General features: G+C 34.6%; 6 protein-coding genes and 1 pseudogene across 25 annotated transcripts; 3 read left to right on the plus strand and 4 right to left on the minus strand.

The window, feature by feature from the left end:
* Positions 1–20546: 20546 nt before the first annotated feature.
* Csl4 (exosome component 1 Csl4) lies at positions 20547–41771 on the minus strand. Its single transcript, XM_076516733.1, has 9 exons — positions 41479–41771; positions 38160–38274; positions 38099–38129; positions 36092–36166; positions 32352–32440; positions 29648–29681; positions 26009–26059; positions 22063–22144; positions 20547–20720 (listed from the first exon to the last, which is right to left on the minus strand). Exons 1-9 carry the CDS (start codon positions 41522–41524, stop codon positions 20602–20604), a joined length of 642 nt encoding a protein of 213 aa, XP_076372848.1. The 5' UTR covers positions 41525–41771; the 3' UTR covers positions 20547–20601.
* Positions 41772–50730: 8959 nt separating this feature from the next.
* On the minus strand, positions 50731–79906 carry LOC143255949 (N-acetyl-D-glucosamine kinase-like). 2 transcript variants are annotated; one of them, XM_076512416.1, is made up of 10 exons: positions 79806–79906; positions 75911–75995; positions 75188–75286; positions 73114–73255; positions 68257–68367; positions 66146–66258; positions 60277–60364; positions 58166–58263; positions 56136–56214; positions 50733–54944 (listed from the first exon to the last, which is right to left on the minus strand). In XM_076512416.1, the coding sequence occupies exons 1-10, from the start codon at positions 79841–79843 to the stop codon at positions 54772–54774; spliced, it is 1026 nt and encodes a 341-aa protein (XP_076368531.1). In that variant the 5' UTR covers positions 79844–79906; the 3' UTR covers positions 50733–54771. The 2 variants fall into 2 exon arrangements, with proteins under 2 accessions (XP_076368532.1, XP_076368531.1); XM_076512417.1 differs by lacking the exon at positions 68257–68367 and having other exon boundaries at positions 50731–54944.
* LOC143255948 (arylsulfatase B-like) lies at positions 59798–140942 on the plus strand. Of its 4 annotated transcripts, none has more exons than XM_076512413.1 (10): positions 59798–59836; positions 101839–101973; positions 104695–104854; positions 110318–110430; positions 124811–124921; positions 125472–125597; positions 132845–132971; positions 136382–136675; positions 137460–137905; positions 139958–140942. In XM_076512413.1, exons 1-10 carry the CDS (start codon positions 59813–59815, stop codon positions 140102–140104), a joined length of 1683 nt encoding a protein of 560 aa, XP_076368528.1. In that variant the 5' UTR covers positions 59798–59812; the 3' UTR covers positions 140105–140942. The 4 variants fall into 4 exon arrangements, with proteins under 4 accessions (XP_076368528.1, XP_076368527.1, XP_076368529.1 ...); XM_076512412.1 differs by lacking the exon at positions 110318–110430 and adding an exon at positions 119023–119135; XM_076512414.1 differs by lacking the exons at positions 59798–59836; positions 110318–110430 and adding exons at positions 98854–98986; positions 119023–119135.
* Positions 140943–146967: 6025 nt separating this feature from the next.
* Positions 146968–156467, minus strand: LOC143255950 (F-box/LRR-repeat protein 4-like; annotated as a pseudogene). The gene is made up of 7 exons (XR_013030935.1): positions 156304–156467; positions 154880–155090; positions 154509–154772; positions 153335–153601; positions 152096–152262; positions 151200–151402; positions 146968–150310 (listed from the first exon to the last, which is right to left on the minus strand). The product of XR_013030935.1 is annotated as an F-box/LRR-repeat protein 4-like (transcript).
* Positions 156468–164972: 8505 nt separating this feature from the next.
* Positions 164973–181095, minus strand: LOC143255951 (transmembrane protein 230-like). Of its 12 annotated transcripts, none has more exons than XM_076512428.1 (6): positions 180942–181083; positions 179482–179570; positions 177939–178065; positions 168688–168810; positions 166198–166344; positions 164973–165231 (listed from the first exon to the last, which is right to left on the minus strand). In XM_076512428.1, the coding sequence occupies exons 3-5, from the start codon at positions 178020–178022 to the stop codon at positions 166207–166209; spliced, it is 345 nt and encodes a 114-aa protein (XP_076368543.1). In that variant the 5' UTR covers positions 178023–178065; positions 179482–179570; positions 180942–181083; the 3' UTR covers positions 164973–165231; positions 166198–166206. The 12 variants fall into 12 exon arrangements, with proteins under 12 accessions (XP_076368543.1, XP_076368539.1, XP_076368544.1 ...); XM_076512424.1 differs by lacking the exon at positions 166198–166344 and adding an exon at positions 179023–179070; XM_076512429.1 differs by having other exon boundaries at positions 180845–180983.
* A 9012-nt stretch (positions 181096–190107) lies between these two features.
* Sem1 (Suppressor of exocyst mutations 1) lies at positions 190108–193622 on the plus strand. Its single transcript, XM_076512430.1, has 3 exons — positions 190108–190378; positions 192601–192697; positions 193346–193622. The coding sequence occupies exons 1-3, from the start codon at positions 190306–190308 to the stop codon at positions 193404–193406; spliced, it is 231 nt and encodes a 76-aa protein (XP_076368545.1). The 5' UTR covers positions 190108–190305; the 3' UTR covers positions 193407–193622.
* Positions 193623–243378: 49756 nt separating this feature from the next.
* LOC143255954 (U-scoloptoxin(11)-Sm5a-like) lies at positions 243379–274517 on the plus strand. Of its 4 annotated transcripts, none has more exons than XM_076512432.1 (5): positions 243379–243491; positions 261750–261868; positions 270102–270263; positions 273324–273536; positions 273976–274517. In XM_076512432.1, exons 2-5 carry the CDS (start codon positions 261761–261763, stop codon positions 274183–274185), a joined length of 693 nt encoding a protein of 230 aa, XP_076368547.1. In that variant the 5' UTR covers positions 243379–243491; positions 261750–261760; the 3' UTR covers positions 274186–274517. The 4 variants fall into 4 exon arrangements, with proteins under 4 accessions (XP_076368547.1, XP_076368548.1, XP_076368546.1 ...); XM_076512433.1 differs by having other exon boundaries at positions 243401–243563; positions 261740–261868; XM_076512431.1 differs by having other exon boundaries at positions 243402–243563.
* Positions 274518–288358: the final 13841 nt, after the last annotated feature.

Raw genomic sequence — 288358 nt, forward strand, 5'->3', positions numbered from 1 at the left:
TTATTGTTCCAAATGCCGCGGTAACAGCTGCCTTCAACTCTTCATGAGTATTATAACGTTGTTTATAATAACAAATGGATGGGTAGGGAGATACGGGCCACCCTGTACGATTGTAGTTGTTATGTGTACTAGATGCTTATTAACTTGTAAAGATATTCTTCGGAATTATAATAAACCGTACATAGCTTCACGGGAACGGGAGGTTAGTGTAATCCACTAAAACATTTTTAAACTGATTAAGCAACAACATGAATTTAATATTTATCTTATTTAGGCTGTGTAGGATGTACACTATCATTTTGAAAACAATTGGTCAAAGTTTAAGTTACAAATACAATGATCCTTTAATTGTAATGTTAAGCCTCACTTGATATTCGTGTGTGTACACACACACACACACACACACATGTATATAAAACCGTTCAAAGTTTCATAAGTACTCGACATGTAGGCTTAACTAATCAAATTTTCATACGTACTTGGCAGGTAGGCCTAACTAACATAGTAAACACAGCAATTAATTACTGATAAATTCTCGTGCGAGTTGTGTACAATTCTGTAACATACGTTATATGTACTAGCTGGAGTACCCGTATCCTGAACGGAAGTTTTGTAAATTCACGATTAATGAAAGGTTATTTCAGGACATAAAGTTGCTTCCTTTATAGATAATTTAAAAAAAAAAATGTGAAACCGTAAATTTGCATGCATTTCCCCATGGACCTAATAAACCTCGGCACCATTCTTGATGAAGAACCATCCATCACACCCTGCGAAGTATTTACCTGGATATATAACAGACACAACTGTTATATTTACATAGATGGCGCCAGTGCATTAGATCCGCATCTGACGTATTCATGACTTCATATCTGCATCCTGAGGATGGATAAAAATAAAGTTCTCCGTAAGGGGAAACACAGGCGCAACGAGAAAATCGTGACCCCTGTTGCAAATCTACATGTAAACAGGATAAAAATTTCGCGAAGTTGGGGATTGTACATCGCGAAATAAAGTTCTTTCAGTACCACGTCTATATTATTATTACCTTCCACTGGCTGTAGACAGAAGTGGAGGGTAACTGCTTACCCAAGAAACATGAAAATAATGTTTGTATAATAATATATTATACCACTAGTGATAAGTAAGACAACCTACTTCGTAGTATTGGCATTCCAGCTCCTGTTATAGCAGACATTGTACTAGAAAAGCCCAACCAAGGTATCTCGACTAGTGTAACTTCCATCAATTAGGGTTAATCATAGAGCCTAATGTAACAATTTTCAGGCTATCTGAGCCTTTATAACAATATGCGATGATGGTGTTCATAGACGCATAAAAATAATGCCGAGTTATTTAAGAATTTGTTTCTAGTTAACAAAAAGCTGGACAATGGCCTATCTGTGCTCTGCCCCCAACAGATATCGAAACCTGGATTCCAGCATGCAAGTCTAGCGGGATCCTAAAACGAGTGGGCTATTTTTATCATTCAAAAGGTGTTTTTTATTATTAGTATTTACAGTTTTTATTTATCAAACAAAATAATAATTACTTATTCAATTTATCGTTTTTTTCTAATAATTGGTTTTACTGAACGAGACAAAGATAAAGTTAATCGAAAGTTTACACGGTTTAGGAATAGCATAACAGAAAAGGCAAATGTAAGAAATAATTTGGTTTAGAATATTCTTTTTTATAAGCTTAATGAAATTATTAATTATTGTACCATTAAGTTGGTTATTATGCTTAAATATTAATCTAATTTATCATAATTAATGCACCCACGACACATTAGAGCTTGAGATCATTTTAGTTTGTACACCGTCTTTAGTGTTGTTTGTGCCTGTTTTGTTAATTATAATGTAATTCACCACAGGTTTGGATTTGCTGTTTATAACGCAATCCATTCTTTTGATGTTAATATTTGCTTGACTGTTCAACTAGTAAATTTTATATATGTATACATACACACATTCATTTCTATACTTACCGAATACTCAAAGCAAACGAAGAGGAATTGCCTAATTCCCGAACACTGGTTATTCAATTCCAAATGACTGCTAAGTTAATCAGACCGGCCTAGACCACTACTGTATCTGTCGTAACCTATCAGACCTGTGATGAGCCCTGGTAGTGGACGAAAGGCTTCGTCAGCACTGAATATGGCGGGGTCGACGCATTGTAACACATTCTTCTGAACTTTTTCTCGTGGATTCTCAAAATTTTTATAAAAACAATATACCTGAGCAAGTAAATTTAAATTTAAAGACTAATCATGGAGGAATAACTCTTTATGGAAGAAACGGTGAAGATCACCAACGCTAGTAATAAACAGACATTACAAGAAATGTATTTAAACTTTAATACAGTAACAGCACGAGGTAAACGAAGGGGCTGCAACCCACGACCCCACTTCTACAATACTACAAATATTCTTCGCTATTGCTAGTTATCTTGAGAGAATGCTATCAGATAAGACTAGAGGATAATAAGGAAATAAATATGACAATCGAGACACATAAAGTCTGACAGTTTTCCTACATTATAAACATTAAAAGATTTTGAAATGCTGTATTATATATTAAACGTACAGTTACACAGAGGTTCCATGTAGTTCCAGTTAGAAACTGTAAGAAAATAAGCCTCAGTCTTGTTCTTATCCTTATATCTGCACTCTCTGGTTGTACGATTCCAACCAGCAGTTTTACAACCCCTGTTAAGAAGGCACTGCCTCAGACACTCGTCCATATCTTGGGTAGTAAAGGAGTATAGAACTGGACTTACCACGGCTCTGTCAACTTCAAAAGCGTAGTGTACTGTGAAATATATAAATATATAATGCATGCTCTAAAATTTGAAAACAGTGGCGTAGCCAGGTTTCCATCCAGGGAGGAGATAAATTCAAATACTAAAATTGATCTAAATTTTAAAATAAAATGGTCATTAAAACACATCAAATGTAATAGTATTTAAAGAAGTTTTATTTGTTTATTAAATGACACAAAACTAATTTATTATATATAAAAACTGAAAAATATGTAATTAATATGCCTAGATTTTTTTCGGGAAATCGGGCTTCCTTGGCTACGCCCCTGTTTGAAAATCATCTACCATTAGAATGAAATTCTGAAACAGACAATGAAATACACTGAGTACGAAGTTAAAGTTCATAACCTGAGAAGTATTGAGTTCTTATCTCTACTGCAGTATTTATTCTAAAAATAAATAAATAAAAGCCCCCCCCCGCTAGTACAGCGGTAAGTCTAAGGATTTACAATGCCAAAATCAGGGGTTTGATTCTCCTCGTGGACTCAGTTGATAGCCCGATATGGCTTTGATAAAAGAAAAACACACAAACAAACACACACAAATCAATATTTATGTCAACCATGGAACGCTGAATTTAACGTCAATTGTTCCCTCACTAAAAGTCCTGTCAGCCGTTTCTCTGTGTTCCTCAGGGTCGACCCAACGATTCAACTCGAAGAAATTAAGCAAACCATCAAATCCGGACCAAGGTACACGCCGTACATCGCATATTCTCCAAACAAGCCAATCTACCCACTTATTTCATGAAGACAGGGACAACCTCGAAGTGCAGTGCTGACTGCATTTTACGTAGCGGATGTTACTATCACATATTTCACATCAGTGCCGAACGCCCGCATCGCTGTTCCAGACAACATAGACAATCAACGGACGACTTCCAACGGTCACCAATGAAATACCGCTAAATCCAGAACCAACCAGGAAAAACATGAAATCAGATTCATGCAACTCAACTTCAACACCGCAAACTTCCACTGCCAGCAACATCTAAAGACTTAATAATCCAGTTCTAACTTCATATAATACAACCACCAGCCAGACTCAAACCACTCAACTTACGACTACTGACGCGTCATTTCAAACAGATAACCAGTCCACAAGCACTCAGAAGTCACAAATTAAGATTGCAAGAAGAAACAAATCATCCCAGACCGCTAAAGAACAATTCACCTTCACTCTCACGTTTTTCCCTCATCACCTCTGGGCATCAGATGTGAACGCAAGTTCAACCTGAAGTTCCTCCCTGCTCCACATGACCACAGCAAGTGGTTTTCCAAGTCAACAGCCAACCAACTACTTCTACATTTTTGCCTTAAGTCACATGCGTTTCATTTCTATATGTATTAATAACCTTGATTTTCTTTCTAGCCACTTCCGAGGCAGGGTCTGGATATATTATTCGGCGCCCTGGCCGTGAAAGTGGGTTTTCTCGGGGTACTCCCGTTTCCCCCACACACACACACACCTAAATCTCGGGCATTGGATCTTTAGATCCCAGTCAAGGCAACATCCTTACCTGGCCCCGAATCGTGCCGTTTGAGTTAGTGTTTTGTTTCGTCTCGTCTGCCGTCTGGCCATTTGGACTATGGGCTCCGGCATGGCCTACTTCCCCTGTGCTGCCTTTGTCTCGCCCTCCTTTCTCACTCGTCATTTTCATACTGCCTTACCTCACTTCACCACTTTAAACAAGTCAGATCAAAATACAGAAGAACTCCCAAGTAAAGATAAATAATCTTCCATGAGCGGGAACGAAGAGGAACCACAACGTTCCTGACCACCCCTGTTGGAGAAAGAATTAACCAGACTTATCTCTCTCTAAACTAAACCTTCGCCAAGTTTAGTTTAGTTAGTTTACACACACTAACTTGAAGACAAAAGGCGGAAGACTTTCGAATCATCGTCCTCCAAATTTGTGTCTCCACAACAGGCAGTTGTCGTCCATTCTACAAAGTTTCGTCTTCTAGTTGTTATATTTGATTTTCTAAACTTCAGACGTCACTCTCTTTGTACTCTATCACTATTAAATAATCTTTAACCCTACATTTAAAAGAAATTTCTGTTATCAAAATCGTCTGCATTTAACCACGTGTTAGTTATTTCCAACGAATCAAAATGTCCCATTCCTTACCAGCACCATAAATCACCTATTTTATTTATTATACTTCTAGCATCACGATAGAACTATTTCTATACCCATTTCCAATGCTAAGCCTTTCAATACATCTTGTTTCTTGAATTTAGTTTATCCTGGCTTTTACCACTATCTAGTCCTGATTTACAACGTCCCTCAGAGCTGAGCTAATTAGTTCAGCAAACAAATCAACTCCTACCCTATTTGAATGCAAACCGTCCATTCCAAACAAGCTTCCTATTCCCATTAAACAGGCTCCAAAAGCTCAACCAGCTTATCTGTTCTCCTAACATGTTAAACTCAACCTAGCATTTAGCCCACTTATGATCCAATTGCACAGTTAAGTACCCCTGACACAATTATGACCCTTTTGAAGTGCCTTTCTTCTTTTTTCCTTTTGTTTTCTTTCCTTCCAGTACTCCCTCGTAAGTAGAAACCAAAAACTAAAATATGTTGCTCAATAAAGGATGCTCATTATACCTAAATTCACTACGTTTAGTCTTACTAGTCCTGTTTCTAACTTCCTTAAAGTAATTATTATCTGATACCAAGACTCAAGTTCCTCTAGAAATCCCGCAGCCATTACTCACAGTTTACACTTCTCTTTTATCTACTGAAGATATAAAGTAATAAGTGATGATCGGATAAAAATAGTATGTTTAGCAAACTTACACGTTTCACAGTTCTTTCCACAATATCCACATGGACAGGAACACTTATAGTTAAACGATCCTACGAAACATGTTCCGCCATTGAAGCATGGATAAGAGTCGCATGGATCAGGAGTTGTGTTGAAGTCTAATGGCGTGGTGTATGTTTTTAATCCTGACAATGAAGAATCCACACTTGACGTAGTAGTTGTATCTGATTCTATAATTATAGGACTTGATGCAGACATTGTTCTTCCTGGTCTGGATATTGTTGTATCTGGTCGTGATGTTGTCTTTGATCCTGACAATGAAGAGTCCACACTTGACGTAGTAGTTGTATCTGATTCTATAATTATAGGACTTGATACAGACATTGTTCTTCCTGATCTAGATATTGTTGTATCTGGTCGTGATGTTGTCTTTGATCCTGACAATGAAGAATCCACACTTGACGTAGTAGTTGTATCTGATTCTATAATTATAGGACTTGATACAGACATTGTTCTTCCTGGTCTGGATATTGTTGTATCTGGTCGTGATGTTGTTTTTAATCCTGACAATGAAGAGTCCACACTTGATGTAGTAGTTGTATCTGATTCTATAATTATAGGACTTGATACAGACATTGTTCTTCCTGGTCTGGATATTGTTGTATCTGGTCGTGATGTTGTTTTTAATCCTGACAATGAAGAGTCCACACTTGATGTAGTAGTTGTATCTGATTCTATAATTATAGGACTTGATACAGAAATTGTTCTTCCTGGTCTGGATATTGTTGTATCTGGTCGTGATGTTGTTTTTAATCCTGACAATGAAGAGTCCACACTTGACGTAGTAGTTGTATCTGATTCTATAATTATAGGACTTGATACAGACATTGTTCTTCCTGGTCTGGATATTGTTGTATCTGGTCGTGATGTTGTCTTTGATCCTGACAATGAAGAATCCACACTTGACGTAGTAGTTGTATCTGATTCTATAATTATAGGACTTGATACAGACATTGTTCTTCCTGGTCTGGATATTGTTGTATCTGGTTGTGATGTTGTTTTTTAATCCTGACAATGAAGAGTCCACACTTGATGTAGTAGTTGTATCTGATTCTATAATTATAGGACTTGATACAGACATTGTTCTTCCTGGTCTGGATATTGTTGTATCTGGTCGTGATGTTGTTTTTAATCCTGACAATGAAGAGTCCACACTTGATGTAGTAGTTGTATCTGATTCTATAATTATAGGACTTGATACAGACATTGTTCTTCCTGGTCTCGATATTGTTGTATCTGGTCGTGATGTTGTTTTTAATCCTGACAATGAAGAGTCCACACTTGATGTAGTAGTTGTATCTGATTCTATAATTATAGGACTTGATACAGAAATTGTTCTTCCTGGTCTGGATATTGTTGTATCTGGTCGTGATGTTGTTTTAATCCTGACAATGAAGAGTCCACACTTGACGTAGTAGTTGTATCTGATTCTATAATTATAGGACTTGATACAGACATTGTTCTTCCTGGTCTGGATATTGTTGTATCTGGTCGTGATGTTGTTTTTAATCCTGACAATGAAGAGTCCACACTTGACGTAGTAGTTGTATCTGATTCTATAATTATAGGACTTGATACAGACATTGTTCTTCCTGGTCTGGATATTGTTGTATCTGGTCGTGATGTTGTTTTAATCCTGACAATGAAGAGTCCACACTTGACGTAGTAGTTGTATCTGATTCTATAATTATAGGACTTGATACAGACATTGTTCTTCCTGGTCTGGATATTGTTGTATCTGGTCGTGATGTTGTTTTTAATCCTGACAATGAAGAGTCCACACTTGATGTAGTAGTTGTATCTGATTCTATAATTATAGGACTTGATGCAGACATTGTTCTTCCTGATCTGGATATTGTTGTATCTGGTCGTGATGTTGTCTTTGATCCTGACAATGAAGAGTCCACACTTGACGTAGTAGTTGTATCTGATTCTATAATTATAGGACTTGATGCAGACATTGTTCTTCCTGATCTGGATATTGTTGTATCTGGTCGTGATGTTGTCTTTGATCCTGACAATGAAGAGTCCACACTTGACGTAGTAGTTGTATCTGATTCTATAATATAGGACTTGATACAGACATTGTTCTTCCTGGTCTGGATATTGTTGTATCTGGTCGTGATGTTGTTTTTAATCCTGACAATGAAGAGTCCACACTTGATGTAGTAGTTGTATCTGATTCTATAATTATAGGACTTGATGCAGACATTGTTCTTCCTGGTCTGGATATTGTTGTATCTGGTCGTGATGTTGTTTTTAATCCTGACAATGAAGAGTCCACACTTGATGTAGTAGTTGTATCTGATTCTATAATTATAGGACTTGATACAGACATTGTTCTTCCTGGTCTGGATATTGTTGTATCTGGTCGTGATGTTGTTTTTAATCCTGACAATGAAGAGTCCACACTTGATGTAGTAGTTGTATCTGATTCTACAATTATAGGACTTGATACAGACATTGTTCTTCCTGGTCTCGATATTGTTGTATCTGGTCGTGATGTTGTTTTTAATCCTGACAATGAAGAGTCCACACTTGATGTAGTAGTTGTATCTGATTCTATAATTATAGGACTTGATACAGAAATTGTTCTTCCTGGTCTGGATATTGTTGTATCTGGTCGTGATGTTGTTTTTAATCCTGACAATGAAGAGTCCACACTTGACGTAGTAGTTGTATCTGATTCTATAATTATAGGACTTGATACAGACATTGTTCTTCCTGGTCTGGATATTGTTGTATCTGGTCGTGATGTTGTTTTTAATCCTGACAATGAAGAGTCCACACTTGATGTAGTAGTTGTATCTGATTCTATAATTATAGGACTTGATACAGACATTGTTCTTCCTGGTCTGGATATTGTTGTATCTGGTCGTGATGTTGTTTTAATCCTGACAATGAAGAGTCCACACTTGACGTAGTAGTTGTATCTGATTCTATAATTATAGGACTTGATACAGACATTGTTCTTCCTGGTCTGGATATTGTTGTATCTGGTCGTGATGTTGTTTTTAATCCTGACAATGAAGAGTCCACACTTGACGTAGTAGTTGTATCTGATTCTATAATTATAGGACTTGATGCAGACATTGTTCTTCCTGATCTGGATATTGTTGTATCTGGTCGTGATGTTGTCTTTGATCCTGACAATGAAGAGTCCACACTTGACGTAGTAGTTGTATCTGATTCTATAATTATAGGACTTGATGCAGACATTGTTCTTCCTGGTCTGGATATTGTTGTATCTGGTCGTGATGATGTTTTTAATCCTGACAATGAAGAGTCCACACTTGACGTAGTAGTTGTATCTGATTCTATAATTATAGGACTTGATGCAGACATTGTTCTTCCTGGTCTGGATATTGTTGTATCTGGTCGTGATGTTGTTTTTAATCCTGACAGTGAAGACTCCAAACTTGACGTAATTCTATCTGATTCTAATCTTGATGTTTTATATAGTGCTACTGTTGTTACACTTTGAGTTAACACTGTTGCATTTAATACTAATTTTGATGTACTTGGTAGTAAAGATGTTGCAACAGATTTCGACGTTTTGTCTTCTAGTTTTGACATCAATGTACCCGATCTTGACGTTGGACTACCAGATTGTAACATTACCGTACTTTGTCCCGGTGTTTTACTAATTAGTTCTGACATAAGTGTATCTGGCTTTGGTGTGTGTCTAGTAGATTTCGACATTACTGTAGTTGTTGTTGATGTTTGACTACCAGCTTCTGACATTAATGTTTCGGATCTTGGTGTTTGATTACTTGGTTCTGACCGTAGGGTATCATGTCTTGGTAGTTGGCTACTAGTTTCTGACATTAGTGTACCTTTTCTTGGTGTTTGGCTATGTGGTTCTGTTATCATTGTGTTTGGTTTTCGTGTTTGACTACTAGAATATGATATTAGTGGTATTATTGTTGTGGTGCCTAGTTTTAACAATGATGTATTTGGTTCTGATATTGTACCTAATTTTGGTGTTTGTGTTTCTGGTATTAAAGAGGTGATACTTTCTGAGGTTGCTTGATCTGATACTAATGCTACATCTAATTTAAATGTCGATGTGTGTGGCACTGATCCCGTACCTGATGTCGACAATGGCTTTTCTAGTTCTGACACTGTTTTTCTTTCTAATGTTGATGTTCGTGGTCTGAATGACGTGTCTGGTTGTGACCTTGATGTAACTGATTCTGATCTTATATCCAGTTTTGGAAGTAATATATCAGGTCCTAATAATGTACTTGATTCTGGTACTAAAGTGCTAGTTTCTGGTTTTACATTCAATTCCAACGTTAGTGAGTTTGGTCCCGAAACTGTCTTTAGATCTAAGATTGATTTTGTTTGTCCTGTTCCCACATTTGGTTCTGATGTTGATGTACCTAGCCCATGTATTTTGTCCGTTTTAGATACTGATGTGTCTTGTCCTGGTGCTATACTGGGTGTTGAGGTTACCTTTCGTGGTTCCGATACTGAAATTTGTTGTACTTTGATCGTGTATGGTTCTGATGATGTACTTGCTTCTAGCATTGTTTTGACTGTTCGTGATTCTGTATCCAATTCTAACGTTGATGTGTCTGCTTTTGATATGGTACTTGACTCTGGAATTATTATGTCTGGTTGTAATTTTCCATTCAATTCTAGCACTGATGTGTCTACTTTTGATATGATACTTGATTCTGTCATTATTTTATCTGGTCGTAATTCTGTATCTAGTTCTAGTGTTGATGCGCCTGCTTCTGATACGGTACTTGTTTCTAATATTGATACATTTGTTTTTGAAGATATAACTAGTTCTCTTGTTGATGTTTCAAGTATGGATAATGTACCTGTTTCTAAAGTTGGCGTCTTATTTTCTGAAAATGCACCCAGTTCTAGTGTCGTTGCATTAGGCCCTGATACTTTACTTGGTTGTGATATTGTACTTGGTTTTGACGTTGATACGCCTGGTCCTGGTACTGTGTTTTGTTGTGGTACTGGTGTTATTGGTTTTGATATAAGCCTTGTTTCTGATGTTGATGCGCCTGATTCCTGTATTGTACTTAGCTTCAATGTTAATGTGTCTGATCCTGATACAGTATACGATTCTATCCTTGGCTTACTTGATACTGATAATGTATATGATTCTGATAACAAATGTTTTCTTGATGTTGTTGTGTATGTTCCTGAAATTACGTCTGGTTCTTGTCCTGATATCGTATCCAGTTGCGAAGATGATCCTTCTGTCCTTGGAGTTTTCGTACTTGCTTCCGACATTGATTTTAAACTTGCTGTAACTGTTTCTTTATCTGGAGTTTCTCCTGCTGTTCTTAGCATCGTAGATTTTAACCAAAACGTTTCTCTTATCATTCCTGTACCAGATTTCTCATCAGCTCCAGTAAAAGACAACTGGTACCCAGGTCCGAAGTTGTGACCTCGCTGGTATATTAACTGAAGTGAAAAATAACACTACGTGTGAATTTAATTTCTCTAGAGTTGTGGCACAACGGAAATACTTCAATAGAACTGACCAATTTAAATTCGATAATATTATTAATTCTAACAAAAGGTTGTATTACACGGTCAATTAGTACATTACTAAAGTCTCTTCGACGAAAACGAGTTTAGCTGTAATTGTTATTTCACTACTACAGAAGTATTTGTTTTTGAATTTCGCGCAAAGCTACTAGAGAGCTATTTGTGCTAGCCGTCCCTAATTTAACAGTGTAAGACTAGAGAGAAGGCAGCTTGTCATCACCACCCACCGCTAACTCTTAGGCTACTCTTTTAACCAACGAATACTGGGATTGACCACGCACTATAACGCCCCATGGTTGAAAATGCGAGCATATTTAGTGTGAAGAGGATTCGAACAGGTGACCCTCGGATTACGAGTCGAGTGCCTTAACCACCTGGCCATGCCGGGCGTTTGAAAAATATAGCAAATTTTGGTATAAAGGTTGATTGATTGGGTTGTTTTTTGAATTTCGCGCAAAGCTACACGAGGGCTATTTAATAATGTAAGACTAGAGGGAAGGTAGCTAGTCATCACCACCCACTTGGGCTGCTCTTTTACCAACAAATAATGAAATTGACCGTCACATTATAACGCCCCCACGGATGAAAGAACGAGCATGTTTGATGTTACGGGGATTTAATCTTGTGACTCTCAGACTGCGAGTCGAGCGCCCTAACCACCTGGCCCTCTAAAACCGCAGTTACAGCTGCTTGAACGAACATGGGTTTCTGTATGTATATAGATATTTATAAATAGCGGTAAATAGTAAAAAACGTTACAGTATAGTTCTAATATAAACGAGCAGAAGGTAGAAAGAAGGTATTACAATGATAGTGGAAAACATATACTCTAACTTGGAAGTCGTAGACAGTGGAAAGGAATACAATTTATATCTTGTAATTAGTAGTGCTTGTGTATATTATAGATGGTAAATATTTACTGTTTTTCTTTAGTTTTTTGATACAAATTACATCTTTCTTGTCATATACATTTACTGAACTATATTAGACAGGTCTACCTTAGTCAGTTTGAAGATCAGTTCTATATTTTCAAAGTGTATTTACATATACGAAAAAATCCTGTGTCGTTTAAATCTAACAAATGTGTCACACTGGAGATAACTTCCCCTCCACCGAGAGCTCAGCTCTAAGTCTCAGGATTTTGACACTCGTGATGGGCACAGCACAAATAGCCCATTACATAGCTTTATACTTATTGACAGAATAACTAACTTAAGTTTTCGTCTACAAAATACAAAATGTTGTGTTCACCTTTCTTTTGTAGTAAATGTTTCCTGCTGCCTCCACTAGAGCTCCAGCAGGCTTATGGATAATCTGGCAATATCTGGAGGCCGAATGGAAGTTTGTCCCCTCGCAAGTAGTTTCTTGAGAACACTTCATGATACAACCCAGTGTGTTTTCTTCCCTGTAGTTGAATGTTACATCTGCTTCTAGACGCTTGTCTCTAGCTTGTACACCAAACTCAGCAACGAGTACGACCTTAGCAGCATCGCTGTAGTACAAATATCCACAGACTACTATGGTATACAATATCTGTATGGATATTTTAAATTGAATCATTTTCTACTTGCTCGTTTTCAGGTAATCGAAAATATGAGAAAATATCAAACGATTGCTATATATATATATACACACACACATACAAAAGTACAGATTAAGGTCTGTAAGCTTTCTTATCGTTTTTCTTCTGTTCGAAAGAAAAAATGATTTACGGATCGACTGGAGTGTGAACCCAAAGTAGGTCGGTTAGCTGAAAAAAAAATTATTGTACGTTATAAAAGATTCATGTACCCAGCAACTTCAATTAAATTTGGAAAACGGTCAACAACTGGAGACATAGTCAATGATTAAAGTTGCATTTGTTCCGTATAACACTTCGGGAAGTAACCGCTTCAAGGAATTTTCTTGTGGTCGTGTATTTGAACTCAAATGCATATTGGATACTGATTGCATGCGGTGACACAGTTAGATGAATACATTTTATCCATATGCACAGAAGATTAAGTTGGAACGGAATGGTCCAGAATGGTGTTCCACCTCACGAGGATTCAAGACAATAGCTTTCCTGGCTTTGTGAATGGACTACGGTATGGATTAGCAAAGGGAGTTCCACCTCTGCCTTTATATCAACTGTTCAATATCCACTTTAAGTTTTATGTTATTGGAACCATATTCGGCTACAACGTGTGTAAATAAACAAAATTCTGATTGAGGATTAATCTTACTGGTTTAATTATTAGTTATCAGCAGAAATATGACATTACTTTCCAAACACACAAGTATAATATATTTAGTGATTTATTTTACAGGTTTAATTATTAATTATCAACAGAAATATGGCAGTACTCTCCAAACACACAAGTATAATACATTTAGTGGTTGGTTTCTCATATGTTTTTTATAAGTTCAATGATGAGACGCAATCTCAGAAGTATCAGTAGATGAGATATTAATATTCAAACGCCAATTATGGTTAATGTTTTACTCAAGTGTACTCTTAGCTAGAATAAGCCACATAATGCCTCTTTTATGAAAAACTAGCTGAAAATATATTGAGACTTTTCGGAAGTAACACAGAAGCGGTCAGCTCTAACTGCTGACCCTCCGTATATCGTTCTTGAGGGAGAGGTATGAATGGTGAATTCCAGATTTAGTGACAATCGGTCCAGCGGTCTACCAGTTTTAAACTGAAATTGTATATTACTTCTTTATTCGTTTTCGGATAAACCTCATTTAACTACTGCATCAATTTACCTACAGAAGAACGAGACAGACAGTGCAGGACTTAGAGAGAGTGCATCCCATGGAATTTCATAGGATCCTCAATTTTTTAATTAACTTAGGAAGGGGCCTCCAGGATTGGACCTCAAAAGGTATAATTCCGGCCCTGCAATAACGTACTAGTGTTTGGAAATACTATAATTTTCCTTTTTACTTAAAGAACCAGAATTTGTAAATATTCCTCGAGCAGACACTGCCTGTATAGAGAAATAAACACTATTTAAAATATCTTCTGTAATTGACATTTGTTTCCAGATAACTCATATTACACTATTGTGAATACATCAGGTTTGGCCAGTTCCACATATTACGTCGTAACTCAGATGCATTAGTCTTAAAGTGTTTACATTTATTTTTTTAAATTCATACACTCAGTCTTGAAGATAGTTTTCAAGTGGCACACACACTACATTGACCTAATGGTTAGGCACTCGACTCGCAAGTCAGTTTTGAATTTCGCGCAAAGTCACACAAGGGCTATCTGCGCTAGTTATCCCTAATTTAGCAATGTAAGACTAGAGGGAAAGCAACTAGTTATTAACACCCTCCGCCAACTCTTTTACGAAAAAATAGTAGGATTGACCGTTACATTATAACGCCCCCACGGCTGAAAGGGAGAGCATGGTTGGTGTGACGGGGATTCGAACCCGCGAACCTCGGATTACGAGTCGAGTGCCTCAACCACCTGGCCATGTCGGGTCTCGCAAGTTAGGAATCAAGTGTTTAAATCCCTGTCGCCAAACGTGGCCGATCTTTCATCCGTGGGGGCATCATAATGTTACAACCAATCCCGCTCTTTGTTGACAAAAGAGTAGCCTAATAGTTAGTGGTAGGTGGTGTTAACTAGCTGCCTTCCTTTCAGCCTATTACTCGTAACTTAAGGACGGCTACCTAAGGAGGATATGGGCGCTACCACGTAAAACTGTCGGAGAATAACTGATGATACATCAGCATCTGAGAGTTCCAAACAGTCGTAAGTGGCCTCGATACTTTAAAAAAACAAAAATTAATTAAGATAATTTTCATATTGCTATTACAAAACAAGGACATAACCGTGGAGGAGTTGGACCACATTTTTTACATATATCACAATAATTCCAGAATGGTCATGACTTCCAGTTTGAAAAGGTACCGATATAAATGTTTAATTGTATACATTTTACGTACAACAGTGCTATGCAAAGACTGAAAAGGTAATTATTTCAGCACGCTGAACAAATACTACTTCGGTGGGACAACGGTTAAGTTTACAGTTCTATTAAGCTGAAGTCCAGGGTTCGATTCATACGGTAGGCAGAGTACAAATAGCTCATTGCGTTACTATCCAAAAAGAGAAAGTGAAAAATATTCATAGAAATAGGTGGAACATTTTTTTTTTCGAAAGGTGGCACTTCTTGAACTGATATAGATGGATTCACTGAACAAAAGAAATTTATCTTCTGGGTTTTTTTTTCTCGATTGGTAGGTTAAACTTATTAAACCCAAATTCAGGGTTCGATTCCCGCAGTGGACAGAGTGCACCCATTGCTAAGCTTTCCAAAAGAAAAAAGTAAGTAGCATTAATGGATTTTTTTTTTAATTTCGCGCAAAGCTACACGAGAGCTATCTGTGCTAGTCGTCCCTTGTAAAGACAAGATGGAAGGCAGCTAGTCATCACCACCTACTGCCAACTCTTGTTAAGCTACACGAGATCTATCTGCGCTAGCCGTCCACTGTTAAGACTAGAGGGAAGGCAACTAGTCATCACCACCTACTGCCAACTCTTGGGCTACTCTTTAACCTACGAACAGTGGGATAGACCGTCAAATTACAACGCCCCACGGCTGAAAGGGCAGCATGTTTGTTGTGAGGGAGGTTCGAACTCTCGAATTACTAGTCGAGCGCCGTAACCACCTGGCCACGCTTAGCCTTCATGGAAATATGTGGAGAAAAAGCAAATTTTTCAAAAGGTGGCACTTCTTGAACTGATATAGATGAATTCACTAAACAAAAGAAATTTATCTTCTCAGGTCTTTTTCTCAATTAGTAAGTTAAACCTATTACCATTTTAACAGAAGTCTCCAAAATATTTTGTGTTATACGTTGATCCAACGCTTGACATCAAATGTATAACTTTTAAGTACTATTTCATGGAGCTGATATTTGTCCATGTCTCAATTATTCATCTCAAAGGTTTAAACTTGGTTCAAAGTTTTGCTTTTACTCACCGCAGGTATCGATCCGTAATCTTTAGTGTTATAAGCCCTCAAACTTAACACTGAGCTCCGAAGGGCTGGTCCAAGTCTCCGGGGTATTTTGTATTAGACACGATTTGTCATCCAACACTCTTTCAAATGAATTAATTACTTTCCCATGAGAACGAACATAGTTCAATTCCCTATATGCTCATCACCCAGAACCCTAAATTATTTATATCACTCTTGTACCCCGCACGGCCAGGTGGGTTAAGACGTTCGACTCGTAATCTGAGGGTCGCGGGTTCGAATCCCCGTCGCACCAAACATACTCACCCTTTCAGCCATGGGGACGTTATAATGTTACGGTCAATCCCACTATTCATTGGTAAAAGAGTAGCTCGAAAATTGGCGGTGGGTGGTGATGACTAGCTGCCTTTTCTCTTGTCTTACACTACTAAATTAGGAATGGATTGTACAGATAGCCCTCGTGTGGCTTTGCGCGAAATTAAAAAACAACAACAAATGTGTGTTTACACACCTGTAAGTATATGTGCCATGGTATATTACAATATTTTAATTTGTCAATAAATCCTTTCAACTCGTGCCTCATTTATACCAGTATAATTAAGTTAAAAAAGCGCAATGGAAAATTATAGATTTCACTTCTTAATATTTATATATTTTAATTAAAAACTACTGCACGTGCTATTTCGAAGTTCTTCCTTTTTTACACTAAAGCATTTCAGTTGACACCATGTGTAAGTTTTCTATCAGAACTTAATATCACAAATGGGGCAGTAATTTTCTGAAGTAATAATGGGTGTTTTTTAGTATCTAATTTCTATCTAGTTCCAGAAAAAAATATTTGAAAAGGTAATGCTTATTACCGTATTAGAACAGGTATTAAATACCTACATAGCTCCACCTTGTCTGTAATAAAACTGGTGGTAAGTAGAACATATAGTTGATAAGATGAATTATTAATGTTACTCATAACCATTCAGTTCACTGAAACTGGACTGTTGTGCTATATTACACTGGCGAGTACATGGCATTTACTTCATTTCTGATCGGTAAACCTTCCGTGGCTTTATTAAAACACGGTGTAATATCATTAATTATTTAGAGCTAACTATATATATATATATAGTTTCCTGTTTTGCTTGTAGTTAAGCACACAGCTACACAACGGATTACCCGTGCTGTACCTACCATGGGTATGAAAACCAGACGTTTAGCATTACTAGCCTTCAACCTTACCACTGAGCAATTGGAAGTGAACTGGTGGTTTTTAATGTTAGTCGTTCAGCACAAAGCTACTCAACGAGCTATCTGTGTTGTGCCCACCAAAGGTATCGAAAGCTACTCTAGGGCGAGGTCATTTGTATATTATTGCTACCGTATGTCACCTCGACTCTTACATTTTTTAAAAGAAACTAAAAACCATTTGACAGCACATCTAAGACATAAGCGTAATTTATTTAGGCACTGGAAGGGTCGTAGGGGGCGTCCCCCTCATATTACAGCAGTACTTAAACCTTTTTTCTCGACAAGTGGCTGGCATAAACGCTAGTTGCTATAGCAGTCGTTACGTTTTGTTTTTTTTTTCACATTTCACATTATAAAAACCCCGATATCCAAGCTGTAGAAAAAAAATCAACATTACACAAGTTCATGTCTTCAAAGTGAGAAAACTCCTTCAAAACGACAGAAACTATATTGTAATACGCAAATAAGTTGACACAAAATTTTATTTATAAAAAAAAAATCGTTAAATATTTACAATTCTTATATATTACCCTTGTTTTATTAGCTTCGTGGTGTTAGCTGTGATCATCGAATTGAGTTTTGAGATATCTAACTGTAGGCAACGTAACAAGCAATTTAGGCACTTGCTCATTTTGGTAATGGCGACAAATCTTTTCGCAGGGATGCGTGTTTTCTTCAAAATTATCTATTTATAATGGCTATGACAGTTACAACATAGGAGTTATTCAATAATTTTTTTTATTATTATTTTTCAATGCACGGTGAAGTTTAACACGGACTTGATTTGTTTTCTGGAATATCATCTTAGCATGTAAAGTTTGGTGTGAATCAGTCACTCGTTGTCAGAGATTCGTTCACAGACACAGAAAACTTTCCTTGATATTGATTAGATACCGTACCGGTATTGCTTAGTGTGTAGAGCGTACACGTGAAGAATACTTGTACACCAGGTTTATACTCTGTCCTGCCTGGCTTCTCTCGCCAGAGTTGGATAAATGTGATTTTAGATAATACAATACGAAAAGGCTTGACAAGGAAAAATGGTTAGGAACGTTCTCAGAGTCGCGAATTCGAATCCCCGTCACACCAAACATGCTCGCCCTTTCAACTGTCGGGGTGTTATAATGCAAGTCAATTCGTTGGTAAAAAAAGAAGTAGCCCAAGAGTTGGCGGTGGGTGGTGATGACTAGCTACCTTCCCTCTAGTCTTACAATACTAAATTAGGAACAACAAGCGCAAAAAAAAACAGTATGAAAATTATTTAATTCATAAAGTTTTAATCGCGTTCATTAGTGAAATAATTTTTGTTCATTTCTGTTTTGTTTTTTGAATTTCGCATAAAGCTACTCGAGGGCTATCTGTGCTAGCCGTCCCTAATTTAGCAGTGTAAGACTAGAGGGAAGGCAGCTAGTCATCACCACCCACCGCCAACTCTTGGGCTACTCTTTTACCAACGAATAGTGGGATTGACTGTCACATTATAATGCCCCCACGACTGAAAAGGCAAGCATGTTTGGTGCAACTGGGATTTGATCCCGCGACTCTCAGATTATGAGTCGAATGCCTTAATCCACCTGGCAATGCTAGGCCTTGGTAAAAAAAAAAAAAAAGAGAGTACTCTAAGTGCTGGAAGAGTGTGGTATTTACTAGGTGCCTTGCCTCTAGTCTATCACTTTAAAATTAAGGTGCAGATATCCTTCGAGCAGCTGTGTGAGAAATTCAACAAACAAACACTGATTCATTTGAAACAGTTTTGTCAAAACTCGTACCTCATCTCTTTGTGGTACAAATTTCTCTCTCTCTCTTTTAACAGTATTTTACAGAAAGACAATAGAATACTACAGGAAACACACATCAAGATTGTTTCTCTCATATAAACCTCAAGTATTCAGAAGACCACAATACTACAGAACTTTGTGTATGCTTTTAACAGGTGTGGTATTTCATAATTCTTATAAAGCAGAAAATGAATATTAATTTGAAAATTGATAATACATCATGAACGATTTTCTTTAGATTGGCATTTAAAATGGTTAACTGAAACTTGTTTGGTTAAACATCTAATAGAAATTTAATGATGAATCTCACTATTTACTTGTTATCAGCATCCTAATATATAAACTCTGATTTTAAATAAATTCAAAATAATATAAACCAATATAAAGTAGAAGGAAATATGGAACTTGTATGAATACAGTGAAAGTAAGCAACAGGGTAGTTAAAAGTGTATGAGTAAAAAAAGTTAAACATTCTCAAGAATATAACAAGGATAAATACTGTGCCAGAAAACTGAAAGAGAAATAACAAGCAATAAACTAGTTTGTTTATGCTATTTACATGCTAAAGAACTCTGTATACAAAGAACAACCTCTGATTAACATTATATACATATTGATGTATATTGTGGCCCGGCATGGCCTAACGCGTAAGGCGTGCGACTTGTAATCCAAGGGTCGCGGGTTCGCGCCCGCGTCGCACTAAACATGCTCGCCCTCCCAGCCGTGGGGGTGTATAATGTGATGGTCAATCCCATTATTCGTTGGTAAAGAGTAACCCAAGAGTTGGCGGTAGGTGGTGATGACTAGCTGCCTTCCCTCTAGTCTTACACTGCTAAATTAGGGACGGCTAGCACAGATAGCCCTCGAGTAGCTTTGTGTGAAATTCCCAAACAAACAAACAAAAAAAATACATATTGAAAATAAACATTCCAATATAACTGAAATTTCAATAGTGGAATTCTAATTATATTGACAAACCATTCAAATAGATTTTGCTGCATAAACACCATATATAGGTTCCTTTGTTCATTTGATCAAGACAAAAAGACACACTACACGAGGTTCTATTCATTTGATACAAGTGGTTCATCTCTGTAAATATGTCACAACATATGCACCTGTTCCATTACAACTGTAAGCTCTGCAAACTTTCACATTAAACCCAAGCTATTTTAGTTTTACACAACAGGTTATTTCATTTCCTACGTTTCCTTGGGTTATTTATGGTGTAATATGCATGTTTTTGTTTCAATATAACTTACAAATAATATCAAGTATATACATTTTGTTAATGCTAAGAATTTCAAAGATTTAAATCAGTCATATCTCCCAAAGAGTTAAGTGGGTTTCTACACTAAATATAATTTCATAACACAAATATGCTTTATTTGAAGTATTATTATACAAAGATAATTCTCAAGCTTTCTTCTTTTCAAGTGCTATATGTTCAGGTATAACTTTTGCTACTTTCCTTGGTTCAGTGACATAAGTTTTAGGGCACTGCATTCCTGTAGATCCGGGTATCATAGGAACACCTATATCAAAGAGATGATCATGACGAAACAATCACTGTGTTTAATCAGTAAAACCTTACACATACAAACATGACATAATATAGTTTGCTTGTTGTTTTTACATTTTTCAAGTTTAAAGTTTTCATGTTATGTGGAAAGATACTGAATTCAACAAACAAACATATTTCCTTTGAGGGTGGAAAAAAAGCAAAACAAGTCATAGTGACAACACCTTATGTTTGTGGTGAATATCATGTTACTAACTTTCAAATGCTTAATTTTGACCAAGGATAGCTTTGGTTCACAAAACATTACAATAATGATCATTTTCTAACATGTTTGTCACATTTAAAATCACTCTACTTATAGAAACTACATGACTAAAGACAGGTTTGAATGTTCTTATAAACTATTTGGTGTGTTTTTCATAAGGGACTGGAAATAAATATAATTTTATTGTTATGAAGTGTTTCTTTGAATAACATAACAGGTCCTGATGCCTAATGTTTAATATAATTAGAAAATAAAGTATTAATGTAATACTGATAAATTTCAAACTCTTAATGAGAATAAGAAAGATGTTTTATGCTATAAGTTCAGATTTAGCAAATATTTTATGTGTTCTGAGTTGAGAAGAATATTATAAACAGTAATATCATAAAATAATTCTGAGCTTATTTCGATAAAACCATTATCTCTTCATAGTCAAAAAATAATTATTATATATGACAGTACTCATACATACTCAAAAGTTATATAATTATTATATATAACAGTAGTTATACATACTCAAAAGTTATCAAATATGGTTTCTTGCTAGTAAACTTTAACAAAACTATAAGATTAGCACAAATTTTAACATAAGCTTCCATGTTTTCCATTAAAAAAAATAAAATTTTATTTTTCATTATTTGAAAATAAAAAAATAACATGGAACAAAGAACAGGAGACTCATGGGTTAAGACAACCACGATTTACTGTTCCCTTTTAAATTTATGACACCAAGTTTATTTGTTATATTAATTTTATTAAGACTGACAATTTATTTCCAAAATCAGAATATGAAGCATAAGATATTCCAGGGGAACACTAAAATAAAAAAATAAACTTTTCTGCAACTACTAAACTATTATAAAATAAAAATAAAAGTGTCTAATGTTTTATTTCTTTAAGTAATGTCCTTTATGACTAAGGGCTTTCAATCTTATTCATTCAAAACATAACTTTCCAACCATTAACTATAATGACTTTTTTTTTTATCCCCTCAGTCGTAACATACGACCACACCTGCTGAAATATTTAACCCATAACGACAAAGACGGTGTTGACATAACAGCTGTATACATGTGGCATAATCACCTACCTGCCTCACTAATGGATATCGCAACACCTAATTCATCTTCAGCTGTAGAAAGGTAATACGAATGGGCATCACCTATTGATAACTGAAAAACTGTAAAGGACACTTACAACATACATCTGTAATGGACAGTTTAAAGTTAGAGTTTCTTACTATACCATACAACGAATACTTGATTATTCAAGTTTCTTAGTGAAAGGGATTTAAATTTTTAAACCCAATGTATTATAAAATGAGTTAGGGTGAGTAAAACTAAAATAATAATAATACTAGTAATTAATACAGTGTGAAGTATAATTAAGGCAAAAACTAAAATCAACCACCTCTTGCTTTAAAATATCAATAATTCATCACAGTTTACAATTCTTTCTTTGTAAAGAAGAGTTAAATGCAATAAAAAACTGTTTTGTTAAATTTTTCTCAATGAGTGTGTGTGTGTGATTTCTTATAGCAAAGCCATATTGGACTATCTGCTGTGTCAACCGAGGATAACTGAACCCCTGATTTTAGCACTGTGAATCTAAAGGCTTATTTTCTCAAAGAAGATGAGCTGTAATTCTAAGAACCTAAGAATAAAAGTCAAGAAGAATGTATAATAATACACTATACTTACCCTATGTAGTGTTAACACAGCCTTCTAGCCTATACAAGGGGTCATCAGGCCAGCTAGGATATGATATGCATGGCAGTAACAATTATACTTGTCATATGGCATTAGTATTAGGCCTATTATGTTTTTAAACACTACATTCTTAATCTGGGCTCTTAAGAATTTCTACAGATTAGATCAACGTACAATAATAGTATTCTAACTACAATAAGTTTGTGATATCCAATACTGATGACACGTTTTGCTCTATCCAGAGTTCTTCAGTTTAGCTGGGGTATAACAAACGGAGCAGTGGTTGTAACACTGTTTATATAAGCTATTTCATACAATAACAGTTCTTGCAGTGTATACACTTTTCACAAGCTGAGAAAGAAAAGTCACAATTACACTTGTATCAGCTTCTCCCTAAAGTAATGTCTAATTTTAGGTTCAGAAAAAGAGAAAGGATTTCAAGCACTTTTAATGTTATTTAATCAATAATGTATGTTCCATTATTATTAATCACTTCTTGTCAATGATTCACAATCTTCTAAATGCTACTTCTATAAAATTCATGGGGTTTGGAGGAAAAGAATGTAGAGGGTAGTTTTGACATCTACATGTGTTCCAAGCTCTTTTCCATCAAGATAGTTCTGAAAACTTTGGAATAGATGATAATCAGATGGGACAAAGTCTGTAGTATGAGAAGGATGGGGAAGTTTTTCCCTATCTAGCTCTACAATCTTTGCAGATGTGATCCTTGCTGTATGGGGCCATGCATTACACTATGTAACACAAATTTTGTTCCTGGATCGTATGTGTTATTTCTTAATCGCTTATATTGTAAAAGTACAAAAAATGGCTATTATTCTTTTGTGACCTGGATAATGAAATTTAGAAATTAACCTATTTTCTATGTAAAAACGGATAAATTTGCATATTTTCATTTACATAAGATCTGAATAAAACAACATATGAATCAAGATTTACAAGTATTTATACTAAAGTAATACAAAAAATAAACAAAAATGTTTACAAGTGAGTAGTTTTCGAGATTTGCGACTGTAATGTAAAGCACTTTCACGTATCAGGCCCCAAATATAGTCTCCCATCATGTTTTTGTTATACGCTCCTTGGTAGCGACGTTCAAAGTTCAGTATATCTTGGTGGTAGTGCTCACCTTGCTCCTCTGAGTATGCTCCCATGTTCTCCTTGAATTTATCAAGATGAGCATCAAGGATATGGACTTTCAGGAACATCCTGCAGCCCATTTTGCTGTAGTTCTTCACGAGAGCCTCAAGCAGTTCCACAAATTTTCAAAGTTGTGATTGCCCCAAAAGCCTCAAACCACTGTGACAAAGCTGTCCCAAGCTTTTTTTCCTTCCTACTGAGCTTCTTGGAGAATTCTTTACACCCCAGGATTTTCTTTATTTGTGGTCCAAGAAGACACCAGCTTTGACCTATGTCTCAGACAGCTTAGGATAGAAGTCTCAAAGATACTTGAAGGCTGCAGACTCCTTATCAACAACTGTAACAAATTGTTTCATAAGACCCAATTTTATGTGTAATGGTGGGAACAACACCTTCTGGAGGTCCACTAGTGGCTGACACTTGACATTGTCACAGAGAATTCAGTCCATTGTGGTCAGTGCTGCTTGTTGTAGTGCATTGCAGTGTCCCTGCTGTCCCAAAGGCAAAGATAACAGGGAAACTTGGTAAAGCCTCCTTGGAGACCCATCAGGAATGCCACCATTTTCAGTGTCCATAACCTCCCAGTCATACTCATCATATTTCAAGGCTTCTAGCAATGTCTTGACACCGTTGTATTCCTCTTTGAGGTGCACCAAAAGATATTTAAATTTTAAAAGGTCTAAAATTTGTATAATATAAAATGTTACTATTCAAGCAAACAAAAATTGTTCATCTACATTCTAGAATTTTTTCGCAGGTAAAATGAGGTGCCCATGGTTTGTCTTGATCCCCGACAGGCATGTTGAAATATGTCTTGTAGGCTTAACACATTTTAGTAGATGCTGTCACAGAGTACTTTTTTGCTCTTGTCTTGATAAATTGGCCACATACATAGCAGAATGCGTCTGGAGAATGCTTGCAGCTTCCTGATGCCATCTCTGATAAAATCAGATAGGTCTATGTGTTCACTATAGTTCTATGAGTGGTGAGCCCCTGTATATACATTACTATGGAAAGTTCTAGAAAAATTCTAAAAGATTCTTGAAATGTTTCCTGAGTTCTTGAAAATTCTTATAAGTTTGAGAAATTCTCTATCAGCTACTCAGTACCGAATCTACCAGGAATGTTCTGAAAAATGGGTAAATTTGAAAAATTCATTACCCAGCTCACAAAAACAAAGTTTGAAGAGAAAAGTAGGTCTTTTCCATTTATTTTAGGCATAAGCAATTGGGAAATAACACTTTCTGTCAAGGAACAAGAAAGAGTAAAAATTTTGTTGCATACTGTTATATGTCTAATGTACTCCTCAGACACATCTATTTCCATAAGGGTTTACTTGATTAACGATTTGAAAAGTGAAGTTGGGTTAGTTTCTTTTATTTGTCTGAACATTTTTATTCACGTCTTACTATATATTTTAGTCATTAAAGCCTCTACAAAGACAGAAATAATGATGCACTTTCTGTATTAAATTTTTGGACATTACTTATGGAATGACCTCACAATAAGACATCAGTATCAGGCAATTTACATTTGAAAATACATTATTTAAATACTAGTTATATAATCAAATTAAATTATCAACAATTATAGTGTGAGTTGAATTAGATAGAGTAATTTTTATCAACTTCACATAATATTATGCAGGTTACATTTACAATCATTTAGTTTAACTATAATATTTTACACGTAATGTTTTTTTAAACTGTAATGATGTACATGGTTGAACCTTTACTGTAAACCTGTGCAACACATATTTAACAAATACAATTATTTTAACTGATAAATCCTTTCAATAAATTAAATAGCTTAAATTCTGTACAAAAATTAAAAATATAACCACAGCACCATACAGTTCATAATTGTTATTTGAAACATCTTCTCAAATACAAGTTCTCATTTTATGGTTGATTAAAATTTGTAAATTTTAGTATTTCACGAAACACTGCTTCTCCATATTGTCACATGTCAGCTGGGAATCTTCTTTGTTTGTTTAACTCTTCAGGGCAACAGTTTGTGAAACTGGCATTATATTGTGTCATTTTATAAATATTGATTTCTTAATTAAGTTGGATAAATGAAAACACTGGAAGAATTGTGACACAAATCGCCAAATGCTTTCACAAAATAATAACTTTTTATGTTAGCACTTAAACAGAAAAAAGATACAACTCGTGCAAGGACAATATCTCCTGGCCTGAAACACTTGTATAATTCCACCTAAACAATAAAAAACACTTCATTACTTCAGTTACCTAAAATCATTTAAACATAGTGAACACTATATTCTCTATTGTCATGTACAAGTATTACATTCTAAGTTTTTCTTTAAATACTAAATTTTCTTTCTCAGATAGCCTCCACTCCATATTTGTCATCATATTATTTTTTTTCCAAGAGATCTGTTTTCTCTGAGTGTGACTTTACTCTGTTTACAACTTAGGAAAAATCTTAACTTTCAACAATAAAAAAGTACCTTTTTAATAAATTAGTTGTAACATTGTAACATGTGCTTACTTCTACAGGCAGTAAACATAACATGAACCATGTTCTACAGAAGATTCTCATGCTATGTAATTGTGCTAATGGCTTGAAAACACACTTTTAAACTAAATGTATAACTGCTGTTTATGAACTTGAAGTATTACATAAAACAAGGGTCAAAACAATACCATTAAGTGGACATTTTGATCAAATGATATACGTTACTTAATTCTTAATATATTGGGAGTATTTACTTTGCAAATTTCGTTTGCAGTTTCACAACTTATACTGGGGCAATCTAGGTGCATATTAGGGTTAAGTTAGGTGTATTGTAAACTCAAAGTTAGTGATTAGGATTTCTGTCTTGTCAAACAAGTTAAAAATAATTTTATTCAGAAGTTTTTCTCATCTTTTCAATATTTTGTGTAGATTTACCATTGTGCTATAGCTTTGAAAACCTCATTATTGTTTTTCTCATCTTTTCAATATTTTGTGTAGATTTACCATTGTGCTATAGCTTTGAAAACCTCATTATTGTTTTTCTCATCTTTTCAATATTTTGTGTAAATTTACCATTGTGCTATAGCTTTGAAAACCTCATTATTGTTTTTCTCATCTTTTCAATATTTTGTGTAATTTACCATTGTGCTATAGCTTTGAAAACCTCATTATTGTTTTTCTCATCTTTTCAATATTTTGTGTAGATTTACCATTGTGCTATAGCTTTGAAAACCTCATTATTGTTTTTCTCATCTTTTCAATATTTTGTGTAGATTTACCATTGTGCTATAGCTTTGAAAACCTCATTATTGTTTTTCTCATCTTTTCAATATTTTGTGTAAATTTACCATTGTGCTATAGCTTTGAAAACCTCATTATTGTTTTTCTCATCTTTTCAATATTTTGTGTAGATTTACCATTGTGCTATAGCTTTGAAAACCTCATTATTGTTTTTCTCATCTTTTCAATATTTTGTGTAGATTTACCATTGTGCTATAGCTTTGAAAACCTCATTATTGTTTTTCTCATCTTTTCAATATTTTGTGTAGATTTACCATTGTGCTATAGCTTTGAAAACCTCATTATTGTTTTTCTCATCTTTTCAATATTTTGTGTAGATTTACCATTGTGCTATAGCTTTGAAAACCTCTATTGTTTTTCTCATCTTTTCAATATTTTGTGTAAATTTACCATTGTGCTATAGCTTTGAAAACCTCATTATTGTTTTTCTCATCTTTTCAATATTTTGTGTAGATTTACCATTGTGCTATAGCTTTGAAAACCTCATTATTAGCCCTTCTGCACACATTAAGTATTTACACTATATCTTTTGATACAGTAGGTATATCTTCACAAAATTGGGCAAATGTTTTGTAAAGATTCAAGTTATTTGTACACAAAAAAATCAGATTTTTTAATGAAATATTATTTCTAAGGACTTGTTTGTGAAAATATTTAGTTTCTAGTCCGAGTGTGAAGATATTTCATGTTACGGTTAAAAAAAAAGCCTATTCTTCTTCCCAAAATTCTCAAATATTATTTGCATAATATCTAAAACCCTTCTAAATACATTTCAAATGTTTGTTTTCTATACTCTAATTATGTCAGGTCTGTCAACTGATCAACCTTGTAACCACCATAAAAATATTAGGAAATAAATATAAATTATGCTTTTTCCATCCTAGAATGACTTCTTATTATAACATGAAAATACAAATGTTCAATCTAAATAGCTTAAGTCTGATAATGCTATACATTGATATACACTTATAACATTAATCTTCCAGTAAAACCCAGCCAATAATGCATAACTTTCATTGACACAGTGCACATGAACTCATGTATACAATATTATAAAACTGACTTTTAGTCTTTAAAAATTACCCTGTCTTGGCTGTGTTTCTTTGTGAACTAGTACTTAGTAATATACAGTCACATTTCAATAATTATAAATTATAATTATCTATGTATATAGATTTTTAATAATTATAAACAAGTTACAAAACTTATTTTTGCAAAATGTATAACAATGTATAAAGAAGTAAATTAAACAATTCCATCTTCTGGCTACAACCTTTGTATTCAGTTGCTGCTGGACATAAGTTGCTAAGCCTTTTAAAATTTTGCACCTGGAGAATATCAAATTTTTTTTCTTTTAGGTTTTATATATATAAACATTTGAATAACCAAAAAATCAAAATAATTATTCTGATACTACAGAATGGCACTATAGTTTATTAGGCTTAGTAGCTCAACTGTATTTAGCTCTAAAAAAGTATGAAAACTTAGAGACTAAAGACACAACTCACCTCCTTGACATCTTTGTTCAAAAGCATATGGTGACCTTTTCACACATTAAAATTGCTGAAAAAAACCACTAGGGGACATTCTAAGCCTTTGATTGGTTATTCACATGTCATATATTAACACTTTTACAACAGGTCAGGGTTGGAAGGGCCATGTCATCATGTTTGTTGACTTGCATTCAAACTTTTATCGAACTACTATTTTACAAATTTATGTCAATAAGTTTAAAATAAAATTGTAAATTACAATTCAAACTTTAATATTATATATGAATTAATTTCTTAAAAGTAAATGTTAAAAGAACACATTTAAATATAAATTTTAGTGACTCACAGGGTATGTTGAATGCAGCGCTGTTTAAAATTAGGAGTTTGTGATGTCAAAATACTATGTCTATAATTTCATATAAATTAAGAATTCAAATTACTAATATTCATAAGCAAAAATATAAAATAAGAACTTCATATCTTTTTATTTTGCTGAGATATGGCTTATGTACTGAATCAAATAAGATGGTCCCATCCAACTCTTTCCAGTTTTTTAAATGTATCAGAAGAAAAATTTGCAAAAAAAAAAATTAGTTATTTATATAAGAGGTGTTCTGAAATTCTACATCATTTCAGAAAGATGGAGTAAGTAACATACTTTTGATGTTGAGAACTTATTTCAAAGATTTCTTTGTCTTTTCTCTTTGTTTTTAGTAACATTTTAAACCACATATTTTTTATTGTATGGAACCTAAAACACTGTTTACAAACCACAAACCAAAGAAGCAGAATAAACCTAAAAGGAACAATTATCGGCACTCCATTTTGTAGTTTCACCGTTTTAATCTTATAAACTGAAAGAATAATCCACACCACATCATTTGTATATAAATTTCAACACTGCCTTTCATACCCTTAATTTGTATTGTTTTCTCTTCAAACTGTTTAATCAGGTATAACATACCAAAAGAAAGGTCACTATGTATTTTGACACACACAATTACATCTATCTATCAATATACACACTTACCAAATCTTTTTCTGTGGATCTTACATCCTCTTTTCTAAAAAAAATAAAATAAAAATCACATATATATATATATATATACGCACACACACACATGTATTGTTGTAACTTAAAAGAACATAAAATCACAAATAATTTGAAAGATGAAATTGGTGTTATATTTACTAACTACTCTCCCAAAAATAGTTATATTGAAAATTTTACAGGAGTAACTTTGTGTTTTATCCTTACATATAGTTATATGGTAATAATGACAATATTGTGTTAAACACTGTTGTACATAACAAAGAAAAAGAAGACCTTCTGTTACATGATTTTTATTTCCCAATTTATGTAGTAATTTTAACATTGGACAACCAATTTAATATTAGTTTTATCTTTAACATTCAATATTTCATTCAACTTGCAGCAAGCCACAAAGAAAAGTGCGACCTTTCTGTGTTCATTTACGACATATTTGTTTAATTTTATCTAAGAAACATCTGTCATACTGTTGTTTAATACGTTTTCTAAAGTACAGATTTACTTAATATTTCTGCTATAGCTCCAATGTAACTGAAAACAAAGTCAAATTCACGTGTTCTGATATAGTTTCTTATGATTGTTAAGAATAAAAATTCTTTACTGTAAAAATGTTCCAAAAACATTTATGAATCCACAGTGCAAGGTGTTATATATAACACAAAACATAATTTATGGTAATAATAAAAACATAGTTACATCATACACTGTTACACATAATTCATCAGAATAAAAAAATTTAAGTAGCACTATGTTTGAAAGTGTGAACTTGTGATATTTCACAGCTTAAAATTCACTGTAAGAAAACTGCAAATTAACTGAAGAGGAAAAAACCCAAACATATTGGTACAACTGTCAAGCTCAGCTAACAGAAAACATGATATTCCAAAATTCCAAAAGTAAAAAAACTGAAATGAATTCTAAATATATTTAAAACTCAACTTCAGAAAGTACAATTCTTGCACTTCTGGAATTAATGTACAGTTTATCCATTTAAAAACCCCTAAGTAACAAGTTGTAACATATAAAATGGTAAATTTATGCTTTTAAGAAGTTTTGAAAAAAGCCAGCTACAAAGAACAGGAGCTGCCTGCACACAGCCATTCTTACTTTTGAAATGAAACACTAGATAGTGACAGCTACTCAACAGCACTACTGCCAACATTTGGGCTACTCATCTGGCTGAATAGTGGAATATGACCTGCAGGTACAGATGTGTAAATAATTTCTGCTGCAATGGAACGTGACTCGTGTTCTCAAATTCAAAGTCTGAACACACTAACAACAACATCAAGCACTGAATATTTTGTAACTGTCACACAAGAATGCTAAGCAAAGCCATCAATATAAATATAAAAAAAATATTTAAAAAAAAGATGCACTTATAGATTTAAGTTTAAAAACTTGACCTATTATAGTTTGAGGTAAGTATTTCTGAGTTATTTTATTATATTAATATTGTTCTTGGAGAGCTGTTTCATTGGTCTTTATACAACTAAATATAAGCATATCATTTTACTTTCATACTTCATCTATGTGGTAATATATAACATTCAAAAGTGAAGTCAACTTTTAACACTACTAGACGGCATCATTTTTTTTCATTTAGAATTGTATGCATATACACAAGTCATATTCACAGATTATTATAGTCTGTCATCAATTTTGTAATCAAATTTTAATTTTAATACACCACATGCTATAAGTGAGTTATTAATTGAAACCAGTTTCATTATCTTATAAATATGAGATGCAAGATATAGACCAAATTATTCACTGCAAGTTTTTGACCAGATTCAAGAAATGATGTTTTACAATTGATCATCTAAATTAGCATTCACAGACTGATTTTATTAACACGGCATACATTCTGCTTGATGTATTCACAACTATTTTACCATTTTCAACATACGAAATTTGAAACATAGACTGATACTACTAATTTCAAACTTGACCTCATGCAATAAATGGCAAATAACCACAAAGTACATTAGGAACTTCATCAGTGCAAATGTTTTCTCCCAATAGGACACAGAATGCAAGCTGAGAAATAGTACAGATGGTACTACAAGGTAGGCTTAAGGTCAGAGATTTTTATTTCTTTTACAAAGTACACTGTCTGTTTTCCTTTAAGTTCATCAACAGTTAATTTGGAATCATAATAAGTTTAAAGTTCTCTAAAGTATATCAATTTATCAGTTAATCTTTAAATAAATGTTAAAACTAGGAAAGTTCTGTAAGGTATATCAATTTATCAGTTAATCTTTAAATAAATGTTAAAACAGTAATTAATACATTAGTTCTAGTGTTTTATTATGCATTTAACATTTTAAGTTATGAAAAAATGTTACTGTTCAGTTTCCTCACAGTTCATACAACAAGGTTTTAAATATAATAAATATTTTAAATTAATGAATCATATGTACACTCTTACTGTGTATAAGTACTGAGCTTGAATGATATTGTGGGATTACAGCTACAAATATCACTAACTGTGAGGGTACCTAACTAAAGAAACAATGCATTCTAATCATTACAAGTAACAATGTACAAACAGCTATGTAGGCTGCCAAGTTCATTTTTAGTTCAAATCTACATAAGCATCTTGGTTTAAAAACAAGTTATTAATAAAGTACAGTAATTTAATTAAATACCATCAAATTCCAAACACAAGCACGTACGATACCTTATTTGTCCACGAAAAGGCTCTCTCAGCTCTGTATTCTCAACACAGAGAATGGAACACTTACAGACACGAGGATTTACACTTGTAATCTAGGGGAAACAAAAATTTCAAACTTATAAAACTGATTGGCCTTGGATGTAAGCATACACTGAATACAACATTTAAAACTAGCAAGAAGGATGAAGCATTTATACAAAATGTATACGATGTTTTGGCAAGATTAAAAGAAAATCACATTTCAAAAGAATGCATGTGAAACCTCTACCAGAGCCTAGTATTTGGACAGAAGGTGATAAAAGAACTGGTTCAGACTGGATAATCAACTTCCACTTTCTTGTTCACTGGAATGAAAAACAGGAAGGAACAATAGCCTTAAAAGAAAACTGATATTATTTTTAAAGCTTTTTAGTAACTAATTAGTATAAAATAAATGAAGTGGTAAGGAAACAAGCAGGAATGAATTAATAAATCTGAATAAAAAAAGAAATCAAGGACCAGATGAGGTAAGACATCAAGACATGAAAGATATAAGTATTGGATAAAAAGAGCATGGGATAAGATATACAAGTATGGAAGTGTTTACAAGTGAGAGAGATGTTACAAATTTGGATCCTTCTTACAATCTAAATGCCTCAAGGAGAACAACCCTAAGTTTGTTGAGGGATAAAATGGTAGGATTCCTACAAAATTGTCTACAACAGTTGATTCAGAATAAAAGTGGACTCAAATCTAATATCATCACCTACATTGGAAGAAACAACTTTCAAAGCAAACCAAACATACTTTGTGGCAGAAATTGAGTAAGAGGTCAATCTGAGATATACACTTCAGTATATTTATAGCACTTCTATAAATTTGATCATTCAGTTTTGCCATAGGTGAACAACAGTGCTGAACCATTGCTCAAAAAGAAACACGAAAATAAGTTTAATACTACGTCAAAGAAACAGTATACTTAATTTCTGGAGAGAGTAGAAAATTTCTATTACAATATAACACTAGTATAAACACAAGTAACCAATTTGAAAATTAAAAAAACCTGAGTTTCCAACATAAAAATTTCAAGGGACGTTACAAAAAAAAGGCTCCAAAATGCTCAATCATGAGACCATAAGAACACATAAATAAGATCAAAGCTCTGTTAAACAACTCCATTTTGAGTATTTATGTGTTAGATATACCAGTTAACATTCTGTGTTCGTCACTGATCCATTTAACTGACCCCACATCTGTGAAACTGTTCATATAATTCTGAATTTACTACGTGTCTCCACAAAAAGTTGTGAGCACTTATTAAAATCACAAATCTATTTTACACAAAAATCATGTTTTAATAAAGTAATACCATCAGCAGGTTCTTGTAAGTGAAAACAAAATTCTCATTTTACTGGCTATAAACACGTCTATAAAATACACTTAGGATAAATAAATCTGTTCAAAGCTACATGATGAGAGAAGTCTCTATAGTGGGTGTAACATATTTATATCTTGAGAAGGTGGAAGGTTAAAATTTTATAGTTTGGTCTGTCAATACTTATAACTTTTGGGTTTGTTAAATTGGCTTTCCTGAAAGGGCCCAGCATGACCAGGTGGTTAAGGAACTCGGCTTGTAATCCGAGGGTCGTGCGTTCAAATCTCCTTCGCACCAAACATGCTCGACCTTTCAGCCGTGAGGGCATTATAATTTTACCATCAATCTTACTATTCACTGGTAAAAGAGTAGCCCAAGAGTTGGTGGTGGGTGGTGATGAATAAACGCCTTCTCTCTAGTCTTACACTGCTAAATTAGGGACAACTAGAACAGATACCCCTCATGTAGCTTTGCACAAAATTCAAAACAAACCAAACCTTCATGAAGGAAATTAGAACAAAATAGAGAAAATCTAAAAAAAATGTATTAGAAGAATGATACATTACACAGCACAGAGAAAATTAAAAATTAATTTAAATATTTTGTTCAGAAATTAAGAACTTAAAACTTAGATAATACAAATTTCAATTATAAACTATGTTTTAATATCCATGTGTATTAGGAGGATACACTGATAGTGAAGCTGTTTGGTTACGTTTTTAAGTTAACTTCATAAAAGGGTGAATGATATGCACACTTGAACCTAACCATCCAAATAAGGTTAACAATATATATAAAACTCACCTCTTTAAAACTACAATTTTTACTTGAACGGTAATGTAAAACCAAAAAAACTCTGTAACATCAAAATTTAAAAGAAAACAATTTGGGTTTCACAAACTTGAAAATCTCAATGTTAAAGAAAAGGCAAGAACACAACCAACATATAAGAAGAGTTCACAAAAGAGGCTCAGATCTAGAGTTCAAGTTCAAAAGAAAGTCAACATAAAAATTTCCAAAGATAAAATGAAGAAAATGGGATACAAACTAATATCCTTCCCTTACCTTTTGTCTATGATCTAATATATCACTAATTATCTACATATTACAGTATCACAATGTTGTTATCATGAATGATGGTGTAAAACATACATTCTATACTTTTAAGACCAAGAAATCTGAATGAATCTACCTACTTTGGCTTTAAACAACTTAAAAGAGAAAGCATAAAAACTCATCTGAAAAAAAGTTGAACCACAACAATCTTCAAAAAAGCAGAACCTTAAAGACTAGGTAAAATAAAATATCTACAAACTTAAAAACAGTGTTGATTCCAATCCTTTACAAGTAACTTGTAATCAAATAATCAGGACCAAATAAACAACTAATTTATGTTAGACACTGTTTACAAGTAGAGCTGGGCAATTTAAAGATTAATCAATATTACCAATTACATTGATCAGTATCGCTTACGCTGATCAACTAAAAACAAATTATAAAATCAATTATCACAAAAATAACTAATTCAAGTTAATGTTTCTGATTACTCCCACAATTAATTACTAAAAAAATCCATTTACACTAGTTGTAACAAAATTAATAAACTAATCAAAAGTTAGAATTTTCTAACACTAAAAATGCATTAGCTATTCTTGTTCAGTGCTGACATCTATGTACAGAAGATTTTTCAGGCATGCCACAAGCCTTTTATCTCCCTCATTTGAAAATAACTGATTCCAATGAATTTCTCATGCAGATCATCATGCAAAGAAGTGAAAAATACCTCATGATACTTGTGACACTCAATTCCACTGAACTGTTATGGTTTCTGATTATTATTTTTTATTATTCCAGTAATTCAAGTAATAAAAAATATTAAGCAACATAGTAGGTTATCTGTTCTCTGCCCAATTTTAGTCTTGTAAGTTATTGTTTTGTTTTCATTATTTGAAATTAAACTCTGGATTTTCTTGAGTCTTGGAATGTTATTATCACTACAAACAAACTTGCCTTCCCTGTATTTGTTATGGCAATGCCACTAAATCTATCTACCACTAGTGACCACAGAGAAGACAAGTAATAACTACCACCACTTCTTTTTTTTTCCTTCTTTAAACTGTTGACTAGAGGGCTGGAAACACATTCCTACCATCACTGTATTTTTACTTTTATCCTGCTCATATGTACAATGGTTTGAGGAACATTCTACTAAACAATTAATCAAACATAAAGCATTATAGTGTAGTCAATTAATTAGCAAATATTGCCCAGCTTTAATAGCAAACAGCTACAAGGTTGTAACATCAAAAGTCTTAAGTAAAAAACAAAACAAAATTTTCTCATATAATGCAGATCTAAATGTAAATGCTTCTATAATTTCTTCAGTTACCTTTACTGTTACTACTGATCCAGCTTCTGGAACTACATTTTGTTCTATTCCTCGTTTCACATGAATCACAGAATTCTGGTGAAGAGGAAGTAAAAGAAGTAATAATTAATAATACTATCAAAAGGTAAAAACATTCAACCAATCATCAGAAAACTGTCCAGTCAAATAACACCATAAACTTTAATACCTTATTAATATTAATTCATTAAAGAGAATAACAAAACCCAAGCCAGACTAGGGTTACAACATGAACCAGTGCTTTCTTTTATTAACTTAGACTTACAGATGATGCAGTTCCCATCTCAATGAAGTCATAACCCTTTCACTGCATTGTACTGCATGGCCTATGGCACAATACCTGTTTTTTGTGAATGCATTATACCACAGAATCTAGGACATATAATAACCTTCTTTCCCTGTATCCCTACACAAATATAATTTCCTTGGCTATCCATATAATAAATTCCAAGCAAATCTTCAAATTTATTAGAAATTATACATTATGTAGATCAAACAGAAGTGTTGGAATAATACTAAGGGTGCTTCAACATTAAGTGATTTACTGTATACAGTATACAGCTCTATACTGCTGTTAAGCTATGTTTTTTTATTGTACAAGAGTCTTTATCATCAAAGAAAAATAGATAAGTTAAAGCTCCAAGACTTATTGCAAATAAGTTTTTAGTACTGGAAGCCTGTAAAGTATGCACTGCATGTGTGTATATCCAAATTAATAAAGAGTATAAGTCATAAAAGACAACTTATAAATGTCACGCAAACAGTTTTTTGGTTACTAGTAAGAGATGAATGAATGTTACATCAAAAAAGAAATTCTACTGTGGAATCACAAACAATCAATTTCAACAACTTTCAAATTTTGTAGCAAAGTGTGAAACATTATAACAAAGTTCAGAAAGAAGTTTCACCTATGATATAAACTTTACTTCCACAATAAAAGGATTGAACATACAGTGTACTTATTTGTATAAAAATATTCTACCATCCACATCACACAACCTTCTTTTGCTAAACTGAAAATTGGGTATATAAATATTAATGAATTATGTGTAAAGTTACTTACAACACAATTGTTTATGCTTTTAGAAATACAAAAAAATTTAAGAAATAAATACAAATATATTTGTTATTAGATGTACTTCTGCAGAGTTCCCAGAAATGTTGTTTCAAAAATAAATAAAACTATACTGTGTTTTAGCTTACAAAATGCATAATTCTTATCATGATCCATGGAATGTGCATGTTTTACAAACATCAAAATAGAACAAAATGCAACAATTTAATCTATAGTTTATAAAACTGGAAAATTCCTTGAAATAGTCATGAGATTAATCATGAATGATGTGTTAAATATATATTTATAAATAGCTTCATATTTCACAAACACCTTCTCTTATATTACGTTAAAAGCAACAAACCTTGAATAGCATATACTTTACTTAAATAACCCCTCTACATACAAAAATTGCAAATAACAACAGCAACTACAATATTTCTTAATCTACTACAAGCTGTTTTCAATAAATAATCAACTGCAAGGAAACTTTGCTATGTTTTTGAAAATGATTTTTCAAAGAAAATATTTCAGTATCTTACTTGGTCCAATTCCATTGATACATTATAGTGGAAGTACACACACATATATATTTCAAGTTTCACATTGTCTCTTGAAGTATATTTGTAACAATCTTTGAGCTCTGATCACACTAAAGTTTTAAATATGTTACTGTTTATCACATAACATGAAAATTACTCCTCCAATATTAAAGTTGTTTTTATAACAATAGCTTTGGTAAACAAGTGTTAAAAGTTGCACCAACATGAAAGACATCAAATTCAGGGTAAATCATGTTCCTTTAATTAGTATCACACAGTAAACAAACCTTTTCCTGCCTATCAACATGAATGTATCCAGCCAAACTATTACAGATGTACCATCCAAACTAGCACAGGTGTATCCTTTTAGTTAGTATCACACAACAAACTTACCTTTTCTTGTTTCTCAATATGAATGTATCCAGCACAGATGTATCCTTGCTTTAGTTAGTACAGATGTTTCTCAATATGAATGTATCCAGCCAAACTAGCACAGATGTACCCCTGACGAGTGTAGGTTCCCTTTCCTCCCGTTAGGTTACTAGAATCAGCTCTACAAAGTCTTTGACCTGGATACAAGTTACAAAATAAGTGAAACTCCCAACACAATATTTCAGCTTATGGCCACTTGATCATATACTATCTATATGTATAGACACAAACAAAAACAAGATTTCTAACAATAATAGTGAGTTCAAATTTAAATAAAACCCATCTAATACACATGTAGTACAAACACAGTACTAAATAAGATTTAAAAAACATTGACATTGAAACAGTCATTACAAAACCATATCTTTTTAATCAATTTTGTACTTTTTTTGCATTTAGAAGTATATTCGGAAATACATTAGGTTTATAAAAATAAACATTTAGAAATTCTACCTAAGATTGAATGTAAAAAAATAAATTCCATTTGTTTTTACAAATATGTTAAAAATACATGTAAATAAACTGTAAAGTAATAAAATATATTATAAAAAATAGCTACTTGTAATACTACTTCACAAATATCCAAATGTAAATAAATAAGAATATCATGAAATAAAATATTTATTTGTTTTGATGATATAGTCAATGATAAAAATAGGAATATATATATATATATATATATATATATTTATACGTATACACATATATCAGTTATATATCAGTTGTACTCAAGTACAACTTCAGACAAGATGCCTTTAATATGTATTCAATATATATTTTTAGCTTCTGCCATCTTTAAATTGCAACTAATAACTTTATGTATATATTTTTAGAATGACCAGCAACAAATAATTATTCAATATGGGTCAGTTCTAATTTCTTCCAACTTTGTGCATATATGGTTTAAGAATATTGAAATGTAACAATAAACTGGCACTACATGCCTCACAAGTGTATAGATATCCAAATATACTTCAATAATTGTATATATTCTATACAAATAAGTGTGGAAAAGAATTTATTTTTATTGTAAATCGTACACACAGACAAGATATTCTCAAAAGTATATTAACAGTTATTTACTTACTGAACAAAAATTAAAATACAGTGTACTGTTTAAAAGTTGCAACACGAATGTACATATTACGTATATTGTTTACCTCAAATCTTATTAATATTCGAAAGCAATTTTACTGACCAAAATAAATCTTATCATGTTTAACTCCTAAGTTTGCTTTTACATAAAAAGAAATAAAAGCACTGAATTTTCTACACAAATAACTACTGAAATATATGCACATATATAACAAATATTTATACATAAAACCCCTTAAAATACACACTTTAGTCTCTGTAAACGTGTATAGGTACAATGAATTTTAAACTACATAAATTAAGAAGCACATCTTACTTGATATCAAAAATATCTTCTAGTCGTTTTGGTCTAATTTCGAGCATGAGATATAAAATACCTACCATGTTTCATACTTTTTAATAATAATTGAGCCACAGTTCATTGACAAACTTATTCAAACATACCTTATGGACAAAAATGTCAATTTTTTTATCTAACAAATACAAATGATTAATTTCTTGAAGGCCTAGTTTACTGTTTGGTACAGATCTATAAAATTGTACAGAATTATTAAAAAATAGTGACATCTGTACCAATATTAAGAGTAAATTTCTGGAATTAGGCCTTTTTTTTTTAATCATACAAAACTACTTCAAATACATTTGTATTTCACATAAGTACCAAACTTATTAAATAAAAACATGTATAACACACCATAAAATTCCATTTTGAAAATAATATTCCATGAGCAACATAAAACACATCATAATTTGGATAATCTTTGCAAAGCACAGTTTAATAATGGATATATGCGTGTGTGCATATATATATTTATTAACTTGTATGTTTCAAAAATCATTAATATTAAATCATTATGTAGCTACCTCACAGTGTAACAAACCTCAATTTAACTCTGACAATTTTGGTAACCCTATGTGTGAATGTAAGTTTCAGTCTTGTACGGTACACTATTAACAAATTATACCTAGAATATTTCAATAATTATGATACATTTGATAGAGAATATTTATTGCACCATTTCTCCCTGCAGTTGTATCATACTTGATCACAGTACAATTATTTATTGATTATCAATTACAAATTTCCTTTCACGATACTTGTTAAAATTATGATCTTTATTTCTCCCGATACCAAGTTTATGGTGATGACATTGCTGCATTAAAAAAGGGTTAAGATCACTTAGCAAACAAATAAACAGTAAATATGTTAACTTATAATAAATGGTAAGTGCCTAATAAATGCAAGATAATGGATGTTGGTTGTCATAACAGTAAATATAATTTTGATGGGAATAACCTTAACCAGTATCTTAAACCATCCATACAGTGTGTGGTTGTTAGTGGTACAGTAAATACAATTTTAAATATTTACAGAAACATCAAGAATAAACCTAACATTTCATTGTATAAGTCACTTTTTAGGCCTCATTTGCAGCATTGTGTTCACTTTTGAATTCCTTAGAGTCACTATTGGTTTATTTTTTTAAAAATTCCAAAGTGAACTATCCACTGTATCCACCATAAGAAATCAATCCCCGAAATTTTGCACTTTAAGTTTATGGGCTTACTGCTGTCCTACCATGGGGCTGAGGCCAGTAAATGGTTGGTAATGGTTCAGTCATGACAGTATTATTTAAATATCGAAGATGAAAAAGTTATCAGTATTGCATAACTTATTTGGAAACGTTTTACCTTTTAAAAACTTTAAAGGGAACTGACGTAGGTGTTACTATAAGATTAAAGGAATTAAAAAAATCAATGCATCATCTATTATCAAACTTAACAGTGAGAATGGTGAGACTTGGAGAAACAAATATAAATTTTAGCAAGGAAGTAAATATCTTCAACTACGAAAATTTTATTTTTCTAACACTAACTTTAGCCCTTCGACAAGTTGGGGGAGGGGTACAACCTACATTCTTGATTCAGATGTAAGAAAGAAAGCAGTAAATCTAAAGAACTCTAACAGAAAGCTTATTTTTAACTAAACATTTAAACGATAAGAGTTGTTTTATACACTATTTTTCCCCTCTCTAAGTTTTGTTTAGTCTTGTGGATGGGATAACCTTGATGGGTCACCAACAGGTACTTTATCGTCCATAAAAATATTATATAAACAGAAATAAATGAATACCTAACCCGATATTTGACCTAAGCTAAAATATTGCAGAGAGAGAAAAGAAATATGGTAACATTATCTTAATTACAATACATATACTGCAGGCTTACTGATTCACAATGCATACCAGGTATACAGATTCGTTTTAAGTTTTCTTTTTTCTCTTCTTCCATACTTCAAGTGTACAAGATTATACTTATTTAACCCTAACTACATTTCACAGTACACTAAACCGCGCTTAAAACCTCCAGTTGTTAAGAAAACGAGAAACAAATATAATAGTTTCGAATCGGGTTTTAGTAAATATTATCAAATAGTCATGGAGTTTTGAATCATTTTTAATACGTTTATATACTTTATCAAATATTATATTTGGCATGATGGCCAGATATGGCCCATTACTTATATTAATCCAGCCCTTAAGTGTCTTAATATTACGAATAAATAAAACAATCCATCCTCAAAATATAAATGTTATGTTATTTGTTAATAAAGTATAGACTTTTAAGTTTTGTTGTTTATAAAACATTCGTTAATTTTCTTCCTGATGTTTAAAAATCATTGACTCTGTTGCAACAGACTTATTTTGTTTGCAGGCTCTTGTTCACTATTTAGTAAAAATATTCGCACGAAGCTAAAATGAACTGTTTCAGCCTGGCATGGCAAGGTGGGTTAAGGCGTTCGACTTCTAATCTGAGGGTCGCGGGTTCGAATCCCGATCGCACCAAACATGCTAGCCCTTTCAGCCGTGGGGCGTTATAATGTGACGAGCATGTTGGGTGTGACGAGGATTCGTACCCCACCTACCTTTGGATTACGAGTCAGGTGCCTTAATCACTTGGTCACGCCGGGCCGCAACATTGAAGTTAAAGGGCTTGTAATTTTTGAAATCTATAAACGTTCCTGGTCGATATATGAAGTTCTCGATTAAAAAGGGTTAATCACAGTTATAGCTTCCGAGGTTTATAGTACACCAACTGCAGCAAACCAACAATATTAAGCGTGTTGCGTTGGTTACCTTTTATATGCGTTAGGCAAATTTCTAGAAAGTTCAGCTGGCCCAATAATACTGACAATATGTTAGTGTTTTCGTAAAACATATACCGTTATTTCTTATCCTTGAGAATCAGCTACAAATTCAGTAAATAGGAGGGAATTCTGCAATACATGTTTAACAGTATGAGTTGTCATAATGCATTTCTAAATACATATTTGACTGAAACAAATATCAATATTAAAATATATATGTAATACTAAATCCGTTACAATTTGTATGAAATTCTAAAATTAGTAGCTTTTTAGTTTAATAAAAGATCAAATCAATATGATAAGGTTTAAAAATTACACTTGTGATGGAATTGCCGTTATAAGTTTATTTTAAGACCTACATTCGTTTCAGTACAGCTGTTTTCTTTTACGCATGTGACGTATATTGTTGTATATGTATTACGCATGTTCCGCCTGTTACTTAAATTTGTAGAAGATTTTCGAAAGTTAGAATTAATAAAGTTTGCTTTACGAAAACGCTAGCGTGTTTTCAAACATTGTTGAAAGTTCGAGTGTCTCGCGTGATCGATATATATCGTCGATAAAATATTCATTTCTAGACCAGATACAAGACTCAATATAGTTTGTAAATTTGTAGATAAACCCCGCTCCCAGTGGCACAGCGGTAAGTCTGAAAGTTTATAATGCTAAAATCTGGGTTTAGATACCCGTGGTGAGCATAGAACAAATAGCTAAATGTGTAGAAATACAAGGATACAAACATTATTGTATTTAACATTGTATGGAAGAACTTTTTTCACAGACACTTGCACTGTGGATAAGAAAAAAAATATGTAAAATTCACCCTCAGATTCCACAATTTATGTGTTTCAAGTTATGCATCCAAGTCTCACATTTAACAAGAAATAAAACGCACATGACGTCAGGAGTCTCAAAACTGTGAGGCCCGGCATGGCCAGGTTGGTTAAGGCGTTCGACTCGTAATCCAAGGGTCGCGGCTTCGAATACCTGTCGCACCAAACGTGCTCGCCCTTTCAGCCGTAAGGGCGTTATAATGTTACGGTCACTCCTACTACAGTTGGAAGTGGGTTATGATAACTAGCTACCTCCCCTCTAGTCTTACACTGCTAAACAAGGGACGGCTAGCGCAGATAGCCCTTGAGTAGCTTTGTGCGAAATTCAAAACAAGCAAACAAACAAAACTGTGAATCACCCCCCAATACGACACTTACCAGACACGCTCCGATGCCCACCAGAGGAGTCATAAAGCTTATCAAGACCTAATAGAAGAAACCCCATATTTTGCAATAATATAATTTTAGGATTTCATTAATATTTATTTTATTTTTTATTAAATAAGCACAAGCTTAAATTCTCATTTTTATTTACAACAAAAACTAATTTTAAAAATGTTCAGATTCACTTTGTAAGCAACATTTTGTTAGTATCGTTTTTTCAAATTTATAGTTGCTCACCAGTCTCGGTATTGGATCATATAATCATTTGTTTGATAACATGTTCTATAAGACTTTTATTCTACTGTATAGCGTCACATTCTGCACGTTTGGTTTTTTACAAACGCTGCTCAAAACCGTTAAAAGATCATTACAAATTATAGCTATTGTAATAAAAAAGTCACTCTTAAAATTTATGTCACATTCTCATTTAATTATTTATGCAACTCAGATGTGACAAAATTCTTATATAGTTTGTGATCTTTTCTTCGTTATGCAGTACGATCACTATTAACAAGTGTGATTTGGTGTTAATTATTCAATATTTAAAATATTCCGTCAAATAACTCAATATGGCGAGCCTCCAAAACGTATTTAATACATGTTCAATAGGATTTGGATGGATCTGACTACAGTATGACTATACGCCTGTTTTGTGAAGCCCAACTCGTCTGTAAAAATAATATTATTTCGCGTGACGTGTCCTGTCCTCGGCGTCATTACAAAATAGCATTTTTTTCCTCGTTATTCAGGCCATACCAACATATACATTACTGGCAATAAAGTATTGCCCAAATTATTCGTTATAGAAAGAATACTCTAAGGAAATGACCCAGAAGAGGTTAAAGTGCCTTGACCGACATACATACGAGGTCTGTTCAAAAAATACAACAAAACGTACTTTATTTAGAAGTTACAGGTCTGGGACCCCTTCAAAGTACTCTCCTCCCCAACGCATACACTTATCCCAACGGTGTTTCCACTTGTTGAAACAGTCCTGGTACGCTTCTTTTGTAATGTCCTCCAGCTCCTTCGTCGCATTTGCCTTAATCTCGGGAATCATCTCAAATCTTTTTCCTTTCAAGGGTCTTTTGAGTTTGGGGAACAAGAAAAAATCGCAAGGAGCAAGGTCAGGTGAGTAGGGGTGGTGGAGAAGAAAGTGATCGAGTGTTTGGCCAAAAAACTCACGAGTTCTGAGGGCTGAATTTCGCAGCAACGCGGTGCATCTTCAATTTTTCGGTCAAAATCTCGTAACAAGATCCAACTGATATCCCACACTCTTCAGCAAGCTCCCTGACAGTCAGACGTCGATTTGCCCGCACCAGGGTGTTGATTTTGTCGACGTGTGGGTCGTCAGTTGACGTCGAAGGACGTCCAGGACGCTCATCATCTTCAATGGACTGTCGACCATCCTTAAAACGTTCATGCCACTTGAAACATGCCGTACGATTCATAGCAACATAACCGTAAGGCGTGTTAAGCATAGCAAAAGTTTCAGTCGCAGATTTTCCAAGTTTAACACAAAATTTCACAGCAAGTCGTTGCTCCTTCAGGTCATTCATTCTGAAATTTGCCAAACGAAAAAATCGCACTTCACTTAAAACCGCATAGCTAATACACAAATGAAGATATCTGCAATCGGGAAATGGCGTCGTAATCAGCTGATCTGTGCGAACCTAGCGACACCAAGCGGATTCCCCTGGAACCAACTGGAGCCGCGCAATTCAAACAGTCCGCGTATTTTTTGAACAACCCTCGTATGCTATACATAAAAGGATAAGAAATCCTTTCAAACATGGCCACAGAAACCCACAAACCTCATTCGCTTTCATTTATATAATACACAAAATAATTGAATACCTTATTTCTAATGGAATGGTACTATGGTAACAGCGTTGTCGAGTAGAAGAAACAAAAACACCAGTAATCATGACTACTTAGTGTTTCCAATGTCAACGTTTCGGTCACGTTGTTGTAGAATGTAATGTTGGGATGTGGTGGTGATCCACATACCTCAAAATGTGAGAAAGAACATAGAAACCTAAAATGTTGCAATTGTGAGGAACAACATGGAGTAAATTACAAAGGAAGTAAAAAACTATTAAGATACAATTGTATAACATTAGAAACTAAATATAACCACAAGTGTACCACGGCCTGGCATGGCCAGATGGTTAAGGCACTCGATTCGTAACTTGAAGGTCGCGGGTCTTGAAGGTCACACAATGAGTGTGAGATGTTAACAATACACCAAATATTATCCAACAAACGCACGAAACACACAACAAAACAGCAACGTTTGGTTTGATTTTTGGTTTTTCTAAATTTCGCGCAAAGGTACTCGAGGGCTATCTGCGCTAGCCGTTTCTAATTTAGCAGTGTAAGACTAGAGGGAAGGCAGCTAGTCATCACCACCAACCGCCAACTCTTGGGCTACTCTTTTACCAACGAATAGTGGGATTGACCGTCACATTATACGCCCCCACGGCTAGGAGGACGAGCATGTTTAGCGCGACGCAGGCGCGAACCCGCGACCCTCGGATTACGACTCGCACGCCTTACGCACTTGGCCATGCCAGGCCCACACTAGCAGAGACATACAAATAGTAAATTACAAGCTCATGATTTGACAGCAAAGTTCAGGCTACTCATACCAACACCGTTAACATGTTTACATAAATATGCAAAGTTTTAGCCATTAACTGACAGAATCCTACACAGCTGTTGCTAAATACTTCCAGGAAAATTGAGATTAAATTGTGCCATTACTCAAATTAGACCTCCACTGCACACATGATAGAAGTAGTCCCATGTTCCTCTCTAATCCGCCACTGCATACATGATAGAACTTAGAAGTAATCTTAGTTTCTCTTTATACCACTAATGCATACATCATAGAAGTAGTTCTAAGTTCCTCTTTAATCCGCCACTGCATACATGATAGAACTTAGAAGTAATCTTAGTTTCTCTTTATACCACTAATGCATACATCATAGAAGTAGTTCTAAGTTCCTCTTTAATCCGCCACTGCATACATGATAGAACTTAGAAGTAATCTTAGTTTCTCTTTATACCACTAATGCATACATCATAGAAGTAGTCCTATGTTCCTCTTTAATCCGCCACTGCATACATGATAGAACTAGGAAGTAATCTTAGTTTCTCTTTATACCACTAATGCATACATCATAGAAGTAGTCCTATGTTCCTCTTTAATCCGCCACTGCATACATGATAGAACTTAGAAGTAATCTTAGTTTCTCTTTATACCACTAATGCATACATCATAGAAGTAGTCCTATGTTCCTCTTTAATCCGCCACTGCATACATGATAGAACTTAGAAGTAATCTTAGTTTCTCTTTATACCACTAATGCATACATCATAGAAGTAGTTCTAAGTTCCTCTTTAATCCGCCACTGCATACATGATAGAACTAGGAAGTAATCTTAGTTTCTCTTTATACCACTAATGCATACATCATAGAAGTAGTCCTATGTTCCTCTTTAATCCGCCACTGCATACATGATAGAACTTAGAAGTAATCTTAGTTTCTCTTTATACCACTAATGCATACATCATAGAAGTAGTTCTAAGTTCCTCTTTAATCCGCCACTGCATACATGATAGAACTAGGAAGTAATCTTAGTTTCTCTTTATACCACTAATGCATACATCATAGAAGTAGTCCTATGTTCCTCTTTTCAATTAACATTTGTTATGAGTAAAACAACTCGCCACCTACTACTAGCACAGAACTATATCATTAAGTTAATGAATTGCGAATGTACTGAAAAAGGTACTTATGTAGAATACATTGCTAGTAATTTAGGCTAACTGAAAATGTTAAATTATCATCGGAACTGTTACTGTCGAGCAGGATTTCGCACACACTAAATAAAACGATTTTTAATACTTGTATAATTAAAAATATGTGCCTGACCTTGGAAGGGGAGCAGTATACGTCCTCTATCAGATATACTGGTAATGTGAAGTATGTTTCTATTAAATATACTGGTAATGTGAAGTATGTTTCTATTAAATATACTGGTATTGAGAAGTACGTTTCTATCAAATATACTGGTATTGTAAAGTATGTTTCTATCAAATGTACTGGTATTGTGAAGTATGTTTCTATCAAATATACTGGTATTGTGAAGTATGTTTCTATTAAATATACTGGTATTGTGAAGTATGTTTCTATCAAATATACTGGTATTGTAAAGTATGTTTCTATTAAATATATTAGTATTGTGAAGTATGTTTCTATTAAATATACTGGTATTGTGAAGTATGTTTTTATCAAATATACTGGTATTGTAAAGTATGTTTCTATTAAATATATTAGTATTGTGAAGTATGTTTTTATCAGTACACAGCTGCGAACATATGAAGTATTCTCAGATATTCTACCTTACAAGTTTGGTGAGCCAAAACTGACAGATAGCATTTGCCTACTTGTATCGTAGACGACAGCGTCTTTTATAGCTGTGAGAGCATCGCCTACTGTTGGTTTGAGAGGATTTCGTGCTCTTCTAGTCACTTTGAGACACACACAGTCATATCACAAAGACCTGCTGTTATTGGTTGGTTTACATTTGTCCAAATGCTTTCCATACGATTAATTTATTCATTTCTTTTATGTTATAGTTAAAAGCTAACAAATTGGCCATCACGTGAAATCGAAACTTGAATTTTAGTATTGCAAGTGCATAAACTTACTGTTGACCCTCTAGGAAACCTCCATATAAGTAAAACATCCAAATACATTCTCTGGTTACGTTAATACGTTAAATTTAAAATCTGTCTTTAATTTCAAAACGAAATTTAGATCAAGGGCTAGGCTTTCTCAAGTGTCGCTTTTTAAACGAGAAAAATTTGAAGAAAATCTTCTTCTGTAAGTATAATTTATACATTTCTTTAATACATCGCTACTGAAAAAATCGTGTGTCAAACATCTAGCTCTCAGGCTACGTTCTGTCATATTTTTCCATGTTGTGTTTTTCAAGTGTTCAACTTTACCAGATTATATTGCACCTAGAATAAAAAGGCAAAAATCAAACAAAGTAAAGGTTATCCCTTCTGTTGCCTTTTTACTGTGATAATACTTCAGGAGCCAACTTCATTTACCATCCATTCTAGAAATACAAATTTGAAACCCATCACTGGCATACGTATCACCTATATACATTAACAAAGACAGGTGTAGAAACTAGTGTTATTTCCTTTACATTTCTGCAGTAAACCCAGCTACAGCAGGCTAATAAAAGTAGTTATTTTGTATTATACCACTTCCACAGATCATAAATGTAAGCTTAATGTGGTATTATACTAAGTAGTGATAAACATGTATATAAAGAGTTGAATTAAAATGATAATCTCCTCTACCCATTCTGTAAACTAACTTACATTTTATCATGTTCCTAATTACCTGTTTTTTATAAACATATCCCTAATTATCGCTTACAGATTTATCTTCGTAATTTATCAATAATTTGAATCTAAAACTATCAACATTTGAACGTTAATTATGGAGTTAAAGAGATACACACCGATAATGTTTTCACACTTTTTGAGGACTTTTCTTGCAGGAATATGAGTTAATATGTGACTAATACATTTCAAATTCATCCAACCCTAATTATCTACACATTGTGGAAACTAAATATGGTGGGAAAAGTATTATATATTCTGTATATTTACATCTGAAGTAAAACTGAAATACAGGAGAACATGTAAAGGAATTGTTTACACAATTTCATGTTCAGTGATGTTTATTGAATAATGTAATTTACTGTTACATTTTAAGTTGTTGATAACAACACGTCTTGAATGTTGTGTATAACAATATAACGTAATTTGTATATCTACAGCAGATATATTGGTACAGGTGATCACGTGGTTAAAAATATTTATTACAAGCTCCATATGGACATACATAAAATATAGTTTGATACACTATGTTTCAAGGTAGTCTACGGATTTACCACGCCAAAATCAGGGGTTTGATCTCCATCGGTGGACTCAGCAGATAGCCCTCTCTGGCTTTGCTGTAACAGAACACGCACACATATGTGTTTGGGGTATGACCAAACTAGACTATATACTTTTCAAATTGATTTTAGACTCTAATATTTTTTATGTACTGAAAAATTTCTAATTATTGTTTTGAAAATAAACAACTGTAAACAAGAACACGTGATTACCACGACATGTTATTTTGGATACTTTTATATGTAAAAAAAAGTAATAGGACAGTCAGCTACTAACAAGTTTTCAAAACATAAATGTTTACAATAAAGGCTAGAGTCATAATTATAATTTTTGTGTTTGTGTTACTGGTTTGAAATGAATTTTTTCTGCTGAGTGAGATGCTACTTTTGACACACTACCATTGTTTATTTCTTGTTTTACTGGAAACACTTAACATAAACTCAACACATCATGTGTTTGGAAAGCTCTATTATCATCTACCATATGGAAATTATTATATGTTTATGTAAGGTACGTAATCAGAGAAATTTGCCCCAGAACATTGGTGACATCAAATTAAACACTTAAGAAAGTCTGGCCTACAATATTGTACGAGATCATTACATATACATATATTATGGTTTAAGCTTGTTTTGAATTTTGTGCAAAGCTATATTAGTCATCACCACCCACCGCCAAATCTTTGGCTACTCTTTTACCAACGAATAGTGGGATTGACCGTCACATTATAACGCCCCCACGGCTGAAAGGGCGGGCATGTTTCGTGTGACGGGGATTCAAACTTGCGACCCTCAGATTATGAATCGAGTGCCTTAACCACCTGGCCATGCCAGGCCCCATATATTATGGACTGAGTGACCAAACATTTACACTTCAGATCACGTGACTGGTCATCAAATGCCTGATTTTCATGTAAGTGAACTGTGTTGGATGTTTCTGTTTTATGGTAATGATTCTGCCTTATCATACACGTAATATTACAAATTATTTCGAGCAGTGTATATATAAATATATATATATACATATTTACTTACAAACACGTGTATGGACAGAACATTCATTTTCTAATAAAACAACAAGGTAACGTTTCACTGATTAATTTTGCAATCACATAAAGTACACGTTTTACAAGAAACACAAATAATCATGAATAACCAGCATTTATTGAATCTATACACAATACACGAATTAAGGCTGCACATCGTATGATTGCACGACACTTTACTGATAATGTTTGTACTGAAAATACAAGATTTTAATATTTTTCGCTGTTACCCGTAAAGACCAGTTATTTAAATATACTTTATATGTTCGTTAATTTTATTAATAATGTAATAAAACTACAAACCATCATGTAAGTCACATGCTGTGACATCTGTTTTTATCATATACTATAGATTTAGTATAAGGCCTTGTTTATACTATAGATTCAATATAAGGCCTTACGTTAATTACAGTTTGGCAAAATCGACTACATTAATGTCCAGCACCGACCTTTTCCAGGTAGGGAAGAGGTGAGCTAGAAAGAATATTGAGGGTAGGTTGGAGCTTTAGCCGATAAGTTGTGCAGATCACCAGCGTGTTAGATACACTGGAAGGACAAATTTTGTGGTGGCTGCAACCCTTCTTAGTACCGCCCATGATGATAGTGTGTGCAGTAAAACCAGTGTCAGAGGATAAGAATGTACATTAATTAACATTACAAATATTAAAGCAGAATAATTGACATACAAATTTATGTTATATTAATATAACAACTATTTAAGAAATGCTACTTGATACATAGAATCATTATGGTTGGATGTGAAACATTATTTTCTGATTTTTGAATATACATCGTTACTTTTATTTTCTTAGAAAAACATGTGAGTTAGAAAAATCAATTTAACACAACACGATACCATATAACCCGAGCGCTTCGAAAGGCGAACTTTCCTTCTTGTGTGGCAAACTGTGAAAGCGCTCGGGTTAAAAAAGTATCGTACAGATGTTATTTTCATGTTGAATGTATTTGTTCTGCATATAAATGCAATATATAAATTCCATCAGTTTCTTCTACTTGCTGAATGGTCTTTCAAAAAAAAGAAACGGATTGATTACCAAGATGCAAGAAGATAAAAGCGTTATTGGTCTGTGGTGCCTCGTGCTAGCACGAGAATACGCGGTTATGAACATCCATATTAAAGTTTTACTGTTGTGTTCTAAGGAGTAGAAACATTAATCCTGGCTGCTAAATTAAAACATCAGTTAGAATTGTGTTATAGACGAAAGTTAGCTAAATGAAATAGAAAATTAAAAAGAAGGTACTGAAACGTGGAATGATAAAAAGACAACTGTTACATAGGTAAGAAAAGAGAGATCTGGTACTTTGGTCATATTTCTAGATTTGAGGGAAGGTTGGCAGAAAGACATTATAAAATGTATTTGAGTTGAGTCTAAATTATAAGAGTTGATGTATATACACTTCTGGCCAAAATCTTAAGCCCAATGAACATAAAGAAAAAATATGCATTTTGTGTTGTTAGACTCAACCACTTATTTGAGTGGAGCTTCGAGAGATGAAAATAAGAAAAGGAAAAATAAAAATAAAAAACTTTTTTAGCATTTAATAGGGAAAATGTGAACACTATGAAATTAGCCTAAATACTAACTGGTCAAAAGTTTAAGACCATACTGAAACGAAGCGTTAATCGGTAAACACATAACGAAATTTAATAATTTCCTGCTCAACGCTGGAGGATTCGTCGGGTTGTCCGGCAAGACATCAGCCGTTCGTCGAACCAGATTAAGGCCCTTACAGATGCAGAATGCAGCTCAAGAAAAATAAGACGGCATCTACGAGAGAAAGGCTTTAGAAACCGTAAACGTCTTCAAAGGCCACGCCTACTTCCACACCACGAAACAGCTCGGTTAAACTTTGCTGAGAAGCATCAAACATGAGACGCAGAAAAGTGGAAGAAGGTTTTGTTCTCTGATGAGAAAAAATTCAACTTGGTAGGTACAGATGGCTTCCAACGTTACTAGCACGATAAGGCTATCCCATCGGAGACATTTTCTACACTACACAGTGGATGAGGTTCCATCATGATCTGGGGTGCTTTCTCTTTCCATGTAACAATAGAGCTTCAGGTTATACAGGGGCGTCAAATAGCAGCTGGCTACATTGGCATGATGGAGAGAGCATCCTTATTGCCTGAAGGCCCTCGCTTGTGTGGAAATGACTGGATCTTTCAGCAGGACAACGCTGCAATCCACAATGCCCGCAGGACAAAGAACTTTTTCATGGCGAATAACGTGATTCCTTTGGACCATCCACCGTGTTCGCCCGAACTGAACCCCATTGGAAATGTTTGTGAGTGGATGGCAAGGGAAGTCTATAGAAATGGACGTCAAATGGCCTTCGTGAAATCATCTTCACTACTTGGAATAACATTCCAGCCAGCCTTCTGCAAACGCTTATATCGACCATGCCAAAGCGAATGTTTGCAGTTATTCGCAATGATGGCTGTGCAACTCACTACTGAGACCTCTTGTTGGGCATTTCCTACTCTGTTTAGGACTTCTTTTTGGTATAGTCTTACACTTTTGACCAGCTAGTATTTAGGCTAATTTCATGGTCTTCATGTTTTCCCTACTAAGTACAAAAAAAAATATTTTTTTATTTTCCTTTTCTTATTTTCATCTTTCGAAGCTCTCCTCAAATAAATGGTTAAGTCTAACAACGCAAAATGCACATTTTTTTTGTTCATTGGCCTTAAGATTTTGGCCAGCAGTGTAGTGTGGATCAGAAAATAATAGAGTATCATAGTCGTGAATCCATACAATTGGGGAAGTGAGGGTACCAAGATTCGTCGATCATCTATGTTTTCCTACCTACCTCTATATGCGTATACTTCACTTGCTTTGACGTATATTTAGATTCTAACAAACTCGATATAAATTATTTACAGTCCCACCTGGAGCATGGGGTAAGGGGAAAAGTACCGTACAATCTACAGTCGATATTTAATAAGATATGTGACGTTTGACAAAATGTTAGATAATCCCATTTATATTATTATGTATTATAATTTCTTATAATTCTTTTGTTGTTGTTTTTATAAAAGAAGTTACGAAATGTAGCTGATCAGTAGAGAACCTTTTGTGAATTTCAACAAGTGCCCAAATGATCATCTAAGAAAAACAATAACTGGTAAACACTAAGTAAAAACATCTGTTCTAATTTTAAACAGTTAGACAACAATGCTAAAAATATTTATACATTTCTCTTCAGCGTAATTTCAACAAAGCATGATCTTCAAGTTATACATTTCTGTGTTTGTTAAGATCTACTTTTAATTATTACAGTGTCTCGGGTTCTAATAAATACTTGTTATATTAGTTTAAATTTCTATTTTTTTATTCTGCACACGTTTTGTTTTGATTTAGAGACGTGAAATTTGGAAGTCACAAAAAAAAACATTTAATGGAAAAATTGACAATCAATAAGATTGAATAGCGGATCAATCTTGGAGTTTCCAAAACAAATTTACAGTATTTGTGTGCTACAGAGGAAAGTTACATTTAAACCTACGATTTAGTATTTACCGTAAGGCTAGAGTCATCAGAGACTATCACTACATTTGTTAAAGTATCAGTCCTCCACGTGTTCTCCTATATACTTAATGAGGAATCATCTGATGGTTTCGGTAAGCTTCCATTACAAAAAAAAAAAAAAAGGTATATTTTATGTCTCGTTTACATAATTGTTTATAAGTCTCAACATCAAACCATAAAAGCAAACAACATTATTAATTAAAGTACTGACAAAGAAATATATGAATATTTAAATGACATTTGCTTACTTGAGGACTATACATTTCAGTCACATTTAGAAAATGTAACGTTCCTCACATGGCACTTGTCTTCATATTTTGGGTTTGCACATATTATAACCTGTCGAGTAGCTAAGATATTTACAAGATGCTTTGAAATTATTTAGATTTAAGAAGAGTGCTTGTAGTATAACATTACGTTATGTTTTAGTTTCATGTGTAATAAGAATGTATGTAGTGGTACCTTCCATAAAATAAATTCTTAGATTCACATTTAAGAAGAGTCCTTGTAGTAATACATCAAAAAAGAATAACTCAGCTCTAGATTTAAGAAAATGTCTTGTAGTGATACAATACGTTATGATATCCTTAAGATGAGTGCTTGTAGTGGTACATCACACATGCATGTTCACCAAAAGCAACAGGTAATTCCCTTTGGAGTTTTCTCGCTGCCATCAAAGCAGCACCGAGAGCGGAAGAAGTCTTTGGTCGTAACAAAGTGAATTCTCGAAGGCGACCATTGCCAAGAGTAGTAAGAAATCCTGCGTTACACACAAACAAAAAAAAAAAAAAAGCCATTGGACAATACATCATTTAAAAAAAATGTTAAAAACGTAGTAATAAATAATTAATTTAAAAACTGAAAGTGAAAAAGTAATTAATTTGAAAGTCTAATGTTCATAAAATATGTTTCTCACTTGTCACACTTTTCTGTCAGCCTATTGTTATTTTAATAATCATACGTACGTATCTTCTTAATTCACTATAATAAGTATTTTGTATAATGCAAAGTAAATACACTGTTTAAGGGTTTCTTTTCTTTGTTAAATTTCATGTTTTATCATCAAACATTCAAATACTGAAGAAGACTCATTTAGGACAGCGTAACATTACATGAGTGCAACGTTCGGCGAAAAGTTTATATAGATTCATAGCTTTGCGCTGAAACAACCAGTCAATCATTTTAAAGGTCACCATATATAAGTGTGCATGTTTGTATATATTTGAACCAGTATATTCTATTTACATGCCTAATTATTATTTACTTTTCGAAACACCTAGCAAGCTCCTTTGATTATGTAACTTTGCTTTAGGATGTTGAATTAACCTCTACTTAACTTTCAGAACAGTGTTTTATTGTGTTAGTCTTCTGTTAAAATACTGAATTTCTGAGCCGTTTGTAACTGGTGATGCCAACTGTTCAATGCAGTCAACAAGTCTAAGAAATCAAGCTGTCTAGTCCATGCTTGAGTACATGTCTAATAATATGATATCTGTAAACAGTACAACGTTGAAAGAATTCTAAATGGGAAGGGGATATCAGGGGGGACATATTCGTAGTTTAGTGCAATGTCGGGGATGATAAGACCCGGCCGGTCTTCGGGTTTACTATGCTGAAATCAAGAGTTCGATTCCCCTCGATAAACACGGCAGATACCCAGCCCAATGTGCAGAAGAAAACACACACAGCCCTAGTACATCTAACCGTAATGATGTTGACTGTTCAGCTCAGTTTAACTCGTCTTATACGTTGATATTTTTAGCGCAAAAATACACAGTTAACTATCAGAGCTCTGTCCACCGAGAAGAATCGAACCCTGGATCTTAGAATTGTAAGACTGTAAGGTTATTGCTGACCAATCCGGGGACAAATACTGTGTAATTAATTTCTTCAATGATTCCAGGAAGTTTGATGCCTAACACGTAGTATTTAGATTAGCTTCATTCATTACCTGGTTTCAGCAGTTCCCAACTCTTGAACACAGAACCAACACAGACAATTGGCAAACCTCCTTCACCTTCCATTAGACTCTAACAATAAAACAAAAGAAAAAAACGTTATGTGGAATTATTTACAATAATCGCATTTTCTGTGGCACGTGTATTACTCAAAACGACACAAAAATTAATAACAAGGTAAAAATTCAACAACCAGTGCAAAACACCGACGTCATAAACTTCACGGTTGGTATTAAAAGGACGTGCTCGGATTGTTTGTTTGTTTTTAAATTTCGCGCAAAGCTACACCAGTGCCATCTGCGATAGCCGTCCCTAATTTAGCAGTGTAAGATTAGAGGGAAAGCAGCTAGTCATCACAACACAACGACAACTCTTGGGCAACACTTTTACCAACGAATAATGGGATTGACCGTCACATTATAACGCTCATACGGCTGAAAGAGTGAGCATGTTTGGGGCAACAGGGATTAGAACCCACAACCTTCAGATTACGAGACGAGCGCTCTGACTATCTGGCCATGCTGGGCCCGGAAATGTTTGGAGAACTATATGAAGCATTTATGGAATTATGTTTTAATATTACTACTTATACAGGTTTGTACATATTTTGTAAAATTATTTGTCATTACAGCGAGTTTGCCTCCTCTCCGGTGTCTCAGTCCTAAAAATGGAGGTTTTATAGCGATAAAAATCAAATTTCGATACCTATTGTGGTCAGCACAGATACCTCGTTGTGTAGCTTTGCGCTTAACAATAAACAAAAAAATAAAACGCATTAAAAACATAAACCGCTGGAGATACTTTTTTTTTAAGAGTTATAAGCCTTCGAAATTACCCCTGAGTTGCCTGGAGGTCTCGTGTCACGAGAACTAACTCATTTGTTACATTAAATTTAGCGCACATTAGAAAATGAAACGAAATAACTTATAGGCAGCGCGACAAAGTTTATGTCTGGAAGAGAATTTATTATTTTTCTAAGGAATAGTAAAACAAGTCTACATCAAAACTTTAGGTAATATGGGCTGATCGTTCTGTTGATTGAAAAGTGTAGCAATAAAGTGACATACCTGAAAGTCTATTGTAGGCTAACTAAAAATAAAAGGGTCCGGCATGGCCAGGTGGTTAAGACGCTCGACTTGTAATCTGATGGTCACGGATTCGAATCGCCGTTACACCAAACATGCTCGCCTTTTCAGCCGTGGGTGCGATATATTGTGACGGTCAATCACACTATTCGTTGGTAAAAGAGTAGCCCAAGAGTTAACGGTGGGTGGTGATGACCAGATGTCTTCCCTCTAGTCTTACACTGCTAAATTAGGGAAGGCTAGCGCTGACAGCCCTCGTGTAGCTTTGCGCGAAATTCAAAAACAAGCAAATTGTTTTCGTAGTTCTTCCTCATTGTATCTTAGCAAAAAGAAAATTTATGATTTTCTTTCTAGATATAAACATTATGGTGTGAATAAACGTAACCAGTAAGACAAAGAATATTTATAAAACTACACGTAAATGTAACCTAGCAACTAGCATAATTTTATATTATAAACTGTTATTCCTAGACTTTACCCCGATTACGGTGAAGAAATAATTTATATGTTTAAAGGTAAATACGAAACTACACAATGGGCTGTCTGTACTCTGTCCACCAGAGGCGCCAAAAACCGGTCTCTAGCGTTGTAAGTCCAGAGACATGCCACTATGTCACTGGAGGACAAACAATAAGAAACATCGAACAAAACATTACTCAGCAAGATAGACACGAAATAAACACCTAACAGTGAAATTATTTTTAGAATGTTAGAGTTCCAATGGCCATTTTTAATACTGAAAGCATTACGAAATTATTCAACTGTATACTGTATTTTTCCAAGGTTTAGCAGTCTCCCGCTAGTACAGCGGTATGTCTCCGGATTTACAACGCTAAAATCAGGGGTTCGATTCCGCTCGGTGGGCTCAGCAGATAGCCCCGTGTGGTTTTGCTATAAGAAAACACACACTCCAAGTTTTAGCAAAATCCCATACTGACCTTGTGTACTTTAGGAAGCAGCGCCATCACGTGGTCGGCCAGAGCTCTACCAGCTTCAAAAAACAACTCTCGACATAACGGGTCACCATCCTGGGCAGCTGGGAGACAGAAAATCATTTCAATAATAGTTTTCGAGGCTAATTTTAACTGAGTGTAGTTTAGAATAACAAAAAAAAGCACTAATACTATAAAACGAAAATTTCATCACTGCAGTCAGTCCCCAACCAAACTTTTCGATAATAAAAAAGAAGTCAACATCTTTCAAATTGTTTGTTTTTTTTTAATTTCGCGCAAAGTTACACGAAGGCTCTCTGCGCTAGCTTTCCCTAATTTAGCGGTGTAAGAATACAGGGAAAGAAGCCAGTCGTCACCACCCACCTCCAACTCTTGCACTTCTCTTTTACCAACGAATAATGGGATTAACCGTCACATTATAATGTTCCCACAGCTGAAAGGGAGTCTAGCGCTTTAACCACCTGGCCGTGCCGGGTCCTTTTGGAAATGAAGGACATCTTGAAATCCATTGAGACAAAATTACGGATATTTATTGTCAGGAAAAAGTAAATTTCCATCTTGCAACAGTATATGGAAAACGTAAGAATAATTTAAATATTGTGACACATAATTATGTGTTGTATTTTTAACAAACTTAACATAAAACCTTTCACTTTAGAAGTGTGAGTATTGGTCAAAATTGAATGAAACAAAATTTAAATTAGGTCTTAAAGAGATATTAAAATATTATATTCTAAAAACAGTAAGAATGAACTCTTTCAATTAAGTTAGTACACAGTCTTTAAATATTAAAAAATATCACAATTTATTTTAATTAATGTTAAATGTTTACCTCAGTTCATACTAAATCTTCACATGCTATCAATGTCTGAACCAACTTTTACGAGCATTCAGTTGTGTTTGTAAAAATTACCAGTAACAAATGGCATTTTTTTTGTGCTCCTCTATTTTTATAAGATGCAAATTTGACATCATGGAAATGTTACATAACATGTGTCAGAATACGTCTTTCCACCTATTTCAGTATATTGTGATACCAAAGGCACAGTATGAAGAGTTTTTTTCTTATAAAAGGTCAAAGCCCAGATGACGCTACGTAAAGGGCATGCGCCATCTTAAATATGTTAACATTTTGAACCGCATATACATGAAGTGTAAAACTAAAATACACTTAATATCCAGAAGAAGAAAAAAGTCTTAACATCGCGATTCAGTTTTCCTCTTCACACGAGGTCTGTAAACCAATTTACCTCAGATACTTTTACGGTTTTTGTCTAGTAATCCAACAGAGAACGTTCATTCGTTTCTCCTTTTGTAGAAACTGGAAGCATTTTCGAGTGCTAGTTTAACCCTTAAACAGCGAGAATGTTGTAGATAGCAGCATCGGTTGATGATGGCCGCCATTTAAGGGTTAGTTTGTTATGTTGAAACTCCAGATAGTGTTTAGTAATTATTAAAAATATATATATATATATACCCTACTTCTTGCGTTTTCTTAAAATGAGCGATGTTTTGGTGTTAAGAGACCTATTGTTTTTTCAAAATTAAAAAAAGGATTCAACGTAGAGTCTGAAACGACTAACGATGTAAAAACAAACAGCACTGAATACCTGATATGGAGTCCGAAACATAATGCCATATGAAAATATATTTCAGGTAAGATATAAACCAACAACTGTAACCATACGTCCAGACTACTACTGTATACAAAAATACTGTAGTATGTGATACAGAATGTAACAATACGAACAAACTACTACTGTATACAAACAATACTGTAGTATGTGGTACAGAATGTATTCATACGTCCACACTACTGCTGTATACGAATAATACTGTAGTATATAGTAAGGAATGTAACTATACGTTCAGACTACGACTGCATACAAACAATACTGTAGTCTGGTTTGTGTAAACGTGAAGTTATATCCAGCTCTTGAAATGTGAAAGAACAATAAATCTTCTGAATTATTCAAACAAAACAAGCACACGTTTTATAAATAAAAGCCGTTTAAAATGTTGTAGAATGTGTGTTCTCGTAATAATATATAAAATAAAACATGTTGCTATTATTATTTACATTCTTCAGGCCTTACCTTTAGCAATCTTAACACAAAGTCCAGCGAAAAATGACTTGGAAAAATTTATGTAGCAGAACTGGAGTAATTCGAACTTGTCTTTCACCTATTTGTTTGTAAAAGAAAAATGAATTTACTACAAGAAGCTACTTAGGAAATGATAGAAACAAATAGTAAACATCATTTCCCGAGTTTCAGTTAAAATGTGGGGGTAGTTTTAAAGGTTAGTAGTTTGCAATCTAAAGTTTTTTTTTAAGTTAACTTACTGTACCATATTAGTGTCACTCGCCCTCTATTGTTTTATATTGATTCTAAATTCGACACCCGCCAGGTTGCTAGAGGTAGCTTCCTTTTTCTTTTCTGCAGGGTCGGAAGTACTAATTCACACAATTATTATAGATGGCACTTTGTTGTTTGGAACTTAATCTAAATCTACAGTTTTAGTTCATAGGTTACTAATGGCAGCACTCTGGGTTGTTACAGTATTTGAAGTTCAAACTTAACGGTCTCTCTACAATATTTATTAGCTAGATCAATGTATTTAATCTTTCACTTCTGTTACTTAACCTGAAGTTACCATTTATTAGATTAATCTGGTTAACCTTTCACCTCCGTTACTTAACCTGAAGTTACCGTTTATTAGATCAATGTAGTTAATCTCTCACTTCTGTTACTTAACCGGAAGTTACCGTTTATTAGATCAATGTGGTTAATCTTTCACTTCTCTTACTTACCGTTTATTAGATCAATGTAACCTGAAGTTACCGTTTATTAGATCAATGTAGTTAATCTCTCACTTCTGTTACTTAACCGGAAGTTACCGTTTATTAGATCAATGTAGTTAATCTCTCACTTCTGTTACTTAACCGGAAGTTACCATTTATTAGATCAATGTAGTTAATCTTTCACTTCTGTTACTTAACCTGAATATACCGTTTATTAGATCAATGTAGTTAATCTCTCACTTCTGTTACTTAACCTGAAGTTACCGTTTATTAGATCAATGCAGTTAATCTCTCACTTCTGTTACTTAACCGGAAGTTACCGTTTATTAGATCAATGTAGTTGATCTCTCACTTCTGTTACTTAACCGGAAGTTACCATTTATTAGATCAATGTAGTTAATCTTTCACTTCTGTTACTTAACCTGAAGTTACCGTTTATTAGATCAATGTAGTTAATCTTTCACTTCTGTTACTTAACCTGAATATACCGTTTATTAGATCAATGTAGTTAATCTCTCACTTCTGTTACTTAACCTGAAGTTACCGTTTATTAGATCAATGTAGTTAACCTCTCACTTCTGTTACTTAACCGGAAGTTACCGTTTATTAGATCAATGTAGTTAATCTCTCACTTCTGTTACTTAACCGGAAGTTACCATTTATTAGATCAATGTAGTTAATCTTTCACTTCTGTTACTTAACCTGAAGTTACCGTTTATTAGATCAATGTAGTTAATCTCTCACTTCTGTTACTTAACCTGAAATTACCGTTTATTAGATCAATGTAGTTAATCTCTAACTTCTGTTACTTAACCGGAAGTTACCGTTTATTAGATCAATGTAGTTAATCTTTCACTTCTGTTACTTAACCTGAAGTTACCGTTTATTAGATCAATGTAGTTAATCTTTCACTTCTGTTACTTAACCTGAAGTTACCGTTTATTAGATCAATGTAGTTAATCTCTCACTTCTGTTACTTAACCTGAAGTTACCGTTTATTAGATCAATGTAGTTAATCTTTCACTTCTGTTACTTAACCTGAAGTTACCGTTTATTAGATCAATGTAGTTAATCTCTCACTTCTGTTACTTAACCGGAAGTTACCGTTTATTAGATCAATGTAGTTAATCTCTCACTTCTGTTAATTAACCGGAAGTTACCGTTTATTAGATCAATGTGGTTAATCTTTCACTTCTCTTACTTAACCTGAAGTTACCGTTTATTAGATCAATGTAGTTAATCTCTCACTTCTGTTACTTAACCGGAAGTTACCGTTTATTAGATCAATGTAGTTAATCTCTCACTTCTGTTACTTAACCGGAAGTTACCATTTATTAGATCAATGTAGTTAATCTTTCACTTCTGTTACTTAACCTGAAGTTACCGTTTATTAGATCAATGTAGTTAACCTTTCACCTCCGTTACTTAACCTGAAGTTACCGTTTATTAGATCAATGTAGTTAATCTCTCACTTCTCTTACTTAACCTGAAGTTACCGTTTATTAGATCAATGTAGTTAATCTCTCACTTTTGTTACTTAACCGGAAGTTACCATTTATTAGATCAATTTAGTTAATCTCTCACTTCTGTTACTTAACCGGAAGTTACCGTTTATTAGATCAATGTAGTTAATTTCTCACTTCTCTTACTTAACCTGAATATACCGTTTATTAGATCAATGTAGTTAATCTCTCACTTCTGTTACTTAACCTGAAGTTACCGTTTATTAGATCAATGTAGTTAATCTCTCACTTCTGTTACTTAACCGGAAGTTACCGTTTATTAGATCAATGTAGTTAATCTCTCACTTCTGTTACTTAACCGGAAGTTACCATTTATTAGATCAATGTAGTTAATCTTTCACTTCTGTTACTTAACCTGAAGTTACCGTTTATTAGATCAATGTAGTTAATCTCTCACTTCTGTTACTTAACCTGAAATTACCGTTTATTAGATCAATGTAGTTAATCTCTAACTTCTGTTACTTAACCGGAAGTTACCGTTTATTAGATCAATGTAGTTAATCTTTCACTTCTGTTACTTAACCTGAAGTTACCGTTTATTAGATCAATGTAGTTAATCTTTCACTTCTGTTACTTAACCTGAAGTTACCGTTTATTAGATCAATGTAGTTAATCTCTCACTTCTGTTACTTAACCTGAAGTTACCGTTTATTAGATCAATGTAGTTAATCTTTCACTTCTGTTACTTAACCTGAAGTTACCGTTTATTAGATCAATGTAGTTAATCTCTCACTTCTGTTACTTAACCGGAAGTTACCGTTTATTAGATCAATGTAGTTAATCTCTCACTTCTGTTACTTAACCGGAAGTTACCGTTTATTAGATCAATGTGGTTAATCTTTCACTTCTCTTACTTAACCTGAAGTTACCGTTTATTAGATCAATGTAGTTAATCTCTCACTTCTGTTACTTAACCGGAAGTTACCGTTTATTAGATCAATGTAGTTAATCTCTCACTTCTGTTACTTAACCGGAAGTTACCATTTATTAGATCAATGTAGTTAATCTTTCACTTCTCTTACTTAACCTGAAGTTACCGTTTATTAGATCAATGTAGTTAACCTTTCACCTCCGTTACTTAACCTGAAGTTACCGTTTATTAGATCAATGTAGTTAATCTCTCACTTCTCTTACTTAACCTGAAGTTACCGTTTATTAGATCAATGTAGTTAATCTCTCACTTTTGTTACTTAACCGGAAGTTACCATTTATTAGATCAATTTAGTTAATCTCTCACTTCTGTTACTTAACCGGAAGTTACCGTTTATTAGATCAATGTAGTTAATTTCTCACTTCTCTTACTTAACCTGAAGTTACCGTTTATTAGATCAATGTAGTTAACCTTTCACCTCCGTTACTTAACCTGAAGTTACCGTTTATTAGATCAATGTAGTTAATCTCTCACTTTTGTTACTTAACCGGAAGTTACCATTTATTAGATCAATTTAGTTAATCTCTCACTTTTGTTACTTAACCGGAAGTTACCATTTATTAGATCAATTTAGTTAATCTCTCACTTCTGTTACTTAACCGGAAGTTACCATTTATTAGATCAATTTAGTTAATCTCTCACTTCTGTTACTTAACCGGAAGTTACCGTTTATTAGATCAATGTAGTTAATCTCTCACTTCTGTTACTTAACCGGAAGTTACCGTTTATTAGATCAATGTGGTTAATCTTTCACTTCTCTTACTTAACCTGAAGTTACCGTTTATTAGATCAATGTAGTTAATCTCTCACTTCTGTTACTTAACCGGAAGTTACCGTTTATTAGATCAATGTAGTTAATCTCTCACTTCTGTTACTTAACCGGAAGTTACCATTTATTAGATCAATGTAGTTAATCTTTCACTTCTGTTACTTAACCTGAAGTTACCGTTTATTAGATCAATGTAGTTAACCTTTTACCTCCGTTACTTAACCTGAAGTTACCGTTTATTAGATCAATGTAGTTAATCTCTCACTTCTCTTACTTAACCTGAAGTTACCGTTTATTAGATCAATGTAGTTAATCTCTCACTTTTGTTACTTAACCGGAAGTTACCATTTATTAGATCAATTTAGTTAATCTCTCACTTCTGTTACTTAACCGGAAGTTACCGTTTATTAGATCAATGTAGTTAATCTCTCACTTCTCTTACTTAACCTGAAGTTACCGTTTATTAGATCAATGTAGTTAATCTCTCACTTTTGTTACTTAACCGGAAGTTACCATTTATTAGATCAATTTAGTTAATCTCTCACTTCTGTTACTTAACCGGAAGTTACCGTTTATTAGATCAATGTAGTTAATCTCTCACTTCTCTTACTTAACCTGAAGTTACCGTTTATTAGATCAATGTAGTTAATCTCTCACTTTTGTTACTTAACCGGAAGTTACCATTTATTAGATCAATTTAGTTAATCTCTCACTTCTGTTACTTAACCGGAAGTTACCGTTTATTAGATCAATGTAGTTAATTTCTCACTTCTGTTACTTAACCTGGCTGTAATTATCTTTAATATTGCCTGCTGTGTTTCTAATGGAAACAGTTTTATTCATGATACTTCCTTAGATGTTTTATAAATTACAGACTTACAAATTAAATTACAAGTAGTTTATTTTGGGTAGTTAATACATTCGTGCATATCAGTATGATCAAGAATTTAATTGATAGATTAATGATAGTAATGAAATATGATTAAGTGTATTTAACAGAGGAAAAGATGGCAAAGTTTGAAAGATTTAAAAAAACAATTTACTGATTTCATTAGAAAAATGGTTTTTACTACAACACCAAAAATTAAATAAATATAATTTAATCTGTTCGTTAAAATAAAGGATTTCTTTGGAATAAAAAATACTTTCGATGAATTCAAAACGTCAATAAAACTTTGTTTGTTTTTTTTAATTTCGCTCAAAGCTACTCGAGAGCTACCTGCGCTAGCCGTCCCTAATTTAGCAGTGTAAGACTAGAAGGAAGGCAGATAGTCATCACCACCCACCGCCAACTCTTGAGCTATTCTTTTACTAACGAATAGTGGGATTAACCGTCACATTACAGCGCCCCCACGGCTGAAAGGGCGAGCATATTTGGTGCGACCGGGATTCGAACCCGCGACTCTCAGATTACGAGTCGAACGCCATAACCCACCTGTCCATGTCAGGACCAAATAAAAGTTGAAGGGTGGTGTTAATGGGAGTCTCTTAAAAATAAGAGAAACGTTTTTAAGCGATTTCCGTAAGAAGAAGGAACTACACTTGTATATACTTAAGAAAGGTTTACAATAATCCAAATATTTCAATGAAAAAGTATTGTATATGTTTTTGACAAGTTCACTCGTTCCTATAACGGAAAACATTTGCATTTATGGAAAAGCTACTTTAGTCTTTACTTGATGCAGTCCTTAATTTTGAACTATTGGTCACAAGGATGGTAGCCACTCAGCAACTCCTCAGTAGCTACTGCCCACGCTAAAGAATTCACTGTCACTCTTACAACACACCCACAGCTGAATGCCTTGAGAATATTTTGCGGTATTGTACGTTGGAATACTGGTGAAAGTAAAGCTTAGTATAATTAAATTACTTTACTACAAATGAGACATATGGGTTATAAAATCAGCCATGAGCGAGACAAAGATTATAGGTAACTTACCTGAAAATAATCTAGGACAGTGTTCTTTACTGTGGTTGTGTTATGTGGCACTGATAAATAGTTGTCTTCTGCATTCAGCACCGTTTTAACCGCCTTTAGAGATATCCAGAAAGCTAGAGAAAAATAGAACAGTTTTATTTTAATTAGTCTAACAAAAACTACAATGTGGGAAAAGGTATTTTATTCTAAATCTTAGTTTGTGTCTAGGCATGTTCAATATTTTTAAATGGTCCATCTATCGTAATACAAACCGCCATTATGATAATCTCTCGATCGTATTTGCACTTAATCTTTGCTGTTGACAGTGTTATGGTTCTGTAGATGTATGTAAGTAGTATAGCCTGGTCGTTAGGGCGGGTCACGGGTTTCAGTCTTCCTCACAACATAAGGGCCCGGCATGGCAAGGTGGTTAAGGCACACGACTCGTAATCCGAGAGTCGCGGGTTCGAATCCCGGTCACGCCAAATATGCTCGCCTTTTCAGCCGTAGGGGTGTTATAATGTGACGGTCAATCCCACTATTCGTTGGTAAAAGAGTAGTCCAAGAGTTGGCGGTGGGTGATGATGATTAGCTGCCTTCCCTCTAGTCTGTCACTACTAAATTAACGACGGCTGGCGCAGATAAGCCTCTAGTTGCTTTGCGCAAAATCTCAAAAAACACTATATATAATAATAATACTTGAAGAGCTCAAACGTCATTAGAAACGTTTTCTCAGAATACATTTAAGATTCTGACTTGACAAGAACAAGAAAGCGTTGATTCCACATGTTTTACACGGGATATTAGTAAGGTGTTTCTTTCTTGTGACTTTGATTTCAACACGCCTCTCAGGAGTCAAGGGGTGTTTTTACATTGTAATCTGTTGTATATTAAAAGTTCAACCCAGTAACTCCTAAATAGGATGGTTTTGGATGTGTCTTTGAGACAACTTTCTTAACTGATAATTTTTTAAGTTAAATACAGCATCTTCAAGTCTCTATACTAGCTAGTACTAAGGTCTAACTGCTGGAAGTAAATACAGTGTAAATATATCAGTAAAGTCACATTATCAGCTTTATTAATTCAACAACTACTATCCTTTTATGCTTCTGTTATGACCATTTTTATGTTTAGCAATCAACTGAGATACGAACGATTTCATCTGTGATTCGGTAGGGAAGGTCGAAGCATCACGATAGTCAGGAGTAGGATGACCAGACAGAAAGACTTTAAAAGTAGCTAAAGGCATAATATCGTACTCGGTTTGCTGCACAGTATTTACCAAGGTGGTTCTAAATGGTTCCTATCATTTGGAGACTTCCATGGTTCTTGTGCTTGGCCGATAAGCTGATGATAAGCTGACTGATTTCAGCCATCTTACTACTTCAAATCACTTTTCGCAGTCCCAACGCTAAAACAGTGCAGAAAATGCCCTTTTTTAGCCAACAAGCATGTGTAAAAAATTTCATTTCATGTTTCAAATTAGAAAAAATGGAGTAGACTGTTTTTTTTCAACAAAAATGTCCACCACTAGCTCGTGAGGGGCCTGTTTAAAACAACTATTCCTTTATCTTTTCGATTGCTTTTACTATGGAGACTCGGGTGTATTAGCAACTGAACATCATGAACCGAATGATGTTAAGAAGGCCAGAAAAGACCACCTTCAGATGTAGCCAACAAATAATTTGAGATTTCTTTAAATTGCTCATATGACCTCAATTCAAGTGCAATACAATGAATTAATATATCAAATATTTTTTTGTAAGAATAAAATAACAATGTTAAGAAAATGAACCACACATTTTAAACCTAAACAGTACCTTATATGACACATGGACCAAACAAAAAGGTTCAACAGCATACACAGTCCAATCCGCTAACTCTGGACTATGAATGAAAAACATATTCAAGAATGTTCACAAAATAGTTGCTGTTATACTTTAATAACGATTGTTGTTGTTCTTTCTGCCCATTTTTCCCTAGAGGTAGTTAATTGTAATTTAAAAATTCCGAAGATGAATCTAATCTCAGGCTATTGGAAGTCAAAAGTTTCACCAACTGCGTCAAATGGTAGAGTAACAGCTTTCAAATAGGATTATTTTTATAAACTAATTAAATAAAAACCTCTTTACCTGATGCTTCGTCACCAAGCAAATGACCCCACCCTCCACAGCGAGCAGATGATCCATCTGGGTTCACTACTAGAGCGTTTGAGCCTGTCCCTGCTATTAGCACTAGCCCTCCTTCAAGAGAAGAGAAGAGGTTGGTTAAAAGAATCACTGATGGTCAATAAATTAATAATTTATCTGGTACCGCGAAGCATCTCTAAACTATCATAAGCTATTTAGCTGACCGGTAGTATGTAATGTTAAAGGTCCAAGTTATAAACATTTTCTAACCAAACTTTAAGCCACCGTAACTCACACATTATATACGGTTCATTATCACTGGAATACACATTAGGGATACATTTTGTGTTGTGGGCTGTCACGTCATTAGTTTAAGAAAATTGGTAAACTATTCAGATAAATGATTAAATGAGTTTATCAGTGTAAGTCCGTAAGCTTAACACTGAATCACTGGAGACATCTGTTACGTTTCATATTTATATCATATAATATATATACATGTGTGTGTTACAGTTCATATAATTTGGAGCAGAAATATTTAAAGATTTGTTTAATTACGATTTTAACGCGTTTGTTTGTTTTGTCAAAATGAATCCATTTTAAACAATGACGTATGTGCTTAGAGAAACATATATATATGTATGTATTTGAATGTCAGCGTATTTAACTAGTACTTTCTCAGAGGAAGTGAATGAATATCGACCTTTTGAAATAGAAAACTACAACGCCGTTGAAACGCGTTCACTTCTCTCTACAGGGTCACCACCTTTACCAAGTGACTGGTTGAGATATTTCAACAAGAAAAATAATCGGTTACCGCCCTTTCATTTAGAGCTTGTCATTGGATCCTGACGTCCTAGATTCCAAATGCTTTCGGAGATTTTGAAACTCGAGTAGCCAATACAACTGTTTTCAAACTGTTTAGAGGTTTTGCGGAGAAAACGGATTTAAAAATCGTATCGTGGGATAAAACATTGTAATACTTTCCCAAGAAACTCCATACTTTTATTATTCACAAAACAGTATGACATTCTTATGGAGTGATAACCTTCCTGCAACTAATTCCACCACCATCCGTGCCTCAGTACTAAGTCTGCACACTTACAACATTAAAATTCGGGTGTCAATACCTGAGTTGGGCAGAGCATGGACAGTCCATTGTGTAGTTTCTACCACTGAGAACTAAAATAATATTATATTGTAACGATCCACAGTGCTATATTTCCTCAAAATGGTCAAAAGTACATAGTTTATTCAAATCAATGGATTGAAGAATTCATGTGTATCTACCCAGCTTCTAGAGATCCATATGATGTGCATGTTTAACACCCGTTCCTCACTCTCCGACGGGTGTTATCGATACTTTATACTAAAAATTGTTTCATTAAAGTTCCGCTATGGTGACATCCTGTACTGTCCATATTTCTTGTTTGTGATAGGTCATTGCCCTCTCTTTAAATTTCTACACAAATAGTTAGCGTTTCCTTCACGTACCGAGTTACTTCTTTTTTTTTTTCAAATACCAACGTCTTTAAACTTCATTGAAACTTTATATATCGTAGAAGTAGCAAGTTAATACGTTCAAAGGAATTAAAAAATAGTTATTTACAGTACGCAAACTCAATTTTTAGTGTTAGTAGTCCTCAAGTTTAATGCTAAGCCACCAGGGGTGTGCGTTTGTGTGTGTTGTTAGTATAGCAAAGCCACAAAGGGCTATCTGCTCAGCCCACCGAGGGGAATCGAACCCCTGATTTTAGCGTTGTAAATCCGGAGACATACCGCTGTACTAGCGGGGGGCACCACCAGGGGTACAAGTGAGAAAAACTAATGTAAAGTAGAAAAAAAAAGGAAAAAATGGTTAATCTACCATGTGTTTGGAACTGTATCAACTGTGAATAAGTCTTCATAATTTGCATTAATCAATTTAACGTATTTCTCGGCGTCCCCAAAATAAGTCTCAAAAATATACCCTGCGTTTTTCAGGCCGAAGGTTACGTTGCTCATAGGCCTAAACCTAAACCTAGACGAAGTGTTTCGATACTAGACAGTAATCCAAGCCCCTCTATGTGACCAAACATGCATTGTATAAGTCACTTTAGCAACAAATAACAAATAAATAAACAATATAATCATAAATTATCACAAATTTCATTGAAACTTCCGCAGTAGGCTAAGGTAAACCAATCGATGGTCTAATTTGCCTGTTCTCCATCAAATAATGGCATTTTTACTCACCTCAAACGATCTTGATATTAAGGCAACACTATAAGAATATATGAAAAGTGAAACAGCGGAAGCAGCACCCATTTGCAAAATATCATAAGTTTGTTTTGGTTCCGTTCAGACCATTCTATTGAGTTGTGTAACGATTTCAAACACAGGCTTGTTCTCGGTAGAAGTGATCCGTAACAGTTCAGCTGAATATTATAGCTTCCAAAAAAAAAAGGCACTCCGAGAATAGGCTTAGAATAACGTTATTACGGGTAATAATGCAGATATTCCAGTGGTAATACAAGGTATACACTTTCAAAGGTAGATATGGTAAGCGTATAGCTCAGAAAAAGGAGAAGTGGGCAAAAGAATTTTTGTGCTGTATGTCACTAAACAATCCACTAAACATCTTGGTGAAAGTGCTGTGAACTTATTTTAATGTTGTTGTTTTTTTTTCAAAATTTAACTAATCGAAATGTGAATGTGTCTTCAACATCGGGAAATACGGTAGTTTACATCAGGTCACTTAAAATTAAACACATAGATAAAAACTACTATAAATTTAACATGCGAGTTAAGAGATTAATGAAATTTAATATTTGTCAAAAAGCAAACAAGTAATATTTTTGTTTTAATTCTCCACATCGTCATAAAATTTAAGAACAAAAACATCATGTTATATACGAATTATTAGGTTGTATGTGTACCATTTTTAGAACAAGAGTGTCTTCGACATGTTATATAAGCCTTTCAAAAATCAACTTTATGGAAACTGAGAAGGTTTGGTTTGTTTTTAATTTTGCACAAAGCTATACGAGGGTTGTCTGTGCTAGCTGTCCCTAATTTAGCAGTGTAAGACTAGAGGGAAGGAAGCTGGTCATCACCACCCACCGCGAACTCTTGGGTTACTATTTTATCAACGAATAGTGGGACTGACCGCACATTATAACACCCCCACGGCTGAAAGGGCTAGCATGTTTGGTGCGACGGGGATTCGAACCCTCGAGCCTCGGATTACGAGTCGAGTGTTTTAACCACCTGGTCATGCTAGGCCCAAACTGAGAAGGACTGGATAATCAAAACGTAACGTTCAAGTGAAGATTGTATACAGCTAGAGATACAAAAAGGAGACACAAATTTATCGAAGATGTTTCGGACTACTACAGGGATATATCAAATTCAAAAAGTGAGATTTAAAGCCAAATGTGTCCCAATATCTTACTAATTAAACCCTCTTCTGGCTCAGTAATACGTCTGAAGGCTTAAAGTGCTAAAAAAAGGATTTCGATACCCATGGTGAACATAGCAGAATTCACCTGTTGCGTAACTCTGCGCTTAACGACAAACGACAAATAAAAATTAATTAATTAAGTCATTATTTATATATATTTCAAAATAAAAACATAATAAATATAACTTGTAGATGTAAGCCAGAGCAGTTTATTATTGTTAGTAAAAAATGTACCCGTGAATCGTTTGAATTTAAAAATCCACATCCGTCATAAAGAGACCTAACCTAGATGTGTCAAAGTTATCTTTTAAATAAATAGAGAAACGAAAGACGTAGACAGAATAAGGCCATTTTTACGTAACTTTTAATCTTACTAGGTCATTCGTTGAGTTACAAATTTAAAGCACACCCCCTCGGTACCCTTTTTTTTTATAATTGTTTGTAGAGGTAGTTGACTCTCACGTAGGGCTGTAAAATACACAGCAGTGATGCTGGTCACACTGTGACGAACCATTATTTCGACTCTTCAGCGACAGGGATTGTCGTTTTGTTGCTAATGCTAGTTTTTGGCTTGGTACGAGACTCAGAGATATTTCATGTTTTGTTTTTTTAAAGTTTTGGTTAAATTTTCGAACGAAAAGTCTATGGAAAAACTACATTATTGCAATGTTTTAGAAATACAAAGCTCCAATATGATTCTTTAATGAAGTACAATGGATGTTGAATTGTAACGTTTTAATGTCGTAATCTACTTACAGGCCTGGCATAGCCAGGTCTTTAAGGCACTCTACTCGTAATCCGCGGGTCGCGGGTTCAAATTCCCTTTGCACCAAACATGCTCGCCTTTTCAGCCGTGGGAGCGTTATAATGCGACGGTCAATCCCATTATTCGATGGTAAAAGAGTAGCCCAAGAGTTGGCGGTGGGTGGTTATGACTAGTTGCTTTCCCTCTAGTCTAACACTGCTAAATTAGGGACAGCTAGCGCAGATAGCCCTCGTGTAGCTTCGCGCGAAATTCAAAACAAACCAATCCAATTTAATTATGACTTATATCATAGGTTGGCTAAATAACATGGTACGTAAGCAGAGAAAAAGTTTGAAACCGTGCGGCTTTATAGCAGCAATGTTTTTGAGCCAATAGTTAACCACCTTACACTTTACTTATATTCCAGAAAATCCTCAATAGTGAATTACTCATTTGAAATCAAGATATTTCCAATTCAACGACAGTACAAAACGCATCATAAACGTGTTTAGCCATATAGTTTGCCCCTTCCCCCAAGTGGACTTATAATGGTATAATTCGGGTTTCGATACTCGTGATGGGTAGGGCTCAGGTTGCCCATTGTGTTGTTTGTGCTCAACTTTTAGGAAACAGGCTATACGGTTTGATTTGAAAACAACACGAAACGGCTTACCTTTTGGACTAGCGGTTAGGCCAGACCCAACGGCGTCACTAGCGACAATAACAGTCTTTGCCAGGTTTGGATATCGACTGATTAAATCTTCCTCCAAAGCTCTGTTCATGTCTTCCTGTTCACAACCACTCAGGCTCAAGCCCTGCATGTGATAAAGAAATATATCCATGTAGAATTAGTTAGCTTGTGAAACTGAACTCACAAAACAAACGTTTTTAAATGAATGGTGTTTACCTTCACCCCACGGGTCACGATTATTTCCAACTTACGTTAATTAATGGTGACAAGACCAAAACAAGTTGATTATCGCTACGGATGTTGCCTTTTCAGGAAGCAAGCGTTCCTTAGCCCCGGCATGGCCAGGTGGTTAGGGCATCCGACTTGTAATCTGAGGGTTGCGGGTTCGAATCCTCGTCACACCAAACATGCTCGCCCTTTCAGCTGTGGGGATGTTATAACGTTCATTATCCCACTATTCGTTGGTAAAAGAGTAGCTCAAGAGATGGCAGTGAGTGGTGAAGACAAGTTGCTTTCCTCTGGTCTTATACTGCCAAATTAGGGACGCTAACGCAGATAGCCTTCATGTAGTTTGGCGCAAAATTCAAAACAAAGAAAGCAGTAGCTCCTTCTGCAGGGAATACTAAAATTGAAGTTTCTATCCACCCTCATGAGTTATTGTGCAGCTTTGAGGTGAGAGGAAAACAACAGAGAATTAACGGAAATACCCGTTTGTTTTTTGTTTGTTTTTCGGAATGGAAAACTTATTTATATGTACTTGAAATACAGATTGTCGTCGTGTAGCTTTGAGCGAAATTCCAAAACAAACAAACACGCGTTACCGTCCCCAATCTCAAAAAATTATATCTGGTTTCGTAGGCGTTATTTTTAGAATTCGAAGATATTTTTATAAAGCTCTTTCAGGAAGTTACAGAAAGTTAATTATACATTATTTTAATGACCTAACGCAGTGATGTCTCGCCACAGATTTGAGCCATGGTGCCCTAAAGAACATACTTAACACCTTGTATTTGGGTCTCCATTATGCAACATTAAAACAGTTCCAAGGGCACAAATGATCCTGCTTGTAATTACCTTGTGATGAAACAACTATCTGTCATGAAGCAATTACCTTGTGTTTTGTTTAATTATTATCGTTATGTTTTATTTGGTTAACGTCGTTATAATACCTGTATGTTTTATTTGTTAGTGTCGTTGTAACACCTACATGTTTTATTTGGTTAATGTCATTGTAATACATATATATTTTGTTTGGTTAACGTCGTTGTAATACCTATATGTTTTATTTGTTAGTGTCGTTGTAATACTTCTATGTTTTGTTTGTTAGTGTCGTTGTAACACCTACATGTTTTATTTGGTTAATGTCATTGTAATACATATATGTTTCGTTTAGTTAATGTCGTTGTAATACATATATATTTTATTTGTTAGTATATATATATGTTTTATTTCGTTAGTGTCATTGTAATACCTTTATGTTTTGTTTGATTAACGTCGTTGTAATACCTATATGTTTTATTTGTTAGTGTCGTTGTAATACCAATATGTTTTGTTTTGTTAATGTCGTTTTAATGCACATATGTTTTATTTGTCAGTGTCGTTGAAATGCCTATATGTTTTATTTCGTTACTGGCGTTGTAATACATATGTGTTTTATTTGGTTAATGTCACTGTAATACCTATATGTTTTGCTTGGTTAGTGTCGTTGTAATACATATATTTTTTTATTTGTTAGGGTCGCTGAAAAGCATATATATGTTTTGTTTGGTTAATGTTGTTGTAATACCTATAGGTTTAATTCGTCAGTGTCGTTGATAAGTGCATATTTTGTTTGGTTAACGTCGCATATATATATGCTTTACTTTGTTAATGTCGTTGAAATGTCGATATGTTTTATTTGGTTAACTAAATTTAGCAATTATTTTAACATCTTCCATGGTAATACAAATGAGGATCTTGTCAAAGGTAAATAATAATGGTTTAGTACCTTATTAAACATACATTGGGATAAGCAGAAGCACAATAATGGCTTTTTAAAAAGCAAAATGTAACTTACCAGTGCTGAGAACCGCATGTCTTCACTTAAGCCTAATTCTTCTTTAGCTCTGTCTACCATCCACTTGATCCTAGCTTGACACTCACTTATCCCAATCAACTGGACAGAAAAAGAAAACGGAATTACTTGTTACTTCAAATATGTAAATGTCAAGTTGAAATAATCTGACGTAGAGATGTTAATATAATCGAATCTATCAATGTTGTGTAAGGCACCAACACAGTTTGTTGTGTTGTAGCTTGAAATATTTATTGGTGTCACCATGCTTCAAAGTAAATGAAGCACAACAGTCTGATAAACTGCCATGAACTGGTTTTGAGCATTTCGGTCTTGGATAAATTGTTTGAATGGCTCATTGATGTTTCTACACAGTAAAGCAAAGGTTAGAGACATGCGTGTTAAAACGTTATAAAAAATACGTAAAATAATATTAGCGGTATGCTTATTCAGAAAGTAAAGATACGATTATTCGACTTGTATGATGAATTAAGTCATGTCTATTTAATATTACTTTTGAGCAAAACACAAAAATTATACAGCAGTAACCTCTGCTTACTTCATGAGATACGTCCAAATCCTTATTCAGAGCATGCTTTCCATTCAGACTGGCATAATTTTAATAATAGTTTGTTTGTTTTTAGATTTTCGCACAAAACTACACGAGAGCTTAACAACCCTCGTGTAGCTTTGCGCGAAATTTAAAACAACCCAAACCAAACTTACCAGGTGATTTGTCGATGGTCCTTCAACCAGCGCCAACAGCTGTCCATCGCCACTAACCACCACCAACTGTGATAAGGAAGCCCCGCTAAATGTTTTACAAAACTTATTTTATAAAACAACGATTTAGATATATTGGTAAATAAACAAAATTAGTCTACAAAAATACATTAAACAGCAAGAAATGAAATGTATTAAAGTTTGATATTATAATTGATACCAACTAATTTTTGGAATTGTATTAAATATAATCCAAAATGTATTGTTCTCCTTTAAGATCTCGAAGCAAAAACTTATTCTACGATAACATGGGAACCACTGAGTTATTTTCAATATTCGTAAAAAGAGGCAGTTTTGGCCTTCTGAGTTGATTTTTAAATTATATTTTCAAAATTTTTGCATTTATTACTCCTAATGGGTCCTAATTAATTTATTTGTGTCCTGTCTACATGTGTATTAATACAATTCTTAAAATATTTCTCCAAACTTGTATAATCTCGAATTTTTATAGTAATATATATAACCTTTAGTTTTAAGTATTTACAGTAATATATATATATATATTTATATACACACATTCTTTAGTTTTAAGTTTTTACTTAAAAACTGAGGGTCGAGGGTTGGAACCCCCGTCACACCAAACATGTTCGCTCTTTTAGCCGTGGGAGTGTTATAATGTTACGATCAATCCCACTATTCGTTGGTAAAAAGAGTAGCCCAAGAGTTGGCGGTGGGTGTTGATGACTAGCTGCCTTCCCTTTAGTTTTACACTGTTAAAGTAGGGACGGCTAGCAGAGGTAGCCTTCGTGAAACATTGCGCGAAATTCAAAAAGCCATCAGCAATACTTAAATCACAACACTTAATAAGGGAAACAATAAATATAATGAAAAATATGTACACTATAGTAGAACTGTCACATATTTAAATACAGTTAGTGTGCTCGTCTCGCAGTCTGAGGGTCTCAGATTCCGATCCCCGTCACCGTGGAGGCGTCATAACTTTACCGTCAGTCTCATTATTCTTTGGTAAAAGAGAAGCCCAAGAACTGGCAGTGGGTGGTGTTGACTAATCTATCACTGCTTAAGTAAGGGCACCTAGTGCACATAGACGTTATATAGATTTGTACGAAATTTAAACCAAATGAATTTAATTACGTCATGGATTAATCACTAATCAGATAAAACTAAGATTTAACAATAAATATATATATATTGCGGATGGTGACGTCTATTCGAGCGTTCGTCTGTCTCCCGTTTACGGCAACGGCTTCTCGCGATGTGTTTGAAAAGCTGTGCACGCAGGCAAAGCACAACATTCACTTTGAATAATGCTGATACCAAATGTTATTTGTAAGCAGAATATTGTTATCAATTAATCGCATTATTATTCATATTTCAAAATGTGACGTAACTTAAATAATAGTGTAGATTTACTGTATGTTATTGTTCAGCGGCTCTTAGGGTGTCTGAAGTGCTCAACAATTACTTTTCACAGTGGACTGTACAGGTATCTCAGAGCATTGGTTCTAAGTGAAATCAATAATTGCAGCCCCAATAATTTTTTAAAGTCTACGAAATAATTTAAATTGATAGGCATTTGGACCAAAAATAATGGCGCCTTTGAAAAAGTGTTTTGCTTGTTTTTTTAGAATGTTCGTGTGAACCTATACAAGGTCTACTTGTGCATAGCTAGCTATCCCTAATGTTGAATCGATAAACTACAGAGAAGACAGCCAATCGACGATACCCACTGCAAAAGCCTTGATGGGTTTACTCTTATGTAATTAAATAATGTGGCTTAAGTATCATTTTCATAGCACTCCATGCTCAAGAAATGTGAAACATTTTTTTTGCGCAAGGAGACGCGAACCATGAACCCTCCGTTTTACAGTCAAGGCACGCTACCCACTAGCCCATTCCTGGCCGATGGAGGAGGCCCATGTATGATCGAACTGCGTTACATTAATGGATTAATGTTATAAGCTTGTGATTACGAGTTCAGATATCAGAATGTATTTTTATTTCTACAGACAGATACTGCGTATTCCCTGTTTCTGAAAAGTAAGAAACACAGATGTTAACCATATTCTTAAAACGTTTGGGGGATGAATGAATGGTAAGTTTGGTTGCTTCATATCAGATGTTCAAAAAAAAATACTATAGTTTATTAAAGTTAGCGCTTGACACACTTGTACTCACAGTCGGTCTGAGCTAGTTCGCTTGTATCTTTTAGACAAAGTGATCTTTATAAAACACTATGTTCGATCTCATTATTATTTTACAGTGCATGACGCATTAGTTTATGAAAAATATTGACTGAATTAATCGAGCTAAAAATAAAATCTTTCCTGGAATAAATATGAAAGTATAACTATCAACATAACCTAGGTGATGGTTACACTAATATTTCAACTCTTCTTGGCTTAAGACAAATATTTAGCATCACCGTGAAAACGAAGGCGTTACTACCCCCTACCCGACAGATGCTTGTTTGATTTTAAACTTCGCACAAAGCTTCACGAGGGCTATCTGCGCTAGCCGTCCATAAGTTAGCAATGATAAACAGAGAGAAAGCAACTTGTCAACACCACCCACCATTAACTCTTGCACTACTTTTTTTTTTATTAACGAATAATGGGATTTAGCATAACATTATAACGCCCCAACAGCTAAAAGGGGAAAACACGTTCAGTAATGGGGATTCGAACCCGCGACCCTCAGATTGTAATTCAAGTATCCTAACTATCAAACCATCCCAATGTTCATTGAGTGATGCTGGACTCTTTGTTATGCAGCACTTTGATAACTGTATATTAATATGCATATATTTGGAATAACTGTTCGCTAGTAGATATAAAAAAAAAAACTGGGATAAAGGCAGACTGTTATTTTTATTTGCATATAAAAAGTGTCAAATTGTGCGAATATCAACTCGTATATCTACAATGAACACAGGAAATCTTGGAGTTTTAGATCCACTTAAGAATACAGGAATAATTTCAACACATTACTTATGAATGTTTTATTAATTGAACATTATTACAGAAATTCATTCGTCATCAAACTCCATCAACAAAATAAATCCACCTAGCCTACTTATTTATGCAATCCTTCCATTAATCTAAACCCTTTAATAGTTAACCCAGTCAAGCTACATGAACGTTTGAATTCAGTTTGCTTACTTATTTATACAACTTTCCCAGTTTAATAAATATAAGCGCGTAATGCGTGCGACTCGTAATCCGAGGGTCGCGGGTTCGCGCCCGTGTCGCACTAAACATGCTCGCCCTCCTAGCCGTGGGGGCGTATAATGTGACGGTCAATCCCACTCTTCGTTGGTAAAAGAGTAGCCCAAGAGTTGGCGGTGGGTGGTGATGACTAGCTGCCTTCCCTCTAGTCTAACACTGCTAAATTAGGGACGGCTAGCACAGATAGCTCTTGAGTAGCTTTGTGCGAAATTCCAAAACAAACAAACAATAAATATAATCTATCTTAAAATTATTGTTCCTTGGTGAGATAGCGGTAAGTCTATAGACTTACAACACTAACATCCAGGGTTCAATTCCTCCTAGTGGACACAGAGAGAGACCAATGTAACTTTGCTCTAAAACAAACAACTTTAAAACTCCTCCAAATTCTTCAACTTGTACAGATAAAATAAATTTGCCAGTCTATCCATATTCCAGTTAATATCTTACTCAAGGTGCGAAACTTTATGAAACAAATAAAAAAATATTTAATATTCCACCAAACTACGTTATGTCATCTTGCACAATTACTCATATTCTAAAGTATTTTTCTCGGTTTTTTTCAAAATATTGCTAGACTAAATATTTTCACACATACAAACTCTTTCATTTTCCATTGGTACCACAAATATTTATTTATATCAACATACCCTTCTAGTCCACAGAAAAGTTCTTGTTTATTTGCCATGGTGATGGTAGATTAAGCATGCAACTGTGCGTGGTTGAGTCCTACCTCAGTGTCATCTCGAACGCGCTAACTGCTGTATAAAAACGATTTCGGTTGGCCTACTTTTAATACTTAGTGCGCATGTTTAGAAAGACCATTTCTTATGTGTTAAGTATACATAAAAATAAAAAAATAATAAAAGATCGCTGCGCGTTATTAACCTTCAATAACACTTCCTTGTAAGTTATTCTCTGTGATTACAGAAAGCACAAGTAATTTATGCAACGAATCGTAGCTCTTGTATTAATTTTTATCAAAAGTTATAAACCTTGTTACAAGCAATTTTGTGCCGAAACAAAAGATGAAAACTAGGTTTCTTAGAGATATTTAATTTTATATTCAGCATATTTAGCTATCCAAAATTATTTTATTCATCCAACAAGTGGAGCAAATAGCTGATGCAGGTTATTTGTTTTTGCCAAAAATAAAACTTTAACTAAATTAAAATGTATTTTTGCTCAACTTTGAAAAAAAATTAAAAATTCATTAAACTAGTTTGTAAATAGTTTAAACAAGTAATCTATACGTGTACAATTCTCAACAGGGTAATAAAGTTGAGTAATTACAAGACACCTCTGTAAAACTTATCGTAATAGTTATAATGTTACAGTTACCTACTATTCGTTGGTAAAACAGTAGCCCAAGAGTTGGCGGTGGGTGGTGATGATTAGCTGCCTTCCCTCTAGTCTTCACTGCAAAATTAGGAATGGCTAGCGCAGATAGCTCTCGTGTAGCTTTGTGCGAAATTCAAAAACAAACAAATATTTCTATACCTGACGTTTGATTTAAACCACGTTTCTGAAGTTACATTGTCTATTTTGAACATTTATGGTCACTTTTAATAATATTTGTAAAATAGCTCAAATAGAACATTTTACATATATCTTTTCATATACTCTGCAATATACAATCACGTAAATAATTTTGGAGGCACATAGGCAACAATATACAGGGTGTTCCAGAATACTGGACCCAGAGGGAAAATATATACAATTTATTTTTAATTTATTTATTAGTCAAATTTCATTCCCTTAACATCCATACACATGTCTGTTCTTAGTATGGTGTACCATATAGGTATTTTCTTTCCCTTAAATATGTAAGACTGACATTAGAAATGTGTTTGTTTAACTTTTAAAATGTAGTCTATTTTCCCTCTGGTACAGACATCTGGACGTGCAGGAATCGCCAGCAACTAATAAAGTTAAATTATTAATGTTACAATCATTACCCTAGTAAGTATACAAAATAACAACTAAGATATTTAATAGTCTAGTAATTTGTATTATAGCCTTTTGCTTTACATAAAATATTACACCTTATTAACATGCTTCGTTGAATTTATCAATGAACGCTTTTGAAATGCTTTTCCAGATGTCGTTGTTATTCTGCACATACCCTAACTTATGCAGTTCCTCACCTTCATTGTGTGTATGAACAAGCCACTAAGAAAAAGTGTAGGAATTTAAAACTGCAATAATTGACAACAAAATTTACTGGCAATAATTTACGTACACTATTTATGAAACCGTAGCTCAATCAGATTTCTTGTAATCATTAAGTGTGAAAAATAATGTTTGGTAGGTGTCCACCACGAACTGCTACATACTGGCGAGCTCTAAGGCTTGTTCGTTGTAGTTAAGCGCAAAGCAAAACAAAGGACTATCTGTGCTCTTCTCACCATGGGTTTCGAAACCTTGTTTCCAGCATTATAAGTCCACTAACATTTTGTTTCTTTGAGAGACAAGAGCTCTAACGATGACACCTTCTATAAGAGACTGTACTAATTATGCCAGTAGAGAGCGTCAGTAGCGATCTATTGTCAGATACCCGGATGTTTATATTATATTTCTATATATTCTATTATATATATATTATATATTATATTTCTCTTGGTCATTGTAACCCCATATTATTGTGTTTTCTATTTATTTCATAAATATAATAGGTCAAAAATGCCTTATATGACTTGTTTTGTGCCTGGGAGTCATTCATGGCCTTCAAATTTGAAACTATGTAGAAAGTGTTTTCATGCGTTCAGACTGGACCAGTGAAAACGAGTAGCTGGGGTTTGGCATAACCACCCCGTGCTTGACATCTAAGTATCGGAAATTAGATATGGTAGGCCTATGTTTAACAGTTTTCAGTAATTCTGCTTTTAAGTTTGAAATTTGCCTAAAATTATTTCCATTTTATAACCTCTTTTATGTTGAGTGAAGTTTAATTAACTTTTCAAAATACAAACCCCCCAACACGTCCCAATTACCTAAGCTTAATCTATTAAATTATTTGTGTAGGCCTATGAGTGGACTTACGGGATGCATGATACTTTATAGTGACTAATATTTTAATAATACTTACCCCTTTTGTTAATATCTATAGTAGCCTTGGAAAGTGGTTGTCAGAGAATATTGTAAAAGTAGTATGTGTATATATATATATATATATATAGATTGTTGTTTGAACATTCATCCCAAATAAAACTAGAAACAATAAGTGCAGTTCCAAGTGTGTTCAGCTGGCCCAAGACGTTCGCAACACAGACAACTTGTACACGATACATACAAGAAAACTGTCTTAACCCTATAATTTTAGTGGAACTGGTATAAATAAGTATTAGGAGAACAAATGCATGTACCTCTCAAACAAGCTTAGTGACTGACCAAGCGCTGTATTGCGAAGCATGCTGGCGCTACTGTGAATTAACAATTAATTCAGACATAAGGCTATAAATTTCTATCTTTATGTTAACTTCCATATCCTGTAATCTCCGAGGCGTGTTAATATACAGTCTGACCTTTAAATAACACCACAAAAAGAAGTCTGCTACTGATATACCTAAGAATCGTAGAGGGTAGTTTATGTCTCGATTATGATAAATTACTCTATATGGAAACAGTTTATGCAACTCCGTCTCTTTTACCGATAATTTATTCTGTAGTTTTGTACTTAATAACAAAGAAACAAACTGAATTTCGTATAAATATTTTAAACCGTGATTATGATAATATTCTAGCTAAGTAAAGATAGTATAGCTATAATAAACTCAACTATTTAGAAACTCTCAAAAGAGGCCTGGCTTGGTGTAGTAGTTAGTGTATGTATTTGTTTTAGGGATAGACATAATAAAAAATATGTATTAAAGAGTGCGGGTTTAAATGACGTCATCGAACATGCTTGTTTTTTTCAGCCGTAAGGATGGTATAACGTAATGTAAATACTGTTTTTTTGTTGGTTTTTTTTTATATGGTGGGAGGTTTTAACTGGTAATCGATCACATAAAACAGGAACGACTAGCGAAGATAGCTATGAAAACTTTGAGCGAAACTCAACTAACAAACTGTTAAAAGTATATATTTATACCTCGTGATGAAAATCTCTTCACGTGGATCGCTTGAAGAGACACGTGATAACTGACAATTAAATAGCATTGACAGTGACTGGATATTTCGTAACTTTGCGGTAAAAATATCGAATAAATAAAAAGAAATATTTATATTAAGTTATGCTGCCGAAAACTTGTATTAACCCATGTATTAAAATTAAAACGACAATCGTTTAACGTTTCAAACACCAGAGTTGTTGAAAGAAATAAACATTTAAAGTATAAGAAATATTTGAAATTAGGCCATATCTATTCTCAAATATAATAAAATATTTAGCCTCCTGTGGAACAGCGGTAAGTCTATAGATTTATAACACTTAAATCAGGGGCTCGATCTCCCTCGCTGGATACAGCAATGTGGCTTTGCTGTAAGAAAAACACACACACCCACATAAAATATTTACTCATTAACCTGTTGTACAAAGGTAACCTTCAGTCACACACTGTGCTATTAAAGTTTAATTTCTTTCAACAGAATTTCGCGCAAAAGTTACACAAGGGTTATCTGACCTAGCTCTTCCTAATTTAGCAGTAAAAGACTAGAGGGAAGGCAACTAGTCATTACCGTCTGCCGTCAATTTTTGGTCTACTCTTTTACCAACAAATAGGGAGGTTAGCCGTCACGTTATAACGTTTCCATAGCTGAAAGAGCAAGCATGTTTGATGGTGACGGGGATTCGAACCCGCGACCTACAGATTGCGAACCGAGCGCCCCTTAGCCACCTGGCCATGCCGGATCACTCAGAGGAGAAGAGCATTGTAGGGTTATCTGTGTTTGCATAAATACATTCTAATTTAAAGCATAAAATAAAAAAATATAGCAATTACTGAAGTTTTACTACAAAGCACATATAGACATTAGCTTCTGTACTATACCTTATTTCACGCATGATGTTAAATTTTTAGTTGTACAGAGTTAAGTATCGTGAGTGGCGCTAAATTTTTTCCGGGTCTACGCTATACGCCTTGTGGGCAAATAAACTCTGTTTTTATATGAAGTGAAATACCTATAATAGTAAGCATTTTGTTGGGTGCACGTGGTGACAGAGGAGGGTAAAATGCGTACGTTCTGGGGTGGCTTCAGCCCCGTAACGCACAGTCCTTATTGCCACCCCTGTTGAGTACGTTATATTAAAACTATTTTGACTGTGCAAATAATTAAGTCTCTTGACAATCACGGCCAATATAAAGTCACGGTGGATCAGAATGTATCAGAACTACATACATTGTTTAGCGTTTTAGAGCTAATTTTATGCTACCAATTTCTTTCTCTTTCTTTCCTTTCTTCATTTATGAAGGGCCCGGCATGACCAGGTGGGTAGGGCGCTAAACTGGTAATCTGAGGGTCTAGGGTTCGAATCCCCTTCGCACGAAACATGCTCGCCATTTCAGCCGTGGGGGCGTTATAATGTGACGATCAACTCCGCTATTCGTTGGTAAAAGAGTAGTACAAGAGTTGGCGGAGGGTGGTGGTGAATAGCTGCCTTCCCTCTAGTCTTACACCGCTAAATTAGGGACGGCTAGCGCAGATAGCCTTCGTGTAGCTTTGCGCGAAATTCAAAACAGGCAAACAAAAATTTATGAAGGTTATAAAACAGACCTTTCAGACACAAAATACCAATACATTCAGATCTTAAAGATGTGCACATATCTATGATGTATAATTTCCAGGCGTACATATACTCCGTGGCATTGGAAAACACAGGAATATTCGGAAAGAGACACGCGACAAGTCTTGCTTTAGCAATGGCAAGCAAAGTGCGAGGTCTTGTAACAGGCGAGAATTAATGGACACAAAGATCAGTTGCAAAAGCTGCCACATGTTCCAGGCAATATAATGAAGAAGGCTCTCTTAGAAAAAATAAAACTGGCTCAAGTCACGTGTGCACAAACTGCTTCCTTGACATATACTATCAGAGAGAAGTAATATGGTTTGAATATAACGCCTCTTGGACGGAGCTCTAGTAAATGAAAGCAACGCTCCAGGACTATTGTTAAGATACATGGTCGTCGGATAGAGCACGACCGTACACTGTTTGTAACGGAACAGTGAGGTTCAGGAATTCGTTTTTATTTAACGTATTCAAGCCTCTATACAATCATAAATCAGTATTTCATATAAAATAATTAAAATGAAACTTTTCCTCAGAATAATTATTATACAACAAATATAATTGAATCCATATGTATTTTAATATTTGAATCCTCTGTTCGTGTTCATAATTTAAAGGAAATACATAAGACAATTTAACACAGCGGGCTCCAAAAATATTTTATGGGGGCTCTGGCCCCTATGGTTAATAACTCACTCCCACATATACCAAATGCCATAAATGACTGTACACTAGATTAAGTTAACTTTCTTACTCATGGATCATCAGATTCACAGACCAACGCACTAACTTCTAGGTCATACCGACCACCGAATATGTTCGAAGTATTTGAATATGCAACTTCAGTATTGCTGTTCATTCCCTTTCGAATTAATGTTGCTTTTATGTTTGTTTGTTATTAACTCAAAGTTACACAGTGGTCCATCCGTGTGCTATGCTCACCATGGGAATTGAAACCCAGATTTTAGCGTTATAAACCTTCAGAATTACTGTTCAGTCACTGGGGAGAAATGTTTCTGTGACGTGGAAACTTTTAAAAATTTGGTTTAAAATTCTAATAAATCTCTTTTTTCACTTACAGTTTATTGAACTGTAAAGTATTTCATCAGAACCGGGTTACAACAATATCCTATTTATAAACGAGCGAAAAAAAGAAAGTGATATGGCATATATTTCGCAAGTTTTGGGTGTTATATATATTCGTTTGACAGACTTATCAAGCTACTGTGGGAAATAAATGTGTCAAAATCTTAGATTCGTCTCAATAGAAAAAAAATCTTACGTACTTTAGGGAGGAAAATAAACAAATCCATTTAGGATTTTCATGTGTAAACTAAAACTTACGTCATCATATGACGCAAATTCTCTACGTAATCAAGTTACGCTTTTAGGCTTGTCGACTTTCAAAACTTCAACATTCGAAATTATCGCCTGTGTGTTTTCATTTAGCAAAGCCACCTCGAGCTATCTGCTGAGTCCAACGAGGGAAATCGAACCCCTGATTTTCGCGTTGTAAATCCGTAGACTTACCGCTGTACTCGCGGGGGACAAATTATAACTGTAAATGCACTGTTTTTGTTTATAAAATATTTTAGTTTTTATATATTTAGAGTGAAATTATAAATAAATACATCATTACATTCTGAAGGAAATTGAAACGTTTAATTTAAGATTTATTAACTTAATTATCAAATATCGAACAACTAACTGATTGATTAAATAAGACGTCTCGAATGCGAGCATCAGTGTTACATGTCTAAACATACGAGTATTTTTTTTATTTTCTTTGTTCACGTTATTATAACTATACGAATTACGACAAATAATATATTCAAAATTCAACAAGATAACTAAGACACCAGGTTATAATGAACAACCCATTTAAAGTTGATTTGGAAAATTAAATACAACGATAGTAATCCAAAAACTGAAGTCCCCCAGTGGTACAGTAGTATGTCTGCGGAGTTACAACGCTAAAAACCGGGTTTCGACACCCCCAGGTTGGCAGAGTACAGATAGCCCATCGTGTAGCTTTGTGCTTAATTCAAAAACAAAACAAACAAAAACAACTAAGAATTGGGTTGAAACTTGGGGGTTTTGATAACTGTTGAAACCACCAATCGTGGAAACTTCTGGTATAAAATAATCCGACCTTAATCATGTTAAAGGCGTGACAGGGTGAAAAGTTCTGTTGCAGAAGTGTTATAAGAACAAAATCAAAGAAGTATAAGAGAGTATTAGTGAAACAGAAAAAAATGAACCAGTGACGCAGAGAAGGATTATAACATTAGAAAACTTTCTAACTGAGAACCATAACAACTATCAGGCACTGATGACTGCTTTATCAAAGAGATTTAGCGTATTGCGTTAGAAGAAAATTTCTAAAGCAAAGTTTAGGAGTAAAATAAGAAGGAGGCCTCAGTTGAAAATCATAAAGGTGTAAAAAGACCTATTGTATCCAGAAACACAACGTGAAATGATGGATATCCGCAGATGATTTGATATGCGGACTAACTTATAGCACAGCAATGTATCTTCCGAAGAACATTTAAAATCACTGATAATAAACTGGAAACATCATTCAGGAATTACGAGATTGTTAAATTGAATAATTTGGAAACATCGACTAGCTATGATAGAGGCTTAGACGAGCTTAATCATTAAATTAAATTACTGTTTTACTCAAAATAGAATAACGAAATTACAGGACAGCAGGTGTTTCAACTGCAACTTAAAATAACATATTTCCTGGAACTGTAGGCGAAAACGTTCTTAGGGGTTGACAGAAAGGAAAATGTGAATTTATCTCTGAAACTGTAACGAATCAGCTGATGATAATAAATCAGAGAGACGATATTCTGATGGTAAGAATATATTAACTGTCCTAGTTGAGATAAAAAGAGTGCGTTATTTATCGAAACCAATTTTGAGTTAGATGGTTCATTTAAGGGGGGCGTTGCATAATGCTGAACTACACTGGCTAAAAAGTTACTTTTATTCGACCTCACCAGGTAACAGAAACTGTAAATTTGCCTCACGACGTGGAACAGTAATTGATGCGAATCGCTAATGGCCATAAAGTTCTAGTAGGACTAAGATTGACATTCACCTTCATTTCAGAAAGGTTCTCTGCAGAACCTGGTGTGCGAGTAAAGAAGAATGCGTGCAGAAACACAGATGCTTCATATTGTTTCACAGTTCGTGACTAATAAATCACTTTGCGTAACTCAGTAGTTACAGCAATAGTGGTTGAGTTTGAACCTCTAGTGGCAACAAGAATGCTACATAATAAAGACAACCAACCTAAAGTGTAACACAACAGAATCCAACAAGACAGGTTGTTAAAGCCAATGGACATTCACTGAAATCATCTTTCGAAGTGGACTAGCAAGAAAACAGTCAAACATTCAGCTTCGTTAAAGAATTCGCCACAAGTATCTCAACCTTTTAGAGTCCGAGACCATTCCAGTGTACAGCCAGGAACCAAATCATCAGCAAATTCCCTTGACCGCTTACCCGAAGACAACTCCCATAATAAAAAGATTGTAAAGGTCTAGAAGTTATCCCATGTTCGTAATATGCGTCAAGTAAAACCCAACAAAATGACTTAATGAATGTGCAGCCAAAGGACATTAAATAAGTGAAAAAAATGATATTTGTTTTAGTTATCAAAATTGTATTGTACTTTATTTTAATATTCCAGTAATTAATTGATAATTACAACGTTTAAACTTGCGTATATTATCGTTCTCAATTTCCAAAAGTTATTTTGTTGCTAATTAAGGAAGTTTAAAATTAATGTGTAATGTTATTGCTCAAAGAGCTGAATATGTTTGTTATTAAGCACAAAGCTATACAAATGACTATCTGCGCTCTGCCAACCACGGGTATCGACACCCAGTTTCTACAGGTATAAGTCCAAAGACATATCACTTGGATGCAAGGAGCTCCATAGTTCAGGTTTGTTTTTGAATTTCGCCGAAAGCTACTCGAGGGCTATCTGCTCTAGCTGTCCATAATTTAGCAATGTAAGACTAGAGGGAAGGCAGCTAGTCATCACCACCTACCGCCAACTTTTGGGCTACTCTTTTACCAACGAATAGTGGGATTGACCGTCAGATTATAACTCTCCCACTGCTGAAAAGGCGAGCATGTTTGGTGTGACAGGGATTTGAACCCGCAACCTTCAGGTCACAAGTCTAGCGCCTTAACTACCTGGCAATTCATGAAAAATCAATGTTGTAGCGTATTTGTTAACCTGGATGTTTCCAAATATTAGTATTATGTACAGTAGAGGAAACTGGCCTTAAAATTCGGAACTTTTTCTATGAAAAATCTGAATCTCATTTATAAAGCAGGTTTGGCTAAAGTGAGTTCGTTAATCAGTTAATGGGTGATAACTGCATTAGTTAGTCAAATGATTTGTTACTGTCAGTCTTTAGTTAGTTAAATTAGTTTAGTGGATATAAAATTTATGTTTCGACCAAGAAATAGGGGTATGAAATTAACAAGTAAGTACACGTTCTGTTGATTTGTGAAGTTAGACCTATTAACAAACATTGGTTATGTTAAACATTAACGCGGACTTGAAGAAATAAAGATCTGGTGTGACCTGCTGGTTAGGGCACACTAGTAATCTGCGGTCACAGGTCCAGATCCCAATGTTTTCCCTTTCAGCTGTGGGGAAGTTTTAATATTACTATCAATCCCACTCTTCGTTGGTAAAAAGTAATCAATTAGTTGGCGGTAGATAGTGTTAATTAATTATCTTACCTGTAGTCTATTACTTCTAAAATTAGGGACGGCTAGCCCAGATAATCCTGAAATAGCTTTGCGAGTAATCCTAAACAAACATATAAGAAGTAAAAGATTTTTCTCTCTTTTTATAAGTGTTTTTTTTTCTTGTAGCAAAGCCACAGCCGGCTATCTGCTCAGCCCACCGAAGGGAATCAAATCCCTGATGTCTTTTTATTATATTTAAGTACAGTGATATATGAACAGTAATTTTTACCTAATAATCCAAATAAACCTGATAAGAAACAGAAACGGTTACAAAATTATTGGTATAGTTTTTAATATGCGTAGAAGATTTTGCCACTCACTCAAAGTTACCTTAACATACAGTTTCTAAGAAAATATAATAAATAAGCTATGAAAAATAACAGTCTTTCAAATTAACTTTGTTCGCATGGATGTATATTTACACTGGATATTTGCACGTGATGTGAATATAAATAAAACTAAATCTTCCAACTTATTATTAAGCCTTGTTACCTTACTAGTTTCTAACGACATAAGTAGCGAAAACAATCAACAATTAGTTTATCATTAGTGTAGTTGCGCTTACCACATTGTTGAAAAAAGGTCATTATTGTGAGTTTTCAAAATTTAAAAAATTTGAATTTAAAGTTTGAAGTTTTGTATAACGATGATATTTTATTGTGAGAAATAAAGGTATAGTTTAAGTTCTAAGCATGATTTTTAATTACTGGTTAAACATTTGCCCTTTAGACCGCAACAAAACTTTTTGTTGCTTGCTGTCAAAAACTTATTCAGAGCGGAACTAAATATGAGGCCTAACTCGTGCAACGAAACCATTTTTTTATAGGTTAAGTAGGTCGCACATTAAGGACTTGGGTTAATATTACTGCTCTTCATGACACGTGGTTGAACCATTGGAAGGATTGTCTCAAGAACTCTTCTTTTTTTTTAGAACGTTTGCCATGTCATTGATCTGACATGGCCTCTTGGTTAGGGCACTCTACTCGCAATCTTTGAGACGCAACTCAGATTCCTGTCAGCAAATATGTCCACCTGAATTGCTCAACAAACGTCATCGAAATTGATTCAGTCAGTTTCTCGCAGTTGCTTAATACCAGACAGTTCGATAACTGCTTTATATATATATAAAGTAGCGTATAGTCCATCAAATCCTCACCCTATAGCATACCCAAACCTTACAGTTCATAGCTCAGATAAATATATTGCAAAATGAAACTTGGCTAACAAAGCGGCAGAAAGGTACAATCAAACGTCGGTAAATTTCTTTGTAAACGAATTAAAATTAACATTATTCATAAAATGAATTAGTGGCGTATTCGTAGAATAAGTATTAGTAAAAATCAGTTATATGAACAATTTCTAATATATAAAGAAAAAGACAATGCATCTTGGTAACAATACATTCCAACAATGGCTTTTATGTCTTCCGGTTTAATTACAATGAGGAAAAGCTCTCTTCAAAATTTAAATGAAAAGTTTGTGTAACAGAAGTAAACCTGGTTTTAACTACAAAGTAAAAAGTATATACAAAGAGCCAGTTTGTTCACTGCAATTCAAATGCTAGGGCTTGGCAGCCTCAGGCCATTACCTCATATATCAGCAGAAAGATATCCGTTGTAACGGATTTACTGTTATACATTTATTTTTATATCTACGTTTGTTTCAATTTAATGCGTGTAGTGTATATTATTAAATATGTATTGCGTAAGACCCGCATGTTCTCTAAATTTGCAGAAAATTCTCGAGAGTTAGAATCAACAATATATGTTTTATAAAAGCACTAGTGTATTTCCGAATATTGTTGCCAAGTGAACTTTCGAGAACTTCGTCTAATATTATAAATCGATGCGCCAGGAAACAGTTTTAGGATATTGTTTGGTCTCTACAATCAGTATACTATAAACTTCAGAAGCTATAATTTGCCCATAGGTTCAGAGTCAAATTTCGTTACGATGTTGAGCTTCTGGAAGTCTACACAGAAACAGTTTGATTCGTCTCTCTTTTTCACAATTACAACTGGTGAACAGTAGGCTGAATATGAAGGTTCGATTATTCTAGCTCATTGCCTCATCTTCTTGCATTATTTGGTCTCTCACTGCATAAGGCATCTGATAGGGCTTTACTATGGCTGGATCCCTGGTTGTGGTCTTGATCTGGTATTGCAAAGATCTGTTTTTCATGGTTTATCCATGAAGAAATTTGCATATTGGCGCAATAGGTCTTGCAGTGGTTTTCTCTTCTTGCTAGTCAGTTCTTTGCTGATGTTGACATATTTGTATGTCTCATCTTCACCTGAAGATCTTAGGTCTAGTAGGTTCTCATCCTCTAAGAAAAAGTAGCTTTCTCCTTGTTCTGTATCTATAATAGCCATACCTACAGCATCCATCTTTGCTTCATTAGCTACACCAATTAGTTTTCTTCTTTTCCAAAATACTTCTTCAACAGATTGGCAAGGTAGATCTTGGTATTCAAATTCAACGTGTAGTCAATTCTATTGAGCCTGTACTTCAAAATGTCCTTTCCATTGCAGAGTGAGTATGTTGTGGTCTGTGGGCAGTAGAACTAAGACTTTCTCAACCATGAAACATCAGTTTTTTGGCTTCCTTGTTATAGAAATGCTCCTGACTACCTTGAGCTACATACAAACTCTATTGGGCGAGTTGACAAGTTTCTTCCAGTTTGTTTCTGAACACATACTTGTATGCAGTGGTGGGATTCAGGGGGTTCGCAGGGGTTCGCGCGAACCCGTTCTTAAAATTTTTGAGCTTAGCGAACCCGTTGATGGCTTCAATTATACCGTCGAATTGTTGATGTCGTGGAAACATCTCCTTGAGAGAACCCCTTCTTAAAATTTTTGAATCCCACCACTGCTTGTATGTGTTCCTCACTTCTTTCTCCTTTTCTTCCCTCCATACATTTTTAAATATTTGCATTGCACTTTAGACTGTTTTTCAATACAGTAACTCGAAGAGTGAAAATCCTGGACTTACTTGTAGAAATTCTTGGTAAGCGAATACTACTGTCTGCAAGTACCTGTTCCAGTCATGTGGTTTCTCTTGGCAAATCGTCTTTAGCATGCTCTTTAAATCTCCATTGCCTCTCTCACAAAATCCATTACAAATAGGATTGTATAAAGTGTTAAAGATTTGTCAAGTATTGCATCACTTCTGAAGTAAACTGTGTCCCTCTGTCACTTGTCATTTCTCTCGAAAAGCCTACTCTGTAAAACACGTTCAGGAGGGCTACTGCTACTTATCTGTATCTATCTTCACCACTGTTATTGCTTCCAGATAATGTGTCACACAGTCGAATACTGTCAGCACATACCAGTTGCCTTTGTCAGACAGAGGTACCAGTAGCTTAGTTAAGTCCACAGCCACTCTGCTGAATTGCTCTTTTATGAGCGGCATCTTCCCCAGTAGCACTTTGGCTACCTTCCAACTAGGTACTGTCCTTTGATAAATGTCACATGACCTCCAGAATCTACTAACATCACCAGTAACTCCTGGCCAGTAGAAGTTACTGGGAATTCTATCTGCCTTTTTCTTTGTTCCTTGGTATCCTCCCAAAATTGATTCATGAGCCAACTTTATCACTTGAGTCCGATATTTTGTTGATACAATAATCAGTTTAACTTCTCTAATACGACTGCCTTGATACATTTGGTATAGAGCTCCTTTCCAGTCCTCTATTCTTAAGTATGTTTCCTCTTTGCTTTGTGCTCATCTTTCTTCCAGTAATTTTCTCAAAGTTTCTGTAGAGAAGCATCTTTCTTCTGTGATTCTTTCAGTTCGTACAAACCTAAATTTAAGATGTCGCCTTTAGACACTTGTAGGAGCTTGATGTCTTGTTTGCTTTTCTCTTCTTGAGCTCTGGCGGTGACAGCAGCTTGTTTATCAATCTCATTCCAATTTAGTTCCTCTAAATTTCTGCTACCTGGTTTGTTTCTTATCAACAAGTAATGTATTAGCTCCTTAATACACATGGCCTCAAGTCTCCTGCATAAAATGGAGTATCCACCTTTATTTTTGCCATGGGAAATTTTCTTACTCCCCATAAATTAGCACACATAGGCGTGCCTTTCCTGTCATCTAAACATTGAATACTAGACAAGTTCTCACTGCTGCACTATTGCACTTAGAGTCTCTTAGAACCTTTACTTTTTTATCTCCAACATAGCCTTCACATATTGACATGCTATGATTTGTTGAAACTTTTTGATATTTGTCTCATGCTACCATCACTATTGGCACTGTTGTTATTTTTTCTCTAACATGAGGCGACCATTTGTCATGCATTGATCGATCATGCTTTCTGCTATTTAATTTGACAAGTAATCTTGATTATCTTTCTTCTAGCAGTAGCATACACGGTGTCAGTCACTTTTTTCTCCTTTCGTACTATCACTCTCTTTGTAAATACCTCAGCTGCTTTATGTTGAGATTTCTGCTATTTGCTGGTAATAGACTTGCATTTCTTTGCAGTTTGTCCCATTTTATAACAAACGTAGCATCTCTTCTCCCTTCTGTCTATTAACTCCCTGTTACCTTTGGTAAACTCCTACTTCTGGTCAGCCATTACTGGTTTCAAATTTAACTGGATGGTCTTGGACTGATCTGTTATACTACCTCCACAGGCTTCCATATACTGTTCTGCCAGCTTGATTATGTCGTCTACTTCTTTTGGTACTCTCTCCTTTAGGAGCAATGACATGTCATTTGAACATGTTGTCATAAACTGTTCACGTAGATCAATGGGTCTGCCAGTGTTTTAAAAATGTTTTTTCACACATGGCTGTGTCAGTCCATCTGATGAAATATCACCACAAACTGAAACACAGTTTCTCCAGAGTCGGGGTTGACTACTCTGAGCCTCCGACAAAAACCTTCTTCGGTAAGTTCATAACGTTTCTGTAAAGCCGTTTTTATTTTATTTTTTGTAATCGTTATCATCTTCTAATGTTCTGCCTGCACATACTTGTAGGCCTTTTCTTGTCAGAAGTAAGCTAAGACAGACTGCCCAGTCACCTTTGTCCCAGTTCTGACTTTGGGCAAATGTTACATATCTCTTTAGGAATTTGCTCATTTCATTTTTATGTTCATCAACTTTGGGCAGCTTGGTTTGATTAGCCCTGAATCCATTGTCATTTTTGGGTTCTTCTTTCTTTCTTTGGGTGACTTTTACAATTTTAATTGGTGCTGTTATTCTCTTAATTTCTGGTCTTTTCTTTTCTCTCTTTTCTAATTTTTCAATTTATTCTCTTATTTTTTACTTTTCCAGTTGTTCCTTTCTCTCATTTTCTCCTCTTTTCGTTTTTTCTTTTAGTTTTCCTCTCTTGTCTGTCTGCTCTTTTCTCTCCCTCCCTAGTTCTTGCTGTTTAACAAAATCTTGTATTCACTGTATTTTATCTAATGACGTTTTCCAGTTTCTATTAATTTGTCAAAATTTGACATGGTTAATAGCTTGATTTGCATATCTATTTTCGTTACTACTGCAGTTGTGCGTATGTAGGCCTACTTATTTCCACTGTCGTCCACGTTTTCTTCTATCGGCATTTACCACCGTATAATAGTGATTGTGGCTGCCAATAGTTAGAATTTAAAATTAATTTTTTTTCGCCAGTCGTCAAAATAAAGAGCTCTTAACTTATATTTCTTAATAGTATAAATATATACTGTGTTGTTGTTGGGCTTGGAATATTCTGCAGTAGGTGTCTGTGATTCGTTGGCGATAAATTCAACAATCAATGAACAGTTCGCACTTCACTTGTTTTTAAAATAATATAAATGTTCGGACCAGGTTAGATGTATGTACAACAAAGATTACAGGCATATATATAAACACACATATATATATATATATAGTTCTCTTCTGTTATGAAAACTCCACTTAGGCTTATTCAATTATTTTACAATTTCAGTTGACAAGCCGAACTATTTTTTCTATTTCTCTAGCGCTAATATTCTATGTGTGATTCATTTACAGTTACAACGTGACGCAAGTTAGCGCAATCGTTTTGTTTTCTTTCTTCAAATATCTCTGTTCCTCTTGTCAAAGTGCTCTCAGGACAATTCAATTAATTTAGAACCACGCTTTTACAGAATAAATTATTTTTCTTATCTTATTTTCTATTGCTAGTCTTAAGCTAACGGCCCGGCATGGCCAAGTGGGTTAAGGAGTTCGACTCGAAATCTGAGGGTCGCAGGTTCGAATCCACGTCGCACGAAACATGCTCCCCTTTCAGCCATGGGGGCTTTATAATGTGACGGTCAATCCCACTATTCGTTGGTAAATTGGCGGTGATGAATAGCTGCCTTCCCTTACACTGCTAAATTAGGGACGACTAGCGTAAATAGACCTCGTGTAGCTCTGCGCGAAATTCAAAAAGCAAACACGAATTATAGGTGTCATTAAAGCTTTGTTAAAATACAGATTTGATAATTTCAGGTTTTCATTATTAAGCTTTTTAGCATTAAAATAAGTGTTTTAAACGTTAGATAGTAGTTTCTTTACAAAGTTACAAAGCATGTCACCTCTTAAAATAGAGTTTGCTGAGGCATGCATTCATTAGATGTTATTAATATAATATACATTTCGTATTAGCAAATTTAATGATACAAGATTTTTTTGTTTAAATTCGCGCAAAGGTACTCGAGGATTATCTGCGCTAGCCGTCTTTAATTTAGCAGTGTAAGACTAAAGGGAAGGAAACTAGTTATCACCATCCACGGCCAACTCTTGGGCTACTCTTTTACCAACGAATAGTGGGATTGGTTATAACATTATAACGCTCCTACAGCTGAAAGGGCGAGCATGCTTGATGCGACCGGGATTCAAAACCGCGACGCTCACATTACGAGTCGAACGCCTTAACACGCTTGGCTATGCCAGGCCAGCTGATACAAGAAAATATACACTTGTTAAGAGAGAAAATAAAGGTATAGCAATCGGCTAGTTTTATCCGTAACTAGGCCTAATGTCATGAGTAATACCAATAGTAATATTCAAAGTATTAAAAAGAAAATGAAACTCCTGGTTAAAATATATTTTTATCTTATGATACTAAAATTGTTAAATGAATAACTGAATTTTGTTGTTAATTCAATTTTGTAAGTTCTTTCGAAAATTGAAAGATAAAGTCACTGATTTATTGAAAGATTACAGTTAATCTTTAATTATGTACTAACTCAAGTTTAAAGAGTAAACCTAGATCAAAAACAGTAGCCCGCCAGTACAGCGGTAAATCAATGGATTTACAACGCTAAAATAAAGGGTTCGATTCCCCTCGGTAGACTCAGCAGATAGCACGATATGGCTTTGCTCTGAGAAAACACAAACACACGTCAAAAACTAAAGCCTGTCAGGCGAAGTTTGTCATAACTGCAGTTTACCAATACTAGAGTAATTTGTCTCAAACTATAGTTTTGTTGATATAATTCATCATATAAGATCACAAAGAAATACTGAAGTTTTAACAAGAACGATATCATAGGTTAACAACTCAAAAGGATGGACTGGCTGTCCTATGTATTTCTTAAAGAAAATAACTTTCTCTTTCGTAACTAATTTGTCTGTCAAACTACCTAAGATACCCACTGTACCCAAACTTACCTTGTACACCTGCTTACCATATCTCGAGAGACAAAGCTCCGTCATCACGAAACAGTTGAAAAAAATGTGTAACAATTACTGTCCCCAAATTCCCCTGAAAGTTATTATGAAACCGAATTTCAGACTCAAAAATATATTCCGCTACAAAGATCGTTTGCCAGTTTCTACTTATACACGTGCAGAGACTGTAAGTCCCCCTGTATTGGTAAATATATATATGGGCATATATATAAAAACTAGAAGGTTACAAACCCTCCCACCTGTGCTATCTGTCCGCGCAATACAGAGACAGAACACCGATTTTACTTTCTTTAACTTTAAAATTCTGTTAACAGCGAAACATGATACTGAACTTCTCACAAAATAAATATTATACACAAAAACTCTCCTTCCATTTCTAAATAATACACAGTCTTTACTAGATTTAGGCTTATTTTAATTTAACTATTACATCTAGGCCACATCTTCAGTTTCTCGTCTTATGTTTGTGCCTTCAAATTGTTGACTAATTATATATATATTTATGTTGTAATTACAGGTATTATTTGTTTTGCACTTCTAGATTACTGAAGATGGAGTTATGAGGAGATTCCGAATCATTTAATAATTGCTTCCTTATTACCACGTTCGTGTTTTATCAAATAAAAGCTTGTTTCTACAGCGTGTTTATGTGGTGTCTAGTCTTTCTTTCTCAAACATTGTCAAGGTCAGAGTTCAGAATTACTTCACAATAAATATTATGTTTAATTTCACGTTATTTTTATCCTGTTGCTTCTGGGAGAAACAAGTTTCACCTGAAAATACTACACTTTGTTAAACCAATCATTGAAAGGATGAAATGTTAGGTTCTTCATCAGAAATGTTGCAAGCTTGTACCATCCTTCTTGCTTTAGGATCATTGTTTTCAATCTAAGAGGTATATTATGTGCGAGAGTTAAAATTCCGGGTCATATATACTTAATATTCAGTTATAGCTATATCTAAGTTTTAATTACTTAACAGCCAGAAAGCATGAGAAATTTCTTTCTCCTGGATCCTGAAAATCAATAACGAACGCTTAGAAACTGTTGTTTCTCTTCACCCTGTGGCGAATATAAGATTCGTTCATTAAGTAAATAACAGTAAATTTGACCTAGTATTTGAAATGCTGAGTAGCTAGGCTTTGCTATTAGGGTGGGAAAGTTGTTAACACGTGGCTAAGTGACTAGCTAGAATATACGAGTAGTAGTAGTAAAGCGTGACTGATGGAGTGAAATAAATGCCTCAGGAGTCCGTCTGAGGTGTGAGTCTCGAGCTGAAAACAAGAAGGCTCGAAGTGACGTAATGTAAACTAGATGTAGCAAAAGGCTGTGGCAGAAGCATCTAGTTTCTATGTTAATCGTATTCTGTAAATGAAAAAGATACAAGCGAATATTACATTAAACTAAACATTTTAAAAACTTGTAAAATTCTTTAACATACACTTAAGTAGTGAAATTTTCATCGGTGAAAATAATGGATTACCTTATTGGATTATGCCAAGCGTCTGACACTGATTTTTAATTCTGATTTTTTTTCTGGTTCAATTTAAGCTCACGAAACGGTCTCTTTCGCATGCGTATTATTATCATAGGGGTGGTATTTAGCGGCGCAACAGTACATCCATTGCGTATGAGATTTTTATTTACAGATGATAAGAAAGTGTGAAGCATTTAATTATAGTGCTCTATTAAGGTGAAAACTTACCTTTTTTGTTTATTTTAAATTCACTAGAAATTTTTTCTTAAATATATAAAGATTGATTTAAAATGTCGAGTTATATACCAAATGATATAGAATCAAGTTTTTTGTTATTGGAATTGCATTAAGTGCTGATTAAGATATATAGAAATGGTGGACGTGATTTTCATACGAATGATGTACACAACTTAAATACAGAAACGAAAAGCCCGTTATTAACATGAAATGGCTTTGGGTTTTGCCCTCTGTGCCCCGTAATTAACATATACTTCGATTTAACATCTGGACTGAGCAAGAATATAATGTTAGATGGGGCTGTTGATACATTATTATCATATTTTGTCGATAGTACCTTCTTTTGTTTTTTGACCATATTGGTACCACCAACGAAATTTCATAAAATTAAAAGTGAATGAAAATTTTTTACTTGCTTGAATATAGGAATTTTACGAATTTCGCTATAAATCGAATTTTGATATCCGTGGTTGCCACGATACAAATAGCCTATCATATAGTCGCGTGCCTAATAACAAATAATGAAAATGAAGGTGATATTACATCATATAAAGATTCACGTTTGATCACAGAATATTTTTGTTCTTGGCCTTTTTCACATTCAAACTAAAAGTTTATAGTAATCAGTAGCACCTCAAACTCACCTTTTATAAACTACAAATGATTCTGTTACAAGTGTTAATAAATATCTGTCTATGGTTGACAAAAGCTAGATTTGAAATTCTGTTTGCATACATCTTGTCAAGTTGTCATGGAATAAGAACATATTGAAAAAATATACCCACTTGAATCTGATGTTTTATGATAACATATTTGTGAAGCAGTTTCCCAAACTTTCCTGCCTTTCCCAAGGCACATCCAAAATCAGTTTAATAAAGTTTGATACACCATTAATTGTAGTTTTTGCAGACAAACACCTGAAAAGTGGAGAGTGGTAAATCAAATAATTTATATTCGTATTTTCACTTGGTCATAACATTGAAGCTGTTATTCAAGCATATATTTTTCAATTGTGTATTTTATTAGATTGGGTTTACAAATATTGATTTATGTTTGTGGCTTGTTGTTAGTTCATCATATGCTAATATGCAAAGCACATCATCAGAAAGTACTGATCTATAGTCAGCATAGTTTTTTTAACTATAAGGTATTTAGACATGCCCCGAAATGTGGGTAAACCATTTAGGAATCCAACATCTAGGATTATAGTATTTATACTGTGGGTTTTTTTTTTTGTAATGTGTAAACCACTTTAACCACATGAAAAATATTACTTTTATAATGATGAGTCAGGTAAACCTTTGTTATAATTGTTAGGTAGGTCTATTTTATTATATATGTAGATAATTTAAAAAGTGACAGAACTGATAATTTAGGTCGCAATTTGTCTCGAAAAATAAATTTTAACAACACATAAGTATACATAAAGCCTTTTGTATTCACTTATAGTGTTAAAGTTACAAATAACTTTCTGTTTCAGAATTTATTATTATGCAAATTATTTCATAAGTTGAGAGGTAAATAAAATTGATTAAGGAGTATTAAGCTTATGGTAAGTGTGGATTTACAATGCTAAAATAAGGAGTTCAATTCCCCTCAGTGGGCTTAGCAGGTAGCCCGGTGTGGCTTTGCTATAAAAAAACAACACACAAGGAGTATTAAATCAAGCTTTCAACTATTTATATTCAATATGTGTGCATGATAGCTGATCATTATTATATATTAACCTTATCAGTGTAGAAAACATGTCATTCTGCTTACACAGTTATTATAAAGAAGTTCTTGGTGCCTGTAATCTTATTTTGTTTATTAGTTATTGGAGACCCTAATTTCAGTGTATGAAAACGTATGTTATCCCACCTTCACTATTCTTTTGTTGGTGATTGAGTGAAATGGGTTGATCACATATTCTGTTCTTATTTTATGCATTATGATACATAGTATATGTTCACGGCTATGATGCCACATATTCCCTCTGTTGGTCTTCATCATTCCAGTAGGAGGCATTAGCATTCTGTTTGTTTAGAGGAAAATCATATCTGACTTAAATCTACACTGAAAAAGGCTTCTTAATGACTCTTCCAAATATGTCTTTACAAATATGAGGTAGTTTTCAGTATAAACAAAACAGCTGATACTGATTAAGTAAATGATAAAAAGAAATCTTGAAGTTTTTAAATGTGTAAAATAATATTTAACTTATTAAAAGGACCACATGACGATACGGCTATAGAAAATACATATCTATCCTTTTTTTTTTTACACTTTTGAATGCTTGAGTGATTTCACTGGGTTCATAGTTTTGGTAATATCATACCTACTTTTCTGTAACTTTAAAAATAAAGTGTCAAATAAATGTATACTTTCCAACTGTGGTTGTCTTGTAGAAATTAACTGTTGTAAACTTTAAACAATTCCTTTGGAATGTTGTGTATTGCTACGTACTGCCAGTTTTGAACTGTCTCTGTTGGTAGTAGACAGTTTGGTACAAGACATCTTAATTTGAGAAATATACCTGGATTAGGATAAAACAGCGATTAAATTATAGAAGGATATGTATAGTATTACAGATAATCAAAGGCTGACCTGCTTTTGTTTGTTATGTTCTTGCATAAAAGTATTATGTACTGGAATATGGAAATAAAGTATGGATTTGTTTATGTTTTTTATACCTTTGATTATTTTTAACAGTGACAGCCTTTTTTTGTGCAACTAAGTTTTGTATTTATTGTTTAAGAGTTGTTCAGAAACAACAATATTTTGGTATAAAATAAAATTTTTGATTTTTAATACTATTATGTAGTACATTTGTATATAATTACTATTTTCAGAAAATGTACTTCGATCTGAAAATGAAAATCTTTGCTGGTTTCATTGTATCCATTTTTATCCACGTACATGTTGCCTTTTCCACAAGGACTTCAAAAAAGCATCCAAATATAATTATCATTGTAGCAGATGATTTGGTAAGTTTTCATCTTTTGTTTAACTTTTTACATTAGAACTATTCCTGAACAAAAAAATTACAGTATGTAAATAACACAAATTTTAGTGTGTAGTATTTCACTAAAGAGGAATTTTGTTAGGCATCCCAGTTCATTTTATTATATATTTTTAACTAAGAAACATTTTGATTAATTACCAGACTTGAGTTTAAATAAAAGGTTAGACATGAACTGCTTATAAAATTAATAAAGTGAACAGGAGATTGATTTAGTGAAGAATGTAACACTAGGTAACAAGGGGACGTTTTTTTCTATTTTGGAGAAAAGATTAACATAAGTTAACCTCTGGACAACAAAGAATAATTAGGCCCTTTAGGATTATCTTTGCCCACCCAATTACCCTTGAGAAAAACAAAAATTTAAAACCACCCCTTACTTTTAATCAAATCATTGATTCTTGTATTAAACTCCTTTTGTAATGTGTGCTGATCTCCAGTATTGCTGATTGGAACTCATTCTTCTAGTTCATTAGTCTATTAGTAAAATGGAACTTAAGTAAGCCGACCCAATGTCCCAATAAAATTGGGATCATTCCAGTTTTTAGCCTATTTTTGTACCAATCAGAAGGAGTAAAAGTATTAAATTTTTCCAGTTTCTCTCTACTTCAGCATGAGTTTGATACAGACATTTCTTTATTATATGCAACACTTTTTTCAATTTTATTTGGATAGCTACCTGACAAATGCAAATTACATTTGCTATATTTTCTTTATTTAACTTGATAGTGAGCAGCTAAAGGAATTAGGACTTGAAGACCTGCCCAAATACAAAAAGAAGAAGAAACCAAGAAGCAATATTTATGTTTTGAGTAGGTTTAAAACAACTTAGGTGTATTTTTATTTCATTATTTTTTTTAACTGAACAAACACAGTTTGTGTTTATAACCACATAAACTTATTTCTTAGTCACTAAAAATGCTTTTAGTACTTTAGCTTCTTATTTTCTAGACAAATCCTATTAATTCCTGTGGTGTACGGAGTGTACTGTACCTATACCCATGTCCTCTGGCCTGGCATGGCCTTGATGGTTGGAGTACTCGACTCGCAATCTATGGGTCTCAGGTTTATAAGCAGTGAACTGTACCTAAATCCATATCCTCTGGCCTGGCAAGTCCTTGGTTGTTAGGGGACTGGAATTGTAATATGTGGGTTGCAGGTTCATAAGCAGTGCACTGTGTCTACACCCATGTCCACTGGTCTGGCATAACCTTGGTGGTTAGGGTACTCGAACCACAAGCTGTGGGTCACAGGTTTGAATTTCTGTCACTGACCATTCTGACCCTTTCTGCTGTGGAAGCATTATAATGTGATGTTCAATCTCATTATTCATTGGTAAAAGAGTATCCCAAGAGTTGGTAGCAGGTCAGGTTGAGTTGACTAGTTGCCTTCCCTCTAGTCTATCACTGCTAAATTGTAAACAGTTGATACAGATAGCCCTCAAATAGTTTTGTTCAAAATTCAAGAACAAACAGACTAACCCATGCCCTCTACAGGTTTCCTTAGCAGTGCACAACATTTCTACTGTTTTGTATAAAAGTTTCCATAATTATAATGCCATTTTTTTCTTGAATCTTGGTCAGTTGATTTGTTAAATTTGTGACCATAAAGATAATGTTCAAAATCAGTCACATTTTGAGAAATGTTTAATAATTGCTTAGGAGTTGTTCAGTTTGGTTGTGGATTTACTAAAATAGAATTTATAATTACTGTTATGGTTTTCCTTTCTTTAAGTCTGATAACATTTTTACACACACATCTACTTTTATGGACCATTCTTAGGTTAACCTGATGCTGGAGTTGAGAGAATGCTTTATTTGGAACCACAAAATGCCAGTGCACTTTTATCTGTCCAACATAACCTGTGAGATTTATCTCAGCTAAATCTGATAATGACATAACAACGTAACAGTAGTATAGGTAGTCATAAAAAATGCTCTAACATTTCTTATGTTACTTCTCATTCATAACAAAGTAACAGTAGTATAGGTAGTCATAAAAAATGCTCTAACATTTCTTATGTTACTTCTCATTCATAACAAAGTAACAGTAGTATAGGTAGTCATAAAAAATGCTCTAACATTTCTTATGTTACTTTTCATTCAACAGGTTTGGTGGTGGATAAGAATTTTGGTTGTAATTAGATATAGAGTATGTTTTAAAATTGTTTTCTCATGCTGGAACTTGTGTTGCAAATGCTGAGCACATTGTGTGGATATATATTTTTTAATATTCTTAAATTAATCAGGATTCTCATTTCACAAAAGGCTTGGTGCTAGCCTTACATAGGCCTTATGTTATGGCATAATTTTTGTATATGTTTTAAGGCAGCCTAACTGGAAAGGTATAATAAAAACTGCCATCTGGGGCTTCCCAAACTTTGAGAATGGGCTGCATAAATAATTAGTGCATAAAAATACAATAATTGTTTATATACAAAAGTGTTGATCATAATAGTTTTTTTTTTAAATAACCTAAAGATGAAAGATTAGTGACAAACTGTCTTTAACAAAACTGGGCTTTTACAACATGAAATACTTGTATGTAATTGTTTGTAAATCACAACTTAAACTTTAGTGGTTTGAGCAAGAACCAGGTTCAAATAGAAAATAACTTTAATCAGAATTTTATGTAAGCTAATGAAGCTGTTGTTCCTGGAACATGTTTAATACTTTCATTTATGTAGGGATGGAATGATATCAGTTTCCATGGCTCACCACAAATTCCAACTCCCAACATAGATGCACTTGCAGCTAACGGAATCATACTAAACAACTATTATGTGTCTCCTATTTGTACTCCTTCCAGAGGTGCACTTATGTCTGGGCTATATCCTATACATACAGGTAAGTTGAAGATTGAAATCATGTGATAATTCTTCGTATATCCTTTAGTCAGTAATTTAGTAAGCCTAAGTATGTAACAAGCAGAGGAATATAACATATATATGTGATCAGATGAGTACTATAAAACAGTGATGAAAATGAAAACATCATCAGTCATTGCACAAACAACACATATGACAACAAAATATAATAATTAAATAAATTGCAGGATAAGCTACAACAGTAAGACTTTAGAGGTAGATAAAAAGCTATGGTTTAGAAACTTTATATCAATAATATTGATCAAGAACAGGTAACAAACAAGTTAGCAAACAAAATTAAATTAAGTTGAAAAGTTGGATCTAAGACAGTGGTTCTCAAACTTTTTTACCCCATGCACCCTTTTCACCATGTCAGAATGTCATTCTCCCCTTTCCAAGATTGTCTGACTCAAAAAGTACATTCCAAATAATATGCATATAATATTGAATATCTTTTATTTTTTCTATATTAGTACATATATATTTACTTGGATTATTTTGATAATGTAGTTTTACAAATTTAATAACAATAGAAAATTTTGATGAATTTTAAAGCTTGAATACAAGTAATTTTTTTTATTTATTCATAACTAATAGCTTAACAAACTAAAGTTACTGAAGCATACTTCAATAAACAAAGAGTTTGATAGAATATCAGGGTATTGTAATTCATTTTATTCTGATGAAGATCACAGTCAGTGAGAAACCTATGATTGTTTTTATTTCTTTGCCAATTCTTGGATGCGTGGAGAAGTCCATGAAAGGACACAACGCAAGTTATTTTCAGCCTCCAGTCTACTTTGTTGCATAGTTTTCATTTGCAACAGAGTTGAAAAGCCTGATTCACAAATACATGTCAATACAAATGGAAGCAATTTATGGATAGCTCTTTCTGACACTTTTGGATAGGGATCGCACATCAATGGCCAAAATTCTGTGACTTATTTCTCATGGAACATATCTCTTGCTCTTGAATCAGTCTTCAGCTCCAGAAATTCATCTTGACAATCATCAGGAACTTTTTCAACTGACAATTTAAATGGATTTTGCACTAAATCCAACTCCTCATCACTGTGTTCAGGAAAATATTGATTGAATTCATTTTACTGTGCTGTCAAATGCTGCAAAATTTCATTTTTTGCAAATTCTTGAAGCACTTGCTTTTCACCACCAGTAACAAGAATTGATGGCAGTTTCTCAAACATTGTAACATTTTTTATCTTGACCTTTCTCTTTCAACTTTACAGCTTGCTTATGAAAGCTTTCAATGTATCCATGAATTTTATGATATTTGTATTCTTTCCTTGCATCTGAAGATTCAGTTTATTCAGCTGCTCAAAAATGTCAACCAAACAGGCAAGGTGCATGATCCATTCCTCATCATCCAGCCAGGCAAAAAATTTCCATCTTACCCTGAACTTCAAAAAATAATTTGAGTTCATCTCTGAGCTCAAGTACTCGCTGAGTTATGTTTTCCTCTTGAAAGCCATCGAACATTTGTGTGGAAAAGAATCAAGTGATGTACTGCATCCATGTCAGTACATAACTGCTTGAACAGTTGTGAGTTGAGAGCTCCTCCTTTGACAAAATTCACAATTTGAATTGTTTGATCCAAAACCTTCTCTAGTGGAGCTGGAAGTGTTTTTGAGGCCAGTGCCTGATGATGGAGCATACAGTGAATGCCTTTCACTTTTGGAGCTCACTTTTTCACACAAATTTGAAATTAGATTTTGTCCCTAATGAAGCTGGTGCTCCATCTGTATAGCACTCACAGACATTATCCTACAAAAGATTTTCAGATTCAAAGAAAGATGAAACCTTTTCCAAAATATCTGAGGCCTTGGTAGTTGTTTCAAGAGGATAACAGAAAAGAAACACCTGAATGAACATATCTTGCAAATACCAGCAACTGGTGACACAATACCACATCATTTGATTCATCAAGTTCAATTGGAAATATGCCAAATGCTGCAGAGTTGATCTCCTGCACAACTTCATCCTCGATGTCAATGGTCATGTTGCTGATTCTCCTTTGAACAGTACTGTTTGATAGTGAAACTGCTGCAAGTTTTTTCTCCAGTCCATTTCCAAAGACAGTTTTCACCATTTTGAGAGTGCAAGGTTTGATCAAAGTTTCTTCAATTGTATGTGGTTTTTTCTGCTTTGCTGTCTCCAATGCTACATCATAAGAAGCATCAATAACCTTTTGATTCATTTCTTGAAATGCCCCTGTTGAATCCAGCTTTGTCTTTTTGAGAGCATTCCCATAATGTTCAAAAAAGCTTTTGTCCTTGTGTTGAGGATGAACATTCTGCAAATGTTGCTTCAACTTTGTTGGTTTCATATACTCATTTGACAAAGCTTTGCTACAAATAGCACATTGAGGATTTCCTTCTCCATTGATGATGATGGATATGAATTCATGTTTAATATGTGAATAATCTACCCTCTTTTTTTGACATTCATGATGGGCTTCAAATTCTGTGAATAAAAAAACAAGAATAAGTCAAAGATAACTATAAATGGAACATTTCCTCAGATTAGAAAGTGAAATATTTATCTTTATTTTTAATTTAATCTGTGATATTCAATAAACGTTATTGAATGTCACAGAGTAACTTAAAAACAAACTAGAATTCTACAGATTGTACATGATCTACACTTTATTTAATAAATGTGATGTCCTGTAGATTATGTACAATCTGTAGAATTGGAGTTTGCAGAAAGATCAATATTCCAACAGTTTGAGTCTGCCAATCTGTAGTCCCAATTCCCCCTTCCCCGAAACCCTAAAATTCTTCCCTGGTTGAGAACCCCTGATCTAAGAGTTTAAACCTACATTAGATTTAATAGTTATAGCAATAATACTTTACGGGCTTTTACTGCAGTGTCTACAAATATTCACGGGCAGTGAGTGCTAGTATGATGTGTTGTGTGTTTATTTATTGTTCAAGGGTATGTTTCTGAATTTGTATATTTGTACTCTTGTTTTGCAAGAGAATGTTCATATTAACTATTGAATATTTGGTATAGTGACTATAGTTTTCTTAACATTTAAGAAACAATTTGAATTCTTTATAAAATGCATGTCAAGGAAGACTATATAAGATGGTTTATTGAACCAGCTAATTACTTTATCACAATAAATTTTGAGTTTATATTTTTAATTAAACACATACAAATAAAAGAACAGTAGCAAGAGGTTGAATTTCTATTGAGACATTATTTATGTTAGGTATATTGTTAGTTATATGGAATGTGTATAATCTGTAAAACTTGAAGAAATAAAATGATTTATTATATCATTAAATAAGCTGAATAGTACAACTTTGTTTTACCTAATAATTCGAAAGAAACTTTGTAACAATTGAAAGCATTTCAAAATTGTGTCAGAAGTGAGATTTGTTTGTTTGGAAAAAATAAAATATAAAAGATCACAATATAAGCTCAAAGTTAAACAAAAACTGTGCTGATGAAATACTGGAAAGAAGACTAAGAAGGAAAGGGATGGAAAGAGACAGAAGCTTAAAACTAGATCAAGAAGAAAGAAAGGAGAATTCAATAGAAGAACTACAAAATCAGTTTAACCAAAGAAGCCATACAGACTATAGAAATTCATGTTTAAAAAGCCATTATAAATGTACAAAACAATTATAAGAAACAAGATAAACAATGTATAAAAGAATGTCAAAACTAGAATAAAACATCTAAAGATTGAATTGGCAAATAAAAGGATCAAACCAGCCACATTTTTCTCTGCATCTCCAGAAGAAATCCAACCTCTGCAGCCATTGGTTATGTAATACCAATTATGAAAGATCATCTGTTCTTCAACCATTATAACTACTGACATGACCATACAACCTTTCTAATGTACTACAGCTACAATAATACTTCCATCAGGTTATGAAATTTAACAGGACAGCTCAGCCACATTGCCTACTTGAAAAAAACAAAGATTATGATAGAAAGTTACCTGGATAGGCATATTGGGCACATTTTTAAATAATTTTCAAAGTTAATGGTATACAGAGAGTAATGTAATGAATAAATTGTTGTGTAAGTTCAAAAGGACTGGCTTAAACAGTATTAAACAACCTCCTAGCAGAGAGCTGTAATACAAGGCATTAGTGGTCACCTTACTAAATGGATTTAAAATGTTACATCAGTTGGAAGTTTAGGACTAGAGTAAGGAAGATGGATAAGATCTTAGCTGAAGATCTATAAGGGTTTATCAAATTATCTTATTACCCAGAGTTTATCACGTCAAGTGGTGGATTCATTGGTACATAATAATTTAATAGGTACCATAGTGGATGAAAATAGGCAAATTAGAATAAATTAAAGTAAATATATAACTTTAAGGAAATTTGAATTAATTAAACTTTCAGATATACGTAAACAACTACATTTTCCATGAAGAACATAAAGAGATTATCAAATCAAATAGTGTAGAAACACCAACTCATTTTGATGTAGAATTCTATTCGAGTTAATTGGACAACTGTTAACTCAGAATGTGAGAAGTTAGTCAGGGTACAGTTGTGATTTAAAAAGGTATATTACCAGTAACTGTAAACAAAGTACTAGAAAATAGAAACTTCTCCCAAAAATATGCAGGAAAACTGCTCTGCTATAAGTGTGGTAATATGGATTTCAAAGATTGTGATGAATCAGCCAAGGATGCATTATTATCTTGAAGATTAAAATACTTTATCTATTCTAGTTGAAATAACAAGTGCATTATTTAAATAGACAAGCCAAGAAGCCAGTGGATGCGATAATGGGAAGCCTTACAACATGTTGATTAATAATGGTTAAACAAGTGCTATTGCTTGACCTAATGTCGTAAATGAAAAGAAAAGGTGGGAACGTTCTTCATAGGTGAAGCAAACATTGGATTGATTGGAAGAGCAACCAGTCATAAAGTTCAAAGACAAGGAAAACTGAAAATCACCCTTATGGTCAAAAGCTTCAGAGCACAACATGATGTATGAGTAATTGTCATTTAGAAAAAATGTATGTTGGTAAATGATGTCATATGCAAACAAAGATATGAGATTAGACTTGGTCCATGTGATTGAACATTCATGATCAGGGAATTTACTTGCATTATATGACAGTTAAACCATCAAAGATTGTATTTCCAATGAGAACAATGAATGAAGTAAATGATGTTAACGACAAAAACCTTAAAATAAATGAGAAAAATTAGACATCTTGTCCAAGAATGTATATATTTTGTGAATAAATTTTGTTACAGAAGTGTAATATATCTGTGGAATGGATATAAGAGTTTGGATGAAATAAACTGCTTATTTGTTAGTAAAGAAAAAGTAATATTTACGTATATTTTTACTTTAAACCAGAAGGAACTGTTTTATATAATAACTTGCTATATAGCTGAATTCTTAACTTGCACAAATGTATAAACGTACCCCAGGTCTTCAACATCGCAACATTGCTGCAGCACATCCTTTTGGGTTGCCCTTAAACCTGGTTCTTCTACCTGAATACTTGAAAACCTTTGGTTATGACACACATGCTATTGGAAAGGTATTGTGAAGAACAGATTAATTCTCAGAAAGCTTACTTTGCTTTTAGCTTTTCTTTTTGCTTGTTATAATATTTAATTTAATTTTGTTTAAAAAAATTACAGTGTACAATAGTACAGACAGATAATACCAGAAAAAGTCTTTGTAGATCCCATAGAATCAAAGGCTTCAAATGAACTTTATTTCGTAATAAGTTTTATTTTTTCCATAATTCCAATATGGCATACTGCTGGAGGTGGTGCAAATGTGTTGGTTAATTTAGATAGAAAAGCCATTTTTTAGACCTATTCAGTATCTTTTTGCAACAGCCATTCCTGCCAGCTTCAGCCTTCTCCTCTTCAGTTTCATTGTTTGAAGACTTCAATTCTTCATGCTGTAATTACTCCCTCTATTGCAGATTGTGAGGTTCTATTGCTTTTAGAGATGTGTCCTTCCATGACAACCTTTATTTCCCTGAGTCAGACTTATATGCAGTCTCTTCCATGGTCTCTTTATGACCAGTGAAATATCATGAGAGATCCTTTGATGGTTCTTATTACCTTTCCTATTATCCTGGGCAACAATCTGCAATGATGTTTGAACAAGACATACGTGTCAGTAGGTGTTCTGCTTCCTCATCTAGATTTACAAATTTTCATAGATGCATCCTTTCAGGGATGGAGACATGGGTCGATCAGCAGGAAGCTTCATTGTCTGCCTCTAATAGGTCTTGTCATATCAACATCCTGGAGCTTTTTTATGTATGTCGTGCTTTGGTTCATTTTCTCTGTTGGCAGAAATTAGCGGGTAATGATTATTTCCAACAATTTTATGGTGGTTACTTATATCAATCATCAGGGCAGCATCTATTTGCAATCCTTCTGTATTCATACATTGGATCATTTTTTGGGACCCATGTACTAGATATTCATATCACTGCATGTTATATTCTGGGTGCTTTCAATCTTGTCACAGATCAGCTTTTCTATCCAGACAAAGTTTATCTGACAGAGTGATTTCTCAATCCTCCTGTTTTCTAGTAGTTTCTAACTTCAGTAGGGTATTCTTTACATCAGTGCTTTTGCTACATACTTCAGCCACAAATTGCCTCTGTTTTGGTCTTGGATTCTTCAAACTCTTGCTCTGGCTGTCAATGCTTTCAGCCAAGACTGAATACCTGTGTGTTCATCCTCTCATTTGACTTCTTCATTGATTGATTTTGATTATATATGCCACTCTCTATCGAGTCCTAGTGATTGTACCTTACTGGCAAGTTTCACTATGGTTTTGACAGCTTATTCAGCTCCAATTTACCCCTCCATTACCTCTTCTTCTGACTTCATCCCTTTTCATCAACCATGTTCACTGGTGCTTCATCCATTCCTTCCTATCTTTTCTGGTTTTTATTCAGTCTGTGGCAAGGATATCTGACTTGTCCAAACAGCTATCTTATTTTCTAGCTCAATTCATTAGTCCTTTCTCCATGGATTTTTATCAGTTTAAGTGGATCTCTGATTTCAGTGTTTTCCCTGCTTAATCCACTGTTTCTGATATTGCCTGGTTTCTCACTTGGCTTTTCAGTCATGGGTCTTCTGTCACATCGATCTCAGGTTATCGAGTGCCTTTCTCCCACACCTTTCATATTTCCCAACACCATAGGGTATTTACCTCTCCTGCTCCTTTTCTGTTTATGCATTTCTTCTGGATTCATTATCCAACATGGTATGCTGCCCTTGTGGGATGAGATATTAATGTGGTCCTCCGTTACATCACTTTTCCTCCATTCAGACTACTCTCCACTCTCTTGTTTCACCTTTCCTTTAAGATCTATTTCTTTCTCCTCTTAGCATGTAAACGTTGAAAGTTTGATTTATTTACCATCAGTATTTCATGTACTCTTTATCATTCTGCATATCTTCTCACTTATCTGTATCATTTTTTGCTCCCAACAATTTTAGCAGCTCATGAGTGTAACTCATTTTCACCAATTTTCATTCCTTTCATTTCCCATCTTTATTCTTGGCCTAATCTGGATAGATTTCTATGTCCTGTACTTGTGCTTCACTGTTATATTGTCTGCAAAGCTTTCTTCTGTGGTGTTTGTCCTTCCTCTTTATTCCTTGACAGTCATTTTGTTCATGATCTTTCTCTATCTACCCTTTCCAGTTAAGTTTGACTTTTAATTTCATTGGGTTATTCCTTTTTTTCATCTTTTTTCTCGTTCTTTGTTCTGGGTGTCTTCTCATCATATTTGACACCTTACCTTTTCATTGGAGTCTCACCTTTGTCATGCATTGGAAGAAGTTCTTCAATAAGGCATCTGGACAACCCCTAATACATTCATCTTTAATTATTTACATAGTATCATGGATTTTTTTCTTCTTTGAACTATTGTCTTCTGTTTGTAGCCATTCTTCAGACTTCAGTGAAACTTTGACTAGAAAAGTTTTTTTTTTAATTCTTCATTTCATTCATTATTATTCACTGTATCAATTAGTGCCTAACCAGGTATTCTTCGACCAATCAAATCTGTGGTTTAAGGCCATGTTTACTTACATATTATATTTGCATGACCACACAGTACACACTATAAAAATGTGGTGTTCCACAAAATTACTTATGGATTTATCATTGCAATGAAAATGCATAAAAATGTGCCTGTTCCAGACTGTACTCACCCTTGGATTACATGGGTAAAGCAGAAGGGGATAGCTGCTCATCCCTGCCAGGCCTTGTATTGAATAAATTGGTATGGTTTGCTTTTAAAAGTTTAGTAGTCACCTGTTGCACTGTCTCAGGAGTTGTCATTCCTCAGGACTTTCCACTATATTTTTTCCTTTCTTCTAGTGGAATTTGAGAGCCTTTACCACTATTGAGTTCCAAACTGTTGGAGTGATAGACAGTGAAGGCATCCTCCTGAAAGGGTTAATGAAATACAAACAAAATATAGAAACGATTATAAAACCATTCAGATGATAGTAGGATGATGGTGTTCTGCTGGTGTAGATGATGTGATATCCTCCAATATGAAATAAATATAAATGGGAGTGAGCTGTAATTTTTGCAGTTTGCTCCTTTGATTGGGATCTCTCATCCTACTCCAGTGCAGATGTCAGTTCCTGAATTTAGTGTTGAACCAATTAATGTAAGTTCTCACACATATATTACAGATATCATGTTCCTCCCTCAATAATACATTTGTTACTCCATCCATGTGGTGGGTCACAGTGGAAGTATTTTCACATTATTATGGTTCTTTTTCCACTATACTTTGCTGCTTATTATTCCAAGGATGTTACTGTGCTAGGGACAATTCCAGAAAATTTTCATATTAAGGGAGATGTTTATATTATGCAGACATCTTTTTGATACCAGATGTTAGGTTCCTGGATCGATCTATCACATTCTTATTTTAAAATGGGCTCCACTCATGGGTCTGGGGGTTCTTTATTCCATCTGCTCTCAGTAACTTGAGGTGACAATAATATGTTTGTCAACATACAGACAACAGGGTATCTACCTTCATCAGATGGCTGGGTTTTGGATTGTAGTTAACTTGTGTTATGTATTGTGATTTATCTTGGATGAGAATTCAATTTATTATGTTATGCATTACAATTGAATAGGCCTGAAGCTAAGATTATTAATACAGCCTTCTTTTATAATACAAATATATTTTTATGTACAAAAAAACTGTATAATGTATAATAATGATTATTACAAATAATGATTTATGTACAAAAGTTTCAGAAACTTAGAAACAGTATTAAATCTTTTATCTGGTCTGGAATTGGATATCTTATTAAAAGTTCATGATGAGTAAAGTAATTCTGAGTTGATTAGGTATAATTTATTTAATGGAGAGCTAGCTAGGTCTTTGCTGATCACATGTGAGTTTTACACCATTGAAGTTATGTAATGTATTAATAAAAATACTAATGTCCTATGTTAATCCACTGAAGTAAAACAGTTTATAATGCTGGAAATATATAAATATTTCTTTTCAATATCTGAAGTTCCACATTAGTAAGCATAATCACAGTTATAGCTTCCAAGGTTTATAGTTACCAACTGTAGCAAACCAGTAATATACACTGTTTCTTGGCTTCTTGCACAGGTTACATTTTATAAGTGTCAGACAAATTTCTAGACATTGTAGCTAGCCCAAGAATACTGAAGATGCACTAGGGCTTTCATAAAACATATATTGTTGATTCTTGTACTTGAAAATATTCTACAAATTTAGTGAACAGGTGGGAATTTCACAATATACATTTAGCAGTATAAGTTACATGCATTTCTAAATATACATTTAACTGAAACAAACATTGATATTAAAATAAATATATAATAGTAAATCCATCACACTTAAAACCTATGTGATCCTCTTTCCTACTCCAACATGGATGTAAGTTCAAGTTGGCCTGGGTTTTGGATTGTAGTTTACTTGCCAGAGGTATGATTCTATTTCCTATCCTTACTTGGATATCAGTGCCCAGTGGCCATGTTTTGGATTTTAATTGACTTACCAATCACATGATCCTCATCCAACCTCTGTATGGATGTTTGTTTTCAGGGGTATGGGTTTAGGATGTACTTAACTTTCTGCATACAGTCTGATGCTTCTTAACCACTCTACACCTAGAACACGTCCTTTTAATTTTATCCACTTTTATATTTTTTGGGATAGAGTTTTATAAGCATAGTATGATTTGGTTCACTATCCAGCCTTAATTCTCTTAAACTTTGAATGTGCTCCTCTGTTTTTCTGTCCATACATTTGGCATCTTTTAACAATGGGCAAAGAGTATACCTGTTTCAGAAGTAGTGCAGTCACTCAAATCAGATCGGCCTGGCATGGCCAGGTGTGTTAAGGCGTTCAACTCATAATCTGAGGGTCGCGGGTTCGAATCCCTGTTGCACCAAACATGCTTGCCCTTTCAGCCATGGGGGCATTATAAAGTGATGGTCAATCCCACTATTCATTGGTAAAAGAGTAGCCCAAGAGTTGGCAGTGGGTGGTGATGACTAGCTGCCTTCCCTCTAGTCTTACACTACTAAATTAGGACCAGCTAGCACAAATAGCTTTGAGTGAAATTCAAAACAAACAGACAAACAAGCAAATCAGATCTTAGAATCTGACTGTTTCATCATTAGACACTTTAAAAGGATGCTTCATTCTTTCCCCCACACGGGTCTCTCTACTTATTAGATTTGGTTTCTAGCTATTTATGTGAGAAAAGGTAATGTGTGTATCAGAGGTTATAATTTTTTTTTACTGAAAATGTATTTCTGAAAGGTACATCTCACTTCCCACTCTTCCTTCACATTAAAAACTGGCACTTCTATCTCTTGCCAAAATGCAAAGTGAAAATGCAGTAAAACTGAATAGAGGAAGTGACATACATCATAAGAGCAAGTCACGCACTTATTGAGAGTTGTTGCATGAGAAATGCATTGGAATCAGTCAATTCCAACTGAGGGGAGATAAAATGTTTGTGGCATGCATAAAAAAGTTTTGTTTATAGAAGGCAGCACTGAAGGAGATTAGCTATTCTGGGAGAGATGATAATTACTTATCTGAAGTACATTTTCAGTATAGGAAAAATCTTAACTTTAAAGATTTCTATTACCATCTGTCACTCTGTAAAATATACCACGTTAACATCCTAGTACATCTGTTATAAACAGATAATTACTTCACGTTTATGCACTTGAAATAAAGCTAGTATACATCTGTGTAGCATTCTTAATTTAAGCTTGCAAATAACTTGATGGAAATTATCGTTTGTTATCTTCAAATTTGTAGTTTTATTTGAAATTACATAAATGTCACAGGATATATTTTATATAAAGTTTATAGAATGGAAATTGTACATTGTGTATGAAAATTTAATATTTCTTTTGTTTTTCAAATTATATCACATGAAACTCTTGATATTGTAGTTCATAAATGTAGTTTATTTTTATAGATGCTAGCATTATAACTATATGTTTAGATATACTGCATATAAGGTTTTAATTTTGCACTTAAGAATAATGGTGCTGTAAAATTGAACAAAGGGTATTATTTAATTGATAATTGTATGTGTTTTTTGCTTGTTAGTTTTTTTCATTTTTTAACCACTTACCAGAAGCGTATTTAGTCATATCTTGTTTTAAATTTACATTCAGCTCAAGTGTATATAATAAACCATAAGTTTTTAATTTTTAGATTTTCACAGTGTTCAGTTTAGAATCATAATAGGAAAGTGTGTCAAGATCACCTGTAAATGTTGTCAAGTAGATATTTTTTAGTTGTTACTATTCCAAATGTATTCAAATATAGATAGTTTGTCAAACTTTTAGAGATTTTTTTTCATATAACAGTTTATCTGTGTACATTACCATTTTACCTAAAGTAGAGTGATATGTTCAAGTATGGAGAGTTAATAAACATGGTATAAAAACAGACAATAAGTTGGATAAACAATAGAATTATTGGAAGAAGTCAGGTATAATATAATTATATGAATCATGAGCAGTTAGGCCCGGCATGGCCAGGTGGTTAAGGTGCTCGACTCGTAATTCAAGGGTTGCGGGTTCGAATCCCCATCACAGCAAACATGTTTGTCTCTTCAGCTGTGGGGCATTATAATGTGACAGTCAATCCAACTATTTGTTGGTAAAAGAGTATCCCAAGAGTTGGCAGTGGGTGGTGATGACTAGCTGCCTTTCCTCTAGTCTTACACTGCTAAATTAGGGATGGCTAGCGCAGATAGCCCTTTGTGACTTTACATGAAACAGAAAGCAAACCAAACCATGAGCAGTTCCTTTTGTAGTAGAAACAAGAATAAAAATATTTTTTCATCATTTTGCACGTGAATCATGTCACTGTATTTTTGTTTGATATCCTGATGACAGGAAGGTCAGAAATTATCATATGTAGCACACTTGAAAATAATATATATAGCCAAATATTTTCATGGATTCCCTAACACATCACCCCTGTGGTGGTTTTTGCTCACTTTTCAGCAAGACTGGGGCAGGTAAGATAAAAAATATGCTAATACTGATGTCTTTTCATGCATTACAAGTACTAGATATTTATAAATCTTCATCATTGTTCATTAAACTTCATCAACCAAAGTACATGGTTATTGTGTTAGAAAATATTGTTGAAATGTGTATCGAAATAAGAGCTGAAGGACTCATTTTAAAATACTTCTGTTACACCTTATATGTGTAAATAATCAATTATGATGTGATAATGTATATACATTATTATTTGCTTTACTCTTGAAACAGAAAACTATCTGTACAACGAAAGACATATTTTGAAATATTTCTGTGCAACAACACCCCAATAATATATCTAAATTTGGGCAAGGTACATTTGGGTATCCATTTGACTTACCAACAGAAGTAAAAGTGCTCAAAGTACATTGTGTAATATAATGTACAAAGGTAGATAATCAAATATTAGTTTTATTGCATTTTTTTGTTAGTGTATATATTCTGTATAAGCAACAGATGAATCAATTATGAACTAAAATCATATGACAGAAGTATGTTTTTTCTTGAAGCATTTTCTGGATGTTTTCATTTAAATTATTTTATATATTAAATATTATTATATTAATTAATGTGTCTACAGAAGATGTACATGTATATCTAGTGAATTCTTTGGTTTGCATTTACTTTTTTTTCTCTCCAGGTTTTTATAATCACAAACAGCATTAAAATTCTTCAAATGTCAAGATTATTAAATGTTCCATTGAGCTAAACAAATATTTTGTTGCTCTGTATTGGAAAAAATATTAGGAGCTTTTTGATTAGGAAGTACATGCAAAACCATAGTGGTTTTAAATGAAAATTTAGAATCAGTATTTTAAACAGAAATGGGAAATTTTATTCAGAGATAGAAAAAAGTTTAGGCTTTTTTTTCCCTAAAGTCACTGTTTTTTTTACAGATAATTTATGTTTTATAATAACACTGTTGTAGAACTCAATTATAATTGATTATTGATACTAAAATGATTTTGTTGCGTAGCAGTGATTTTAATGATGAGAAACCCATATGAAGTAAAAATAAATTTTAAAGATGGCATTCTTGTGTTTGGTAAATCTTACAGTGCTGGTAATCACGTATGTAATTAATTATGATGTTGGGTGGTATTGGTAGACTGTATGAATAAGGTTGATATTTGTTCTACCTCTTCTGTTTTTATTTTGCACTGTGTGAATGTTTTTTGAGATTGCGGTATGTGTTTACATTGATGAAGTTTGATACATATTTTTAACTATTTCTACACTTATACCAGTCTTTAACTTTTAACAGTAAAATTTTGTTTATGAATGTAGTTTTGTCAGTTTATGCTTGTTTCAGTTCAGCTTGTTAAATTTGTTTTTGTTTTCCTTACCCCGTGTGTTATTTTTTAAGCAGGGTTTGAACTCACATGGTGTATAATAAAGTTATTAACTTTATTTTTACATGAGAATAAAATTAATGCCTGTAAATAATTCAGTGAAATTAAACTAGATTTAATGTAATTGTATTGTTAAAGTATTTTAACATTCACCAGTATTTTTTGAAATATATATTTTATTTTATATTTATAAAAATTTACTCTAGGATTACAGCATGATGTTATCTATGCTGGTGAACCCTGGGGTTTGCCTCTAGAACTTCCAATTTTACCCACTCATCTCAAAAAACTAGGTTATTCGACCCAGACTGTCGGAAAGGTATATAAACCATTTTACACATTCATTGCTATCAAACTGCACTTACGATCTCACAATAGAATAAGTTTTAAATAGAATTGTTTAATAACCAAGAGGCTATGAGAAAACATGGTTTAATTTTTTTTTCATAGTTATTTATACCTGGAAAAACAGTGCTAGGTTTAGAAGTATACAAAAATTCTGATTATTCTTATCAGATATTGTAATTATTTAATCCAATAACAGTTGTTCTTGTCGTTTCATATATTATCTGGATAGGAAATTCTGATATTGAACACTTTCTTGTCAATATTCAACTAACTAAAATAAAACTAGTTTACAGTTCCTATAAATGCCTTATTTCCATGTTAAATTGTATGCATCACAAAAAATTAAAAACATTTTAAGTCTGTTTTTAAAATTTTAGTAAAATTGTAGTTGGTGATTAGTACTAATGCAAGTATTTGTAGGAACTGTTGTACTGTTTTGGTAAAAGTTTCCTTAAGTACCTTTAAAGGCTAGTAAACATTATGTACATTAGGTAAATAAGCCAATTTAACATAACTTGTTTGGCATCATATTTATAATATCTATACTGGTTCATTTGTGGATGATCATATGGTGTTCTTTTACAGAGAGAGTATATGAATATTTTTCACGCTTAAGGATTAAATGTTTGAGTTTGATTGGTATAATCATTGGTATTCAGACATTTACATTTCATACAAATCAAAGAATGCATTTGTGTGTAAAGCACTAATATACACAGTTGTGTAATTTGCATTTTGCAGCTAATTGCACATGACTGTTGTATTACGTATTGAAGTTTACATATGACACATCTATATATAATGAGGTATGTTTCTAAACAAAATGTATATTATCTAATAAAAGATGGAAAATAATAAACAGGAATTATAATAAAGTGAAAATAAAACTAATATTACCTGGAATTTGAAGTGTTTAAAAAACCTTAGTTACGTAATTAAATTTAAATGTATTATTTAGGAAAAAGAGCATGAACAGAAGATATTTATGAACATAACTTGTGTGAGTGTGTTTATAAACTGTAATTTTTTTGTTTTTGTTGGTTTTAACAATGATATTAGGTCTGAATTTTAATTATAATGTATACCACGTACTATGCTAGTGACTGTAGTGAAGAAAACTTAACGATATTACTAACAGTTTTGAATTATGTTGTTTTGGACAGTTGTGAAAACTGACCATTAGTAACTAAAGTATAAGTGGATTACACCCTAACAGTATATGTAGTTAAGTTTTCAGATTAACTATTTAGACTCAAAGGTGTTTTCAAATTTCTCGTAGCACAGGTACCTATAGCTTGAACCTAGATATACCTTGCTACTGTACTTGTATAAAGCACTGGATTCAGTTTTTAGATAGGATACAGATAACAAAACTAGAAAATATCAGTAGTTTTTTACTTGAATTTGCTTGTATGTTGAGTGGATGTGGTCTATTGGTTAATTTGCTGTCTTTAAATATAAGAGTTCATATAGTCCTTTACAAATCTAATACAGACTATTAGATTTCATATATATTCATGGGTTAAATAGGATGTTATTAGTGAGGATAAATTACACTAGTAAGTCTGGTTTAAACTAATATTTAGACTGATTGACTCTGAAGTAAGATGAAATGATCATTGAGGTCAGTCAGATTAATCAACACTTCAACATTAAACTTGTTCATTTGAGAAGGGGCAACCACAGTCCAGAAGTTAGTGTGCTGAACTGTGGATCCACTTTCTGAACAGCACTTTGGGGCTGTTGATGCATTATAAGATTAATGGTCAACTCTATTTATTTGACTAATTTAACCAACTAGTTATTGACTAGCTGACTTCACTTTAGTCTTGTTGTTTCAAAATTGGGGGCAGCTAGTGCAGATAGCTTCTGACTAGCTTTGTACAAAATTCAACAAACAGTAATATTTTAAACTATACATATACACTTGTGATGTTAGGAACATTTATTTATACCAATAATTTTAGTTCAAATATTCTTCACAAGTCCAGTAATGTCAGTAATAATGTATGTTGAAATATTCTTCACAAGTCCAGTAATGTCAGTAATAATGTTTGTTGAAATATTCTTTACGAGTTCAGTAATGTCAGTAATAATGTATGTTGAAATATTCTTTACAAGTCCAGTAATGTCAGTAATAATGTGTGTTGAAATATTCTTTACAAGTCTGGAAATGTCAGTAATAATGTATGTTGAAATATTCTTTAATGTCCAGTAATGCCAGTAATAATGTATGTTGAAATATTCTTTACAAGTCTAATAATGTCAGTAATAATGTATGTTTTACTTCAATCTTCAGCAGTAAAACAGTTTAACTTCTGACATTGGTTTTTCAAATTTGCATCAATGAGTCAACTAGCTATCAAACATAGACCATGGCTTATTGTAGTATTTGTTTTCTAAATATATACATATGTACATATTTCTGACATCTATCAGAGAAAAGACAAGATTTTTTAGCCATAAAAAAGGTTAAAGTGAATGCACAAAATTAATTAATGTTCCTTAAAATGTTTAAAAATTTCAAGTTTAAAATGTTTTAAATAAATAGTGTGAAATAAAAAAGGTGGAATACCCATGTAAGGAAGAACAGTACAGAGTTGAATTATAAACTTTATAGAAGTAGTTACTGCAAAATAAAATCATAAACAGAACACTTTTTTAATTACTGTATGTATGTATATATATATATTGTTGTTATGGTCTACTTAGTATCTGATAGGGTACATTTCAGAAGTTATAGTGTTGCTTATTTTAGTAGATTAGAGTTACTGGAATATTTTTCAGCTCATGAGCATAATTTCTGCATGTGTGGAGCTTTAAGGAAGGTAGAACTTTATGATTAGCCTTGTGGTCATTATTTTTTATTGTATTCATATTATATGGTATTTTTGTGAATTCAAGCAATTAAAATGTAACAATTGAAATTAACTGACAAGTTACAGTAAAGTTATATAAAAGTAAAACATAGTTTTAAAGTGCAAAATCATAATGGCAAAAAAACGTTTGTGTGAATTTATTCTATTTAACAACCCAATATAGTATTGTTTGTTGTTTCAGATATAGATATCTATCTATTCACAAATAATCATCCACTCACTTCACTCACTATCATACATTAATCACATACAATTAACTCCTTACCTTACAAAAAATGTTCTCTTCAAAGAAATAAGCCAGTAGTGATTGAACAGTATCTGAGATTGAGCTTAATTCTATGCAAACGTAATGTGTTTAAAGTTGACCTGTGAATTTTAAGAGAAATACATAAAGTACTGCAAACGTGTGACATTCTCTTTTGCTGAGTTGCAACATGTTGCATAGAAACATAATAGGAGTAAGACAGCTATCCACTTTACAGACTCTACCATTTACCCGACTAGTGCCTCTTAGTGTTATTAGTAGCACTAATATTAATAAGATTTATGAAATACTGGTTTTACCACTCATTATGTATATATATGAATTAGAGTTATGCTACATATAATGTTTCACTAAACAGTGCCCAGGAATCCTCAAAGTATTTTTATCATGTTGAACTGGTCAAGGGTAACATTGATGTTCTAATGTTGCATGCACAAGGGAATTACCACAACATACCTTAGTATATAAATTACTACATTAATGTACTTTCTTAACTGATGTAACTGTAAGTTTAAGTAGGGAAATTTCTGACTTCATTTGAAAATCCATGTATTTAAAAATCCATATAAAAACCTGTTAACTGACACTGCCTGTAGTTTACAGATGGATAAACATTCCTGATAATATGTAATTCAAAGATAAATTGCCAATTCAGTCATTTCAAATAAATTATGACAATAAAAAGAAAATATATATATTTTTTGTTAAAATGAAATTCTGAAATATGCGTGTGTGTTTTTCAGATAAAACTTACAGCCATATTTTTGTGATTTACTTATGGTGATCATTCATCAGCTGTTAAGTTTTGTCTCATTCAGTGTTTTATTATTGATGGCCAACATCAGTTCAAGTTGCTCAAATTAGGAAATGTTTGTAGGGTTTTGTTTCATTTTGTTTGCTGATGCAGACCAAATATTTAGGCTGATCTTATGAAAGATTGTATGGGTAACTTCAGTTGATTAGTGATGAAGTTCTTTAATATTTATTAAATTGTTCATTTGTGTTATGTATTAAATGTTAGTCATACATAAAACAGTTTTGAAGCCAACCAAAAATATTATTCATTTGAATACTAATAGTTTTGCAGAACTGTTATTCTTATATGATCTCACTCAAATAGCTATTCTCATTTAGTGCTGCTCTGTGTATGCAAAACAAAAATGCATACCACAAATTTTAGCTTTGGATTATAGATGGCTTACCAATGTTATGATTCTCATCTTACCTCCCCTGTGGATGTCAGTTCCCAGCAACATAGATTTTAGATGTAGTTCACTTGCTGTGTGTGGTCCATTGTGCCCTAACTACTCTGCAGCTAGGGGCATATCCTTTTAATTTTATTCACTTTTATAATTTTTGGGATTGAATTTCATAAATATTGCTGGTTAAGGTCACTTTCTCTGCCATAGTTCTCTCCCAGTTGAATATGTTTTTTTGTTTTGCATCCACATGTATGACATTTGTTCATGATGGGCAAAGAGTATGCTTAGTTTAGAAGAGATGCAGTTACCCACATAATATCTTATAATCCGACTGTCTCATCTTGGGGAATGTCATTTTGGCATTTTAAGTCATCATCTCACTGATCCCTCTATCTATCCAGTGTGGGATTCCTCTGAGAAGAAGTGATGTACAGTTTGGGAAGTTATAATTTTCCTACACTGAAAATGTATGTCCATAGAAACTTACCTCATCTTACACTTCACACCTTTTCTCCTAACTGAAAACCAGTGCTTCCATCTTTTGCAAAAACTCAAAAGTGATAGTTTGGTAAAATTGAATAGAGAGAGTAAAATGTATCATTAGAGTTTGTTGCACTCATATTGATTAAGGGTTAATGCATGCTGGTTTGCATGAGAGATGCATTGGAATCATTGAATTCCAATGGAGAGGAGACAGAAGACCAGTGGCACGTATGAACATTTCTTTTCTTATAGAGGGCAGTACTGAACAAGAATAGCTATTTATGTGATAAGAGGTAAATACTTGCTAAAAATGTATTTTCAGTGTAGGAAATTTATAATTTTAATAACAGGTGGAAACGTATAACACTGGGAAAATTAATTCTTGGGATGATTTAATTAGGTGAATAAAATAAATTGTTTAAATAGAATTTTAGCAGTGGACCTGTTAAATGTAATACGTGTGATTTGCAGTTATATTTAATTTTCAAACTTAATATGTAAATTTCAATATTTTGTACAAAGCATAAGATCAAATTCATATTTCATATATTTTGCTATATCTTTTATGGATAATGAGTGCAACTGAACAAACCAGTTATATTAATCTGAATAAATTGTTTTTGAATTTATATATTTTAGCAAGGATAATTATAAATATCATAAGATAGATAATGCTTAAGTTTATACAGTAGTTTAGCTAAGCATTCACTGATTTTAATTTGCTAATGTTTATACTGACAACAAAAGTGTTTATTTAGCATCTTAATTTTTTTAATATGTAAATAAAATAGTTATGGAAATATTTTCATGTACTTAGTGGCACCTTGGATTCTTCAAAAAAGAGTATACTCCAACATATCGTGGATTTGATTCTCATTTTGGATATTGGACAGGTCACGAGGACTACTATGACCACACTGCAGTGGAGGTAGGAATAAGTTTAAGGTACTTTTTTTATTAATTTTTGCTAATAAAAAGTGTGAACAAACTTCCTTGATGATTCTGTAGTTTACTAAAACATATCTTGTTGAAGTGGTTTGATTAAAATGTTATTTTTGTCTTTTTACTGAAGTTTTTTTTTACACCAAAGTTATAATTTTGATGACTATTTCTGAGATCCTTGATAAATTGCCTTGATCTTTAAAAATCGTAGTCTTCAAGACATGTAATAGAACTCTTGAATTGCAATGGATTCCATTTATAAGATTATCATGTGTTGCAACCAAAATCTTCAACCACCTAGTGTTCAAACCGAGGTAAACTCACTCACATAAACAAAATGAACTTACGTTGTTTTCCAGTTACAAGCAGTTTTTGCTTTAAAGCAGTCTACTTTGAAAACCACTTACAGTTGTATGAATATAAATTTTAAAATTCTAGAAATATAAAGAAGTACTGTATGAACAGGCATTGAGTCACTGGAATTAATATTATCAACTCAAGAAAGAAATAACCAAAGATTTCTTTCTTTTGAATAGGGAAATAACTGGGGGCTGGACTTCCGGCATAATTTGAGTTTAGTAACTGATGCACTGGGCAAGTATGCTACAGAGCTTTTTACTGATCATGCTATAGACATCATACAAAAGCATAACAAGTCACGGGTAAGTAATCTCTGTGTGAAAAGTGATTGAAATATAGTTTAACTTACAGTTGAATGTAAAGTTCATAATGTACAAGATTTCTTTGATAGAACAGTATATTTAGTATATCAGTTTTATGTACATAATATAATAGAATTGAGAGAAACTTACAAATGTATAGCTTAAAACAATCAGAGGTTTTGTATTAAAGTAGCATTAGCTTTATTGAAGGTTTCCAATGCAGTATTTCCTTCCACTCATAAGATTAGCTATTCTCATTCATTGCTTCCAGATACACACCATTACTGGAATCAAATGATTCCAACATGTGGCTCATGCAAGTCATTATGCATGACTTGTCTATCGATAGGAGCATAGTATACTCATGTGACTCTCTCTATGCACTTGCATTCAGACAGCTTTCTTTTTTTCATCTTGATTAGGGTTTTAACTGAATTCGTTCAGGAAGTGGTTAATTGTAACATACTCATATTTTAAAATAATTCACGTTAACTTACTCTTATTCTATTCACGGTATTATTTGTTTGTTTTTTGAATTTCGTGTAAAGCTACACAAAGGCTATCTGTGCTAGTCATCTCTAATTTTGCAGTGTAAGACTAGAGGGAAGGCAGCTTGTTATCACCACCCAGTACTAACTCTTGACCTACTCATTTACCAATAATATAGTGGGATTGACCGTCACATTATAATATCCCCACAGATGAGCATGTTTGGTGCGACGGGAATTTGAACCTGCAACCCTAGGATTACGAGTCAAACGCCTTAACCCACCTGGTCGTGCCAGGCCTCATATTCATAGTAATTTCTTACTTCAAATGCCTTTGTCAACTAATACAATACGAATTCCAAAGCTAATATAACCACTTTGGGTGTCTCACATTCAACAGGTGCTGGTGACCTGTTGGAAGATTTATCTACGTTTATTTGCAGGGAGGTTGAATGTTATATAGGACAACCTTTATCTCCAAACATTGCCCCACTTCCTCCTGAACATGTGAAACTTGGGCAGGTTGACAAAGACTTTGATTTTTTGTTTTCACTTCCTGATTTTACTGTGCCTTCTCATACCCTTCCTGAGGATTCTGTCTAGCCTTCCATGTTTTTTTCAGAGTTTAATTCTTAGGTATATAATATTTTATCCATTTCTCCTAAATCTTCCTTCATTACTGCATGAATATACTTCCCAACTCAATTTGATTTTTGTCCCATCCCTTGACATTTGTGGTCATGCTGAACAGTTCACCTCTAAGTTGAGCAATGGTGTTGGTATGCTTCATCCCTCAAGGGTTTCAAATTAGTCTGCACTCATATATCATTGGGCTAGCTATAAGTTGATCAATAACTGTTGAATTGGATTTTACCCATTTGGGAAACAGGCTCTGAATTTCCCATTAGTTTCACCCATGCCCAATTTTTCTGCTGCTGTCTTACCTTCATGACTCTTTTATAGTACCTTTCCACAACCCATCTCTTGTCTGATGCTGTACACAAGAACCCTGAAAGATTTTCTGGAGACATGCTCTCTCTCTTTATTATACATTAGCATGTTTGTCATCTTTGGTTCTGACTTTGCAAACATTGTTTGTCTGTTGTGATGCTATTATATCTCAAACTCATTTATCTGCTTCTTATCTCTAGGCATTTTGTTTTTGATATGGTCCTGATGTTTTGGATTCTGAGGTGGCATCTGTCCAGCAACACATTGGATAGCCTGTTTTTCTTATTTACAGTTGAGTGTGGTCCTGATTGTGGTTTCCTGCCCTAAATTCCCAACCATTATCTGTCCCTCCTTTTCTTGGTGCCATGGTTCATCATTTTTCTCAGTGATGCACAATATGCTGCCAACAGTTTCATTGACTAACGTACAGATTTTGACCAGGTAGGAGCTTGACTTGTGGCCTTTGTTCATCAGTGGTGCCCTTTCATCACCAATGTTTTGATTCTTCATGTTCTAAGAGAGAGATTTGAAATTCCATTTTTCACTTCACTTCCTTTTCCAAAGTACTTGTTTCTTTCCCTTCTCCTTGTGATCCCATAATTTGCCAGCATCTATTTAAGATGGTACAGGACCTCCTCACACAACAGGGTAGTGAATATGTTCCACATCATTCACTAGGGTTTTATTCTCATCTTTTTGTGGTTCCCAAAAAGACTAGGTGCTGGAGACCTGTCATTGGTCTGTCTCACCTAAATCATTATGTTCATTTCCTACGTTTCACCATGGAATTGTACCCCACTGCTCATTGGGCATTTCTTCAAGGTGTTTGATGACTAAGATAGATGTCTTCAATGCTTATCTACATATTCCTATCTCTGTATGATATTTTTCTTATTTTTGGTTCATTCATCCAAGGGTGGTATGCCAATTTAGCACCATGCCCTTAAGGCTTGCTTTGTCTCCTTAAATTTTTATCAGGTGGTGAGAGCTTTTGCTCTTCATCTTAATGTCCTGGAGTTGTGTTTCATTTTTACATAGATAACTGGCTATTTCTTGCCCATTCAATACAAGAGTCAGCCAGTCATTCTCATCAGCTCCTTCTCGAAGCTATGGGATAGGTTGTTTGATGAAATTAAAGAAGTTCTTCCTGCATCCCACCAAATACCTTGTTCATTTATATGTATTTTTCAACATTCACTTTAGTTAACCTCTTCTCTCCAACTTCATTCGATGGAATTGTCAGATAGTCACACCCTGTCTATTTCCTCTCTTTCTGTACGAGGTTCTGTAACTTCTGGGGATACAACCTTCTCTGATACCATTAATCCCTATCAACTGTGCACACAGTCACTCTTTTCAGTAGACTCAGCTTGATCAGTAGAATCTCTCTTGGAAGGTGTACAATTGGAGTGTGTGTATGAGTTGATCACCAGGATACTTTGGGTCATTGGAAAGTCAACAAACAGTCTTTACATATCAACATTCTAAAGCTCCTTCTTGTTCATTGGACTTTGGACCCCTTTCTTTCTGTTGCCAGACATTGTCTGGTAATGATCCATTCTGGCAATTCAATGATGGTGACTTATATTAGTCACCAAGGAGGCACCCATTTGAGATCCCTCTGTTTTCGTACATTGAATCTCCTATATTAGGCTCTATTACTAGTTACCCTTCTTTTGATCCCCAATATCTCATCCTCAGGCTTTGGCTATAGATTCCTTCAGCTGAAATTGGTTGCACAAATTCCTATATGTGTATCTTCCATTCTGATTGTGCTAGTTTCCCTTATCTGTGCCACTCCATGCTGTGTCCTTCTTATTGCTCCCTACTGGCCAACTCAGCCATTGTTCCTTCATTTATTCAGACTACCATTTTCCCCTCTTTTATCACTTCCCTTATTACCTGAATTATTTCATTAACCCTAGCCAGTGGTTCTGTATTCCACATTTCCTCTGTCTTCATCCTGGCTTTTTGTCTAGTCATTGGAGAGGAGATTTGGTGTCTTACACTGTTGTATAGTTAATCACAGATTAGATGATACTATATCAACCACACAAATAGAACAACACCATCTTACTCTGAATTGAATGGTTTTAGTCATCTTATGTGGAACCCATCCAGAAGGATGCCTCCATTGTCAACTATCCTAGTAGCTTGGAACTGGTATGTGGTAAGGATTCCTGAACCCTGATGAAAGAATGGGGATTTGAGAAGGCATTGGAGAGAGATTAACATTTTAAGTATGATTGAGAAAAAACCCTCAGTAACTGGAAAAACAAAAGGTATGGGATAAAACTGGTCAATATCATGAAATTTAGGAGACTGAAGACCCCTGATCAAAAAGCAAATTGGGCCCACATGCAAAAGACCTTCCATTTTTCCTTGGAGAAAAGACAGATGGACTGAGTTAAATCAAAAGTTACACAGTGGGAGACACCAGAGTGGATCACCAGTCTTCTAGCTAGGTCTTCCAGACAGGCTTTCATTTCGATTGATGGAATATTTCTAGGTGTTACTGCAAAGTTGAGTCTTGTGTTGAGTAGATACATTTCTTCATTGCTCAATCTTCAGTTGGATCTGTCAGTTACAAGGTTTGTTGGTGGTTCATCATGTTGGCATCTATTTTGTTGGCAGTACCTTAGTTTATCTAATTTTTTGTTGTGTCGGGTCTTCTTTTCCTTGCAATTTTTACTGTTGATTTGACTGATGTTGTGTTGTATGAGTTCATAGATGTCTGGTTGAATACAGCAGGCCAGTTGATAGTTTAGATATTTTGAGCTTAACATGGTTTTTAATAGTTTTTTCTGTAAATTATGGATAAGGTTTGTACACTGGTTAAAATTCTTGGATAGTTTTATCTTCAAATAATTATAGATTAGTTTCTCCTTTCTTCACTGTTGGATAAAATAAATATCCTTTCTTCTGTTGATGATTTTTTGGTTTGAGTTTCTTAATTTTGTTAGGATCGCACAAACGTGTATGGTTAACAATAGCATAATGTAGGTAAGTTCAGGCATAATAGAGTTGTTCTCTGCTTATCATTAAAAGTGTTAATACCCATACCAGCCATTCTGAGGTACATTTTTATTTTCAAGTTGGTTTCTCATCATTATTAAGTCTTCTGAATAAGTCTTGATGTAATGTTTTCAACAATTATATCAATATAGTATATATCAAAAAGCTGGACATATTTATTGCTTCATGCCTGTTAAACTTGTTTTATTAATTTCAAATAAATAAGAGTCTAATTATTATAAGATTGTAATATGAACCATACATGCTATTGTTGAATAAATCTCATGCCATGGCCATCTAAGGCAGTGATTTTCAACCTGTGTGCCATGAGAAATTGGCAGGTGTGCTGTGGTGTTTTTGAAACTCATTGAATTTTCTTGGGATTTTACAAGCAAGTCAAAAACATCAGTTAATAAAAGCTACTATAGAGACACTCTGAAACCTTCCAAAACATTTGATGGTTTTCATTGAACTCGAGCACTGAGAAGTTCATACTTAAATTTTATTCTCCACTGCAACGGTTAGACTGTTAGTTGAATTTCAGTGCAACAAGCTCTTCATACATCATCAATGTTGCATCAAACAATCAAACTACTTTTTGGAACACATTCTCATTCTGTGGTAAGCTACAGCTACTATGCTTTAGGTAGGAATTTTATATCGACTGCATAACTTTGTGCTTATCGTGTATGAATTAGCTTTATCATTTATCCATGGAAAAATATTTAAGTAAGTCTGGTACTGAAAAAGAGAATGTGTTGAATCAAAAGCAAAGAATCAAACGAAAGTACAAAAACGAATACATCAAATACAGTTTTATCGCTTTGGAACATTCTCAATTACCATTCTGGCTACTCTGCAATGCAGCTTTATCAAATGAGGTGCTTGTTCCTAGCAAACTGAAGAGACACTTGGAAACAAAACATTCAGCTGTGAAGAATAAACCAAAAGAATGCTTCGAGAATCTCACGGCTCAACAACACGAACAATCAAGGAAGCTTGTGAACTTCATGAAGCTACCTGAAAAGGGATTGATTGCAGGTTATTGTAAACTTGTCATCAGATTTGAAGGATCAAGTTTCCGAACACTTCGAAGCTCCTGAAGATGAATTGTCTCTGCTATGGTCTCTTCAAGTTGATGAATCTACTGACATTAGTGAAAGGCTCAAGTTCTGGCTTTTGTTTGATTCATAAAAGATGGAAAAATCATAAACAAATACTTATTTTGCAAAGATTTAAAAAGTACAGGGAAAGGCCAAGACATTTTTGAATTTGTGAATGAAAACATTTTGCTCTTCAAATTACATTGTTATAACTGTGTCAGCATTTGCACTGATGGCTGTCCTTCAATGTAATTAAAAAGAAGGGATTTGTCACTCTGGTGCACCAACAAAATCCAAACATTAGGATTGTTCACTGCATGATTCACAGAGAGGCTCTTGCCTCCAAATCTTTGCCGAAAGAGTTGCAGTCTGTTATGAATCAAGTTCTTCAAGTGCTGAATTACATCAAGTCTTGGCCACTTCAATCTCGACTTTTCTCTCTTCTCTGTGAGGTGACGCATTCAGACTACAGAAAGCTACTGTATCACACTGAAGTTTGATGGTTTTCAAAAGGAAAGATGTTAAAGCTTCTTGTCCAACTAAAAACTGAAGTAATTTCTTTCTTGGAGGTTGAGGAAGCAGGTTTTGAATTTTCTTTTCATCATGAGATCTGGTGGCTGAAAGTTCAATTTCTTTACGACTTGTTTGACAAATTAAATTCTCTGAACTTAAGTCTCCAAGGCCCATCTAAAAACATTATTACTACAATGTCCAAACTGAAGCTCTTCGATGAAAAAGTGACACTGTGGAAGAATAAGATCTTGAAAGGAGTCCTTGATTGTTTTCCTTCTGTTAATGAATGTCCATAAAAGAAGAAAATTGTCCCTCAAATTTTGAACACATTAAGCGACCTACAATCTGCACTAAAACATTACTTTCTGTCACTTGCTGTTGACGAATATAACTGGGTGACCCATCCATTCAGAATCAATGAGACAACAAATATTACAACTGAGGAGGAAGAACAGCTCATTGATTTACGAAACAGCAAATTTTATCAGTCGTTGTTTCCCGAAAAGAGCTTGGATGAGTTTTGGATCTCCATTAAAAATTCATATCCTGCAATCAGTTCAAAAGCAGTTGAAGTTTTGCTTTCATTTGCATCTTTGTGGTTTTACAAAATTGGATTTTGAGCATTGACTGAAATTAAAGCCAGAAAGATAGAGAGACTTCTTACAGTCGATGATGAAATGCGAGCTTGTTTGTTTACGTTAGAGCCTCACTTCAGTTTGATTTTCTCTTGGAAGCAGGCACAAGCATCACTTTGAAAACATATGTAAAAATAAAAAGTTTTGATTTTTTTGCTATACCATAAAATTGTTAAAAAGCCTTAGAATGACACTCACAGCCAAAGCAAGTGAAAGTATTATCAATGTGCAAATGACATTAATATCGCTTGCTTTGACCATGATTTTCATTCTAAGGCTTTTAATGTTTGCCGTATAATGTGTACCTAAAGAAATCATTAAGGCTTTCCAGGTGTGCCGCAAAAATGTTCAGATTGTTGTAGTGTGCCACAAGTCAGAAAAGGTTGAGAACCACTGGTTTAAGGTCTGCTGTTTTATGTTTACATTAACTCTTATCTGCTCAGTTTGCTCAGGATTAGAGATTTGTAGATCTCTAGGAAGAAACAATAAATAGAAGTGTTAATAATATTTTTATAATCATAAAAAATATGTTTCATTTCTAGCCTTTGTTCCTGTATTTGGCTCATTTAGCAGTCCACAGTGCTAACCCTTATAACCCTCTTCAAGCTCCTAGTAAATACATAAAAAGATTCCCACACATTAAAGATAGAAACAGAAGAATATTTGCAGGTACAAAATATTAAAGATATTTTGTTTAAATTTCAACAATTTTTATAAAGGTTATATATATGTGTGTGTGTGTGTGTGCGTGTGTTTATGTGAACAAGTAAACACATTGTCAATAAAGAAATATGTTACACTTTATCCGTTAGTATACAGTATAATAGTGATTATCAAAATACTATTTTACATTTCAGGAGTTTAATATGCAGTTTATGTTGCAGAAATCAACAGAATACTTTAAGGGTAATAATAAACAGTTGACTATTATATTTTTATGGTTGTAGAACTAAGCAAGCAACCAAGTGAACCTTGTTGGTAAAAATCTTATTTTTGGTGAGCTGTTGAAAGACTTTCAAGTATCCCAAATTTTTGTTTATATGAAGCTGTAGTTACAGTCTTTAAAAGAGTAATGTATATATGTATATATTTATTTATTAGTGTTTCTGGTGTTTTCATGAAGATTATTTCACCATTGTTAATAATATCATCTAGCCAGATTTGTAAGCACAATGTAACATTAACCACTTAGAATCTTCTAATAACTGACCAAAACCTAAGTATAGACCAATAGGGTTCAATCATTTCATTACTTGTACAATTGCAAAAATGTGAATTGCTTTGATTTCACTATTCTGTGGGAATCAAAACATTGTTATTTTAGGGTTATACACTTCAGTGTTATTACTAGACTGCGAGGTTCCATATCAGAAAAGTAACTAAGCTATAAACCATATAACAAAAGGTGATGGAAACCCAGACATGTCATTTTACTTTGTGTGTCAGCATCCATCACTCAGAATTGGCTGACTTGATTATCATAATGTTTTGTATAGTAACTAGAAACTCTATCACAGTGTACATGGGCTACTTTTGTTAAAAAATGTTTGTCTACAATGGAGGATACAAAAACCATGTAATAGGGAACATTTCCACTTTCTATAGACTTTTGATTTTGAATTTAAAGACGTGAGTACTTAATAAGCTAAATGAGTTGATTATTATCTTCTACAAAGTCGGGTATGCAATTAGCAACTAATATGTTATAAGGGATTTAATAACAAAACAGAGAAATGAAACAGTATCTAAGATTCTGCTTTATACAGTTTTTACTTTCTTAATTGGTACTCAGCTAGATGTATATATATTAGTTCCTCCTGGGTCATTTCTAGCCATTCAAAGGTAGCTTTTTTAACCAGTTGAACTGTTTTTTACAGCTTATACATACACAAGATGATGGTTTTTGGTGTTAAATGTTCATAGAAATGTACCCATCAGCCCTTTAAATCATAATAAACTCTGAGCCTTAAAAAAACTTTCAAGAATATCTGAGAATTTTAATTTAGAGCAATGTCATGACATAATTGTTTGATGTGGTTATAAAATTTTTATTTTGTTTCATATTAGAAGTACTGATCTTGTCCATGTGAATTACTTTGGCTTTTTTTAACATCTTTTCAGCTATTTATGTTCGAAATTGCTTGTGGGTTCATGGATATGTTGTTTAGAGGGTACCTAGGACTAAAATTGTGAGTTATGCAAGAACATTTAAATAAAACTAGTACTGATATTTTAATTGCAATTAATCCCACTAATTACTTTAAGACCTTTATGTACTTGACATAAAAAAATATGTGCTTTCACCAAATACTTTGATAATTTCTTTATTCTGAGTTATCTAATAGGAAAAAGTATTGAATTACTTGGTATGGAAACCTTACTGATAATTAAATTACATCAACTTTTAAAGACAAATTAAACAAGAAATTGTAATAATTCTATAACAGAAAAAAAAATGCAGATACTGTACTAAAAACTAACCAAATAAAAAGGAAAACAAAACCGCAATTTCTTTGTTAGTCGACTTTCAGTAATGAGCAGTCAGTTTCCAACACATGCAATCCACCTCTAGAAAGAAATCTAATGGTAGGCATTAAGTCACACACAGCATACGGTTAAAGTTCCAAAGAATGTTGTAGATTTATGACATATTGGTGTTTCTAATTATTCTCTACTTTTGTAAGCCAACTGAACAAGTTATTCATGGTAAAAAGATTTTACTACATTGTTGAAGTTGATTTGAGATAGAAAAGAAAGGTTACTATTTATAATAACACAACAAAATAATCTTGTGTTTTTTTCTGCCTCTAATTCTAAGATTTTCTGTAAGCAATATTTAGTAAAATAAGAAAGCATGATAAACATCTTAATTTTAGTTGTAGAAAAATATTTTGTTTTTAAAAGATGTTAAAATTTTAAACTAAATGTAGTGTTTATTAACTTTAAAATTACCAATGGACCCATACTAGCTTTTATGTTAAAATTTTACACTGAAGAAAATGTCTGTTAGAGTTAAAGTTGTTAATAAACCCATATCAGTTTGCAAGCACATTTTTTAAAACTATTTATGCACATAAATTGTGACTTTACTAGCTCTAGGATCCTGATTAAAATAAGTTATATACATACAAAAAAAAACTTATATGGAAATACCATCATTATTCCAATCACTTATCTAATAACACCTGGGATCAGCTATGTATTTTATACTGAAAATGAGTGACTTTACCCAGTGTTGTTGGTCAGTTGTTTTTTATCACAATGTTGTTAAAGGTGATAGAAATAACATTTCTATGTTATTTTTATGTAATGTTTCCCTCAAGAATCATTAAACAACTCTTTAAGTTCCTCATAGCAACTTCTACCTCACATTAATCTTCAACTATTAATTTTTATCATTTAATTATGAATAGGATTATTTTTGAACTGCTAAATGTTTGTTAATTTATTTAAGTGATATTCTCTCTTTTTGTCATTGTTGTAGACCTTTCTTTAACTTATTTCAAGATGTTTCCCCCAGTAGTATATTGTAAATTTGATGCCTGTATCTGTTTTGATGTTGTTGGTCAACACCACAAAAGAAGTATTTTCTTCACCACATAATTTTCTTTTAGTGAAACTTTGTACTCTGTGTGCCATGCCTGTTTGTCCTTGTTCCTTCTTTTCTTTACTTTTTTATGCTTTTTTCAGGTTATGTTTTAAGCAAAATACATTTTAGACACGTACACTACAGTTTGGCATGATTTTATAAGGATGTTCTTTTTCTTACACACACTCAGTTATTGTTGTCTGTTTTCATCTGATCATTGTTGATTCCCAACCAGTTGTTATGATTGTGCATTATATTTTGTATATTTTTAAATATTTGTTGAATTTATAATTATATGTTAATAAGATATGCAAATATGTACTTTGAAAAAAAAATCCTTATTCATTCTTATTGTTGTGCAAAAGGCCCAGGCTTACAAAAGCAAGGAATCCCATTAGTTCTAAAAGAAACTGGCTGAAGTCATATGTAACTGTTGTCTGATTTATATCTCACTGATTTTAAAAGTGGCTTTTTTTCTTTTCATTGGTAGGAATGGCATCAGCACTAGATGACTCTGTTGGCAGAGTCATTGATAACTTGAGAAACCAAGGAATGCTGCAGAATAGTATTGTAGTCTTCACCACTGATAACGGTGGACCAGCTGCAGGTTTTAATCAGAATGCTGCTTCAAATTGGCCACTTCGAGGTGTGAAGTTTACACTGTGGGAAGGAGGAATAAGAGGTGCTGCTTTCATCTGGAGTCCTCTTCTTCGTAAGAAAGGAATAGTTTCAACCCAGATGATGCATATTTGCGATTGGCTTCCAACTCTCTATTATGCTGCAGGTAAAGAATAATTAATGAACCTACAAATGAAATGTTACTAAACTAACTTTTATACTAAGTTTCTGAGATTACTAAATGTTACTAAACTAACTTTTATACTAAGTTTCTGAGATAAACCTTCATGGAGCTATCAAGGTACAAAAATCTTCTTTAAAACTTCTGCTGGCCCAGCATGACCAAGTGGTCAGGGCACTCAACATAATCTGAGAGTTGAGAATCAAATCCCATCACATCTAATATCCTCATTATTTCAACCTTGGGGACATTATAATATGATGTATAATCCCACTGCTTGTTGGTAAAAGAGTAGTTCTAGAGTTGATGGTAGGTGGTGATGACTAGCACAGATAATGAAATTCAAAAACAAGCAAACAAAAGTGCATTCTATAAACATTATCCCACAAAGTACAAATAAGATATTTTATTTGTTGTCTTTCTTTTTTATTCATTTTTAAGTCAAGTCCTTCATATAAATCAACTCATGGTCATCTTAATTGGGATAATTGTAATTGGTTTATTTGTCAGAAGTGACCAAGTCTGTTACTGTGAAAATCTTCTCCAGGTACACATTTGTTTGGAATTTAGTGAGTCATCTTAAGGTTAGTCAAATAATATTTATTGTAAGTATGTTGGATAAATCAAAATTACATCTGTTAACTATACAACAGGTTTACACCATTGAACAAGTGCATTGGAAACTTCATTTTGGAAGTAATTTAATCATCACAGCCATCAATTGAATGAGCATTTTTATGCTGTATTACTACACATTTTTCATGTACAGGTGGTAATCCTGCAGACCTTGGACCTTTGGATGGATACAACATGTGGAAAGTGCTCTCTGACAACACACCTTCTCCAAGAAAAGAAATTCTTCATAATATCGATCCTGTGGTTGATGTTGGTGCACTAAGAATAGAAGACTACAAGATTATTTATGGTACAGGAAATTTTCAAGATGAATGGGATGGATGGTATGGCCCTTCAGGAAGGGAGCCCAAATCTTTAATTTTGAACAAACGCTATTTTAAAGAGTTATTGAAGATGCAGAAGGTGCTTTTTGATAAATCAACAATGTTTAACAGCAATTATCACAGTCCAGCAGAAGTTAAGTGTGGACCAAAACCGGCTAATGCTTCCAAAAACTGTCAGTTACATAAGGCACCTTGTCTCTTCAACATTGTGGAAGATCCTTGTGAATATCACAATTTAGCAAACCAGAAGCCAGAGGTAATTATTATTGGTGTATAAACGTATATATCTAAAACCATATTTCAAGATGATTTATCTCAAAATTAAAACTATATTTTGTTTAGACATATTGGTCTCTGAGTTAACCTGTAAACTGTTGGTGTATTGTATATACACATTCATACAATTAGCTCTGCTAACTTTAGTTGACATCTTTAAAAGTTAAAACATCTGCCCTAATGTGTGTAAGGTTTTGTCTCCTTGTGGGACAACAGTATATTAATATGGACTTATAATGTTAGAATCCATGTTCATTTCCCTGCAGTGGACATAGCAGAGAGTCCAATGTGGTTTTATTCTAAAACTTGTAAGGTTTCTCACATTTCTCAGTTTTACTCTAATATCTTTCCCAACAAAACTCAAAAAACACATTTGGTCTGCTGTTATATTTAGCAACAGTTTATAGAGACCTTTACTTTATGTAATAAAAGAATATAGAACTATATTTGTAACACAGCAACAAAATTATCTTGAATATCTTATCTATAACAATCATAATGTATGAGATTTGTTGTAATTAATTTATGAAATGTACAAGAGCTGTTCTGTATATAAATGTAACAATTAATAAAATTACATGACAAGGTGAATTATAGTTGTTTTTCTTTCTTCTGCTCAACTTTTATTTCTTCTTTTTCTTCTTTCCCACCTTCTAATTAAGAACATTTTCATTTTACTTCCATCTGTTTGTCTTCACGTGCTGTGCTTTTGTTCCTTGTGGCATTTGTTTATTGAATTTTTATTTTTTTCTTATCTGTTTACTTGTACGTTTATAAATTTTTTAGTCTTTATTATTTTTGTTTTGAAACTGACAGCTTTGTCCTTCCTAATTCTGAGGATTGATTGAGTAATACCTTCCTGAAGTTGGTCATATTACAGTTTCATTTGTTGGTCTTATTCACCCTTATGGTCACTGAAGATTACTCAGGAATATTGTTTTATTTATTCTGAGCATTGATGACAAGACACATTCCATGCTTAAAAGAAATTTAATCTTTGTTCTGAAAACCATGTACTGTTTTACAACTGTATTTAAGGTTATTATATTTTAATATAATATGTAAATAAGTCAAAACTTATGCATCAATATTATATTGTTTCTTCATTTCCATTTTGTATTTACATATTATTTTTAACATGTTCAGTGAAGTGCTGAGGCACAAGTAAATGTTATTAGCATTTAATGTAAACTTTGTGCATGATAACAGTTTGAATTGTCATTTTTAATATTTATCAGTTATTCAGCATATTTATCAGTTATTCAGCATATTTATCAGTTATTCAGCATATTTTTTATTTTGAAAACACACGTATTTAACAGTGAACTACTGATAATGGATTCTTCATCATGTTCCAAATTTTACTTGTTTTAAATTTAATTATTGCATTAATTTGGATTACTCTGTATTTATTACCCAGCAGTAAATAACGTGATTAACTGTAGATATTACCACATTAAGTCACTAGATGTTTGTAATATTGGTAACTAATTTTCATGCTTATTTTAATTGTTTATATGATTGAGTATCAAGGCATGAATTTCTGGCCAGGTATAATCAAACAATTGCATGTCGATGATTGCCATTGTGGCTAATATAAAGATTGATTTCTTAAACCAAAAGCAGAGGTACTTGGGTTAAGTGGACCTATTTTTGAAAATGTAAAAAAAAAAAAAGTTTGTGGGTAAACATGAATGACAAAGCAGCACCAGTAACTCCAAGTTGAAGTACCACTTTAAAAATATGTACTGGCAGAATTTCACTCCTAATGGCAAGTAAGACTTTATGAAATGTGAAGAAAAAAAAGTTCAATTTTAAAAAGTGCAAATTTTTGACATATTTCAAACGTGTGTAGTGTTATGCATTATAATTTATCTCAGACAAGTCTCTGATTTATTGCCTAACAGTGGTATGTCTGCAGACTTATACTGCTGTCTTGTTATCTGCTGTGTCTACTCATACATAGGTTCAACCTTGTTTTTTTTTCCAAAGTATGATTATATTTATTTTACATTTGTGTAACTGTATGTAGGTCATGAAAATGTTACTACAGCGGCTTGCGGAGTACAGAGGTACTGCTGTTCCTCCAAGAAACAAACCCAAGGACCCGCAGTCTGTTCCCCCACTTCATGGGTACTCATGGACAAATTGGATGGATGATAAAAAGCATATCCTGTAAATGTTCCCTGAAGCAGCTGCTGCCACCTAATTACAGCTGTACAACTTTTTTTATTTTTATAATAATGTAGCGCATGCATTTCTGTGTGATTTCTTATTCTAAATCATTGTTTCAGATAAATAACAGGATCAGAAATAGATTTTCTGTCTTGAAACCAATTTGACTATTAATTTGTTTCTTTCACTTGCAGAAAAATAAATAAATAAATTACATTTTAGATCAGGACTGTTTTCCACCTTAGATGTTTATCTGTAATGAAAAAAATGTTCCTAAATTTTAATAAACATGTGGGTGATGTTTTGGACTTAATGATTGTGTTTGACCACCCTTTATTTTTATTGGTTGGTTTTGTGAACACAATCAGTTTATCAAAATACTAAATGCTAATTAGTTTTTAACAAGTAAATGTACCTTAGTTTGTCCACATAATTAGTAACTCCATTGACTGAGAAAATTATTGCAAACAAAAACTACTTTTTATAATTAATGAAACCACTTGATAGGTTATAGGAACATTAATGATTGTAATTAACTTGTGTTACTTTCACAATGAACAAATTTTCTACTAGTCTAATACATGTTATAACTGTTCCTTTTTAGCCTCCAAGAAAATATCTCAGTAGTTTAAATGTATTTTACACTGGATGCTGAGGTAAAATTAGTTACTTATTTTTTCACTTCATTGTAGATGTAACAATGTAATATCTATAAAGATATTAAGATATACTTGTTTGATTTGTCTTTCTGTATATCGATTATTCTCTTTTTTTTAAGCATACTTATTAGTAAAAATGTAAGTATAAAGATTACAGAATAAAACTATTTTTTGGCAATATTATAATGTAGTAATTTTTAGTTGACACATTTGTTAATATTGTTTGCCAGGCATGACCTATTATTTTGCATTGCATAAAATTCATGGTTCGTTATCCATTTTTGCAAAAACTTTAGCATTGTAGATGTAGCGTATAAGAATGATGAGCAATTTCAATACAATCCTTTAACATTCATTACGTAAAAAATTTTTCCAATTATGCACTGCCTCCTATATGCACAATTTTCACTAGCTACAAGCCTTGAATATCCACCTACATTCACTACCCGTTTACCTTATGTTGTAATCCATCATTCCCTTGAGGCGTGTTTGGTGGACACTTGTTCCCTTCCTTCTCTACAACTGTCTATCTTCCTTGTTCTTATCATTTCATATTTGGTTCACCTGTTGCTAGAATTTGTTTGGAAGATAACTGATGTGATTTTGCTCTCTTTTTCTCCACCAGTTTGATTTTATTGGATTGTCTGATTTTGTGCCAATATTTTTCATTATTTTCCCTGGTTTCCTGTTTCTCTCATGTTTCTTCTTTACCTCTATCTTCATGTTTTGCCCTCACTTTCCATTTCTCTTGTTTCCATTCATCCTTCCACTACTCACAGACTTCAGTCCATCAGCCTCAGTGTTGAATATCCTGTTCCGTTTTCAAACATCTGCACCTGATTGTTGGGTACTTTGAGTTCTGTCAGGGGGTCTTAACCTTCGTTTTGCACCTCCTCCACTGTTTCCTGTTCTCATTACTTTCCTTCCTCCAAGAGATTCCGCTTCTTGTCATTGTTACAGTGTTGAACTTTTTGGCCTGAGATGATACTGAACAGGTTTTCTTTCTTCTCCAGGATTTTATTCCCTTCTTTTTGATTCCAATTTAATGGGGATTGAGTACAGTTATAGATATTTCACATCTCAACTGGTTTCTTGACTTTTCCCATTTTACCATCAAGACTTTACTTACCCTATGTGGTGGTCTTTAGATAACCAAGATGGATATCTTGAATGCTTATTTTCACATTTGGGTCTGTTCACACAAGCTTTCTACAACCATACTGTTATCCTTCTTTGAGAGGTGGCATGGCTAGGTTGGTTGGTCAAACTGGAGAACTTGGATCTCTCACCAACTCAATACGTCATTCATTTGGATGTTTTCAACTTGAATCTCTGCAAGTTCTGTTCCCTCTTTTCTTCCTCTTGTTCTTTCCCTTGATTAGGACACTCTTTTTCATGTCCTCATGATAGCTCTGCATTGACCGACTCAACCGTGTATTTTCTCTACTGAACCTTCTGTGACCCTTCTTTCTCTACCACTATCACGATCTCTACTCCTTGAACCTTATTTCTTCCCTTCCCACCCAGCAGTGTTATCAGTCTGACTTCACAGATAGGTTTTGTCTGATCTCTTGAAAGATGTTTTCTCCTCCAAGTACCTTTATGGGATGGCTTCATTAACTCATCTATTTAGCCTGTGGTTCACCGGATGACAGTTTATATTGTCTCTTCTAAGTTACCTCATTAAATCTGACATCTTGTTTCGGACTGGAGTTGACCCTCCACGTGTTCTCTACTTTTCTGCTGTTGTTTGGATATCGAATTCCTGGATGGCCTGGTGTTGAATATGTGCATTCCCTTGGTCGGAAAAACAAATATTTCTTTTTTTCCTGCTTCCTGGGATTGAGGTGATGATGGTAGGGTCCTTTCTCCTGCCACGAACCAGACGAAAAAAATTCTTTGTAATCTGATTGTGAACTGGAGCTGACCCATTGTGTGTGGTCTGACGCTTTTTAGCTACACTACACCATTTAGGTCGACTATAATCAGTAATGAGGTTTGTGGCTGTACTTGTTTTCCACCCGAATTAGCGACACATATCTTCAATATGGACAAAGAGTAAATCCTGGTCCAGACGAGATGTGGTCTTTTTCAGTTCCATCGATAGGTGTTACATTCCAAGGGTTTCTTTCGGGCGTTTTTAAAGAGAGTTCATTTGGTAACTATTGCACTGATCTCTTTATCACTTATATCACTGCACAACAATTTTTTTGAAAAGTTTTTGCTGATTGTGAGAGGTACATGGTGGGTATGCACAAATATAGTTTTAGTTTTGCTTCATCACGTAGGAACTCTGAGAAATAGACAGTTAACTGTTTACAGCAATAACGTATTTATTTGCGTTTATGTTTCTAATACGCTATTTAGTTCAACATAATTAAAAGTGTTTTGCTCCTGATTTTCGTTTGTATTCAATGTCCAGTGCATCACGTTGCAGTGTCCAACAGTAGTCAACAAGCATTGACGGATTCCAGTTGCCCTGATATCGTTTTTTCATTGTAGCAATTTCCTGGTGAAACCTTTTACCGTGTTCGTTACTGACAGCACCGAGATTTGCGGGGAAGAAGTCCAAGTGTGAGTGGAGGAAATGAATCTTGAGTGGCATGTTGCACGTAATTGTTTTGTATGCTTTGAGAAGTTTGTCTGCCAGCTGAATGTAATGTAGGGCTCTGTAATTGCCAAGAAAAAAATTGTCAACAACGTCTTTGAAGGCTTTGCAGGCAATCTTTTCTGGCCCAACTAACAGATCTCCGAACCGCTTGTCACTAATAACATGTCTGATCTGAGGGCCAACAAAAATGTCCTCTTTGATCTTGGCCTCAGTTATTCTTGGGAACATCTGCCTTAAATAACGAAAACCTTCGCCTTCTTTGTTCATTGCTTTCACGAAATTCTTCATAAGTTCCAATTTTATGTGAAGAGGAGGCAAACAAATCTTTGCCGGGTCGACAAGCGGTTCGTGCACCACATTTTTCTGTCCTGGAACTAACTTTTTACTGAGTGGCCAACTCTGTCTAGAATAATGTGACTCTTTGGCACGACTGTCCCATTTACAGATGAAACAACATTACTTTGTATAGCCGAGCTGCAATCCCAGTAACAGAGCAACGACTTTCAGATCTTTACAGATATTCCAGTTGTACTTGCTGTACTGGATGTGCTTCAGCAACATTTCCATGTTCTCGTAGGTTTCTTTCATTTGAGCTGCACAGCCAACAGGTATTGAAGAGTGAACGTTGTCATTGTGTAACAGAACAGCTTTGAGGCTTAAAATTGGTGAATCAATAAAGAGACGTCACTCTTGCGGGTCATGGTCATAACCCAAAGCAGAGAACAATCTTTCGATGTCAACACAGAAACAGAGACTGTCAACTTGTGCAAAGAATTTGGTTATATCATCTTGGCGGCTTCGAAAAACAGAAATTTTCGTACCTGTTACAGCAAACACCATTCTCGAACCCAGCAATTCGGATTTTGACAAACCCAAATCTCTGACCAGATCGTTTAATTCCGACTGTGTTATGAGATGTGGATCGCCTGAGGATTACGGTTCAAAATCCGGATCAATGTCACTGCCAGTTCCCTGCATTTCAGTTTCTTCATTTGGTGCGTCTAAGGTCCATTCCTCTGGTGGTTTCGGAATTGGAAGACTGTCGTCATGTGGCACGGGTCTCATTGCTGAAGGCAGATTAGGGTATTCAATTGACTTCTTATTTTTGGCAGAGAAACCACACACATTAGTCAAACAGAAGTAACAGTCCGTCACATGGTCTTTCTGTGCTCGCCATATCATCCGAACAGCAAACGGCATTGTCTTTCGAGTGCCTCTGAGCCAAGCTCTCAGACAGACAGCACATGTCGCACAACAAATGTGAGGTGCCCATTCCTGGTCTTGATCACCAATTTTACAGCTGAAGTACAGATGATATGCTTTCTTCTCAAAAGCAGTCATTGAGCATCTCTGATGAACAAGCGTATACTCGCCACAAATATAGCAGAATGTATCGCGGTTGTTACGACATTGACGAGACATATTGTCCGACACCAATCGTCTTGTAAAACGTCTATAATATCTAACTTGTTAAAGTGCTACTGAAGCAATGCTATATTCTGAAACAATACGTACACACTATAAGGTCTATATTAATCCAATGAGCAGCATCTATGTATGCAAGCCACTTTTATAGCCTGCTGAGACAGTGTCAAGCTGGCTCCGGGCTGCATACTTCCACGAACAGCTTTCCAACCTGATTTCATTGGACATGCCCATACTGCACAAAACATTGTTCATAGGTATCTTACAGGAACGAAAATTTTTGGACACAAATATAAGAAAAACCAAAACTAAAGATTTCGATGAAACGGTACGTGATGGGCAATTTGGAATGTGATTTTCGTGATCAGCAGCCAAAAATCTATAAGGAACATCCAACAGTGTTCAAGAAGCAAAAACTTTGTTGTGTAGTGTTATTTGTGGAATTGTAGTTATTATATAAGTGAGGTAAAGTATGGTATTGGAAGTAAACGTTTTCTAAGATTAAAAATGTATTCACATAAATAACTTCTCACACTTACCCACCTATCTTCACCGCTTCCAGTACACCTTTTCGTTATCTGGAAGTGATTATTGCGAATTTGAGTTAAATTAAGAAAAAAAATTACAGTTGTTTAGTGAAGTTTTGAATTGTTTTTCTTTTAATATATTAATACACTCATTTCTGTTTGTGCTGTCATTACACATTCTGTTAACTTGCGAGAAATTTAAAGTTACAAAACTTAATGTCAGCAAATAGTAGAAATTCATTGCCTGATTGAAAGCTTTAAAAATATATAAACAAAGGACATTTCTCTTGAATACATGCTAATGATGTTCTTTCTTCAGTATGATTGATATAGACCTCAACACTAAATTTTCCATACTGAAAAATGGATATAAAATTTGGCTCGTAAATGGAGTTTTTAGTGAGGACTGTGGATCGAAGACCAAATATAGTCTCACTAAATAAACAAGTTAGAGGCAACTCCTTATATATTTCAAGGATTTAAAATATTCCATTCACTCCAGTTGCCTTGAACAACAAGGAAAATAGCGTTATGAAATAAACTCTTGAGATTGACTTTACTCGCCTGATTTGCTTTATGGTGAAGCCAACTGGTTTGATCTATTTTGAATCTCGCGCAAAGCTACACGATGGCTAACTGCGCTAGTCATCCCTAATTTAGCAGTGCAAGACTAGAGGGAGGTCGGCTAGTCATTACTACCTACCGCCAACTCTTGGGCTACTCTTTTACCAACGAACAATGTGATTGATCGTCACATATAACGTCCCCACGGCTGAAAGGCGGGCATATTAGGTGTGACGAGGATTCGAACCCGCGATCCTCGGATTACGAGTTGAGTGCCTTAACCACCTGGCCATGCCAGACCTTTTCCTTTTAATTCTATAACTTTATATAGTAGCAGACAAGGTTTCAAAATAAATATCAAAGAAACTAAACAAGAACAAAGAAGATAAATTACACTACAAAAATAAATGTTACAACTTTCACGAAAGTGAGATTGAAATTCACTAAATTTCGTCGTTTGAATCACACGAAAAGTTTATAAAAATGTATAATTACAAAAAGGATATTACTCTAAAATGCCAAGTCAGAAATAATCCAAACACTGAACGAAGCAGCTCCCGCCAATACTGGGCAGAGCACAGATAGCCCATTGTGTAGTTTTTTGTTCAGCTTCAAACAAGAAAACTGAAGAAAGCAAGCAAGAAAGAAAGGCCAGGTGATTAGGGTGCTAGACTCGCAATCTGAAGGTCGCAGGTTCAAATCCCTTCACCCCAAATATACTCGGCCTTTCAGCCGTGGGGGCGTTGTAATGTTCGGTCAATTCCACTATTCGTTGGTAAAAGAGTAGCCTAAGAGTTGACGGTGGGTAATAATGACTAGCTGCCTTCCCTCTAGTCTAATACTACTAGCGTAAATAGACCTCGTGTAACTTCGCGCAAAATTCGAAACAAAGGAAACAGTAGTTCCTTCTGCAGGGAACGCTAAAATTGAAGGTCCTATCCACCCTCATGGGTTACTGTGCAATTTTGAGGTGAGCAGAAAACAACAGAGAACTAACGTAAATATCGGTTGTTTTTTTTAAGAATGGAAAACTCGTGTATACGTATTGTAAATATAGAATGTTAATAACAATGTTCTAACAAGAAATGGCACAACTTTCGAAAAGTGTTTGGACTTTATTATTTTTATTTCTATCCAATTTCTGAAATTATATGCGGTAACACCCTAGCTGAAATATGGCATAAAACAATAACTCATATAGTATATGTGGTAACAACCTAGCTAAAGTATAGCATAAAACAATAACTCATATAGTATATGTGGTAACAACCTAGCTAAAGTATAGCATAAATCAATAACTTGTATAATATATACGGTAACAACCTGGCTAAAGTATAGCATAAAACCATAAAACCGTATTGAAAATTTTTGAGCTGTCTTAAAAGTTTAAGTTTCATAAATCACAAACTGTACAAGTCTGGTTGAAATATTTTAAATTTCGACTTCATGACCCAAGAAATTAAATATACACTAAAGAATATTACTCGTGTTATCCGAGTCTTTGTGAGATGGCAGTATGGTGGCTGTTCTGATAAGTACCCCTTCCCCGGACCATATGGGGCTCTTAGTCACGCTTTCTATACAACACATCCCACGCAAGTTTACCAAATATTCGCGAGCTTTACGTTCACACCCCATCATTTAAACGTAGCATGTCAAGTTTTATTCACTCTAGTAAATTTTCCAAGGATAACTTTAATTTACTACAGTCAATCACACCTGATAAGAAAAAAATAAAATTCGTCTTACAGAGCTAACTAAATCAAAACGTGTGTGAAAATCTATTTGAGTAATTTTGTCATGTGTCTACGAACTTGAAAAAAAAATTAAAATATATGGGTAAATATAACACAGATATAGTAGTCTGAAAAATACAAGAGTAATATGTTGTAATTCTAACTGCATCATACTTTCAGTGATGTCCAGAAAACCCACTTGTAGAGAAATGTATATGTAAAAACGGCTCGTTTTGGTTGAGAAAATATTTTACGTAGAGGAGCGAACAACGTTTCGACCTTCTTTGATGATCGTCAGGTTCACAAAGAAAGAAAGAGGTAACTGACCGGAAGCTGACCACATGTTTGAAAGGGATTGTGTAACTCAGTGTCGGAATGTAGAGGGTTAGATGGTGTTAGATGTTTGAATATATAAGTTTATATTATTTATTTTATTATTTTTAATATAGGTATAAAGGTGTTCCTTTGTATTGGTTTATTTTAGGCTTAAGCTGTTGTATATGTAAGGCTTCTTTAATTTTGCGTTTGTTTATGTTTGTTTCTTTATTTAGTATTTGAGTGTTTTCTATGGTTATGTTGTGTTTATTTGACTTGCAGTGTTCGAAAACGTGTGAAGGTGACTTTTTATGTTCTTTGAATCTGGTTTCCATTTTTCTACTTGTTTCTCCAATATAGAAGTCGTGGCAGTTATCACATTGTATTTTATAAATAATGTTGGTGTGGTGTTTGTCAGTGTAGTTTTTACATAGTATAGACCTCAGTTTTGTCCCTGGTTTTTGAATAAATGTGGTATTAACTGGAAAGTCATATTTTGTTAATAGTTTTTGCCAAATATTGGTTATTTGTCTGCTGATGTCGGGAATATATGGTATGCAGCAGTATATGGTTTCGTGATTTTTTGATTCATGAGATACATTTACTTTTGTTGGTTGATTTTGCTTTCTGTCTGGGTGTGTGCGTATAATGTTTTCTACGGTTTGTGGAGGAAACTTATTGATGTTGATGAAGTATTGTTTTATTTTTTCTAATTCATCGTTAATGTTATCTGGTGAGCATAGTTTTATGGCTGTGTTTATTTGGTTTCTTAGTATGTTGAGTTTTTGTTTTGTTTCATGTGCTGAGTCCCAAGGAATGTATAGTCCAGTATGGGTTATTTTTCGGTGAATTTCTGTTTTGAATTGTGTGTCGGTTGTTGTAATTTTGAGGTTAAGAAATGATATTTGATTGCTTTCTTCCTTTTCACATGTGAAGTTAATGTTGGGATGTATAGAGTTAATGTGATTGAAAAAATTAAGTGTGTGTTCTGTAGATCTGAATCCGCAACCGTGTCATCTACATATCTGTACCAGTATAGTGGTGGATGTAATGCTGTGTTAATTGCTTGTGTTTCAACTTGTGTCATAAATATATTGGCTGGAACTGGTAATACTGGGTTGCCCATGCTTAGGCCATTTGTTTGTATATAGTTGTGGTTGTTGAACATGAAGTTTGTCTTTATCGTGGTGAATTCTATGAGGGTTGCTAATTGGTTGCTGGGAATGTCTATAGATGGGTTAGGGTCTCAGATGTAGAGTTCCAAGGCTATCTTGCAGGCTTCAGCAGTTGGAACTTCTGTAAAGAGTGATATAACATCGAAACTGGCCATTAAGGCTTTATGATTAAGTTGATTTAGATTAGACTTGAAATTAAAGGAGTCTTTGATGAATGAGCTGGCTGATGTTACATATTTGGAGAATGCCCATGTTATGTATTTACCAAGATTGTAATTAAATGATTCATATGTGGACATTATTGGTCGTAATGGACAATCTGGTTTATGAGGTTTGGGGATGCCGTATATTTGTGGTGTGCGTGAGTCGGTTTTACGTAGGTAGGAATAAAGTGTTTGTGAAATTGTGTTGGCTTTTTTTATTTTTAGTAGTATTTTGTTTAGTTGTGTTTCGTGCGTCTTTGTTAGATTTGTGTGTATTGGTTTAAATTTGTTCGTGTCTGATAGGATGTTCTTCAATTTTTGGGTGTATTCATTTGTGTTCATTATGACTATAGCGTTACCTTTATCTGCTTTTAGAATTTCTATGTTTTTGTCTTGTTTTAGGTTTTTAATGGAATTAATATCTCTTTTTGTAAGATTGATTTTTAGCTTTCTGTTTTGTCAGTCACCTCTTTCTTTCTTTGTGAAACTGACGATGACCGAAGAAGATCGAAAAGTTGTTCGCTCCTCTACGTAAAATATTTTCTCAACACAAACGAGCCGTTTTTACATATATATGCATCATACTTTGTAGAAGCAGGCCCTAAAAATAAATCCTTTGTGTTGTTTCCGATTTGTTAACCTTTGAGATAAACACTAGTTAAACATCAAGTCATTGCAGAAGAGTAATAAATACACTAGATTGACCCGATAGGTGGTTGTGGTACGGACTACTGTTGAACGGTCTGCTCTCTCGTAGTTAGCTTTGACGAGTTCGCAGAAGTCGTTGTCGCTGAGTGTTAAACATCGCAGTTTCGAACACCGGACGCGGACGGCGTCCACAGCTTTACTGCTTCGGTCACTGTACCTCAGGTTCACATCATCCCATCCAATTTCTAACCGTTCTAGCAGGGGGGCAGTTATTAGCAAGAGAATATAGCAAGGAATCAACGTGGATCTTTTTACAGCATCCCAGAAGAGAACCCATCGAAAGAATCCTGTAAAAGTTTAGTCTTCATCAACATTTTGATCATTATGTTTTCGGGACACAAAAAGACAAAAATCACGCCAGCCACACGAAATAAACAAAACAAAGCACAATTCGGACGGTTAAGTATACAATAGGTTACGCCAGTTCTATCTGTTGGTTATTCATTCGGCAATAAGCGGTCATTTTCAAGCATTGGCTTGGTTTGTTCTGAATGTCGCGTAAAGCTACACGAGGGCTATCTGCGCTAGCCGTCCCGAATTTAGTAGTGTAAGACTACAGGGAAGGCAGCTAGTTATCACCACCCACCGCCAACTCTTGGGCTACTATTTTACCAACGAAACATTATATCACTCCCACTGCTGAAAGGAAGAGCATGTTTTGGTGTGACGGGAATTCGAACCCGTGACCGTTGGATTACGAATCGAGTGCCTTAACCACCTTGATTCAAACATTGTATTGTAGGAATTTTATTCGCCAATCAATAACTGACATTCAAAAAATATGAAAATGTTTTAGATCATGAAAACAAGTTAATATACATATATATAATCAATAAGTTACAAAGTATTTAATCTAAATATCAATCCCTTCCTCCCTCAGTGAAACAGCAGTATGTCTGCGGACTTATGAATCTAGAAACCGTGTTCAACCCATGGTGAGCAGAGCACAGGTAGCCAGCCCACTGTACAGCTTTGTGGTAAATTAACAAACAAGAACAACAAGCTAAAAATAGGAAGTTGAAAAGCAAGGTGGCCACAGAATAAATAGCCCATTGACTAGCTTCGGACGTAGAAACAATTGTTTTGTTTGTTTGTTTGTTTGTTTTTTAATTTCGCGCAAAGCTACTCGAGGGCTATCTGCGCTCGTAGAAACAAACAAATTTGCTGGATATTTACTTGAGTTTTGGTAAAAACCGAAGAACAGACAACCAGAACTGGTCATTCAGACAAGAGATTCTAGACAACATCAGTCCCCTCAGACACGTGCCCTGGCGCTGGATAAACGCCTTCAGGATTTCACCAGTGAGGCTTTCATTTCCATCCAAGTCCAGGGCTACGATACTTTTATAATTCCCTTTATTTAGCCATGTACGTAACACCTAAAAGAAATAACGATTCATTATAACACAGAAAAGGCGCCATTCAAATGTTTAATTTTGAACAAATAAGTTAAATTCTCAAAGTGAATGAAAAGCCACCTCATCACGTGCAGACCAACCCTTTCTTATATAAACAGGCACTTTGTACAGGTTATTGTAGCTGAACATTCGCTGTTTCTTGTAATCATTTAAAGCTTTTAAACGAAAGAAGCCACTTTGCGACCAAAATTGCACTTAACTCTAGTAAAAAAAACAGTTTTGTTTTATTGTCCCTTGGTAAAGTTTTACTTTTGTTACAATAAAACGAAGAAAATTTTTTTACCCAACCCCAAAAAAAAAAAAATATGTAGAGCTATTTTACCAATACTGGTATCGTGCCAAATGCGTAAAGATACCGTATGTAGGTTTTTTTAACAAGGGTTAATTTTTAAGGGTTCTAAACATCGCATAGCCTACTTTAAGACTGAACATATAACAGTTAAAAGTGTTATATTTTATGCTGAATTCTGTCGTTTTGAATAACTGAATTATGGGCTTCTTGTCTGTTCTGTAACCTTCAATAATTTTAAGTCAGTTTTCGTGTGAAGGGGTAAAAAATTATTAGTAAAATGCTCATCGATTTTAGAGATAAAAATACAAATATTTGTTGTTGTTTTTATTTAACTTTGATATTGAATAAAGATAAGTGTTTACCTCATCTGTAAAGCCATCTTGTTGACCTGCACTGAGATATCGAAGAGCGGGAATGCTTGTCAAAAGAATTATTAAACATTCTGATGATAAGTCCGTTCCAGTGATGTCTAACTCTTGGATATGAGTTTCGTTCCATTCCACTAACATAACATGCTCATCTTTAAGACCTGCAAGTACACAATAACTGATTCTTGTACGAAAGAATAACTTAGTATATACGTCTAGCGGCTCTAGCCTATAAGACTTCAGTTTCAAAATTCCATCAGTATCTGTGTACGAACATATGCATTTATATGCTAAGTTTCATAATGAAGTGATAAGGAACACATCATTCTCTAGAAGTATAATTCATATTTCATGCGTATTTTGATGCAATACAGAATATACCTGTACCAGGTGATTAAATGAAAATGTACCTAACCCATCAGGTCATTTCTCTTAGTTTTTTAACTGTTCTGAAAATGTTTTATTTAATATTTATACTTTATATTGAAGGATAAAAAGCCACCATTAGTTTTGACAATTCTGTGCGACAGGGTAAGTTACTTATACACATTTCTTCCAGTTTTATCTAATTGTCGATAGTGTCAACCTAAATCTTAATTGGTGAAGACAAATAATCAAGTACACTTCTCATTCAAAAACTCTCAGTTATCCTATAATATTTTAGCTCCATTGGTTCCTTCTTCTATTACATAAGGGGTCTACTTAACGAGGCCTTATTTTAACCACTGTCTATGCCTAAAAACACCGTTTACAAAGCTAGGTTCCTAAATATTTTTCAGAAGTGGCGTATTTGCGTATGATATGAACGAACAAAGTGAAGTTACGCGCACTGAAGATACGATGTTAGATACCAGATACAGTCTGTTTTTGAATTTCGCGCAAAGCTACACGAGGGCTATCTGCACTAGCCGTCCCTAATTTTCCAGTGTAAGACTAGAGGGAAAGCAGCTAGCTATCACTACCCACCGCCATCTCTTGGGTTACGCTTTTACCAGCGAATAGCGGGATTGACCGTCACATTATAATGTCCCCACGGCTGAAAGGGCGAGCATGTTTGGGGCAACGGGTGATTAGAACCCACGACCCTTAGATTACGAGTCGAGTGCTTTAACCACCTGGCCATGCCGGGCCTCAGAGGTACAGCTGCTCATTAATATTGTTACTGACCAGAAATGATTCATCACTGCTAATTCTACAAATATATTGCGAACAAGAATATAGCCAATTACACACCGGTTTGTTGTAGTAAAAGCGATTTGAGCTTTGTGCACCTGGAGAAGAGAACATCAAAGACCGAACCAGTGAACTTGGAACAAAAGTTTAGGGCCAGACATTCTAGAAGGACGCACATACTGCTCAGAGACTCCACGTGGCTGTCGTCCAGGAAAGTTATCCCATACAGATTCACTACACGCAGATGAGGAACGGCTTGCTTCAGTTTGTGGATGTTAATTACATCATATCCTTCTTCATCATCTTCTTCCACTTGCTCATACGTGCCTACAACAACACAAAAAGCGATAATGTAGCTTGAGTTAATTTGTTTATAGTTAAACACAAAGCTATACAATAGACTATTTGTATTGAAATTTGCGTTGTGGAGTTATAAGTTTTCAGACTTACTCCTGAGTCACTGGATGGTTTACGTTTAGTCGATTGGTTAATATGCATGGTTAGGGCAGTTTCCTTAAAGCCAATATAATTAGTTTTAATGGAGTATAGATTTTAAACCTACCTGTAAAATACAGTACTTCTAAACTATATTTCAAACGTTATAGCTCTTAAACTGACCAATAAGGTGCAGTACTTCTAAACTATATTTCAAACGTTATAGCTCTTAAACTCACCAATAAGATGCAGTACTTCTAAACTATATTTCAAACGTTATAGCTCTTAAACTGACCAATAAGATGCAGTACTTCTAAACTATATTTCAAACGTTATAGCTCTTAAACTCACCAATAAGATGCAGTACATTTAAACTATATTTCAAACGTTATAGCTCTTAAACTCACCAATAAGATGCAGTACATTTAAACTATATTTCAAACGTTATAGCTCTTAAACTCACCAATAAGATGCAGTACTTCTAAACTATATTTCAAACGTTATAGCTCTTAAACTCACCAATAAGATGCAGTACTTTTAAACTATATTTCAAACGTTATAGCTCTTAAACTCACCAATAAGATGCAGTACTTCTAAACTATATTTCAAACGTTATATCTCTTAAACTCACCAATAAGATGCAGTACATTTAAACTATATTTCAAACGTTATAGCTCTTAAACTCACCAATAAGATGCAGTACTTCTAAAGTATATTTCAAACGTTATAGTTCTTAAACTCACCAATAAGATGCAGTACTTCTAAACTATATTTCAAACGTTATAGCTCTTAAACTCACCAATAAGATGCAGTACTTCTAAGCTGGTCAAAAAGCTATAAATTTTACGCATGAACCCGTCTATAAATATCACATTGGACAGACAGATGCAGAGAGAACGTAGTTTAGAAGGAAATTTATGAAGACAGCTGAAATCGTGAAGCTGCATAGCAGTAGAAAAGTCCAGTAGCATCGTTGTCAAATTTGGACATTTTGTAGCAAGTTCGTGGAGGACATTGTTCGTTATCAGCTCGATGGGAAGTTCGATGGACTTGAGTGATGGTCCTGGAGAGAGATTTAAACAAGTGAAAATAGATAATCAGTCGATAAAACGAAGAGAGGTTCGTACAAGCAGCAATCCTAAAGACGTTCTGATTTCTGGTAGTACTTACCAAAACGGATAGAAATGAGCGCCAAAAGAGATTCGAAATTGGTCACGTGTAGTCCCGACACGTGAGGGCGTAGCGACACGTTGGTCCAGAGACGCGAATCACTGGATATCCTCCGCCATTTCTTACAGACTCGACTCAAGCATCCATAGTCTTTGTGCGGCAGATATGAAAATATCTTGAGAATAACCCTGTCGGGAAGTTTGTCTATTGTCTGAAAAGTTAATTTGACGTCGTTATCAGAGTTTTGACATCTGCAAACACTGATATGAGTTTTTTGTTGCAGTTAATATCTCTTTTAAAAGAAAGGTAAGGTATGATGTATGGAAATATGAAACTCAGTTAAAATGCGTATTGAATGATAGTTATTTACAAAGTTCCTGTTACAGTTGTGAAAGGTTGAAAGAAACACAATACCCGTCCCCAAAAAAAAGTACCGTTTACAGAATACAGTTTGAGAAATTATTTAGTGAAAATAATTAATTTATAGATGCTTTTAATTTAAATTTCTAATACCTCTGTAATTATTTATTATTATTATTATGCCTCTCGATTCCATGAAGGAACATAGGGCCGCAATCGCTTGCGGATTCATTAACAGGCTGGTTTTTTAGGTGAGTAGATTGTTAGCCTACCGCACAACCCCCACCCAGGAGGAGAAACCTGAGCCGTCCCTAATTTTGCAGTGTAAGACTAGAGGGAAGGCAGCTAGTCATCACCACCCCCCGCCGACTCTTGGGCGATTGACCGTCACATTATAACGATCCCACAGCTGATAGGGCGAGCATGTTTAGCGCGACTGGGATGCGAACCCGCGACCTTCGGATTACGAGCCGCACGCCTAACGCGCTCGGCCATGCCGGGCACATACCTTTCTAATGCAAAGTATTTTTTTTTTATTTAAAGGGTTAAAATATAATTAACTAATTTTATGTACTTCAGTGATTTATTTCTGATAAACACGGGACAAGGTTTGTTCACATTGATGTCCAAATATGGTTGAAAGCTACCAAATATTTATTCGTCATAAACCACATTGCCCCATATTTTCAAGGAGTTATACAGAAAGAGTTGCTATGGAAATGGCCCTGCGTGGCCAGGTGGTTAAGGCACTCGACTCCTAATCTGAGGATCGCGGGTTCGAATCCCCGTAACACAAAACATGCTCGCCCTTTCAGCCGTGGAAGCATTATAATGTTACAGTCAATGGAACTATTCGTTGGTAAAAGAGTAGCCCAAGAGTTGACAGAGGGTGGTGATGACTAGCTGTCTTCCCTTCATTCTCACACTGCAAAATTAGGGACGGCTAGCGCAGATAGCTCTCGTGTAGCTTTGCGCGAAATTCGAAACAAACAACCAAACAAGCTTTGGAAATGAAATTTAGCTTGCGTTAATTCGAAGAAATAATCACAGTGGAGAAGACTTACCTGAATCTGCTTAGTCCGTAGCCTTCTTTCTGAAAACATGGAACTCGCGACTTTCTCCATGTGGCTTTTGTGAAATGTTGCTGAAGTGTGGGACGAGTTGAATAACAATCACATGTAGCAGCTAGCTGTTCATGTTTATGTAGAAGTTGTCAACAATGTTTTAACGATCTTCCGACACTGAGATAAAACAGAAGCCTCTTACACTGAACTGCTAATTGCCGCTTGTCTTGAGATGAGTATTATTAACTTGGTATATTTATGTATATACAGTGTGTTATGCTTTCTATATAGATAACGCAATGAAAATACACAGCTGCTGACTGTGAAATAATAACTTACACAACTACGTCAGAAGTTGAGTTTCGGTAATCCAATCTGAAAGGTATTTTAAACAACATATGGTTTAAATGGGATGGACAGAAACCTGCAGAATGAGACAGAGCCATCCCTTATTTCGAAATTCTTACCAGGGGGACGACCAATCAGCACAAACCGCCCCCTAAACGGTTACTTTTAACCGATTAAAGGGATTGGTTGTGAGTTTTATAAGGCTCTTACAACTTAAAAATAAAAATGCAGAGAGTATTCACCGAAACATTGCAATTCTTGTTTGTTTGTTTGTTTTTGAATTTCGCGCAAAGCTACACGAGGGCTACCTGCGCTAGCCGTCCCTAATTTAGCAGTTTAAGACTAGAGGGAAGACAGCTAGTCATCACCCACCGCCAACTCTTGGGCTACTCTTTTACCAACGAATAGTGGGATTAACCGTCACATTAAACCCCAACCCCCACGGCTGAAAGGGCGAGCATGTTTAGTGCGACCGGGATTCGAACCCGCGACCCTCGGATTACGAGTCTAACACCTTAACTCACCTGGCCATGCCGAGCCTATGGTTGAAAAGAAAAAACAAATTTACCATTTTTTGTCATTTAAAAATCTAAGTTTATTTTACAACCAGATTATGTTTGAGAATGTATACATCATGATTGTGGGAATTTATTTTACACAAAAATTAATATTTCAGATTTAGAATACAGAGTTGAGTATTTGGTAGTAAAACAATTTTGAATCTGCAAATCAAAAAGACAAGTGACAACTGTTTGTTTGTTTGTTTTGGAATTTTGCAATTTTGCACAAAGCTACTCGAGGGCTATCTGTGCTAGCCGTCCCTAATTTAGCAGTGTAAGACTAGAGGGAAGGCAGCTAGTCATCACCACCCACCGCCAACTCTTGGGCTACTCTTTTACCAACGAATAGTGGGATTCACCGTCACATTATAACGCCCCCACGGCTGGGAGGGCGAGCATGTTTACGCGACTCGGGCGCGAACCCGCGACCCTCAGATTACGAAGCGTACGCCTTAACGCGCTAGGCCATGCCAGGCCCGTTTGGTTTGCGCGAACTATGAATCTGAAGGTCCGTGGTTCATCTGTTACCGCGAAAACATGATCTCATGATGCGTTATATAACTGACGGTTAGATCTCACTATTCGATGAAAAAAAAAGTAGTTCTTGAGTTAGTAGAGGATAGTGTTGAATAAGTGTTTACTTTCTAGCCTGTCAGTTGAAAATTAAGGACGAATATGTGCATATAGCTTCTGTGTAGCGTTGCGCGAAAGATCTTAAACAAATCTGCACTTTAACCAAAAATAAGTTGCGGGTTCGAATCCCCGTCGCACCAAACATGCCCGTTCTTTCAGCCGTGTGGACGTTATAAAGTGACGTTCAATCCCACTATTCGTTGGTAAAAGAGTAACCCAAGAGTTGGCGGTGGGTGGTGATGACTAGCTGCCTTCCCTTTAGTCTTACACTGCTAAATTAGGGACGGCTAGCGTAGATAGCCCTTGTGTAGCTTTGTGCGAAATTCAAAACAAACCAAAGACAAATTTATTCTGTGATCACTCTGAATTTGGTGAGCTTCGACCGGTTGTTGCTGAAAAGGAATATTTGTGTGTGTGTGTCATTTAGAATACAAAAAGATCGATGTGGCTACTTGAAACATAACAATAGGCGGTAGAAAGCAAACTTACTAACAACAAAAAAGGTTTTCTTCCATTTGTGAATTTATTGATTTCCAATAGCTCAGGGGGCCTGGCATGGCCTAGCGCGTTAAGGCGTGCGCTTCGTAATCTGAGGGTCGCGGGTTCGCGCCAAACATGCTCGCCCTCCCAGCCGTGGGGGCGTTATAATGTGACGGTCAATCCCACTATTCGTTGGTAAAAGAGTAGCCCAAGAGCTGGCGGTGGGTGGTGATGACTAGCTGCCTTCCCTCTAGTCTTACACTTCTATATTAGGGACGGTTAGCACAGATAGCCCTCGAGTAGCTTTGTGCGAAATTCCAAAAACCAAACCAAATCCAATAGCCCAGAAAATGTACCTCAAGTTTTTAATCAGGTTTATGAGAGCACCGAAATACGTATTAATTTTCTGTCGAATATAATTAGTTAGAGAATATTATCCAATATTATGGTGAAAAATTATATGCTGAATAAATTAACAGAGTCACTGTAGAGTGTAGTAATAAGTCAAATAAGTTGCCACTCACTTATTATGTCGGTGGAACAGTTTATAAAATGCTATTCATAATATAGATGCCATCTCTTCGCGATGCGACCCTTCATAACAAGGCTTAATGGCCTGAAAGTTTTTTATACGTTGCAATATACTAACATAATAAAGTAAATATTTTGAACATAATGCTTTATTAACACACTAAAATAAACACTTGTTGACAGTATTAAAATACTAAAATAAATGCTTCAATAAACGTACTTTGGTCCTTTTATAACGAACGTTTCGAAAATGAACGTAACAGTTTCTTTAGTTTTTTTACTAACAGTAAATCAGTGTTTCCGTACCATAGATATAAATAACTATAGACTGGCCAGTCATTACCTTCTATCATTGAAGAATATGTTTCTATGCGGCCGCCATTGCTATGTGGTTAGGTTCGAACTGACAGAAAATGTAAAATGGCTGATAGTGACAATCGACCGTCTAAGAACGAAGGGATCACAGCGCTATGCTATTAACGTTTACACACATCGTGATCAAGAGTCGAAGGCGGAGGGTGTTTCATTCCACAAATACGTTTTGTGTTTTTTGCATAAGATGTTAAGTTACAGTGGAAAACATGGCAGTGGACATGGTGGCGAGAGCAAACTGACGTAGATGTTTACATCTAGTTTTAAAGTGTGTATCAGAGTCTTTCTTGGACGGTATGGCCAAGTGGTTAAGACACGCGACTTGCAATCTGATGGTCATGGGTTCGAATCTCCGTCACATGAAACATGCTCGCCCTTTCAGCCGTGGAAGTGTGATAACGTGACAGTCAGTCCCACTATTTGTTGGTAAAAAAAAAGTATCCCAAGAATTGGCGATCTGTGGTGATGACTAGCTGCTTTCCCTCTAGTCTCACACTGCGAAATTAGAGACTGCTAGCGCAGATAGCCCTCGTGTACCTTTGTGCAAAATTCAAAACAAACCAGACTTTTCTTGGAATTTCACCAATACAAGTCAGCATAACAGTTTGACAGCTTCTGATTTAAAATACTAATCATCCACGACATTTTAATGTTGCCTGCTGGCCAGTCAGACTATACAGGTACGCTGTCAAAACATGCACTGTCCAAAATTCTTGAGCTGTCGGTGCCAGTATGTGTGGTTTTAACAAAGAAAGCACGTTCATGTCACTTCGATGTAATGTAACTGTATATATATATATATATATATAGAGAGAGAGAGAGAGAGTTTGTTTGTTTTGGAATTTCGCACAAAGCTACTCGAGGGCTATCTGTGCCAGCCGTCCCTAATTTAGTAGTGTAAGACTAGAGGGAAGGCAGCTAGTCATCACCACCCACCGCCAACTCTTGGGCTACTCTTTTACCAACGAAAAGTGGGATTGACCGTCAAATTATAACGCCCCCACGGCTGGGAGGGCGAGCATGTTTGGCGCGAACCCGCAGATTACGAAGCGCACGCCTTAACGCGCTAGGCCATGCCAGGCCCTATATATATATATATATATATATATATATAGAGAGAGAGAGAGAGAGAGAAAGATTGGGAGAAGAGGATAAAGAAGTGCTTATAACGGAATTAACCTAGTTTTATTACGGTATATGCCTTTCAATCCACTTTGTTACATTTAATTGTAGTGTATGTGTGAAATATCAGTTATTAAGTGTGTCAGATGAATAAACGTTTTCCACATTGCCAATTGTGGAATTGCATGTTCACATGAAAACAAAGTAGTGCAGATATGATTCTCACATGAAATAGTTGAATTTGAATAGTATATAATTACGAATTATAAATTTAATGGTAAAAGTTGTTAGCTATCCTGTAAATAAATACGTTGCTGTAGTGTTTATAAAACCATTGTACTGTACTCAGTTGGAAACGTCACCGGTATTCATGATTATCATGTTATTAAGATTTGTGAAACTACTATGTGAGAAACATTATCTACATAGCAGTTTTCTGAAATAAGCCTGGCATGGCTAAGTGGGTTAAGACGTTCGACTCTTAATCTGAAAGTCGCGGGTTCGAATCCCCATCACATCAAACATGCTCGCCCTTTCTGCCGTGGGGGCGTTTTAATGTAACGATCAATCTCCACTATTCATTACTAAAAGAGTAACTCAAGAGTATCCGGTGGGTGGTGAAGACTAGCTGCCTCCCTTCTCGTCTTACACTACTAAATTAAGGACAGCTATCGCCCTCGTGTAAAATTCGAAAAAAATATTTTAGATTGTGAGAGAAATTTTATGTAAGTTGAAAAGGGAACACTCAGCACTGTATCGAAAAGTCCACGATTGGAAAGAACATGGCGCGCCACCTCTTGTTCATTAACAACAATACTTTGGATATGTATATTTCTCCGACGTAATAAATACCAGTAAAAAAAGAAGAGATTTTGATCTCAAGATTTCCCTGAGTGCTAAAACCCAATACATTCTTCATATTACTGGTCAGATATGTGCATTTCTTGTGAAAGATTTTTTACTAATTTCTAAGCTAAAATTAGGTTTAGATCATCTTGGCTTGAAAACTCATTACAATCAAATAACAAAACTATCCAAACGTCTCAGTTGGATGAAAAAGGGTCATTGAGGTAAGATTTTGGTTTTTGAAATTCGCGCAAAGCTACATAAAGGCTATCTGCGCTAGCCGTCCCTAATTTTGCAGTGTAAGACTAAAGGGAAGGCAGCTAGTCATCACCACTCACCGCCAACTGTTAGACTACTCTTTTACCAACCAATAGTAGGATTGACCGTAACATTATAAAGGCCCCACGGCTGAAAGGGCGAGCATGTTTGGTGTGACCGGGACTCGAATACTCGAACTACAAAACTCGAAGTTTTGCAATAGAGATTTTATTATACAACAAACATTACTAAACAGGGCTTACTGACGTATTAAAACAAATGTATATATTAATTAATGGTATAAACGTGTTTACAACGTAATTTTCCACCCAATAAAAATTGCTTTAATCAACATGTTCCTTTAACAAAAACAAAAATACTAAACTTAATAACTTCACCGAGTTAAATAATTCGAAATAATGTATATTTATAATAAATTTAGTAACATATTTCTTCATAATTTTTTTTACCTCCACACTGAACTATATGCTTCTACGTTAACACCTTACGAACATAGTAAATGTTCAAACACAGCTACTAAACTGTGTTACGAGACACGTTTTACCATTGTATTGGAATAAATATATATACAGTGGAACCTCTCTAAAGCAGCCACCTTCAGGACTGAGACAAACTGGCCTGATTAGAGGGGGCCACTGTACATAATTAGGGATCATGTAAACAAAAAAATGAACTGTGATTGAATGACCGCTTTCAAGGGATGACCGAATCTGAAGGGTGGCCGCTTAGAGGGTTCCACTGTATATATATACTGACACACAAACTAACCAGGATTCTTTTTCATTGTATACTTCACCGTAAATTTTAATATAACAAGTAACGCTTGTTTGTTTGTTTGTTTTGGAATTTCGCACAAAGCTACTCGAGGGCTATCTGTGCTAGCCGTCCCTAATTTAGCAGTGTAAGACTAGTGCTAGTCATCACCACCCACCGCCAACTCTTGGGCTACTCTTTTACCAACGAATAGTGGGATTGACCGTCACATTATAACGCCCCACGGCTGGGAGGGCGAGCATGTTTAGCGCGACGCGGGCGCGAACCCGCGACCCTCAGATTACGAGTCACACGCCTTACGCGCTTGGCCATGCCGGGCCAGGACAAGTAACGCAAGATTTACTGGTGTTCTGTCTAAACTACTTGTGTAGGGTATCTTATTCATACATCACAACTGGCTTTTACATACTAAAAATCTACCAATACATTCAAACTCAGAGCTGTAAACTTTATTTTTATAAATCTTTATGAGATATTGGCCTAATGTTCAAACTTTCATCAATTCTCACTTTATCTCGCTACAGTTGAATTTCACAGCACAAACAACTGTACTTTTAGATATATGTATGTGACTGATATTACCTACCTATAGGTTACATTCATCAACACCAAAAGTAATCCATGATCCACTTGTATTTACATTATAATATCAAAAGTTTTAAGTTATTTATTCTGTCCATGTTTGATATTTTGAAGTACATATAAATAGATTGTTAAATATATTTTAGGTTTTTGAAGAGAAAGTGGCCAACTTTCTCAAACAAATGGGGCACACAGTAACAGCTGAAAAGATGGAAAGAAAAAATAGGGCACACAGCAACAACTCAAACTAGATAAAAGAACAAATGGGGCACATAGTAAAAACTGATCAGAGAGAAGAAAAAACAAATGGGGCACACAGTAACAGCTGATAAGATAGATGAAAATAAAAATGGGGCATACAATAACAGCTGATAAGATAAAATGAAAGAAAAGGAAAACAAAGAATAAAAATGCTTGACAGGATTACAAACTGGTTAGGAATTGTGAATAACAGGACTCGATCACTGAATATTAGGAACATGGAGAAATGGAAAGTCATATCATCAACACCTGCAAGCAGACATGACACCAGAGATTAACAAAAACAGTATTTTGTTAATAAATGTGATATTCCCTTCCCAGTTTTTAACTACTTGAAAATAAAATTAATGGGTTATCAAACATTCATTATGAGTAACAAATAATTACACTACATATATAGAGCTTTACTACTGTTTTTTTTTTTTAAATTCAAGCTATCCTGAATGTTTACGTTGAAATACACGTTTTCTTTGTAGCAATAACAATCACATGAAATGTCATTTTCAACTTAGCGTGAGCACTGTTAGTAAGATAAGGTTATTTTTCACATCTGTTAATTTCTTAAGCTCTTGGTGATTTGGTTTGGTTTGTTTCGAATATCGTGCAAAGCTACACAAGGGTTATCTGCGCCAGCCATCCCTAATTTAGCAGTGTCAACTCTTGGGATACTCTTTTACCAATGAATAGTGCGATTGATTAGCACATTATAACACCCCCACAGCTGAAAGGGTGAGCATGTTTGGTGTGATGGGGATTCAAACCTGCGACCCTCAGAGTAGGAGTCGAGTTCCTTAACCACCTGGCCATGCCGAGCCATTTTTGGTGACATGTCTCAATATTCATATGCGTTCATCACTTCTTTTTCAATGGAAAGAAGTGCATGTCAAAGGCAACTAACTGTGCATTTAAAATACATAACAGAAATTTGTATAGAAGTTTATTTTATCCATATTAGTCCAGATTAAAATCATTAAGTCCTCAATAGCATTTACTAACGAGGTGTTTGAAAAAGGGTAGAATGAAAGATTGAGAAACAAAAACCCATAGTATGTATATACAAGTAACTGAGTTTTATCTAAACTTTATTATCAAAGAATTTTTATTCTATAAAATTGAATTTAATTAACAAAGTGCCATTATTCAATTCCAGTGTTTTTAGGTGGAAAATCTGCTTATCTGTTGTGTATAATATTAATAAATTTAAGACACATAAAACTCATTGGTGAAAATATACAATTAATGGTAAAAACTGAAATTTATTACTAACAAAAACATCAATTCTTGAATTTATGCAAAAGAACTAAGAATAATAAAACCAACTAACTGCATGATTTATGAAAACAAACAAGTTATTATAAAACTTATTCAGCAACGAAATTAAACTTACTGAGTTGCATTACAGGAACTTAACCATCAAAATTCTGAATTTGTAATCATAAAATAAATAATTTTGTGGTTGCAAAATATTAGAAAAATGTTATTTTAGTGACATTTTCCCCAACTAAACCAAGGTTATTACAATAATAAGAATGCCATAGAATGGTTAATATTCAAATGGGAAACAGAATATGGCTTATACTTTATAGACTTTGGGCTTAAATATAAAAATCTATATTAATAAAGACACCTTATGTCAACCTGTGCTCACAATTAAACTAAAAATAACATGGACACAGAGACCTTCACGTGACAAGACTCAATGACAACATGCTTTAATGAAATGATGTTTCTTGCAGTACGAATTTGTGCAAGTTAAAAAAATGTATTTACGATAACATTTTTCTTCTTGATGTTTATTTTTAGTTACAACTGATCCTTTATCTACAAGTTGCTGTTCAGAATAAGTGTAACTCGTATATTTTAGGAAAGAGACTACCCACGTTTTGAATCTTCTGACTTTACTTATAAATTCTCTCATCATTAATATTAAAAAAAAAAAAAACTAATGTAAAGTGCAAGACTAGATACAAAGTATATAAATAATTTGACATTTGTTATACAAACATAAGCTGTCCAATAAAGTACATTTCTTTAAGGTCAAGAAATTCAGTACTCCAAAACAACACTGTAACAGCCATATTTCAGAATTATATTGCAGGTAACTATGTGGGGAGGTGATGTTAAGTCGGAACATCCACACCTGTAGTAAAAATTAAAAAAACATAAAATTAACAAGATATTTCTATAAAATTCCAAAAATAAAATTGTGCTAAAAATGTCATTTTTTTAAAATTAATAATGTTCAAAAATGAGTTACAATAAACTATCCTTGTATTAAAAAACATGAAAACATTGAGCCTGAAACTGTGGGAGAAAATTCTAGTTTTATAAAAAATTCAACATGAGGTACTTGAACTACACACACAAATGTAATTTTCTTAAAAGCACACAAAAAAAAATCCTTAGAGATCTGTTAAAGAAACTTTATTACATTCACCATTTAATATATACATATAAAAAATACATTAACTGCTAGAAGGTTCATACATTGAAACTGTGAAAGCAACATTGTATGTTAATTATTTAAAAATTGCAGAATACTTATTACCTGTAAACACATCTTACAGATAAAATATTCCATTAAAAGAGGTTTAACCCTTGTCTTAGATTAGCACAAATTATTACTTAATGAATATCTTGATATTTCTAATGTACACATTAAAGAAAATCTGTATCCTTACACACACATGGATTGTAAATGTTTCGTCTAATGTATGTCTAAAACCTAATTTCATACAGGACAACTGTCTTTTGTTTCTGCTGTTGAACTAATGGGTAATATTTGAGTTCTTGCAGACATAGTAACAACAAAACTGTTGAAATAAATTGGCAAAACCATCATTTTTCTCAGCTTAGGGTAATTTATTTTCTATTATATGTTGCCATAGTAAGTCACAATCAACACATTATGTAACACAAACATACTACATACATAATGTGTATGTGTAAGCCTTTTTAGTGATTTTAAGTTTGGAAAACTTTACTACAAAAAACGTTTTCAGTTTCACACACACAACTTTTTGAAATAAATATTACAGCTCTTTAAGAACTATATTATTGAAAAGTAATTGTAAATTTTAGCAAAAAAAAATAATTCTATACTCACACTGAAGTACTAATTGAAGTCTGGGATATCATCATAGGAATATCCAGGATAGCTGCAGTATGCATAATAAACAATTCCAACATGGTATCCACCCGGAATGAACATCAAAGAACCCAGAACAATGAGAATCCAAGTACTTTCAGTGTGCTGAATATTAAGATATGTAAACAATACATATCTACAGCTCATACATGAGAACATAAATGTATTTTGTACTCTAGGTGTTACATAATAACATTATAAAATTAAATTAACACAGAAGAGAGAAACTATGTACATTAGCATTGATACTGATGTCTTTTTAATTCAACTTAAAATATATAACTTGGTGATCAAATATTTATATGAAAAAAAACCCTTGACATATGAAAGAACATACTTACTATATTTTGTATCCTGTTAAAACTTTGAAAGAATTATATTACTAAAATGTCTTTAAGACAGATTATACAACTGATTATGGTGGGGCTTACAATTTTGAGCACATGCTAAATGATTGTATCAAACATGACATATCTGTGTGGTTCCCTGAACTTTTACTTTCAAGATATCCAAAATTTTGAAGTGTCCATTCCCTTCCCTTTTATTGTGTGTGTATAAAATTCCTTTTCATAAAAAAATAAATCTGATATAATGACACAAGTTAAAAAAATTCTATAATCTTAAATGTTATTTACTTACATCAAACTACCCTCATTATTACAACCATAGTGCACTCAAATTGTCATTCTTTAACGAAATAACATAACATGTTTGTAGTGTTTGGAAAACAATTACACTCCCTTATTAAACAGCCTTATAAAAGTTAGCGAATTATAAAACGACAAAAACATTAAACATCCAAAGAAAGATACAGAAGTTTTATTTTACTGTGTGTGTAGACATACACTGATTTACCTACAGCCATTCTTGAAAGGCAGAGCCCTCTCATCAACTGATATGTCCTGTTCAAGCAGACAGAATGATCTAAAATTGGTGGTACATTGCCTCAAGTAATGGACTACTTTTCTGATTACATCATCTTCAGGAGGTCAAGCGTTGCCAACAAATGTATATACCTTAACATACATTCTACTTTTTTTTTTTTTTTAGACAGTGTAATAAAAAATATTAGCTTCAAATAAGGGGTCTTAAAGCCATCACATTTCACATTGTGGCTTGTGAATTATGCCAACCAAAACAGCTACAGCTAGGAATCCTCTCTTCTTGGTTACTGAACCATCTGGTTTGAAAAACAAGTAACCTCAGACAGTGAAATCAATGAGCTCACATCAAAACATTTCCCAACATTTGACTGTTGTTGGCTAGTGGGTTACTTGGCAATACTACCTATAACTGCAGCAGGGGTTGTCTAGTATTTCCAATTCACTGTTTCAGTTTTGACTAGCAGATGTACAATTTAACCAACTAACCAATTTCTAACAAACGTATTTTACTATATTCACCATTACATATAAAATAACTAAAACTGTATTGCAAGAACTCATGCCTGGCTGTACCAACCATGTCTTTTAATCACTGACATCAGATACATGGACATAAAAAATGTATACTAGGACAACGTATTGGCATATGCTGCCATCTATGTACAAGTTATGGAACTTATGATGACAAGAACCCACTTGAAGAAACATGTATTCTCAAGACGTCTGTTATGGGTATTAAAACTGTAATTAAGATAAAGTACAGAACAATGTTTCAACCTTCTTAGGTCATCGTTTGATTAACAGAGTTTGCAATTGTTGCAAAACTTTTGTGTCTAGAGAATACAAGTTACGGAACTCAGTTGTACATTAAAGAATTTTTTTTAATGTGCCATGAATGCAAAGTTGTACCTTTATGTAAATGTTATGGTTTTGCCAGTTAAAACTGTCTTATATTGAAATACATAAGTACAAGTAACTACTAGAGAAAAAACCATTAAATCAATAACAGTGAAAGCAATGGTTTCTGTGTGGGCGTGCACGTGTCAGCTGGTAGTCTAGTCATATTTCTCCTTATATCCCATGATCCCTTCTTTCCACTTCCATTTATGAATATTAGCTATATGAAGGTCTTAAAACACAATCAAGTTTCAATACAAAACTATGCTTGTCTAGAATAGCTATATAGCAATAAATAACCAATCTTTTAAATCTGTAAAAGATGTCACAGTTTTTGTCACCATGCAGTTAAATACAATACAATAAGCTATTTCAAGAGAAACAATCTAAAGTGGTGTGAAATTCTAATACTTATCACCTGTGTTATATGAACTAACTTACTTATTAACAAAGTGATGATATGAGACAGTACAAAATCAGCAACACATTAACTCTCTGGAACTATTAGATAGTAAAGTCATCAGTTATAAGGATAACGGATGACTGTGATAATAGTAAAATAATATACAACGTATGCTGACTTTTATATACACCTATCCAATTATTACAGTTCAATAAACAAGATTATTTTCCTACCAGGTAAAATGAAAAAAATTATTTTACATACCTTTGCATCAATGTAACCAGTTAGTAGAAGTGAACCAATAATTATTAAGACGATTCCAACAACAAATAAAAATACAGCTAATGTAATGGCTTTCCAAGGAATTTTCACTTGTGGCTTCTCAAACTATAAACAAAAAAGTGGATTAATCAAATTATTATAGGAAAATTGAAACTCAAAACAGTTTTATGTATTTGTCCAGTATCAACATCATGGTCAGGATATATTAATGTCCTCTGTGGTTTAACTTGGAATAAAAAAAACTGTCTTCACTATGAAGAATCCCACAGTACTGAGATTTTAAACACACTGTTCTGCTACCAATTCAATGGTCTCTCACAGTATTTGATGGTAGGTGGAAAAAAACAAAAAAACTTTTATGATTCTTAGTCAATCAAAACTGGTTGAATTAATAGATTACCAGTTCACTGTCATCAATTATAACTAGTCCTAAGTGTTCACATTCCTTAATTATCTGAGCCATCACTCTGACTAATTAGCTATTGTCATCAGCATACAATGCAAAGAAATGATTACATAGATAAAATACTTACTTTTTTAATTATTGTTCTAGAATTTCTTTCAAATCTTTTACTTTTCTCATATAGTTAATGTTAATGTTTTACTTTACTTTATTGTCCCTTATCACTTATTATTCATCTCAACACAAGACAAAAATGTCCTTGAAGTGTATTACAGAACTGGCAAAACTCTCCTGCACCTCATAATGTCATAAGACTCAAGAATTGATGCAAAGTGTGAAGAATGTTTAAGTTGTTTAAACCTTTCAATCATGAATTTTAAAACATAAACAATACAGAATTAAGTAAGTTATAACAGTAAGATCTAAATACAATTTAAACTGTATTGTTATCTGTAAGAAACAATAGTTAGTGCTGTAGTCAAGCAAGCAGCCAATAATACCATTGTCAGTTACATGTACCCTGCAATGATAACTGGCACCCGTTTAAAGATACCTACTGTTAGATTATGGTGGAAATATATCTTTCTAATGATCACACACATGTGAATATAACATTTACATATATAATACAAAGTTCTCACAAATATGCTGAATGTGGGCATGGCACCTATCAGAGGTAAATTTATTACTTGTTTCAATTGTATTCATTTAGAGGAGTTTCAAATGTATGAATGAAAAGGTTAACATCTAAGTCTAGACAAACCTCTATGCAACTGTCATTACATCACTGAAGATACAGCATATTATAATAAAGAACATTCATACCTTGTTTCTCATGTAACAGTACATCTGAAGTTTTAAGCAGTTTTTGTTAAAGGTTTCTTTCAAAATTAAGGACTTTAAATTTAGATAACATAAAACTTCAAATCATAATGTAGATTATAATGTTGTCATGATATAAAAAGGCTGTTTAGTGTAGATATTATTAATTAGTTTATTTTGTGAATGAATATTTTATGATTGTTCAGTTGTTTATTATCATCATTACTATTATTATAAAAGTTAAAAGCAGATGATTATTGGAAGTTGTGTTTGTAACTTATTAATGTCAAGAATACAGCAAACAAATTAAGTAACAAACATATAAATAACTGGATATGATCAGAAAAAGACAAAGCAAAAGAGAAAGTAAAGTTTCAAGAAGAAGCTTGGCCAAAGTTAAGCGTAAAGTTAACTGCTGTAAGAGGAAAAGGCCTGATGGTTAATATAGGCCTAATGAATATGTTAGAGAAAAACAGTAAAAAAAAAAAAGAGATAAGAAAAGTAACTTAGTCTATCAAATTGAGTTTATAAAGTAATTGAATAGGCCTAAACTGACTTTTCACAAGACAAACAGAACCATAAAATATCTATGATACCCCAATGATCTCTGTAGTATAAAAATTTCTTGTAGATATGTTGAACTAGTTTTGATTATAGATGCCATTCTCAAAACAAGTAGAGTATGTACTGTTCATTTATCATTGAATTTGTCACCAACAAATCACAGACACTTACCATAAAAGAATCTATTACAGTAACAAAGTATATATTTATCCAATTAAAATGTATGAGTAAAGGCCTTTAATTGACAACTGGTGAACTTAACATCTGATAAATGCCAGTTCCATTCATGCACATTGATAATAAAGTTGGTTCTTGGTTGATTTAGTGTTTTATGGCACAAAGCAGCTAGGCTATCTGTGCCAAATGTCCAGTAAAAAGGTAAATATAAAGTAAATGTAGTAAAATTCATAAAAGGAAATGACGGTAAAACAAAACAGCATTTAACAACATAAATAGCATAAAACCAATGTTTACATCCAGTCTACAATGTTAAGAGAGAAACTACAGTAAAAGAAGTTGTAAAGAACTTTCTGTAGCATAATGTTAATTATCATAACCTGCCAGGAAGACTAACAGGTAAGTACAAGAACCACCGTCAGTCACCTGAAGTTGGCCTTTCCAGTCCTGGTTCCAGGTTGTGTGTCATTATGGCCATTTTCAAAAAGTAAAGTAATAAAAGTTTTAAAAGACATGCAGCAAAATTGTAATAATAACTCGCCAGAATGACTAAAGGGTAGTTCAAACAGATAGTTCAAATAGCAGCATTAGTCACCTGAAGTTCGCCTTTCCAGTCCTGGTGTCGAGTTATTTAATGTTACAGCCATTTTCTAATTTCAAATCAAACTAGAGAAATTGTGATTCTTAAAAGGGAACCACATTAAAAAATGATTAATGTACAAATTTAAAACACTTAAATGACATTAAAAAGATTAATGGCCTTTAAAAACTAAAATCTTTATCAAGGTGGACAGTATCACCATCACCAATAACACTATAATGTTACAGACAAACCTTGGGACTGAACAGTGTTAAAATGGTGCCGTTGTTGAGAGTCATAATGAGTACTGCTTAACTTCAATATGATCCAGGGCAAGAGAAATGGCATACAGTTCAGCAGTGAACACAGAAGCTGTAGAGGGGATTCTGCGTGCAACCACCGAACTGCAACAAACCATGGCAGAGCCCACAAAGTCACCTAATTTGGAACCATCAATATAAATTGGAATGAAAAGATTGTTTGAAAGATGTTCAGTAAAAAAAAGATGGTACTTCCAATCTGGAGTATCTGCCTTTTTCAGATGACTTAAAGAAAGGTCACATTTGAAGACAAAAATAAGCCATGGTGAGATGGGCTGACCAGTGGATACTGCAATGTTATCCAAGGACAGATCCAATTCATCCAATTGCTCCTGGACGCGAAGGCCAAAAGGAGCAATGGCAGATCGTCTGTTCTGAAAAAGTATAGCCCACCAAGGAAGGAAAACACAACCCAGATGGGATGCTTTCATAACAAACAAAGTTTCAAAGCATATAGTAAAGACAGTTGCAAATGGCAAAGGTGCAAAGAAGGTTCACGAGATTCTACATATAAGCTCTGAACTGAGGAGGTGTGGAAAGTCCCAGTGCAGAGTCTAAGTCCTTGATGGTGAATGGGGTCCAGCATCTTTAAGGCTGAGGGTCTGGCAGAGCCATAGACCAGTGATCCATAGTTGAGTTTCGATTGAATAAGAGCATGATATATTTTTAATACATAACATTGATCCACTTCCCAACTGGTGGTAGAGAGGACACAGAAGATGTTCAGTGCTCTTGTGCATATGACCAGTAGCTGCTTCATATGTGGTGTAAAGGTCAGCTTACAGTCAAAAATAAGCCCCAAGAACTTGGTCTCAGAAACCACAAGCAGAACAACTTCACTGATATGGAGTTCAGGATCAGAGTGAATATGCCATTGGAGGCAAAAGTCCATGCAAATGGTTATAGACAGAGAGAAATTAAAGCCATTTTCCATGGTTCACTTCAGTATACGATCGAGGGCAGTTTGTAGTTGCCGCTCAATATATCTCATGTTTGATGGTTGACATTAGATGTGAAAGTCGTCAACATAGAGCCCGTTTGCAACAGTGCAAGGAAGTTGTTCAGTGATAGCATTAATTTTTATACTGAAAAGTGTGATACTCAAAACACAGCCCTGAGGGACTCCAAGTTCCTGTAGAAAAGAACGGGAAAGTGTCGAACCTACACAACTTGGAATCTCCTGTCCATTAAAAAATTTTTAATAAAAATGGGTAAATGGCCACGTAACTCATATATGGAGGTCTTGCAAAATGCCATACCTCCATGTTGTGTCATAAGCCTTCTCAATGTCATAGAATATTGATACAAGATGATGTCATTTGATAAAGGCTTCTCTGATTGATGTTTCAAGTTGAATCAGGTGGTCCATGGTGGAGTGCTGTCATCGGAACCCATACTGAGTGGGCAAGAGGAGGTTGTTTGATTCGAGGAACCAAACAAGACGAGCATTAACCATCCTCTCTAAGGTCTTATAGAGACAGCTTGTCAAAGCAATTCGATGGTAGTTTGAAAAAATCTTGGGATTTTTCCCAGGTTTAGAGAAAGGTAAAATAATAGCCTGGCACTAGATATAAGGAAACACATTCTCCTGCCAGATTCTGTTAAAAAACAAATAGAAGAATATCAAGAGAAGCAGGAGATAGATGGCACAGCATGTCATAGTGTACATCATCTGGTCCAACAGATGTACTGCCAGACAGAAGAAGAGACAATTTCAGTTCCACCAGTGTAAAGGGAGGATTATAGTCATAGAGACAGTTAGTTTGAAAGGAAAAAGGTGAAGGCTCTGCCCGAGTCTTGATGACCAAGAAGGTGGAGGAAAAGCAGAAGTGCTAGATACCCAGCAAAAGCTTTCACCTAGAGTATCAGCAATGCTCCGGATATCAGCTACTTCTTAGCCATCAGAGAGTAAAATCGAGAGGAGGACAGAATTGTAGTGCCCACTGACCTTTCGAACCCTGCCCCATATGACTTTGGAATTGGTGGTAGAAGATATGCCTGTTGTGAACTTAATCCAAGATTCCTTCTGGCTTTGACGTCTTACCCACCTAGGACGTGTACAGGCTCACTGGAAAGCGATGCGGTTTGAAAGTGTGGGATATCTATGGAAAGTATCCCAGGCCCATTTTTTTAGCCTTCTGTGCTATCTGGCAGGCAGGATTAAACCATGGATGAGGATATAGTTGAAAATGTGTTGAGGTTATTAGGAATACACTGAGCAGCTGCTTGTATAATACTGTCAGTTACTGCTGCCAAACAGTCATCTATTGATGGCTGGTTCACGATGGCAGGATCAAGTTCTGCGAGAGCAGTGAAATTGGACCAGTCTGCCTGATCCGGCTTCCACCAGGGCATGCGGGTAGAGTGGCATCAACCACAGCCAGTCTCTCTCAAAAGTACAGGAAAATGATCACTACCTAGTGGATTATTGTCAACCCTCCATGAAAAATGGGAAAATAATAAAGGGGAGCAAACCAAGAGATCAATAGCGGTAAAGGACTGACTAGGTGCATGAAAATAAGTGGAAGAACCAGTATTGAAAAGGAAAGATTGTGATCAGAGAGCATACACTCTACAGAGCGACCCCTCCTATCAATAACAGCACTTCCCCAGAGGGGATGATGTCCATTAAAGCCCCCCAGGATTAGAAAGGGAGACGGCAACTGTTCAACAAGAGCATCAAGGTCTGATTGATCATATGTCTCTCCAGGGGACAGGTAGAGAGAACAAACAGTGATGGTATGACCCAAGGAAACATGAATGGCTACAGCCTCCAAGGGTGTGTGGAGTGACAAAGACAGGGTGGGCACATGCTGATCAACCAATAGTGCCACCTCTCCATGTACTCGTCCATCACACAGCCTGTCATTTCTGTACAGAGAAAACTGCCAGGTGGTGACTGTATCAGCAGGTTTGAGAAATGTTTCCTGTAAGGAAAGACATACAGGATGGTAGGAAGCAATCAGTATTTTGATGTCATCCAGGTTAGAACGTAAACCTCGACATTTCCATTGTATCAAGGTGGCCATTTTTAATGATGTGTATGCAAATTGGCTGGAGAACCCTTCTGTTTACAACCACATCTTTTTTCCTTACTGTCCTTATTTGGGGGAGGTCTGCCAACTTCCATGGATCCTGCTCTGGGTCGATTGGGCAAGTTTTTGTTGTTGGAAGGGGATTCCAGTGACTGAGGACACGAACAAATGATTGTTTTGCATCTTGGGGTGGGAGAAAAAGAAGTATCCGAAGAAATGCCTGGACCTGGAACCAAAGGATGTGGATCTTGCAGTTTGTTGGAATATATGGGAGGAACAGAGGTGAGTGTAGAAGTTGATTCATCAACTTTTTTAACCATGGAGGTCAAAAGGCTTTTCATTTGTTTTGAGAATGATTCTCTTGGAGGCACAGAGAGATCTGTCTGCACTCCCACTGTAGTTGTGGAATGACGTGCAGCAACATATGTCCGAGATGAAGTGGTGAACAGCAATTTCTGAGCCTCAGGATAAGTAATGTTATGAGTTGTTTTCAAATGCTGCACCTCTTTTTCCTCCAACCATTTAGGGCAAGAACAAAAGTAGGAAGGGTGAGAACCATTGCAGTTGACATAATGTGGGTCCGTTTTACACTCATAGGCATCATGGTTCTTGCCACCACAACGAACACATGTCAGGGAACCACGACATGACGTCTTTGAGTGACCGAACCTCTGACACTGGAAACATTGGAGAGGGTTTGAAATGTATGGCTGTACCTTGCAATTTAGATAACCTGCTTTGATGGTGGCAGGTGCACGTGGTGATGTAAATGTCAAAACGAGGATATCTGTCGGCAGTGTACCTCTATCTTTGCGAATGGAGATGTGTTCCACTACAGAAACTCCTTGAGTGGAAAAACCAGCAAGAATCTCTGACTCGAGGATGTTCTTCAAATCCATCTCAACAATAACTCCTCATGATGAATGCAAAGTAGCATGAGATGTAACCTCAATTGGTGTATCCCCAATTGCCTTTGAATTCAAGAGGAGTTCACTGTGTTGGGATGTGGATGTTTCAACCAATATGTCTCCAGATCGAAGCTTCTTTACTGACTTTGGAGAGCCAGCAAGTCCCTCCAGTCCTTTCTGAATAAAAAAAAGGGGCATTTGCCCTAAAGGTTTCTCTGAAAGAGAATGTAGGATGAGAAAATGAGGTACAACTGGTGGTACAAATATTGAAGATTGCTGATTAGTCTCCAAGATGTGGTTGTTTACCTATTGACTGTTTTTCCACTATTTCATTTAAATTTTTATTTGGATGATCCATAAGAGAAAAGAAAATTTTGGTGCCAACTGACCCCACCAACCATGGATCCCTACGAGGGGACGCATTACAATGACAAGCAAGGATACTGCAGTAATGCCAGGATTTCCTGAGCACTGTACCCAAACACCAGCATCAGACACACTGTCCACAACACCTGTTGAGAACTTCCAACAATGGTACTTGGTTGACCCTAGCCCAAGTGGACCAGCCAATCGACCCAAGGGGGGCCACCCAAAGGCCTCCCGTCTACAGGAATTCAAGGCCAAGGTGGTGTGTTTAGGTTGGACCCTCAACCACCAGAATCCTCTCCTCCCCTTCACAGGTCGCCACACACGACAAACACGTGGGTGGATGTTTAGATCGCAGAGAAGGTAACCTGAAAGAACAGAACCTACCCTGGGAGGTCCCCTCACCACGTACAGGAATCCACACTATGGGGCATTGATAATAAAGGTGCATAACTAAATTCTAAATGTAATACAGTGACTTGCACAGAAAAATATTTAAAGGGGTACCTCTACAGTGAAAAGGTTAAGGTCGCCCTACCCTCCACCATTATTATTGGGAAGGGGTCATGTCACATTCTGGTATATCTTCTTTTCTACAGATTATTATTTTCCATAACACCACATTTGCTGATGAATGGTATGCAGTACACTTCTGAAGATACGTGTTCCATCAAGATATCATTCAATCTACCATTTAACCACTATTATACGAGCTACAATGTCCCAAGTGTTTGACAACAATCATGTGGTGTTAAAAAAGTGATATTAAGCTATATTTTTTATATCTGCATAACATATTAACCATAAAAATGTGTATGAATTACCTGTAAGTTGATTGCAAAAACATTATAAGCAAATACACTTAATAAATATATACATTTGTCTTTCATTCATCTGTTAAGTTATTTAAAAGATATGATAATCACATTTTGTAATTTTAGCCAGACAGTTTCTGAAAATTCAAGTAATGTTTCTTATTTTTTAAATCTGTTCATATAACACTTTTAAAGTCATGCAGCATCCAATTTCTCATGTAGCAAAACAAAACAGTTGAAATTATAACAACTTATCAGTAGAAATCAAGATATGTATACACAGATTAGCCAAATAAAATATTTCAGTATATTCATACCTTGAAGTAGAGATCTGTTTCAATACAGACTCAAAGTATGTAAACATTTAACATGAGTTAGCTGTAACAAAAAGTAAAAGTTAAATCCTGATAATCTGGATTTCTTTAATGGATATGCAAAAATACATCTTAAAGAAACATCTAATAATTTTAGTTATAAAACAGTTTAAATGCTGAAATAAGTGTTTAGACACTATTCCAATTGGTACAAGAAAGGATTGCAATATGAGGCATCAGGTACATTTTGACAATGTATTTAATAATTCATATTACATACACTTGTGTATTGTGTACACATTCATACCATAATTTGACTTATGTGATTTCATACCTTAAAAATGACTGGTTGCTATATCATGATATGTAGTCACTTTATAAATGATGTGGGTTAAAGAAACTCTTGAAGTAATACTGTTGTGAAAAACAGCTCCTTGACTAACAAGATAAATAGGAATGAAATGAAACCTTGGCAGGGGTTTAGCTTGGAGAGAGAGAAGTCTGAGGAATTATCTCCCCAACAGAGCTGTTCAGGAACGTTGTAGTTCCTCTTTGTCCTCACTTGTGGAGAATTATTTATCGGTACATGGGAGTTTTCCTGTATTTTAATTTGGCTTGTTCGAGACAATGAAGTGAGGTGAGGCAGTATAAAAATGTTGAGTGAGAATGCAGAGCAAGACAAGGCAGTGAAAGGAAGAAGCCAAGTCTAGAATCCACCAGCAGAAAAGAAGCCGCAGGCTAACCCATAGACAGAGAGATGGTCAAGATACTATTTATATTATCAAACTACATGGGCAACAACTGTTGTGGTGTGAAATAGATTAAGTTGTTAAAGTTAAAATCTTATCAATCAAAGTAATATTTATTTAAACATCAAAATAAACATAGATATTAATAATAGTATTAATTATTGTATAGTACAAACCCACCTGTAGATCTACAAAGCCATCGTCTATTTGTGAAATTTTATGATAACGAACAACAGAATTTCCTGAAGCATTCTTTTTGGCCATATCATCACAACTTTGGCGAAAATTCTCAGGTTTCAGACTGCAACTGTCATAAAGAATCTACATCTCTTTACAAATGAATAATTTAGGTTTTGCTAAATTTTTGAAACAACAATCTTAAGTTAATTCTGAATCAGGTACGTGTTTCAGGTTATTTTGACAGTCTTCCATTTTAAGTAACCTAAACATTCTACCTTTATTTTACTTTAGTAATATCAACAATAAAACAGGTTTTAGTAAAAAGTGACACCAATAATAATGTAATGTGGGAAAATACAATACCATTTGTTATATTTTTCTTCCCAGTAAACAGTATATAGCAAAATTGTGCAATTAAGACTTATATACTTTGTATTATTACTGTTTTTTTTAATTTCATATTTCTTTAGAACACTTCAACAGGCAATATTTAAGACATTTCACATATCCAGACCAACAATAGCAAAATATAAAATAAACTACATTTTCCAAACATTACACCTTTAGCTGCAGCACATTTGTAACACAGTAGGTTATATATATATATTTTTTCTCATCAGAATGTTCAAAATCTGCTCAACACAAATTTATAAACAAAACAAAATACAGAATACAAAAGTTTAAGATTCTTCACAGATGAGAGTTTCATTATGGAGAATGAAAGAAAGAAAAATAATTTTTTTTATGTGCAAGTGTAAAATATTTTTTTTGTTTCTATTACCTCTCACGTAGATAAATATCAAACAATTCTGACAAAATAATCTACAATTTCTAGTGACTTTAAAACTTTTGACAAATGTTTTTTGGTTTCTTCTGAAATATTATTAAAAAAAATGCTTTGAAGGAGAAACTTTTGGAAATTATAGCTGAGAACTTACATAGAAAAGTTATACATCTTAGAAGATTAATAATTTTATTTTAACTTATAGTGTTTGGTAATTTTGTAATTAAGAATACCAAACTAGGAAAGTGGACTTCCTAGGACAAAAAGGTGAATCTAGCATTGGAGTTTATATTTCCAAACCTTTTTCGTTGCAGTGTCTCCTTCAGCAATGAGCACTCGTGCCCTCTTCTAAAAATTTTTAAGACCATTAAAATTTTACTAAAATAAAAATTGTATAGAAACAACAATCAGTTAATGTGGTTTATTTTGATAAATATAACTTTGCAACTCTAAAAATTTTCTGTCTGCTCACCCGATTTCCTCAAAGTTTACTGCCCCTTTCTCTTTTAATTTGTATAGTTTAAATACCTGATTAGAATTAAGTAATTCATAAAACACAACTATTAACCGAAACTGATGTATGTTACTTACTCAGCTGTAATTGCATGCAAGTATTGCACATGAAACCATGTCAAAATTTGTTTTTTTCAAACTGCTACATCTATGGCTTTATCCTATATACCTCATCCTCACATTGAATTTTCAGATCAGTAATTATTAACTAGAAGAAAGATCAGGATAATTTTCAATTAAACTTACTTGTTTATATATCCACTTCAAGATTCTCTCATCATATCAGAAATCAGGCAGACATAGTACAGAAGTATCTACAGCTTACAACAATTTAGCTAATGGAGAAGTGTTTTGGGATAATTAATTCTCTGTATAGAAACAAAACTTGAAAAAAACAAAAATAATTATGTTTGTGAAGTAATCTTATTTCTACATCACCAGAAGTAATGTAATACTGTTTTCTTCGACTTCGATGGATCTCTTTTTTTTTTTTTAATAATAAGTGTAACAAAATTTAAGGAAAGAAAAGACCTGGTGGGCATCTAGCCATCCACTGAACTAAACTTTTATAAAAGAAAACAGCTCAAAGCCAGTCCTCATCCTTCAAATATTTATGAAGCCTTAAACTTACTGCATGAACTAACAAAACAAACATTACAAATTAGTCTTTTATTATGTAAACAAAAAATATGATAAGTCATGGGCTAGTATTAATGAAGTTTTCCTACAAGTAAATGAAAAATGACTGATGTAAGATGAAGAGTATTGTTATGTCTGCTTCTAATAGCAACAAAAAAGTTGTAATGATAATACAGTAACCTTACACCATTTTTTCTGCTATTAAATTTAAAGTTTACACTCCAGCATTTTCATTCCACTTTCTTAAGTCATAACCATAACAACTTATGCCCTGATAGTCATACCATTCTGTAAAAAAAATAACACAGCATTAATGTAATAATAAAGTAGAATGAGAAAAATAGATACAAATGAATTGCAAAACTATATCATGCATGGGAGTGACTTACAATGTTTCTTACTATATTTGATCAAGTGGACTGTCTTAAGCTGTTTTTTGTACAGCTTTGTTCCACTGGTGGCTTATATCAAGTTTAAAATTAGGCTTACGGTAAGACGTACTTGGAGTAAGTAATTAATCAGAAGCTAAATTTATTATAAGCCTACTTAATAAAACCTTAAACATAGAAGCCCAGCTTAGTCAAGTTACATGAAAAGTGTCAGAAGCCTTTGGTCAGTTTTGGTAAAAAAAAAAAAACAAAAAACATTTCCTACACTAATACTACTAAAGTTATAATTATATTTACTTTCCTGTAGTGATAATAAGGTAACTATAATGAAATGTTAAAATTAGTGTTTTATTTTTAAAATGTATATTACTATTACTTAGTTACCACTTATATTGAACATGAATACATGAGAATTTAAAAAGTAGGATAGACCTCATAGCGAAATGCTTCAAATGACTGATCAAGTCTTTTAGCTTAAAGTTAAATTTAAATTAAACATATATTAGAATAATTAGAAAAATAAATCTACGGATTACAATTTACACTTATAGCTACTAACATTCATTCGTGATAAAACAAACCTTTTTCCCACTTAATATAAAATGTCGCATTTGACTTGAACCTTTTCCTTTATAACAACTTTATAAAAAAGTGGTTGAATAAACAAAATATTATCACCTCAGAAACACACTTCTACTGGGTGATGTTTCGAGCGTTCGCTCTTTCTCAGATCTTGAAATTATAGGTACAACCATAAGGCACACTACTGAAAACTATGTTTTTTTTTTCTGAAAAGTATATGTTACACAATACCCCTAGACGGAATACACTAACCGGGAAAAATACATTTAAATGCAATAATTTATTTATTTTCAAATTAATAATGTTATTAGTTGATTAAAGAACTAAACAAATTAAATAAAACAATGTAAATGAATAGATCATATATTAGTAATATACATTATATTGCATATCCATAAAACAAATATATAAAACGTAACAGATTCACTGTTGTACATTTATTTTAGTGTCTACATTTGTTTCAGCATAGTTTTTATGCACGAGACGTATATTGTTGATTGTGTATTGTACAAATCTTGCCTATTCTCTAAATTTATAGAAGATTCTTGAGAGTAAGTATCAACAATATTCCTTGTACGAAAATGCTAGTATGTTTGAACTTTGTTGAACATTTTAAAATCTCACGTGATTCGTATAAAATCAGCTAGCCAAGAGGCTTTATTATTATTGATCATTTACAGTCAGTGTGCAATAGGCCTCAGAAGTTATAATTGTGATTAATGCGTATATATTAATCGGGAAAAAACCAAAAACAGAATTTAAACAGGAAAGTTTATAAATTTCGAAAGTTACAAATATTCAACTTTAGTGAATTACTTCAGAACTTATTATTTCTATGAGGACATTAGATACGGTCGTCTGTTAAAACGTACGGGTGTTTTTAGCTAGTTAGCTGTCAAAAGAAGTAATTCTTGATGACGAGAAGTGTATAGTGTGTCAACAAAGAATTAATCTGCTTGTGGTGGACCTGGACCATCGATAGAATATTTAGTTCCAGACCATATATAAAACTCGGTATTGTTTGTAAAACTTGTATATAAACCAATATTTGTAATAACCATGCGTAATAATCATTATTATAAATTGTATTATTATTTGCTTCTTAAAATATATTTATATTAAGAAAGAAAATTGTATGCATCAATCTTGTTGGTAAATTTTCTAAATTTGATACATATTAACATTTAATTAACTTCTAAATTAAAATAAAATTTTACGGTCATTTGGAATAGTAGTACGTAAAATGATAAATCGGAGATCTATCCGAAATAAATTATAATGCATAACAAACAAAATCTCTACATATTTACCTTCAATAAATAAAAGATTTGTACAAACATAATTGTCAGGCTTTTCATGGTTTAGTGACACAAACTACCAATCAATACAATTTTGTATTTATGGAAAAGTTACTAAGGCTATTTGCCGCAATACGTAATTTTGAACTACAGACCAGAATAAAGGCAGTCAGTTAGCAGTAAACTAATGCTCACAATAAGGGATTTGCTGTCACTCTTATTGCAAACCCACATCTTAAAGTGTTAAGAATAATTTCTAGTATAACATCGATTTAAGCCTATCTCGCCAACTCCAAAGTCCAGAGTTTTACCTTATGACCAACGAACATTTTCGACATAAGGGCATTGTTTGTTTGTTTGTATCTTAAACAAAAAACTACGAAGTGGAATACCTGCAGTATGATCACGCCTGGAGTCACACCTCAGATTATAGCGTTATAAGTTCATAAACCTGTCACTGATCTACATAAGAACTAAGGTTATTTATTATATGTTAAAGTACGAGAACGTACTATATAGTGTTTGCTATTATTTCAGTACGTGAAAATTTTAAAATTTCCATTTAATTTTAGCTCACTTGGAACACAGAGAGTCACTAAAGAAAAGAATTTACGTTTCCCTTACTTTAGCAGTATACGGGACTAGAATTCATTAATTGATCATCAAGCATATTTTCTTACAAGAATATAGTTATAACTTGTTGATGTTACGCAACAAACACTTGAATATCATGTGATTAAAGTAGCATAGCGTGAGCAGCTTGGCTTTGTTTATGTTACTGTATTTTTAGAGTTAAAAGCCAGATTCTCCCTTGTTAGGCAGGATTTTTGCTAAGATTCAGCTATTGTAGGAATTTATATGGATATTTTAGGTACGTTTTATAACGAGAAATTCACTTTGAGACTAAAAAATTTGAAAACAGCTTGAATGGATAACAAATAAAACTTTATTACATGTTTCACAAAGTAAGAAGTTCACAACGTTTTGACGTGGATTTTGTTGTTATTATGTACAAGTAGTTTACTAAGACACACAATATACAATTTGTTTTAACAAAGGCTTTTTTGTAATAATTCCCATGCATAGATTTGCGCTTATTTTGTCCTTACTTTTAGTTTTTCTGTTCAGATCCTATCTAGCTTGGCATCATAATGTTACGCCATGCCTGATCTGGTCCTAAGAACTCCCTACTTGACAGAATTTGATATAGCATAAAAAGTGCCGAAATTTAGGAGCTATTTACATTCAACTGAAACAGGAACTGGCAGTAAAGGTAGAAAGTATTATGGAAGAATAAGTAAAACTGGACTCGTGTAACTCACGAAGTAAGTAGAAATCGAGCGTGGCTTTTAGATATATTGATGGTATACAGCATGAAAGAAAAAAAGAGACACATGGCTGGAAATTGCTAATTAGTAAACGTACCTTGGAATCTTGAAGTGTTACTTTATAACGATAATTATTTGTACCATCAAGATGACTTCTTTGATTTTTCATTTATTGATGCATGATTCCTTGTTTCTGATAGACATACTACAATTTTTCTGTGTTACTATGGTGGTAAAAGTGAAAGAGTTCCAAGCTGTATGTTTAATGAAGCTATATCACAATTTCTTTTTCCATTGTCACTAACGTATAATTTTGTGCAGTTATTGCATAATATTTTATAAATGTACTTCGTAGTATGCGTTTTACATAATAATTGCTTACTAAATATTTTAATTTCAGGCCATTTTTTGAATGAATTGGAAATTGTCAAGAGTTTTGTGTTTTATGGCAAGTTTTGTTCAAGTTGAATAATTTTTCAATTAATTTCTAGATGGTTAGTGAACTGCGATATAATGCTGTGTTGTGGTTGGTTCATTAGTGGTTTACTTCGTGAGTTCAGTTTTGAGGTTTTATTGTAGGCTTCAGAAGGTCGATTTCTTCACCAGTGTTGTCAACTGAACCGATTCTTTAGGCTATTTTTCTCAGGTTGATTAACGTTTCATAATACTCTAAAACAGAGTCTAAGCTGTTGTCATATACTCAACAAAATCAACTTAATTAACCACAAGCAAAATACAAATGATGCTTGTACACGTGAAAATGAAACTTATGGTACAAGATAGCTTGAAGAATTATTGGTTAATAAAACAAATAAACAAGAACAAATACTGACCTGTTTATTACAATAAATTTAATTTAGGTGTTTTCAAATAGAAATTAACCTTATATAAAGTTCGTAAAAAAAACACTTAAAAAATAACCGAACTATAACGCAGTGATCGATTCTAGTTAGATCAACTAGTCAAAGGGCAATGCAGGACATAAGCGAGTCTATTTGCATCTATTATCCGTTTGTTTGTTTGTTTTGGAATTTCGCACAAAGTTACTCAAGGGCTATCTGTGCTAGCCGTCCCTAATTTAGCAGTGTAAGACTAGAGGGAAGGCAGCTAGTCATCTCCACCCACCGCCAACTCTTGGGCTACTCTTTTACCAACGAATAGTGGGATTGACCGTCACATTATAACGCCCCCACGGCTGGGAGGGCGAGCATGTTTAGCGCAATGCGGACGCAAACCTGCGACCCTCAGATTGCGAGTGCATGCCTTAACGCGCTCGGCCATGCCAGGCCTTAGAAGTATTCAATCGAACCATAATCTTTTGAATTAGTAGGGATTTTGTGGTGTATGGATGTCTATATAAATATATACACATGCTATTTTTGGCTTAATGAAGTACTGAAGAAAAACCCAATTTCTCAAAAACTGTGCATATCTTCGGCTTTGTTTTGGAAACTGTCGTCATTACTACACGACCTACGTATCTTGGATAGTTAATATTTGAGTATATTTCCGTCAATATGTAGAGAGTAACCTATGTTGAAATGTAAGCATTATATGTATTTGAAGAAAAAATGTCAGTTGAAAATAACCAGCTGTTGTTATAATAGTAAAGTAATGACAATAAATGAGGTAAAATGTTGAGAAACAGAAAATATATGATGGAGTGATGGATAAAAGAGCTTAGTGTGTCGAGATGGTCTCATCTTCATTCTACATATAGTGGTATAGGTGTTCAGCGCAGAAGATAGTTAAAGAAAGCATGCTAAGATATTGGGTGCCTGTTGAACATTGTAATAATAATATATGTGCTATCCAAAATTACTATAAGAGCGGTTTTTACTTTAAAGCAATTCTAATGACAACGATTGCATTGTTTCGACCTATATGGTCATCGTCAGATAAAACTTATATTCAGTAAAGCAGTTTGAATTTCAGGAAAATGTTAAAACTAATGACAGTGTGGAAACGACTTGGAGATGTTATTAAAGTTTTATTTTTTAATTAAATGAAGAATGGTATAAACAAATGAGTTTTCCTAGAAATTTTGACTTTGCAGACTTAATAATAGTCTTTCAGCTACTTTTTTCTAATTCTTAAATTATCGTGTTCACAACCGATTATAGACAAGAGTGGCATTGAGATATGTGACTTTGTGGATTCTAATGTCCAGATACTGACCCCTTACTGAATCTTTAACTTGCTTTGTAGTTGATGTTTTTATTATGACTAACGTGGTCGTAAATCCTGGGGGGATGGGGGATACATCCCCCTTCATTTTAGGTGGGGTGTATGGTGCATACAATCATCCCCCCTACAGTTTGGTCTGTTTAATTGTTTTATTGTATCACAGGCCTACAAATTATGTGTTTGTTCTTGTGATTCTCATGTTCTTACCAATCGAATTACATAATTAGGCCTAGATGTAGGCTTTTTCAGTAGCCAAAATGTACATCTTTAATATAGGCGTGCTTCTAAGCTTTTTGATTTAACGATAGTTCGTAAGTATCAGTCAGTAGACCTAAGTATACATGCAAGGCTTGCAAGCACTATCACAGAATCTACCTACATCTTGTACGTAGTGTAAGATTAAGTAAAATTTTCATCACAACAGATTGAAAACAGCATGAAATTCAAAAATATTACTCCCAAGCGTAAACTTTTGTGATCAAGATCTGGCAGGCTATTTGTAGCTTGTAGTTGCATCAATCTTATGTGTATATTGTGCGGTTTTCATACGCCATTTGTTCTTACGCATGTCTAGCCGGTTTTATTGTCGAACGCCTTACTCTCCTTAGCTGCCGAAGTCGCTAACCATAGTGTACGTTTAGTGTACAGTTAACGACAGGTTCGGGCCGCTCGGATCCAGACGCGCCGTACATCATCCCATTCCACTCCCTTTAGTCTGAGTCTCGATTTTACAACAGGGCTCATTAGACCTGTGTTTGTGGCCCTCATTAATCCACGAAATTTCAGATTATCACCGCACTCTAATGAAGTGCTGATGCTTTATGGTAAAAGAACAATATATTCTCTTATCATAGATAGTAAAAATATTGTATTTTCTTGTATAATTAGAACACAAAAGGAGCGATTTCAACGGCCTGAAGCCTCTACTCGAATTCTATTGCTAGTTTTTGTTTAGGTGTTTTTATTTAATAGACGTGCTTATAGACATTATATCACAACGTGTTTGCCTTTTGATGAGCTTTAACAGGAATATAATATATTTGTGATTGCTTAAGTACTTTTTGAGAAACTTGCAATTACTTGTGTTGTAACTAGCATACATTGTTGTCCCAGCGATGCCCAGGCGGTCAGTCGGCTCGGTAGTCACTGTGAGGTTCGCGCGTTCGACTTAAACACATTGTACAGTTCAGTCCTACTTCCATTCTGTTCTTTCTTCGTTCGTTGTACGTTAGAGTTTTTCAATAAAGACTGCATTTTAGCCTGTTGAGTCATCTTAGAAACATATTCCAATTATGACAAGCAAGCGTCTGAAACTTTCCGATATCAGACAGTTCTGCAAGCCAGTTACTAGTTTTACAAGTGACAATGCAGATGCAGATAATCCAACAACCTCAAGCAAAGGAATAAAAACTTGCCATACAGAGGAAATATCATGTTCATCAGAGAACGAGTCTGAAAATGCTTGTGCAACTATTGCACATCATGAACCACCAGACAGTTGTGAAACAAGTTTGTGCAGTAATGAAAAGTTTGACACTCCACAGATACAATGTGGAAAGCCATATCATCCAGACGCACAACTAATACCACGACAGAAAGCAAAAATCTCAAAATATCAACTTCGATGGCAAGTGGTTTGATGAGTTCCCATGGCTGTACTTCGACAATCAGACTCAAAAAGTCACATGCTTTCATTGTGCCAAGGCGGAAAAGAGAGGCCTTTTTAGAGGAAAATTGGAGAGGCCAGTGGAATATACCTTCATATCCACCGGTTTTTGCAACTGGAAAAAGGCAGAACAGAAATTCAACGAACACCAATCCTTCTCTCAGCAGAGATTTGCTCTATCTCCAGAAGGTTCACTTGATGTAACTCCAGTGACTGTCCAGCTACATGATGGAAAAAACAAGCAGCAGGAAGAATGCAAAAGAAGTCTAGCCAAAATATTCAGAAGTTTACGTTTCTTGCTGCGTCAAGATTTAGCATTAGGTGGACATACTGATACGGAGGGGAACTTCCTGCAGTTGATAAAGCTCCTGGAAGAGAAAGATCCTGAGTTGACGGCCTACTTGTCAAAGAAAACCACATTCACATCACCCCAGGCTCAGAATGAAATAATGGAGATGTTCAGCCATCAAATACTGAGGAACATAGCACACAAAGTGCAGCAAAGTAAAATTTCTGCATTAATGGTTCATAACTCAAGATGTTACAGGTGCCGAACAGGAAGCAATATGTGTACAATACGTAGATGAGAACCTTGACGTTCATGAGGCATTTCTTGGTTTGTACAGTGTTTCCAATACAACTGGTGAAACAATATCCTCGACTATACTTGATGTACTGATTAGACTCCATTTACCACTGTCAGAATTAAGAGCATAAAATTATGATAGAGCCGCTAACATGAGTGGTGCATACAGTGGATGCCAGGCAAAAATAAAAGAGAAGCAACCGTCAGCTTTGTTTTTTCACTGCGGAGCACACAAGGCTAATTTAATAATGTAACATGCAGTTGAAGCTTGTGAATGTGTTCGAGATTCCATCGAGTGGGTACATGGACTTGGTGTCTTGCTTCAGAGGTTAGGCAAATACAAGACAATCTTTGAAAATATTGTATCGTCAGACAGCCACAATGGTCCAGTTAAATACATCCGCCCACTGTGTTCAGCACGCTGGTTGTGCCGCCTGTCTGCAATTACATGTGCTAATGATCACTACAGTGACATTGTTGATTCTTTGTCTGAATTAGCAAATGAAAAAATCAGATGTAGCAGTGGAAGCACGAGGTCTGCTGGACAGATTTGACAAAGGAAAGACAGTTTTAGGATTGTTGATGGCTCAGTATCTATTAAATGCATTAGAGGAACTAAACCGTACATTCCAAGCAAAATCAGCGATAGTATCTGGCAAGATTGAAGCATCTACAATGACAGTTGAGCAATTCCGGGTGTTGCGAACAGAGGAAAATTACAACAAGATATTTAATGAAGCTGAGAAAAAGATAACTTCCCAAGATCTGGTGCCTATTGAACTACCACGCATTTGCAGATCCCTCAGAAGGATCACAGGTGATGGCTCAGCACACCATTCTGCAACAGCTAGAGATTACTACAGAAGCCAATATTTTGAATTTGTGGACACAGTCATAGAACATCTGACCACTAGATTCAATACAGATAACAATGATTTGAGGCAATATCTGGCACTTGAGAACATGATCACATCTGGCAAGATTGATAACTCGGTTATAAACGTCTATCCAGAAATCTCTGCACAACGGCTCGAGTTTCAGTTGCCCATGTTTAAAGGAACAACAAAAACAGTATCTCTGAAAGGTGCGAAGGATGCTTACTGTAAAATGCATAAAACAAGCCAGTAGATGTTTAGTGAAGTGTTTCTTCTCACGAAAATTTTGCTTGTATGTCCGGTATCCAGCTACGAATGTGAACGCAGCTTTTCTGCATTAAGACGGTCAACTGTGTCTCAGAATTCATAAACAGATCATCACAAAGGAGGTCTACCTTTGGGAACATGTAGACTAGAGGACTAAATGAATCTTACTTCAATGAAAAGTATGAATAATTATGTGCTACATTGTATTGATGTGTAATTTTCAAGAGTTCGCAAAGACATTTTAATTATTTTTATCAAACAACATGAACAGTTTTTCAGTAGATATAAACTTATCAAGGGTAATTACTAATTTTATTAATATTTGAAAATGGAATTCATGCAATAAAAGTTATTAGTAACCTTGTCAAGTATAATGGCCATCTTTTATACTGTGCAGTGTGCAGGAATAAATTCATGTGGTAGTCAATTTACGACACATTTGTCTTTATTCTATTAACATTTTGAAAACTGTTCACAACACCTCATTTATACAAACCTACATGGAAACCTTGAAGTATCGTGGCAACAAGATTACTCTGTAACTGTATGTTTACAGATTTCATGTTCACGTAATCAGATATTAGCAATTTGCAACTTGAACAGTCCACAGAAATGGTTGCAAAAATTATCCCCCCTATCGGGTGTAAAAAATATACGCCCCTGATGACTAACACTGAACCCTGAGATACCCGATTTGTGACATTAATCGAATTTTACTGAACTCAATTTATAAAATTTTCTGATTTTTTCCATTCAGACAATTTTATATCCAGCCTTCACACCTTTAAAGATTTTTAACTAACAAGCCATTTTGTGGCACCTTCCTTGTCAATTGTTTTGTCAAAATCCGTATCGTCAATGCTGTATCTGTAACCTTACTTACACAAGCAGTTATATCTTCAAAGAATGTCAGAAAAATAATAAGGCGAAAGTTTCCTCTAATAAAATCATGCTGAATATTCAACAAATCAAATTATAACAGTTTAATAATATCAGCTAAAATTTTAGCTGTAAGTAAATCTAAGTGATTTTTCGGCCGCCTTCGTGTCATTAGAAATCAGTACCAGGTTTTCTTATGGTTTTCATCCTAGAATGTATTGACTCGTGTTGCAAATAATTATACCGCGCAACAAATAAGTGTGAGGCCTAATCTATTATTTTTTATCGTTTGTAAGTAATATTATATTTGAATCAGGGTTCAGAAGTTAAATAATTTTTAACTACTTTGTGATATCGACTGTGTGCATAGAATAATGGAGTCGAACCAAAAAATAGATCTTGGTCTTTTGGAAGAGGATGATGAATTTGAAGAATTTCCCGCTGAAGGTACTTGCCATTACTGATAATACTTATATTAATAACAGTGACATTATTATTAAGTAGTATTAATATCATAATGATACTATCAATATCTTATTACGTAATTCATTATAAAAGCCTTTTTTGTAAAGAAAAGTTTGATTAAAATCCTAAGACTTTCTGACAGTGACTTCTCAGTAATATTCAAATACAGTAATACTAAATAAAAAACGTCAAATGTAAAAATTAGGTTATGAACTGTTGCTTAAATCTTTTGATAAAAGTTGAGGTTGAGTTCTTAGGCTTACGGGTTGTATCTTGCGTAATGTAAAAAGCAAATGATTTGTTATGTATCAGCAGTCTTGGTGGGAATAGGGGAGCGAATGGGTGTGTCAGGCCTCTTCCTGTATGCTTTTTTTACCCCCAAAGTTCACTTTTTTTCAGCCATAAAAATGCTCAAACCATCAGAAATGCATCTAAATAGTCTATGTATATCGGAGTCAACTCACTATTTCCAGTCTTTAACACCTCTAATCCATTCTAAGACAAAACCTTGTGATGCTGGAAGAGTACCCCATTTTTCGCCAACGAGTCCCTGCCTTTTTAATGTCTTCTGTATTTACTAACCGTCCCTAAGGATGTTAGGTGGATATCAGATCTGAAGACAATTTTTAAATTTGTTGATGAGGATCCCACTTCGAGAAGATAAAGTTTGAAGATGGCTTGAATGGATGATGAAAAGTTATTACAAGTTTAACATATTAAAAATTGCACATTGTTTCAACAATAAGTTGTTCATCTCAGAATGGATTATCTTTTGAATTTATTATGTAGTCTATTTTTTAATCTGTGAAAGTGTAAGAAGCTCTTAACAAGCTCAAGTTTTTTGTTTGTTTTTGACTTACAAAACATTTAGTAAATAGATGGTTTGATGAACCTCAATTAGTAATACCACAATGACACTAATATTTGTAATTTACACTCATAATAGGGCACATACTTAGAGAATACTAAAAATCAACATGGGAACCACTGTAGCTTATTCAGTATATGTTTGATAAATATTTCCTTATGAAGCCACTGATAAGCAGATGCATCAGTGCAAACATTAGCAACAATTTTATTGCACCAATAATGCTGTACCAAAGAAATTGTCATATTTGAAACAACTTCAAATAATTTTCGTATTTTTCATTCTTTAGGGTTAGATCAATTGTAATGCACTTTTATATTCATGGTGATTTGAATAGAAAATATGTCAGTAATAAACCTTCCATAACATAGGTACACTACAAGGGATGTCAGTTATCACGTGTAATTAAATGTACTGATATCACTGACATGAAAATAGTGGGGCAGACTAAATCAGTATCAGATTAAGGCACATGTATTTAGAAGATATGCCAGTACGTAATGTGTAGTTTGTTTTTGAATGAGGCATTTATGCCATTCAGTCATATTTTATTGTGATTTACACATTTTAGGTAGCTGTAATTAATGATTCAATTTAGACCTGTTAACTCTTGTGGTTTGGATACACGAGTACATAAAACAATGATTAAAAAAAATTCAAATGCTACATGTGAATGAAATAGTTTATCAAGTCTCAACTTTGAAAAATTTGCATTTGTGATATTTTTTTTTGCCATTTGTACAGGCATTTGCTCACTTTGTTTCCATTTAAATACTAAAAACATAACTTTAACACCAACTGTAAAAAAAACACAAAATTGTCCTTATAAATTAGAACACTTGTGGGTGAATTAATTACTAAGAACATGTTGAATATTATATCACAGATTGAGAAGTAGAATATTTTTCTCTGACTGCATTTGCACTGAAGAGATAATATTACTCAAACTGTTGAAAGTTGTACACTTGTATGGTATTTAAAGTTTGTAGGACAAATGTTGTTATTTATTAGACTTTAAATACTACTAGATGGTATTGTATGATTGTTATTAAGAACTACAAGTATGAAAAATTAACAAAACGTGAAAGAGGTATAATGTGGCCCGTGGTTCACTTAATATGACTCAGTACTTACAACTAATCTCTAATGATTCAGTCTTTAACAAGATCTTGTGGCAAAATCTATTGGTTTATGTGTGTTGGCAAAGTAAATGTATATTGTTGTTTTTCTTGACCCATATATACAATAATGATGAAGCTTCAAGTTGGTTCAGAGAAATCATTAACAGTAATAAAAACAATTAAAAAATTGTATGTATATGCTTCACTATTTTTAGATTGGACAGGGAAAGCTGAAGATGATGAGGATGTAAATGTATGGGAAGATAACTGGGATGATGATAACATTGAAGATGATTTTAGCAAACAACTTCGGTAAGTAAAAAGCAATATTTTCCATGTAATGTGTATAACAATGTATTTTGGACATTTATCAATGGTAGATAATTTTATTTTTGCTTTCAACATATCTGGGCCTTTCACCCCACCATGAAAGTGCATTGCAGAAAGAAACAGAAGTCACCTTATCAGTAAATATGGAATCACCTTCAAGGTTCTTCAATTGTTTGCTGTGAAGGTATAATGAATTTGAAAATGTAATGGATAAAAGTCATGATAAATTAACTCTGCAGGGTTACGTCCAGAAACCGAAAAGAAATGTTAGTTTTTTCAGCTAACATGTACGATATTGTGAGCTTTCATTATTACAGTTTTCTGTCATATTTCTTCATTTTTCTAGATTAAAATGTCCCATCAGGAAACTTGCATTGTTCTATATTATGAGATATTATGGAAATATAATCCCAGGTTGGCAAAGCCTCTTCCAATAATAATGTTTGTGTTCTTCATTTACAAAAAAGTATTAATAAATCTCAAGCAGAAATAAAGGTTATAATTTAATAATATTTTCTGCAAGGGTTACTTTTTGTACATATTTTAAGTTAAATTATTTGATTACAGTATCACTGGTTTACAGTGTAATGTTTCAACACATCTAATATATTCTTTTCTCTTTTTTTATAGAGAAGAATTAGAGAAACAAGGATTTAAAGTAGATGGCGTTGGAGAGCCCATGAAGACATGAAGAAGAGAGAAAGACTTGGATTATGCATCATAGTATATTTTATTCAAAAAATTTCTTCGAACCCTTATATCTGTAGTCCAGCCAAACAATAAAGTTTTCAATAAAAACAATATACAATAAGTCTCCAGAATCTTTATAAATTGGCTGTTGGTGAGATTTTTGTATTAATGTGTTTTCTTGTTACGTGATTGCAATAAAATTTTCTTTATGATTTCAGCAATTTTGATTACCAAACATAAGAGTCAATACATCTATGCTGGGCAATTAATTGTTATTATATTATGGAATAATTTTTAATTTTTGAAAACTAAGTACGAATACTTTAACCTTTTATTTAATATTCTTTATAAACCAGGAACACTGATTATCTTAGCTGGTAGGGATTACCTGATCATATCAGCTGACATGGATATTTAGTATTAGTACTGATAAGGTAATATAAATTACTGACAGTGGTTAGAATTCAGTGTATAGGTTGTTTTTTTCTGATTGTATTTTTAACAGCAATTCACAAATAGTATTTAGTTCAGAAAATGAATAAAAACAGTAAGTCATAAAAAAAGTTTTAAAACACTTCACATAATACTTTTAGAGACACTTAGCACCATAAAAAACAGTTAATTTTAATATTGTAATTATAAATTTTGTTATTGTATAATAGAAATTTTATAAACATAAACATACTTATGAACTTCACCACAGAAAGTTTAGGAGACGCCTATTTAGTTTATTTAACAAAGTGCAGATTAACATCTTTGTTACTTCAGAGGATGAAAGACAGCTTCTGCCTCCAAGCACAATATGGATACACACAAATGTCAATTAAAATGGGAAGGGGTGGGTACAAAATGAAATTGATCTAATACATTTTGATGAACTACCCCAAGTGCAGTGTGGGTTATAGAAATTCCATTGTCAACAGCTTTGGTTTGAAGAGCATGCTTTTTTAAAAGGCAGGTAGTAAGTACTGTTCAACCTTGTCTATTTGTGTTGCTGTAACCTCTTTGAAGGTATTGTTTATTTGATAGTATGTTTGAATTTTATGTTGAAATAAAACAAAATTTGGAAGAGTCTTTATAATGTTTCTTGCACTATTCTTTATAATCACATGAATTTCGATACCCAGAATTTTCCTTGTTGTAAACAGTTTGTCAAAGAAGATAGCTTTTGCCATAAGGGAATTGTTGAACTTGTGGGTTTGTAGTAATGCATTTTGTAAATGGTTGGTAACTTCTTTCTCTCTGGGAATTTGATTATATGATTTATTTGAATATTTTAATGTCAGAAGCAGTGATAGTTGCTTTGGCACGAGTTTTGTTTTTTTCTCTGTTCCTGTCCTTCTTTTCTTTAGTCCTTTATAGGAAATCACTGTATTAAGTGTGATGGTCTATTGATTTCATGTTAAAACGTTTACAGATGTTTTCTCTATGTATAAGTGTTGCTGCACATTGTTTGAAATCATCTGTCTCTTTAGTTTTTCAAACATTTAAAAACAATTGCAAATTACGTTATTTTGAGACAGGTTTAACAGCAGATAGTGATTGCACATTGCACACTACAAAAAACACATTAGTATGTCAACTGTATATGTATCATAACATTTTCCATGGCAAACAAAAATATGAAAACATCTTATTACCTACAACAACCAAAATAGGGAATATCTGATAATGTAATTTTTCCCTATACTAGTACCAGGCCAATAACCAACTAACATAGTCAGTGCTCCCCTGACATAAACACGTTTTTTGATAGAAGCTCATTCATATGTGAAAACTAAGCAACTATGTTGTTATGAATTAAGCAACAGGCCGAGAGAGCATGGAGAGTTGTTAGAGGGGGGGCATACAATTATGAGTATAGGACTTATTTGAAAGTACAATTAGAAATGCAGTTTCAAAATCTATTCTACAAATAATACTAGTATTGAGTAATATAGTACCAATAATTAGCATGTTAAAATAGTATGTGTAGTATATAACCTAATGGTTTTTCCAAGCCCATCCACTTAGCTGTGCTTTCACTAGAAAGTAGCATGCCCAGAAAATATGCGCACTAATGTCTTAATGATTGTATGGTCAAGTAAAGTCACTGTCCAATGTAGGGCGTATAACAGGAATTTTATGTATATACTGCTGGCCAAAATTTTAAGGCCAATGAACATAAAGAAAAAAATATGTATTTTGCATTGTTAGACTCAACCACTTATTTCAGTAGAGCTTTGAAAGATGAAAATAAGAAAAGGGAAAATAGAAATAATAAACTTTTTTAGCATTTAATAGGGAAAATGTGAACACTATGAAATCAGCCTAAATACTAGCTGGTCAAAAGTTTAAGACCTACCAAAAAGAAGTCCTAAACAGGGTAGGAAATGCCCAGCAAGAGGTCTCAGTAGTGAGTGGGCCCGGCATGGCCAAGTGTGTTAAGGCGTTCAACTCGTAATCCGAGGGTCGCGAGTTTGAATCCCCGTCGCACCAAACATGCTCGCCCTTTCAGCCGTGGGGGCGTTATAATGTTACGGTTAATCTCACTATTCGTTGGTAAAAGAGTTGGCGGTGGGTGGTGATGACTAGTTGCCTTCCCTCTAGTCTTACACTGCTAAATTAGGGATGGCTAGCACAGATAGCCCTCGGGTAGCTTTGCCCGAAATTCATAGACAAACAAACAAACAGTAGTGAGTTGCACAGCCTTTATTGCGAATAACTTCAAACATTCGCTTTGGCATGGTCGGTATAAGCGTTTGCAGGATGCTGGCTGGAATGTTATTCCTAGTGGTGAAGATGGCTTCACGAAGATCATGCACTGTGGAATTGACGTCCATTGCTATAGACTGCCCTTGCCATCCACTCCCAAACATTTTCAGTAGGGTTCAGTTCGGGCGAACACGCTGGCTGGTCCAAAAGAATCACGTTATTAGCCATGAAAAAGTCCTTTGTCCTGCAGGCATTGTGGATTGCAGCGTTGTCCTGCTGAAAGATCTAGTTATTTCCACACAAGCGAGGGCCTTCAGTCAATGAGGATGCTCTCTCCAACAGGTTGTATATCCTTAATTACATACATTGTTCTTTGTGCGTTAAGTAAAAACATGTCTGTTTATAAAGCTACTAGTTTAGTCACTGAAGAATGCTATTGAAAATGAAGAACCACATTAATAAGTTATGGAATTTCTTTGAGTACAGAGAAACAAAAATACAGTTTTTATGATAGATTTGTATTTAATGGTTACTTGCATGTTACTGCTTTAATAATTTTCTTGGTCTCCAATTAAATTATCAAAGCAATAACATGCAAGTTAGGCATAGCACAAAAGGATGGTATTTTTGAATTCCATTTCCTGTGGTACAAGCAGATGAGAATGGTGACCAATTTTCATCTGGATAAGAAATCATTCCATTCCAGGTTGGTACTCACCATAGAGCAGAGTAGAGTGGAAAAAATGAGGTAAAGTATCTTGCTCAAAGGCAAAACATTGTGATTGTTCCAGCTTTGAACTTGCAACTATCTGATTACAAGTCCGAAGAGTGAAACCATGCTGTCCCAATTGTAAACATAAGAGATTGTAAAAAAAAAAATAGTATTTTTATGCACATAAGCATGAATAAAGATAAGAGTGTTGAGAGATAACCTGCACTAGAGTATCTTTATCTGCAACTAAGTAAAAGTGTTTTGAACAAAAACAGATGTTTAATACCTAGCCATGTTTCTGTTAGCAGTGTAAAGAGCCATATCCAGTTCAGAAATATTGAAGGAAGTACTGATTATTATGTCGAGAATGTCTGTGATGGATACAGGAATAAAATACTGGAGGAGAAAAGACTATAAGAAATCAAAAAACATGAATTGTTGAATGTCCTGGTATGATATACAAAGGAGTGACAATAGAAATTGGGTCAATGTTACTATAAAACAAAAAGATGGTTTATAAAGAGAGTGCAATGGAAAATCGAAGGAGAAATTAGCAGAAGACGGCTTTTTTTCTTTTAACATCACATTGCACTTCTTTTTATTTATCTCTTCAACGTTTATTCAACAAATAGCAATGTTGGTGTATCAGTTCTTGTTAAATAAACGTGATTGGTCTTCTTGTAAAACCACTGATAATTTTAATTTTTTACATGACAGTATTAAAGCTTCCTAAGGTAACAGCCAACAGTTGTGCCAGTCAAGTGAGGGAAAAAATAATGATGTTTGAATGATTTTCCAGTAGACTTGTAAGTGATACAGATGCAATTATGAAAACACCCTAGTGGTATCAGTTCAACCACGAATTTACATAGTTACCAAGGGGTAATGCCAATTACAATGAAACATTTGTACACTAGGAATAATTTTGTAATTTTTAATCTGTGTGTATGTTATGGTGTAGGCAAAAGCATGGACGGGGGGCTGTTGAACTAAGTATCCTCTGTTTTTGAGATTCTAACTGAAGTACTATATCTACTTTTTTTTTTTTAAAGCAAGCACTAAGTTGCTGGTGCATTCTTTTCTGGATAGTGCAACTGTTTATTTTAGATGCTATTTATGCAGAGATACATAAAAACTATTTGTGTTAGCTAATGATAATTTTTGAAATACTAGACTAGAGAATAAGCAGCTAGTCAACAGTACCTACTTTTGTACTGCTATAATTGTATAGAATGATTTGGTTCACTCATTTATAATGCACTCATGGGCCCCAAAGTACAGAGACTGAGCTTCCTGTGTGTGTGAGAGCGTGTTGTTGTTGTTTTTTAAGGAAATTATTTGTAAAGTTTTTATTTAGTTATTTATTTCTCTGATGTTTTCTCTTTGTGGTTCAGATATCTAGTTAATGATAACCAGACACTTCAAGTTTTTAAAAACAAAAGAAACTTAAAATTACGATGGATAATTTCATAATGCCTAACTCAGTACGTTTGTCAGCTGTGTTTCCGTGGCATTAAGTTCTGTAAATACTTAATTTCAGCCCACGTAAAATACGTTTTTTTGTTGTTTTTTCAGCCTAAAGTTAAAGGTACAAAATGTTCTCAGTTCTGTGCCGTTGGTCGAACCGTGTGTTAATGTAATGATACACAATTCATCAAGATACAGAATATAAGGTGACAATTGTAATAAACTTGCTGTATGTGTGTGCTTTTCTTATAACAAAGCTACGTTAGACTATCTGCTGAGTCCACCTAGGGGAATCGAACCCCCTTATATTAGTATTGTAAATCCATAGACTTACCGCAGTACCAACGGTGGACATTATTTACTCTGAATTTGAAAATGTATTTTACAGTATATATGGGCACAGTTTTTTAAAGTTCTGTAAATATTTAGTTTCAGCTCATGTTAGATGTACCATTCAATTAGTAGTAGTATCAATAACTGTCACTAAAAGTGCACGTTTAATTGATTGGAAATGTTTTTGCCAATACGATGGTAGAAATTTAATTTACTTTTATTTCAGCAAACGTGTTAACTTTCCATTAGATGGCGCTAGAATAGATAACTTTCCGTTAAAGTTGGGAATTGTTCTATTTCTTTTCATGTTTAACCGCAACTCATGAAGTGGTTCTTTATATTTAGATCTTCAGTTCAGTTAGAGCTCGTCTTAACTGAAACAATTAAACAGTTAACGGCTTATTCTCCAGTAGTTTACGCTTACATATTTAAAAAAATCACGCCTACCCTGAAAAAACAAAAGGAACTTAAACTTGAGAAGGATAATTTCATAACGTTTAACTAAGTATATATGCTAGCTTTGCTTCCGTGGCTTTAAGTGATTTGTTTTCTTAACCTTTCATTCTACAATACTAAGTGTATCCCAATAGTTCTTATACCTTTATAGCCAAATAAAAAAAAGAAAATTTATATTGCACTTTTTATTGTGCGTGCGTTATAAGAGTAATGATCAAATCCTATTATTTCGTTTGAATAATCCACAGGGGATAGTGTCTAGTTCCTACTAGTTTATCATTTCAAAGTGAGGACTGGGTGATGCAGATAACTCTCGAGTATTTTTGGACAAAATTTCACACAAAAACGACAGCAACTAGAAATGACCGCTTGGGCATCTCCAGGATGGGATGAGGGTCGTCAGGTAAGAACCCACTCTACTTTGTACCTTAATTGTATTTGGTGATCACGAAAAGTTACGTATAGTGCTACAAAAATTGTTGCGCTTGGCGTTATATTTTTATATCTCTAACTTCTTTCATTATTTCGGCCCAAGATGGCCAGATGATTACGGCGCTCGACGATCTGAGGATCGCGAGTTCGAATCTCTGTCACACCAAACATACTTGCCCCTTTCAGCTGTATAGGCTTTCTAATGTGACAGTCACTCCCACTATTCGTTGATAAAAGAATAAACCAGGAGTTGGTGGTGAAGACTAGCTGCCTTCCCTCTAATCTTACGCTGTTAAATTAGGTTCTGCTAGCGCAGATAGCTCTCGTGTAGTTTGTGCGAAATTTAAAACAACCAAAACTTTCATTGTTTCATATGTTTCTTCAATCCTAAACGAATCTGTTAATGGACCACTTGTAAGAAGACTGTCACTAAATCATGACTTAATTAAGACAAAGTGTGTTTGCAGTTTCACTAACAATGTCAAGCAGAAGCAAGGCCAAGTTTAGACCCTTTGAGGCCCACATGTAACAATGCGATCCTGGAGGCTCTCCCCGTTCCTAAAACAAGCAAACAAACCGTGCTTATATGATATACCAATGCTGTATTAAAACAAAAGAATTTATTTGATACATGAAAGTTATGTTAAACCTGTATAATACACCGATACTGCGTTAAAACAAACAAACGTATATGATACACCAATGTTGTGTTAAAACTCAATTTTATTTATGCCCCACCCAGGTGTTCTCAGACCGTCCGTAGTGATCAAATTATGCAGAAAACAAATATTTTATTGACGTTGTGAAAGTTAAAGCCCGTACAAAAAATAAGGTGCAGGGCATATTCGTATGGTATTGGTTACGCCAGAATGATAATTATGGACGGTTCTTGGAACTTCTGAAACTCTTGACAGAACATGACGACATCTTCTGGACGAAGTTATTTCGTTAAGCAAAAAATGATATGAAGTCGTAGTCACTTCAAACGTTCTTGATTTTCTCGTGGCCATTATTTCAAAAACAATATCGTGGATGGAATACAACAGCTTATACAAGATAAAATTGCACGTAGAGTTAAATAAGTTGACATATTTTCAATTCAACTGTGATAGACGGGTCCTTTAATTCGAACGTCACCTGAAAGAAATATATTAAATGCAATAGAAATCGAAAAAGTTATAAATTCTACGAACTTAGAAGTGAGAGAAAAGAAGAACGTGCATTTGATATATACAAGTACCGAAATAAAATAATTTTTATTTTCATTTGTTAAAGCAGTGGTTCCCAACCTTTTTTATGCCCCGCACCCTTAAAAATTTTAATATGTTCTCACACCCCTCACAGTAATTATTTATTTAAGAATAAAGGTGAAGGTGGCCAAAACAACTTTTTATAATTAGTTTTTAATGATATATAAACAAAAACGAAACATTTGGAAAAGAAAACATATTATAACAAACTAAAAGTTGCATAAACCCTACATGGCCTACAAAAAAATAAATTTTAATCCATGCATGAAATTAAATTTCTTTGAATTTGAAATGTCCAAATGTTCATAAGCCAATTTAAATTTAATGACTCCTTTTGTTCCTGTTTATTTCTTACGAGTTTTTCAAAGCGTGGCACTTTGTTGCTTACAGCAATCCGCAAGTCTGCCTGTGCACCCAAGCGATTTCTAGGTTTTGTCTTGATTGACAAAAGGGCACTAAATCCAAACTCACATAAGTTTGTCGTCGCGAATGGGATGAGCACATTTAGTGCTTTTTCACAAAGTCTTGGAAACATGTCCATTGCTGAACACCAATATTGTTCCAAAGTTTTGTTTTCAAACTGCATTCCAAGAATTCGATTTGTGCGCAGTTCAATAAGATCTTCCTTCAGTTCTCATCATCCGACATATTATCCAAATTGAAGGAGTATAGATTCATAATCCATTCTTCAGAAGTTTCCAGTTCTCCTCCAAAATATCCATCAAATGACTTTGATAGTATTTCCAAATGATCCACAATTTCTTCACACACATGAAATTAGGGACTCATCCTCACCTACCATTTCTTTGAGTGATAAAAAATTTGAAAGATTCCCTCTTTTAACTCGTCGACGCCAAAGATGTAACTTTTCTTTGAAAGCATTTAAGTATTCGCAGCATTTCAATATGTTTATGTTTTCCCTTGAAGAGATACACTCAGGTCATTCATACGAGTGAAAATATCACTCAAATAGGCTAGCATTTGGTTGAATTCTTGTGATTCTATTTATCCGGGCAGATCATAGTCACGTTCCTTCAGAAAAGTTTTGACTTCTTCTCACAGTTTAAAGAATCGCGTTAAAGCTCTCCCACGTGACAACCAGCGGACTTCACGAACGTAACCTAATCAGTAGTGCCGAGTATTTAGGTCACGTTTACGTTTCGTGTGTTGTTTGTTTACAGTTGTACATTAAGATTTCGGTCTGCGCCGGTGACGGTAGAAACGATAGTTTATCGTAACAAGGTAAAAAGCTACGTTTGTAACAAGAAAAATAAGAAATAAAAATCGAACGTAATTTTTGAATATACAGGACAGTACCCTTAATATAAAAAAAAAATGGAAATGTTAACTCGCACCCCTGGTTGGGAACCATTGTGTTAAAGGGACTTGGCAATTTATTCAGTTCCTATCGCACCAAACATGCTCGCTCTTTCAGCCGTGGAGGCGTTATAATGTGACGGTCAATCCCACTATTCGTTGGTAAAAGAGTAGCCCAAGAGTTGGCGGTGGGTGGTGATGTCTAACTGCCTTTCCTCTAGACTTTCATTACTAAATTTGAGATGACTAGCGTAACGTGTACATTCCTAGTGACCAGCCCAATATGACCAGATGGTTAGGGAGCTTGACTCACAATCTCAGGGGGCGGGCTCAATTCCTCATCCCACCAAACATGCTTGCCCTTTCAACCGTTGGGGTGTTATAATGTTACGATCAATCCCACTATTCGGTAGTGAAAAAGTAGCCCAAGAGTTGGCGGTGGGTTTTGATGACTAGTTGCCTTTTCTCTAATCTTACACTGCTAAATTAGGGACGGCTAGCGCAGATAGCCCTCGTATAGCTTAGCGCGAAACTTAAAAACAAACAAACAAGTTTCTTTAGGTGAAGTGACAAACAATTTCTGAATTAATTTTCGCTCGCCCGCAAAATATTAATGTTATCAACCAATTATCATTAGTCGCGGGTTTCACTCCTTTAATTTATACAAACTCTAGAGTTAATGTCTTTTAAGTTAAAACGTTTTTTTTAAATTAATGTAATACAGCCATTGAATTTCAAATATATGTGTAAAACTTTCTTATAACTTCAAATGAATATTAAATTACTGTCGTTCGCAACTCCGCCTTACGTGTATTCCGAATCACGAATTACGTAACACGTTAAAATGAAACTTATTGAAGCTCGCTTTCATCTAAAATGTTTTAAAATCACAGTAAATAAGAGTAATACAGAAGCGTCGAAACGTGAGTTGCCTACCGCCCCCATTTCTATATATTTCACTTGTATAGCAACCGTAGGTTACATAATTAAATTATACACGAGACTTGTTTAGAACCTATACAATAAAACTTTTTCCAACACCCCTCTAACATGTTTTGTCTGTTCTCACACGCATGTAGGAGGGTGGGTTATAAAATAGCTGTTTGTGATTTTTAAACTTTCGGATCTTTGTGCATTTTACGTAAACACCCACACAATTATTTAAACCACATTCCATACAAAATTGTTCACAGATTTAATCTTATAGCACCTATTCTTTTTTACAAATTATCTAGAGGACATGCCCCCTGACCTCGTAGTATTAGCATGCTTTATATGCTGATTGTGCGTTTAATCTCACAAACTAGAGGCGCGGCATGGTCAGATGGGTGAAGGCGTTCGACTCGTAATTCGAGGATCGCGGGTTTGAATCCCCGTCTCACCAAACAAGCTCGCCCTTTCAGCCGTGGGGGCGTTATAATGTAACGGTCAATCGCACTATTTGTTGGTAAAAGAGTAGCCCAAGAGTTGGCGGTGGGTGGTGATGACTAGCTGCCTTCCCTCTAGTCTTACACTGCTAAATTAGGGACGGCTAGCACAGATAGCCCTGGAGTAGCTTTGCGCGAAATTCAAAATGAACAAATCAAACTTTTAGAAACAAAAAAGGCCTAAGACTTGGAAAAATATAATGTCACAAATGAGAATGTTCAAGTTTTTATTTGCAATTTTTATTTACGAAACGGCCCAGGATGGCCACGTGGGTTAAGGCAAGCGACTCGTAATCTGAGTGTTGCGGGTTTGAATCCCAGTCGCATCAAACATCGAGACCTTTCAGCCGTGGGGGCATTATAATGTAACGGTCAATTCTACTATTCGTTGGTAAAAGAGTAGCCCAAGAGTTGACGGTGGGTGGTGATAACTAGCTGCCTTCCCTCTTGTCTTACACTACTAAATTAGGGACGACTAGCGCAGATAGCCCTCGTGTAGCTTTGCTCAAAATTCAAACAAACAATAGTATTTTACATACACACATCGTAAACTGTTGAACTTTACACTCGAGAATTTTCTACAAATTTATAGAACAGGCGGGACTTTTTGATACACGATTAACAATATACACTACATGCATTTCTAAATATATATTAAACTGAAACAAATACATTTAGTAAAATAAATATTTAATACTAAATTCGTTACACTTCCGTATTCTAATTAATTATTATTATCTGTGATTGACTTTTAAAGAATAAATATAACCATTTTGTAAACGGTCCCTTACATCAATAACTTAAAATGGAAATAATCTGCTTACTGTAAGGCAACATTTACTGGAGGTTACCTTGGGACTTCGTCTATATAATATTATTTCTTTTTCATGTTTACACACATATGGTATTAATAACAGTGTTCACAGAATCTTCAAGACCGACAGCTTCGACGTAACATAACTTTCTAGTTCCCAAGTAGTAAGCAGGTTCTCTTCCATTTTGGTCAAATTCCTACCTCCATCTGATTGAATTTACCTTATATACGTTAGCATTTCGTACAGTAAATCAGCTTGTGTTTATTTACCTCAAACTGCATCGTCAACGTTTGTACCTAGAACATGTATTTTCTCCTCTGTTAATCGAATTTCTGCTTTAATATCAACTATCATAGTGCAACTTGTAACTGCTGTAAGATGCTGTCATGATTACTATACGTCATGTGTTATACGAAACTTCATTGTTTGCCATCTGTTATTGTCATAGAACTAAATGTAAAAGGTATTTCTTTCAATAAACTTTTATTTGATACAATGTCAATTCAGTTGTAGATATTGAAATTATTGGTTTACGGATTTCGTGTGTCAAAAACCACAGACAGTCAAATTGTAATATAACATTATTTTGTTTATTATGGCTATATTACACTTATATCGCTGACCACACCTGTTTGGCACCTAGACATTACGTCACCTGTTGTTTTGTTGGATTCTCCAGTACGAACTTCTTAATTAATATTTTCTATCCACAAATAACTATCAGTTTAAACCAATCAAATCAGTTTTGAAGAAAATAGGGAATACTCGATGTTTTGTATATACTGGTCTTGATGTGAATGAATCTTATGGCTCGGCATGGCTAGGTGGGTTAAGACGTTGGACTCGTATTCCAGGTCCGCGAGTTAGAATCCCCGTCTCACCAAACATGTTCGTCCTTTTAGCTGTTGGGGTATTACAATTTATCAGTCAGCCCCACTATTTGTTGATAAAAGAGTAGCCCAAAAGTTGGCGGTGTGTGGTGATGACTAGCTGCTTTTCCTCTAGTCTTACACTGAAAAATTATGGACGGCTAGCGCAGATAGTCCTCGTGTAGCTTTGCGCAAAATTCAAAAGAAACAAATGAATGTTATATATATAAAGAGGGTATGCTTATGAAATAATATTGTATATATAAAGAGGGTATGCTTATGAAATATGCTGTAAATATTGAAGATTTTGTAAAAAATATGATTTTCTTTTTCTATACTGTTAGAACATATACATCACGTGCTTAGAATATAGAAATAGGCCACAAATAATGGCATAGCTCATCATAGTCTCAAATATCTCTTCACATAGACTAAAAGACTTTAATAAACATCTAACTCGGGTATTCGAATTTTTCAAAGCTATTAAGACTTTCAGTTTAGCCAGAAAAACATCCCTAAAGCTGAGTGTGTGTTTGTGGGCTTTTTCTTATAGCAAAGCCACATGGACTATCTGCTGAGTCCACCGACTAAAGAAGAGAACCAGCGAGTAACGTAACAGCTAAATGTTCCACTGATTATCCTGATTCTAACACCAGTAGGGTTAGCTCACCAAAGCTGAAGTTGTTACGGTGATTTAGATGCCAATATGTTGCATTTTGACGTGAGAAGTAAAGAAGCAATATAGTATTTCACTAATTTCAACACATGATGTTCATCAAGACAACTCACGAACTTAGGCTAAAACTGCTGCCTTCATAACGACCGTCATTAATTATAAAGTATTCGTTAGGGAAACAAGTAATAAAAATGCTGAAAAACGATAAGGATAATGTAACGGTAATAATGCCAAAAAGTAGAATAACCATATAAAAATTCCCACATAAGTAGCTACTTTATCACTGTTACAACCTTATGGCAATTAGCCATTGTAAAACATTATAGCATTATTCATTAAACGACTGCATTCACATCTAAACTCATACAACCGAAGGGCATTTAACATTTCGTTGTAGATACAGTTTTTTCTTGGAGAAAACTTGGTCACTATACAGTTTGCTTGTTTGTTTTTGGAATTTCGCGCAAAGCTACACAAGGACTATCTGCGCTAGCCGTCCCTAATTTTGCAGTATAAGACTAGATTGAAGGTAGCTAGTCATCACCAACCACCGCCAACTCTTAAGCTACTCCTTTATCAACGAATAGGGGATTGATCGTCACAATATAATGACTCCAAAGCTAAAAGGGCGAGCATTTTGGGTGTGACGGGGATTCGAACCCACGACCCTCAGTAAACAACCTAAGCGCCCTAACCATCTGGTCCTGCCGGGCCCACTACTAATATAGTGATTTTTGTATGTTTTTGTGAATTCATTTTAACCTTGTTTCTATACTTGGGCATTGATCTCCTTACATTATACTTAACTTTTGCATTTCTTTAATTACTGGTATATATATATTAGAATACATATATACATATATATACATATATTAGAATATTAGGTTAAATAACGGACTAATGGATCTATTGTGATTATAATGATGAGAAAACTGCCTTACATTTATAACAGTCAAGATCGTTTTCAGTGGTCAAAAGACTGTACAATAAGACGAGTAATTTGTGGTTACTTCGAAAGAACAAATACAATGTTATCACTTCTGTGGTTAATAAACAATCTTCTTTATGAAAATCTGACATAATTACATAAATCTGATAATGAATTATTGCATTAATAAGCACTTTTCCATTAGAGGTTAAAATAATATATTGCTCTCTCAGCAAGCAATTTCTCACTCGATGACAGCAGAAATGTTAGGACACTTAGTAGGATCCATCAGGGATAAAGTGCTGTCAGAGCACACCGGATCACTGATCCCTCACCTGAAGTTGAAGCTGAGTTCCCGTACTTCAGGAACTGAAAACATCTCTGTAAAAAGAGTTATTCATTTTAGACGTGAAATTAAGTGTCTTTCATAACCACACACTTAACCAGAGGTCTCCTTTTTTAGGTATTCGTTTTAGCAGGATAGGAAGTGTGCAAGGCATTATGAAAGTCAAGATTGTTAATATTATAGCACTGTAATAAAGATCCTGAAACTTATTTCAGAGTAAGTGTTTTTTTTTTTATCCGGTACACAGTTTTTTTCTTTGCTGTTTAATTTAAAGGAAGTTTAATTGCATCTTCGGCTACTATATGACTATCCAGTAGTTTCAAATAATTAGCGCCAAATATATTCTTTATTTGAAATGCACTAAAAAAACAACTAAAATTAATGTTTAAGATCTTTCTCTTATGGTGAAACCACACAGCTGGCAGATTTTGACAGCGTTCCGGCACTCTACCACTGAGAACCATATCTGACAATTAATTAGTTTGTTTTTATTTCTCTGAAAATTCACAGGGATACACACTAGTTTATATTTACTGATAAGGGAAACACAAGCAAGTTTGAGATTACACTCACTTTTGTTATACACGTAGGTTTCATATTACACTCACTTTTGTTATACACGTAGGTTTCAGATTACACACACTTATACATGTCATGTACGAAGTGATTGTGTATGTGGGTTTAATATTTGTAGATTTCGAATCTAGGTAGCGTAAAGTGTTTGTTTGTTTTTTGAATATCGCACAAAGCTACTCGAGGGCTATCTGCGATATCCGCCCCTAGTTTGGTAGTGTAAGATTAGAGAGAAGGCAGCTAGTCATCACCACTCACCGCCAACTCTTGGGCTACTCTTTTACCAACGAATAGTGGGACTGATCGTAACATTATAACGCCCCCACGGCTGAAAGGGCGAGCATGTTTGGCGCGACTGGGATGCGAACCCGCGACCCTCAGATTACGAGTCGCACGCCTTAACACGCTTGGCCATGCCGGGCCAACGTAAAGTGTAAAGTGTGTATTTGCGTTTAAACTTTTGTTTTCTATGTGTTGTTAATCATACTACATACTGGGCTATATGTGCTGTGCTCAACGCGGGTATCGGAAACCTGGTTTTTAGCATTATTAGCTTTCATTTGGGGACTTACATTATATTGAAACTGAAATATTTTAGTACAATTTCTGATTAAATTATAATCAATTTTATAGCCAATTGAAAGTCACACTTGTGTTCAGTAAACCAAACTTCGTGATTTAACTTTCTTCGTTTTCTACTTGTCATTGAAACAGCTTCCACGATGTTTGGAAAGTTTAAGTACCTGATTCAAGTATAAAAGTAAAACATTCAAAGTACAGAAGGTGGCCAGAGTGTTATAGATTAATTAATTGAATTGTACGTGTGAAATTTCTTATGACACGTACTAAATTTATAAGACACATGTGGTTCTGAGACACATAATGTAGCTGGATGATTACAACACAACGTGGTTTCAAAAATCAGAATAACATCAGTTCTTCACCGGAATTGTTTGCTTACTTTGTATTCAGTAAACCTGTTGTTACAGCAGTATAACAGTCAGTTGAGACTTGTAGTAGCTTCGTTTATGGTGGGTACTTTTTTTTTTTGTATTTTCAGTCTGCGTAACAGATAATTATAGTTTGACATTCTTATAACTGGGGATTCTGACGTAATAGAATACTTCCATAGTTTAACAGGTTGACAGTTTTTTTACCTGATATTTCTAGCAGAAACAAAATATAATTTAAGTTTTTATCTTGCAGAACAAAACACTAAGACATATCTTTTAAAGCAGTTATAGTAGCGAGTATGAAATATTCAGAATACAATGATTTTCAGTCAGAGCTGTTCTTTCTTTTCGTGACATAAAAAGTGTCTTAATTAACTCGATGTTTGGAGTTTCTACTTCGGCAGGTTCACAAGACTGAACTCGATAAATTAGGGCTGTTTTATTCAGACTTTTAATATTACATTTCAGAGAATGACACTCCCAGTCGAAATAAAAATTCGTAACATCACATGGACGACGTTTTAATATGACATACACTTCTAACGAACATATGAGAAGATGAAAGTTTTTTGTTTTTTTTTACTTTTAACCAACACCGCAAATAGCAGTCAAACTTTATCAGTTGCAGTGAACGTGTTTGTAAGAAATCGAACCCAGGATTTCAACAATGTAAGCTCGTAAACTTACCGCTTTCCTATCAGTGGACAGATTGTAGAGATACATTTTTAGATTTATTTAAATTAGCGTTCTAACATAACGAATCCTACTTCAAAGTTTCAATGATCTATGTGTATAGATCCATATCACTACAACTTTCTAAACCGCGTTGCTACTGTATTCACATAAATCAGGTTATCTTCTCTGTAAAATGTCGCTTCAGAAAAATGTGTTCGTGGCAAACAGCTGTAGCGTTTTACAACAATGAGAAGTGTGTGCAGCTTGTCGTATTAAACAGCTACGAAACACTGTAACCGAAGTCTAAAACCGTTCTTATGAGATAGGAATAACACTTAATAACTGTGTCGAATTCAACATAAACATCGAAAGGGGTACAATGAAAACATGGTGCAATACCTTATAACATATGATAACAGTAGGGAATTTGAAGTTACAGATAACGGATAGCTATAACATCTGATAATAGTACAGAACTAAAGCTACAGGGAATGGATAGCCGTAACACCTGATAACAAAACAGAACTGAAGCTATGTCCTTCGGTGGGACAGCAGTGCGTTTACGAATTTACAACGCAAAAAACCGAGGTTCGATTCCCCACGGTGTACATAGCAAATAGCCCAAAACAAAATAACCAACGAACGTGGCGCCACAGAGAACGGTTATCTATTAGATGTGACAAATTGTTATGCGGCATATCGATCTTTAACTTTGGAACCTTAAAGTGCAGAATTCTCAAGTGGTTTTCTTGCTCTTGTGTTGGGCAGTGAAGAAGAATATTCAAGGCTCTATTCGCGATATGCGGATAGAGCCTTGAATTTCAACTGTGGATGCGTTATAAGTATGGGAGCTACTTTCGCTTTCCAGTTATGGTATAGAAGTATAACATGGAATTTTTATTTCTGTAATGTTAATATTTGATTCGAAACTGATTATTTGTATTAAACACGATAAATATTTCGCATCACACGGGATCAAGAAAGCCTTTGATTTGTTTTTTCGTTATTCTCAAAGTTAAGTAATTTCTTTTAGTTTTCTCTGAAGACACTGCTATATAAAGTTATGGTAATGCCCTGTCTTTATTTTACTGATAACATCTAGAAATAATGATCCCACCAGTGTGAAATAAGAACCAAGAATCACGTGGTATCACAGATAAATTCGGAAAATGCGACGTTTCGTTTTAGATGGTTTGTTTGTTTGTTTTTTGGTATTTTGAGCAAAGCTACTCGAGGGCTATCTGTGCTACCCGTCCCTAATTTAGCAGTACTAGGCTAGAGAGAAGCAGCTAGTTATCACCACCCTCCGCCAACTTTTAGGCTACTCTTTTACTAACGAATAGTGGGATTAACCGTAACATTATAACGCCCCCACGGCTGAATGAGCGAACATTTTTGGTGCGACAGGGATTCGAACCCGCGACTTTCGGATTACGAGTCGAATGCCTTAACCCACCTGGCCATATCGGACCTGTTTTTTGCTCAAAGTAGTTGTTTTTGACTTAAACTTAGCTTGTGTGCATTCAGCACTATTTCTAAGTATCTTGTTTTGTCCAGTCTTCTGTTTAGTAGACTTATCTGTTATGGCTTTCGAGTAATTCAGTTCACATGAATGTACCACAGAGTTAAAAGTGGCCGTATAATAGGTGGAAGCTGTTCTTGAGTGGTTGTACTCTTCTTGGTGAACGACTCTAAATTTAGGATGGCTATGTCCAAACCTGTTCGTTTAGTCCATGCATCGCAAAAGATGTAGCTCAATACGTGAATACCAAATACTGAAACAGTAAATATCGAATAGTTTTGGGATATATATACGTTGGGGGTTAAAAAGTTTGAAACTGTGGAATGTATAATAACGGTACGGAATGTTTGTATAATAGAAAACAAGTTCACCAATTGTACAAGATATGAAGCTATCGCTCAGGCAACTGGCACTATCTACATTAAAATAAGGAATCATATAGCACAGTAGACAAAGCTGTCATAAAAGTAATAAAGTAACGTCTAACACAGTTTTGAGATTCCAGAATGATATATAAAACGGTGTTTTATTTGCACTGTAGGTTGTAAACGGGCACCAATCGGTATGGAAGTTTGATAACAGGAGAGATACACTAATAATTTAAAGTAATAAAAAATATATATAAATCCTTCACGTCTTCATGGTTTTCGATTAATACAATAACTGGAAAGCAAAATACTTGTTTAATAATGGCTAAATAGTTTTATTAAAAATAAACAAAAATACTACTACTACAACGTTAATGAATGTTTTATAACCTGAAAATTACTTCAAATCGTAATTTGAATTTATGTTAAGAACAAAACCCGTAAACTTCGAGGCTGAACTACAATATTTTGTGAGAGTTTTATCGAATTTCAAATACAGGTGTCGTGCGTTCAAGTTTCGGTAGACTGCAGGCAAACAACTTACATATGTAAAGTTACTACGCGTTTCAAGACCAAAACAAACAGTGTTTGTAATCTTTTAGGAATTTAAATCGATTTTCATTCTTTCCAAGGCACATGAAACAGTGACAGTTATAAAACAACTAGAATGAATCCCTGTATTCTCCAATTATACTTTTTATTGTTTACAACTTCAGAATATAACCTTGAACTTCTGGATTTAGAAAACGCTCATACAAAGTGTTTACACACTTTAGTAACTTAGAGAACAGTTGCCTAGCAATGCAGAATATTATTGCAAAAAGGGTGTTTTGTCAGCAAAACTACGGAACGCTTAATGAGACAAATTTAGTTCCAAAAATTTTACAATTAACTGAACAGTTGCTTGTCATTAGCGTAGAACGAAATTGATACTACGATTCATTTCTCATGGCAGCTACTATGAATTTCGCTTCGTGGTTTGTTGCAGGTTTTATCTCGCTTTTTTATAATTATTTAACCGAGACGATAAATGATATTTTACAAGTGAGGAGCATATTTGAAACCACTGGTGTCAAAAATACGAAAAGTACATTCAGCTCCTTTAAATAAAGGGGGTAAAAGTATATCTTAGAAAAATATTTTATGTTTCATTTGCGGATCATTTTAATGATAGACGCAGGATTCTTATCGACTGAAACATTGTTCAAAGAATAGCAAGTGACTTGATATCGGAATGTTCTCGAATTTTTATTTCCATATCATCTTAAGACGTGGTTAAGGCGGCCGACAGAGGGTAGCAGGTTCGAATCCCTGTCACACCTAACATACTCAACCTTTCAGTCGTAGGGGAGTTATAATGTGTCAGATAGCCCTCGTGTAGCTTTGCGCGAAATTAAAAAACAAACAATTAGTTTCAAAGTATTTGAGTCGCCCTCTAATATTTTTAGGTATTATTTGGTTTCACAGTACCAAACATGCTGGCCCGGCGTGGCCAGGTGGTTAAGGCACTCGACCCGTAATCTGAGGGTCGCGGGTTCGTATCCTCGGTACAGTAAATATGCTCGTCCTTTAGCTGTGGGGGCGTTATAATGTGACGGCCAGTCCCACTATTCGTTGGTAAAAGAGTAGCCCAAAAGTTGGGGGAGGGTGGTGATGACTAGCCGCCTTCTCTCTAGCCTTGCACTGCTAATTTAGGGACGGGTAGCGCAGATAGCTCTTGTGTAACTTTGCAAGAAATTGACAAACAAGCAAGCAAACAAACAAACAATTGTCACATTATAAAGTGTGCAATTTAAATACACAAACAATACTGATACCTGACAGAAAAATGCATTAACGTGGTTTCATCTAGCTTTTAATCATGTGTACGGGTGATTGTATTTCAGGTTTATTTTATTTTCACTAAAGATGTGTGTGTGTTTTTCTTATAGCAAAGCCACATTGGGCTATCTGCTGAGTCCACCGAGGGGAATCGAATTCCTGATTTTAGCGTTGTAAATCCGTAGGCTTACCGCTGTACCAGCGGGGAACTTCACTAAATGTAACAAGTTGCCAGTACTCGTCGCTAGAAGATTCTAGACTTTATCGAGCAGAAGGATTAACTGTTACACTTGTCACGCAACCACATCACAGCTGAAAATGCAATGCGTGTTTGGTAGCACCATGCCTGAAGCCCGAGACTCTGGGTCCATAGTTCAATGCCCTAACAGCCATCCAATATTCTCTGAGAATTTCGGAAACTTTTAAAGGATCTATTAGAGAAGAAATTGGCACAGAAAACAAAATGAATATTATATGAAATTAGCTGATTAATGTCAAGTTTCAGAAGAGAACAAAACGGATTATACATCTCACTTAGAGGGCAGGGAGGCAAGGATATTTCCTTTGGACTTTAGGCCTCGAGAGGGGTCATGAGCGTAACCAACAAATGGGTGGGGAACATATGAAATTATTGTAGGATGTTTAAATGAAATCTATCTGCTCTTTCAACCACATATACGTACATGTAGCGTCATTTAAAAAACTATTGGGGAGGGGCACGTACCAGTTTTTCCCCAGGGGTCATGAATTCAATATCCAGTAGTTTTTATCCTATTTAGTACTCCATGTTGTGTTTAGGATCGTATTGTAGAAGCGTCGCTAGGTGTTTTAAAAGTTTCGAAACTCGGATCCATAGGCGCGGACATAGCCATCACAGTTTTTCACTGTTTTTTTTTTCAAGATACTAACTGGGGATTCTCTTCATTTTCAAGTAGAAGAGGGACACAGTCCCCGTGTTCCAGAGCTTAGCGAAACTTCTGTCTAGAAGACAACACTAACAGCACATGAGGCATAAATTACATTGTTGCTAACGAAAATGTTAGTAGTGGAAGGAATTTCAACTAGTAACAAATACAGTAATATAATTAATTATTCATTATATGAATGCCAATGCTGATAACTGCTAAACGATTCACACGAGTGATGATGTTATCATATGAAATACATAACTGAAGATAAGTTCCTATTGACTTGTATCCATTATCCATGATAATAAGTTTTTATTTGGAAGAAAATAACCCCAATAAGGAAAGGGTTAACCCTTAAAATGAACTTTGAAGCCTAACTTAAGCTTTAAGTTAAGTATGTGTTTCTTCCCAGTTGGTCAGTGGTAACTTCGAAGACTTACAATTCTAAAATCTGGATTTAAATCCCCCTTCAATGAATAGATTGCAAATAGTCCATTATGTAGCCTTGTACTACGAAAAAAATAACAGCAAAAATTGTCAAACAAGTCAAACGTGTAAACTTAGACATATAAATTTCGCATATCTTGTACAACGTCGCGCCTGATTTGGCTTGAATTTCACATGATAAAAAATATATATTTAGAAAACACATATATCCTTTTATTAACTATTTATTTCTAAAACAATTTACTAATTATCAAGTTTCCACGAGAGCAACTAAAATGTAAAGAACGATTAACCAATCACAGAGTTTGCCACTAAATGTAAGACTGCGTTCATTTTTCAGTTTTCGCGCAAAGCTATACAAAAACTATTTCGCATAGCTGTTCCTAATTTTGAACTGGCAGATAAGTTAGAAGGTAGCTTGTCAATACCACATACAGTTAACTTTTGCATTGCTTTTAATTATCCGAACAGTAGCTTTCTACATTATTTAAGATTTCTAGTAGTATAACTGCTTATGCTAAACTAGCCGATTACCCATGACGACAGTGCATTAGATCCGCATGTAACGTATTCATGACGTCACACCTACACCTTGAGAATGGAGAAAATAAAGTTCTCCCTGACGGAAAACAGAGGCGAAACTGGAAAATCGTGACCCCGTTGCAAATATACATGCAATGAGGATAAAATTTTCGCAAAGTTGGAAGTTGCATATCACTTAATAAAAGGTTTTTCCAGTATCACATAAGCAAGAGCGCCATTATAGTATGATTTTCGATGTTTAGGTCGCACAGATCTTCTCAGAAACGCAACCGTTCAGCTCGGTTCGTTTCCTTATATTCATCGGTCAAACTTTCAAGTATTCCTCCTTCTTCAGTAAATTAAGGCTAATGATAGGCAAAGTTAGGGGTGTGGACATTTTGAGAGATGAATGTGTGTTAAAGGGAAAGGAGGTGGTAACAGTAGTAGACAAGCCTAAGTCTCCCAGTGACTTGTGTCAACAACATAGCCATTTCTACAGGTAAATTCTTTGCTCATAATATTACATTGGACTACAGTTAAATATTGTTTCATAAACAGTCTGCCTTACGTTATATATGTCTCCCCCCACCTTTAGGTATACATATGTATATGTAATTTTAAAATTTTCTGTACATACTGAACATGTCTTAATACAGATTGTCAGTCAAAAAAGCCGCTAGTTTCTTCTTTCTCTAGTTACTTGGGTGTTAAACATACTATCTTGTAGGATATTTTACTGTAATGTCAAACATAGTGTAATAAAATAGAAAATATTTTCTACTGGCAGGTCAAGTGATACCTAAGGGTTAAAATATTCCTCGTTTTATAGAAAGAGTGATCATCAGTCATATAGCTATGGCATGTTCACTGAGAAGAATCATATTGTTGTCATTACATAATGCTTTGTTTTCTTATTCTGTAATAAAATGATTTAGTGAGAGTTGAAGAAATATAATTCACTTTTGCTACAGATAGATTCAGAAAGCACCCAAACGATACATTTGTTACTGTCTTTATTCATCTTGGAGTATGTGGAAGAAACGTTATTTTATCATGTTTAATTTGCGTCCAGTTCGTATAATTCATATTTTTATCTTGTAATATATTTTCTAGCAGACCTTGTGTTATTCTGCAACTCCTGAATAATTACCTGACCGGGAATCGATGAAACGAAATAGACCACATCTATAAAACTACGGCATTAGTAGTGATACGAACAACATTTTATATGTAATGCATATAGATGTCTGGGGAAAGAAGCTTCAAATTACATGTGTTGGTAACAATGGGTTTGATTTAATAAAATGTCATAAGATTCAAACTCTCAATAACAGATATAGGGCCCGGCATGGTCAGGTGAACTAAGGTTTTCTACTCGTAATTTGAGGGTCGTGGGTTCGAATCCCCATCACGCCAAAAGATGCTCGTCCTTTCAGTCACGGTTAATCCCACTATTCGGTGGTAAAAGAGTAGCTCAAGAGTTGGCGGTGGGTGGTGACAACTAGCTGCCTTTCCTCTTGTCTTATCCTGCTAAATTATGGACGGCTGGCGCAGATAGCCTTTGAGTAGCTTTGCACCAAATTCAAAACAAACAAAGTAACCAAATGTCAAAATATTGAGTTTCCTAAGTCTACATTTACTTTTACATAATACAAAAATGTTTTGTTTGTCACACAGAGACTCTACATGAAATCATTTGTTATTCTTTTGTAAATAGACGTGCAGAAGAATTGCATAATGAATTATTATCCGTAAGAGTGTTGACTTAGTAGTGATGTAAACATATATATATATATTTATGTCTTATTCTACAGGCTTCTGGGGCTGTTGGTGACACTACATCGTCTGGAGGCAGAAGTCTTGTTGCTTTTAGATGTTACCTGTATAAAAGAGTTAGTGAAAAGCATCTTTTAAGACAAAAGTGGTCAAAATGTTTGTTTCACATAAGGTCAGACAAGATGACAAACACTCAAAGATACTGCAGAAATTTGATGGAACGATATTAATTCCCTAATGTTCAATCACTGGGAGTATGACTCATGTGGTTGGTTTCACTAAGAGTGGCATCAACCCACACACATAACAAAAGGTCTCTTAAATCGTATTTTAAGAAAGCAGTAATGGTCACAACAAGGAGCTTCACCTTTTCAGTAAACATCACTGGAAACGCATATCAGTTAATAAAAAAAAAATGTCTTGTCAAAAGGGAAAGTTTGCAAACCGTCTATCTGACGGAAATAGTGAGGAAAGGTTGATTTCTTTTACAAAAGAGGAAATTTGTCAATTATTGGAGGCTGCTAAACTCGAGAATGATGATAAAATGTTGCTTAATCAACATTAAAACGAATGAATAACATAAGGTGTAACGTATCATCACATTTGCTATAGAGAATACACACGCAACGATTTAAGCTGAAGAATGAGACCTAAGGAAAGAACCTACGAACCTAAGAGAAGGCTTTAAATGTACTTGGTAAAAACGTAGAGGTAATCGCAATAAACAACGTCAAGGTAACAAGTATGTTATATTTGGTGACTAAATGTAAAGATCTCTTATAAGCTAAAGGGACTGATGTTCAAACATAAATATTTTCTAAGCTAAGGAAACAAATTTAAAAGAGATGTGTAGATACTATGGATTTTTGGAGAACCCAAGATAAAGTACAGCCAAAACAAGTTCACTCAAAAGCAGATCCAAACGGTCAAATTGTTGAAACGTATTTTTTTAGCATTTGTCTATCTATTTTGACATGACCACTGTAAATGTCTGTCCAGTTGAGTTACCTTGAACTGATGACTAGTAAAACTTGTCGAAATGTTGTACATCTGTTGTTTGTAATAAAGTTTCTTTATTCTGGATGGCTATTTTTGTACCTTGGGAACATTGTCCAAGCTGTTTAACTGATGTGTCGCATAAGGTACTTTACAGGCTAAAAATATTAAAAATAAAACAATACCATAAAGTGCTTGAATTATTCTAAATCTGGGATGACTTTTTTTTATCCTACTGATGAGACAAGTGCTGCTGATACTAGTCTCGTTATATATTGAAGTAAATTGTTCGAAAACACAAACGAGTTAGAGAAACTATCATTAAATATGCTGTTTTAGAAAATAATTACATACTTTTAAAAATTTATGGTTGTTTTAGGACAAATTTAAAGTTGAGTTCAACCATACTTTTTGCTTCGAAGATTTTAGAAATGTCAAATATGCAGTCCATGAGGTAAACTAACGTAATATTTTACCAATGTCTGCATTAGAATCAAGAACTCTTGCTCTCGTTGGGGGGGGGGATAGGGTCTATCCTAGCCAATAATCGTACAGCTCGAGCCTTTTTGAAGTGGTCATTGTATCCTCGACGGCTGCCTGCACTTACAACCGAGTGATGTTGTAATACGAACAGGTTTTAATAGAGGCACATATAGTTGCTTAAAGAGACATTAATTTTTGACGTCAACGAGCGTTCGTTACAACAGAGGCTAATTATAGTTGTTCAAGAAATCTATGACCAAACCTTTTTACAATGCCTTCTCTCTTTCACATTTTACGAGTAGATTGTTTATTTAGTTTTCCATTGGCCGAGCTCGATGTACTCTAAAAGTGTAGATTTTCTAGGCAAACCTTTCTTTGCACAGTAGTAAACGATATTTATGCTCGAGTTTTAAAGTGCGCAAAATATAAGTGTAGTGGATGTAATAGGTAAGCTTTCTTCTTCTTGTTATCAGTATGTGTATCTATTTTCATCAAAAATGTAACATATGTTTTACTTGCAAATAAAAGCGTATGTTTATTCTGTCGAGAAGGTTTCGATTATACTAGCGCTTGTATGTAACAAAGTTGTTTCTTTGTGGTGTGTGTGTAAAAAGTTATGTATTTGAAGGTCATAATTTGTCGAAGATATAAATGTCTACTACTAGATGGACCACAGATTTATTGTCTTTGACCATTACACTTTTTATATGAACAATAATTCAACAAAACACATACAGAGGTAAGGAACACACAAGAACTGGTGCTGCAAATATTATATTTTCCACATATGAAAGACTGAAGTGATTATGTATGTTTCTGTGTGTGTGTGTGTGGTGGTGGTTGGGGACTACCATATTTATTAGTTGTGATCTATTCTCACATTCTCGAAATAATATGACACAAACAGAACTGCATGTAAGCTAAAAGCATCATAAACCATAAGCATATTAACACACTTAAAACACACACAAACAACGTGTGACTTCATGACACTTTATTAGCACCAACTCTTATTATCGAATAAAATATTGTAACTGAGGGAACCGTAAACCAATATTATACGCTGCAATATGACATCTACAAAATCAACTGGTAACCCAAAGATCTCTTTCTAGTAGCATATTCAATACACGTATGTCAATATGAACTATAATAAATAATTATTGTTGAATTATTGCTAACCCTTAAACTAAGATCTGCACTCATGAAAAAATAAACCTCGGACGGCTGGTATGGGTATTAACACTTTTACTAATAAAGCAGAGAACAACGTCCTGAAATACATTTTTACTTCGAGTGGGTTTCTCGTCATCACGAAAAATTAACCTCGTTAAACTATATATTTTTTAGCTATTTTCTAAAACTGTTTTTCACCTTTCCATGAAGGCATTATTCGATTCTTGCCTTATCATCAAAATTAGTTCGACAGGTCTGTAAGTGTGTGTTTGTGTGTATTTTCTTATAGCAAAACCACATCGGGCTATCTGCTGAGCCCACAAAGGTAATCGAACCTCTGATTTTAGCGTTATAAATCCGTAGACTTACCGCTGTACTAGCGGTGGGAGGCAGGTCGGTAAGTAATAACATTCATTAACGGGTGTGATGCCACAATATATTCCTCGTGGTTTAATTTGTCCTGCACAATAAGAATGACAATCAATCGAATATCGCGAAAGGTGAGTGGCAGGGTGCTGCTGAGCTGTTGCTTTCCCTCTGGCAAGTAATTCAATATTAGAAAAGGTGGAAGTTAGTTTTAGCAGCTTTGCCATAATAGAAAATTAAAATTTTTAATTATTGTAAAAAATTGCACTGAGAAATGTTATCAGAAATTTCGACTTTGTAAACTTCCTTTACTTCCAGTGATTTCTCTCTCAGTTGAATAAACCATGTGATAACTTAAAACTATTACGCCGTCCAGCCGATTCTGTGAGGATTGTTTGTGTGGTTTGGATTTCACGTAAAGCTAAAGGAGAACAATCTGAGCTAGCCATTTCCAATTTAGCAGTGTAAGACTAGAGAGAAGGCGGTTAGTCATCATCATACATCGCTAACGAATAGTGGGATTACCGTCACATTACAATACCCCTGCGGCTGAAATGGCGAGCATGTTTTGGTGTTACGAAGATTCAAACCCGGAACCCTCAGAATGCGAGTCGAGCGCCCTAACCACCTGACCATGCCGGGTCTCTTACTCAATGTACTAGAAATGCAACGGACGTAACCAAGAATATTTTATGATATAATCCTTACAGACCTAGCCATCGATACGCATGTTCGAATCCCTGTTCCATTAAACATGCTCGCCTCGTGGGGGCGTTATAAAGTAACAGTCGGCGGTGGGTGGTGATGACTAGTTGCTTTTCATCTAGTCTTACACTGCTAAATTAGGGACGGTTAGCGCAGATAATCCATGTGTAGCTTTGCGTGAAATTAAAAAAAAAATACATTGGGTAGATTATGAAAACAAGTTAGGTACTAAACCATTTTAGTTGTTCACAGAAACTTTGAAATTCGTATAAGAATAATTAGCCTCCATACACTCAGAAAAGGACATAATGAAGAAAAACTGGCTTCGAAAAAGAATGTTTGTTTATGTACTATTTGACATGAAACACGTATATTCTGTAAGAATATATTTTACCTCGATTCAAGTCCCAAGGTAAATGGAAATTCAATAGAATCCACCGCCACACGAGCTCTGTCTTGTTTTTTAGACCGAACAACTACCGTGTTTCTCCGATAATAAGACCTACCCATAAAATAAGACCTAGTGTGATTTTTGGGGATAGTTTTAATATAAGCCCTACCCTTAAAATAAGCCCTAGATAAGAGTGGCAGGAAGAGGAACGAAATAAAAAAAATTAATTTATTAATTAGTTTAATAGTTAGTTAATTAGTTTGTTTAAGTATTAATCAGTTAGTTTAATAGTTTAATAATAGTTTATTTTAAATGGTTAGTTTAATAGTTTTACTTTGTAACTTCATTTTTTTAATATATCAAAATAAGACATCCCCCGAAAATAAGCCCTAGTGTCATATTTTGGAGTGAAAATTAATATAAGCCCTGTCTTATTTTCGGAGAAACACGGTATATTAAGTACAGCTTTTATGACGCTTACAGCTGGAAATCTGGTGCATTTTCAGGAACATTACAAATCTAATTTTTGGCCTACAGCTCAACATACAAATCGTTATGTCACACACACATACACCCTGCTCAGTGGAACTAAACACACGTAAAGAGAAGAGCAGTGGCGGCGCCAGGATATTTTCGTTGGAAGGGGGGGTTGAGGTAAATTGTGAAGGGGCTTCCCAAAGTGCCATCAAAATGAAGTATAGATGATAAATTATAATAATGTAAATACCACGGTACATTTCAGAAAGGTGTGTTATTTTGAACTGCGTTTTCAATGCAGTTTTCATTGGAAACTTATACTCTGATTAATAATTCATTATTACAAATTAGAAATAATCTGTTTATGAAAATATGCGTATATGTAAAAGAGGAAGCTCACCTAAATTCCACCCAAGGTAATACATAATAATAAAGAAAATCAAGATTAGCTTAGATTGAACATTTAATATACCATTAAGAATAAATCAAAAGAAATATAACATAAAGACATAGTTTAAATAGCAGAAACGAATTATCCCATGTGAAGTTAATACACTCTGAGGAAAAGTAAGGTCACTATCAGGCTAACTATCTCTCATCATGTTGTGTTTATAGTCAATATTACTTAAAAACAATGCGTCTGTTCTGGTGATTGGCAGCAAACGTGTCTATACAGTATCAATATTGAGTTGTTTTGTCCTCCTGTAGTTTACTGATATGACAGGTTGTTGGTGTGGTTGTAACCACTGCTGTTGCGCAAGTATGTCTTGAGAAGCTTTAGATATGAGAAACTTCTCTCACCGGCTAAATGCTTCATAGTTTTGACCTATACACAATACACTTATACATGCATGCTATGTTTTACTTTTCAATAAAAGATAAATGAAATTAATGGGTAAATACCTGTGAAACCTTTGGTTTATCAAGTAAAATCCCTGATGATCTGTTGTAACTTAAAATCAACGTGGTTGTCTAATCTTCGTCAAAGCTCAAGATAGAATGGTATTACGCAGGGAGCGGCAATACAGTACATGAGTTTCAGTGCATTCAGTACGTTGCTATGAGACGAATGACACATACTTCCGTCTTTATGAAGACGTTGAGTTCTATGTCTCTTTGAGCCCCCTAAGCCCCCCTTGGCGCCGCCACTGGAGAAGAGTAAAATGCTGACGATTGTTATAAATGTATCAAGTTAAAATTCAAAGAATAAGAATACAGAAAATATTAAAAACGTAAGGTTTAAGAAATTATAACAGGAATAATAAGACACTAGACTCGTAATCTGAGGGTCGCGGGTTCGGATCCCCGTCACACCGAACATGCTCGCCCTTTCAGCCGTGGAGGAGTTATGATGTGATGGTCAATCGCACTATTCGTTGGTAAAAGAGTAGCCCAAAAGTTGTCGGTGATTGATGATGACTAGCTGCCTTCCCTCTAGTCTTACACTGCTAAATTAGGGACGGCTAGTGCAGATAGCCCTCGAGTAGCTTTGTGCGAAATTCAAAAAACAAACAATTTACGAAACCTCTTGACGTGTTTAAAAAAAAAGTTTATTTATTTATGATTTTAGCGCAAAGTACGCAATAGACCATCTGCATTATTCCCATCGTAAACAATAAAACCCCAATGTTTCGCATTGTAAGTCAGCTCACTTATTGATGACTCATCTTTAGGCTGATTATTTGGCAATAAATTGTTTCTTGTTCAATTTTTTTACTGCTGATGTCTGTCTAGTAACAAAACTGAAGGTTTCGTGTTGTTTTCTCTGAAACTTTTGGAAAATTTTCGTTGGCAATCTACTCTCGTTGGAATTTGATCAATTGAAAGTTACGTCCTTCCTTCCAAATTGCTTCCATCTTATTAAAGAAACCTTCCAAACACTTTATAAAGGTTGGCATAATGGCGGAGCTGAATTATTTTAAAGTAAAAAATAATTCAATCGTATGTACGTAAATAATTGTTGTAGACTTGTTGAAAAGGCAACAAAAAGTTGTTTTTCTGATCGACCAGTGTTACTTCAAGGTTTCAAACATCGATAATGCAGAGTTAGCGTTTTTGTAAGGCTTTAACCAAGAAATTGCTTCATCTAATACTTGTGTGTTCTCAACTTTGCTTCCATTCGTCAGGAAATGTATACCTGAATACCATCAATTGAAAAAGATTAGCACAAGTGTTGTTATAATAAATGAGTTTATCTACTGGGTATAAAGGGAAACTAATATTTTCCTCTCAAGAAAAATGAATATTATAATGTTAGAATTACCACGTAAATAGAACAGCCGTTCCTAATTTTGAGCTGACAAACTTGAGAGAAAGCAGTTAATCAGATACGCCTACAGTCAACTCTCAGGCTAACATTATCTGACCTAACAGTGGGATTTATAACTTAGCCCTAGCCCCTAAGCACGGAGCGCATTTTTGTGGCAAAAGCTAAGAGTCTTAAATCTTTTGATTCACAGTCCAAATGCGCTAACCCCTAGACCACGTTCGACCAAGTTGGTGTAATGAACAGTTTTATAAAAAAGTAATGAAAATCGAGATGGGCTTGACAACAACGATATGGCGACAGTCGAAACTCTCAATCCTTGTTACACTAGTGTCATTTGTCCTTTCAAACAAGTAATAGCAAAAAGAAAATCGTTCTGAAGGTACAGCATGCGTGATATGTTAGTCCATTTGACAGAATAAGCGACGCTGAAATCGTGACGTAATGAAAACAAACAGCAATTATTTCCACAACTAAATAACTTTAATGTTTCTTTAAAATTACCTCGATATTCGTAACGACTGGATAATGAATTGGCCACTCGTGCTCTGAAAGTTCCATTACAAAGCTACAATAGTTAAAAGATTAGACACGCATTCGTATTCACTTGTCTTTCTTTTGTTTCTTTACTGACAACGGCTTCTGCGTTTCCACAAAGTAACACCAGGCTCGTATCAATCATATATGTATATATATACAGTATAAATGTTTTCTGCTGTACATGGGCATCTATTAATTTTGTAAGTATACTTGTGTTTATTCATATTTATGGTCGCAATAATTAGTTATACGCATTTGCCGAAATACACACACAAATTTACCGCTAGTTTGGACGTATCTTAGGTAGAGTTAAGTTTTTGAAATGTTCGTACGCAATTTTATGCTGATTTCTTATTGTACGAAAAGCAATAACAAGAACTATATATGTATATGGTGGTGTTTTTATATATAATGTTTGAATTCTGTCGTTATTGTTAAGCGCAAAACTGCACATTAAACATCTCTTTTGTATTTATCTCACCAGGAATTTTAGCATCATAAATCCTCGAGTTTACTGCTGAGCTAGACAAGTATTAAATGACATTGGAACCTTTTCTATACGACATCATTATTGATAATGATCATAAAAAAAAAGAATTTTTTTTTGGTGTTTGATATTCACTAACTACCTTGAAGAAGACTGCTGTTGTGTTCTGACGTAACTCAAAATCGTCTTTAAGACACAGCCTCGTCTTTAAGGAACAACAGTTTAGGAAAATCGCCAAGTACGATGAAATGCAACACGTAACTTTGTGTTTCTTTAACTTTTGCGTTGTGGCATCAAACTATTTTAAATATAACATAATATCTCAACCTGTATATACTCCGTCATCGTCTGTGAAATACGAGCTAAGAAGAAATTTTAATATATTTTTCAATTGTTGGTCCATTAAGATTATTAGTACCTAACCTACTTTAGTGAGAATACGTGGTTTCGTGTATTAGGCCAATTGACTCTAAAATGTTTGTTTTTTTGTTTTTGAATTTCGCGCAAAGCTAATCGAGGGCTATCTGCGCTAGCCGTCCCTAATTTAACAGTGTAAGACGATAGGGAAGGCAGCTAGTCATTACCACCCACCGCCAACTCTTGGGCTACTCTTTTACTAACGAATAGTGGGATTGACCGTCACTTTATAACGCCCCCACGACCCTCGGATTACGAGTCGAACGCCTTAACACACTTGGCCATGCCGGGCCCCAGTTCAAAGGGTAACTGGAATTTGTAATATTAAAACAAAGCATATTATTATGTAATATTAAAACTAGGACAAAGTAAATTATTATGTAATATTAAAACTAGAACGAAGTAAGTTATTATGTAATATTAAAACTAGGACAAAGTTATTATGTAATATTAAAACTAGAACGAAGTAAGTTATTATGTAATATTAAAACTAGAACGAAGTAAGTTATTATGTAATATTAAAACTAGGACGAAGTAAGTTATTATGTAATATTAAAACTAGAACGAAGTAAGTTATTATGTAATATTAAAACTAGAACGAAGTAAGTTATTATGTAACATTAAAAGTAGGACAAAGTAAATTATTATGTATTATTAAAACTAGAACGAAGTAAGTTATTATGTAATATTAAAACTAGAACGAAGTAAGTTTTTATGTATTATTAAAACTAGGACAAAGTAAGTTATTATGTAATATTAAAACTAGAACGAAGTAAGTTTTTATGTATTATTAAAACTAGGACAAAGTAAATTATTACCATAAACATTATCAGTAAGTTATTATGTAATATTAAAACTAGAACGTTTTTATGTATTATTAAAACAGTTAAAGTAAGTTATTAATATTAAATCATACACTTGATTATTAATATGTTCTGAATTGCACGCGACTACTCACTCAGCCTTCGCTCTCAAATGAACATTTCGTAGATGTTACAGGCTTAGTATCAATGTTGATAAGGCTTTGACAGAATATGATGCGTCTCACACCAGAATTAAACACCCATCCAAACAAGCAAACATAAACACACACGCATATATGTAGTTGATGAGATTGAAGTCAAATGAACTCGTAGGCCACTGCTTTCGATAAATATTTAAGTCAATTATATTAGCACTTGGCAATATAATACGTCAAAGAATGAGAGCACTATAATCCCTGTCATTAATGGTACCATCTCACAAGATATAGAAGTCAAACCTTTCTCACGCCAAGCTCACACTACGGTCCGATGTATCACGTTCATGCGGCACAATATTTTTTTTACAGACGTGTTGCAATTCATTGACTGTGTGCACTTGGCTCCATTGCAAGCGCGCTATGTTTTGCTTCGTTATGAACTTAATGAGTCGCATTTTCTTTTAGCAGAAATTCTGGCCTCATGAAATATCTTTTTAACTATATTCAGTTGCGGCTGCGAACATTGAATTCGGCCTCGGAGCCTGTACTGTAGATCGTCGACGATGTAGAACTGACAGATATTAAATGTTTAATGGTGTTATGGATGGTGATCTGTCATTTAGATTAGTTTAGAAACAGCTCGAAATTTTATTTATTGTTTTAGCTGTTTTCTACTGTCTGAAGAAAACGTTATATAATATTTGAAATATATAAAGTATTGACGTTACCAGCTTTTTGCTATCATAACTCACTTAGAAAATGAGCTGTTTAAGACACTGAAAACAAATCTCAAGCCAAGTCTATCCTTCGATTTACCACTTGTCACTTAGTTAGAGCAGTCTATTTCGGATAATTCCACCCCTAATTAGCAAAAGTCGGCAAGAATAGACAGAAAAAGAGACATTCTTAGGTTCTTAAACTGGTGAGCAGTATATCAGATGTGTATGGTGTACTTAGTTGTATTTTGCTCACCATAGAGAATCTGTATTTAAGTTAAAGAATGTTTATTAACAATGCTAATAATGTATTAGGTGCGCTGTTTGGAATGCTAAAATCCTATACATATAGATTTACTGTGCTGCGTAAAATACAACTAAATTCATTATACGTACACTAAACAGTCCATCACTTTAAAAAAACTACTTTTGTATTTTTTTTAACATTGCTCTTATCCACGGTTATTAATAATGGTTAAAATCCCCGAAACTGGCATAAATAGAGTGGTGACAAGTGGTAAATCTGATAGATTCGGTTTCGTATCCATTTTTTTCCAAATTACGCTAATGAAACTTCGAAACACTTAGAATCAATTCGTGACAGGTTGCTTGTATTGACTGCTTTCCACACGTGTGATGGCTTTGAATGTCAGCTAAATAATCAAATATTTTGTGTGTCTTAACCATGTTCGTGAACACTTTAGAGTTCTCTGAGCTCTAGTACTTACTTTAAGCGGACTACTGACACATAGATGTCCCAGATTAGAAGATACATACATATATACACATAGTACACACTGAATGAACAATCATTTGCATATCAGTTCACATAACTTTGCTTGTTGAGTTTCGCACTTAAGATACTGCGCTAACTTTGATCCGTTTCTAACTTTGAAGCGATAAACTGGAAGGAAATCACTGAATCAATACCTCTTACTTTCAACTCTTTACCTTCGAATAGTGGGACTTACCATCAAATTTATAATATTCCTGTTGTTGAGAAGCCAAGCATATTCGGTGACGGGATTCAATCCCGCGGTCTGCAAATTGTGAGTCAATTACTTTAACCATCATGCCATGCGAGGCTCTAAAATGATGTTTGTTTTAGCGTAAACCTACAACTTTGCAAAACTGCCCTCTGTCCATCACAGGGAATCGAACTTGGAATTTTAGCGTTGTAAGTACGTAATCTTATCACTGACCCAAAAGAAGAACTGGCTATCAGATACCCGTGTTTATTAAGAATAAGCTGAAAGCAAATGAAGGCAGTGGTCATGTCTTGTCATAACTATTACATTATGAATTCCGATTATTTCTAACATTGCTATTTAGATGTTAGAATTATTTTCTTTGTTTGCTTATTATTTTTTCTCAGTAAGCCATATTTCAGCGGCCCGGAATGGCTGGGTGGTTAAGGCACTTGACTCGTAATCCGAGGATTGCGGGTTCGAATCCCCGTCACACCAAACATGTTCGCTCTTTCAGCCGTTGGAGCGTTATAAAGTGACGGTCAATCCCACTATTCGTTGGTAACAGAGTGGCCCAAGAGTTGGCGGTGGGTGATGATGACTAGTTGCTTTCCCTCTAGTCTCACAGTGCTAAATTAGAAACGGCTAGTGAAATTCAAACTAAACCATATTTTAGTACATCTGAGAAAAGAAATATCAAGAAATTCGTGCGTGTGGTTGTTTAAGTTTCTGAATGTCACAGTAACAAGCTTAAAGTTGTATAATGTATGAATTCGGCGTTCAATGTTCACGATAAAACAACCAAACTTTTGTGGTTTGAGAACCAACGTACAGCATCATAAATAAGCTTTCAGTTTCTTCTTCATTTTTTGTTAACTTAGCAAAAAAGTCCATTTTGAATGATGTTATTGCTACACAGTGAATTCGACTGTGTTCAAAAGTCACAAGAAACATTTGACCGATTAGTGGGGCTTCTTTTGTTCTCTCAAACATCTCTTTAAACAGTTATCACCCAATACTCACAAAACTAAATAGCCAACTATTAACTATTCTTGCAATATGGTTATAGACAATAGAATATTTAATTATTTGTTTTAGATAAAAGCCATACTGAGCTACCTGTTGTGTTCACCGCGGGAAATCGAACCCAGAATTTTAGTGTGATATTACTACCGTCCAACCAGAAAAAAAAATAATTATAATGAAGTGTTAGATAACATAATCATTGATGAGTTACACAACATTTTATATTCTAAACATGAACGTAATTCATCCACTTTTAATTTTTTATTCTCCTCCATTTATGTAAAATTTTACTGAAAGATGTATTAATAATTAATTTGGTGAGTCTCCGTTTAATTACCATTAAAACCTTGACTCGTTAGTGGACGTAATTCGTTAATAGTCACGATAACAGTGGGCTCCTCGTTGATAGTTGAGGAGAGATTAAAAGCAGTTTGGTAAATAAAATAATAAAATTAAAGAATTAATTACTAAATGCATAGGCCCGGCATGGCCAAGCGCGTTAAGGCGTGCGACTCGTAATCTAAGGGTCGCGGGTTCGCATCCGCGTCGCGCCAAACATGCTCGCCCTCCCAGCCGTGGGGACGTTATAATGTGACGGTCAATCCCACTATTCGTTGGTAAAAGAGTAGCCCAAGAGTTGGCGGTGGGTGGTGATGACTAGCTGTCTTCCCTCTAGTCTTACACTGCTAAATTAAGGACGGATAGCCCAAGAGTTGGCGGTGGGTGGTGATGACTAGCTGCCTTCCCTCTAGTCTTACACTGCTAAATTAGGGACGGATAGCCCTCGAGTTGCTTTGTGCGAAATTCCAAAACAAACAAACAAACAAAACTAAATGCATAACATATTTAAAAGAAATTCGTTGTTAAGAACGGTGAACATGTTACGGGTAGAACATAAGTTAGTAAGCATTTAGACTATACACGTATCTCTCCACTTCCACTGATAAATTATGTAAAAAACTGGGGTTTAATTTTTAAACACTAAACCCTTCAGGTAAGGAGGTGTTTCCTCTAAGCTGCGCGAACGCACAATAACGAATCAAATCCCGCACACATCTTCAGTGATGGTGAGGAGTCTAAGCCTGTTGACGACCTTAATGACCTAAAGGCCAAACAATCAACTGGTCTACTTTTCCACCCACGAAAAAACTGGTATCGTATATCTACACATTGCTTTGATAGTGTTGCACAGGAAAAATAATCATTCCACTCATGGATTTAATAAATTGGAACATTGGTAACGTTAAACTGATATAAAAAATATCATACCTAAAGACAATACAGTTTTATCAACTTCCGTAAATGCATATAACATGGTACGTAGAGTATTACAGACTCTAAAATTATATGAAACGCCGTACAATTGCAGGTTTATTACCAAGACTACCAAATCTACAAGTTAGGGCTTGCTTCTTATTATAGGTAATTCTTCGAATATATTAAAGAATATTTAAAGAAATACTGCAGTATTATCAAAGAGGGAATTGTTAGCAATCATTTCACTGGCAGTTCTATTGAATCAGAAGAGAAACTGAAAAGCTTCGATTTCAATAGCCTGTACAGTAATTTTTATATTAATAGATTTGAAAAGAATCTTTCATGAGCTGTTTGAAGGTCTTTTGATAACTCGTTACTTTTCTGTCGGTAAACACACCCGTTTCCATGACGATGATACTAACAAAAGTTATCAGTATTTTCCCGAAAGGGGGATGAAAGCCGCCTGGAGGGGTCACTTATTTTAACCACCATCACCGCTGTACAGTAGTGTGTTGTCAATGATCCAGTAAACACAAAAATGGTGTCACATAAGGGACACTTAATCGCTACTTAAACCGTCGTGACGTCAGTAAAACTGGCGCATCAAACGAATCACGAGAAGAATTACGCGCTGTGTCAGTTACGACAGAGCATGACTTATGCACTTAAAAAAGCACGAAATAAAAAATATTTGTTACTCTTAATTTTGTTTCTCTTGAAGGAGATTCCAGTGAACATGACTTAAAATCACAGAAAAAAACTATTTAAACCACATAAGTCGCATCAGTTTACATAGGCAAAATATATATTAAGTTATAGGTCACGCGAGCTTATAGGGATAACTGTCTCAACTGTATAGGTTACATCCGTTTACAGAAGCAACAACTATCTTAACTATATAGGTCACATCAGTTTACAGAAGCAACAACTATCTTAACGACATAGGTCACATCAGTTTACAGAAGCAACAGCTATCTTAACGACATGGGTCACATCAGTTTACAGAAGCAACAGCTATCTTAACGACATGGGTCATACCAGTTTACAGAAGCAACAGCTATCTTAACGACATGGGTCACATCAGTTTACAGAAGCAACAACTATCTTAACTATATAGGTCACATCAGTTTACAGAAGCAACAACTATCTTAACTATATAGGTCACATCAGTTTACAGAAGCAACAACTATCTTAACGACATGGGTCATATCAGTTTACAGAAGCAACAACTATCTTAACGACATAGGTCACATCAGTTTACAGAAGCAACAGCTATCTTAACTATATAGGCCTCATCAGTTTACAGAAGCAACAGCTATCTTAACTATATAGGCCTCATCAGTTTACAGAAACAACAGCTATCTTAACTATATAGGTCACATGTCACAGAGACACGTGAGTAATCATGGAACATGAACTGGTATATTTCAATAGTTTCTGTTGGGACGTTATGCAGCTAGGTTTGGACGATGACATAATTTTACTGTCTCGAGTTGTTTATTACTGTCCCGAATAACTAATATTATACACATACAAAAAACATTCGTCAATAAGTGTTTGTGCGTAATGCTCATATTATGAGTCGTTTATAATTTAAGATGCACCATTCCTTTTTTTTTTTTTTTGAAGTGTACTTGAAAATAATTTTTATTTTTTTCAATGTTTGATTTTTTTCATGATGAAGGGAAAGTTTGGTAGATAAAGCTCATTGAACGATGGGCGGGAGCCCCAGGGTTCTTTTTACAAAAATGTAACTCGTTTTTCGACGGGTCAGACAAAAATTAAATCTTTGTTCATCAGTCATGCTTGTAGATATATAAACGATATTATTAAAGGCCCCCCCCAGTGACTCAGCGGTATGTCTGCGGACGTATAACGCTAAAACCCGGGTTTCGAAACTCGTGGTGGGCAGAGCACAAATAGCCCATTGCGTAGCTTTGTGCTTAATTCAAAACAACAACAATAAATATTATTAAACTTAATGATCAAAGTTTTATTGACACACCCTCATGGATTTATTCATCGGAGATCGCACTGGAGAAAAGAGTTGCCACTAAGCACAATATCTGGATATAGATATAGGCATAATTAATCTAATATTGAATTCCAAATTTACCAATAAAACCGGAAATTTCAGCTAGGAAGTAATAAACATTCTATTTCAAAATACCAATCCTCTAACTAAGTTATGTTAGAATATTTATTACTTTAAGTTTGTTAGATATAATAGAATATAAAGAAAATTTTGTGAATAGAGCTTGTAGAATCGTCTATTTTTCACAAATAAGATTTTTTTTTATTATGAAACATTCAATAACATATTTGCTACTTATTATGGGTATAGAAGGTTTACAAATAATCAAAACCTTTACGGCTTCACTTTCATTCGTTTGAATACTGCTTAGAATAATATTGGGCCATATTATTGTATTGATAATTGTTTATTTTGCTTTCCGTTAGTTTAAGATCATTGCAGTTCCATATATAGTATGACATTCCGTCAGTAATGTAGTTACATTAGCCTTTGGTAATTAATTTCTTTGCCGTATTAACGAGTGTTATAACTTTCTTTTCTAAGCCTTACTATTTATTACTGAGCTTTCTTGAGGTTTATTGTGCTTTCTCTTCAGGTCTTCTACAAGATTTAACTTTAGTTATTACTTCTTGTAGCCAGCTCTATGGGTTTGTTAAGTATCAGAAGTTAGTTAAACTAAGACTGGTAGTGTTTGACACACTACACAATATCTTTAGTTTGTTGTGCCTTTTGCATTAAGTTTAACATTATTATATTTTCATGAACGATTTAAGTGTTCTTTTAATTTATTTCGTATCTTCATAAACAGTAGCTCTTGGCTGTACTGAAGATAAATTTCTGCTACTTACCCGTCAAGTGTAAACCGAAACATGGGTCGTCATAAATTTGACACAAATGCCATCCATCTGTAAGATTAAACTGTGTGATAGTTTAATGGGTGCTTATTTGTGATAGCAGATGTAAAGAAAGGTTGTCAAAAATCGGGTGTGTCTTAAGTTGTTTTTAAGACAATTAATTCCTTTGTTTGTTTGTTGAATTTTGCGCAAAACTACAACAGGATTATCTGCGCTTTTCTTCCATAGTTTAAACGTAATAGACTACAGGGAAGGCAAGTAGTCAATACCATTCTTCACCAATTCTTACCAATTGACAGTAGGATTGACCGTCACATTATAAAGCCCCAGTGAATTAAAGGTAAGCTTGTTTGTTGAACTCGCGACCCACATGCCCTAACCACCAGGCTATGCCAGGTTGCACTTTATCGTATAACTCAAGCCAGTACAACTGTGTTTTTAAATAAGAAATACTGTATGCTTTATATAAAGTAATATTCATTAATACGTTATCTGGACTGTTTAATATATGGAACTTTGCTAGGTTTTAATTCAATTTCTTTTTATGCTTTTATTATATACTCTGTTTCGGGTTTGCCTGCTCAATATATGTATTTCAAAATAGCCTAAACCTCCTAAGCTCCACAAACCTCGTGGGATGTTTGGATTACTGTCAAAAATATCGAGCAAACCCAATTGATGCAAAAAAAAATTGTAAGTAGAAACGCAAGACAAATATATTTAATTAACTACAGTGATTGCCAGGTTAAGTGTACTTTGTTCTTTAAGATTATAGCTTGCTTTGATCGAAAGTTAATCTGTTTTCGTTTGTTATAAGATTATATGCAAGATATTTTGCATTAAAATATTTTAAAGATATTTTTGTTGTGGAAAAATAAGAATATTGATTACTATAATAGATTAAAAAAATATATATTCATTACTTTGTTATTGATTTATTTCAGAGTAAGGCCTAGCATGGCCGGGTGGTCAGGGTGCTCGACTTGTAATCTTAGGGTCATGGGTTCGAATCGCTTCACACCAAAGATGATCACTTCTTCCGCTGTGGGTGTTGTTATAGTGTAGAATCAATTCCACTATTCGTTGGTAAAAGAGTAACTCAAGAGTTGGCGGTGGGTGGTGATGACTAGCAGCATTTCCTTTAATCGTACGCTATTAAATTAGAGACAGCTAGCTCTCGTGTAGTTTTGCGCGAAATTCAAGAAACAAACAAATAATTTCAAAGTATTTGAGTCGCCCTCTAATGTTTTTGGTATTATTTTGTTTTACCAGTACCAAACATGCTGGCCCGACGTGGCCAGGTGGTTAAGGCATTCGACTCGTTATCTGAGGGTCGCGGGTTCGAATCCCTGTCATGCTCTTCCTTTCAGCCATGGGGGCGTTATGATATATCTGTCAATCCCACTATTCGTTGGTAAAAGAATAGCCCAAGAGTTAGTGGTGGATGGTGATGACTAGCTGCCTTCCCACTGCTAAATTGCGGACGGCTAGCTCGGATAGCCCTCGTGCAGCTTTTCACGAAATTCAAAAACAAACAAACCAAATATGCTAGTAAATAATATACATATAAATACCAATATCTTTCTAGTGTATCGTTTATGTGCCATAAATATACTATTCAATAAACGAAACGCAAAAGGTAAAATATGAGACAAATTGTTAACAAGTTTATTCCAGGTAGTTCTGTATGATGTGTGAAACTTTGCACATTCACTGCTGAACATCCAAAGTCTGCAAAGGCGAAGTCCACGCTCACTAGTTGAAGTTTAACGTCACTCAACGTCAATAACGAGTATGCCCCCGTGAGCATCAATAACTGCTTGGCATCTCCTGCCCATGGAAGCGATGAGATGACGAATCACATCCTGTGAAATGGTTGTCCACTCAACCTGCAAAGCTGCTGCAAGCTGAGGTAGAGTCTGCGGTTGAGGTTGTCGCCGTCGCAGACGTCGGTCCAACTCGTCCCAAAGATGTTCGATGGGGTTTAAATCTGGTGATCCGGAGGGCCAGAGAAGAACGTTGATGTTGTGGTATCTCAAGAAGACAGTGGTGAGTCGGGCTGTGTGAGAATGGGCGTTGTCATGTTGAAAAACGTCGTTGACGTTAACCATGAGGGGTTGCACATGGGGCCTAAGAATCTCGTCGACGGTTGCGTACGGTCTGATCGGAAATCCTACGCAGCCCTGGTATGGTTGAGGCAGTAGACGTCGCAGTCTTGGTCCTATCCCGAAGGTGACGATGTTGCGATCTTGTGCGGGCGTGGTCACACGAGGTCTGCCAGATCGTGGAAGGTCACGAGTTGATCCATGTTGTTGGTGACGATTCCATAGCCTTGTGATGGTGCTTGGGTGGACATTCACAGCTCTGGCAACATCTGATCGAGATTCGCCTGCTTCCAAGCGACCAATGTCGTTGTTGCATTGTGCTTCAGTCAGCCTTGGCGTAACTGTATTGCGTGTCGGTGGCTTAACACTGAGCTATGGAAACCGAGAACCCGTCACTTTTATTGGGATTTTGCACATGTTGCACTTGCAGAACATGCAGATCTCTCAAACAGATTTATTGGACACGCATGCGTTTTGGCGAAAAATCCGATGTTTTCCTCCGTTTTCAAAGTGCACAACTTTTATTGTCATTTTGGTCTGACAATCAGTGCCTTAACAAGCGTAACATTGCATACTCTAAGCTTGTAACGTTATTACATATATTTCTCTTTAAAATAACAAAAATATCCCTTTTGCGTTTCTTGTTTTGAAGAGTATATAAAATATCATCCTTTACGTTATTAACTGCTTCATCTTTTCTACATTTTGTGTAGGTCTGTTTGAAATTAAGAATAGAGCTTCACAATGGGTTAACTGTGCTCTGCCAACCGTGGGTATCGAAACCCGGATTTTAGCATTGTAAGTCTTCACACTTACCATTGTGCCACTGCGGGGGTATTTAGCGTAAAATATACTCACTAACAGGAAGCAAACAATCATGAAAAATAAAAAAAGTCATATTGACATATAAAATAGAAAAACCTTTCACATCCAGTTTCCAACTTGTCCACATGGAAAATCAACTACCATTTTATTAGCCTGATTAGTTGGTATTTATTGATGAAAGTTGTGGTACAAAACAACTCAAAATGCCTTCAAACTAGCTTTAGTTTATCATTTATTTTCTTCCTCGGTTTTCTTTGTTCCCATAATATTTCCCTCTAGCGCCCCCTCCCCGCTAGTACAGCGATATATCCACGGATTTACAACGCTAAAATCAGGGGTTCTATTCCCCTCGGTGGGCTCAGCAGATATTCCGATGTGGGTTTGCTATAAGAAAAAATGCACATATTTCCCTTTATCTGTTCAATATTTCTGATCTGTCAAGTTATTAGTTACGAATCAATGGTCCAAGGTTTGAGCCTGTAATATGCATAGTCATTGCGAGCGCTTTATAAAAAGGCAGTCGATCCTGTTATTAGGATTTAGAGTTGCTACATATGTTGCGATTATGCTGACTGGTTGCCTTTCTTCTAATCAAGTGTTCTAAATCAGGGCTGACTAATTCTGACCACTGGGGTTACTGACGTGGTTATTTAGTCACTATATCGTAAAAGCTGGTTTTGAACCCACGAAATGCGTTTGATTCTATATAACGTTTTCTTACAGTTATAATTTTGTCTTTATACCACTTCGTTATTTCATCCAGAAAACGTTAACTACTGTGAGTTTTAATGTTAAAATTTGCCATGGTACATAAAAAACAACAACTATATATATCCTGTATTGTAATCCATAGTTTAATTCACAAGTATTTGTTGGTGCTATTGATTTTTGAAGCGTCCAAAGTTTAGTTGCACACATTTTCCTCTATTGTGAGCGAGATATTTTATTTGTTTAATGGAATGGCCAGGTTGTTAGGGTGCTGTAACGTAATCTCATGGTCGCGGGGTCGAATCTTCCTCATACAATTTCAGCCGTGGGGGCGCTATTACGTTACGATCAATCCCGCTATTCGTTGGTAAAAGTGTAGCCCAAAAATTGGCAGTGGGTGGTGGTGGTTAGTTACCTTCCCTCTAGTCTTAAAATGCTAAATTTGAGATGGCTAGTGCAGATGCTCCTCGTGTAGGTTTGCACGAAATTAAGAAAAGCAAACAGTTTGTTTACTGTTTTAATTTTCGATGTTTGAAATATTCTTTCTTTTTTCTGTTTTGTAAGGAAACATTAAATTACCTTGAGTCAAATTTCAAACAGAACTTACACGTTTACTTAAGGTGTTTAATTTCTGGCGCAAAGCTACAGAATTGGCTCTCTGAGCTCTGTCCATCGCACAAAATCGAACCCCGGATTTTAGCTTTTTATGGCTGTAAACACATTGTTGACTCATGATAGGGGGCAGTATGTTTTATGTGCGTTTTCTGAGGTTGTTTGATCATGAGTGGTCCATTGTGGAGCTTAAGATTTAATGGCGTGTAAAGCAAAGATTTTTCACTGATTTAGAAAGCGTGTCCACTCTTGCTCACGCCATGAGTAATATTGTACTTAAAGCAAGACACATTACGTGTTTTTTTTGGAGACGAAACAGCAGTGATAGAAAGGTGTAATAACTTTCATGCAACTTCACAGCGTGACCTTATAACTGAAGAACTAAGCCTAAGTCAGTGATAATTCTTAACCAAAATACTCTTGTTCTTAATATACAACTTGAAGTCGATATAAAGATATACTGGGATCTTAACAGCTAAAGTACCAGTCGTTGTTGCGTTTACGGTAAATATAGTTTTGGAGAAACATTATTTAAATAAAAAACAAAACCGATTTTTATTAGAAGAAGTTTTTGCTTTTTCTATTGAAAGAAAACCGAGTAGTTAAACGATTAGAAAAGAAAATAACTGACTTAGAGAGCGAAAGAAACTTTGAGTGAGTAATTACACCTAAGATTGGCTGAAAGTCTTGAAAAAAATATTATTGGTAAAAATATGAGATTCTCAAAATATTACTAAAAGGAAAATAGAAAACTGAAATGAGCTGGTTGCCAGAATTTAATAATTGTTTCTTTGTTTTGAATTTCGCGCAAAGCTGCACGAGGGCTATCTGCGCTAGCCATCCCTAATTTAGCATGTAAGACAAGAAGGAAGGCAGCTAGTCATCGCCACCCACCGCCAACTCTTGGGCTACTCTTTTACCAACGAATATTATAACCAACTTTAATATTATAACATTTCCACGGCTGAAAGTGCGAACATGTTTGGTGTGACGGGGATTCGAACCCGCGACCTTCAGAGTACGAGTCGAGTACCTGGCTTGCAATGATTAAGGCGAGCCAAAAATTATTTAAGAGATATAAAGTTATTTCGATTAAGAACCTGAAGGTCAAAGAATAATATTTTCTGATGCATTAAGGCGATTTTAAAATGTTCATTTCAAGTTTCACTGATAAATATATTGGGCCAGACACTGTCTGCCGGTCCTCCGCTGGAACAGCTGTAAGTCCACAGATCTACAACGCTAAAATCATTCGATTCCCTTCTGTAGACACAGCAGATAGCCCAATGTGGCTTTGTTATAAGACAAATACGCAGATACATTGCCTACCGATTATAAACTTGGGCTGCGAATCGAAAGTTTGAGACGCGATGTCGCAGTGTGCATTCCACACTTTCAGCCGAGGCTGTGCTTAAAAAAGTCGGTTGAAAAAGTCAGGGGGTAACTGTGGTAGCTGCAAGTGTTATTTGATGACTATTTTTCACTTGTTCAGTGAGTGAAAATTAGAAACTGTTACACCTGAACTTTAAGGGATCTCTGACATAGTATTTTAGTTTGAAAATTTCTTTTTCATACTTAGTAAAGATCTAAGATTATAATATTGACTTAATGAACGCAAACGTTTTAGCCTGTTTACGTAAACATTAGGCTATATCCAGTGCTTTCGATACTAAATATAAACTACTCGTCACGTCATTGTAATATGCGAACGTAATTGTTGTATGCAATGAGTGTGTGTATAGGGTGCAGGATTATGGGTATTGTTGTGTTGTTAAGAGAATGTATATCACATCTGTACATTTTATTAAATTAAAAGATGTTATTTTTTTTCCTCTAGCTTTATTTAGAAACGCTTTCGTGAGTGATAAACTTAATACGCCCGCAATGGATTTATCGTCACTGTTTACCTAAACAAAACATTAGATTTATAAATGTTTATAAAATGTTCATTACCGGTTTAAAACAAATATATCTTAACTTGATTTTGGTTAATGGCGGTTTTGTTATATGATACTTATAAAAAGTCTAGCTTTGTGTATATCACGATGCAACGTTTAAACTCTATGCAAGTACAATATATCTTTAGAAGAATACTTGTGGTGAATATCTTAGGAAATACATTTTACCTTGTTTAAAAGTAACACTTTCAATACATGAGTATTATGTAACAAATACAAACCTCTTTAATTAAGTAACCCTACCTTCTTCAGATAAGATTAATTTATTATATATATAACCTTTGTATACCAAAGCATTATCTGGTCTTCCAGTGGGACGTCTGCGAACTTAGCGCACTTGAAACGTGGTTTCTGTAAGCTTGGTTGGTAGAGCACAGACAGCTCATTATGTAGCCTTGCTCTTAACTACAAACAAACAAATTATTCAGAGCAACGCCTCAATCGTCGTATAACGTGTTAAGGCGTAGCGGGTATTTAACCTTTAACCAAGGAGGTTCTGAAGGTGTTTGGTGATTTATTATGTTTAACTTCAAACAAATAAACACGTTATCATTTAACTACACATCATCTATATTCTCAAAACACATCAAATATATCTATCAATAGCTGTCATAATGATACACATCCACGCGCATTGACCGGAAGTGAAGTATCAGTTTCAGAACACGATTTGTGTTGAAAGTTGTTTTCTTAAGCGAGAGTTTACTTCGTTATATGGCCCGGCATGGCCAGGTGGGTTAAGATGTTCGACTCGTAATCTGAGGGTCGCGGATTCGAATCCCGGTCGCCACAAACATTCTCGCCCTTTCAGCCGTTGGGGCGTTATAATGTGACAGTCAATCCACATATTTTACCACTATTCGTTGGTAAAAGAGTAGCCCAAGAATTGGCGGTGGGTGGTGATGACTAGTTGTCTTCCCTTTAGTCTTACACTCCTAAATTAGGGACGGCTCGTCCTCGCGTAGCTTTGCGCGAAATAAAAACAAACAAACTTCGTTATATGTTCTTGGCAGTATAACGTGATTTCACAGAACACTAAACAGGTTCTTTTAATAAATTCGCGAAATTAAAATTAAACTTATAGCTTTCAAGTAAACGATATTCCCTTTCTGGAACTTCGATCCCTGTGGATGGAGTGTCAAGACATTCATGACCGCTAACTCAAAGGGCAAATTCACTTGGAATGTTTTTAGCTCGGAAGGTGACCTTACAATAGGTTCTACAACGCTGATTAAAACGCCATCAGATGTCGCTAGTAAACCACTTTTTGTTTTCAAATAAAAAAATGAAGAGTGACTTGGTTCGAGCCCAGGTTTACATACACACACACACACACCGAAAGTATCAGAAGTCAACTACAATATAATTTTTTAACAATATATCGGGCTCTAGAAGTGGGAATGTTTTCAACGTAAAGTAATACTTCACTTAATTCTCACTGTGCACAATCATTAGCCACGTGCTGTGGTTTCACACTAAAGTTTCGGCTCTAATAATGGCCAATGTAAAATAGTCCCGTCGCTTTTCTATGTAATGTGTACGTATCACCCAGGGAAACTGCGTTGCGTTGAGCTGGTATGATTTCGCACCTAAATAAAAAAGCAATAGTTTTTAATGAGACACCTATTAGATTGTTCTCGGCACCACGCGCTTTGCTTCCAGCTCCAAAGTAAAGTTCCAAGTAATCGTGAATGAATCAATTAGAGTTAGTGACCTGTATCGAAAGTTTATACTTACAATATTTACTAGGAAATAGCATATCTTCTGTACTTTGTATATTTGTGTAGGTTCTAGAAAGAGGTTCAGTGACACAAACACCGACTACTTTTGCAACAAGTTGCCATTTTTGCCCACTTCCTTCTCCCGTGCTGTCATAAATGCCAGGGAAGTAACATGTTTACTTACTAAATACCAATTTATTGGGTGGTTACACTGAAACAGAAGATGTTGGCGAGTGAAGTATGAACTTAAAACAATTTAGGTTTAAACCCCTAAAAGTGCCAAAACACTGGAAACTAAAAGGCAGATAAGTGTGATAAAATTCGTGAAGACGCTTTACTTTCTACAAACTTACTTATTCAGTTTTCAATGCAGAGGTTATAACATTTGTTTCAATTTTACGCAAAGCTACTGGAGGATTTTCTAGAAATGATAGATTAGGAGGAAGGCGGATAGTCAACACCATCAACTGCCGGATCTTAGGGTGTTCTTTATAAACGAATAGTGGGATTAACGTTCACTTTACAATGTCCTCGCAGCTGAAAGAATGTGAATGATCGCTGATGGAATTCGAATCCGTGACTCGCAGACCATGAGTTGAAAGATCTAGCCACCAGGTGTTAACAAAAGCATTTCAATTAACAAGGTGAGAAGCTCTAATATCGAACGAAATACCTTCTGGATAGTGGCTTGTTTGCTTGTTTGTTTTGAATTTCGCGCAAAGCTACTCGAGGGCTATCTGCGCCAGCCGTCCCTTAATTAGCAGTGTAAAACTAGAGGGAAGGCAGCTAGTCATCACCACCCATCGCCAACTCTTGGGCTACTCTTTTACCAACGAATAGTGGGATTGATCGTGACATTATAACGCCTACACGGCTGAAAGGGCGAGCATGTTTGGTGCGACCCTCGGATTACGAGTCGAACGCCTTAACACGCTTGGCCATGCTGGGTCTAGGGTAGTGGCTTATGGATGAGATATGTAATCTGAAATCCTAATTTTACATATCTACGGTTCGAAATACGAAATCTACAAATCAATAGAAATGTGAAACTAATACGTAGAGTCTATGAGGTTTTGATTACAATGTTATTTACTCGTGTTTCAGAGACGGGTATCTTGAAACTCTGATATATTGTCTATAGAGTTCCATTAAACACAGAGATGTACATTGCAGCAAGCAACGAATATCACTAAAATGTGAAACGACTCTGGCAAGAATTTAAACACGTTCAGAAATTCGCATAGATAAATTTGTCAACATGGTTTCCGGACCTCCTTATATATAAACAGTGGTTTCATAAGCCCATATCACAACACACATAACATATCTTACGTGCAAAAACAAAAACCTTTACTCAAAACCTTCTCTAGAAGATATGAGAAAGAATCCACTTTGGTGTGATCCAAAATAAATCAAATCCATTCATAAGAAGGATAAGAAGAACGACAGTAATGACCGAATAAAACTATATTTCTTGATTAGCCAATTAAATTCGTCGATTTGGTCAAAAGAAAATATTATCTAATAGTAACGTTGTAAAACGAAGTAGCGTGAAATTAATTTAAAGGGGTGGAAACGTTTCAAGGATATATATATATATATATATTTGAATAACAGAGTGAAGCTAAAAAGGTATTTATTGGAAAAACAGGTGAAGTGTTTCAGAATCATCTTGCCTGCTGACAACCGTTTACGTGTGGTTTGTTTCGAATTTTGCGCAAAGTTGCACGAGGGCTATCTGCGCCAGCCATCCTTAATTTAGCATGCAAGGCTAGAGGGAAAGCAGCTAGTCATCACCACCCACCATCAACTCATGGGCTTTACTTTTACATTATAACGCTCCACGGCTGAAAGGGCAAGCATGTTTGGTATGAGGGGATTCGAACCTGCGACCATCAGATTAGGGAGCTTGACTCGTAATCAGAGTCAATCTTAATATTAACTTCCTCTGAAAAGAAGCAATCTACCTGAAACACTTAAAATTTATTCAACCTAGCATCAATAACAACTAAAAATAATTAAACACTTTGCTTTCATCCATTCTTGTTTATAAATATTAGAAAACATTGTTTGATGGGTTTGATACCATTGATATACTCTATAATATGTTTATTTTAATGACAGAATATTAAACATAAAAAGAGATTAAGAAAATATATCTTGGAACTATCCCCAAAATATTTCAGACTTAATATTTCAAATATTTGTACCTTGAAATACCACTGGTATCTTTGTCTCCCGAAATTTCATTACTATCTTTGTCTCCTGAAATTAAGGTAGTATCTTTGTACCATGGAATCCAACTGACATCTCTGCATCCTAAAGTATCCCTGTATTGTGGTTTTTGTTTTTTTAACATCTGACGTTAAACTCAGACATTTCTATAAAGAAAACTTTTAATTATAAGACAGCGTTTTCTGAATGTTTATATAAACAGCGTTGTAAAAGTTGTTACCACGACGTAAAGAGTGTTTATTAAAACAAATAAGAACGCTTCAAAACGCTTCTGTTATTTGGAAGTGCTCAAAGTGTTCAGTCTAAGGAGTGTTATCTCTAAATGTTACTGACGTAAACGCTCTTTTCCTCAGGATTGGTCGCGAACAGCACGTGATATATACATCGTTTCTAAACGATATATATAGGAAAAACGCCCCCGCAATAACCTTATAATATGAGCGGAAGAACGGCGCTGCATGGACCATAGGAGTTGGTTCGACGGAGAAGATCCGAAGAGAAACGAAAGGAAAAGGTAAACGAAGACCCTGTATAAGGTTCTTTGCCTCCAAACTTTGCCGAACTACCAAAAAAGCCTCTACTAAAGGTAACAATTGAAAACGTGTTTAAAACTTTATCGAACCACATTTGTAAAATAAACTTTGTACGAGTCTTTTCTTGATTCCACATTCAGATTGTAAATTTTCTTAGATAGAACTATTTGTACTAAATACTGTATTATATCAACATAGAACATAGTCTGATAAACGTGTAAACGAAATACCTATGAGTTGACGCTTTCGCCAATTTGGTCATTTTTGGTATTGTCAAATAGAGGGAGCTTTATTTGTACATACATACTAATGGAAAATATATGTTTTTATTTGCACACAAAGTAAAAATGTGTTTGCTTGTTTGTTTTTCTTAAGGACAAAGCTGTGCAATGGGTTATCTCTATTGTGTCCACCACGAGAATCGAAACCCGGTTTCTAGTGAAGAGTAGCTTTAAGCTCAATAACAAATCAAGTTTAACGATTAAACTATCACACTACAGACACATCCATTTGAGTAATTTAACTCTTAAAATGCTTAATTAATTTACAATAAAAACAAACTAATTCAGGAAGAATATTCAAGCTAAAAAAAAACATTTAATATGCTGGGTAACCACCAGACCATCTACATAAAAAATGTGGCCGGCATGGCCAGGTGGGTTAATGAGTAATCTGAGGGCCGCGGGTTCGAATCCCCGTCGCGCCAAACATGCTCGCCCTTTCAGCCGTGGAGGCGTTAAAATGTGACGGTCAATCCCATTATTCGTTGGTAAAAGAGTAACCCAACAGTTGGCGGTGGATGGTGATGACTAGCTGCCTTCCCTCTAGGCTTACACTGCTAAATTAGGGGCGGCTAGCGCAGATAGCCCTGGTGTAGCTTTTCGCGAATTTAAAAAAAAACAAACATAAAAAATGTAATTTTACAAGCCGAAATAAGACGGAATATTTTTATTTTATCGAATATTTGACAGTTTTTTTTGGTGAAATTATAAAAAAAACAAAGATGTAAGCGTGAGGTTACATACTGTTGCTTTGTAAAAAAAAATCAGATGTGGTGAATTTTATGTTGAATGATGCTAAACCATCTTTCGAATTATTGAAACTATATTGCATCTTCGTATTACAGATGTGAAACGTTTCCCATTTATTTCTATAGAAAGTGAAGTTTCGCGTTAGTGCTCTTAGTTAGTTTGTAAGGTTCAGAACAAAAGCACAAGTTTAACACCATACACGATGCCAGAGGCAAACAAATTTAAACATAAGACAGTCCTTTACTTGTGCTGTTCATTGTATCATAAAGAATACTATTTAAAACAAAGAATAAAAGAAAACAAGTTAATACGGTTATCGAATACGTGAATCTGTAAACTATATTAAACCGTAGAATCAAGACATTTCGCCAACAACAAGTGTACACTTGAGTACTTTCGAATATGGGACTTAAACATACTTTAACAGACATTTACAAATGAAAATGACTAGAAGGGAACGTAAACCACCATCTGTTAACCTTACAACCTGCATATTAAAATTAATGTTTTTCTTACATAATTTCGTTTTGTCAGTGATAATCTCAGCTGTATTTTAATCTGTAATCAATTATATTTTTTCGTTACTTCCCTTTATCTTGTTACGACTTGTATATATATAAAATAAATAATTTTGAAAGTCACCTTCCCAAAAATAAATGGTGATTTGCAATTTGTTAATTAATTATTGTGTCGCTTACTCAATTAACGATATTTTCTTGTATTTAGACGTTCCAGTGATTTGTTGTGTAGGCTATATGTTAAATACCACGTGAAAAACTTGAATGTTATAACATTTTCTATTAAAACTGCATATAATTCGCGATTCATTAACTCACTTGTTTAATTAATGAAGCGACTGTTACAGCTCTGCGTGCAATTACGTGAAGAGTTTCTACTTGTCAAACAAGAAATATAATAAGCAATTCTGTGAAGATATTTTACCTGTCAAATCTGAAAATAACGTTTCTTTACAGAACATATTTCGGCCTTTAAAACAAACGTTAACCAGAGGTTAGTTGCATTTTGCTATGGCGCCATTTTGATAATTCTTGTGACATTTTGAACTCATTAATTAAAATGCAGCTCTAGATACTACATTATCACTTGAATTAGTGTTAGCATTTGAAAGTAATATTATCTTTAGCTTATCTTTGTTTTATAACAGCTCTTACTCTTGTGTGATCGATGACTTGATTCTTAGAACTTGTATTAACATGATATATAAACAGATCAGATTCGATGTGCCCTTGCTCAACGTTCTGTTATATTCCTCTTAGTCTTATGTCCAGTTTCGTCTTCAGCTACGTCTTTAACTCGTGGACATAAGCATTGAAACGTTACATTTTTAACCCAGTTCATAACGCGTATTTAGCTTACGATTTACAGTGTTTTGGTCTTAACTTACAGTTTAAATGCTTCTTTCTGCGCGGTTTGACGACGCATGACCAGTTGGTCATGTAGTGTGAAATGCTGTTTTTCTGGTTTTTGCTTTCACTTCTTTCTCTTTTCCTGAAGTGAAAACTGGAGAAATTAATATGTCTTTACAATAAATTTGTGAGTTATCGTAAGATGCTTTTAGCGTTTGAATAATATTCTGTTATAGAATGTGTAATTATAAATATATGACTATTTGCTTGTCATTCAAGAGGAAAAAAAAAGAGGGTAGAAACATTATGTGAAATAATACGAACAAGTGATTTCAAAGGTTCGGGCATACAAGCCATCGATGTTTCCAAGTGAATTACGAGGGATTATACCGCTAAAATCCGAGACTCGATCTCTGCGATTTCATTTATTCGTATATGTTTATAATTTTCGTCCAAACCTACACCGGCCCGGCATAGCCAGGTGGTCAGAGTGCTTGACTCGTAATCTGAAGTTTCCGGGTTCGAATCCCCTTCACACTAAACCTGCCCGTCCTTTCAGCTGTGGTGGCGTTATAAACTAACGGTCAATCCCACTATTCGTTGGTAAAAGAGTAGCCCAAGCTAAATTACTCAAGTCTTACACCACTAAATTAGGGATGGCTAGCGCAGACATCCCTCGTGCAGCTTTGCACGAAATTAAAAAAAAAAAACAAGCAAAACTACACAAGAGCTATCGACTCATATTTGTTTCTCGTTTGAAAGGGTACATTAAAGGGAAGATAGCCAGTCAACAGTACCCACTTCCAACTCTTCGACCACTGTTGAATTCCCGAATAGTGAGACTTTTGTTTCCTCTGTTATTAAGCTACGGGAGCTTCAAAGTTCGGATCGCGTTTTAGTGGCAACAGAACGCGAACCTTGAAATCTCGGACTTACAATCCCAACATGCTAAACCTTACTTCGCCCCCAGCCCAATCCCTGCAAGTGATGAGCACATCACAAATTATTCATTATGTAGTTTTGGACTTTAAAATGTCCTACCATTCTCTAAGCCTGGAAAGGATCCCAAGATTCCTTCAAACTACCGTCCAATTGCTTTGACGAGCTGTTTCTGTAAGACCTTAGAGAGGATAGTTAATGCTCGTCTTATTTGGTTCCTCGAATCAAACAACCTCCTCTCGCCCACCCAGTGTGGGTTCCGACGACAGCACTCCACCATGGACCACCTGATTCGACTTGAAACGTCAATGAGAGAAGCCTTCTCAAACGACAACATCTTGTACCAATATTCTTTGACATTGAGAAGACTTATGATAAAACATGGAGGTATGGCATTTTGCGGAACCTATATATATATAAATGGGTCACGTGGCTATTTGCCCATTTTTAGTAAAAACATTTTAATGGACATGAGATTCCAAGTTGATGTGGCTTCAACACTTTCCCGTTCTTTTGTACAGGAACTTGGAGTCCCTCAGGGTCGTGTTTTGAGTGTCACACTTTTCAGTATAAAGATTAATGCCATCACTGAACAACTCCCTCTCACTGTTGTAAACTGGCTCTATGTCGACGACTTTCACATCTCATGTCAGTCGTCGAACATGAGGTATATTGAGCGGCGGCTACAGACTGCCCTCTATCGTTTACTGAAGTAGACCACGGCAAACGGCTTTAATTTTTCTCTTTATAAATGGAGTATTCATCCTGATCCTGAACCCCGTATCGGTGAAGTTGTGCTGCCTGTGGTCTCTGAGACAAAGTTCTTGGGGCTTATCTTTGACCGTAAACTAACCTTTATACCACTCATCAAGCAACTACGGGTCAAATGTACAAGAGCACTGAACATCCTCCGTGTCCTCTCTTCTACCACTTGGGGAGCGGATCGACGTTCTATGCTAAAGATATATCGTGCTCTTATTCGATCGAAACTCGACTATGGATCACTGGTCTATGGGTCTGCCAGACCATCGAACTTAAAGATGTTGGACCTCATTCATCATCAAGAACTTTGGCTCTGCACTGGGGCTTTCTGCACCTCCCTAGTTCAGAGCTCATACGTAGAGTCTCATGAGCCTTCTTTATACCTCTACTGTTTGCAACTATCTTTACTCTATGCTTCGAAACTTCATTCCTTACCAAAGCATCCCACCTGGGATTGTGTTTTCTTCCTTGGTTGGCCATACTTTTTCAGACCAGACGGTCTGACATTGCTCCTTTTGGCCTTCGTATCCAGGTGCAGTTGGATGAATTGGGTCTATTTTTGGATAACATTGCTGTATCCACTGGGCAGCCCATCCCACCATGGCTTCTTACAGTCCCCAATTGTGACCTATCTTTAAGTCATCAGAGAAAAGTAGACACTCCTGATTGGAAATACTGTCTGCTATTTGCTGAATATCTTTCGAATCATCCTCCCATTCTTATTTATACAGATGGTTCGAAATCAGGTGACTGTGTGGGCTCTGCCATGGTTTGTTGTGGTTCGTTGGTTGTTTATTGAAAGAGGTTTAAAGTAAGAATTCCTTGGAGTGTAAGAAAATGTTTGTTGTGTTGTTCTGATAGAAATTTAAAGTAGAGGTGCCTTGAAGTGTTGGAGAATGTCTGTCTGTTGTTCTGATAGAAGCTTACAGAAAGGATTAATTGAATGGATTCTTCTGTTGTTCTGATAAAAGTTTGAAGAAGGTATTCCTTAAAGTTTTGAAAGAGTTTGCTCCACTGTTAGGAGAGAAGTTTAAAGTAGAGAGTGCCTTGAAGTGTTGGAGAATGTCTGTCTGTTGTTCTGATAGAAGTTTAAAGTAAGGACTCATTGAAGAGTATGTTCTGTTGTTCTCATAGAAGTTTGAAATAGGGATTTCTTGAAGTGTAGGATTGTGTCTATTTTGTTGTTCTGATAGAAGCTTAAAAGAAAAATTAATTGAAGAGTTTTTTCTGTTGTTTTGATTAAAGTAGTGATTCTTTAAAGTGTTCGAAAATTTTGTTTTATACTTCTGAGACAAGTTTGATATAAGAGTTCCTTGAAGCATTGGTGAGTGTCTGTTTTCTCGTTTTGATTAAAGTTTAAAGTAAGGATTCATAGAAATGTTGAAAAATGTTTGTTTTGTTGTTCTGATAGAAATTTGAAGTAAGGATCCTTTGAAGAGTTTGTTATGTTATTTTAAAAGACGATTAAAGTCAGGATATGTTGAAGTGTTGGTAAGTGTTTGTTCTGTTGTTCTGATGAAAGATTGAAGTAGGAATTCGTTGAAGTATTCATTTTGATCCATTGTTCTTATAGAAGTTTAAAGCAGTGGTTTCTTGAAATGTTGGAGATTGTTTGTTCTGTTGTTTTAATTGAAGCTTTAAGTAAGAATTCATTGAAAAGTTTGTTTTAAATTTGTGATAAAAATTTTAGGAAAAATTAATTGAAGTGTTGGAGAAGGTCTATTGTGTTGTTTTGATAGAAGTTTAAGTAAGGTTTACTTGAAGAGTTTGTTCTGTTGTTCTCTTAGATGTTTAATTCGGGATGGTTGAATGATTGGAGAGTATCTGTTCTGTTGTTTTTAGAAAAGTTAAAAGTGATGGTTCTTTGAAGAGGTGGAAAGTGTTTGTTCTGTTGTTCTGATAGTATTTTAAATTAAGGATTCATTGAAGATTTTGTTCTGTTGTTCTGATAGAAATTTAAAGTAGAGGTGCCTTGAAGTGTTGGAGAATGTCTGTCTGTTGTTCTGATAGAAGCTTACAGAAAGGATTAATTGAATGGATTGTTCTGTTGTTCTGATAAAAGTTTGAAGAAGGTATTCCTTAAAGTTTTGAAAAGTTTGTAGAGAGTGCTCCAGTGTTTGTAGAGAGTCCACTGTTAGTTGTTCTGATAGAAGTTTAAAGTAGAGAGTGCCTTGAAGTGTTGGAGAGTGTGTGTTCTGTTGTTCTGATAGAAGTTTAAAGTAGAGAGTGCCTTGAAGTGTTGGAGAGTGTGTGTTCTGTTGTTCTGATAGAAGTTTAAAGTAGAGAGTGCCTTGAAGTGTTGGAGAGTGTGTGTTCTGTTGTTCTGATAGAAGTTTAAAGTAGAGAGTGCCTTGAAGTGTTGGAGAGTGTGTGTTCTGTTGTTCTGATAGAAGCTTTAAGTAGGGATTCATTCAAAAACTCGTTCTGTTGTTTTGATAAAAGTTTAAATTAGGGATTCCTTGAAGTGTTGGAGAGTGTTTTATTCTGATTGTTTAAACTTTGAATGAATGAAGAGTTTGAGAACGTTTCTTCTCTTGTAATGATAAGTTTGAAAGAATGCACCTAAAACACCAGTTCCACACAACTGTGTCCTTGTGTTGTCCTGACACGAGTCAAATTCAGAGTTTTTTCGAAATTATTAAGTAAATGATAATTTATTCTTATAATGTTTGGTTTGTTTGTTTGTTTGTTTTGAATTTCGCACAAAGCTATTCGAGGGTTATCTGCGCTAGCCGTCCCTAATTTTTCGATGTAAGACAAGAGGGAAGGCAGCTATTCATCACCACCCACCGTTAACTCTTGGGCTACTCTTTTACCAACGAATAGTGGGATTGACCGTCACATTATAACGTCCCCACGGCTAAAAGGGCGAGCATGTTTGGTACGACCGGGATTCGAACCCGCAAAGAATCGTCTTAAATGCTGCGAACTTAAAGCTTAGATTACAGAATAGAATAATTTTAAAACAATATAAAATTCAGATACGTTAACACTTTTATAAAAAAAATGTTTCTGCGCGTCATTTCACATGATGTCGTGAATTTATTATTTGAATCTCATTCTACGGTTTGATATTACTGTATCAGGGAAATGAAACCGGAATGTTATGACATACATGTAACTAATATTGTTACAATTTTTACCGTAATTATTTAACGAAATATTATTATTTGTTATACATACTATTTTAGTTTACCATTATAAAGATAGTATAATTATATCTTTAGTATGAATTGATTGATTCACATACACTGATCTCAGTTTAGAAACTTTCCAGTGAAGAAAATATCGTTGTAGTGAAAATAAGTATGGTATTAAGAAACAGATTTCGAATATTTAACAAATTCATAAGATAGCGATATTGAAATGTGTGGTGTTAGTTTAGGTTTACTCCCTACAACGAACGAAGAATAAATACTGCACTGCCATCTATTGACTTTTGTTTATGTTGAAAATTTCATCATTTAAAATAAAAACGAACCCTAAAAGGTGAACAAAAAGATATAATTAATTGCCTGTATATAAAGGTGCGTGAAACTAATTTAAGAAACTAATTCTTCTAAGTATTCAATATCCAAACACTCATTTATTGTTCTTATGGAATGCAATGAGATGTTCTTCTTGTCCAGCACAAAACTGCAAAAAAGAGCTATCTGTGATCAGCCCATGACAGCAACAGTTTTATCTCATCAGTGTCGGTGTTTGTTATCAGTGTCTCCAAACATATGAAAATAGCGGGACAAAAGTTCCGAATGGAAGATTTTTATGAAACAGAGTTTAAATAGCGATAGCTATGGAACTGATATCTTTAATGAAAACCTCTCACTTTCGATACATTTTTTGACGAACAGTTGATATCTCATATCTAGAGAATAAGATATTGTCCATCTTGGACAATATATGGAGATCTTACAAGCACGAACACATAAACACAAGTTCTGGGCAAATTGTGTGCTCTCTACATGCCAACTAGAAGGCACTTCTTTCATACAGACCCTAGTAGTACTGGTCTTCCATGGAAGTGTTTTCTGAATTTGGATATTGTCTTAGAGAATGAGCTAGTCAATTACATATTAGCGAAGAGTTTTTTATGCTGTTAAGACGTTCACCATAAGAATAAAAAAATATGTAAAACTTGCATTTCTTTGCATATAGAATTAACGTGTCCCAATTTAGTCCACGTGAAACAATACCTTGATTGTGTTAACTATTCTCCACACTGTGAAATTAGTACAGAGTGTATGAAAGTATATAATTTGTTAGCACAACATGACCAAGCAGCGTTAATCTAAAATTTAATAAAATGCTATGTACCAAATAGAAGGAAAAAACACAGCTAATTTTGACATTTTTGGCTTAACATTATTACAGCGAAAAGTATTGACTTTATAACTACCCCCATCTTGAAAAGTTCAACCAAATGATATCACAATGATATACATTTTTTAAAAGTTCTTGTTGAATTTCAAAACTACGTAACGAAAAGAGGACTGTTTATATCTTGTGTTTATGAATTTTTTTCAAAATGACAGCTTAGATACAGCATAAACAAAACTCTCTTAGGCAACTTAGCTTTTTTATCTTATTTATACACTCCTGAGTAACTTTCACAACGAACTCTACCTTTTGCTTACTTTAAGCAAAATGTTTAAAACTTTAAGCCAGAAAGTGTAAGACTTATATAGTTTATTTATTTATTGTGTTTTTGTTACAGTCACGGTCCTCCGCCAGTACAGCGGTAAGTCTACGAATTTATACCGCTAAAATCAAGGGTTCGATTCCCCTCGGTGGACTCACCGAATAGCCCGATAAGGCTTTGCGTTTAGAAAATACACACACGTTACAGCCTTAGTAGTGAATTTAGTAACTACAATAGATTCCCAGCCTCTCTAAAACATTAGCAAAAATGTATTGATTATAACACTATGTAACAAAATTTTTATTTTTTCTTGTTCCTCGGTATAAAATGTTATTTCCCAACTGTTTATGCCTAAAGTAAATGAAAAAGACCTATTTTTCTTTTCAAACTTTGCTTTTGTGACCTGGGAGCGTATAATGAAAACATGATGGGAGACTGTATTTTGGGGGCTGATACGTGAAAGTGATTTACATTACAGTCACAAATCTCGAAGAAAACTATTCACTTCTAAACATTGTTCTTCAACTTTAGTATAAATACTTGTAAATCTTGATTCATATGTTGTTTTATTCAGACCTTATGTAAATGAAAATGTGCAAATTTCTCCGTTTTTACATAGAAAATAGGTTAATTTCTAAATTTCATTACCCAGGTCACAAAAGCAAAGTTTGAAGGGAATAATGGCCATTTTCTGTACTTTTACAACATAAGCAATTAAGAAATAACACATACTATCCAGGAACAAAATTAGTGTAATTGACAAACTAATATAAAAACAAAAATCAAACGAACGTAATTTGTAATAAATTCCAAATGGAAAATAAAAATATAGTTTAGTTTTTTTTTTAATTTCATTCACTCAACAATAATGAGCAATTAGTTTGGAAAGAAACCTCCAGCTTATCTGATAAAAACAACAACAACATTAGTTTGGTCATTAAGTCACAAGATCCGCTGGGGTTCAGTAGAGTTACACGAGTTTATTATGTATCAGTGCTACTACTAATCCTGTATAATCCTCCTCTAATTTCAGAAGCCAGTTCACAACTGGAATAAACAAGAAAGTAATTACTTTTATTATTATTCCTAAAGAGGTTTAACTAAGTTACTTTGTGCATTGAAATAAGAGAGAGAACTCGCGCTTATAATAACATAACAAAACAACTTATCCTACGAATCCTGATTCTAAAAGTTTCTAGAAGCAAAATCAGAAAATCTGAAAGACTTAGATATTACCTTTTTTTTTAAACTTTACTTCTTCTTTCGAATTGGCCACTAGAGTAATTTGTTTCGTTTGTTTAGAAATAAGCACAAAGCTACACAATGGGCTATCTGTGCTCTGCCCACCACGGGTATAAAAACTCGGTTTCTAGCGGTGTGAGTCCACAGACATACCGCTGTGCCACTGGGGAGCAAAATATTTTATGATTTGTCAAGAATCTTTACATCCGGGTGGCTGGCCCTGACAGCAAAATCTTAAGGACAAGTACGTGCAGTGAGGGAGACTCAAACCTGCTAACCTCAAAATGAGAGTCAAGTTCTCTAACCTTCAAGTCACACTCCCTTATTAAGAGTGACAAGTTTTTATATCTAAAGTGAACGTAATTCCTTCAGCCCTAATATTAGAAACGGAGTCACGACCTCGTCGACAGTTCATGAACGTCTTATAAAATTACTCATGGGTTCACAACGTTGTTAGTTGCAGGGTTTCTAACAAACCCACGAGTCACACAAATGTTTGTTTCAAAGGTAATACTTTCAACATTACACTTAATACCCTTGTTTATTTTCGAGATCCCCTGAATATCTTTTATGGTGACTAAAATATTTCACTCCATTTTTATCAGCTTTTTAAGGTAGTGTTGTGACAGGTGAAAATATAAAAGTACACTATACAATGCAGTATTTAAACCCCACCGAGATATGAACACGTTAACACTTAAACTAAGCTCAGTTCCTTCTAAAATCGTTGATATACTGACAAAACCTCAGCCAGTGCCTCAGATTTTGTTTGCTGTAATTATAAAAAGCACGGTAGTTATAACTAACATGCGCAGGTGGTTTTTATGAAGACAAATTATTAGGTTCATACCTGTAATGACTAGCGTGAAGTCCACTTTCAGGCCTTGGTCAATATCCCGATAGGGTTGATAGTGATGGAAGTTTTGATAACTTATTTGACATTTAGTCTTTAACAAAGACTGCTTATTCATGGTATCTCCATTACCATAGTTTATTAAAAGAGATCCACAAAGGCACAGTACGCTATATTTAAATGATTTTGGCACCTCACCACCACGTTGCTACATTTCATGTCGCTACATCTGGTCAGGTCGTGTCTGAAGACCGTGTATCTTGACAATAGTGCAGCAGCGTAGTTTCCTCTGCATAAGACTACACTGTAAGGCTTTCCCCTTCCAACGCACGCTTCTTCTCCCTTATTTCCATAATCCATCTAGTGAATGACATCGAAAGTTTCTCCAGCATATCTTCCAATAGTATAATCACGTAGAAATTCATAGGCGTTGCATCCAGTGATTTGGCCGGCATCTATTCTTATGGAATAACATGAACAACCGTTTCATTATCAACCTGCACGAGGTTGAACTGGCATGTCGTGGAGGCAACCTATGTACACCTTGCTTATGTCTCTTCTCCAGAAGAAAATTATTTTTGGTTATACTTATTACTGTTGTCTATTACACACGTGCGGCTGAGGTACGACTTCTTGCGGGTCTTTTTCTGTATGGTCCCAGTAACCAAGATGATCCACATTTCTAAAGCCATTAAATAAGAGGGATCCTCCAAACTTGGAAGTTTTACACCCCCATTCCGATTCTTACGCGTTTTTTGTGATCTAAGTGTGAATATTGGACAAGGTGTTATATACCCTTTAAAAAGTGATCAATTTTCAGCGACATCTTATTATTTGAAAACCTCAAGCAGCGTCAAAATGTAGCACTTATACGTTCCTTTTCATAGCGACTTTACATCAGCTGTGATTGTCACGTGGCTTGATGATTTAAATGTTCAAAAGAATCTTGATATAACATATTCAACTCTTTGTATTTTACAAAATATTTTGTCAGTTTATACTAAAAAATAAATAGAAAAATGACTGTATTTGGTTTAATAGTGCACACACCATCATCTTTGATTTCATTGATCGATGAAGGTTCTTTAGAAATATTCAACTAAAATAGACTTTTTAAACTCTCTGAGAAGAACATTATTAAGGGCGAATATCAACATTTTAAAACACGCAGAAACAATGTCTGGAAGCAGTACAAATAATAATACAGCTTTAAAATAAAAAAAGTTCAGAAAGTTATATAGAAGATAACTTGAATCTTTAAAGTTCTTTACAGCAGTACTGTTTGATGTTGTTATCATTGCTTATGCTTCAGTGAAGAAATAAAAACGTTTTTAGAAAACAGTTATTAACGTCTGCGAACGATACATGAAAAAGTTTAAAATCGTTGAAGATGAAAGAAAAAATAAGGTACTTTGTTAAAAGAAATCGATTTAATGCTTTCTTCGTTCTGGATATCTTGAAGAAATCTCGACCAGTTATACTGACGAAAGTTTGAGTCTATTCACGAGTAATTACTTGTTGGTAAAAAACAACAACAAACAACTTCTCCATAAGCTATTACTTCAATAAAAAAAACAACTCCTGGCTAGTGTTTAAAACATGAAGTTTATAACTTTAGGTTTTCACAAATAGCGTGAGTTTAATAATGCTGAATTGAGAGAAATTATCACACCAATTCGAGCTTGGTATTATCAAGGTATGTCCCCCGCTGGCACAGCGGTAAGTCTTCGGATTTACAGCGCTAAAATGAAGGGTTCTATTCCCCGCGGTGGACACAGCAGATAGCCCGATGTAGTTTTGCTATAGGAAAACACAAATTACTGAAGTGTCGTGATATTGTCGTACCATTATCACTTTGATAAGACTGAAGTATACGACGTTATCATACCGGTTCCAATTTAGTGTTACCGAAGTGTCTGAAATTATCATGTTGGTGAGACTGAACTGTGTGTAGTTATTACACCAGGGGCAACTAGTTAACACTGAAATATGTGAAGGTGCCATACCAGGGTCAGTTTAATAATACTGAACTGTAGGAAGCTGTCATACAAGGACCAACGTAGTAATATTGAACTGTGTGAAATTATCATATCAGGGACAAATGTAGTATTATTGAACTGTGTAAGTTTATCATACCAAGAACAACTTAGTAATACCGAAATGTGGGGAGTTATCATAGCAGGGACAGTTTAGAAATACTGAACTGTGGGAAGTTATCATACAACATATCCTCGAATCGGACCGAGCGGGATACGCACCTGTCATCATGAGAGCACTAGATGTCTAAACCACCACTACCACCAACCACACCCAAGCAATGAGCCAACCTGTTCCAGTGCTTTCTCACTAAAATAATCCATCTCCAAGCTAATTATATTCAACAAAACAGGCATTTTTATCTTATGAAATTTGAAGTGTTTTCATTCTAATTTGCTTTTTCTTTAACTATATTCTTTTCCAAAGTGGGCTCCAGTATGAGCACTTGTCGGGCAACAATCCAAAGTGTGCTTTCGGCACTGGACAATTTGTTTTGCTTCTAATTTCGGGCAAAGCTACACTAGGGCTATTTGCGCTAGCCGTCTTTAATTTAGCAGAGTAAGACAAGAGAGAAGGCAGCTAGTCATCACCACCCACCGACAACTCTTGGGCTACTCTTTTACCAACGAATAGTGGGATTGACCTTCACATTATAACGCCCCCACGGCTGAATTGGCCAGCATGTTTGGTGTGACTGGGATTCGAACCTGCGACCCTCAGATTACGAGTCGAATGCCTTAACCACCTGGCCATGTAGGGCCGGATCTGAACAAACAACAGTCCAGTGGAACCTGGTTTTGGGCACTATTCGGATAGATTTCCCATCAACAGCCAAGTGAAAGTAGGGTTTTCTCGGTGTATTCCTTTTGTCACCCTCCCTATATCTAAAATCTAAAACGATGATATTAGATTCGTAGACTGCCGCCATTTGGTTGTTAATTCGATTTGTTGAAAGCCTGCCTGCTGAAATACGCCTCTTCTGCAAGTCTGGGCATTTTTTTCACCTCTATGCAAATATTGTAACTAAAGCGAAAGGACTGGGAATTCCTAGCACCCCCGGAATTTTAACAACCGTTAAGCTATTCCATTTCACCACACCAAAGAAACTTGGAAAGACTAAAGTTTCGCATAATTATCATATCAGTTTAATGAGACTCGAACTAAGTTCCAGTGAGAAAAAAAAACTACAAAAAAGACATAATTTCGTGTCCATGGGCATAGTGTTTAAATCATTTAGTATAAAGAAAAAAATTTAAAACGTCATTATTTGTTTGTTGTATAGCAAATCCTCGTTGGACTTTGTCCATCGAGAGGAATCGAACCCCGGATTTAGTGAAGTAGGCTTGAAATAGTTCGGTGAGATACACGACGTGTATGCATTTTATAAAATGAGCCAAATCTATTCCCAGCTAGCTGAGGGAGGGCATACACGTGACGATGACAGTAAACTAAAGAAAGATATTGTATTTCAGGCATTATTTAGTGCCTTTACTACACATTTCTTTTTATTCTCATTTTATATATGTAGCTATAATTATATTTTTTTCGTCATGACGTCACGTCATGCATATTTCGTTGTAGAAGCTGAATATTGATGAAACTACCGATCTTTTTAAGAGCTCTATAAGATACAGTATTGTAGCCTTATAAATATTGAAGCTACCATATACAGTTACAGTTGGTCAGAGGGCTCTGCTCATGGTTGATAAATCGCATTTCGTCCCACCATGGTCAGCAGGTTAGAAATTTTCTGACAAAAAATTATATCGAGCAAATCGACTTGGGCCGACATGGCCAGGTGGTTAAGGCACTCGACTCGTAACATGAAGGTCGCCGGATTGAATCCCTGCCACACTAAACATGCTCACCCTTTCAGCCGTGGGGGCGTTGTAATAATACGGTCAATCCCACTATTCGTTGGTAAAAGGGTAGCCCAAGAGTTGGCGGTGGGTGGTGATGACTAGTTGTCTTACCTCTAGTCTTACACTGCTAAATTAGGCACGGCTAGCGCAGATAATCCTCATGTAGCTTTGCGCGAAATTCAACAAACAAGCAAACGAATCGACTAACCATCACCTCAACCTGATGCAAGTCTGACTAAACATATATGCACATATATTGTGGAATATTCTGGAATGGAAAGATGTTTGACAGGACGTTCATTCACACTTAAACAGTGAAAAAAAATAAATTCACGTATATCTGGCAGCTCAGTGATCCACTCATTTTGTGTTTGTCATTTTGCTATACGAGGCAATATATGACCTACGGGCAAGCATTTACTGATAATATGTTGGAGCCTGAAGTCCGTAATACCAAATCCGCATTTACGGACAAAGACTCCAGTAGTAGACATGTGTATAATCAGTCTTCTGATTTCTCAACTGATGGACTAATGACGCTAAAATTTAGAGTCTGATTCCATGTTGTGGACACAGTAGATGGTCCAATGTGGCTTTGCTCCAAAACAAAGTTACCTGACGCTTGTTTTTCGCGAAAATGAACTTAGGGATACCATTTACATTTGATGTAATAACATTTCTATTCTGTCATATCTTGAATATAGAGAACTTCCATTAACCCTTCACTGTTTTGAGCAATGTTTCGCTTCTGATGTTTATTGCCTGCAAAACGTGTTATAATTTTAGACCCCAATTTTACTCAAAGATTATTTTGACCGATCTATAAATTACGCTGTTTTTCCTAGTCAAATTAGGCTAAGAATAGCATTTCTTTTTTTATGAAAAAAACAGGTACTGTAGCAAGCACCGAGTGTAACAAGAACTTTCATCAAAAAATATTTTTTCTTGGCCTAATTAAAATATCTCGATACCAATTGTCAGCCAAATATAACAATTATTATTTACATGGCATCTGAATAAAGTTGCACGAGAGTAGACGTGTCTATAATGTATACGATATATCACCTTACGAGACAAAGTGTCAAATGTCGCTGAGAAATTGAATTATACATAATAGTTGACAGGACGAGCCGAATACAGAGCTGCTTTGATTTTCCGGCAAAACAAATCAAGTGTTTGCTACGCCTGCACGAGCACCATTAGAATCACTATCACTGTGAATATGCCACAAACACCATTAATCGGTTTATATATCCCTCTATGTTTAACGTTTCATACACGCGCTGTTAATTTTTTCACAAAGACAGCCGCTATACACCTGTCTCTCTCTTTCAATCTTTTCATTTTCTTTGTATTTTTACCACGTCTCAAACACAAAGATCGCATTACTTGGCATGCATATAAAACACTGTGCCTAAATGGCGAAAATTAGCATAATGCGAAAGGTGTCGCTTTTCGATGCAGAATTTCACTGTTAAATTGTTTATGTGTTACTCTGACTTCAAAGTCGTTAAATCTTTTTATCTATCCAAACGCAAGAAAGGCAGACAATGATGTTAATTTTGGCACGTAAGCGGAGTTGTGGCATGCCTAATGCATTATGGATGCTTCAAATTCGGAAAACATGACGTCATTTGGGACTTGTAACAGCTGTTACAAAGTATGCCACGTGATTTACTTTAATCTTTGGACACTATGCGTTAATGTGTTTGCTATTTCATACAATTATATCTCCATTTAACTTTAGAGAAAAACAACTTTCAGACAGAAGTGCCAGGAGAAAATCTACTGTTCAGTTTTTAGGGCCCCGGCATGGCCAAGCGTGTTAAGGCATGCGACTCGTAATTTGAGGGTCGCGGGTTCGCATCCCCGTCGCGCCAAACATGCTCGCCCTTTCAGCCTTGGGGGCGTTATAAAGTGACAGTCAATCCCACTATTCGTTGGTAAAAGAATAGCCCGAGAGTTGTCGGTGGGTGGTGATGACTAGCTGCCTTCCTTCTAATCTTACACTGCTAAATTAGGGACGACTAGCACAGATAGCCCTCAAATAGCTTTGTGCGAAATTCCAAAACAAATAAACAGTTTTTAGGTTTGTTAGGACGTCACATTTAAAACGTTTTTTGAGCATTCGTTCTAAATTAGAAATTGTCAAGGACATCGCGACAAATTAACCAACAAAGTGAATTCAAGGAATATATATCTTTCAAATTAAACTTCCTCACGAATCCTTCAGTATTTACTTCGATAACAATACATTAAAATGGTAACCAATTTGATCGAATAACATCGCAGGATTAATTTAAATATAACATAACGTTTCTTCAAGTTTTGTCCTTAAACAAGTTTTGTTTTTGAATTTCGCGCAAAGCTACACGAGGGCTATCTGCTATAGCCATCCCTAATTTAGCAGTGTGAAACTAGAGGGAAGGAAGCTTGTTATCACCGCCCGCCGTCAACGCTTGAGTTACTCTTTTACAAGGAATAGTGAGATTGACCGTCACTTGTCAACTGAATGATGGAGGTTTCATGAAACTCTTAGAATACATTTACACATTATATGGCCCAGTATGGCCTGATGGTTAGGCACTCGACCAGCAATCCGAGGGTGGCGAGTTCGATTCCCGGTCGCATTAAACATCCTCGCCCTTTCAGCCGCGGGGGCGTTATAATGTGACGATCAATCCCGCATTACCCTATTCGTTGGTAAAAGAGTAACCCAAGAGCTGGCGGTGGGTAGTGATAACCAGCTGCCTTCCCTCTAGTCTTACACTACTAAATTACGGACGGCTAGCACAGATAGCCCTAGTGTAGCTTTGCGCGAAATTCAAAACAAACCAAATTATTACATTAAATATATAATTTAATGTTAATAAAAAATTATGTGTGCTTGCATCTCATACGTCCATCAGTGGCTCAGCAGCAAGATTACAGACTTTAAATTCTAATATCCAGGGTTTTACATCCCGTAATAGACAGAGCGTAGATTGTCTACCGTGGATTTTTGCACTAAGAACGAACATGCAAAACATCTTATATCCCACATGTTTATCCTCTCACTAGTAAGAACACTACAACTAAAGTTATAAAAACATTTTTGACGGCACTCTTTCCATTCATTACGTTAATACATTACCGGACGACGCTTTCGCATATCTTCGTCTAACTTCACGAATTGCGAGACGTATTCCTAGTACTGATCCCTGGAAGATTTTCAATCAATACTACTTCCACACCATGAATCCAGCTCTGGAACGCTGTCTTAAATTAAGTAACAGAGTTCAACTAACATGAACCCCTCTGTCTTTTCTCTTTAATTCAGAGAATTACAACACAAAAATCTGAGGTTTGAGTATCTGCGGTGGACGAAATGCAAATAGCCCATCGCGTATCTTTATGCTAGAGCAATATACATTTATCTGTACATATTTCTCTTTCTTATCGTTTGTCAATTGATGTTAGGATTTTGTCATACATTTTATCCTTATGTCAATTTTGAGTTTTTTTCAGGACATTTTTAAATGGATTTCCAGAACATCAAAATGACAAAATATTATACATTCTTTACCCTAATGATGGCGCTGTCATTTTTCTACCTGTCTGCTGCCAGCGATCTCTTTGTTGACAAGGTATGTTCTATTTTTTTTATTTCCTTAAGATTAAGTAATTTACAATTTAAAATGACTTTCGTAACTCCCAAATAATATTAAGGTAATATAGATTTTTATTAATTTTCTAAAATCTTGCGTATCCTTTGGGATTTGATAATGATTGTTTGTTTGCATTAAATTTCGTTTTACTGTATGTCCTAACTGTAACTTTACACAAAATTTTAGAAATGCAGGACAAAAGCATGATAATATACACGTACAGTAAATATGTTGCTTAATGCTGTTGCTTTATTTTTATTTATTTTTTGGCAACTAATGTTAGAATTAATTTTGTTATGCTAGTCAAGCAAACAGCCTGAGAAAAGCTGGTCTGACAATGTCTAATTTCGTTTCTTTTGGAAACCATATCTCACTAGATACAGGTACCTTTTTTTTTTATTAAACTAATTTCAAAAATATTTATGTCACTAAACTTGGATGGCTTTCACTGGATAAACCATTGTAGGATTAACTATCTTATTACACATTTCTTTTGAATTTCGCGCAAAGCTACACGAAGGCTATCTGCGCTAGCTGGCCCTAATTTAGCAATGTAAGTCTAGAGGGAAAGCAGCGAATAGTGGGACTGACCGTCACATTATAACATATCCACGACCTTTTATTAGCTACCTTTCCTCTAGTCTTACACTGCTACATTAGGAACGACTAGCGCAGATAGCCCTCAAGTAGCTTTGCGCGAAATTAAAAAAAAAAACAATAAACAATAAAACACTTCTTTGATCAGTCGCGCTTTTTCAGACAAATTATTTTTAAAACTGTTTTAATTACATCATTCAAATGTGTTACTTTGAACGAATAGCTTCATGGTTACTTAATCCACCACCCTACTCGTAATAATATAATTATAAAGAAAACGTTTTATGCAAATAATTTACGTAGCAGAAATTCAACGATAATGGCGTCGTTAGAAATAAAGTTAGTGTCTTTCTTTATCTGTATCTTCTACTGATTAACAAACAATTTGAAAAATTTTCAAGTTATCAAATGACGGGGAAAAAGCTCGGATGGTTTGGTTTGTTATGAATTTCGCGCAAAGCTACACAAGGGTTATCTGCGCTAACCGTTCCTAATTTAGCAGTTTTAAACTAGAGCGAAGGCAGCTTGTCATCACCACCCACCGCCAACACTTAAGTTACTCTTTTACCAACGATTAGTGTGATTGACCGTAATTTTATAACGTCCCCACGGCTAAAAGGGCGACCATGTTTGGTGGGAGGGGGACTCGATGAAAAACATTTTCTGAATTTATGTCTTACATATAATGTTTTTTGATAATCTAATATTATCAACATAAGCTAAGAGTAGCACAATTGTTTGGTTGAATGTAGCGCAAAGCTGGACGAGAACGGTCTACGTTAATCGTCCTTCATTTAGTAGCGAGAGACAAGAGGAAAGGAAGCTAGTGAACACCCTTTGGATACTATTTTATAAACAAATAAAGAGATTGATCGTTACATTATAACGCCCTCAGATTTGAAAGAACGAATATGTTTAGTGGGGCGGGTTCGTCACTCAGAAAGATAGAAACATTGTCTAACAATGTCCTTTTGACATATTTTACTTCCTTGATCGATACCCTCAGCTAATATTATAGATCCTCCTTCTATTTTTGTGTTATTAGATCCCTAATGATCTCATTAGCTGCTAATCGCATACCTGTTTTCTAAAATATAATAATTCACTCCTTTAACTGACCAAGTACATGCATCTTTAATTAAAAATCAACAGTTTATAAAAAAAAATTATTCCCTATTTCCAAGTGTTTTTAGCCTTATTATTGGATAAATATCCTACAACAAGATAGTCCATGTACTCCATCACGCAGTTTCTAGTTACTGTACAAAAAACACACACACAGAATCATCTTATAGTAAGATGGACCAGTCGCTTCTCTTTACAAGCCGTATTCTGCGCGCACGCGCGCGTGTTCTTCTTATAGCAAAGCCACATCTATGCTATATGCTGTGTTCACAGAGGAGAATCAAACCCCTAATTTTAGCATTGTAAATCCGAAGACTTACCGCTGTCCCACCGGGTGACGTGTATTCTGCTTTGGGTTTCATGCAACTCGATGCTACGTCAATGACACACAAGAAAGAGCATTTGCCCCCTGTAAAATTAGAAACATATTTATTTAGACTTGATTTAGACTTTGCACACACCCCATCCCCTCATGACGACAACCATAGATTTATTTCTTACTAAAATGAACCACAATAGAATAAGAGATGAGCGCAGTTATTTCAATTTAATTTTAAAGCGATAATTGTACTACCTAACACAGTGTCGGGGCGTCACTCATACTATTCTGCTATCCTTACAAATTAATTACTTACGATTGGAAAAACTGTCATTTGATGAATAATTACATTCAGACACGGAACGTTTAAGGAATTGGTCGGACAGGTGTTATCAGATGGGGAAGAGTTTCTCATCTCCTAACAATAGCTTCATTAATATTCTACTTTCGGATTTCCTCTTGCGTTGTCATCAACACGGGAAAGCTGGGTGTTGTCTGTGCCTTCACAGTATCTACATGGATCAAGCCTATGAAACGTGAATACTCGTTGAACATAATCACGCAAAACGAACGTAATTCATCTTCACGGTAATCACACACACACAAAAAGCTAAAGTTCTACAATTCTGAAAAAAAAAGTAAAATATGAGAAGCTGTAATTGTTTTTTTTTTTAATAACTTACTGAAAAAGCAAGTAAATATATAATATAATATAATATAGTTAACGTCGGTTGCAAGCCCTTATGTATACATATATATCTTGCTTTGAAAATGGGGTTTCGTGCCAGTATGTAATACCATATTTGGAAATTCCGGTTAAAACATAATGTATATGTTATACCATATATTTAAACTCTAGCTCCAAGTCAATAAATATAATATTTTTTGAACATCTTTTTCCAAGTCAGTATATATATAAAGCCATATTTGGAAAGTCTGGTTCTTAGCCAACATAAAATATTTTACTTTGAAAGTGCAAGTCATTAAATTCCTTACTATATATTTCATCAGAAAGTTTCCCAACTGAAAGTGGTTGATGGGTGATGTAGATAAAAATGAATGAATGTATGTAGGTATGAAAATCATGAACAATGTGAAACAAGTTTGAACTAAATATTAACCAAATTAAGCTCTTTCTACATCCATTATAAGGTTTATCATTTCATTTCTTCTTTGCAACACTTCAGCTTATGCAATAATTGTTATTTTTCTTTGTGTCGCCTTACCAGGCCCGGCATGGCCAAGCGTGTTAAGGCGCGCGACTCGTAATCTGAGGGTCGCGGGTTCGCATCTCCGTCGCGCTAAACATGCTCGCCCTTTCAGCCGTGGGGGTGTTATAATGTGACGGTCAATCTCACTATTCATTGGCCAAGAGTTGGCGATAGATGATGATGACTAGCTGCCTTCCCTCTAGTCTTACACTGCTAAATTAGGGACGGCTAGCACAGATAGCCCTCGAGTAGCTTTGTGCAAAATTAAAAAAAAAACAAAAACTCTCCTTTCCCTCAACGTTTGAAAACTAAAAAACGTCTCTCCAGTTTTTTTTCAAATAGTTTTTATGATGATAATAATCTACTGAAATATAAAGAGTATTGTGGCAGGATCATCTGAGAGATATTTGACGCTTATGGATATTTCCAGTTTACTTAAGGTTAAATAAGCCAAAACTTCATACTCAGTGGCCTCTGTTATGAAAAGATTTGCACTATGAAACTGTTTTCAAGAAAACAGTTACGATATAATAGACGATTAACCGTATTGATTAAAATAATAATGGAAAAATCTAATGGTATTCTCTATATTGCATTTTTCTCGTGGTTAAATTAATTTTGAAAATAAGAGTAATAAGAGCAGAGTAATAAAATTACTCAACAGTAAGTTATTTAATACTTTTAATAGCTAGTTGTATAACAATAAAATTATTCCCTTTCTGTAAAAGATAAAAAACAGAAAAGGGAAACATATCTGACATATTAAAATTTCTTACGTAACATGTACATAAGTTGACTTTGTCTTGAACCAGGTTGTCACATGGATTATTTATCGTCACTACTGAGAAGTTGAATTTTGTTTTTCGCAATACAACAGTATTTTTTGTTACATTCCAACAGATTTTCTGTAAAATTCTGAATATGCTGTTTTAGTAGTCAAACGTTCAGGAGTTCAAATAGAAACATGAAAGCCAGATAAAGAAATGGCCCGAAATAATTTACTGCTTTGTTTGCTCGTTTTGAATTTCGTGAAAAGCTACACCAGGGCTATCTGCGCTAGCTGTTCCTAATCTAGCCGTGTCAGATTAGAGGGAAGGCAGCTAGTCATCACCACCTATCGCCAACTATTTGGCTATTCTTTTACCAAAAAATAGTAGGATTTACCCTACCATTATAACGCCCGCACAGCTAAAAGGGCAAACATGTTTGGTGGAACGGAGAGTCGAACCTGCGATTTCAGAGTCCCTAACCACCTGGCCTTTAAATGTGAAAGAGTCACTGTAGTTTGATATTTTTTGTGCTACGACATTTTAAATCTGTTACATACAATAATACCATCTCAGACAAGTTTCTGATTTATTGCATTACGTATTACGATTTCAGAAAGCCTGAAATTTTAATTTTAATTTAAAAGTGAATTAAGTGCTGATATGTATTAAGTTCATAATATTTGTCAACAAGACTGATACACACAATTCACTTTCGTTCTTAAGACAGATATATTTTACCACTCAGTAGTGCAGGATATGTCTGCGGACTTACAACGCTACAAACCGGATTTCGATACCCGTGGTAGGCAGAGCACAGATAACCCATTGTTTAGCTTTGTGCTAAATTCAAAACAACAACATCAGATATATTTTAATATACAAACAATAATACAATTTATTATAACGATTTTTCAAATAATGATTTATGTGCAAAAGTTTTACAAACAATACAGTCTTCTATCTGGTATGGAAATGAATATTTTATCGAAATTTCATGATGAGCGAATTAATTCTATGTTGATGCACAGGAATAGTTATCTTGACGAGAAGTTAGCTTGCTTCTTCACACGTGAGCTTTTTCACCGACGAAAATGTATAATGTCCTCGTAGAAATACTATCATTCGAGTTAATTCACCGAAGTTAAATGGTTTGTAATGTTCGTAATCTATAGACATTCCTGGTCAGATGTCTGTAGTTTTCCGATTAATAAGCGTTTATCACAGTTATATATTTTGAGGTTTATAGCATACTAACTGTATCAAACCGACAATATTAAACTATCTCTCCTCTTGTTGCGATGGCTACCTATTATAACCATTAGGCAAGGTTCTCGAAATTTCAGTTGATAATAATACCGGCAATCACAACTATTTTACATACACACATCGGGCATTGTTGATTCTTGAACTCGAGAATCTTTTACCAGTTTTGAAAACAGACGGGACTTTCACAATGTAAGTTACATGGATTTCTAAATATATATCAAACTGAAACAAACACATATATTAAAATAGATTTATAATAGTAAATACGTTACAAACCTAACACAGCAAAAATATGCTGAAAACCACATCTTTTAAAGACCAACTATTAAAAGGAAATCCTCAACCACTGAACAATTTAAATGTTGGATTTTTAACGTGTGTGGCAAAAAGAAATTTGGAAGAAAACTTAACAAGAAAAGAACGATAATTATATAAAACCGTCACTTGATTATGATTCGATTTTAAAATTCAAAAGTTATAATTTAATTCAATATTTTTTTCTGAATATATAAATATCCAAAATTCACGTAATCTGCTAAGTAGCAGTAGCTACATTATAACATTTTTACCTTAAGAAACTATTTAAGTAAGATCTATGTATATATTCAAAAATTTCAAAACTCAAATCATCTACCAGGTGGCAGTATCTGTATCATAATATTTTTTATCTTGAGAAACTAGGATCTACGTAGATATCCAGAATAATTCTGGTTCAGCATTTAGTTATTTGTTTGCGTTCAAGCGTAAAATTAAGAGTGAGGTATAAACCTTCAAATTTACCGCTTAGCCCCAGGGGTAGGGGAACGCATTTAGTGAAATTACAAAAGATCTTCATTGTATTTGAAATACTTGCAATTACTATTTATCGCGTGAACTTCTCCTAATAACACGATTGTACGTCAGATCAAGACGATCGTCAGGCCTAGGCACCTTCTATTCGTAGGCCCTACCAGCTTTATAAGTTAAACCAAAAGTTAGATAAATTATAGATATATAAGTTATAAATTATGGTTTGAAATGTAAGTAGTTATATGTGTATGACGTATACTTGCTGTTTATGTGTTAATACACTATAGTAAAAGATTAATTGTATATTTATATAAATGTGAGTACACAGACTGATGCTTATGTACAAAAATATATCGTATACTTTAAATATGTAATAAAGTTTTTAGAGTAAAATGTGTATTTCATGTTTCTATGCTTGTTATGTTTCGGCCCTCTAAGATTAACTTTTAAGGAAAATGTTCATGGACTCGTAGTTTTCGTAGGCCCTAGGCATTGTGCCTATTGTGTCTAATACATAATCCGGCCCTGCATTACATTAATAATGTCTCAGACATATAATCGTTTCATCGATTAACACTTATCATTATTAAACTTTTAACACTAAATAGCGTTGTAACAAGTTATATAAGGTGTTATACAGGAAAGATTCACACAATTTTTCCAGGATTATCTATACGATAGTATCCTGGTGGTTCAGTGGAAAAGTTCAGGGCTTATAATGTTAAAAATCGCGTTTGACCAACTATGAACAGACCAAGTTTGACAGTTCAGACTGTTGCATAACCTTGTTCAAACTTCATATTTAATGGTGTTCAAAGGGTTTCATAACATTGTTCAAACTTTATATACAATAGAGTTCAAAGTATTCCATAACCTTATCCATACATTATTTTCAACAGTGTTCAAAGAATTGCATAGCCTCGTTCTCAGTTGAATTTGTTTCTGTTATTCAAGTTACGGGATATTGATGACACATAACCATATTGTTCAAGTTCAGATTGTAACAATAATACTCAGACTGTTTGGTGTGACTGTTAATATATTATGTCTTTATATTGTTCCTTAACATTGTCAATACCTTATCACATTGTAATATAACATTATATAACTTCATCATGTTCTTCAAAAATATGGCAAACCATTATTCAGACCTTCTTAATACGTTGTTGCTCAGAATTTTATGTAACATAACCCAGACTTTAACAGGTCGCAATTCAGAATGTGATATAATATTGTTCAAAGTTTTAACAACTCTTTGTTTAGACTGTTTTCTAACATTGTTGAGACTAACGTGTTCAAAATGTCACGTAAATCACATAATTTTGGCTACACTTTAAAATGTTATCGTTCATAGTGTTATATAATATTGCCTAGCATAATGTTGTTGTTCAGATTGTGACATATCATCGTTAGATTTTCAACATATTGTTGTTCATACTGTTACATAACATTGTTCAGCATAAACTGTTGTTGTTCATAGTGTTACATAACATTGTTCAGCATAAACTGTTGTTGTTCATAGTGTTACAAACATTGTTCAGTATATAGTGTTGTTGTTTATACTGTTACGTAACATTGTTCAGTGTAAAGTGTTGTTGTTCGTGCTGTTGCCTAACATTGTTCAGTATAAAGTGTTGTTGTTCATACTAATACGTAATATTGTTCAGTACAAAGTGTTGTTGTTCATACTAATACGTAATACTGTTCAGTACAAAGTGTTGTTGTTCACGCTGTTACCTAACATTGTTTAGTATAAAGTATACTGTTACACAACATTGCCAAAACATCGATAGATTGTTATTCATAACAACTTTTAGCACCAAATTCTGAAGAATTTTTTTGACAATGTAATTCTGCATAATAATTTTATATTGACCTGTTTTGCAGTTTGAGATGATATTAAAAAATTCACGTAAATTGGAATTTTCTTTAGAAGTTTATCGCTAATTTGTAATTTCTTGTTTGTTTTGTAATTCTGAATGATAAAAGTAGATGAAGCAAATACAAATACTACCCAAATACCTTTAATTTACAGTTTGTGAATACGTTATTTATTTAAAGCAGAATAGAATTATTATTGCTAATTTAAAGGATTCTCAGAATTAATCCATTAAAACGCACAATATGGTTTCCAGAGCCTACCCTCTTGTCGGCCTAAGAGTGTTTGTGGCTACATCCAGGTCAATCCTTATGGAGTCAGCTCAGAACAGTTCTGTCGTTGTCCCCAGGGGTCGTGCCCTCTTACCACTGATTTGTTCGATGGAAAGACAGTGCCTCACGGATACGACCAGTACAAGGTAAAGTATTGGGTTGAGGAATAATTCGTGAGCGTTTTTTCAAGTTAAAAAAATATATTCATAAATGTAACGCTTTCGCAAAATATTTCATGTCATTTGGTAGATAATTTTTTGCTCTAATAGATGGTGTGTTTGATTTTCATATGTCTTTAATATTTGCTTTCATTTTCAGCTCATTAAATGGAATGTCAAGTGGACAAAATCGAGCATTTTCGACACCATCTGCTTTTCGCATTTAATTTCTTGCAAGTTCGTTTAAAACAATGCATACTATATACCTAGGTATTACATGAAATAAAGTATCATAATAAATGTTTTGGGTGTAATGTGTTCATGCATTGAAGTATTGTATAGTCTTGCATGTAATGCTTGAAAGAAATTATTTAAAAACGCTCACGAATTATTCCTCAACCTAATATTATAAGAGTAAGGTATGGACAGCTATCCTTAACTACCGAGATGGTGAGTACAAAGTCACAAAATGGACAGAGTAGTGACTACCCAGTCACTGACGTATAACGAGGTTGATTAAAAGGTGTAACACGACTACAAGATAAAGTGTTAGTAGGATATAACTTTCACGAAACCTAACGCGACCGATAGTGCTAATAATACAAAATAAATATTAAAACAAAAAAAAAAACAGATTAAGATTCAAAATCGAAATATTTAAAAACAGTCAAAGTCAGTGTTACCAATCAAATGTCACGCAATTTATTTTTCTAGCCGCGCACATCCTCAGTTATAATGAGAAGTCTCAACACATCGACTGCCTTACTGACCCTGACAGTCAATAGGCCTAACGCCCAAACAACCAACTGGTAGCATTGCAAAGCGGCCTGGCGATCCATTAGGGCTGATGGTCTAGAAAGAACTCCCACACACATCCCTAAAAACAAAACAAAAAACTGGTAGCAGCACATCTGCACATTGCCTTGATACTGGTGCGCATGAAAATAGTCCATTCTGCACATGGATTGAAACAAATTCGATGGAAATTGGTCATAATATGTCAACTTCAAAATGAAAAAACACCAATGTTTCCATTTAAATTATATTGGTATATTGTGAATCAAAACAACAACCAAAATCTTTATTATTCTGGAGGCTGCTTGTCCCTAGTACATTAAAAAAAAGACGACTTATGAACAGAACAGAACTGAATAGCAAGCTTTAAACACGTATGTGTAAACATATTTGACAATTCAAGGTATAAGTTACGATGCTAATGTTTTAAGGTAAAGCTATACAAAGGGTTATCTTCCCTCTCTCCACCGCACGGAACCGAACCCTAGATTTTAACATTGCAGGTCCGTAAACTTGCCGCTAACCTACTTAGGATAAAGTACGGTTTATATCAACAAGATTGACAGTTTTGAGTCTGAATTATATATCTCTTAACAAGTGGTCTTATATGTTGTTGTTTTCGATGCAACTTAACGCATGTGATAATATTTCAGCTTGGACCTTGCATGACAAGTATTAATAATTTCTTAATAACACTATACTTATCTTAATGTAATACTATCGGAATCTTGCAATCTCATGTGCCATCAGACATGAACAAGTGAGCAGAGGAATTCTAAAAAAGTCAAGTTAGCCAAAATATATAAATAAAGCATAATTTATATAAATTAGTTTTGTAGACGGAACCAACGTTTATTCTTTGTTGCTGCTCTATTGGTGCACATGCGCAAGAAGGTTACGTCACGGTACACTCTAGTTGTACAACATCCGAACCAAGCGTGGTTAGGGCGCCCGACTTGCAATCCGAAAGTCGCAAGTTCGATTCCCCATCCCACTAGAAACCTTTCGGTGAGTCAGTTCCACAGTTCGTTAGTAAAAAGAGTAGCTCAAGAATTGGCGATAAGTGGTGATAACTAGATATGACTTTTCTCTATCTAGTCTTCTAAATTGGGGACGGCTAGCGCAGATAGCTCTGGTGTAGCTTTGCGCGAAATTAAAACACAAACGAACAAACGCACACCATCTGGTTAGCGTGTTAGGCCGAGTATTCAGAGGGTGATGGGGATGCCACACGTCAATTCTATTAAAGTCATTGTACCGTTGAGAATAATAAAAAATCTGGGAAACTATGTCATAGACAGAAATAATTAATAAATTTAACTTGTATATGAAACTGTAGTTCACTGCAACTTAATTTTGTTCGATCAGTCAATTTCAATGAGTGCAGCTCTTATTAATTTCGTTTCTTTATTTTTTCGACCCGAGTTTCACTTTGCAACAGATATTTTAAACATTCTTATCACAGCACCATCTGGTAGTCAACATTAGATTTAAACACCTTTATTTATGACGTAGAATCGACCTTAACTCTCATGTGCGAAATAAGATTACCTGTACGATTATTAATTTTGGAGGAATTTTCCAACCTGCACGATCCTCATTGGGGTCTACACAATTATTGTTTCGGTCATCTTTACCGAAGAAGACAAAATTCAATTTTACACTATAGTTTCGACATGTACAATCACTAAATTTCAAACCCGAACTCTGCCACCCTGCATTATTATTTGAAACAAAACAGTAAGCACGTAGACTAGTAACGCCACCTAGTGGTTTATATATTTTTTTCTAACCAGCTTTTTTTTTACACCTTTTTCTAGATTATTTGTTTACTATCGTTTACGAGTAAATACGAAACTGTAAGTTAACCTAAAACATTGTTTTCCAATTACTATTTACTGGTAACACTTTAAAATCGGTAATCCATAAAAGATTAACACATCATGAATTTGATATTACATGTAAATAAAAAATAGTGACGAGGTGAGTACCAGATACAAAATTAAGTTTTCCATTAGCAACCGTTTATTAGTTTTCCTAAGATTTTGGTTTTTCCAGTCGCTTACGAGTAAATTTCTCATCAATTTTTGTAATATCATAACACTTGTCCATCAGTTAATTTTGAGAAAAACTGATTAAAAATTATAACGTTATATAATCAACGTTTGAGCTATTTCTGAAATTATTGTCAAAAGAAATTACTTACTACAATTTCACAAGGCTGTCTTTTTTTCCATTTTCTCTTTACAACAGTTTTGTGACAGGCAACCGCAACTTCACGTTTGTCAAGATGATGAAACAGTTTATAGTTATAAAAAGAAGTCATTCGTCTACAAAGATACTTACGACATTGACGTACGAATTCGCTGTTTGTGTCCATCGGATCATGTCTTTGTAAAAAATGACACTAAGTTCTTCTACGGAGAAAATGCTTCCTTCTTATGGATTCAGTATAATTGCCGAGCGGTAATAAATATCTTTCTTCTCCTATGCAAACACCGGAGCAACAATTTTATAACAAAGTTAAAGATTAGTGTTACATTCAAATAACGAAGAATTTACCAGTCGTTTGTAACCAATTTTTCAACCATTTAAAATTTAAACCAAACTATAAAATGCAACGAACTTTAGACATTTATTTTTATTGATAAAAATAATATTTCTCTGCCAACAAGATGTTATCAGATTAGTAACACAAAAATGCAGTTAAAGAAATTCATTAATTTTCTATTTTAAACTATATTTCTATCGTTAAATGTCGACACACCAGTTGCTACTAGCGTCGTTAAGCACTAATAGAAGTGGTGAGAATAAGTTTTATTGGAATTCAGTTTGACAATTTTATTTTCAAATCCGTAGTTATTCAATAAAATGTTATTAAAAATTCTGTTTTCAATTTATATAGCCAAATATCTGCAACCCTGCTGACACCTGCCGAACAGTCACCGAAACTTACGATAAGATTTTGCGTCGTAAGAAGAATTTGGTCTCAAGACAATGCGTTTGTCCTGAAGAAATGTTCTGTCCTCATAATTTAGAACTTGCTTTTCAGAGAGTGGACTTCGGTAAGGGCGGCTTCTACCAAATGAGATGTATGCCAATGCAGGACAACTGACCATCCAGTGACTGACCAACGTTTTCATTGAGTAGTCGGAGCTTTTCTTCCGCGTAGTTAAGTAGTTTCAAAAATTGTAACATGGACCAAACTGATTTTCGAAACTGATCCCTAAATTATGCGTTACGTAATATTTGAAATATCAGTTTACCAATTGCTCTTCAAATATGTATCGTTGGAAAATGTTACCGCGAAGTCTAAAACCACCACCCATAAACGTTTTCTCTTTTTTTTGTCACCATCGAATGGTTCGGAAGAAATTATTAACATATTCTGTAAACATTTCTTCACTTGACAGTAAATAGTTGTGAATAAAATAGTTTAAACCCAGCGATATGCTTTTGTGTAATAATATAAGTTTTAAGGTATTAACGATATTATCCAAAATTCTGATAGACGAAGTAGGTGAACACAAACTAAACGAAATAGTCATTGAACAATAGAATATTAAAATATTTAAATATGAGTGAAATTTTGTATAACATTCGAATCAATTTCTTTTACTTGAAAAAAAAATATATCCGGGATTCGCTCTTACCGTATGCATAGCGACAATCTTCTGGATATATAGCGCTAAAAACCTAACTTTAATACCCGCGGTGAGAAAGGCACAGAAGCACGTTGTGCAACTCTGTGCTTAAGAACAAATTAACAATTTAATTGAGGAAATTTAAATGTATTTTTTAAAGAATAAATAGCAGAAATTATAGTTTATTTTCATTATTACGTTCAAAAGTAATATTTTTAGAAATGAACTGTTAACTTCAACAAAAAGTAAGAGTTTCAATAATACGACATACAAATATTATACTCTTGTGTAAACAATACGACATACAAATATTATACTCTTGTGTAAACAATACGACATACAAATATTATACTCTTGTGTAAACAATACGACATACAAATATTATACTCTTGTGTAAACAATACGACATACAAATATTATACTCTTGTGTAAACAATACGACATACAAATATTATACTCTTGTGTAAATAACACGACATACAAATATTATACTCTTGTGTAAATAACACGACATACAAATATTATACTCTTGTGTAAATAATACGACATACAAATATTATACTCTTGTGTAAATAATACGACATACAAATATTATACTGTTGCGTAAACAATACGACATACAAATATTATACTCTTGTATAAACAATACGACATACAAATATTATACTCTTGTATAAACAATACGACATACAAATATTATACTCTTGTGTAAATAATACGACATACAAATATTATACTCTTGTGTAAAACAATACGACATACAAATATTATACTCTTGTGTAAAATAATACGACATACAAATATTATACTCTTGTGTAAACAATACGACATACAAATAACATACTCTTGTATAAATAATACGACATACAAATATTATACTCTTGTGTAAACAATACGACATACAAATATTATACTCTTGTGTAAATAATACGACATACAAATATTATACTCTTGTGTAAATAATACGACATACAAATATTATACTCTTGTGTAAACAATACGACATACAAATATTATACTCTTGTGTAAACAATACGACATACAAATATTATACTCTTGTGTAAACAATACGACATACAAATATTATACTCTTCTGTAAACAATACGACATACAAATATTATACTCTTGTGTAAATAATACGACATACAAATATTATACTCTTGTGTAAACAATACGACATACAAATATTATACTCTTGTGTAAATAATACGACATACAAATATTATACTCTTGTGTAAACAATACGACATACAAATAACATACTCTTGTATAAACAATACGACATACAAATATTATACTCTTGTGTAAATAATACGACATACAAATATTATACTCTTGTGTAAACAATACGACATACAAATATTATACTCTTGTGTAAATAATACGACATAGAAATATTATACTCTTGTGTAAACAATACGACATACAAATATTATACTCTTGTGTAAATAATACGACATACAAATATTATACTCTTGTGTAAACAATACGACATACAAATAACATACTCTTGTATAAATAATACGACATAGAAATATTATACTCTTGTGTAAACAATACGACATACAAATATTATACTCTTGTGTAAATAATACGACATACAAATATTATACTCTTGTGTAAATAATACGACATACAAATATTATACTCTTGTGTAAACAATACGACATACAAATATTATACTCTTGTATAAACAATACGACATACAAATATTATACTCTTGTGTAAACAATACGACATACAAATATTATACTCTTCTGTAAACAATACGACATACAAATATTATACTCTTGTGTAAATAATACGACATACAAATATTATACTCTTGTGTAAATAATACGACATACAAATATTATACTCTTGTGTAAATAACACGACATACAAATATTATACTCTTGTGTAAATAACACGACATACAAATATTATACTCTTGTGTAAACAATACGACATACAAATAACATACTCTTGTGTAAACAATACGACATACAAATATTATACTCTTGTGTAAATAATACGACATACAAATATTATACTCTTGTGTAAACAATACGACATACAAATATTATACTCTTGTGTAAACAATACGACATACAAATATTATACTCTTGTGTAAACAATACGACATACAAATATTATACTCTTGTGTAAACAATACGACATACAAATATTATACTCTTGTGTAAATAATACGACATACAAATATTATACTCTTGTGTAAATAATACGACATGCAAATATTTTACTTTTGTGTCCATTATTGCTTGTCTATAATAATAAAATGGCGTGTCTATGGGTCTGTATGACCACCATAACTCCAAGAAGAAAGAACTTAGAAACTTGAAATTCTGCACACATACTAAATGGGTCCTGAGAGTTTGCACCTGGGTATTACTTATCTAATACATGTGCGTAGGCGTCTTTTTAATGAGGAAAGTTTGCAAAAGAAACACATAGAATAGAAGTGGTGCCTTGTATAATAACTTCTAATATATATATAGAAAAGTTAGTGCGTTTTGATAACAATGCATTTCAACAACGGCTTTGATCCCATGTTGCTCAGCAAAAACAAGTATAGGTTACACTTTTATGCTAAAATATCTTCAGATTACTCACTGTAAAACCTTATAATCTGAGAGAAGACGGGTACCTTCGTTAATTAGAGAATAAATTGTGGTAACGTTATTACATGCAAACATTATACACTTATAACAAAAATTGTCCGGTAAAGAAAGAAGTACGCGAATAATATTATATGTAAGTATTATATACTTATAATAACCACTGTGTTTGTTTGCTTGCTTTTGAACTTCGCGTGGAGTTATTTGTTATTTTGTTATTATGAATTTCGCGCAAAGCTACTCGAGGGCTATCGGCGCTAGCCGTCCCTAATTTAGCAGTGTAAGACTAAATGGAAGGCTGCTAGTCATCACCACCCACCGCCAACTCTTGGGCTACTCTTTTACTAACGAATAGTAGAATTGACTGTCACATTATAACGCCCCGTCGGTTGAAAGGGAGAGCATGTTTGGTGTGACGGGGATTCGAACCCGCGACTCTCGGATTGCGAGTCGAGTGCTTCAACCAGCTGGCCATGCCGAGCTTGACCATTGTGTTTTTAGTAGAAAGGATAATAAAAGTAATGTGAACAAAAAGCGAGAAATTTAATAAATTGAAAGAACAAATGAGAACTGGAACATCTAAGGATTACCTGTATTTCATGGGTAAATGTACTGATGACAAAGTTAGTTCGTATTTCATGGGTAAACGTTCTGATGACAAAATTAGTTCGTATTTCATGGGTAAATGTTCTGACGACAGTGTTAGTTCATATTTCATGGGTAAATGTTCTGCCGACAAAGTTAGTTCATATTTCATGGGTAAATGTTCTGACGACAGTGTTAATTCATATTTCATGGGTAAATGTTCTGACGACAAAGTTAGTTCATATTTCATGGGTAAATGTTCTGACGACAAAGTTAGTTCGTATTTCATGGGTAAATGTTCTGATGACAAAGTTAGTTCGTATTTCATGGGTAGATGTTTACAATTGTAAATGTTTTAGTTTACAATTTGCTAATATTTTCTTTTTGAGGCCGACACCCCTTAGATTTACAGCCAATAGAAAGCATGAATTTCAAATTTTCATCGCCTAGTCGTCATACAATATGTGCTTACAGATAACTGATAATTTGGATTGATGTGAAAAGTAATCTTGCCACGAGAACACAGTGAAAAAAACAGCCGAATTCGTAACTTCTCAAATCACATGGGCGTGCGACTCGTAATCTGAGGGTCACGGGTTCGAATCCCCATCGCCAAACATGCTCGCCCCTTTCAGCCGTGGGGGCGTTATAATGTTTCCGTCAATCCCACTATTCGTTGGTAAAAGAGTAGCCCAAGTGTTGGTGGTGGGTGGTGCTGACTAGGCGCCTTCCCTCTAGTCTTACACTCCTAAATTAGAGACGGCTAGCGCAGATAGCCCTCAAGTAGCTTTGCGCGAAATTCAAAACAAACAAACAAATGACATGATTAAAGATCCTCGAGTACTGGTACTGGTATCACCGGTATTATCGCAAATCTTGCTTATGACACATAAAACTTTAACTAATCTCTCAAATATCTAATTTATTCATTTTATTTCAAAATATGGAAATACTCGTAAATCCAACAATGTATTAAAATTAGTAGTTCATAATGAACTGTTGATTTTCCAGACGAGAATAGTTTTTGTTGTCTTAAATAATAAATATCCAGGTAGAAAATCACAACAATAATTGTAAATATTTAAATTACTCCATAATGGCAGCTCAGAATGCTTGTTGTTGTTTGTTATAAATCACAAAGCTATCTGTACTCTGCCCACAACGGGTATCGAAACCCGATTTTTAATAGTATAAGTCAGTAGGCATAACGCTGTGCCATTCTTATTCAGAATGGAAGAATGTTTTTCAGTTAGGTATAAATATACCGACAAAGCCAATCTGATGGTCTTAGCATTAAAATAATATCGTAGATAAAACAGAACTGAAAGTTAACCAATGAAAAAATATTCTTTCAAACTAGATTCTATTTATTTTTTAGCATACGCTTACATTTAGACTGATTAAACACGACATAACACGTATGCAGACCATATATTCAGTTTTAAAGATTGTGTTTATCAAAATACGATTCTGACAAATTTAAATGTATCTGGTATGTTGTTAACACTTTTAATGATAAAACAGAAACAACGTCTCGACCTTCTTAGGTGATCTTCAGGTTAACAAAGAAAAATTTAGTTCATTATTGGTTGCATGCAACACATAACAGATTTGTGATGAACAAAATACGTTGCGGATTTACAACGCTATAATCAGGGGTTTGATTCCCCTTGGTGGACTCAGCAGATAGCCCAATGTGACTTTGCTATAACAAAAACACAAACAAAATACCGGTATTACTCTTTTTTATGGATATTTTATCAGTTTCAAAAAAATATTTTTCACACCTAAAAGCCAGAAATGTCTTTGGTTTGACTGTTGTTAAGCGCAAAGTTAAACAATGGACTATCTTTACACATACACATACGTGTGTTTATAGTTTGTACCTGTAGCTTGTCAGTACAGTCAAACATGCTGTTGAACTGTTTAATTAATCACTTTAAATTACGTTACAAAATGTACCGTTGACCAGCACTGGCCTACTAAATTATTCGTGGAAGGAAGGATATCCTTTCATTTTCCCATTTGGGGAAGGAGGGATATCCTTTTATTTTCCCATTCGGGGAAGGAGGGATATCCTTTTATTTTCCCATTCGGGGAAGGAGGGATATCCTTTTATTTTCCCATTTGGGGACGGAGGATATCCTTTTATTTTCCCATTTGGGGAAGGAGAGACATCCTTTTATTTTCCCATTCGGGGAAGGAGGGATTTTATTTTATTCTTCCCATTCGGGGAAGGAGGGATATTATTTTATTCTTCTCATTCGGGGAAGGAGGGATATCCTTTTATTTTCTCATTCGGGGAAGGAGGATATTATTTTATTCTTCCCATTCGGGGAAGGAGGGATATCCTTTTATTTTCTCATTCGGGGAAGGAGGGACATCCTTTTATTTTCCCATTCGGGGAAGGAGGGACATCTTTTTATTTTCCCATTTGGGGACGGAAGGATATCCTTTTATTTTCCCATTCGGGGAAGGAGGGACATCCTTTTATTTTCCCATTTGGGGAAGGAGGGATATCCTTTTATTTTCCCATTCGGGGAAGGAGGGATATCCTTTTATTTTCCCATTTGGGGAAGGAGAGACATCCTTTTATTTTCCCATTCGGGGAAGGAGAGACATCCTTTTATTTTCCCATTCGGGGAAGGAGAGACATCCTTTTATTTTCCCATTCGGGGAAGGAGGGATATTATTTTATTCTTCCCATTCGGGGAAGGAGGGATATCCTTTTATTTTCTCATTCGGGGAAGGAGGGATATCCTTTTATTTTCTCATTCGGGGAAGGAGGGATGTCCTTTTATTTTCCTATTCGGGGAAGGAGGGATATTATTTTATTCTTCCCATTCGGGGAAGGAGGGATATCCTTTTATTTTCTCATTCGGGGAAGGAGGGATATTATTTTATTCTTCCCATTCGGGGAAGGAGGGATATCCTTTTATTTTCTCATTCGGGGAAGGAGGGATATCCTTTTATTTTCCCATTCGGGGAAGGAGGGACGTCCTTTTATTTTCCCATTCGGGGAAGGAGGGATATCCTTTTATTTTCCCATTCGGGGAAGGAGGGACATCCTTTTATTTTCCCATTTGGGGAAGGAGGGACATCCTTTTATTTTCCCATTTGGGGAAGGAGGAACATCCTTTTATTTTCCCATTCGGGGAAGGAGGGATTTTATTTTATTCTTCCCATTCGGGGAAGGAGGGATATTATTTTATTCTTCTCATTCGGGGAAGGAGGGATATCCTTTTATTTTCTCATTCGGAGAAGGAGGGATATCCTTTTATTTTCCCATTCGGGGAAGGAGGGATATCCTTTTATTTTCTCATTCGGGGAAGGAGGATATTATTTTATTCTTCCCATTCTGGGAAGGAGGGATATCCTTTTATTTTCTCATTCGGGGAAGGAGGGACATCCTTTTATTTTCCCATTCGGGGAAGGAGGGACATCTTTTATTTTCCCATTTGGGGACGGAAGGATATCCTTTTATTTTCCCATTCGGGGAAGGAGGGACATCCTTTTATTTTCCCATTTGGGGAAGGAGGGATATCCTTTTATTTTCCCATTTGGGGAAGGAGGGATATCCTTTTATTTTCCCATTTGGGGAAGGAGAGACATCCTTTTATTTTCCCATTCGGGGAAGGAGAGACATCCTTTTATTTTCCCATTCGGGGAAGGAGAGACATCCTTTTATTTTCCCATTCGGGGAAGGAGGGATATTATTTTATTCTTCCCATTCGGGGAAGGAGGGATATCCTTTTATTTTCTCATTCGGGGAAGGAGGGATATCCTTTTATTTTCTCATTCGGGGAAGGAGGGATGTCCTTTTATTTTCCTATTCGGGGAAGGAGGGATATTATTTTATTCTTCCCATTCGGGGAAGGAGGGATATCCTTTTATTTTCTCATTCGGGGAAGGAGGGATATTACTTTATTCTTCCCATTCGGGGAAGGAGGGATATCCTTTTATTTTCCTTTATCCTTTATTTTCCCATTCATCCTTTTATTTTCCCATTTGGGGGAAGGAGGGGGATCCTTTATTTTCCCATTTCCTTTTATTTTCCCATTTGGGGACGGAGGGGTATAGGAAGGAGGGACATCCTTTTATTTTCCCATTCGGGGAAGGAGGGATATCCTTTTATTTTTCACATTGTATACAATCTTCTCAATTAAATCGCAACTGCTGATCAGTTGGATTGTTTTGATTGGATAAATTATTGCAGGTTATCAATTAACTGGTTACAGAACTTATCTGTCCGCTTAGACCAGTGTAGTATTAGTGAAACGTGAAACCTTCACAAGAACCTCGTGAGGATGAAAGTTCACAACTATGTTTGTTTTTTCTTCATCGTTTCATCTTCTAAATTATAATTTTTAGCCACACAAAAGTAATTGTGAATACCGTTGGTAACAGTAAATTGCTCGATTCCGTCTATTTCAATAAGTGGAGAGGTACGAACTGTGCGAGATCTGATTTCAAAGAAAAAATTGACAAAAATGTTTATCGAACTGCGCACAAATTTAACATATAAAATTTGTAGAGTAGCACAATACGCAAACAGTTGTGATGAGTGGAAATGGAACCTTCCCTTTTAAAAATTCGAAATTTAGTTCCAGTTAGCCTATGCTGAGGCCCAGGACGGCCAAGTGGTTAGATCCACTCGACTCGTAGTTTGAGAGTCGCTGGTTTGAATCATCATCACGCCAAACATGCCCCCTCCTTTTCGGGGTCGTTATAATGTTACGGCCAATCCCACTATTCATTGCGTAAGGGAGTAGTCCAAGAAATTGGCAGTGAGTGGTGATAACTAGCTGCCTACCCCCTAATCTTACACTACTACGTTTGGGATGGGTAGTGCAGATAGCTTTCGTGTTACTTTGCGTGAAATTCATAAACAAAACATAAGCTGTGAATTCAGCAATATTTGTTGCTTACTTAATTGGCTTTGACAGGTCTGTAATCAATTTATTATTTACATTTAATAAATATTATTAAAAGAATAATCCATAATAATTAGTTACTTCTAATCTCCTTCGCAGAAAATATTTGCTCGTAACAAGAAACAACCAAATGCACTTTTACATATTTGTAAATAATTAAGATATTCTTATTAGGTTAAAGCTAACTTCTAAGCCACGCCAGGCACTTTGCTTTTTATTTATCATTGCGATAATAACTATGACTTTCAAGGTCTATAAATTATATTTCGTATGCAGATGATGTCCGTTATAGGATTACAATGTTATAATGTGAGACACCAATGCTGGCTGAAGTGTTACTATCAAAAGATTTATTATAATAATACTCAGTGTTTGTTTGTCTTGAAAATGCGAGCACCTTGTTATATGAATGCGCATACATCCGCACTTCATTTTAAGAGATGTAAATATACTTTAGTAGAAATTTTGTACAACAAACGTTAAAAGTTTATCAGTTTTTAAAAAGTCTAACGTTTAGTCGTAGAATAACATTATAACTTTATTTAGTGATAATTCGTTTGTTTCTTTTGGAATTAATCCCAAAGCTACATAATGAGGTATCTCTGTCCACTATTGGTATCGAAACTCGGTTTCTAGCGGTGTGAGCATACCGCTGTTCCATTGTGATGCATTTAGTGATAATATTAAGTGCGTCAAAGTTAAACACAAGTTACACTGTTAATTTATTTCTTTATGAAATATATGGTCTGTTAAAGGTTTAAATAACGTTAGGTATAACAAGTGGACTCACAGATTTCACTCTCTGCTATTAGAATTATTTTGTATTATTCTAAAAATCCTGCATTTAACGAAGTACTGACCCAGACCCGCGGGTTATTTATTTATTTAACGAAGTACTGACCCAGACCCGCGGGTTATTTATTTATTTAACGAAGTACTGACCCAGACCCGCGGGTTATTTATTTATTTAACGAAGTACTGACCCAGACCCGCGGGTTATTTATTTATTTCAAATTAAGTAACTTGTCATTAATTAACTTCTTTTCACACATGTGTGTGCGTGCGTATGTGTATTAGCTAAAAACCAAAACTTATTTTTTTTAACGAAAAGCTTAATTTATATTACTAAATAGTACATGATTTTTTATATCTCCTCAAGCTTCCATGCAGCTGTTACAACGCTAAAATCACGGGTTCGATTCCTCTCGGTGGGCTGAGCAGATAGCCTTTGTGACTTTGCTATACGAAAAACAAACAAACAAATCCATGCAGCTGATGGACATCTATACGAATAACAGCAACAAAAATATAGGTGGCTACATATAAATTTTTCTCTACAAGTGGGTTTTCTCGACATCACTGATTATAGGTGGTTACACTTTATCTACGCCAGTGATTCTCAAACTGTACACTGTGACGCCCCAGGGTGCCGCGGGATATTTCAAATTTTCGAGGGAAAGACAGCGATATACCCAACGTCCCTGAAGGAGGGGTAGTTAGTCCTATTCTCTTCATCATGTATGTAAATAATATGCCACTTAAAGACCCAAATCACGGATACGCGTCACAGTTCGCTAATGATGTAGCAATTTGGAAAAGTGCCCCTACACCAGAAATAGCAGCCACTAACTTACAACCTCAACTATACAGATCATGTGAATATTGTGAAAATATAGAATTAAAATAAACACAGCGAAGACACAATTAGTGATATTTTCAAAATCAATGAAACATCGAAAAGTTCAACCCCAGATCTACATGAACGGAGAGCTTCTCCAAACTACTACATCTGCAAAATTTTTAGAGTTAACATATGATTCAAAACTTACCTGGATAAAACATGTAACTAACATAAAAAAATAAAATTTGGCGAAGAATAAACTATGCTCGGAGTCTAACTGGTAAAAACTACGAAACAACACCAGAAAACATCATTAAAATATACAAGACATGCATTAGACCTGTAATAGACTATGCAGCTCCTGCACGGATCAATGTAAGTGTAAAACAAATACAAACCAAACTCCAAACTGTACAGAATACACAAATTACATCAGCATACAGAGTACCTAAAACCACTTCATCAAAGTTCATGCACAAACTCAAATACACAAACAATACCAGATAGACTTCTACATAGTACAATAAAATATTTTGATAAAAATTGGCGAAAAAATGAGTTGTTATGCGAACTAGACAGATATTGCATATATGATGAAGAGAGACCTAAACACCTCTCCCCGTTAAACTTGTACATCAGATCTTTAAGATAAATTCAAATTTAAAATAATAATAATAAAATAGTGCTAAAATAAAACAGGCCACCTACGTTCTAGACTTATTAAAAATAAATAAATAAATAAAAAAAATAAAAGAACAATATAAATGGACATTGCCCTGAAGAGGACCAGATTTAAAGTTATGCTGTTACTTCAGCCATTTTGTATTTACTCTAAATGTATTAATCAGGCCATTCCAACTAAGTAATGGAAGGAGAAAGAGGTCTAGTGTACCTGATCCTCCTGGGTATACAAATATATGTATACCAAATACCTAGACATAGAAAGAGCGTGATACCCAACACTGGAATATAACAACACCTTAGCACAAACCAACAAAGGAAAAGCAGAAGCCTTCAAACATCAATTACAAAACACATTTAAAACACACAATGACTCGGACATGAACAACTACAATAAAATAAACAACCACGTCACAAATAACATAGAATTATATAAACCACATTTTCCAGTCAACATTATAAACAGCAACACTAATAATACACATTACTACAATACCCAACTACTCACCAAAAAAATCAAACTAAATGAACTTGAACAAGCAATCAAAAATTCAAAAAACAAATCACCAGAAAATGATGGAATACAAACATTTCTTCTCAAAAAAGGCACTATAAAATTATTTGACCACCTATTAGCCATATTTAATTTATCTCTGTACTCTGGATACATCCAAGTTTCTTGAAAGCAAGTTAATATTTTAATGTTCCACAAAGAAGAAAAACCAGCCAATAAACCAAACAGTTATCGACCGATCAGCCTGACCAGCTGTGTATGCAAAATTCGTGAAAGAATAATAAGTAATAGACTTTCCACATTTTTGGAGATTAATTCAAAATTACCAGAAGTACAAAACGGATTTAGAAAATATAGACAAACAACAGGTAATTTAATTAGGTTAACTGAAACAATAATAAACAGCTTTAATAAAACAGAATGCACTGTCGCTTGCTTCCTCGATATCGAGAAAGCATTCGACCACTGTATGGCACAATGGTTTTCGGTTCCGTATGTATGAAATGGAACTACCGCGAGAAATTATTTGCTGGTTATCTAACTTTTTGGTAAATAGAAAATGTAGAGTAAACGTAGAGGGAACTTTCTCGGAGTTCTTCACTCCAGAAGCTGGCGTCCTCAAGGAGGGGTGGTTAGTCCTATTCTCTTCATCATGTATGTAAGTAATATGCCACTCAAAGACCCAAACCATGGATACGCGTCAAAGTTCGCTGATGATGTAACAATTTGAAAAAGTGCCCCTACACCAACAATAGCAGCCACAAACATACAACCGCTACTAAATAGAATAAGCGAATACTGTCAAGAATACAGAATAAAAATAAATACAGCAAAAACACAACTTGTCGTCTTTGGAAAGCTAACAAAATACAAAAAACTACAGCCTGAAATATATGTTAATGGTACACTACTTCAAACTGCCACATCGGCAAAATTTCTAGGTCTAACCTATGATTCAAAATTAACTTGGATTAAACATTTAAATGAAATTGAAAGTAAAATCTGACGAAGAACTAACTACGCTAGGAGTTTAACTGGCAAGAACAGTGGACCATCAACAGACACTATACTAAATATTTACAAACCATACATTACACCAGTAATTGACAGTACAGCTCCAGCATGGATAACTGTAAGTGACAAAACAATTAAAACCAAGCTACAAACAATACAAAACACACTCCTCACAACAGTATATAGAGTTCCCAGAGTAACATCATCTAAATTCATACACAAATATTCAAACATACCAACCATACCAGATGGATTTCTATATAGTACAATAACGTACTTCGATAAAAATTGGATGAAAAATGATTATGCGAACTAGATAGGTACCTCATACATTATGAAGTTAGTCCAAAACACCTCTCCTCGATCAACATATATTTTAAACAAAAATATCAATAAATAAATAAATAAAATAAAATAATAAATATATATCGAGAGGGAGGAAAAGGCCACCATCAAAGTAGACTTCCTACTGACAGGGCAAAAGAATATCTGTAAATGTATACCAGTACATGGACATTCCCTGAAAAGGGTCAGAGTAATTCAGCCCACTCTGACCCTAAAGCAGTAACTAACACCAACCAACACTGCATGACTATACAAGTAAAGGAAGGAGAAAAACGTAAAAGAGCACCTGACTCTCCAGGGTACATATGAAACCTAAAGCCCGAGAAAGAGAGACAGAGAGATATTGACATCTGTCGGACACCACGCGAACTACTAGCTCGAGGTAGTTCACAGTTTTAACAATAGATCGCGCTACATTCCTTTCGATGACGTTCTCAAATGATTGAGATATGTTTTTGTTTGCGTGTACTTTTGGCTACGCCATTAACTTCTTGAACTTTCTCGTTTCTTAGATTTTGTATATAAATACTTATCAATTTTCCGGGTCTGTCAGTAATCGAAATAACTAAAGGGTGTTGTGGTCAAGTGTCTGCGAGGTCTAGCAAAGTTCAATGAGTTATTTTATTGATTTTTCGTCCTTTGTGCATAAAAATGGTAAGATTTTTTATCATTAATAAGAAGTGTGGAAGTGCAGAAAGTTGTGAAGAAACGGGAATATGATGATAGTTATCTAGATTTTGGTTTTCCTGCGATAGATGTCAATCATGAAGAGTATCCGCAGTGTGTATTATGCCTAAAAGTATTGATTCCAGAGTGCATGCTTTCAAGTAAACTAAAACGTCACTTAGAGACCAATCATCCTAATAAGGCTAGTAAATCCCGCGATTATTTTACCAAACAATTAAAATAATTGAAAGAACAAAGAGGTACATTTTTAAAACAAGCATCAATACCAAGCAATGCTTTGCTAGCATCCTACAAGGTAGCATATAGAGTCGCGAAATGTAAAAAGCCTCATACCATCACACAAAAACTGATTTTACCGGCTGCATTGAATATGGTGAAAATTATGGTTGGTCAATCTGCAGAAAGATTGCTTTCAAAGGTACCTTTATCCAACAATACTGTCAGTCGTATAATCCAACACAAAGCCGAAGACCTCAATGATCAGCTAATTGAAAAAAGTGAAAGGGAATGAATTCGAGTTACAACTAGATGATGTAACAGACAGTAACAAGGATGTTCATTTGATTTGCTACACACGGTTCGTGGTTGTTGTAAAAATATGAAAGACCTTCTCTTTTGTAAAAGTATCACTGCAGGTACAAAGG

The sequence above is a fragment of the Tachypleus tridentatus genome, chromosome 7 (assembly GCF_004210375.1).
Source record: "Tachypleus tridentatus isolate NWPU-2018 chromosome 7, ASM421037v1, whole genome shotgun sequence".
NCBI classification, from domain to species: Eukaryota; Metazoa; Arthropoda; class Merostomata; order Xiphosura; family Limulidae; genus Tachypleus; species Tachypleus tridentatus.

What these genes read in the sequence shown, in the direction of transcription:
- Csl4 (XM_076516733.1), bottom strand. Translation starts at nt 41,524, where the DNA reads ATGGAAGAAGAGAAAAAAGAAAACTTAAAACGAATCTGTATACCTG. An exon ending in AAAACGAATCTGTATACCTG is followed by an intron (nt 38,275 to 41,478) that starts GTATGCATTGTG and finishes ACTTGTATCCAG; the next exon opens with GTCAAAGACTTTGTAGAGCT. An exon ending in CCTTTTCGTGGACAAATAAG is followed by an intron (nt 29,682 to 32,351) that starts GTATCGTACGTG and finishes TATTTTTTTTAG; the next exon opens with AAAAGAGGATGTAAGATCCA.
- LOC143255948 (XM_076512413.1), top strand. Translation starts at nt 59,813, where the DNA reads ATGCCATATGAAAATATATTTCAG. An exon ending in CATATGAAAATATATTTCAG is followed by an intron (nt 59,837 to 101,838) that starts GTAAGATATAAA and finishes TACTATTTTCAG; the next exon opens with AAAATGTACTTCGATCTGAA. An exon ending in TAGCAAACCAGAAGCCAGAG is followed by an intron (nt 137,906 to 139,957) that starts GTAATTATTATT and finishes AACTGTATGTAG; the next exon opens with GTCATGAAAATGTTACTACA.
- LOC143255949 (XM_076512416.1), bottom strand. Translation starts at nt 79,843, where the DNA reads ATGGCAAATAAACAAGAACTTTTCTGTGGACTAGAAGG. An exon ending in CTGTCCTAGATTATTTTCAG is followed by an intron (nt 60,365 to 66,145) that starts GTAAGTTACCTA and finishes ACAAACAAATAG; the next exon opens with GTGAAAGACAAGTTCGAATT. An exon ending in TGCTTCCTAAAGTACACAAG is followed by an intron (nt 56,215 to 58,165) that starts GTCAGTATGGGA and finishes TTTTATTGTTAG; the next exon opens with AGTCTAATGGAAGGTGAAGG.
- LOC143255951 (XM_076512418.1), bottom strand. Translation starts at nt 181,018, where the DNA reads ATGGTTGTACCTATAATTTCAAGATCTGAGAAAGAGCGAACGCTCGAA. An exon ending in AGTAGAAGTGTGTTTCTGAG is followed by an intron (nt 178,066 to 180,941) that starts GTGATAATATTT and finishes TCTTTATGACAG; the next exon opens with TTGCAGTCTGAAACCTGAGA. An exon ending in ATGGCTTTGTAGATCTACAG is followed by an intron (nt 168,811 to 177,938) that starts GTGGGTTTGTAC and finishes TTTTGTTTATAG; the next exon opens with TTTGAGAAGCCACAAGTGAA.
- Sem1 (XM_076512430.1), top strand. Translation starts at nt 190,306, where the DNA reads ATGGAGTCGAACCAAAAAATAGATCTTGGTCTTTTGGAAGAGGATGAT. An exon ending in TGAAGAATTTCCCGCTGAAG is followed by an intron (nt 190,379 to 192,600) that starts GTACTTGCCATT and finishes CACTATTTTTAG; the next exon opens with ATTGGACAGGGAAAGCTGAA. An exon ending in GATTTTAGCAAACAACTTCG is followed by an intron (nt 192,698 to 193,345) that starts GTAAGTAAAAAG and finishes CTTTTTTTATAG; the next exon opens with AGAAGAATTAGAGAAACAAG.
- LOC143255954 (XM_076512432.1), top strand. Translation starts at nt 261,761, where the DNA reads ATGGATTTCCAGAACATCAAAATGACAAAATATTATACATTCTTTACC. An exon ending in ACGGATACGACCAGTACAAG is followed by an intron (nt 270,264 to 273,323) that starts GTAAAGTATTGG and finishes TCTTTACAACAG; the next exon opens with TTTTGTGACAGGCAACCGCA. An exon ending in TTCAGTATAATTGCCGAGCG is followed by an intron (nt 273,537 to 273,975) that starts GTAATAAATATC and finishes CAATTTATATAG; the next exon opens with CCAAATATCTGCAACCCTGC.